The sequence below is a fragment of the Salminus brasiliensis genome, chromosome 10 (assembly GCF_030463535.1).
Source record: "Salminus brasiliensis chromosome 10, fSalBra1.hap2, whole genome shotgun sequence".
Taxonomy (NCBI): Eukaryota; Metazoa; Chordata; class Actinopteri; order Characiformes; family Bryconidae; genus Salminus; species Salminus brasiliensis.
Window position 1 is genome coordinate 39,029,327 of NC_132887.1, and position 264,702 is coordinate 39,294,028.

At 44.7% G+C, this 264,702-nt stretch overlaps 6 protein-coding genes and 1 long non-coding RNA gene across 12 annotated transcripts; 3 read left to right on the top strand and 4 right to left on the bottom strand.

Moving 5' to 3' along the window:
- Positions 1-13,822: 13,822 nt before the first annotated feature.
- chrm3a (cholinergic receptor, muscarinic 3a) lies at positions 13,823-118,571 on the top strand. Of its 5 annotated transcripts, XM_072690065.1 has the most exons (4): positions 13,823-13,944; positions 42,404-42,491; positions 49,497-49,613; positions 114,429-118,571. In XM_072690065.1, exon 4 carries the CDS (start codon positions 114,445-114,447, stop codon positions 116,266-116,268), a length of 1,824 nt encoding a protein of 607 aa, XP_072546166.1. In that variant the 5' UTR covers positions 13,823-13,944; positions 42,404-42,491; positions 49,497-49,613; positions 114,429-114,444; the 3' UTR covers positions 116,269-118,571. The 5 variants fall into 5 exon arrangements, with proteins under 5 accessions (XP_072546166.1, XP_072546168.1, XP_072546167.1 ...); XM_072690067.1 differs by lacking the exon at positions 49,497-49,613; XM_072690066.1 differs by lacking the exon at positions 42,404-42,491.
- On the bottom strand, positions 104,712-122,230 carry LOC140564516 (uncharacterized). 2 transcript variants are annotated; one of them, XR_011980536.1, is made up of 4 exons: positions 122,123-122,230; positions 121,205-121,294; positions 111,978-112,076; positions 104,712-105,190 (listed from the first exon to the last, which is right to left on the bottom strand). It is a non-coding gene; the product is annotated as an uncharacterized lncRNA (long non-coding RNA). The 2 variants fall into 2 exon arrangements; XR_011980535.1 differs by lacking the exon at positions 104,712-105,190 and adding an exon at positions 111,314-111,437.
- fmn2a (formin 2a) lies at positions 119,540-160,927 on the top strand. Its single transcript, XM_072690063.1, has 19 exons — positions 119,540-119,597; positions 121,177-121,240; positions 121,905-123,943; positions 126,652-126,833; positions 131,525-131,623; positions 133,930-134,807; positions 135,478-135,622; positions 138,722-138,809; positions 144,422-144,483; positions 146,124-146,215; positions 146,801-146,930; positions 147,523-147,669; positions 149,069-149,128; positions 150,552-150,672; positions 153,563-153,655; positions 156,183-156,234; positions 157,204-157,353; positions 158,326-158,407; positions 159,048-160,927. Exons 3-19 carry the CDS (start codon positions 121,927-121,929, stop codon positions 159,072-159,074), a joined length of 4,425 nt encoding a protein of 1,474 aa, XP_072546164.1. The 5' UTR covers positions 119,540-119,597; positions 121,177-121,240; positions 121,905-121,926; the 3' UTR covers positions 159,075-160,927.
- A 98-nt stretch (positions 160,928-161,025) lies between these two features.
- Positions 161,026-167,917, bottom strand: grem2a (gremlin 2, DAN family BMP antagonist a). Its single transcript, XM_072690594.1, has 2 exons — positions 167,166-167,917; positions 161,026-162,059 (listed from the first exon to the last, which is right to left on the bottom strand). The coding sequence occupies exon 2, from the start codon at positions 162,056-162,058 to the stop codon at positions 161,468-161,470; it is 591 nt and encodes a 196-aa protein (XP_072546695.1). The 5' UTR covers position 162,059; positions 167,166-167,917; the 3' UTR covers positions 161,026-161,467.
- Positions 167,918-172,566: 4,649 nt separating this feature from the next.
- On the bottom strand, positions 172,567-227,693 carry rgs7a (regulator of G protein signaling 7a). Its single transcript, XM_072690070.1, has 18 exons — positions 227,595-227,693; positions 225,248-225,374; positions 193,367-193,463; positions 188,214-188,264; positions 186,061-186,167; positions 185,354-185,405; positions 183,916-183,980; positions 182,344-182,420; positions 180,912-180,993; positions 180,030-180,104; positions 179,667-179,765; positions 177,918-177,979; positions 176,710-176,820; positions 176,335-176,460; positions 175,789-175,975; positions 174,774-174,863; positions 173,850-173,890; positions 172,567-173,477 (listed from the first exon to the last, which is right to left on the bottom strand). The coding sequence occupies exons 2-17, from the start codon at positions 225,323-225,325 to the stop codon at positions 173,870-173,872; spliced, it is 1,380 nt and encodes a 459-aa protein (XP_072546171.1). The 5' UTR covers positions 225,326-225,374; positions 227,595-227,693; the 3' UTR covers positions 172,567-173,477; positions 173,850-173,869.
- A 4,259-nt stretch (positions 227,694-231,952) lies between these two features.
- reep3a (receptor accessory protein 3a) lies at positions 231,953-246,000 on the top strand. The gene is made up of 8 exons (XM_072690071.1): positions 231,953-232,222; positions 235,810-235,882; positions 236,947-237,023; positions 237,403-237,523; positions 239,163-239,276; positions 243,037-243,172; positions 244,005-244,147; positions 244,272-246,000. The coding sequence occupies exons 1-8, from the start codon at positions 232,191-232,193 to the stop codon at positions 244,344-244,346; spliced, it is 771 nt and encodes a 256-aa protein (XP_072546172.1). The 5' UTR covers positions 231,953-232,190; the 3' UTR covers positions 244,347-246,000.
- A 10,316-nt stretch (positions 246,001-256,316) lies between these two features.
- cyp26c1 (cytochrome P450, family 26, subfamily C, polypeptide 1) lies at positions 256,317-264,266 on the bottom strand. The gene is made up of 6 exons (XM_072690595.1): positions 263,926-264,266; positions 261,636-261,860; positions 260,346-260,621; positions 259,509-259,667; positions 258,250-258,678; positions 256,317-257,947 (listed from the first exon to the last, which is right to left on the bottom strand). Exons 1-6 carry the CDS (start codon positions 264,100-264,102, stop codon positions 257,570-257,572), a joined length of 1,644 nt encoding a protein of 547 aa, XP_072546696.1. The 5' UTR covers positions 264,103-264,266; the 3' UTR covers positions 256,317-257,569.
- Positions 264,267-264,702: the final 436 nt, after the last annotated feature.

Consider the following 264,702-nt stretch of genomic DNA (forward strand, 5'->3'; position numbering starts at 1 on the left):
CAGATGTTCTGGAGCTGTTCTTCTGACCCAGTCGTCTAGACATCACAGCTTGGCCCTCAAAGAGGCTCAGATCCTTATGCTTGCTTCCAGCACATCAGTTTCTTCAGCAAACTTCTAATTGTAATCGTACCTCGTAGAGTCTGGAGCAACATCAGCAGCTCACGTGCATGACAGCGGTCCCTTGTCCATCCTGGATTTCACTGAAGACGCTGCGTAATCTATCTGCGCTATTTATAGACAGTCTGGCTGCATGAAAACACATTGATTAGCCGGGCACGAGCGGCTCTTTAAGGGAGTAATCAGATTGCAGACAGTGCCAGGGGCCGCATTCTCTCTCCATCAGCCCAGCCTCGGCCCTCCATTAGCTGGTGAATTAGGCCACGCTGCGCTAGCCTGCTGATGCCTTTATGAAACACGCGGACGTACTCAGGTCGCGAGCCGAGGTGTGTGCTCAGAGAATGAGGGATGCAAACGAGCTGATGATACTGGTACAAAGTAACACAGTGGCAGTGGAACCAGGGTGACTGTCTGAAACTGGCTGAACCTGAGTTGACTCCCTTCCCTGTAGTGCGCTACGTAGGTCTTTAACCCTTTAAAGCCTTTATCGTCATCCTCATCATCCGACCAAATTACAAACAAGTTACATTGTAGCAATTACTGAATCATTTAAAAAAGACACTGAGTCATTTATGTTAGTAGGTGAATCATTTTTGTAGATACTGCACTATTTGTATAGATACTGCATCGTTTATGCTAGATATTGAATCATTTAATGTAGATATTGAATCGTTTATTGTAAATACTACATCATTTATATAAGATATTGAATCATTTACTGTAAATACTGAATCATTTATTGTAAATACCACATAATTTATACTAAATATAGAATCATTTAATGTTGATACTAAATCATTCATTTTAAATACCACATCATTTATATTAGATATTGAATCATTTACTGTAAATACTGAATCATTTATTGTAAATACCACATAATTTATACTAAATATAGAATCATTTAATGTAGATACTAAATCATTCATTTTAAATACCACATCATTTATATTAGATATTGAATCATTTACTGTAAATACTGAATCATTTATTGTAGATAATGAATCATTTATTGTAGATAATGAATCATTTATTGTAAATACCACATCACTTATACTAAATATAGAATCATTTAATGTAGATACTGAATCATTTATTTTAAATACCACATCATTTATATTAGATATTGAATCATTTACTGTAAATACTGAATCATTTATTGTAAATACCACATCATTTATATTAGATATTGAATCATTTACTGTAAATACTGAATCATTTATTGTAAATACCACATCATTTATATTAGATATTGAATCATTTACTGTAAATACTGAATCATTTATTGTAGATTCATTGTTTATACTAGGTACCAAATCATATATTGTAGACACTGAGACATTTATTGATGATACTGAATCATTTATTTTAGGTAACCCCATCATTTACAGATCTTGAATCATTTCATGTAAATACTGAATCATTTATTGTAGATAATGAATCATTTATTGTAAATACCACATAATTTATAATAAATATGGAATCATTTATTGTAAATACTGAATTATTTAATGTAAATACTGAATTATTTATTGTAAGTACCACATCATTTATACTAAATACTAAATCATTTATTTTAGATACTGAATCTACTAGTTGCCTTGTAGTAAATCATTAATTGTAAATACTGAATCAATTACAGTAGAGTCACTTATTGTAGATCATTTATACTGAAATTGTAGATCATTAATACTGAAAAATTCATAGTAGATACTGAATCATTTATAGAAGTTACTGAATAACACGCCTTAACAACTAAAATAATGCCTAAAGAAGAGCTCCTGCACAAAATACTGCATAATACATCTTACAGGAGTTATCTGGGATTCAGCCATGTGTGCACATATTGTTCCTGGTAAAAAAAAAACACTATATACAGTCATCTTGCAGCTCAAAAGCGACTCAAATATGGAGCCAGTCAGCGGATCTCTATGTCATTAAATCCCCCACTGTAATGGACAGTTTTCCAGGCCTGTTTTCGCACTGAATAACCCCACAGGTGGCGATTTTCCATTGGAAATTCTTTTTAGAGCAGATTCCACTGCTGTGAGCTTGGACGTCACTGTCATGCTCGCAACCCAAATAGCTAATTGGTGCCTGGCTAATAACTCATCTGTGTACAATAGCGGCCTTCCTCAAGACACATGTTTGGTTTATAAGGTATTTTTGCCTTGGAGAAATATGAACACACTGGCGATGGGGCCTCTGTCAGAGCCTCCAATAGGAATTGCTGGAGCGTGCCACGCAGGCTCCAGAACCAGTCAGGTTCAGGCTTTAACGGCTTTAATAATTATGACACATTATATTTGTATATATATATATATATATATATATATATATATATATATATATAGAGAGAGAGAGAGAGAGAGATGTGAACTCAAGGTGAAGTAAATGTTTGATAGCTAGTACAAAGAGGGACAAAGGAGAGTAAAGTTACATTTAAATGTAGATCTAAGACTTTGTGTAGCCAGGAGGAGTAATGGGAGTGGGACAACATCGGGAAATGTGAGAAAGAACTTTACTGCTGACAGTAAAGACAGGCCTGTTTAATCTGAGACACTGGGGTAAGTGTGGCTTCAGTTAAGAAGAGGGTGAATAGATGATTGAATACATGAATGAATTAATTAATGAATTGAAAGAATTCTTTTCTTTCTTTAAAACTATAGAGTTTGATGAGGTTCGTAAACGTAGTGAAGTTTCAAAGAATACTGTTCACTCCCCAACCCATATATCTATATATAGAGACAGAGATAGATGTGAACTCAAGGTGAAGTAAATGTTAGCTAGTGCAAACAGGCACAAATGAGAATACATTTAAAAGCCGAAGTCTACCAATTTGTGTAGCTGAGAGTAGTAAAAAAAAGGTGGAGGTGGATGATGGAGGTGGAGGTGTGGTCAGCAGTGGCTCATTATCATTTAAAGGAATAGGCACTCAAACCGGCTGTACTAAACAGGTTGCTGTTCTATGTACCTTACTCCTTATTTTTGCGTCTCTGCAAATGTCCGAAGCAGCTGATCTATGACCGAACTTCCGCCGTGCTCGTTTCACCAGGTCTGGGTGTGACGTCAGCTGTGGGCCGAGAGAAGGATAACTTCGGCTGATAATTCAATTGCGGCAGTTTTCCTCTTGAGATGTTTCCTACAGCTGAAAGTGATAAGCCCCGGCCTAATCTCATTATTCAGGATGAAAATTGTCTGTGATCGAATTACGTCTGATTAAACTATTGACAACAGCAGCTTATGGGAGCCATGACAGAGAGGCACAACATCAGGAAACGTGAGAGAGTCCACCGCTGCCAGCCGGGCCTTATTAAACCGGGGCGCTGAGGTAAGTGCTCCCTGAATGAATAGATGAATGTATGAATGGATGGGTTGAGGAATTTAAAGAGCAGAGCTGTGAAACATGGAGTTGATGTATGTAAACTAGTGGTGTTAATCTATTTAAATGTTTAATGGTGTTGAACACAACAATAGTCTGTGATTAATTCTGATTAAAATGCTAGCTAGCACCTCCTTCAATTTTTGGGTGGGTAATAAATGTGTAATAAACTCTCTAGAGGAATCCAGCTTTTTGTCTGATAATATCTCAGTGTAGTTTCGAGAACTTTAGCCTAGAACACGGCGAAGCTCCAACACAGACGCTTTAATAGAGTAAAGCTTCACCAACAGATAAATGTATGATCAGTCATTGGGCTGGATTAAGCGATAAGAGAGAGAGAAATCAGGGAGGGGTGAGAGAATGCGAGTTAGTTATGAGATTTAATCCATATTTCAGTCTAATCTACCCTCTGAGCTCAACAGTAGCCACGCTGTGTTTACAGCGCTAAAATAAAAGCGCTACTACGTCACCAGGCTCTGTACAGAGAGAGGGACCTATGGGAGAAAGTTGGGGCCAAACTTGGTAAGATGAATAGTTTGTGCTAAATAAGCTTTAGCAGATGAATTGCATGCGTTAACACGTTAACGTTGACGATACTAATATAAACACTTACGTTTTGAAGCATACCGCTCAGTCCGTGCTATCCAGTGGAAACCATGGATCTCCATTTTTGTCGAATTTTTAACGTTTTCTTCATGGTTTGAACCCTGTAGCTGCTTCTGTACACTGCGTAAATAATTCTGGATGAATGGACCAATAGAAATGCTTGAAATTACTGGGAATAAACACTTATTTTACAATAACATCCATTCAGAGTTAAGACCATTTTTGTCTTGTCCTGTAAAGTCGGGATTTTGTAGATACATGTTTTTCATTGAACAGCAACTATATATATATATATATAGAGAGAGAGCGAGAGAGTGAGAGAGAGAGATTTTGCGAGAGTGTGAGATGTTAGCTAATGTAGGTAAGAACCTCTTGGGAATCTTTTTAGGACATTTTGGGGACTGTGAGACGTTCTGATAGGGTTAATGTAACATGTAACAGTAATGTCCACTACAGCTCACTACAGTTCTGTTGCTGTATTAGCAGCTGCCACTGACCATTGATGAACCAGGAATGATGGAGCCTCCCCATGATCACACATACACTCACTGATAAACACCGATCTGACCACTGGTAGACCGCACCATGCATCACTCTCAAAATAGCAGCCAGTGATCACGCTCTCCAGATCTCACATTCTCTCTGATAATGACGTGTGTGTGTGTGTGTGTAAGAGTGAGCGTGAGTGTAAGTGTGTGTTTACAATATTCGGGTCAATACATAATCGCTCTGACTGTTTACCCACTGAGTCCGAGCGCTCCCTAAAGAGGCTCTCCCGCGGACACGCTCTGACGTCGCTCAAGATTAAACTACAACCTTTATTAAAAACGGGTCGATTATCCCTGGACCTGAGCGAGGCGTGGAGACCGAGGAGCCACAGCAAGGCTCGGAGGAATTACACCTCTTATGGGATGAAATTGGGAGGAGGTTGGGTGGATGGCGGCAGACTTGACGGCTACAAATCGCTGATGTTTCTCAGACGCCATGAGCATCTATATGTTAGTTAAAAAACCTACGTTCTCACAAGCCAATCCCCAAACCCCCAAACTGTTACATCACAGTCCTGACTCCTTCTATTTACACCCCGCCCACTAGGGCAGACCCTATTCAACAACAACTTTGGGAGAATATGGTGTTATGATATGATACTGGAGAGCAGCTCATCACCTCCAGACTTCTAGTCATGGGGTTATGGGTTGCCATGGGAACCAGGCCTCATGACCGAGGCTTTTCCCGTGCTGGTGTCCGCAGAAGAGGGAGCTCCAAGTCAAGGCAAATGCTGAAGGGAGCAAACGGCGATCTGCGATAGGCTAAAAGCTAAGGCTAGTCGATGCAAGCTTTTACCACCTCTCTATTGTCTGCTCCTTCTTCTGCAGTGCTATCAATTAGCGCTGTGCTAACTGCATGCTTAATAGTGTATGATAATCGGTAAACAATAAGCTGGTTCAGTGGAGGAAGTCCAGTTTGTTTACCGATTATCATACACTGTTAAACATGCAGTTAGCACAATGCTAATTGATAGCACTGCATTGGCTTTAAGGGTAAAATTAGCATACCAGACTATTGCTTTGGCCAAAAGGTCAAGTATCTCTCTTCATTGTGTTGCATCAACAAATTCCTCCATTCATATTCCATCGCTGAGTGTAATTAGCGCCGTGCGCCGACTGTTCCACGTAGCACACGTTGTTAGAACCTGCTTTGCCAGTTATCAGCACTGATGAATGAGTCCGATTAGCCGTGGCGGCAAAGCACAGCGGTGGCCAGCCCATCTTAATGAGGGTCAGCTTGTGGAAACCTTGTCGGACCGAGAACATCCGCACCCATCCCATCTGCGATTGATTCTGGCCAGATGTTTGTCAGAGGTCGTCAACAAGCCGAGTCTGACAACTGTTTAGCTATTCCAGCCAGGAGAACTCACACGCTAGTCTTTTCAGTCCGCAGGGTGATCTAACAAAGCGCTTCCCAGTCCCGCTCCTGAAGGACCCCCACGCTGCAGATGTTCGTGTTTTCCTGCTCTAAAGCTCCCGTTCCGAACTTGTTAATTAGCCTCATAATGAGCTGAGGTGGTGAGTCTGTCGAGTTAGGAGAGGAGAAAACGCTCAAATACGAATTCACTTGGTTGACCAATGTTAGCGCTTAGGCTTTTTTTAAGGGTTAGCTTTTAGCTGGGCAGCTGGATAGCCATTGTTTACAGCTCTCTTCACAGCTATCACACTTGGCCCTCGCATGGCAACCTGCAACAGCCCTTCCCCATGTGCTTCTTCACTTCATCGACTAACGTTAGCTTTTTTTTTTTGGGTCAGGTAGGGTTAGCTTTTAGCTGGGCACCTGGTTAGCCATTGTTTGCGTCTCTCTTCACAGCTATTGCACTTCACCTTCGCGTTTAAACCTATAGCAGCCCTTCTCCAAGTGGTTCTTCGCTTGGCACAGTGCTGCCTAATGGCAGGGGTGGGCTAAAGGGGTATACAGCCCCCCAGCATTGAGCTGTGGAGCAGTGGAAGAACTGTGTTCTCTGGAATGATGGTGGTGGAGCTCCATCCAGTACTTTTGGGATGAGTTGGAGAGTGAGGGGAGGTGAGGTGAGGCGGCGTGAGGTGGGGTGGTGGTCATCCAGTGAACATCCTGACCTCACCAACGCTCTTGTCGCTGAATGCAATCACATTCTCGCAGCAGTGCTCCTCCAAAATCTTTTTGAAAGGCTTCTTCCCTGGACAGTAGAGACATTTACTCTTTTTTAATACCCTAGATTTTGTAAGAAACAGTGAAGGAGCAGGTGTCCCAATACTTTTGTCCATATCGTGTGAATACAGTTTTCTGTTCTAGGACCTTTTTAAAATGTTTAGAATTATTATATAAACACACAAACTACACGAATCATAAAATATACCATAAAATGACAAAATACAACACAAATCTTATTTTTGGGGAATTTTGAAATCATAAAAGTTGGCATAGCTGAAAACGGTTTAGCCGAAAAGCCCTAATCTACAAACTGGGAACGGTCTTAATAAGATGACAGCATGCTAATGTCATCACTGGTGATAACTGTGACTCACAGGGGTTAACCGATATCTAATGAGGTGGATTCTGTGCTTTTTTTTGTGTCCACTCCTAGGTAGCGAAGAGCCCAAGAGCTATTGAGGGTCATGACTGGTCAAAGGTAGTAGTGTGGACACGGCTGTGTGTTTAGACACCTACGACACCTTTAGTCCGTCACTCTGGGGAGGAATGTTTGCTGAGCTAAACAGCTAATAGTTAAAAAGCGCGTTATAATTTCCTGGAAAGAGGCCAGCCCGTTTCTAATATAATTAGTCCCAGCGAAACCGTGTGCTCTCTCTCTCTCTGTGTGTGTGTGTGTGTGTGTCAGTGTGTAGTGTTATTGTCATGCCCTTCATGCTCCTAATGTGGCAGTCTGGCTGGATTTTCAAAGACCTCGATCTGCTTTCTTGTTTACACCCTCGGCCTTCTTTGATTTCACACACTCACACACACACACTCACTCACACACACACACTCGCGCGCCTTTCTCGTTTGTCTTTGTTAACTTCTTTCTTGCCTCTCTCTCTCTCTCTCACTTACTCTCTCTTTCTCCATCCATCGCTCCATCCAGTACTCCAGGGACGACGGATGCACCTGCTAGAGGGATTTCCTCTGCGCGCCCCGTCTCCCGTCGCCACCCTCGCTGAGCGCGAATCAGCAGCTGCATTAGCTTCACTTTAGCTCTACAGGCGTCGGCTGATGAATATTTATTTAACAGTCTCCAGCATCCTGCACTCGTAATGCAGGTCAGTGAGCAGAGATGAAGCTCTAATCCGGCGTTGTTTAGACCAGGTGCTTTCGTTAACGTCATTAAGCTGTTTAGCTTCACAGGCTACATTTCCACCTTCCGTTCAGGCGGCGGGGCTCTGTGGGACGTCTGCTGTGAGAGGTCCAAGGGCTGCTTGTTGTCATTGTCATTAAAGCGTAAATTAAATTTACACCGTTTTCAACCTCAGGTTAAATGCAGTCAATCAGCCAAGACATGTTTGCTGTTGCTCCGTTAGTTTTGCACTGGAGCGACGAGGCTACTCTAGCTAATGAGTAAAGGCAGCAGCACTTGGAAATGGCAGCCTTAGGGATGGGGCCTGCCCTGAGCAACCATCATGCCGTTCCCCCAAGCAGCAACATTCAGCTTAGCAGCTTAAATATGATCATGTATGTATGGAGTCTTTGCGCGCTGGGACTGTGACGTGTTTCCTTCTATATACTGACTGTATACTGACTGTACACTATACTCCTTGTATGGGCTTGTTTGCCGTCTGTCTCTGTGTGATGCACCGCATGTAGAGAGGATGCTAGCCTCCTGGCTAAGCAGTGAAAGCCATAGAAAGGTTACACAGCTGGGAGGCTAGCGCCGAGAGCCAGTAAAAAAGGACTTTAGCATCCAGGCTAAGCAGTGAAAGCCTTACAGAGGCTACTAGCTGGAAGGCTAGCATTGAGAGCTAGTAGAGAGGACGGTAGCATTCCGGCTAAGCAGTGAAATCCATAGAGAGGACGAAGGGCCTCCCGGCTAAGCAGTGAAAGCCATAGAGAGGACGAAGGGCCTCCTGGCTATGCAGTGAAAGCCATAGAGAGGACGAAGGGCCTCCCGGCTAAGCAGTGAAATCCATAGAGAGGACGAAGGGCCTCCCGGCTAAGCAGTGAAAGCCATAGAGAGGACGAAGGGCCTCCCGGCTATGCAGTGAAAGCCATAGAGAGGACGAAGGGCCTCCTGGCTATGCAGTGAAAGCCATAGAGAGGACGAAGGGCCTCCCGGCTAAGCAGTGAAAGCCATAGAGAGGATGAAGGGCCTCCTGGCTATGCAGTGAAAGCCATAGAGAGGACGAAGGGCCTCCCGGCTATGCAGTGAAAGCCATAGAGAGGATGAAGGGCCTCCTGGCTATGCAGTGAAAGCCATAGAGAGGACGAAGGGCCTCCCGGCTAAGCAGTGAAAGCTATAGAGAGGACGAAGGGCCTCCTGGCTATGCAGTGAAAGCCATAGAGAGGACGAAGGGCCTCCCGGCTAAGCAGTGAAAGCCATAGAGAGGACGAAGGGCCTCCTGGCTATGCAGTGAAAGCCATAGAGAGGACGAAGGGCCTCCTGGCTATGCAGTGAAAGCCATACAGAGGCTACTCAGTTGGGAGGCTAGCGTCAAGAGCCAGTCGGACGTTATCCTCTCGACTAAGCAATGAAAGCCATAGCGAGGACACTAGCTGAAGAGGATGTTAGCCTCCTGGCTAAGCAGTAAAAGCTGTAGTAATAATAATTCTAATTTCCCTAATGGGTCGAATCAGGTTCTATAAACTTCAGCACTCTTGAGCGCCCCCTTTGGTGGCTTCTCTGAATCTGCCTTAGGCCCACATAATGAAAGACCCTATTGTCCTTGATGTTCCTTTTGGTCATGGTCTATTTCAAAAATTCACCATTTACTGTTCCAGTGTCTCCAGACTCTGTATACAGATGCTTAAAAACAGCCCGAATTGAATGAATGACTGTTGTGATGTCACAAAATAACACATTTACATTAATCCATAATTCTGCATCTTCATGCAGTCTACAGCAGTAGGCTCCACCCATTCCTATTGAAGTCATAAAGAGTGTTTCACTGCTTTTTTGAACCAGGCACAATACAGGGCGGCCAATCAGCACAGAGGCCATTTACATACATCAGTCTTAAAGGCACAGTAACAAAAACAGCCCTGATCTGTTCATGTTGGATTATAGGTAAAATGTTAACGTTAGCTTCTGTCTACCTGACCTGCCTGTCTTACTCGACCAGTAACAACCTACTGCTATTCTGCCTCTGATCACCTGACTTATAGACTGTTGGAGTCAGTAAGAGCTGACTGGTTCCTGAAGGCTGCTTTGGGAGCAAATTAGCCTAAATCCTGCTAAATCCTACACTCTTCTTACAGTTAGCAAACCGCTCTTTTATATCCAATTTCCTTCCCCGTGTATCTTCTCTCCAAACTAGGCTTAAGCCTCGTTCATTTGCATAGGCATTACTTGCTAATGAGATAAGCATATGGCTATATTCTCCCGCTTCCTTCTGAAGCCGGCGGTGTTACAAATCGGCCTCTTGAAGTAGCTGGATGAAGAGGACGCTGGTCTAATTCTGCGTTATTAGAACTTTCCACACAGCAGCAGCTTCTTTAGGTGCTCCGGCTCTTCAGTGAAGTTTGCTTTTCCGTGGGCCTGGATCACAGAAAGAAATTGATTTAGGGTAAAGAAGGAAAACCGAGCCTAAGAAGGCAAACAAGACTAAGCCTCCCCTGTGTTTTTCAGTAAACAGTAAGGACTGAGCTACATGAAGGTTTTTAGGCCCTGTGTGAGTGTGTTAGATAGGGCTAATTAATACCCGCACACAGAATCTCTAGAGTTCTCACTGAAGCAGAACCTGAGCTGAAAATCCAACACCAATGAAAAGTCAATGTTTATTAGATGTTACGAGTTCCTTTGTTGAATTATTAAACATGAATAGACATGTGCAATCCTACCGAGGTGCCAAACGGGGTAGTTAATTGGAGTGCATTCTTGTGTAACTGAAACTAAAATACTGGCATAATTACTGTGGAATTATCGTCACGACAACTGTCAAAAAGTGTGTCCAAAATCTTTATTGTCTTCTAGGTATTTTGATGTTTTTTTTTATCTTTTATTAAACAAACATTTCATCTTTATTTACACAAATCAAACCATGCAAAAGAGATTTGGCCACTACAACATACCACCAGAATAGGTGTTTTCACTTATTTAAGAAAGTTAGTAAACAGACTGCTTTACAAATATGAATGAATTAAAGTGGTACTGAGCCATCCCTGTTATTAACATATCTGTTATGATTTTGTTTTATTAATCCCTGTTGAAAAATCTTTCTTTTCTGTCCTTGGAAAGGACTATGACAGATATTACATATATGTAGATGTTAGTTCATTATTAATAATAAACTATGTATATATTTGTAATTTGTGGTAATAGTTTTTCTTTTTCTTAGAACTACTGAATGTGAATAGACAAAATAGTGCACATTGTACCGGAGTACACGCTTACCAGAGTATTTACTTTCACAAATATTTTAAATAGAGACTATTAAACTTTTGGAACTTTATTTAAACTTTGGACAATCATTTGTGTTTTAGTGGCTACTAGGATTGCAAGCTTCCCTTTTGATAATAAATAAATAAATAAATAAATAAATAAACAAACAAACAAGAAAGCTACACGAGTTAAAGTTCATTTTTAAAGTACTTTGTATCTAGCTATTAATTTATTTTAATAATCAATAATATTTTTTTAAATTATAGATCTATAATTTCTATAATAATCGATAAATCTGCCATTTTCTCCATTAATCAATTGACTGGTTTATGTAAACACTGGAAATTGTAAGAAATTATTGTGAATCTCTGGGTTTAATCATTTTTGAAAATATAGATATTAATTGTCATACCATGATATACCTAAAAACGGTATACCGCTGCAACCATACTGGCTACCCTACCCACACTACACCTGAACTCATACCTATCCAGTGTCTTTTGTAAATAATGTAAACAGATTATATCAAACCTGTACGTTTAACTGCTTTTACCAGTGCAGTATTGTAAATAGAGAGTGTGTATGATGTGTGTATATGTACGGTATAAGTTAAAGTGTAAAGATTCAGAATTTCTTTGTAGTAAATTTGTAGTCGATGCACCCACGTTTGTCATTCACCTTTACACCTGTGTAATGTGAAGTGACCATAAAAAATATTTGATTTGATTTGGCTACATCATGGCAGGTGGTGCTTGTGCCCCTTTCATTGCCACTTCCAAAGTAGTTTGTAGAAGTTCTCATTAATATGAATGACATCACAACATCGAATTACACCCAAAGGTAATGGGTTTGCATGCATTTAGGTTTAGCTCTGGCCATTGTTTTTAAAAATTTGCTTCAGAGATTTCTCCAAAACAGAGCTATCCTTTCCTACTGTCTCCTCCTCCTATTCGCTTCCCAACCTGAATCCAATAAATGACAAATATCCAATGTGACCTCAAAGCAGACTGCTTCCTTCATTTGTTCGGAAGGTCACCGTTCTCCAAACCGCCCGCTGGGACGCTAACTGGCTTAAGGCATTCCTGTGCAGATTAGCACTCACTTATTTATTTTACAAATGGTTAAATTTAAAATTATACAGTAATAGAGACTGACCACCCGTCTATATTTACACACAACACAATCAAATCAAATTAGGATTGTTTGAGGGTGGTTTCACGAGCCCAGGCTAAAGGCCAGTTTATTTTCCTGTGGTCTTAGTGGGCTAAACACTCCACTTGCTACGAATGCCCTAGCAGTCCTTGCTCACTTCCCCAGCAGCGTTTTCTTAGAGGTTTGGCCACTGCACCTAAAAACGGGGTGTTTAACTATAAAAAGTTAGTAACCAGGTCGCGTTAATAATTTTAGTTAACTTAAAAAGTGGTACTTGGCCATCTCTACTATTAACACGCATGTATTTATGTTTTTGGTTCACTCACAAACCTTGTATCTCTATTTTTATTGTTTCCTTTTTTTTATATAATGTGAATCTGACAGTTGTTCTTTACATTAGTCAAGAATGTGTGTAATGATGGATGGACGAATAGAAATGAATAGAAAAAAAATAACATTTTACATTGATTTTCAATGAAAGTTGAATTTTTTTTTCTTCTCTTGCGAAGCTGCCTTTTTTGGAGATACAAGGGTTTTGTCTGACAGCAAGGATGTTATATATTTTTATTAATTTATGTACTGCCACACAGCTCTGTCATCTGCACTGCCACTTTAAAACTCTATTGTTTATCACTTATACTGTACTGATACCCCAGGATGCCTTACACCACTACATTATATTAATGTAGTTACTGCACTGTTACATTACACATAATTCATTCTGTATATTACATTATATCAATGTAATTACTGCACTGCAATCACTTTTTCTAGTACTTCTTATTGATATAATTGGGTTATATTATGTATATTATAGCTGTATTTATTAATATAGCTGTATTTATAGTCAGGTTTACTGTTTCCTACTTGCCACTTCTTACTACTATTTTAAGTGCCTTTATTATCCTGCTCTTGTTTGATTTTGCTGCTGTAAAAACTGACTTTCCCGTGGGATAAATAAAGTGATCTATCTATCTATGCATGTACAATAAATTAATTAATGTAATTAAATAACATTTTTCGTTAACAACAAATAAACAAGTAATAACAATAATAACAACAACTAAAATAATTATAACAAATATTATAATTATCAATTAAATTACGGTTAATATTAAATTCCATCCTACTTAATTTCTGTCTAATGATTGGCCTTCTGCCGCTGCGTCACCAGAGTCACAGCCAATCACGCGCCTAAGTAGACCGCTTCTTCATGCGCGCTCTTATCGGCATTCTTTTTTTCCCACTCGTTCTCCGCAAAACCCCGCCCCCCTGCGCTGTGATTGACAGGCTGCTACTCGCGAGCACCTTTGCAAGACTTCAGCGCTTCACCGACGGACTGCCCAGGACTACCTATACGAACTGCCAGCCAATCACAGCGCAAGAGGCGCGCTACTACCGACCAATCCTAGCTCGCGAAGGGCGGGTCATGTGCGAATACGGGCGGGAAAAAAAAGATTCCACCGGTCTGCAATTAGTGGCATTTCTGTAGCGCTGGTTAGTGGAGCCGCCGGACGGATCTGGACTGGACCAATGACTGAGCAGGTTCTGCTCCTCCGTGTGTGTGTGTGTGTGTGTTTGGGGGCTCCTCATTTCTCGTGAACACCTTGTCTTCGTCTAATTCGCAAAGGTAAGCAGAGTTGACCCTTAATCGATGATGAACGGCAGGTAGGTGGAGAAGCGGCTGGTGTTTGTGTGGGTTGCGGCTTTTTCGGCTGGAGTTTGGAAACTTTACGTGTTTTGTGGCGCTTGAAATCATAAAGAAGTAGCCCAGCGTGTGTTAAGGGGTGTGTGTGAAGACGTTGCGGTCGTTTCGCAGAGAAAACACACACTTTAGTGGCGTTAATTCGGTGTTTTTCACTCTATTAGCTTGCTATGCTATGCTAGCTAATTAAACTTGAGGTAAACGGCTCCAACGGCGTTAACGGTCTTGACAGGCTATTAGCGGCGCGTGCGGGTTCTGATTGGCTGCTGCGGGGGTTTTAAACGGTCCTGTTATTATTTGAATCTGTAGAAATGCCGCTCGCGACCTCACTCCCGGTCCACCACTGTTCCCGCTTAATATCAGACGCCTAAGGCTTCTGCTGTGGGGTCTGGAGCACGCACTCTCAATTCCAGGGTCCCCACGTGTCCTGGAAAACGTGTCCTGGACGTTTAGAGACTCGCTTTCCAGTCATGGAAACACCTGGAAAATTGGAGAATTCATTCAAAAATGTCCTCTAAATATTACTGAGATTCTGGACTGTCCAGTGAGCCTCACACACATGTGGATTTGCATGTTATGGAAAGGCTTTGCATAGAGTAGCAGGTGTTGAGCAGTCCATCCAGTACCAGTAGCACCAGTTGATACTGGGAGGCTTTCCATAACATGGGCTGATTGGGGATGGGTATGTTGTGTATGGAAGCCATGGAAAATCTGGTCCTGGAAATAGAAGAAGGATGGAGGTGTCTACCATGACGTTTAACATGTAAATAATTATAATTTAAGTAAATAAATTATTAATTTAATATTAATATCATGGATTAATTATATCTAAGTGTGTGTGTGTGTAGATTGCTGTGCACTAATAGTGCTATCAAGGTCTGTGTGTTTGCCATGTCAAAGTAATGGTACTGAGCCCCCTCCTCTAATACCGCTACTGTGCTACAGTGTCCATAAGTTTGTAGACACCTGCTTGTCCAAGCGTATTCATAGGCAGCAGTAACAGCATCTGCTCTTCTTCTCAGAAGGCGTCTCGTAAGACCAGATTTGATTGCATTCGTGATGCTGTGATGGCAGTGGTGGGAGCACAAATGGTGCCATCGAGGTCTGTGTGTTTGGTGTCTGAAAGCAACGGTGCTGAAATCCCTCTTCAGACACCTGCGCTGAGTCTGGAGACACCTGCTTGTCCAGGGTTTCTTCTCAAATCAAGGGTATTATTGAGCAGTTTTCTGCTTTTCTGGGAAGGCGTTACACTATGACTGTGAGGAGGATTTGATTGCATTCAGCAATGAGCACCCTGGTGAGAGCAACAATAGTGGCATCAATGTCTGTGTATTCGCCATCGCAAAGCACAGGTTTATAATTCCTCCTCAGATGCCTCTACTGAGCTACATTACGTGTCCAGAAATTTGTAGACACCTGCTTGTCCAGTGTTTCTGTCAATAAGCAGTTTCTCCATTCTCTACTCTTCTGGGAAGGCTTTACTCTACTAGATTTCTGTGAGGAGGTTTAGATTGCGTTCAGCCATGAGAGCATTGGTAAGGTTAGGTTGATTTGCTAATGTTGGGTGATGTGGGATAGTGGGATGAACCCATTCCAGCTCATCCTAGTGGTCTTGGATGGAGCCCCATCACTCCAGAGAGTGCAGTTTGACTGCTCCACAGCTCAGTGCTGGGGGGCACTCCAGCTCAGCCCAAAGGTATTGATTGGATGGAGCTCCATTACTCCAGAGAATGCAACGCTGCTTCCAGCCAAAAGCTGGGAGGGCTTTAAACCCCTGTAGCGGATGCTTGGCTCTGGACAGGGTGACCGTAGACTCATGTGCTCACAGCTGCTCCAGAGCATCCCTTTCTATTTTCGGCACTTTTATAGGGTGGTTATACAACCTGTGTGTGCGCACGACTGAGCACCTCGATCAGCTACGGGTGCACCTTAAAGTAGCTGGATTCACTCGTTTGGAAAAGGATACGTTTGGACGTTTATGAGCTCAGCGTTTGATTCATAGCGGTGTTCTGATGTTCTGCTTGTGGGAGGTGCTTTGTTTCATGTGTTGGGTGGTTGGTTTGGTCTACCTAGTGGTGTGAAGTTGTGGGCGTCAGACATGGTAGCTGATAAGAGAGTGTAAGCTCTAAATCTGCTCCTGAATGTGCTAAAGCCATTTTGGACGAAGACTGTGGATTGTCCTGTCGAAAGAAAGAGAGAGCGAGCCCCACCTGAATGCCACAGACACCGTTTTCCATCTTCCACTTTGTCTTAAGCGGCTTATTGGCAGCTTTGCGAGTCCCAGAATTTAACTTGGCTCTCTTGTTAGACTTAGTAACGTACAGAATTGTATAAAATACACAAAGGCCTGTGTATACACCGATCAGCCATAACTTTAAAAGTAGATGAGGAACTTTTTAGGTTGTTTACTTTCATTTGAAACGGTGGAAGACCCCTTTTTAAGGTGCTTGGAGGAACCTTCAAGAAAAGGTTTTTAGAAGAAAAAGGGTTCCTCCAAGCACCTGAAGAGGTTTCTCTGCAGTACTTAGAAGAAGTAACAGTGCTCATATAGTCATAAGCCAGGTATAAAGGATGGATGGATGGATCAGACCTTACTTTAGAACATGAAACAAAAAGTACAGGTTGTCCCTTACCATAAATAATGGTAAAATGCAGGTACCAATAGAACAACGCTACATCACAAATGTACCACACTAGAAAGCATACAGTAAGTTGGTGGGTGGGTGTACATTCACTGCAGTACATTAATATTTCACAGAAGCTGTGGTATTACTGTATATCGACTGTAGGATGCTAACAAATAAGCACATCAAATATTAAATACACAACAAACCGTATTGACAAAACATGTAAAGAAATCAATGGCACATGCTGGCGGAGGCTAGTGTGTGGAAGGTCAGGACCATCTGACTGAATTGGTAAGGTTAGCGTTGAGGGAAGGCGGTCACACAGAGGTCTGTTTAACGCTAGCTTGCGGAATAGGTGGTAATATTTTTTTGCTCTGGTGAACAGGTCATTAATGAGAAGAGCAAGTGTCTACGCGCAGTGCAGACCACCCATTGCAGCAGTTTCTTTGAGCGGGACGAGGTGGGGGGGGACCGGACTGTAATGGAAAATGTGAGAATACTTTCAATGAAGGCCCTATAGAAGTGCCTTAAAATCACTTGAGAACTTGAGAAGCGCTGCATGCGTCTTCTTAACGAACCGTGAGATGCTCTCCTCCTACTCAGAGAAACTGTCAGCCTTTCAACTAGTTCAGTTTCACATTTTTTTTTTACAGTGGAGCCTTGGGAAAGCATGAGGGCAATGCACATTTTAAAAAAAGAACTGCAAAGAAGTATGGTAACTGAAGGTACCAAAGATATACACTTTAGGGTACCACCCTAATGACTGTTAATACCTTTTTAGGCAAAGTGGGGTAAAAGGATGCTAACGGTCTTGCATCAGTTGCTAATTTAAGTTTTATAGAATGTATCATTTATGTGTGAAATAAATAGATGTATTACATTTCTTTATTAATGACACTTCATATTAAGCTACAACATAAGACAACTGACAAAAATAGATAGACTTACAATTTATTGAGTAATTAAAGCTGATTATTTTAATAGACCATTATTACACTTGCGGCCTTGTTGTAATCAATGGCCGAGTCCACTGCCCTTTCCTAAATCCACCCGTAATTCAACTAAACACACTGACCAGAGTTACCACTCCATCCAGTTTAAAAGTGTTTAACTCCAAGTGGAAAACTCTGCCCATCATGTGTCATTTTTATTACAGTGACCAGTCTTCTGAAGTGGAGTGAATGCATGGCTGAACGGTGGGCCAGATTTATGATGTTTGTGATTTGTAAACTCTTAATATCAATGTTAATTATTTTAGCATGCATTAAAACGGTTTCAGCAAGGTTTGGTCAAACACCTTGAGAAACCGAACCCTCAGCGCTGGGTTGTGGTGAGTAGTTTAGTGTAGTAATACAATGCTGTGTCTCTTTGCTAGTTGTGGTGTATAGGATGCTCATTGTTAATGCTGTTATTGTTTATGTTGACTGTATGGGAAGTTTGGATTTTATCTCCTCCTGAATGAAAAGCTTCAGTGCTAGTCGAAGAGTCCTAGTTGATCCAGTCAGAGATGTGATGGGAGGTGAATTCCTAGAGGATCTGACTCTGATACACTCCGCCGTCTGAACACCACTGCTTTCCACACTGAACACGTTCACTGTGGCAGGCCTGCAGGCTTGCACTAATGTTTCCAACTTTTGCACAACAAGCTTCAGTTGTTTGTTCGTGTTGGAGGGACGTCCAGGCATGTTTTCTGCCTACATGTTGGCTGTGCTGAAGCCCAGTTAAGATTTTTGAGGGAGGCTAAAAAAAATTACAACTCAAGTAACGCTACTGTTCAGCTCTATTACGTAATGAAATTGTAAGCAAACTGTGATTTTTAATGTTTATTAATAATAACACTAAATGTTATTACCAATGTGTTATTGTGGATGGTCTGAATGTAACTCAAGGTGTAAAACTCATTAAACGAATCTCCAATAAAATTATGAGTAAATATGTTGCTATTTAAATTTCACTCAGTCATTCAATCAAGAGAGAAAGTAAGGGGAGGTCTCTTACCCTGGGGACCTTCTTCCCCCACATTACCCTACCATTGATTACCAGCAGAGTGTGGGATGGTTGACCTCTGTTGAAATCAATGCGCATCCAAAGCGAGTGTCCAGCTCAAGGATGTTTCTCGCACGTCTTACAAGTCCTGCTGTGTCCTCGTAATCGATGTACTCCACATTTCCTTTGATCAGACCCAATACAGTGCTATATATCTGTAAGCACAATGAACTTAACCATGGAGTGGACAATGCATACAAGTGAGGGGATGCACCCCTAGGATGGGCCCATATCAACTGGTTCTGGTTCTGGGAGAACTTTACATCTCATCTGTCAGGATGTTGGCGACCCACTTGGCACATTGAGATGAAGGAGCTTAGCATGCAGCTGCTTCAGGACGGTTGTCTTCACTGACAACTTACTTGGCATAAACACCCATTGTCCAGGTGGTCTAGGATTTAACGGAGGCTCGTGTGGACTGCCTTCTTCTGCTGAATGGTTGGATGTGTAGGCAAAGTCCTGTGGATCTAGAAGTGGATGTGGGTTGCTCTTCAGAATTATGCCAGAAAACATTCAGATGGATGAGATTGATCCATAGAACTTGTCTTCATTGTGGAGGTTTTAAAGCAACTGTCCATATGTCCAAGGGATGCTTGTGGTTTATGTATGTCGGTAGAAACAGGGTTGGCTTGGAGCCTAGTGATGCCCATCTGGTGGTGCAGCTTTCCAAACATTCAGCATTTTAAAGAGTTTGTAAACCTGGGCCAGCATTTATCATGTTCCTCGGAGTAAGAACACTGATCTACTCAGTCCAAGTCACGTCAGGATTCCTATTTTGAGACATTTGGTAAACATAGGCTCTGCTTTAAGAGGTTCACAAGTGCTGTGGCACTGTAATAAAGGTCTATGGCTGTGTCCCAATTGCGTACTACACATTAATACTGTAAGGTGTGTGTGTGTGTGTGTGTGTGTATATATATATATATATATATATATATATATATATATATATATATATATATATATATATATATATACACACTCTGGTCCTGGAGACACCCTGCCCTGCACATTTTAGTGCTTCCCTGCTCCCAACACACCTAAATCAACTAATCAGCTCCTTAACGAGCCGTTGCAGGGGGTGTGTTCAAGCATGACCGGGTGCCTCCAGGATCAGTATTGAGAAACACCGCTATGTAGCTGGATCTATTCAGGTAAGAAAAGGCTGGGTCTGGATGATTCTTCTTCTTTTGTAGACCAATAGATGAGGGTGTAGACTGAGCTACTCTGATGCCCTTCTATGGAGACATCAGATCCCTGTGAGTTGATTTGATCCTGAATTTCCGAAGCTCCTTTGACACGGATGCTTGAAAATGTGCGCTGACACTGAGGACCTTTTAGCCTAGTTATCTTCTGATGTGAGACAAATGTAGACAAATCAGCCTAGAATTTAAGCATGTTGCTCTTCAGACAGGGCTCGTAAGGGTTCTGTGTGCTTTTCCTTAAAAAACTCAGCAGTTTTAGGCATCCATCATCTGACTGCGGTGCAACCTCAGACCGTTGTTCAAGAACAAGTGCAGAAGACCCTTGAACTGGGCTGTAAAGATGGTCAGCTGTTGTGTTTGCTCTGCGAGGCAGATGACTCTGTACTTCGGTGGCTGGTTGTTAAAGCCGCCTTGGATAAACAGGGCAGAATTGAATTGGATTAGCTCCAGCACCTTGTTAGTCAATAGGCTCTCTGCCCACTGGAATATAAACACTGTCCAAGATAATAGTTGCAGAATTGCCTGGAAGCTGGAATGCCTTGCAGTTAATAAACAGATTCCAGGACGCCAGATCAAAATAGTCAACACACCACTCGCTCTTGTCGCAGTAGCAGCGCTCACTTCTTCTTTTTGTGTTGTACTGCTATATGTGTTAAGTGTCATACTTGCTTTGGGTGAATCTGCCGTTAACAAGCCAACTCCATGCCGTTGTCGCTGGATCTGGAAACCCAGACAGATTTCATAAAAGAAGTGTTGAGCGATGTAGGCACAGTCTTTCTGCAAGTCAGTCATTTGTAGTTTTTCAGGAAGTTTCTCAGGGAGTAAACACCTGAGCGGCACAATTAAAGAAGTGGAATTTGACAGTTGGGCACCTGGACACACATCACATGCATACTCTAACACTATGATTAGAGCAGTGAGAACACGCAGCCAGAGCTGTGGGCAGCCACCTCAGTGCACAGGGAGCAATATCTCAAGGGCTGTGGACACTGGTCCTGTGGATGCTGGTCCTAGCCCCAAACCAGCAACCTTTCAGTCTCATACAGCCCTCTTCTCTAACCTTTAGGCCTCTGCTGCCTCCCAAGATTCCACTCGGAGGTCCCTGTCTGCTTATTTTCATTATTATCTTCTAACTATTATCTGTTGTTGTGATTGGTTTAGTCTGAACTGGCCGAGAAATAATGGTAAAGGTCTCTTTTGTGGAAAGATTTTTCTGGCAGTCTACAGGACCTTCTCCTCGTTCTCTTCATTCTTGAGCAGAAGTGAGCAAAGGCCTCTTTTGGGCCAGTCTGGGGAGAGAGGGCCCCTCTATATTTCGACCATAATTCTGTTGAGAATTTTCTATAGATTGGAATTTCTACTTGTATGACTGTACGCCTCCATACACCAGCAGATACAGCTACTTCACACTATGGTCTTTGGCTACGCCCCAAATTCAGTCACTCCTTATTGCCAATCCTAACTGTATCTGCGTTGCAGCCCATTTCCATTGTGTAATATGTAGAAGTATATAAAAAGACCAGTATACAAGAGATTGTCCTGTCTATTTTTGCCAAATCTTCAGTGTTAAAGCTCTACTAGATAGGACCTAGTCTTCTCCCAGAATACGTCTCAGTGGCTTTCTCTCTGCTTGTTTATCCTGTGCACAGCTTTGCCAGGAAACACATTTTCTAAAGGAAATTAATAAACATTTAAATTGGTCGACAAATAGGGGAATGATAAACGGTTTGCGCAGGCGAGGCGAGCTCACAGGCCGTTGTTTTGGCTGTTTGTTATTTCAAGCTGAAGTGAAGCCTGCAAACTTTCTGGATTACTTCTAGGCAGTTACTGCGGAGACTAAAAGAGTCATCCACCCTCGAACCACATCACCAGCATTTCATTTTCTCTCTCTGACATCGCGCGCACACACACACCTGTCTCTCTTGCTGTCAGTCACATCTCATTAGTTCGCTACCATTAGGCAGGCTAGATTTGTAAATTAGGGAGCAATGAAGCCATGCCTCACTGGCTCCTTTAAATCATGAGCAATTCTCTCCCAGAACATCACAGATCACAGCTCTCTTGGAGTGGAGCTGAGGCTACCTGCTGTAGATGATGGTCAGAGAGCCTTCTGAATTGACTGTGATGTGCATCTGTGGTCAACCAGGTGAAAACACAGCTGATGGGCTAATGTGGCCTGTTCATTGTTATGCTGGTCAGTGAGCAGTGTCCTTTCCAGATGGATTAAAGTAAAGGGAAGTACACAGGGTTGATTGGGTTTTATTTTTCTTAGCGAGACCAAAGCTGTTAAAACGGTATACATCACCATTAACTGCGAGGCACATGCTCTCAGACTCGCAAACACGCACACACAGATGCACGCACACACCCTCAGCTCTGTGTTAGTGTGTGTGTTCATAAATACACTTCCGTGGCATGTTTCTTTATGAGTTTGTATAGTCTGTCCTCCAGAATGATAATACTGGAAACCCTGTGCTCAGGGTTTGGCCTGAGTCCAGTCAGTCCTAGTTTACGCCCTGCTCTGTCCTTGCTTGTCCGCCTGGACAAGCGCCATGACATATGACTGGACCTTCAGACAGCCGCGCTTTTCTTCTTTTACCGTATAAGCCTTACAGGCCCCAACGTTATTGGTCCTCAAATTGCCAAGTTTTACATCAAGGCACGGCTCCAGTTCTAAAAAGCTTTCCACTGTAAAGAGTTCCACACTGCAGACATTTAGAACACTATCTTCTCAAAATGCTACTCACTGCAGCAGGTCATGTCCGTTTATGGAGCCTCCACCCAAATACACAAACAAAAGGATAAGAGGTGGATCAGGTTTAATGTAGTGGAAATCTGATCCCATAAAACGTGACCCGATCGATCCTGATCCATTGGATCAGATTGGGATATTCATAACTTCTTATCCGCTTCTTCCTGTTGAAAGTCATGGTCATCAGAATCTAGGGCTGATTCTAGAACCTGCCTGGAATCACTGGGTTCAAGGCAGGAATAACCCCCTCCCTCCCCAAACCAACCACCCTCCTCCTCCGGGGCGGAGTCCCTTTTACCCATTTCACTCGAACCTAGGGCCAGTTTAGCCTGTCCATGTCACCATGTGAAGGCCCAGACCCCGGCCTCTACTTTGAAAGCAGTATGTACTTCTATACACCAAACATCTTGGCTTCTTGACGACACTTGACAATGCTCTGCTGTCCCCTGAGATGGAGTATGGATCATCAATCTATTGTAACGCCTTCCTTTTCCTATTAATTCCTTTAACAATTCTATCATTTGATTGTGTGCTGAGCGTGTTTGAATGGCAGCATGCCTGTAGAAACAGCGATAGCAGATCATTGCAGCCATCACTTCAATGACAGGAATGGAAGTGGCCCTGTTAATTGGCAGGCTAATTATTTCCTCCTTAGCCTCTCAAATGAGACAATGCTCATGCATCTGATAGCGCGGCCTTATTGAATTTGCCTCCCTCCTCCTGCCCCACTTCCTACAGAGACTAAATGGCCAGGCTTTGATGCACCTACTGGACAACACTCTGATGATGTCATCTGGTCATTGTTTTTCTGGAGCCGTGGGGGATCTCTGAGGCAGTTTGTGGAAAAATAGCCCATGGCGGGACTCTTGCTGTCATTCCGTCGATTCCATTGACCTTTGCTAATTGTGTTCTTCTCTCAGCTCATTTTCAAACCTCTGCGGTGCTTCTTCATAGCTGTGGCGAAAGCGTGGCGTGGAGCAGACAGGTGATGCTAATCATGCCTTTCACAGGGAATTAATGTGTGTGCATGCATGCAGGCATTTGGCAGAGTATTAAAGCATCTTCTCATTGAGGAGTAGAAGGTTATAGCAGTGATTCTGGCGTAATCCCCCTCAAAGCCAGACACCTCTCTCTATTCTCTGTCACATAATCTCCCTTAATTAAGTGTTCCTCTGACACGTATAATCCTTGTATAATCCGAATGAACGCTGAGTGTGCTGTTGTGATGCCGAAAGCAGTGATTTTTCTATTTTCCGGTTGGTAGGGTGGAATAAACAAGCAGACAAAGGTGGAAGAAATGAGGTTGAACTGGTTTGGGGGGGGGATTTTTTTTTTCCATTTCCTCTCAATTTGGTACTTCCAATTAACCCACACATTCTCAGTTCACAGCACCCCCTACGCACTAGCAGTGCTCCCAACACTAGGAGGGTAAGGACCCGCATCGCTTCTGATGCATGCAAAGCCAGCCACCGCCTCCAAAAGCAGTTAACACGCTCTGAGGAAAGTACCAGGTTCCCAGCTCCTACACATCAGCTAACGGACCCCTGTGCTGGCCAATGTCGCTTTATTAGTGATGAGGGGAGAGGGAGCGCCATCCACCCACTTGCAGAGAGCATGGCCAATTGTGCTCCTTTGACTCAGGATTTTAACTTGCGCCCGCTGGGCCACAGCGGTAGCACATTAGACTGCCAAGAGTAAACACAGATAAAAAATATATATATATATCCAGATGCAAATTTGATAAAACTTTGATAAGAATTTATGCACACTGTATACACACAACCAGTTTGGACGAAGACGGCAGGACAAAATGCAGTGATGTTTTATTTTATCAGGCTTTGTGGCAGTATTTGATTTACCCACCCAGAAAACATCCTGTCAATCTATCAATCAGTCAATCAAAATCAAAAAGTGATTTTACAACACAAGCGCTGGTGATTGGAGTCCTGGGGGCCGGCTACGTGGGGGGTGAAACAAAATCTGGATTTCTAGTCCATAGTGACATTTGACCTTTTTGACCTTAGCATTGTGAGTGATTAAATACTGGCGGGTGGGTCCTAACTAGTGGGTGGGCACTGGATATAATGAAAACTAGGGTGAAATGTGGAATAAAATGGAAACGTATATGTGCACAGTATGGACAAAAGTATTGGCACACATGCTCATTCATTGTTTCTTTCTAAATAAACGGTATTAAAAAAAAAAAAGTTTCTCCTGCTTTTGTTCCTCCCACAATCCCACTGGATTGAGCATCAGCTGTCATTCCCAAGAACACAGTTCCACTGCTTCACAGCTTAATGCTGAGAGGCTTTATATCTCTTCAAGCCCACGCCTGGCACTAGGCACTTTTTTACTACTAACAGGGACTCGAAAAGCTGTGTGTGTGCATTTGCAAAGTCTGTGTCAGCTTAATTTAGCTGAGTGCCTTAGTTAGAAAGGGTTAATTACACCCAAAAGAACAGACCTTACACAGGTCTTTCTCACTTCTCAGGCAATGTACGACACCTCGGCAGCTTTGGAACGGTCTTGGAGCCGGTAAACACCAACACAAGGACTTGTGGGAACTGTGTCAATATTGAAATAACTCACTCAGACATCATAACCAACGCTGAGGCCAGTTGAGTCTGGTTCTCATCAGGTCTTTTCATTTGGCCTGCAGCAGTGCACTTGCGTAATAGTGGAATAGATGTTCTTCAGGCTCCCTCCCTCAGAGGAGGTTTCAGCTAATGTGAAGAGGGGATATTATTATTTAAGGTGTACCACTAAAGTCGTGAACCTTTACTCTCCATGTTTTCTTGTGGAGCGCAGCTTTAACTGGGTTTTGGGGGCAAGCCTAAGTGGATGCTGTGCCTTTTCAAACATTGTTCGCGCTTTTGTACAAATATATTTTTAAAAAATGGTTTGGGGATGATTTCTACCCTATCTACCCTAGCATCTTTCTAAAGAAGCAAACTTTAGATTCCAAACATGTCTTGGCTGATGGACTGCAGCTGGGGTCATTGTTAAATCGTGTTCATTTGACTGTTCCTTAAGCCGTTTTTGATAAGCCCTAGAAATGTAAACCCTTAAGGGCATCATCTCCGTGACCGGTGATAGTTTTTTCTCATTCTCCCTGGATCTTGTTTCTCTCCATGCTTGTGTTTGTATGTGAATGTTGTTTGGTATCTTCTGTTGGCTTTGGATGCTGGTCAGATGGGGAATTCCCTGACCAAAACTGTCGTGTTTGCTAAAGTAACTGTAGAGAGACTGGGTTCATTTGTGTTCGTTACACTCTTAAAAAATAAAGGTGCTTCAGGTGGTTCTTGGACTGATACCACAGAAGAACCACTTTTGGGTCATTTTGAAGAACCTTTTAAATTTGTACTTTTATAAAGATGTTTTATGTCGGATTAAGATCTTTAAAAGCTTCTGACCTTCTCGCATCTCTGTTATAAACATGGTTCTTCTAGGGCATCGCTTGAAGAACCATGTGAAGCAATTGTTGTTTCACTGGGGGCAACATAGTGGTGCCACAGGTAGCTCATGTGTCGCACAGCTTCAGGGGCCTGGGGTTGTGGGTTTGAGTCTTATTATGGTCACTTGAGGTTTCCTCCAGGTGCTCCTTCAGGTGCTCCCGCCTTTGGCCAGGCTACATTGTCTCCAGGGTGTGAGTATACCTTGCATCCAGTGATTCTGGGTAGGCTCTGGACCCGCCACAACCATGACCAGGAAGAAGCAGTTGAGTAGATGGGTGGCTGTTTCACATGGCAGTCAAGGTTGGAGTGGTAATCAGTATTGATGTCTGGTGTTGATGTCTGAATTCAGGGCCATTATTCTACTCCCAGGCCAGCCGAAGCAGGCCAGTGTTGCAGTAATATTTGGTGTAGTTGTAATATTGAGGAGTTATTTGAAGATAAGTAAAAGCCATGTCCATTGCAGTAGTGTGCCATGTAGTAGAGTTGCCCACTTGTTTGTTTCCTGGACTGGATTTGCCTGATGGCTTGGGGCCAGTGTATTTTTAATCCCGCTTATGTAAATTTCATCCATGTCTTTTTATCCGTAACCTTGCTATCTCATGCTGCACAGAGGAATTCTCTCAGATTCATCCTCGTCGTCTTTTCTCCGTGCTGCTGTAGCTCTTGGCTTAGTCATCAGGGGTCTGGGCCCAGATCTCTGTGAAGCCGTATTGTGGTAGTTAAAGGGGATTTAATAAACTTGGAAGTTCCTGAAGCAACAACAATGTGACATCAGTTTAAACTGGTGCCTAATCCGGTGTTGTTCGTACCCCAGCCTGACACGTGTATGGGCATTTTCGCACCTGTAGTTGGTTTGCTCTGATCCGAATAAGGTAGCAAGTTTGTAAACTTGAATTTATCCCTTTGTGAAAACAAACCAAGAGGAAAACGCTCCAAGTGCACCAAACCCTGTGAGGAAGTTCTCTCTGCGTATTGGTTAGAACTGTCTGGGGTGCGAGATGGAAAGTAAATACAGGAAGACGGTCCAGTGTTCTGGACAAGTGCAGATTTCTGTGCAGTTAAACATGGAGCAAAGGCAGAGATGGCATCTGTTCAGAGCTGTAGTACACCAGGTTCACTCAAACTTGAGGAGTACACTGAAGAGTTGGGTTGGATGGAGGTTCGATCACAGTCTCACCACAAACTTCTCCATAGTTCGTTTGGGACCGGACCAAGACCACCTTCTCTCAAGGGTCTTTGTGCATTTTTTTTATGTTATTTTTTTATGAAAAAAAATTTTTTTGGTATGATTTACTGTCTTCATACCTTCCCTAAAAAACCTTGAAAGGTCTCTTTTTGATGGTGGAAGTTGTATTTGAACATCAACTGTGGTAACCAAGAGCTATCTATGTGATGACTATTTAGGATTTCTGGATACTTGTGGTTCTGCTCTTGGGCTGAACTTGCTAGGACTGCCTGATCTGGCCATGTTGGCAGTTGTAAATGAGTTAGCAGACAGTGGAACGGCTGATTTTACTGTTCAAGCCCCTTCCCAGCTCTTGGCATCTACAACGTTGTTTCTGAAGACCTCATAGACCTCTTTAGATCCGGCCATGGTGATCTTCACCACTCACTTAAATAATCAAGGGCAAACCATTTTGCAAATGGTTCATGCTTGCTCAAAGAACCACCAACCGGCAGCTACATATCTAAAAAAGGGTGCAAGATGCCTTTATCCACTAACTGGCCAGCTTGTCTCGTCAGTACGCATGTATCAAGTCTTGAGCTTAAGCTGAAGTCTCTCTGTGTAGTTAGCCTAATTGCTGTGGGCACACGTGAGCGCTGTCAGCACATTTCATCCGCTCATTTCAGCCGCGTCCGACTAAACAAAGGCAAGAATTAAAAATATCCGAGACTCCATGTGACCCTCCGTCCTCCGCGGTTGATTACAAACTCATAACACATGGTGATATTTCCAGATGTAATTAACGGACGATAAATCATATTCAGTGACATTGAGAGAGGGAGCAGACGGAGACGTCTGAATCACAACCCACAGCCCTGGCTTTAGCTCTTACATCATCATCATCAAGGGAAGTCTGTTATTGCTTGCCGTGATGAGATTTGTCTGGTTTGATCAGGAGCTGAATGTTCCATGTCGATAGCAAGACCACAATTAACAATTACATTCACTGTCAGTTTGTTTCTAAGTATAAACTAGAACCTAGAAGTCGGAGTTAGATTTAAGAGTTGTTGGTGATTATTAAAGACGACGAGATTACATTAGTAGATAGTTAATATTAAATGATCTTGATTTGAATGCTTTTTTTGAGTAGGGAATGTACCAATACAGGAAATATTGGCCGATTCAAAGATCCCATGTGTATTGAGGTGCTTGAAAGTTGCTTAAAAATTGTGAATGCTCTAGAATTTCAGCATATATTAGACCTAAAACATCATCAGAGGACCAAAATCCAATAACTACAGATCTGTGAGTGGCAAAAGGATGTGAACCTTTAATTTGTCCTTCAGATCATCTGCTAATCCTAGAGTCCGATGTTTTTTTTAGTCGAAGGGAATAACATGTATCTTGGCACGGACAAAGGAGATCTCTGAGGACCTCAGAAGGGTTGTTTGTGCTCGTGAGGTTGGAAAAGGTCTCTAAAGGTCTCTAAAGAGTTTGGACTCCCATCAATCCACAGTCAGACAGATTCTGTACAAATCAAGGAAATTCAAGACTATTATTCACCTCCCTAGGTCCCTAGGAGTGGTCAACCAACAAGGATCACGTCCAGAGCAAGGCGTGTAATAGTCTAAGCAACTAAAGGCTTTCACCACATTGGTTAATGCTAATGTTCATGAGTCCACAGCGAGGTTGCAAGGAGAAAGCCACTGCTCCTCAACAAGAACATTGCTGCCCATCTGCAGTTTTCTAAAGATCACATGGACAAGCCAGAAGGCTACTGGAACTGTGTTTTGTGGACCAAAGTAGATCTTTGTGATTTAAGAAGCGTCCTGTTTGTTAAAAGGAAAACTGTGAAACTTGTGGTGGTAGTATCATGGTTTGTGACGTTCCCAGGTGCACTGTTAGTCTTAACAAAAGTGCTTCAAAGGACGACAACCAGGGGTCAAGGGAACACAAGGCTCATTGATGCTCATTGAGGCCCCACCTCACCTCACAACTTTCAGGACTTATTTAAAGAATCTGCCAGATACCACAGGACCCCATCAAAGATCTTGTGGAGTCCATGCCTCAATGGCTCAGTGCTGTTTTGGCGACACAAGGCGGGCCTACTCTGTATTAGCCAAGTGGTATTAATGTTATGGCCGATCTGTGTATATTCAGTCTGAAGGGTTCTGACGTGATTCCACCACACATCCGTCTGCTTCTCCAGTCTACAGCAGCCAGAACAGCCCAAATAAACCTTGAGGAAAAAGCTGTATTGATTGGTTGAATTGATTGCAGCCTCGCAGTGATGTTGCCCAGTGTTGGATCAGGAGGAAGGTGCTCGCAGGCAGGCTGGAGGGAAGGAGGTGAAGAAATAAATGAAACTGGTGTTGACTTTTAAAGCATGAGCTGCTGTCTGACTGCTGTGGATGTGGAACAGCTGGGAGTGGATTTACTACTCTGCTGCGGTTAAGCCCAAGCTTTCCAGCTGAAAGACCGGATATCTTTTGGGACCTCTTTGGGCTGCGTCACCTGCTTCACTGTGACAGTCCAGAGCTTAAAGTCCATGTTGCGATGGGGGCCGGTAGGCCTGGGTGATAAGTCGATGTAACTGTTGATGCGGTTGTGCTTGGCTGGGGTCAGGTGACCTCCTTGACGCTGGTGGCATAGTGTGATGGGGTAAGTCCTAGCTAGTTGGTGGGAAATTGGAAATGACTGAATTAGATTATATTAGATTAGGCAGACTTTTTAGGGTAATTAAATACACACCTCAAGCCATATCAGTGCCCAGGGAGCAACTGGGAGTTCGGTGCCTTTCTCAAGGGCACCTCAACCTGGGAGCAACTTTCCAGTCCCAAGTTTGCTGGTCTAACGTTTAGGCCACGACTGCCCTCATGGGGGATTGGATCAGTACAATCTACAGTCAAGTTTGTTTGCATTTAGTTCTAGCCTCTTTGTGCATTTCCAAAATCTGTGGCTTTGTAATTTGTGTTGATCCGGGACACCTAAAGCCTATGCTGGGTTTCTCAGATTGCAATTAAGAGCTTTTTTCGGGCTGTGTTATTACAATCAGTTTCGCGTGATAAGTCTATTCACGCTGCCAAAACGTAATCACACGACCTCGGCATCCGTTCAGAAGGACAGACAGGAAAGAAGTGTGTCCCTCACACACTCAATCCATATCAGTGTTGCTCGCAGAGTTGACAGACAGATGCACAAACAGGACTTGCACTTGCTAAGTCAACGGTTTGTCCAGGGGCAAAAGGTCAGTCGATCTGTGTGTACACAATCCATCTCCAAGACGGATGCAAATGATCCAACCTATCGGGACATGTTTTTCCAGAGTGGTCAAAGCACAAACCTCACTGACGTTCTCCAAGACTACACTACCATTTCTCTGTTTAGGCAGCTTGCGGTATATTGTTCAGTAATGTAGGGTAGTAATGTCTTAAATTCCACACTAAATGGAAATTACCGATTACCGCATGAGATCTCATGTTATAGAATTGGGCCTAGGTTAGCAGTTCGGCAGTGTTAGCAGGCGACAGCTAGTTAGTCCATTTCTATATTATTATTTACAGTAATATTATAATAGTAGTATTATTTCATTTTACTGCATTGTTTCAATTTTATAGCAATGCTACCAACACTAGGAAGGTGAAGATTAGCACATGCCTTCTCCGACATATGTAAAGCCAGCCACCGCCTCTTTTCAAACTGCTCCGACTCCGGCTAGTGATGGCAGGCAGCTCCAGATGTTCCAGATCTCAACCCAATGTGAAGTGTTTTCTGTCTAAGAGATCAATGGATGGACTAGAGAAGTCCGTGCAGCCCTTGGCTCGTACCAATTTGCCAATTTGTACCACTCTTTATCTTGTTCACTCACACTTTGGTGGTGGGGGGGAGAAAGCAATGCAAATGGCTGCCTGAACTTTGGCGGAGGGTGACTCCGCACAGCGATCGTCAGGCTTTAATCCGAAATGGCAGCGGAGTGTGTTCACACCAGTCATGTGGAGGCTAACGAGGTGGAAAGTTGATGACGCTTATGCAGAGAGAGAGAGAGAGCGGTGTGATCTCAGCCCCTGGGGCAGCGTCAGTCCAGTCCACACGTCCGCATGAAGTACGAGGGGGCTGCAGAGCGTGTTTTTACTGGACGCCACCAACAGGGCATCTGGCGCTTTGATTTCAGTACGCCACAAAAGCGCTCCTTTGTGTTTGCGGCCTCCCTCTCCCTCGCTCTCTCTCTCTCCCTTCCCCTTGACTTACTCGCTTAGTCTCTTGGAGGCTTGATGTTATGTCTGGCATGAGGCTTCCTAAATTCATTTCCACCGTGGCAGACCATGCGAGTGCTTACACAGGAGTTAATGAGCCATTAATCCAGGGCAAACCGCAGGCCTCCGTCGGCTGTGACCGGCGAAAACGCCCACAGCGACTCTGCTCAGTGCTTCTCGGGTGTCAGGTTCTTATTTGGAGACGTTTCATTATCTCCTTCTTAACACTTTGTCATGCTTTCAGCCATAAATCGCTTGTTTATTTGCCACCTACTCAGACTACTCCAGTCATGTAGGGCCAGATCAGGACCCTCTGGTGCCCCTTGGGGGTGGGAGAACTTTATACATCTTTACTTGACACACATTTGGCTTTACGCTGCTTCGTCATGGGATGCCGTCTTTCAACATACACAGAGTTTACCTTCAACCCTTACCTTTCACACCTGATCCAGCTCGCGCAGCTCTTCAGGGGCATCTGAACATTTAAGCCATGTGTGTTGGTTCTGGATTTGCCGGGGTGGTGCTGGTCTACAGAAATTGCTTTCTTCATGCTCTTCATTGCTTTTGTCTGTCTCCACACATTTGTCCAACACAAGCTCTCAGTGGGGTTCAAATCTGGGAATGGTTTTGCCATGAACGTCCTCAGTCCTCAAGCCACTCAAATTCTTGAGTGATGTGGCACCTTGTAGCTGGTTTCCAACCGCTATACCAAGTTAACTTTAAAATATGTCATAATTGAGGTGCCCAGTCCTAGTCTTGTTGATCTTTTGCCCTACAGAATTGACCTTTAACTCTAAAATTTTGCTCTCAGTCTACCAACAGAGGCCAGCAGACGGTGGCAGTGTCTAATGTGTCTGGTAACGCAGCACCGAAGCCCCTTTTCCGACTAGTATTTCTTCGCTAGGCGTTTCAGTAAGCCGGGAAACAAACGACTAAATCTCAAAGCTTTGACGTTTTTTAAGCTGACGCGTCACAGTGATGCAACTCTGAGGCAATCATGTAGCTTTCCTGAGCCAATGTGGTTTTTCTAAAGGCAGTTTAGCCTGTGTGCTCTAACCGAAACGGGCGTGTTCTCAGAAGTGCAGAATCACAGGGTAGTATGGGTAGCAAGTATATGATCAAACGGCCAGATAGCTTATTAAAGCTGAGGGGTACGTCATAGTGCATTTTGCAGTGTCTACACTCCCCCCTACCCCACCCACCTCCATGAGGAGGACAGTCTGTTTTTTCTCTATGAGAACTTAACAGGAAACCGCTGTAATCGCTGCCAGTTACATCCACATCCACCGGCACTGTGTACCTGATTGAGCTTCACACACACACACACACACACACACACACACACACACACACACACATATATACACTTTCCATCTATTGCACACCCTCTCGCTTTTCTCTTTGCTTTCACTTTATCTGTTGCACACTGACTCTGTGCCAGTTTGAGTTAATGGACATTTAGTCTCCTCACATTTTTGGCTTTTGCTGAAAGGCTGTGTACAGTCATGTGGGAAGTTAGGCCTTTTTAAACAGATTTAAAAATCTGGAAGTCATTTGATTTTAATTTAAACAATGTTAAGAGATTAAGGTAATGTAACTAAACTGAAGAATGTCTTTTAAATAACCATTTGTAAAATGTAATTAATAGAAATGCAGTTGTTCTGTAAGGAAAAAGTTAGGGCACCCTATGCCCTAATAGCTGGTTTTAGGGCATAGGACCTCCTCCTTTTACTATAAACGTTTCTATAAACGTTTCTATTTCAGCTTTAGTTTTTTAGGTTTCACATTATCCTCAAGCTCCCTCTAATACAATAAAAAATTCCTAGTGGGTTCTGTGTTGGAGAATTGAGATCTGAGATCTGAAAGTCTGAGGTTTAAATAAGACCTGGTCCTTCAGAATCTTGTCTGACCATTTTCTAACCATCAGCAGCTGCATTTTACACATTTGAAGTAGTAATAAGTTTGTGAAGTTCTATTAACTCCATCTGTCAGTATTGATCACATGAAGATCAAAAATGTCCAGATGTTTAAATGTAAAATATAGGATTTCATGGGTTTTTAAGACCTTGATTACAAAAAAGAATCTGTTTAAAGATATTTTGCAGTCTTTGCAGGGGAAAATGGTAAAATGGAGATGAATCAAGATGAGAAAAATAACTTTAGCAGGTGTTCTTGTCCTGAGAACTGGCGCGAAGGAGAACAAATCTTTTAGAAAGATCCAGAGAACTGGCAGCTAGAGTCTACAGCAGCAGTGAGTCTTCGGCTTTGAGTCTAAGGCCTGAGCCAAAGGAATGTGTAGAGTGACAAAACTATAGCTTCTGAACTGAGAAACTGTTTACACTCCTCTGTTTGTGCAGCTTTAGGTGGATTAAGCTAAGAAAATAACTTTAGTAAACGCAGAAGATCAATTTCACTGTTCTCAAAACACACATTCAGGGCCCAGTTTTCACATATCCCACTTTTCACTCATTGCAGACCAGACTAAGGCCAGAAGCATACTTGATGCAAAGCTAGGAGTAAATCCCTCTCCTGTCAAGGGGTGGGGGGTATATTGGGCAGCAAGTGAACAGTCCATTCCCAAAGGTGATGTGTTAAAAGCAGGACAAATTGACACTATGACAAGGACCAAGCTGTGATGTTCTAGAGTCTAAGAGAGCCCAATTGACCTTGCTCTGTCAGGGGTGGGTTGATGGCACTCCCTTCCCATTTCACTCTGGCCTTACTTTTACACATTCATGTGTGTGCTGTGTCTTTGCTTTGTCAGAGCTGGTATGAAGGTGGTGGACAGCGTGAGAATGAATCTGTGGGACATGAAAACACTCACACAATTATTATTCTGACCTCTACTCGTATTTTTCCACTCCCTTTGTGTCTCTGATTTCACAGGATGTCCTTGATGTTTCGTCAGAAGTTTATTCTTTATTGACACTATTTCTGCTTATAAACATCAAACGCTCATAAAGATGTCTCTGCTCAGTGGAAAGTTTATCCCTGGAGAGACTTTCAGCAGACACCGTTAGAGCAGCGTTTGTCCCAGGGGACCAATTTGAGCTTCAAGCCTGTATGCCCCCCCTCCCTCCCAATTTAATCCAATTCCTAACCACTAGCTAGGACTCCCCCGATCACAAAGTGCTACCAGTGCTGAGAGGATAAAGGCTAACGTGTCCGTGTCTTTCCTGAGACGCCCACAATGCGATTTGTGGTGAATGAACACACATGGGGGAAAAACTCTTACGGCCAGTTCTGTCACGTCTGCTTTCAGACGTCCGTGTTGGCTGACATTGTGCTAAATGATGGGGGAGAGGGAGGGCCATTCTACCTATCCAAAGAGAGAGCGAGAGGCAAGATATGCTGTCTAGAAGTCCTGGATGGCCGTTTTGTTTACAATCTGCAAAAAATCTCCTTCAGATCTGCAGAAATCTATATCTTGTGCCTTTCTTCATGTATGCTTTAATGCACCCACACCCATCAATACCTAAACATCATGAATGAATAACGCAGAGGCAAAATGCAGTGTTCAATACATTATTTGATTTAATATTAAGTATCATGCTAAACAATTCTTCCGGGAAGCAGTTAACTTTGTCTGTGATTGCCAAGTGATGGATGTTTCCATTAACCGCTCAATGGGTTTTTTAGTAAGCTAGAACATCAGGACAGAATTCAGTAGATGTGTCTGCTACACTTCTGTACGTAATGATGCTTCAAATGGTTCTTTTGGTTTTTGTTTCAGAGAGAACCGTGTTTGTAATAGAGCTGTATAAGACCTGCTTTAGTCTACTGTTCATGTCCCCTGGTCTGCTAACTGAGGGTTGGTGTTCGATCAGGGGGTTTACGTTTCCATTACAAGTTTAAGATAAAAAGCCATGTCCAAACACACTTAAACTCCGTACCCTCAGTCTCAAGCTGCAGGTCCTCCGTCCATCACGCAGAAATTGCCTATCAAGCTCCTAGATTAAAGAATATTCAGCAGTCAGGCTCAAGAGAAATCCTACCGATCCAAAATGTGTGGTTGGGGTGACGTCTCTGCAGGCTGCATGTCTTTGTATGTATTTCTACAGGCTGCGTGTAAGCACAAGTTGAACACTCTGAGATATAGTCCTTCACCCTGTGAGCTCAGAATTCTGTCTAACTGGGAACACTGGACATGTCGTCTTTTCCGCCATTTGCACCAATTCCTAGTATTTCATTCAGTTCTGTTGATATTTTAATTAGACTGACCTTTAATTCAACTAACTAACCCAAGCCTCAGCCCTGATTTCCCAGTCACACATTTTTAAGATTCAGCTTCAGCTTGGAAACAGACTGCTGCACCCAAAAATGCAAATTCCATTTTAGGGATGCCTGGTTACAAGTTGGGGCAGTCTGCAAACCAGCAGGCCCACAGAACTAGACTTCTTCAGTACAGCTACATTATCCCACTATTACCAGTGGAATGCGGCATATAGATTCAGATGAAGCTCAGTGGGCTTTGAATGGGCTTTGAATGTGCTTTGTGGTGTCTGGCACAGAGACAATAAGACTGTTGCGAGGTAGAGTTGATGTGGATCAGAATTGTTGTTTCAGGACATCCCACAGGTGCTTGATCGGATTAAGATTTGAGAAATTGGAGATTTGAGATTTGGAGGCCAGGGCAGAAACATGAACTCGTCATCATGTTCCTCAAACCATTCCCGAGCGACGTATACAGAATATTGCAGAACACATTATCCTGTTGACTGAGGCCACTGCCATTGGGGAACACCATTACCTTCACAAGATGTATCTGGTCTGCAAAAATGTTTCGGTAGGTGGGACGTGTCAAATTAATGTACACTTGAATGCCTGGACTCAAGGTTTCCCAGAACAACAATGCCCAGAGCGTCACACTTCCTCAGACACGCTGGTGGTCCAGCTAGAGCAAAAGAACAGTACTAGTCAGACCAGGTAACCTTCTTCCATTGTTTTAAGGTCTGGTTCTATTATACAGTAGGTGCTTTTGACAGTGGACGGAGCTTAGCTTGGCCACTCCCACTAGTCTGCGACTATGTAGCCTCTTACCGTAGACATCATTAAATATTTCTGTGAGTAGTCTTTCTGCCGGTTTAGACCAGACAGTTAAGTCTAGTGTGCATTTTAGTCCCTCAGGTCTTCAAGGCTGACCATTTCACCTGCATCCATGAAGTCATGGTCGAGGACCGTCTAGCGTAGGGTCTGAGTCTGTTTACAGCTGGCATTAACATGCATTTCATATCTAGATTTACTTACTCGTACCTGGCTCTGATGCATCAGCCAGCAGACGCCAGTGCCGGCCAGCACTGTACTTGAGTGATTGGGGAGAAAGTGCCATCTACCCACCCTGGAGAGGAAGGCCAATCGTGCCCGTTGTTGCCACTATGACCCATTCCTTGGATCATAGTGGCAACACCTTAGTCCACTGGACCACTCTGGGCCCTCATATCTGGATCTACTTTAACCGGATTCTGTTTTCACCGGTCACTAAAATGCATCTGCAGTGTGACCAGATGAGATCCGATCTTACTGTCCCGTGTAAAAAGAGTCATCAGCACCTCTGAATGTGGTTTGATGGTAATCCGATCACAGTGCGCCTTGGGGGTGTTTACACCTGTCTTTTTGTGCAGTCAAGTGAAATCCGAAGGTGATCCGATCACCAAAATCGTGTGTTAATGCCAGGCGTAAACCGTCTGTCTGTCCCTGACCTTGGCATGCACCTGCTTAGAGCTAATTGTTATTGTTGTTCGCTCCATCTGTGTTCTTGGTTTATCGGTGGATAAAGTTCACTTGTCCAATCAGCTACTGTGTAAATTCCTCCATGGGTGTTAATTTCATGTTGACACAGATGACAGGTGGTCATGTGTCAGGATGCAGCTGCCTTTTTAATTTAATTTTTTGTAATTTTTTTATTGTGTAACAGGATACAGTGAAATCCTTTCGCTTGCTCAGTGAGCAGTAACCCAAATGATTCTTCATCAGACGTGCTGATGTTTTGATGGAGGCTTTTTCCTTTTCTGGACAAGAGGATTTGGGGGGTTGTGAGCCGTGGATCACTCTGCAGCCTGCCCCTTAAGCCTCGAACCTCTTCAGTATGGGCACGGCTAACTATCTGCCCATTCCGCTCTACACGCACATACTGTTGCGCACACTTCAAAGCCCTCAATGTGTGCATTAACCCTCATTAGCAGATCAGAGACAGGCTCCGAAGAGGTCAGAGTTGAAAGGCAAGGTCAGTGCAGTCCTGCCAGGTGAGGTTAGCCCACCACAGCTGATGTGTTTTGACAGCAGTAGGAGGATTAAGGTTACTCTGTGTCTGATGAATACACACTGGGTTCATTACCAGCGAAAAATGTCACCCCGGTTTCATTAATGCATATCCGAAACTGCCGACCCTCCGTGAAACCAGACTTCACGAGTGTGGAGAGTTGAGAGGCTAAAGAAAAAAAAGTTCAAACTGATTATGTTCAGAGTGAAATCGCTGAAGTCAGCGGTTTGAATACATTTATAAAGGAATATGTATTTGTCTTTTTAGGTTTGGATATCTAATCAGTCCTGCTCTGGAATGAAGCCCTCAATTCTGTTTCTTTTTCCTGGGTAAATTCTGTTCGCTAGCCTTATGTTAGTTTAGCTAATAAGTTGAGGTAATGTTTTTAATGGTCATAAAAAACATACATGGGTCAGGCTTGGAACTTTTTATTTATTTATTTACACAATGCCTTTCAGGGCCTGAAGTTCCTATTACTGGCATGACGCCGACTACAGAAAGACAACACGACTTCAGCAGTGTTTTTAGAAGTGTGAAAAGCAGTGTTTTTAAATGTGCTCTCTCGCTCGGGGGAAAAAAAAAAGTCAATGGAAGCATTTAATAGCCGATGGAAGAAAATGAGTCTGGTTGGTTCTGTAATTGGTCTGCTTGCAAGTAGCACTGTGTACAAAACTATATTCACTGGCAAAGGAGTTTAAACACACGTCAAAAACGAAGACGTGGACTAGACTGAATAGCGTTTGGTGCTCCAATAAAGTAAACGCCATCACTCTCGCTCCTCTGACCCAAGTCGTGTTCATCTAGCAGCCAAATTGGAGTCAGAGGGCAACGTTTTTTAAAACAGATTAATAAAAAGGGTCGAAATGTACTTGGGCAGCTGTCCATATACCTGGGCACAGTGCCAAAGTTAGTGTAGCCTATGTATGGGAAACACTGTAGATAGTTTAGAATATAATTTTTGCTGCAGAATTTCTATAAATGTAATATATACATATTTTAATATGTAGTGTAATCTATTGTGGCTATCATCCACTCGCATTTTGGTCTTTTCTCTTTTTGACATTTATTGACATGTGAATTCTCCGCTTGTTCTTTATATTGTTTCTTTCTAATTTCATGAATAGAAATGCTCCAAAATGACTTAAAATGAAATATTTCTGCATTGACTTCTATTAAAGATTAAGAAGGTATTTTTCAAATCCTGTGAAGTTACCGTTTTGGAGAGAGTTGGGGCTTGTTTTCCAGTTTTCCAGTGTAAAGAACCGTTTAAAAGTCTAAGACCTTGTCTACACCTGGTCCGTATTGGCTATCAGGATTATATCTGGATAAGACCAAGCCACATAAAACTGCAATTATAACTGCACCCCAGACTCCTTTAAACCAGCTAAAAATCCGATCCAGGATCAAACTGCTTCAGGAGGTGGTCCGATCTGAGACGCATTTGAGCTACAGGTTATAGCAGTAAACACCTCCATCTCTCATAGATACCTTCCACCACCAAAACCCCTCCCAGTACAACCGCAACACCAGTAATAGTTGTCACACAACGAGCAAAATCTGTATAATCCGTCCCACACAGATCGGATTTCACTGACTAACCGGAGACTCATTTGACTACCGAGTCTAAACACACGTGGCTGAAATCTTACCGGGATGCAATCCAGATACCAGTCACCAAGTGTGAATGGGGTCTAAGGAACCTCGTGAAGGTCCTTCATGGTTTTTTATGGAAATAACCATTTGAAGCTTCTCTGTTTTGAAGTGTTCTTTGCTGGTTCAGGACTTCAGGTTTTGTTGTTCCTTTGCTCGAGTTCCCTGTGGCCACAGTGCTGCTCCAGAGCTAAGAATGACATCATCGTGGTCCACAGCCATTGAACACTCCTTTAGCAGTAGCTCTTTGCTTTGATGCTGGCTCAGCAAAAAACGCCACGGCATCACCTAGTAACACAGGCCATCTTCTGCTGCTTGCTAATAGATTTCAGCTGGGCTGGAGTTCAAATCCAAGACCTTCATTTCCTGGTGATGGCCTTGTCCTGAGCTCAGCGTTTGTTTGTTTGTGTGTGTGTGGGTGTGGAGAAAAAGAAGGTGAGAGGGTGCATTACCTTTACGATTCTACCTTTATCTCTCCCTTATTCAGTTCCCTTTATCCTGCGGCTCAGCCACTCCATCACCTACAGCACAAACAGCTAAACTCCACTCAAGCAGCACCAGCCTGGGGTCGAGTGCCACAGCATGAAGGTTATCATCAAACACTTTGAGCGCTCTGCGTAATGGCTAAGGTGACACAAACATTGCAGTGCTTTAGAGGCTTGGCTCTGGTAGGAGGTGGAGTTAGCATCTGCATTCAGAGCCCAGGCAACCCGATCCGGTCCACCAGAGGTCCATTCGGAGGCTACTTCAGACATTCTCCAGCTTTTATGTGACTCCCAGTGCTGGCTGTGCTTTGTGCTTTGCTCTGAAGACAATCTGAATTCTCTGTGGTATGGATTCCACAAGATGTTGGAGATTCTGGTCCATGTTGACATGACTGAGTGTCACGATACACTGCCACTGCAGCCTCGGCTTTCTGTTCTTGGCTGACCGAAGTGGAACCTGTGGTTTGCTTGAGTAACTGTAACCTTTCTTTTAGCCCCAGCCTCTTTTAGTTCTCTTTAGCCTCTTTTAGATAATAGAGGTAATCTATTATCAACCAGGTGTGTCCGTCTGCAGAACCGCCACCCACTGGATGTGGTGTGTGTGTGTGTGTGTGTGTGTGTGTGTGTGTGTGTGTGTGTGTGTGTGTGTGTGTTTTATTTATTATTATTTTTTAATTATTATTTTGAATTAATTCCACCGTTCTGAGTAAACTTTACAGAGTATAGTTCTGAAAGTCCCAGATTGTCAGCTCTAGAACCACCTACACCAGCCCAAAATAAGTCACTGATACAAATGAACAGACCTTGTTGGAATAAACTGATACAAATGATCATGCTGACCGTGTCAAAATAAAAGTCTCTAATGCAAACCAACATTCAGACAATGTTAAAGTAAGTCTCTAATACAAATACTTTTTTAATTTGCTGATCGGAAACTTTAAGGCAAAGCTGATTGATTAGTTTTATTGCTTCTGCTTTGTTTTATTGGACTTTTAATATTAGTAGATATTATTAAATATCTGAGTATGGTTTTCATCTTTCATCTTAGTCTTCATTGTGTTAGTTAGCTAATGAATAAAACCGCTTAAAGCTACATTTAAAAACCTGACACAGACATAAGTTATTTAGTAAGTGATAAATAATCCTAATAATCGATTATTCGTTTCAATAACCGATATATTATTCGACTATCAAATTAGTAGTTTGTTGCACAACTGAGCACAACAGATATTTGCAAAATGATTCCCCCATGACTTCACTGTTCAGTTCAAGCTCTACCTCCACCTGTGTATGAGAGTGAGCGCATTGGCTCAGGAATAACCAGGACTTATTTTCAGACTTTTCTACCCCTCGTCTGTCAAAGCTCTATTTTCCCTCAGTTGCCGCCGCTGACAGTCGTTTCACGGTAGAATCTCTGACTTTTCCTGCAAGGTGAGATCTCTGACATTAATAGGCTTTCCTGATTATTTCTGCACCAACATCAATCATTACCTGCTCTCTCGCAGAGTAGTCACTCTCTCTTATTGCCAGCTGGGCTGTTCCCCTACTATTATTGTAATGGTAGGATGGAAAGTGCTGCCAGAGGACGCATGAAAGCGGAGTTTTTAGTGAAGCCCCCGACACTTACACTGACCAGCCAAAGTTTGGGACGTGCTTTTAATGCACGCGTCCAGGCTTTAATTCTAATTTCCTTTAAAAAGAAGCACAAAGCTGACAGAACGACTTAGAAACGTTGAAACGAGTAATGCCAGAACTCCTGAGTTTCAGCCCCTTGTTTTGATGTCATGTTGGCAACTCTGGGGGGGAGGGGGGCAGGAGTCCAGCACAGTTTGCTGATTTTCCCTGCTCTAACAGACCCACTGAACCCAGCATTTAACAGGTGAGTTGAATCAGGTGTGCTTCAGAAGGAAAAGCTCTGAACTGTGCAGGAATCTGGCCCTCCAGGACCGGAATTGCCCACCTCTACTCTAAGGGTTTTTTTTTTTTTCCTTCTCCTGTAAAGTTGCCGTTTTTGGAGCTACAGCAGCGATGATGGCAACAATACACTGCATCACATACTGTTTATGTTACAGCCTCATTGCAAGGTCTGCCTGCACAATTGTGGTATAACAGGTGCTTTAGAGAGAGAAATAGAGGAGAAACTTTGTCTGGGCTGAGGGTGAGCAGCTCTGTCAGGTTCAGGAAGGGCTAGAGGAAAAAGCCTGACCACACTCCAGCGAGCAGCGCTCTCCAGGGAGTGCACGGAGGGGGCTTTATGCTGACATTCACTGAGGCAAAAGAAGAATGTTTTTCTTGCTATCATAATCTCACTCAGACGTTTGGTAAGAGCTCAGGCGAGGAAGGGAGGGTGGGTTCAAATCCCTGGATGGACAGGAGGCATGCTGTAGGACCATCATCCTTCAAGAACACACACTAAACTGCACAGTACTTCCTCTAGGCAAGCTCACTTGATTTATCTGCGTGTGTGTCTCTGTGTGTCTGTGGCAGGAAACTATCTCTCGGGGCAGAAATGTACTGGAGGCCTGGTAGACGGATGAAGCTGAGGAGCTAGAGGGGCAGAGCCTTTTGGTTTGAGGTCAGTAATTCATGGCTAAGATTAAAACGGGTTACACAGTTTTACCCTTAGCCCGCATGTTGTCCATCAGACCAGTTTTGAGGTCAGCCAAGTTCAAGGCGATCTATTTATTTATTTATATTTTTAGTTCCGTATAGAATGTTCTACACAGAACCATACATTTCTCATTCTGAAGATGACAGTTTTCTTTCCCGCTTGCCAATTACCCAACCCACTTGTTAGTACACCCCCCCCCCTTCCCCCCCAAACATCATGTGTAATGCCCCCGACACTGGGAGGGTGAGGACTGACACAAGCTCAACCGGCCACTGTGTCGCTGATCCAGCATGAACAGGCAATCAGCGCTCTGAGGAAAGCGCCGGGTACCCAGCTCTGATGCATCGGCTAGCAGACGCCTATGCCGGCCAGCATCTAAACAAAAAGTGATGTGGTGAGAGAGCAAGAGAACAATCTACCCACCCGGAGAGAGCAAGGCCATTTGTCCTCTCTCAGGCTCTGGCTGCTGAGGACATTGTAAAATGTTAAACAGTGTTTCAAATGAAACGTAATGCCTTTTGGAGGTCCGTTCTCCACCAGTTGTCCGGATCTTCCACTCACGTGGCTCTTCCGTAACTTGGAGGTTTATTAGCATCAAAATTCTTGAGTAAAACGAACAGTTAAACTTCAGAAATTCCATTCTACTTTCTCCAGGATGAGGAGACACTTGTGTAAATTAGATTAGTGTATTGCTTTAAGTAAACTCTGTATGAAGCAATCAGTCGCTGTCAGAACTACAAAGAAGACTTTGAACCTACATCAATCCTTAATGTGTTTTTATAATAAGTACCTTCAATTTCCTTTGTTAGAATAATCAACTTGAAGTTCCTGAAAGAGTAAAAGCAGAACAACAGCAGAACTTCACAGGATGGCCAGCTTCAAATAGCACCTTCATCTAATCTGATCGGATCCTCTATTTGTCTCATGCAGTGCTGTGGATCTGTCCAAGCCCATATATGTTCATATTTGTGTGGTTTACTCGACAGGATGAGGGCCTGATAGAGAAAGATCAGTGCTTATTAAAGCAACACATGGGTGATCCATCTGAAGCTGGCCAAAGCCTCATCATCTGTGCATCATTCGGCATTAATAACATTAGTAGCACGTGGAAGGCCTGAGGCCTGTATCTGATAATGCTTTGGGCTCATTTGTCTGTTTTTGGATGGAATATGAGCGATCAGACCAGCTCTGGTAATGTGTTTTCATAAGCATATCTGTCCACCTGTCTGGACGTAGTTGTGTATGTAGGTGGGTGTGATGGACAGGGTGGACTTGGGGTTTGCATCCACACTCTCTTCTCACCACACACACACTCGTACTCAACGGCTCAGGAAATACTTTGCGTTGCTCTACACCGGCATCATCACCGTTCAGTATTTATGAACACATCTCAGATACTGAGTATCTGCTGATGGTGAGATAGCCATAATTGCAATGTGGAAGATAATCCAGATATGCAGGGCTCACGAAGAACCTGAATACAAACAACCCAGTTTAGGCTGGATATGTTGGACAGCCATTTTGGAGCACGAACGGCCAGATGGCTTTCGAGGGGTGTACCAAAATCACTTGATCATTTACCTTTTTTCTCAAGTATTTGACTAAGTCCTGATACCGATACCTGGTCCTCAAGTATCTGACGATGCCAAGTCCTGATACCGATGCCTTATTCTCAAATATGTCCCGATGCCCGTACCTCATCCTGAAACATCTGCTGATACCAAGCGCCCGTATCTAATTCTTCCAATACCAAGTACTGATACCGATAACTGATTCTCAAGTATCTGATGATGCCAAGCACCAATACCTGATGCCAAGTACTGATACGACACGTAAACCTGAAATATCTGACGAAGTCCCGATGCTTGATACTCAGGTATCTGACGATGCCAAGTCCCGATACTTGATACTCGGGTATCTGGCGATGCTAAGTATCGATACCTGATGCCAAGTACTGATACCAATACCTAATCCTTAAGTATTTGACAATGCCAAGTTCCAATACCCATACCTTATCCTGAAACATCTGCTAAAACCAAGCGCCCGTATCTAATCTTTGGATATCTTCCGATACAAAGTACTGATACTGCTACCTGATCCTCAAGTATCTGACGATGCCAAGTACTGCTGCCCATACCTGATCCTCAAGTATCTGCCTCATAGGTGTACAATAGAAGCATTCATTTGCTCCCTGGTGTTGTTATGGTCCTACATAGAACCCCTGTTGAAGAACCATTTTTTTAGGGATGTACAAATATTCTATTTCTATTTCAACAATTCTAAATCAAAATACAAACAAATGCTCATTAAAGAAATTAAAGAACCACTGAAAAATTAAATGGCCCTGTGAGTTTGCATGGTTTTGTATAGAACCCCTGCCTTTAGGCAAGACCCCCTGAAGCACCCTCCTGCGTTTTGAAGCTCAAACACAGATGATGCTACTTTCCATAGAATTGCTCAGCTCGTTCAGTGAGTCACAGTTATTCCTTAGAAGACTCAAAAAATTGCATCAAACATCTTGGAAGACCAGTGAACGAGCGACAGCAGCAACACCAGAGCAGTCCTATTATATTGAGCTAAGCCGTGTACACCAGGCATGAGTGCCAGATCTGAAGCCATACGGCCTGATCTGAGGCGAAGCCTGGAGCTGTTAGTCGATAGCTCCGTAGTTTGTTTACGCGTTAAATTGACGTGCAGGCTCGACCGTTTTCTGAAGCCTTTGCGATGCTGCATATGAAAACTGGCTCACTGTTCAGACAAGGTGTAAGATTTGAGGAAGGACTGGGGGCTTTGAACACAGCTGAGGTTCTTGCGTTTCTCAGAGGATCGGCTCTTGTCTTGAGGTGTTCGGCTCGTCCCGACTGTCGCTCTGAATGCCTGCTCTTCTGTTCTACGCCCGGTTTCGTCAGAAAGTGCCCAGAATTACACGTCCACAGTGATTCATCATCAGCACTCTGTCCGCCTTTCTCCCAAAGAGAGCAGAGAGAGGGAGAATAATGTGTGTGTGTGTGTGTGTGTGTGTGTGTGTGTGTGTGTGTGTGTGTGTGTGTGTGTGTGTGCACAAATGCGTGTGTGAAATGTGATATAAAACCAATATCAGTCTGGAATCCATGCTGTGAAAAGCCAAGCAGACTGATTTACATTAGGCTTTTCTTTGATCCAATTGAACTGCTTGTGTGTGTGTGTGTGTGTGTGTGTGTGTTAACTACTGTGTGTGTAAGCACATTATGGAAGCAGCAGTAGCCTTCTAGGACCCATACTGTGAACACTGAAGCAGGCTGATTTACCTTTTTTGTTTTTTTTTCTTTTTCCTCTGATCCTCATTTCAGGATGTGTGTGGAGTGAGGCTCACACTCTCTCTCCTCACTCTTACTTTCTATCTCTCACTCGCTCTCATACAAATAAAACATGACCCTGACCAGCACATGTGGTGTCCAATCCTTACAAGTCTGCAGTACCGGCTGTTTTGCTGTACTGCTTAAAGCAGCATTTTGCGAGAATTGCTATTTCATGCTCTTGGGCTCCCCCTACAGTTGGGATTCGGGGCCCTTCCAGCTTCAAGTATGGCTCGGCTCAACCAGACTTCCTTTAAGATCTACGGAAGAGAAGCATCCAGGCTTTTTTTTTCTGTACTGGCACCAAAGTGGAGGAACAAACTTCCCCTGGGTGTCCAAATGGCAGAGTCCCTGTCTTTAAACCCAGACTGAAGACCCTCCTCTTCAGAGTGTTGTGTCTCCAGACTGACTTTTGTATGTAATAGTATCTAAGCTTAGAGGTCTCTTTTGAATCCTAGCTGATACAAACTAGCCTGTGCCTTAGGTCGCATCTGGAGGACACGCTGTACACACGCATTTCTGGACAAGCTGAGAGGTGAAGAAGCATGTGGACTGCGGCAGTATAGTGAAATTACAGGGTTTCACACTAGTGACTTGGGTTACAGCATTACGCAGTACTGTACTGTACCCTTTATGAGCACCGCTGGGCAGTGATGGCTCAGTAGTTAAACCACTGGAATATTGATCCCAGGGCTGTGGATTTGATACCCAGCTTAGTCAGCGTTGGGCCCTTGAGCTAGGCCCTTAACCCTCTTTGCTCCAGAGACACAGTCAGCCACGCTACAGTGCAGGTGCTCTTACCCCAGGTTTTCTAAGCTGAGAAGAGGACCGTTCAATTTAAGAGGATCTGATGTACTGGGGGTTTTGTTTGTGCTGCTGCGGTAACGGAGTGGCCCTCGAGAAGGCCTCAGGGATTTGTCCAGGTGTACGAGGGCACAGTGACGCGAGTGGAGAGTGTTGACCGCGTAATCTTTCTCTGCCGTCCGTTCCATTCTTATTTATTCTCTCCCACTTTCACTCCCCATTCATATCTCTCCCTCTCTCTCTCTCTCTCTCTCTCTCTTCACACATCTCACCCTCAGTGAATACACACACCGCTCAGTTCTGCGTGTGCTCCATCACTGCGGAATAAAAAACAAAAAAAACCTTTCTCTCCAGAAAGATCGTTTTTTAAAACAGAAAAATGAAAACAATAAGGAAGGAAGAAGAATTTGGTGATGATACTATCTGTCCTGAAAAGAAATGAGTGTGTGATTTGTGTCTGGTCAGTGGAAACTGTGTGTGTGTGTTTTCCGATGCCCTGTTTAGATATGTGCTCCCTTTGGTGAATTCCATCAGTAATGAGTTTCCCTTTATTTAAAGGCTGAGGCTGGACCTGGCCTGTCCCCTCCTGTTTAAGCAGCGCACTGAAGTAACACTATTAACAGAGGAGTGCGGAGCATGGTAGTGCCGTAGTGTTTAAGGGGTTGATGAGGGGTCATATTCTGCAGACTCTGCTGAAATGAGCTGTGGTGAAATCCTTCAGTGTGGAGCAGTACAGCTATATAAGGGCAGATTGGACTCGTGAAGAGACGGTGGATGAGCCTGGCTCTGATTCTGATCCCCGCAGCGACTCTGAGGAAGATGAGCCACTGTTCTTCAGGGCCTTTTAAAATAAAGGGATTGTGAGAGAGTCTGTAAGCTGGGATGGATCTGGTTGTTCGGGTCATCCATTGACTACTGCAGCTAGCCTTTTTTGAGTTTCGCTTTAGGAAAGGGTCTTAACAGTGGGATGCAGGGGGGGGGGGGACTGGGTCCATCTATTGATTGCTCTGCGTTCAGCCTTTTTGGAGTTTTGCCTAATGGCTTAATGGTCAGAGAAGAGGGCAGGGGAGCAAAAGGACACCTGTTTGATCCCCTGGACCAGCTAAGGTGGACTTCAACAAGACACCTATCCTCCAGTCGGGGGGGGTGGGGAGGCACCCATGATCCCCTGGACCAGCTATGGTGCTCTTGAAAAAGACCCCTATCCTTCAGTCGCTTCCCGGGCTGAGGTGGCTGCTCAGTGCCTGGCTCTGATTCTGATCCATGACATCCTTTTAAAGCCTTCTGAAAAAGGCCATCAGAGATTACCATTGCCATAAAGGATCCATTGCCTGGTTCGTAGGGATGTGTAGGTAGATGGTACTTGTCGTATTGATGTCCATGCAAATATCCAAACCCAGGCTTTCCCAGCACAACACTGCCCACCGCACCACCCCCCCTCTGTTCTGGCCTGCATCCTCTGACTTTGTATGGATGGTGGAACATTGTTCGGTAGTCACTGCTGTGTTTTATAGTAGTTTTGCTTCTGGTCTGGGGGCACGACCAGCCATATGGCACCCCTTAGAGATCGGGCACTCTGCTCAGGGATACAGCAGCGATGGCAGGATGGCTGGAATGGAACACCTTTTTGGTTCGTGGCCAAGCTCTGAGCCCAGACTCCAGGTGGTGTGTGGGCAGCTTCCAGCAGCATGCTGTGATGTGTCCAGTTCCTTTCTGTCACAACTACGCTCACTCAACAGGATCATAGCTGTATGGAAGACTGGTGTGATCCGGTGTGGTCTGATCCATGGCTGTTTAGCATGCGTCTGGAGGTACTTTTGGTCTGAGTTAAAGTGAGGGCTGTTGGCTTCCTTTTACGTGATAGTGCTGCTGTAAAGAGGCAGGAGCATTCAGAAGCACAAACCTTTTTGTTGCATGCAGTGGAATACAAATATTCGTGGGAGATTGGTAGGTTCTCAGTTATTTCTCCTTACAGTGAGCCAATACGCCAGTTCATCTGCTAGAGTAGTTAACAGCCAACTCGCATCAGTTACCGGGACTGAAGTAGTTAACATCTAGATAACATCAGCTATAGCAACTTAGTTAACATGTAGCTAAAGAGGATTAGCTCTAGGGTTTTTTAACGTTTGGGTAACGTGGCCTACGTCAGCTGGAGTAGTTAACATCTAGATTACATCATCTACGTGGGCTAGAGGAGTTAACATCTAGTTAACATCAGCTAGAGTAGTTAACATCCAACTAAACTAACACCCAGCTAATGTCAACTAGAGTAGTTAAAATAGTAGATATAGTAAATAGTAATACGTAATACATTGGCTAGAGTAGTTAACATCTAGCGAACATCTAGCTACCATCAGCTAGAGTAGCTAGCCTGGTTAGCACCTTCATATCCAGACACTTGCAGATCTTTGGGGGAAATGTGCAGCCTTGCAGTTCGTAACTGACCTTAGTTCAGTAGTTTGGTGCTCTCTCGTGTAGGGTGCAGTGTTCAGACCGGTCAAAGGGAACCAGACTACAGAACAAGATAACAGATCTGCCCCTAAGCAAGGTGGACGTGAAGGCGGCCTAAAACGTGCGAATAGCCGACTGTTATTTCCATTTTCTGAAGAAATACCAAAGGGGAGGGTGGTGTGTGGTGTGTTTGAGGGATGCACCTCGTCGCTCACTCTGATCAGAGCACATGATGATCTGAATACTACCATCTTATGGCGACAAACGAGACCCTGTGAATCGGTCGTGTTTCTGAAGTGACTCATTAATGTGAGCACTGAGGCTCCGAGGCTTTTGTTCTGTGACTGTTCTGAGGTAAATTCTCTCTGTGTGTTTACAGGCTCTGTTTCCAGGACAGCATGATCTCCTCTTCATTCCTGTCTCTGAGGCTGGAGGCTGATCTTAACTCAGCGGTCAGAAGGTGACCACCTCACTGCTTCAGTCTCAGCGCTGCACGGTCAGTAACCTTTGGTTCATCGTGTTCACTCTTAGATTTCTCCACAGACTCACTTTGGTCTTTTACTGTACTTGTTCTTAGCGGTCAGACGTGTTTTTTCCTTATACATTTTAAACCACCCACCTAATTTAATGTAGGTCCCCCTTGCACCACCAAAACAGTAGGACTCCACAAGACCTCTGGACACCTTCAGACACCTTTAGCAGCAGATCCTTTAAGTCCTGTAAGTTGTGAGGTGGGGCCACCATGAGCTTCCCTGAGCCTTGAGTGCCCATGACCCCTGGTTGTCCTTCTTTTGGAGCACTTTTGGTAGGTACTGATCACGGCATTCCAGGAAAAAAACCCAAAGACCTGCCTGCTGTTTTGGAGATGTTCTGACCCAGTCGTCTAGAACATCACTGTTTGGTTCTTCTTGTCAAAGTGTCTCAGATTCTTACGCTTGTCCATTTTTCCTGCTTCAACTCCTTCATCACCTTCAAGAACTGACTGTTCACTCATTGCCTAATCTGCAAATCCACCCCCCTGACAGGAGCCACTGGAACTTGGAACAGGACCTCATCAGTGTTGGCCACTTCACCTGTGAATAAGATGTCCAAGCTCATTTTTCATAGGTGGACAGAAAGGCGGACACCGGACAGACAGATTTATAGATTTATTAGTTGGCTGATTATTAACAATGACAAACATGCAACACAGTGCTGTGTGGATGTGAAGGCCACATTAGGAGGCGTGTTAATCGTGGGCAGCGGTGTGGACGGCTCCCTGATTTTGAAGAAAGCTCATGTTGTTCTGCGTGGGCTCGTGCTCGGTCAGCACAGAGTGGAAATCTTTAGCTCTTAATTAAGGCGCTGTCACACGCAGAGTGAAACGCCTCAGTCGCTGCATGGGATCAGCCAGAACATCCATCAAAAACGACCTGCCGCCAACATTACTGATGGGGGGCATGGCTTTACAACACCACAGCATGATGAGAGAGAGAGAGAGGTTTCTGGAGAACTGGGGGGATGAGCAGTGTAAGGACTGGCCGGCCACCGTCGCTTTAAATCACTATATTATAAAGGTAACACTACATTTGGTTTCCCAGTGCAACTGTTTAAGATGTCACCCATCATCAGAGGCTTATTAGTTCAAATCCCCGCATGCAGTGCTCACATGTTGCTAACTATCAGTGCATCACTCATTCCAATTCCATCTGAAGTCATCAGTTTTTAGTTCTGGTCACAGTGTCATTTTTTTTTCTAAGACCTCCCCCTGACTGTGATTGGTTTTAATCACCATGTTTGTTCTGAAACCTCCCATCTTCTCATCAGAAGGTAATGAGTTCAAATCCCAGCAATGCAGCAGTAATGAATGTTGCAAATTATAATGTGCATCACCATGTCCCAAATACAAGAAGTGTTGTTTGTTTTAATGACTGTGATTGACTTCTAATTGCCATGTTGTTTACACTAAGACCTTACTTGACTGCTCTTGATCTTAATTTGCTGAGTTTGTTGTTTTAAGACCTCCCCCTGACTGTGATTGGTTCTAATCACCAGGTTGTTTTTTTTAAGACCTCCCATGACTGTGATGGGAACTAATCACTGTATAGTTTGTTCCGAGACCTTTCCCTGACTGTGACTCCTCTTAATCACAACATTATTTGGGTAGCTTTCATGCGGTTGCCCAGTGCTACAACTGTCTAAAATTTCACCTCATTATCAGGAGGCTACGAGTTCCAATTCTGTGACCAAAAATGTTGCTGGTTATTAGTGCATCAAGAGCAAATAAAAAATCATAAAATCATAAATGTTTGTTCTAATACCCCAATGTCTGTGATTGTTTCTAATCACCTTGTTGTTGGAGGCTATGAGTTCCAATCCCAGCCATATTGTGAAAATGCAAATTATGTCACAAGGTCCAAAAAAAAAAAGGTTGGGCTGCAATTTGCTGGCTGGAATAGATGCCGTTCTCTCATTTGAGAATCATTTAAGAAGCTCGTTCATTTCTTTCAGACCGTCACTGAAGTAATCAGCTGATGCAGAAGCACCAGCACTGTTTAGAATTCTCACTGTGCATCCTAGCTGCTGTTGATATTTGTCCTTTCCAACACATTAGAGCAAGTGTGGAGCTCATTTGGAATATTTTTTAGAATGCTGTCTGCTTGGGAAGGGGGGCGCCTATTTGCCTCCTCTTGTTACTGGATAAACGTGGTTTGCTGAGGCCCTGCTCTTGTTTACAGGTTGTTGATTTAAAGGAATTGGATTTTATGAATTTAAATGACCTGCGTCGCGCCCGCATCCATTCCGCAGGCCAGGTCGCGCTGTCAGAAAACATTTCTGTGAATTTCACTCAAACGCAAATGAAATATGCTGCGGAATATGAAAATGTATTGACTGGCCACTCAGACAGTCTAAAAGGTCGTGGAGTTTTGTCTCTCTCTCTCCCCTTCGTTTTTTACATTCCTTCTGGTTTTGTCACTTTCTTTGTTTTGGGGGCAACCATAGCTTACTTATCGTGGTAAGGTTTTAAACCCTTGCCTGTCGGGTGCAAGGAGATGAGGACCAACTTTTTTTTTTTCCTCCCTTCTCCCCTCCCTCAGGCTAAGGTACCTTTTGGGCAAGATTCTAATCCCCAGATGCACCGCACCAGGTGTATGTACGTTCACTGCCATGGATGGGTTAAATGGCCATCTTTCTTACTATGAAATTATGGTTTCCACCTGATCTCCACGGTTATTCATGGACCTGCTTCCTGACTGTAGTTAGTTCTGATCACTGTTTAATTTATCCTGAGTTCTCTGCCTGACTCTGATTGGTCACCGCATTTCTGTGGTGCCACTCTGTATTTGGTTCTAATGACTTTTCGTCATTGTCATTTTGGAGACGTCCCCTTAACTACAGCCTTTCAGACACGTACGGTAACCAAGGACTTTTCTAAGCATTATCAGGAGGGGATACATGTGTGAATGCAAATGTCCTAATCAGTTGTATCGGACATTACCCCGACTTTATCCCCCCTTCCAGCCCCCTAGCTTGAGTTTTTTTCTATTGGCAAGACTTCTCTACAGGGACTAGACAAGCTGTGTGTGCATTTGAGGGGAAATCTCCATCCCATTTCTCTCTTTATTGCTCCCTCCCTCCCCCCTCCTGTCTTTCACCAGTTTCTCTCTCTCTCTCTCTCTCTCTCTCTCTCTCTCTCTCTCTCTCTCACCTCAGATAACCCTGTCCGTTCCTCTGCCAGTTTTAAAAGTGCGTTGCTTCCTTCAAAGCTCTGTTCGTTTCTCTCCTTATTTATCTCCCCCCGGCTGTCTTTCTCTCTTTTCCGTGCCCGGGTTGTCCAATCTCGCCTGTCACCCAGCTGGGCTTTCCTGACAAACCTATCAGACCTTTTTTATTTTGGCAGGGGAGCCGGAAATACGGCGGCTGGTGCGTTCTCTGCAGAATGAAGTGTCAGCAGTGCTGCGCAGTGGAATGGTGGGAATTGTCTGTGGGGTTGACTTTCAGTCGCGGAGCGCGAGAGGGAAAACGTCTTCGCTCTTCTCCAGTTTAATCCGACCTCCTACTGTGTCTGAGCTCAGTGCCAGGGCAAGGCATGCACTTGCCTACCTGTTCTCTCTCTGTGTGTGTGTGTGTGTGTGTGTGTGTGTGTGTGTGTGTGTGTGTGTGTGTGTGTGTGTGTAGGAGGCAATGGAGCAACTGTAGCTGATGCTAGAATAGTTGGCATCTAGCTAACATCAGCTAGAATAGATCAAGTACTGCATTTCAAATGTGAGCTAGATATTAGCTACTCAAGCTGAAGTTTACTAGATGTTAACTATTCTATGTGATGTTATCTAGCTGTTCACTCCTCAAGCTGATGTTAGTTAGATGTTACCTGCTCTAGCTGATGTTTGTTAAATGTTACCTACTCTAGCTGGCATTTTCTGGATGTTTACTACTCTTAGCTGGTCTTTGTTAAATTGTTACCTCTCTCGTTAATGTCCTCTAGATGGTTACCTACCCTAGCTGCTGTTAGATAGATGGTTACCTACCCTAGCTGCTGTTACCTACCCTAGCTGCTGTTAGATAGATGGTTACCTACCCTAGCTGCTGTTACCTATCCTAGCTGCTGTTAGATAGATGGTTACCTACCCTACCTGGTGTTGGCTAGGTCAAGAAATCTTTGTATTTCAAACATGGTCTTTCTCCCGTGATCGTCCAGCCTTAATAAAGGATAAAGGATAAAAGGATAAAGGTGCACGTATTCGTCACTGTACAGTGTGGACTGTACAGCAAAATGTGAGGTCACCCACCGTCACAGATCAATTAATGCTCTGAAAGGAAGGGAGAGAGACAGTGGGCGCAAGGATAAGAGGCAGAGGTTCGGAGAAAAGATGGATGGGGTGAATTTGCCAGGAAACCGAAAGGAAGAAACGAAAGATGAGCCAGCTAAGAGGCAGGGAGGCAGAAAGTGAGGACGGGACGAGATTTTAATTGGGTGCTTGTTCAGGCTGCGGGGCGTTGTACGTGTCAGTCACAGTAAAAGACTTCAACTTTGCTGTGTGTGTGTGCTTTGAGTTTGTATGCGTGCCGCATCACAACCAAGGTGAATTCGTCTGTGATTTATTTGTTTGTTTCACATCTCGTCATGATTCGTTCGCTAACTCTTTCGTTTGAAGCCCTGACTGACGGCACAAATCGGCCCGAGTCTCGCAGAATCGCAGATTTTCTCTCATTATTTCCATCTTCTCAGAGGAGCTGAAAGCACGAGTCCTCCCTTGCTCTTCTGGCCCAGCTGGCTGCACTCAGTCAAAGGCTGGTGGGGGTGTTGAGGGAGGGGGCTTATCATTGAAATACATGCAAATCACAGAACCGAGCCTGCTCTTTTGGACTTGAGCCATAATGTATATTAGCCTCATGGAGCCAGCGGAGAAGATAAAGAGGCCCCAATCAAGGATGGACGTTTTTTTTTTTTTATGCCAGGAGAACATTACTTTACTTACAGACCTTACCACAAAAATGATCACCGGTCATTAAATCGACCATTAATTACAGAGAACAGGGGATCCGTTTTTACTTATCTGCGCTGCTCCACACTCCGTCTTCGAGCTCCACCGGACTGCAGAAAGCTCTGAAGGTCTGCCTAACAGCACAAGAAGAATTTACCCGGGCTCTTCTGCTTGTCTGCTGTGGACTAGCTTTACATATTCCACTGCAGTCCAGAGCTCAGTTAATGAAGCTTCAGTTTGAGTCTCGCCCCCAAGTGTCGCAAATGCGGTTACATTTGATGGCGCAGACCTGTAGGGTACATTTACCAGGGGTAACTCTGTCCTCAAAAATCATCAGTTTGGGAGTGAATATTCCTGTAATGTTAGAAAGCTTCAGGCTAAAACTATATACAAAGTCTTTTATTATAGTACCATCGGGGGTCTGAACACTGGCGGAGCACTGGAGTGTCCATGGGGGGAATAAAATTGTATTTATTTATTTATTATATGTTGCTTTGTGGTCACAGAGCAGCTTTACAGGAACCCAGTAATAATATTCCAATATTCTAATAATTTTCCAACACAGGAAAACTCCCTCAAAGCTGACGTGAGGAGCATTGGACTCCAGCGGTCAGTCTTCCATGTGTGCCAGGCTGGACAAGTGGGCGGTCATAAATGGATCCAAGGAGTTCAGAGATTGTGAGCATTATCGGAGTGTGGCTAACGACTCCCTTGGTAGTTTGGACTGTTCTGAAAAAGTGATAGAAGGTAACACAGACATGGGAGCCCCCTGAAACCTCAGTCTGCTCTTCCGTCCACAAACCTGAGCGATCACATGCATGCGGTGGGGTGACCACTCCAGCATCTCAGTTTACCACAATTCCCTGTGTGCATGAACGCCTAGATCTGCAACTTTTATCTGAATGGAAACCTGATTTACCAAAAGCTAAACTAAGCAGATGAGTTTCAACCTAGACTGGACGATTGAGACTGTGTCTAATGCTCTGGCCCCTAGAGGTCCTCTACACCCAAACTTGTCATGAATCTCACTTTTATACACAGTAATGCTGGAACAGGAAAGAGCCTTCCCGAGGTCTTCCTGAATGGTGCAGCTGTCTAAATCTAGATCTGATGATGCCACAGCCTGGGATCCATGCCCGGGAGTCTCTGTTAGTGGGTGAGCTGGCCCTCCACCACCATCTCTCAGCATGATGGTGGTCAATTGCTTCTCTAAGTGTGTTTAGCTGTCCAGCGATGTTACAAGCATTCGGTCAGCTGCCTTCATCTGTCTTATCACACGGAATCACGCGCAAGCGGTCACCCTTAGTTAGGAAGCGGGTCTCTGATCATGCTGGATAGTTAGTTAGTGTCTTTTAATTTAATGACGTTTATTGGATGTTAGCGTTCCAGCTAGTCACATAGAGAAAGGTTATTTGCCTCAGGAAAATGCATGCATTTGTGAACGAGTGTGTGTGTGTGAGGGAGAGAGCAAGTCAGAAATGCTGTAGAGATGAAGCCAGAGGAGATGGAAGAAAATGAGCACTGTCTCTCTCTTTTTCTCTCGCACGCTCTCTCTCTCAAATCAGAAGAGCTGGAGGAAATGGAGGGCTGGATTGTTTTGGCTTGTTTTGTCATTTTCTCACAGACTCATTAGAAACTGTTTGGTGCAGATTGTAACGTTTTAATGCAGCTTTCCTTTGGCAAATGCAGCTTTCCTTTGTTTTCCAGAGACATGACTTCAGAAATGCAAATTGTGGAAAAGGTCTTATTGTGAAGTTCTGCACAAGCATGGGAGTGAAGCCTGAGAGTTTGAGACCCAGTCACGCCTGAGCTGGTACCCGAACCGGACTGTCTCTCCTGACATTGTCCTCTATATGTGCATTCAGAGAGAGCAAGACCCTTTATTTTGTCTTGGTCACTTTCTTGTACTTCTACTCACTGACCACTTCATTAGAAACCCATACGTTTCTACTTTCACTCACTTTCTACTTTCACTGGCCACTTTAATAGATACACCTACTATGTGCTTCCACTCACTGGCCACTTTATTGGAAATATTTACCTCATACTGGCCACTTTATTAGAAATGTCAACCCTGGGCTACCAAACAGTGGCCACTTTATTAGAAACCTCTGCTTTCTACTTCCACTCACTGGTCACTTTATTAGAAACAGCAACCCTGGGCTAGCAGAAATTGGCCACTTTATTAGAAGCCTCTGCTTTCTACTTCCACTCACTGGCCATATTATTAGAAACACCTACCCCATGCTTTCATTTTGTTAGATTAGGAAGACAGTTGCAGAAAAGAAAAGCAGTATTTTTCCAACTCAAACATCACAGTGAGAACTTTCCTCCTCCTGACGCTCCTCTCCGCGCCTGCTGCTGTTCTTTTCATCTTAAGCTTAAGTTGTGAAGTTTCTCTTCTTTTTAGTGCTAGTCTTAATGTTTACTCGGATCAGGAGACTCTCAGCATCGCTTCTACATCTGTGAAGCTCCAGGGTTCACTCTGAAAAATCCCACTTGGATCATTTTGATACCCACAGTTTAAATTAGCGAGTGGGGACGTTCTGCAGCTCAAGCGTCCGGAACTTTCCTGCAACTTTCCGCAGAGTAGCGGACTGTAATGCAGAACAAAGGAAGCTTCTCTTTTAAATTGCATGGCTCTGGCTCTGTCCGCCGCTTCAGCCCTTCTTCTAGAAGTTTTTCGGCACACGCTGTTCCATCACAACACACACACACACACACACACACACACACACACACACACACACACATTCTGACTCACTGGCTGTGTCCTGCTGTAGTCACACTCTCAATCCCATGGCCTTTTTTGGCAAAGATGGCCTGTCATTTTTATTTTATTTATTTTTTTTGCAGTACTGTATAAAAAAATCCAATAAATATTACAGCACAGATCACGAGCAGCAGCGTTAGACTTCTCAGAAGAAATGGATCGATGGGTGGTGGTGGAAAAGCTTCAGAGCATGAGCAGTTCGATTTATGTTAGTTCCAAATTATGTAATAGTTATAAAGCATCATATTCAAAAACACAAACATGTACCTTCAGACTGAAGATTTGTGAGCACCAGTAGAACATCTTTCTCCAGCAGCTTTAATCAATAGAATACATGATCACAAATGCAAGCAGATCATCAGTATACAGTCTGCGTCTAAGGTCAGCTGTAACTGAATCCATACATTGACGAGCGAGAGAGCGAGACCCGTCCATGAGACTGTAGACCACTGCACTGAGTGGAGGTGATGGCTGGACTGGGACAGGCAGTAGTCATGCTTTTTTTTTCCCCATTGACAAAAGAACTAAAAACAAATCGACTTAAGTCTGAGTTTTCTTGAATCTCTGGGGTACAAGTCCGAGACAAGTCTCAGATCTCTGGGGACGACTTTTAGTCAAGTCCTGAATGTCTCAGGCACAAAATCCAAGGTCAAGTCTTGAATCTCTCAGGCACAAGATGTGAGCTCTCTGTGAAGTCTTGAATCTCTGGGTTGTCTTGACTCATACACCAAAGATTCAAGACTTGACTCATATTTGACACAGACTCAGGCGATTCTGAGTTAGGTCTTAAATTTCCTGAATTTCCTTAAAAGTCCTGAATTTCTCACTTATACCCCCGGGATTCAAGACTTGACCTTGAATCTTGTGCCCGAGTCATGTCTTGAATCTCTGGGGTATGAGCCCGAGTCAAGTCTTGACTCATACCCCAAAGATTCAAGACTTGACTCAGACTTGTGCGATTCTGAGTCAGGTCAATTTTTTGGGTACACGTCGAAGTGAAGTCTTAAATCTTGGGTACGAGTCTGATTCCCATTTCTTCCTTCCAGGTCCCGTGATGAAGTTTCTCCAACCGACAACCACCCAATCACCTTCCTTTAACCCAGTCATATCTCACAACTAGCTGCACATATGAGAGGGTGACCTGGCTGGAGCCAATTGCACTCCAGCCTGAAGTTCTGAAAGTTCCTTCATTCTTAGTCTCCTTCAACATCATCATGTGCTGATGGCAAGATCAGAACTTCACACTGTCGTTTGGTATCAGACACTCTGATAGAACAGTGGTATTGGAAAGAATGCTGCTGTCTAAAAAACCCTGTGTGTGTGTGTGTTTGTGTGTGTGTGTGTGTGTGTGTGTGTGTGTGTGTGTGTGTTTTTGAATAGATGTGAATAGACCTGCAGCTCCATTCAGATGCTGCTTTCAGCTGCACCTCATACACACTCCTACCTGGCTGCAACCTGGGGCCTGCATTGTCTTTCTCCCCCTTTCATTCACTCAGTCCATGTGTGCATTTGTGCACAGGTTGGCATACCTCACTAGTTGCAGGTTTTGGGACATTAGATTTGTGTGTGTGTGTGTCTAAGACAGTTTGTGTCTTTGTGGGAAGTTGTCCTAATGGTGTTTCCTAAAGGACGTACCTCAATAAACTTTTTTTTTTTTTTTTTTTCGTCAGTCAGACCTAAACTTGATTCTCTCGTGTTGAGAGCTGTTCATCCTCTGACTTCTTCTCTCCCAGTGCCCCTCCGTTGCCACAGGCTTTTCTACCGCTCAGTTTCGTCAGTTCGTCAGAGCGAGATGTTAGGGTAATTAAGGTGAAGCGCTCTGGCGGAGTGGGTAGAGCTTTTTCACGGGTTCCGTCTCTCACCTAGAGCGTTCTTTTTGATCCTGTCTGATACGACGACATGAGATTCAACAGATTCCGCCAAATTACAGTATGGCTGTTCAAAGCGCATTTACCCAGAGTGCTTCAGGTGAAGTTCGACTGGACGGACTGAGAGTGCAGTGGTCAAGACGATTTAGAGAACTCTCGGGCAAATTGTGCAGAAGTGTAAAATTCTTGCTGAGATTCTTCTAGAGGTTTTTAAAATCTGGCCGGTGCAGGGGAACCCAGGCCGGGGAGCTGCAAGAATTTTAAGGAATCAAGCCGTAGATGTGTAAGGAACCAGGCTGTAGATGCGTAATGCACTCTCTTAAATGAGTGGCATGGCCATTAAAGCATTGGCCCGTGTCGGGAGGTTGCGGGTTTGAGGCCCAGTGGTGCCACAGCCATCTGTGGCTGAGAGTCTCAGAAAGCATAATTGACCTTGCTTTCCTTGGATTGGTAGCCAGTATTAGCTTGAACTAGACATTGTCAGGGTGGGCTACTGTCAACCTAACACCTACAGCCGCTGTCTTCTTACAGGCACGTCACACACAATGCCACTCTTTTTTTTTTTTGTCATTGGTAGGCTAAAAGCAGTGTTTGAGGGTTCTGTTTATTGAATGCTGTTATTGAATTGTTTATTGGGTACAATAACATATACAACAACATTGTGTCCTGAGCTTCACCGTCTGCTGCTGCCTCGGGCGTTGCTTTGTTTTGGGAAGAGGAGGATGATGATGGGCTGCAAAGGAAAATAAATGGGTGCAAAGAATGAATTGTTGTGCGATGAATAAGAAACGGGTCCCCAACAACTCGCAGTGTGTGTTTCACAATGTGTTCAGCAGACTGTCTGCTGCTGCCTTGGGCATTGCTTTGTTTAGGAAAGTAGGTGATCACGGGGTCCGGGTGAAAATGATGAAACGCTGTGTGACGAATAAGAAACAGGTCCACCAAAATGGTGTGGATAACGGACATCAGAAGGCGAGTCTGGGGGTGAAAATATGAGTCTTGAATTTTCGGGGTGTGAGTCTGAGCAGAGTCTGCAGTCTTTGTAAATATGAGTCAAGTCTTGTGTGTTTGGGTCTCAATCCGAGTCGAGTCTGTGGGTGGAAGTATCAGTTGAGTCTTGAGTGTTTAGGTTTAAATCAAAGTAAAGTACTTGCACTCAAAGACTCAAGACTCTACTCAGACTCTCAACCCCATTCAAGACAAGTCGAGCCTTGAGTTTCTGGGTGCGAATCTGAGTCAAGTCTTGAGTCTCTGAGGAACGAGTCTGAGTCAAGTCTTGGGTCTCTGGGGTGCCAGTCTGAGTCTGAGTGGTTAACAGTAGGAATCGAGTTGTCAAGTGTTTTGGGTGTGAATCTACGAAGACACTCTGGGGTACGAGTTTGAGTAGAGTCAGAAGTCTTGAATCAAGTCTTCTGGTGAAAGTTACAAGTGGAGTCTTGGGTCTCTGGAGTGCGAGTCCGATTCATGTGGAATCGATGCACACATTCAACGTAATGTAACTTTTCTCTTCAGCAAGTGGCGTAAGTACGAGTAACATGACTTTGCTGTTGACTGCCAGGTCGGGTTCCATATCAGAAAACAATTAAAGGTGATTCAGAAGGCAGGGGAGCTGTGAACTGCGCCGACTGGGAGTGTGCATCTCTTTCCACAGGCCGACTGCACGTCTCGGAAAGATCTGCGAGACGGCCTCCTGGGAGCAGGTGCGAAACGGCAGATTCGCGCAAAGAGAAAGGGAGGAGGATCCTCAGTCGTTTCACACAATAAGAGCCTGCAGTTATTGAAAAAGTGATGGGGAGCTTCTGTACGGCAGTCGTATTCATATTTCTCATTCATTTTAATTACTTTCCACCCACCGAGGACGCACAGGGACGGGTGCAGTGGCGTAAAGCAGTTGTGCTGGTGAGCTGGCCTGTACAACACAAACACGTAAACACACACACACACACACACACACACACACAGCCCCTGCACCTGCTGTGTGTGTGTGTGTGTGTGTGTGTGTGTGTGTGTGTGTGTATATATATAAATATAAACATACCATTGCCTCACACTCATCATTACCTGCGATGTCGGAGCTGGGGTGAGGCGGGGAAGTAAGCGGGCTTATTCCGACACGCGCTCGTGTTCTCAGGAAATTTAGATTTATTCTAATATCTCAGCATGACTTCAGCAGCTGTGTGTGACTGTGTGGTGGTGGTGTATGACAGCTATGGCTAGAAGCACAGAAAGACGTCGCTGGCAGGGCAGAAAGGAACCTGAGCGTCTCTGAACATCCCAATATAGATGCATTTCCCCCAGTCAAATCAAAGAGCGCTCGCTGCAGGACCACTCGCATTGAAGAAGCATCTTTAAAGGTCTTTCCACACTCATCTATATGTTTATGTTATAGATGTTATGTCTCCAAGTGTCGCTGGTGCCGGATAGATGGGAATGATGGAAACGATGGAAAAAAAAATATATATAAGGGGCACTCCAGCCAAAATGAGGAATGCGGCCGCCTCTGTATCTGTTGTTGTAAACATGCCTGCAGGAGTCTCCCAAGTGAGATTTTACAGTCCAGGACAGAACGGGTCAGCGCTGCCTTAGGCCCCGTCCACACATGGCATTAACAAGCTTCCCTGGGTTATCTGATCGTAAGTGGCCAGCACGAAGTACAGGTGTGAGCACCGGAGCAGCATGTCCTGAGGATGCATTGTAATCCAATCTCTCAAACAACCCTCAGAGGTGGTCAGAGACACAAATGACCACATTATTCGTGAGGTGTGAACGGCAAAGTGTCTTGATGATGCACCCCCAACTGCAAAGCCCCCGCCCACTGCCCCAGCCAGAAAATCATTGTTATTAATAGTCTTTATTTACAGTCACTTTTATAAATAGCGAACAAAATTTGTCGCCATGGCAACGGAAGGCAGCTTTTCTCATTTTTGGTCAGCAGAGTCAGACTTTGAATCAGTGTGAGAAATCGGATCATGGAGGTCGCGTTACATTTCAGCCTGGAGTGACCGTGCCATCTCTGTGTTGGTGGCATGTAGTGTTGCCATGGTAATGCAAACACCACCTTTTTCTGACAACGGTCAGATTGTGTAAAGCACAGAGTGGCCCAGTGGACTAAGGCGCTGCCAGCATGATCCAAGGATTGCTGGTTCCAGGTCAAACTGCTTGTCATTAACAATTGGCCATGTTTCAAATAAATGACGTAAAAAATGTGTAGTATAAATAAATATAGCCTGTTTGGAATCGGCCGCTCTATTAAATAACATGACAAATAACATTAAATAATTTCAAATAATTTTTTTGATTGGAATGCCCCTTTAAGGATCTCCAGAACTGTAGAAAATTATGTAATTTCTCAGAAACTGATCTCCCATTTTCTCACTGTAATTAATTTCCAAGCTCTTATCCCCTCAGTTTGAAACAGTGATTCCAATTAGGATGGAGGAAGTCTCTCAACAGGGAATAATTGAGTTTACACAAAGGAGCTATTCATCACTAATGGCTTTTTATCAATTTGATTATTATTCTCTCGTTTGGACTCGCTGAGGAATCGTTTTCTGTTTGTTTGGGGCGTAACGAGTCCAGCTTTTCTTTCTTAATTATTTGCTCTATTAAAAGAGGACCTCCTGAGAACGACCAGCATCGAGGTGGCCAGCCTAGGTTGTGCCGGAGCCTGGCTCAGGTCTAGGTTTGAGGCGTTTGTGGCTTTATTAATGGATTATAAGTCTCTCTTGACACTTGTTATGACAGTAGATGTCACGGTAATACCCGGGCAATTCGTCACTTCACTTTAAGGTGTTTCGCAGCGCTTCAGCCGGGATTTGCTGAGCAGGCTGTGTGACACGGCATTCCAAAGGCCTTTTGAATTTAATATCCATCGTTATTATCGCTCATTATGTTGGAAAATGGAAAATGAGGACGGCATTATGCAGCCCAGATAGTGGCATTAGCTCCACCAGATCTGAAATAAGACAGCAGCAGTCAGAGATCAGATTATGCTAATGCCTGGGTGGAAGCGAGCAGCAAGTAAAAATCTATCACTCCGGCAAGATTAAACGATCGCAGAGCCTGATTGCAGTAATATTCACACCTCCCTTACGACCGTCCCTTCCTGCCCCTTAACTGGGAACATTTTGGATTACTATTAAATGTGAATAATGCTTTTAGGGCCAAATGTGTTTGCACTACACTTATAATACAGTGTAACTGAATCATGTTAGTAGTCATTGTTATTAATAGCTAATACATATTGTAGCCATGGCAACACAAACACCACCACGGTTGGTCAGCTTTATTATTTTTTTCTTTGAATCTGTGTGAGAAATCTGATGATTGAGGTACGGTTACATTTAACCTGGTGTTTGCTGTTGGTGGCAAGTGCCATGGCAACATACTTGGGCTCTGAGTGGTCCAGTGGACTAAGGCACTGCCACTGCTTGCCATCAGCAGTCGGAGTCTGGTGGAGAGGTGGTGGTGGCTGGCTTCCCATGTGTCTGCGGAGACGTGCTAATCTTCACCCTTCTAGTGTTAGGGGTATTTCTAGCAATAGGGGGAGTTCGCATGAACAGGGATTGGGTAATTAGCTTTCCGAGTTGGGAAGAAGAGTATTAGTATTACATTATTAGGACAGACTTTGTCTGTCCATGACTCCATGATCTGATTCCTCAAACAGATTCAGTCAGCCTGGGGTGACTACGCTAACCACTGTGGTATTGCTGCGTGATAGGACCCCAAATCGGTATACTGATCACAGAGTGAGGGCACAGGCCTTTATCTTGTAGTCCAGTCAGTCCAGGCTGTTTTAGAATACGGTTCCAGGCCTTGCAGTAGCAAGGAGAGGGGTGAGACTGTAATTGGATGTAATTCTTTCCTATGGCTGTCCGGCGTGATGAAGAACTTCCTGCGGAGAGATCTCCAGCTGGCAGGCGCCTTCATTCCAAAGAGAGCTGATGGCTTTGCTTCTTATGGCGGCTCTTCCGTTTTTCTAATATAGATTTTCTCCTGAGTGCCGCAGCAGGCTGTGTCTCAGATAACAAATTCAGACACCTGCGGTTCTGGATTGAAAAATCAAGTGCATGCTAGTTCAAGCGCGACCCAGTCTAGAACCTATCGGACTGCGTCGGCTTTGATTTTAACAGCAGTAATATCCACCGCAGTACCGCCGCAACGCCGCTCTGACCCTGGTTCAGCGTATTTATTCGAATCAAGAGGGGGGCAAAAACCCATACTTGCTTGGTGTCACCAGAGAGGAGATGAATGCTGTAGAGTTTCTGCACAACTCATCATCACCTTCCAGCCGGCTGTCTGATGAAAACTAATGCCTTTCATTTGCAGTGGAACTTCCATTCGGAGAAAAGCGTAAAAACATCCCGAGGACCTGAATTGATGATTCTGGCTTTAATTAGTATAGCCTGTTTTAGTGATCACATCAATTCTTTACAGGCTATGCTAATCTATGCCAGAATCAGCAATGCATTTGGGAGTGGACTAACTCTTCGTTTTAAAAATATTTTTGTCCATTTTTTTTTTTACCCTTTTTTGGTCTTCACAGGATGGGAATTCAGTTAACTGTTTGTAATTTTATTTATTTGTGCATTATTTTATCTTCATGGTTGTGGGTGGATGCAGTATGTCAGCGAAGCACTTCTTATACGTTAAGTTTTCACAATAAGTAGACTTTGTGGAAGCCTTTGATTTTCTGCCCAAGCATCTACAGTGGGCACCAGAACATCAGAACTAGACCTAGAAGCAATGGAGGAAAGGAGCTTGGTGCGGTTTTTTGTTTTTTTTCTCCACTTCACAGTCATGGATGCCGTTTCTCTGAGGAACTGATGGCACCAGTATCCACTATGGTAAGAAGATGCAATGACTACAAGGAAACTTTGGGTCTAGGCATTCATGTGGATGTCGTTTGACACGTACCACCTTCCTAAACATTGTTGCCGACCAGAAACGGCCCTTGGTTGTAGTGGACTTCCCTGATGGCAGTTGCCCCTTTTCAACAGGAAAAAGAACTTTGAGGGACTTCCCCAAGATCTCCATCCGATTCACCAGATCTCCATCTGAACCAAAGACGCTGGAATCCGTGGTGGATCAGTCAAAAGGTATCGGTCCATTGGTGTCATATCCGAATATTATGACCACCTATCTAATAGTGGGAATAGTCACCCTTGGCTTGGATGACGCTAGTCAGATGTCGTGACCTGGATTGTATTAGGGTGCTGGAAGGTTAGCTGCTCCACAGTGGTGCATCAGTTGCTGTGTACCTCTTAATGGAGTCGTCATTTCCCTCTGGGGCACCACTGTTATGTCGTTGGGAGGCACTCGGTGTGCCCCTTCAAACAGAGGCTCTAGAATATCCCACAATGTTGACCCATGAGTCTCGTCCTTTATCCATAACGATCATTTTACACTCTGCTGCAACTGACTGGTGTGCTCGCTTATTTATACGTGCAGCAGATTCAGGGTGGTCATAATATTCTGCAATGACTGCTAATATCTGCATAAACATCACTAATTTAATATACCATTTTATCATTTAAAATACCTTTTTATTTTAGGCTTGTAGAGGAGGTACAGAGAGTGTAATTTTTAACATAAATTAGGTGGTCACTGCTCCACATTTGCAGAGCAGCAGACTATTCCAAAGGTCAAAACCACAACGAACGGTGCTCAGTAAGCCATGGTAAGTGATTCTTGAGGATTTCTCTTCATCCTGTGTTACCTTTTATTAAAGGCCACTTGGATGGATATTAACATTTGGTTATTGTAGGCATATGGATGGGGTGGGCAATATGTCAAATAACTACGATCTACCACCATGTCTGCTCTCATGCTGCCTTTATTGTGGGAGAGATATTTGAATGGCACACTGGCAACTCCTCCACTGCTGGATCCTAGACCCTATCTTCTATATCCTGAAAGCTGACCGTGGCCGAGGTCTGGGGTTCTCTTCATATTAATTGAAAGCTGGTCCCTTTACATCTTCTAGGTGTTGAATATGCCTCAGAACTCTCGAACAGTCAGTAAAAGGCTGTAAAAACAGACGTGAAAGGTGTTCGTTGCGCTGTTGATTTGTTGTTGTTGTTGTTGTTGTTTTTTGTTTTGATTTTCCCATGACCTGCATAACAATGAAGCTAGAACCTCCATCTTATTAAGCTATTACCCTAAAGCCTTGACCTTCAGTGTAAGGATTTGTCTGAATCAGCAAGAAACTTTTTGAGAACCGGTGAGAACCGATGAGTTATGGTCTTCCACTTTTTCTGGCTGGGACTGACCAGCCTCTTGTCCCTCCTCTATAGAGGGACTGAGAAAAGGAGGAGGGAAAAAAAGAGAAAAGCCCTTAGTGGAACGAAGTGTTATGTCATTAGCGAGTAGCGCAAGCAATATTTTCTGCTAAACGGAACGCCAGAGAGGTGAGGGGTGTTAATACGTGTGTCTGACGGGGTCAGTCTTCGGACCCTCCTGGATTAGCGGCAGGTTCAGAGGTGGCCTGGTCGCATGTAGCCCTCAGAAAGTAATTTAACACAACACTGCTCCCTTGGCAAAGTCATTAGCGGTGTCTGATGTAGCGGGGTGTTATCCAGCTTGAGCACCAAAGACCTTCACCTTCATGGGCAGAGTTTCAAACAGAGGCACAGATATGAATAGCGTTCCAGGGTCAACCCAACCCAGACTCAGCGTTCACATGTCATGTGTTCTTTAGAGCAAAATACTGTACACTGATATCTTCTCATGCATGGGCCAAACTGCCGGTCACCTCTGAGGCCAATTCACCTTCCAACAGTCGCAAAGTTGTTCCTGTTTCAGGCTGGTCTTAAACAGGCTGGTTGTCGTCTCAGATTAGCCTGAGGTGTAAAATCCAATCACAGTCCGGTCTTGGCCGTCCTGATTTTGAGTCGTAAATGTTCAATGTGAGCGGCTGGGAATCTTGTGGTTAGTGGGGAATGCTGACTCTGAAGAGCACTGAACTGAAGTGGATAGCCCACTGTAGATGCCTTGTAGATACTTACTTTTCACTTAACATACATTTGAGCTCTATTGAATTTACCTTAATTGTCCCAAACCTTAAGGCCAACACTCACTCACCCAAACCTAATTTTATTAATTTTTTTCCCCAACATCTGGTACGACTAATTAATCCACCCATTTGGAGGCTTGGACGAAAACGCTGGCCAACATCACTTAGGAGTGATGAGGTGAGAGAGAGAGCACAGTCTACCTATCCAGAGAGAGCATGGCCAATTGTGCTCTCTCTGGCTCTGGCTGCTGATGGGCAAAGCGGTATGGCTTGGGATTCAAACTTACAACCACTGAGCTTTAGTGGTAGCGCATTAGACCTCCAATCTTTAACCACACTATAAATATGTAGACCTCAATAGAATCAGCGTTCTGATTTGTTTGGATGGTCCTCATGAAAAGTCAGGAGTAAATACCCCCAAGGTATCGTCCACATTTAGTGTAAATGGAATGCCGGTACCCTGTCCAGGGGTATTCATGCCCTGCGCTCAATAATTCTGGGTAGACTGTGAACCCACTGCAACCCTGACCAGAACAAACAGATAAGAAGATGAATGAATTGGGGAATTCTTTGTGATGCCAGACAGCCTCAGATGCGTTGGATAAAAGCTGTTTTATATTCAAATGATAGTTTTGTCATCTTCAAATGAGCCGAGTTCGGTTTATATGAAGGATTAATCAGTTGAATAAAAATAATCTCATATGCAAAGTGAATTAAAGCTGTATTTAAACTCTGTTAATTTATCAGTTCAGTTATTAGTTGATCTCATTATTCCATGATTCCTTTACTGAGTTGGCTTCAGTGAGTGTTCTTTGAGAAAGATCGTCTTTCAAGGCTGTGAACAGCATCTACATCTACGTCGTTTTTCGTCATGACCGATCAGTTTAACACACGCAGGGCAGGCTGATCTCCAACCAGTCCAGACGCCGTGACTTTATGCTGGTATTTGGCGGAGCGTGTGAGTGACAGGACGAAAAGGCCTCTGGTGTCTGTAGGCGACGGCCAAGCACAGCTGGCGATGGGCTCTGTGAATGTCGATGCAGCTTGTATCGCCCCCAGGGCGCCCGCTCTCACCGCGGCCGTATGGTGAAAATTAGCATGCCCCGACGGTTATGAAACATGCTGTTTGCACAGGCAGGCCACTGCGCACCACTAAGCTGGGACCAGGCACTGCTGAGAGGAGTGGGGGGTGGCTTGTGTCAAGGGTGTTTGTAGCAGAAGGTTTGTGTAGTTGCACTTTCGCTTTTGTGCTTGCAGACAGGTGCTGAATTGGAATTCAGTTTATGGGTTTGAGGGGGGCAGTTCCTGGTATGCAGTGGTCAATCTCTATCAAACCTGTTCCAAGGAAGAACAACCAGTGAACTGGCCATGGGTGCCCAAGGCTCATTGGTGTGATCCATGGAGGCTCCACCTCACAATTAACAGTATTTAGGGGATCTTCTGACAATTCCTTTTGGCGTGAGATACCACTGGACACCTTCAGAGGTCTTGTGAAGTCTGCGCTTGTCGGGTCAAAGCTGTTTGTCCGGTATGAGGGGGACCTCCACAGTATTGGTAAACGTTCTTTAAAACACCTTCTAAACGAAGAAGCAGTTTACCAGACCAAGAGCTGTTTAACCTTTAAACCTCTAATTCTAACCTCCTCTAATTCTGTTATTAATCAGAACTGTGGATTATTTAGTAATATTTAGCATATTTTGTGGCGTCCCACAGGGTTCTATTTTAGGGTCTATGGAACTGATGTTAATTGAGACTTCTGCAGTTATGAAGGCAAATAACTGAAGCTTGGGCCCATGTACAAGGTTTTAGGAGTTGAGCATTTCTTAAAGGCCCCTTAAGAGAACCATTGCCTGTAGTAAACCCTTTAGAGAACCCTCGAAGGGAACCCTTATGACAGCAGGATGGATGTACTTGCATGGCTGTAAAAAACTGACCGAACGAGAGGAATAGGTGAATGTATAGGAGGGGCATAGCCAGATTTACACCTTTTGGAGGGGGGCCCAGAACCATGGCTACAGTAAGGATGAGAACCACCTACTTAAGTGTAGCTACCATAAGGAACCTCCGTCCGAGGGCCCAGCATAGCAACACCCCTGATGTGTAGCATCAGCAGTTCTGCTGGCTTTTTACAGAACCAGAAGGTGCTGGAGGTCCACTGTAGTGCGCTCCAGCTCTGTGTAATGCTTAAACAACCTTGTAGGGTAACATCTTGCAAAAATGTGAACGAAACCTGAATAAAAACATAGTTGGCTTCCAGAAATAGCGCCGGTCCAGATGCACAGCTGTTTAATAATCACCAAATGTTGAGAATCATCACGTCTGGTTCCCTTGCTGGCGTCACTTTTTAGACAGATGTTTCTCTTCTGCTGACTAATCGGGCAGTGGAATTTTAGAAAACCCACAATCCGTCTGTGATCGGCACTCTTCTCACCAATTCCGATGTTTTCCCTTCAGGAGGAAGCAATTTAGCTTACTGACTAGCTGAGTGAGTGAGTGGGTGAGTGACTGGCTGGCTGGCTGACTGACTGACTGACGAACCTTGCTGGAACATGCATGCACAAGAAATGCCTCTTGTTTGCCTGCAAGACATTTGTCTCGTAGAAGCCTCGCAGAAGGCTAAGCCAGAAGGCTAACAAGCATATGTGCTGCCGGGAGGATATTTCCAAATCAGAATCAGAAATGTCAGATTCTGTGTGTTTCGTCGTTTACGCTGCTCCAGAGAACACACACATCTGCCTCACATACAAAGAAATCAGGCCACTTTGTCCTGCTGTGTGAGCTTAGTCTAGGATTTTGCAGTCTGCTTGACCCTCTGTGATATCTGCGGATTCGGATCTAGGTTTTAAGGTTCTGCTAAATTAGCTGCATCATTATCCGTGTTTTAAAACCGGCCGTGCCACCTGCAGCACTCACAGGCATAGATTTACTCAATCACTTCTCATTCGCTTTAGCTTTAGTTCTGATTCTGGACACTGTATGTCCAAAAGCTTCTAAAACCCTAAACCCGGATCGATCCCGGCCTTCCAAAAAAAAAAAATGCAGTCCCTGATTGATCCCGGACTTCCCAAATAAAAAAAACAACAAAAAAATGCAGTCTCTGATTGATCCCAGACTTCCCAAAACCCCCCCCCAAAAAAAACAGTCCCTGATAGATCCCAGCCTCTAGTTTGTTCCTTGTTTAGACGGAAAGCATTTGTCATTGAAAATCTAATTAATGAAATTCTTCCCCCCTGTCGCTGAGGTCATTGATTACACTAGCTTGTCTGGAGCTTGTTTCACGTGGTCTTGAAATCTTTCCAGTCTTTGCATTACTCATGAAGCCCTGGCTCTGACTAATACAGGCTATAGTAAACAGACATGTGGTAGAGTGTAATGGGGACCATGCTGTCATTTGAGGATCTTTGTTGCTGTATTTGACGCTAACTTCCCTGCCAGCTGCAGCAATGTCCTATTCCTCACGGCTTTAAATGTGAGGTTTTTAGTGCTTTAGCGCAACTAGAGTGCCTCAATGTTTCAGCCCCATGGTGCGAATGATGCTTTACTGAGACACTCGTGTACTTTGTTGTCGATTCATTTCTTCTCAGCGCGGCTCCAGACTCACATTTTTGTGAAAATCGGTACAAGAAACAGATGTTAGACTAATTACGCCAATCAGACGTTACGTTATAACCACTGGAAGGTGTAGTGAACACCACTGGTGAACAGTCAGTTGTGGAAGGTGATGTACTGTAAGGATCTGAGACACTTTGACAAAAAACAGCTGTAATGGCTAGACCACTGGGTCAGAACATCTCCAAAACATCAGGCAGGTCTTGTGGGGTGTTCCCATTATGCATTGGACAACTGATGAACTGGTGTGATCCATGGAGGCCAATAAATCAAAAAGGCAACAGTGACCTGTTGTTTGCCAGATGGTGGCAATTATAGCTCACAATTATCTAAACTGTTAAACCTCAGATCTTGCTTACTTGGTTACTTTGTCATCTTTACTATTCAATGTTCTACCTGCCAGCTTCATCAGATCGTTATTTATAAGTTCCTGACCTTTAACCACCAACAGAAGGACATATTAGTCAGAAATTAGTTCATATATGGAATTACTACATAACATTTGAGACGTCAATAAACATCAAACTAAGCAGGAGACCCTAAGCCAAGCCTGGGCTGGAGGGGTATAAAGCCCTCCCAGTGGGATGAGTGGGATGCTGACAGATCTCCATCCAATACCTTTGGGATGAGTTGGAATGCTGGAAGTAATCATCCAGCATCAGTACCTCGGAATGCAATCAAATTCCCCACGGCAAGGTTCAAGCATCCAGTGTAAAACCTTCCCAGAGGTGCAGAAGCTATTTCTGCAGCAAATGGGGAATGAAGGCTGTTAATGATTTGATGAGCACATTGTTCAGAAACCAGTGAACCAGTAAAGGAAGAGCCAAATGGTAACTGGACTTGTTTGTACCCTGGACTACATCAATACCCGTGACTTTTATGAGAGCAGTAGCAGAGGGAGTGCTAAAATGTCAGGTTAACAATATTGAAGACTATATAATATATCAGTCACACTTAAAGGCTAGTAACTCATTCACCAGTCGCGAATGTAAATGAAGGTGTGCGTCAGCCATGCTCTGTGATATGCTAGCGGTGTCAATTACACACACCTTTGCCAGAAGCCAGCGCTCAGGGCAGAAACAATAAGCAGCAGGTCGGTCCATGTTTTCAGAACTGGATACGGTCAGGGCGGCAGTGTAATGTTTGGCCCTCAGCGTTTCAGCTGTGGCTTTGTGAAAAATGAGCATTAGCAAAGTGTTTTGTTGTCTTGGCCTAGCGGCGACATTTCTAAGCTTTGGTGCTGAAGATCATATCTCCTCCATCACTGGTTTGTCAGAACCGATGAGCTGCAACAACTTCCATGCTTTGCAAAAGCGCTGTGAAAACAAGGCCTAATTGAACATAGCTTGTTTGGTTGTTTGGGTTGAAAGGGAGATTTGCTCATTGATTAACTGATTAATCAATTCCTCTTTCCTACCAGCGATGCTAGGACCACTGAGCGTTGCCTTATTTAGCCTTTGATGTAGTTTCCTGGTCCAAGCTCATACGCTCAGCAGTTTGATGTATTTGGGACAGATTGATAATTTGCATCTTTGCCAACTCAAATCCTGAGCATTCCACTCGTCTGAGTGTCTCGGTAAAATCTTAGATTCTTAGATAAAATCTAGAGTGTATGTGAATGTAACCTGAGCTCAGAGAACCAGTGCCTAAAATAGTTCAAGTAAAATAAATCATCCAATAGTTTTAGCTGTAGTTGTGGGTGGCAGCTCCGGGACCAGAAATGTGGTGATTTCCAGTATAGCCCTTGGGGACATCGGATGGTCTACGTGTCTGTTCTGTGCCAATGACTTGGAAACTGGAACAGAGCAATAGAGATTCTGATTGGTTCTAGCCCTGATTTTAACTGTGGTTATCCCACCCCCTCAGCTGAAATGGGCTTTCTGATTGGTTCTTCCCCTGATTTTAACTGTTGTTGTCCCACCCCCGCAGCTGACATGGGCTTTGATTGATTAATTTTCTAACTGATTTTAACCGTTGTCCAAATCCCTGAAAAGGAGATTCTGATTGGGTCTACCCCTGTTTTTAACTGTTGTTGTCCAACCCCTGCAGCTAAAATTGACTTTCTGATTGGTTCTCTCCCTGATTGCAACTGTCTTGGTGTGGCGCCAACTGACTGTGGTTGGTGTGGCGCAACAGATAACACCACAGCCTGCCAGTAAGCTACCACACCACATGGGAGACTGGGGTTCGATTCCCGGTCTGGGTGACTATGCTGCGCTACACCAATAAGAGTCCTTGGGCAAGACTCCTAACACCTCTCACCTCTGTAATATGAGTAATCTTGTAAGTTGCTCTAGATAAGAGCGGCAGCTAAATGCCATAAATGGAGATGTCTTCACACCCCCTCAGCTGACATGGACTTTTATTGGTTCTTCCCCTGATTTCCAGTTGTCCCACCCCCTCAGCTGGAATAGATTTTCTGATTGGTTCTCTCCCTGATTTTAACTGTTGTTGTCCCACCCTCCCTTCAGCTAAAAATCCTGTCATTGTCCCTCCCCTCACCTAAAAGAGACTAATTGGTCCACTGTCCCCGTTTGAGCAAAAACGAGCAGCCTAAACTGAATCACAGAGCAGTTGAGCGCCACTGGCGAGATTTATTTGGGCGGGCCGAGTTCTTTCAGCCTTTATCGGGTCGTTTTCAGGCCTCATGTTTGACCCCCTGGTTTAGAGTTGGTGCTCATTTCTGCATAACTGACTCTGTAAGGGTTTATGGGATAGAAGCTGTTATATATTATAGCTGTTACGCAACACAAGCGAGACGCACACCGTGGTGTGAAAAGTTTCAGAAACATTTAATATAAGCTGCTTTAATAGAAGTCCAGGCCTCTGGAAAAATTAACCATACAGTAGAGCATATTCAAAACCTACAGGTTCTGGAAAAAGCCTCCTAATTGTACAGTAAAGAAAAAAACGCGACCGTGCATGTAATCCGCTGTGCTCTGGGGCCGTGGCTAAAACTGCGGCTAATCCTGTAAACATAAGCTGAGGAGCTGCAAAATTGACCAAACTCTCTCGCAAACAACTCTTTTACGCCGGCATTGAAACAGCGAGCAGCAGGGTTTCGTCCAATCTACAGGTCCAGATATTGTGAGTGGGTAAAGTCTGGGTGTCTGCTTATGCAGGGCTGCTTTTCATTTTCCTAACAAACACAGGAAAATCCCTTTCCCATCTCACTCTCTCACGCTCTCTCTCGCATGCTCTCGATTTGCATTCACTCCTGGCCATGGCTCCATTCCCCAGCACCACCACGCTGATCATCATTCGCTGCACTCTCTCAGCAGCGCGGCAATGAATGATCGAGCCGCGAAGCCTTCAGTACAGCCAGCGAGGCTCAGCTGCCCTGCACAGCGTCTGTCTTTGAGCCTCATCAGCACCGCCGCTGAGCCTGCGTTGCTTCCCCTAGCACTCACGGCAGTGGCAGAGGCAGCCCCTTCTCCAGCTCGCTCTGCTCCACCCAGATTAGCTCTAACGAGGCCAGAAACGCTTCACCCACACTTCATCCGCCCACTGACAGCAACGTAATGAAGAACCAGGAACGTGTCTGCTGGTAGAGATACAGGGCCTGCCTCTTCAGGGTCAGGAAGCCGGGGCACAGATTAAGACGGGACAATTCCTGAAGAACAACTCTTATCTTCTAAGGGTTGCACAGATTAGGTACTCACCAGTTGGTGCTGTAGGCAGCTGTGGACAGCTCCAAAGGGGGCCTGATTCAGGGCCTGATTCATTACAAGGTTGGAGGTTCTTCAGTCTGAAATTGTGGGGGAACCTTTTAAGGTGCTTTTCAGAAGAAGGTGTTTTCTTGGAGTCTTGGTGTCTTAGGTTCCTCCATAGTTTCAAATTGAACCTCCAGAAGTCAAAAGTTCCTCAAGGATCTTGTCCTTTTAACAGTGTGGTAAACTTGGGCAAGTTCCACATGACCCGAGTTTGAGTTGTGACGTATGACCAGTGCCCAGTGGTGTGACTAAATTTCCGATGGAGTGCAGGGTGGAGGGTGCAGCTTGATCCCATCATCCCAGCATCCACGTCAATTTGAAAAATGTTGGCTGACTTCACATGTATTTAAGGAGACGTGCCAAGTGTCGGGAGTCTTGCTAGTGCTAGGGGAGCTATAAACAGGTGGGTTAATTGGCAGAACCAAATTGGGAGAAAAGGGGACTAAATTTGACCATTCAAAATAAATAATGAATGAAGGTTTCAACTTTTTCAAAATAAGGATTTATTATTTGAACAGTTTGAACAAATAAACAGTTTAGCAAATCGATTATTATAAAAAAAAATTAACAGTCTATTGGATTGTGAGTAAGCGTTCATTCATTATTATGAAATACAATTCCAGAGCTCAGTGTAGGTGCAGAAAAAGCCTATTGCCATGTAAACCTGACCGTTCTGCATTGCTGCATAACTGGTGGATGGCACACAGCGCAACTAGGTAGGAAACCAGTTCCATTTCCTGCTGCAGAGATTTCTTATTAATGGTTTTTCTTGCCCTCGGGGTGCCAGGCCAGCTGTGTTTCCCAGTAAACTGTGGCTGTATTATCTGCCCGTAAGTTCCTCGTGGCTCCTAAAACCTCGCCACAGAAGAAGGAGCACGTTCTCCTTCAGCCGGAAATTGGGATTGCATAGTTGAATGTGCTTTAATAAATCATTATCTGTAGTTTATTATTCCAGTGATTTCAGTCGGAGGGATCGCTTAGCTCAAACGGAGCCCAGCGGCTTTGGCAAATTAGCGCTACCTGCCCGTGTTGAGAGAAGAAGAAGACGAAGGACTGACTTATTTTGACAGCGTTTAAGAGCCTAATTGAGTGTGGTAAGAGTTTCTTTTCCCAGCTACCTTCACACGGAGTTAGGCCCACTTGACTGTGCCAGACAGACCTTTCCTCTCATTAAGGGCCAAATATGGAGAAGCCAAATACAGCTGGTCAATGTCCGAGCGAGAGAGGTGGGGAGTGAGCAGAGCAAAGGAGAGAGAGCGAGAGAGAGAATTAGGTAGGAAGTGAAAAAGGGAGGAATTCTGCATATGCACAGGACATTCCCTGCTCTCTGAGCTCTAATAAATCACCCGCATGTTAGCTGCAGACTGCCCACTCTCATTCATTTCATACAACAACCAGGCCCACCTCCGCAGGGCGGGCACCCGTGCGGACTGGAGTGGATCAGGCCGAGACGCGGTTAATTGCATTCTGAAGAGACCGGGGGGGAGAGAGAGAGAGCTCTTCCAGGCACACCCCGTATCCCCACACCAGTGATTTTTATTTTTACGACAGAGTGGGTGAAGTATAACTGATTATTATGGGTATGTGCAAGGGCTTCTGGTGGTGGGGTCCTGCACAGCCCACCCAATCTTCAAATGAATTTGAGATACTAGTCCTGCCTTAACAACACCTGGCAAACAAGGGACTTCAGATTGCCCCCCAAAGGTGCTGTCGAAATTCTACACCTGCCCCATCGACAGCATCCTCTCTGGGAACATCACAGGTTTTGGAATCTGGGCGGATGCAGCAGAGTGAGCTCTCCCATTGGTTAGGACTTCAGAATCTGAGCTGAAGGTCCTAAATATTTAATTGGAGAAGGTTTCCTGCCAATTAACCTACCCATTGGCCCTTCCCCCTAGCACCAGCAATGCTCCAGGCATGAGGAAGCCAGGCGCATGTGAAGCCACCATTAACTTTGAATACGAGCGCTAGTCTAACCAGGTTTTGTCAGTCAGTGGTCACTGTATAGCTGCTGCATTCAAGATATATGTGAATGCCTGATACGCGTTTCAGATAAAGCATATTGATTGTCACTTACAAGCTTCAGAAGCTTCCATATTTATTTTATGTAAGAAATCTAGCCCTATTGGAAATGATATTATTGTAGATTAGAAATATCGTGCTACAATTACTCACTGATTCAGTGGGACTCTCGTCAGCGTTCTGTTAAGCTTATCCAGTCTAGCAACACTTGATGCGAAAGAAGACCGTGCTGGACAGAACATGGAAAGGTCAGATTTTGCAGTGTTGGCAGCGTGCGCCATCCCAATTTAAAGTTAAAGTGCAGTATTTGCATCTACTTTGGCGGAGCCTTAGAGGAATCACAGTCCTTCATATACCAGGTCTTCATTTCAGGAGCCCAGAATTGGACAGCTGGCTGCTCAGTTGTTTCTTGGCCAGATGTCTGACGCTCGTGCACGAGGGACTTGACGAAAGGTCTAGAGTTGATTCTAGATGTGGCATTTGCATCTGCAGTGGGTTGTGCTGTTGTCTCTCAACATGGGGACCAAAAAAATGCCAGCGTCAGGAAAGCAGGCCTACATGAAGCTGAATAAATCAGCTTAGACGTGTCTAATAGATCAAATCCAATTTTTCAGTTTAGAGTCATTTAAAAAGGGTTCAGTTATCAGTTATGCTTTTTCTATATCTACTAAAACGTTTGAGAGTTTGTGTTGAGGCCAAAGATCTGACCTGGGGTTTAATGAGTGGACTAATACTGTCCCAGTCTTGTTGTACTCATTGTCCTTTATGCACCTGCCATGAAATGTGTCCTCTCTCAGCGTCCACAGGTCAGGCTCTTACCTTCCTGTAAAGAAACGCTGGTAATTTAGGACGTCTGGCTGTAAATGTCAAACGGGTCATATGTCATCCACTTACAAAGGACTTATAAAACACTGCAGCTTCTCTCTCTCTCTCTGTCTCTCTCTTGATCTCTCTCTCATGGTCAGGCAAAAAGTGCAGGTCTCTGTCCACTTCTAAGCAAGCTGTGGTTCAGTTTGCTGCTGGTGTGAACCGGATTTTAATGATAGTAGGTACCGGCCAGTGGAATTCAACATCAGAGCAAGCGTTTTTCAGCACAGGTCAGCCCATAGGTCATTCTGGTGGTGGGATGTGGAACCATCCCAGTTGCAGTATAGAGTAACCCCAGCAGTGGACCAGCAGTGATGTAGCCGTGACTTACTCTGGTGGTTGGTGTGGCGCAACAGATAACACCACTATTGGCCTGTGAGCTACCACAGCATGTGGGAGACTGGGGTTCAATTCCCGGTGTGGGTGACTATGCTGCGCTACACCAGTAAGAGTCCTTGGGCAAGACACCTAACACTACATTGGCCCACCGCTGTAATACCAGTAACCTTGTAAGTCGCTCTGGATAAGAGCGTCTGCTAAATGCCATAAATGTAAATGTAAATGTAAATGGTAGGATGTGGAACCATCCAAGTATCAACGTAGGGTCACTCCAGAACGTCCAAGCTGTGGTGTAGAGTCACTTAGGCAGCCAGTCCCCTTTTAGCCAATAGGGAAACAACATGGTCGTCAGTTTGCGCCAGAGGGGAATGTCTTGCAAGTTGGGAGGCGGGACCTTGATAATGACCTTGTTGCCTGTTCACCAGCTATCCTTTATCAGAGCAAGGGGCTTTTGGTATGTGCTGACCGCTGCATATCGGAAACACCCCACAAGACCCACATATCTGATGTTTTGGAGATGCTTTTGTCAAAGTGGCTCAGATTCTCACCCTGGAACCCTTTTTTATGCCATGCTATGCTTTAGGCTCATAAATCCAACCATTGACCGGTGTCATTCTGACCACATATTCCCTTCATCAGTAGGCTCCTAGTAGGAGCTTCTGGAAAAATGACCAGGTACGGTTCTCTGAGCTATGAGGCTATTTTGCCCTGCGTTGTCTTGCCTCATATGAACCTAATCCACAGTGTGATCAGTGGGATTATCCCCTCAACTTTGAGGGCAGGTATTCGGACCGGTGCGCACCGAACAGTACGTTCCGTCCCAAATCTTCCCTGGAGCGCGGGTCTCCGCTAAAAAGCCATAAAGCCGACACACAGAACAAATAGACACTAACAGAAACGGATCTTTTGGCAAACACGTGTCCATGCAGGAGATCCAGCGGTCAGTATATCTCAGGTTCAGCACAAATGATCTATTAGCATGTGCCGGTGAAGTGAACAGCCTCCATGCTGTTCGGCCTCGGGAGACGCGTGACGAGCCTTTCGCTCCTTCAGTCTCCAGGACGGAAATGACCATTAATCAGTTCAATAGAATCGATTTGGTATGCAATAAATATTGATACAAGTCACGCAGCAAATGACTTCCATTACTCACGCCGGCCCCCTGTGGCTACATGTGGTCACTCCGACCCTTTTTTAAATGACCGTTGCTGAAAAAAGTGTGTTATGATGTAAGCAGAGCTGTTATGAGGGGGACTGTGAGGGGGAAGGAGCGCATTATGCAACTCTGTCACCATCAAATAAACCACCTCCAACCTCGTTTCATCTTCTCACTGCGGTTTTCAGTGGCGACTGCAGATGAAGTAACTTTAGAGCAAGACTGCCTGCAAAACTGAGCAAAACACACTGCTGCTGCCCAGATCACAGCATGCGACGCCTCCCAAACACCATCACACTCCACTGTTGCTCCTAGCCAAAAAATACAAGGGGCGGATGCACCGAAATAGGCTCTGTAAATGCATGAGAGAGGGTACACTCGAAAATAACGGTTTCTGAACGGTTCCTGTACGGCACCTTTACGGTATGTGGAGGTTCTTTGACCGTTAGAAAGGTTCTTCACTCACCAGCCACAAGAAAAGAGAAAGCAAGCCTCAGAAGAAAGAACTTCCTAAGAGCATTATGAAAAACCACTACTGGTTCATTTCTACTCCCGTAAATGAAGATGCACCCGTCCCCGCCCACATGCTTCTGTGCGTCCTTCACATTGGCATGGATGTTGAGCAGTTTGTCCACTAGAGGGCAGTTTAGAGTCAAATGTTTCTGACCGTAACAAACATAGCAACGGTAAGAGAGGAAAGAGGCATCCACTATGAATTATCCAGTGTCTGCCATGGCAAATTAAGTATGTGCTATAATGTTTTCAGTATCTACTATGAATTATGTTTTGACTATTAATTATTTTGTGTCTACCATGAATCATCAGTATTCACTATTTGTTTCAGGAACTATTATGAATTATTCAGGAGCAAGCCACTATATAGCCACTATAGATTATGAATTATTTACTATACTTTTTAAGTGTTTGGATTATTCATTATCTACCATGACTCATAAATATCTGCATCCACTGTCAGTTGTTACTATTATAGGTATAGGATTCAGTATATTAATGAATTGTTCAGTATGCACTATGATTTGTTCTGTAACTACTATAAATTATTTAGTGTCCACTATGAAATATTAAGAATTCACTGTGAATTATTCTGTGTTTACACATTGTTCTGTGTTCAGTATAGATTATTCAGTATCTACCATTAATATTTCAGTATCCACTCTAAATTCAGTTGCTACTACTGTTTTTTTGGGTCTCCACTATGAATTATTCAGTATCTTTGTGAATATTTCAGTATCCACTATAAATTGTTCAGTAACTACTATGAATTATTAGGTTTCCATTATTAATTATTCAGTATCTTCTTATTATTTAGAATATTTCTGTATCCACTATGAATTATTCAGTTTGAACTGTTAATTATTCGGTTTCCACTATAAATGATCAGGTCTCGACTATGAAATATTCAGTATCTTTGTAAATATTTCAGTATCCACTAGGAATTGTTCAGTATCCACTATGAATTGAGGTCTCCACTAAGAAATATTCAGTATCTCCGTGCGCTGTGAATATTTCAGAATCCGCTGTAAATTGTTCAGTAACTACTATTAATTCCTCAGTATCCACTATGAACTTAGCAGTTTTTACTATGAATTATTAGGTTTCCATTTTCTATGAATCGTACTGTAACTACTATGAATTAATAATTAATAATTGTGTAGTATCTGCCATCAGATTCTCCGTATCTACTCTGAATAGTTCTGTAACTAGTATGAAACTACGCTGTAGGTTCTGTTGTTGTAAGAGTGCAGTCTCGCATACAGACCCCTGTTTATTTTAAAGCCAGTCATACCCGTGACCTAAACCAGTACTCCAGACTGATTCCGCATGGTAGCTTCACTGGCACCTGTAGATCCTTCCTGGACAATGCTAATTGCCATCCCGTCGTTCTCTCAGCTTCAATCAGCTAAGTGAAATGAGTGACGGGAGCGGCGGGGCCTGATTAAAATCAGCGCAGCAGGATCGGAGCGCGTCGGCCTGATTGTCTGCTTGACTGTCACCACGCCGGACTGTCTTCGCTCCGGCATAATCTATTGATTTTGTTTGTCACTAAACTCCCTCCCATGCTAATGGCGTAATGACAGTTTGGAGAGCGGTGACAGCGTCATATCAAATCTCTCCTGACAGCCTCTCGCTCTTTTGCATATTTATCACTCATTTACTGTCCAATGGGAATTCCCCCTGAACTTGATTGACAAGACAGAAAACCAAGCCAAGCGCTTTAATGAGCGCACAGGTCACAAACAGAGTGCCAGAGAGCAGCGCGGGAGACCCCCGTGCTTCTTGGACCGTTTCCGTGTATTAGCCTTAACCCTGATGTCCCTCATGTGGAGCTCTCATCTGGAGTGCATCAGGAGCTTCTGCAGTGGCAGACTGGATTCTGCCTTCTGCCTCTGGAGAAGCACAGATGAGTCTTCAAAAGTTCTGTTACTGTAGTTTAGTAAATCCCAAACTGCAAGAGTTGGTCATCGGGGCTATCATGGCCAATCAGATCTGCTGCTTAGGTTAAGACAGAGTTTCTTCTCTTTTTTTAGGCTTCTCGAAAACCAGCAAAACTATATGTCCAATTGTTTGTGGACACCCCTTCTGATGAAGGCATTCCGCATTAGTGAGGTCGCGTGCTGATGTTGGATGGTCACTTCTGGAGCACTCCATCTCATCCCAAAGGTTTTGGCTGGCCGCACAGGTCCTCCAGAGCTGCCTATTGGCGGTACTTTCCTTCACTTCAACCGAGCCGGATTGGAAAGTGTGTGTGTATGTGTGTGTGGATACTTCTGCACCTGTAGAGTGTATTTACTATTCTACAGGAACTTTAAAGGAGCAAGTGTCAAGTATGGTTCAGATGGTTCAGGTGGTTGAGAAATCAAAGGCTGTATTTTCTCTTTTCTGCCTCCTAACCTCCCCTCTGCCTCGCCCACTCACCCCCCACTCTCTGCTCTGATTTCTCTCCTCTCTCCTCCTTTACCCATTCGTTTTAACCTGCCTATTCTCGTTTTGCCTCTTCCTTTTGTGCCTACAAGGCGCCTCCAATTCAGATTCTTATTAACGGACAGATGAGAGAACGAGAAGCAAGGGTGGAGAATGGAAGGGAATTGCCTCTATCTCCAGCCAGGCAATTCATGTTGTTAGATTTGATGAAAAAACCCGCTCTCGATAACGGAGCAAGGAAATCGAGGGGGGAGGTGGATACAGAACAGTTTGGGCACCTTAGTTTTCCTTTCGTTCTTTTTTTTTTTTTGACGTCCTCCACTTTCGAAGCACATGGTGAGAAGAACGGAGAGAAATGATGCTCCATCTTATCTTTTTGCTCGACAATACCAAACACAGTCTTCCCCTCGTTGGTGGTGCTGCAGATATATATATATATATATATATATATATATATATATATATATATATATATATATATATATTCGCCACAGAGAAAACAACATGTACAAGTACGTCCTGAGTTTTGGTGTGGGTGTAGCTTCTGCACGCCTTCATGTGGAACGCTTTTAATGAGGGCTGTTTAGTAAAAACGAAGAAAAGGCCGGCGTGAAGAGAGTGGGCAGATGGGCTTCAGTTAATTTACAGCTTGAAGTCTTAGTTTTTACCAGAAGTAGTCCGCCAGCGCTGGATCTGCGAGGCTGGTGCTCACTCTGTGCAAAAAGGAGCATCTATGTGAAGTCGCTCTTCACATCCAAGGACAACTCTACTGTGGAGTCGTGAAGTATCTGGATTTTGGAAGAGGGAATATGTCTGAGGCCACTCCTCCCTCCTCCCTCATCTAACGTCCAATTGAATGTCTACGCAAACCCTCCACCACCCCGTCACCTCCCCTTTAATCCTGTTCTCCATCATTCATGCCTCCACATATCAGAGGGGGGACTTGGCTTCCTACCACACAGCAAAAGCCACCCGAACTCCCCGACCCTCATAGTTTTCTCCCAAATCGTAACCATAAGCCATAAGCTGAAGGCATCTTTCAATCTGGCAAAATAACTATTTGGGCATCATTTTCCCCATCGTTTGAATCCTGTAGCTGCTCGGTACACTGTGTAGCTTAATTCTGGAAGAATGGACCAATAGAAATGCTCAAAATGATTCGAAATAAGCTCATATTTTACGTGAATTTCCATTCAAAGTTAGGAACATATTTGCCGCCTTCTGGAAAGTCACCATTTTGGAGGCATGTTTTTCATCTGACAGCGCCGATATAAACCCAGTGAACCTGATTCATGAAGCCTTTTGTAAAAACAGAAGGAAACGGCAAGAGAGGTCCCGTATAGATTGAGCCGTCCATGCAAAAAAATATATAAAAGAATAATAAAAATAAATAAAAAAAAATATATTTTTTTTTTCAGTGTAAGAGCGCAGGGTTGGCACCTGTCGATTGAAAAAGCCTGTGGTTGAGCTGTGGTTCTGTAGTGCACGTTTGACTGCATCTTCATGTTTTCAAGCAGCTGCTCCATCCATCACAGGCAGGCTTCCCAGCCCTGCCGGGCACAGATGATTAATAATCATCGCGAGGTGCAAACCTGAGGTAAACACTTTAACAAACCCAGCTGGATCTGTCTGTAAACAACGTAGACAAACAGACGACCTTACATGATGCATGCTCTCCAAAGAAGACAAAGCCATACAACCAAAAGACCCCTCGCTTAGTGCGGCATCTTAATTGAACAGCTTTGGCTGCAGGATGTTTTGTGGACCGCAGTTTTTTAACAGTGCTACAGATTCAGGACTGGACTGAGATCTGGACTTGGACTTGGCTGTTGTAGAACTTTCACCACTCCTGTGTAGTTTGGCCTTGTGCTTGGTATCATTGTCCACAGTTTTATCACTGAAATGTGGTGAAGGTCCTCCAAGCTTTGTTTTTTTTCAGCAGGGTTGCAGGTTGTATCCCTGTGTTTTGCCCCATTCATCCACCTGTCCTTCATAATGCTGCCGCCACCATGTTTCACTGTTGGACTGTTGGCTAAACAGCACCATTGTTTGTCTCCTGACCACAAAACCATATCCCACATTTGGAGTTTTATCTTTCGGGTGTTTTCACGCTTGCGACGTTTGGTAAAGTGAGAACGCTGTTTTCATGCCTGGAAATTGTCCTGAAAACTGATCTTGGTCCCGCTGAAATCGGTGGTCTCATCCACTGCACGTGTCCACAAACCTTTGGCCAAAATGTAAGGCTGCCAAAGCCTTTGCCCCTAAAGATGTTTAGCTAATAGAGCTGTGTGCCAAAACTGTTACCCAAGAGCTCGTCCAGTGTGTTTGACTAACCGAGCAGTGTCCACAAACCTTTGTCCAAAATTTGGGGTGGCAAAAATGTCACGTCTTTTAGGAGTGATAAAACCCGAGAGGGACAGAGGAGCGATTGCCTCCTGCACTCACACTAATTCATCATCTTCAGGGTCCGTCTCTGAAATCTGACCACCAGACCTATCGCAGAGCTGTGTTCGGGACCTCCGAGAACGAAGGGTTGAATAAAAAGAATATGTAAGATGGTCAGTTAATTTCGGTGTGAACAGTGACGTACTGTGTATTGACCCATGTATTGACCGCCTTTAAAGACTTGATGTTCAGGTGTAGTCGTGCAGAGACTGCACGTTGCCCTGGGTGTCTATGTAGGCCACAAACCTAGCAGCCACCCAGAAGACCCCTCCTGACAGTAAAATTACCGTAATTACCTTGAAAGGTCATTATTCCTCTGAAGATGATGATGATGATGATGATGTACAGACACTTGTACACTTGTTGACTATTAATGAGATGGAGCTGCATCAGATGTGCAAATGCACACGCACAGCTTGGCTAGTCCCCAGAGAGGGGAAGCATTGCCAGTAGAATAGGACTCTCTGGAGCAGATCATAATCATCAGCAGCCAGTTGGCACCATGCCTACTAGCAGGCATGGGCTAGAAAGCTTCAGTTAAACTTACCATTACACCTGCTAGCTACACTGCATGGACAAAAGTATGTGGACATTAACCTGCTTTTGGTGGAGTAACTGTCTCTACTGTCCGGAGAAGTCCACCATCCATTATACCAGAGAGTACGGTTCCACTGCTCCACAGCTCAATGCCGGCGGGCTTTGCAATATATATACGTTGCCATTTTCAACAGGGACTCGACAAGCCGTGTATGTATGTGTGTTTGCACAGTCCAGTGAACCAAAACATTACACCCACCTAGCTAATGTGCTGTAGGTGCTCCACCTGCTACCAAAACATCTCCCTCTAAGAGCAAGACCTTGGAAGGTTCCTTGTGGTTCCTGGCATCAAGATGCTATGTCTGCTGCGACACGTTTCTCCTGTAACCATCGTTAAACAGTTCTGTGACTTGTGCAACCGTAGTAGACCCTCGGTCAGTCCGGGCGAGACCAGATAGCCTTGGCTGCCTTTGCTCATTGATGAACCTCGGCCGCCCAACGCCTCGTCACTGATTTGTGGCTTATATCTTCCTTGGACCACCATCTGTAGATACTTAACAAGCACCCACAAGCCTAGTCTTTCTGGAGATGCTCAACCCAGGCTGGTCGTCAAGATCTTGCTCATGTCAAAGTCCATTGAACATAACCCCCAGACCCCAGGCATCACTCGCCTCCCTCAGGCATCCCCCTTTATCTGCAGTACACCCCCACCTCCCCTCAAGCTAACAGAATGGGCAGCAGCTGGCGTTGACCCGAGTTGCTGCTTTACCAGGTCTCGGCAACAAACAAGGGTCCGACCCTCCAGCTCAGAAGCATGTAAAGCTGCCAAGGCCCGCAACCGCCGCACCACAGAGTAGTCCCCTTATCTATCCTTATCTCGGAGCTAAAGCTTGCGCCTCCACGTCCAGCATGCTCAGCCACTCTGACAGAGCTCCAGCTCTCAGACAGGCGGGATTCGCTGTGAGTTATGAGTGAGAGCGAGGTAAGAGGCAGCCTCTTTAAGGCTAATGTGGAAATAAGGGTTTAAACGGTGCACGCACTGGAGCTTAATCTACTCCAGCTCCACCGTGCAGGAAGAGGAGGAGGACCATTAAACTCCATTGGCCGTTATCAGGCCTGACACATACTGCCTCAGGTTTTACACACAAAGACGGAGATGGAGGAATATGCAGCCATTCATGGAGAGTCAGCTGGAGGTTTCGGAGGCAGCTGGTGGGGTTGTGAGCTGGAGATTGGGATTCACATTCCTCAACATAGTTTCTGAACAGTTTTGAGGAATTTGATGACGTTCTTAAGGCCAGAGCACACCGACCGGACGACATGGCTGTATGTCCGGCAAAGTTCGGTCGAATTCGACATGTAGAATTTGCGTTTTTCCACCAGCACCGGTGGTTACAGTAGTGACCGGCTTATTTATTTCACTGTTTAGCTCGTTTTTGCTAAGCTCAGACATCGGTCGCCAAAAACCTTAGTATACACTTTCCCTAGACGCTCCCTTGCTCTGGTGCAAACCGTGTGAAGAAGATCTGGCGATCTTCTTCTTCGACACTCTCGTCTCTACGCATTCTGAGAACAGGCTAGCTGTGCTCTGTTTATACTATGTGATGCTAAGCTGCAATGTGCAACGCGTCCGCTAACCAGTGTACGGTGGATATAATGGAGGCGGTAGACACTGGACTCGTCTGGTCAGCTCAATTCGGCTAGTTTTTATTATCCACTGGAGGAGGAGGAGGAGCTCTGATATGTCTTGGCCTCATGGTGAGGTGGACCAAGCTGAGTCCAGTGCTGTCTGTCTGATGTATTGGTCATTTCTATGGTGCTGGATTGCTCAACCGTCATCCTCCGTCTCCATCATATCCACTGCACACTGGTTAGTGGACACGATGCACAATGCTTTTTAATGCAGCGGGCCTGAGATGGGTGGGCCGATAATCGCCCGGACCAGGTTTGGTCTGAGTTTACCACCCTTTCTGAAGCTCTGTGTGTTCTCTAAGGTTCCAGGTGAAAAAAAGAGCAGGCTAGTAAAGCTAGCTGAGGTGAGGAGCGTTAGCATTAGCCTGTTTAAATCTCGTGTCCTCTGCTACAGCTTTCTTCAGTCTGGATATGTCTTTAATTAATTTTCCGCTGACTGTGATGCAGTGATGTGATGGGCCGAGAAACTGAGCAGTGATCTGAGGCTGGAATTTGTAAAGTTTGCGACACACACCGGTTCTCGCACCCACATCATCTTTATGCTTCATTTACTACAAAAGAACCGCAACCATCAGCAGCTTTTTCCCTCCCACGGACACGCCCATGGCTAACCAACCAGCAGCACGGTTCCACGCGGGCTTTTTGACCGATATCAAAAGGAGCTGATGTTGCAGCGCAGCTGACATGCGTCCGCAGCTCAGGTAGCGCAACCAAAGCCCACCGAACATTTACATAAAGTCAGACTCATTAGCTCCCACCTTCGGATATGCTAAAGGTCAGCCCTCCCTGAAATAACAACCTGTAGCGAAGCGAGTGCGGAGAGGGGGACGTGACATTTCGTAGCCCGACCTGCGCCCCTACACACTACAATCAGCAGCGCTGAGTCACCCCCTTCACCCCGCTGAAGAGAGGCAGCAGCACACCCGTGATCGGAGTCCTGAGGAATGCAGAACCTAAATCATGGAGGTCCTGCTGCTGCCGTTAGCTACCATATCAAGTAAATACAGTAGAGTCCTACAGCACAACTCTGCGAGCTCTCAGAGAGAGAGAGAGAGAGAGAGAGAGAGAGAGAGAGAGAGAGAGAGAGAGAGAGAGAGTCGGAGTCAGTCAGCGCTCTGTTCCCGCTGTGTCTCGCCCAGCTGAGGGGCTTGAGGTGAATTGAGTGAGGAAGTTAAAGCATGAATTTTTAATTGTGTTCTAATAATAGAGGAGGAATTAGGGTGATTACACTCCTTCTGTATTACTGAGGGGTCTGTACCAACCCCTCCCCCCGCTTAGCGTTCCCCTATCTCTCTCTCTCTCTCTCTCTCTCAAGCTTATTCGTTCTCTATGACACTTATCCTCATTTTCTCTTTTTCTCCACTTTGTCTCTTTTCCTCTTACCCATGTTCTCTCTTATACCCTTTCACTTTCTCTCTCGCTCATTCACATTCTGTCATTCCATATATCTCTTCCCCATTTGTCTCCCTTTCTCTTGCTCTCCCAATCTCGCTCTCTCTCACTTAGGCTCTCTCTGGTTTGCTTTCTTGCCTTGCGTTCTCTCTCTCTCTCTCTCTCTCTCTCTCTCTCTCTCTTTCTTTCTCCGTTATCCTGACTTGCTTTCTCTCACTTTCATTCCCTATGACTCTCAATCCCATCTATCCCGCTCTCGCGCTCGCTCTCGCTCTCGCTTTCATTTTCTTTTCTTTTTTTCACCTCTTGCTTTCTCTTTCTCTTTGGCCTTTCTCGCTCTTTCTCACATTCTCTCTCTCTCTCTCTCTCTCTCTCTCTCTCTCTCTCTGTCTTTCTGTCTGTCTGTCTCTCTCTCCCTCTCTCTCGCGCGCTCTCTGTGTGTTTGATACAGTAGATCGATCTGGGCAGTCTGCTGTCTGTGAGCTGTGAGCCCATCTGGGCCGCTGTAGTAGCATTGATCAGGATTGACCGTCCAGGGATGGCTTTGATCAGACCCTTTTTCAAGCCTGGGGCTGACCTGCCTATCGCTTCATTCAGCTGTATTCTGCCGACAAATATGCTCACACACACACACACACACACACACACCTCCACACTGGCTAATCACAAGCCATCATTACACACATTTTAATCTCCTCACTGGCTCGGTCTGCTCTCTCCTTCTCCGTATGGAACCAAAGCCAATCAATAGCGCAGTAATGACGAGAGGCACGGCTATGAAATTGCCATTCGGAAGGGACGGGGGAGACTGCGGGCTGCCTGATGGCTGGGATGAGTTTGGACGGGCCACAGCTCATCTGTTCTGGTAGGTTTTCTATGCCTAAAGGCCCAGGAGTGGTGTTGCTGTCGCTCTCCCTCACCCCCATCGCCAGCTAATGCCAGCCTCCACGCTTCATTATGAAGGATAAACTGGGAACTGTGGAGATCCTGATTATGTTGGATAGAACACCCGACCTGTTCCTCACAGTGTGTTCAGTTCCTACATTATACACTGTTGGAGTGTTTATTGAGGTGTTTATGGACTAATATCTCCTATTCTAGTGTATAGGAGTGTTTATTGAGGTGTTTATGGACCAATATCTCCTATTCTAGTGTATAGGAGTGTTTATTGAGGTGTTTATGGACTAATATCTCCTATTCTAGTGTATCGGAGTGTTTATTGAGGTGTTTATGGACTAATATCTCCTATTCTAGTGTATCGGAGTGTTTATTGAGGTGTTTATGGACTAATGTCTCCTATTCTAGTGAATAGGAGTGTTTATTGAGGGTGTTTATGGACCAATATCTCCTATTCTAGTGTATAGGAGTGTTTATTGAGGTGTTTATGGACCAATATCTCCTATTCTAGTGTATAGGAGTGTTTATTGAGGTGTTTATGGACCAATATCTCCTATTCTAGTGTATAGGAGTGTTTATTGAGGTGTTTATGGACCAATATCTCCTATTCTAGTGTATAGGAGTGTTTATTGAGGTGTTTATGGACTAATATCTCCTATTCTAGTGTATAGGAGTGTTTATTGAGGTGTTTATGGACTAATATCTCCTATTCTAGTGTATAGGAGTGTTTATTGAGGTGTTTATGGACTAATATCTCCTATTCTAGTGTTTAGGAGTGTTTATTGAGGTGTTTATGGACTAATATCTCCTATTCTAGTGTATAGGAGTGTTTATTGAGGTGTTTATGGACTAATATCTCCTATTCTAGTGAATAGGAGTGTTTATTGAGGTGTTTATGGACTAATATCTCCTATTCTAGTGTATAGGAGTGTTTATTGAGGTGTTTATGGACTAATATCTCCTATTCTAGTGTATAGGAGTGTTTATTGAGGTGTTTATGGACTAATATCTCCTATTCTAGTGAATAGGAGTGTTTATTGAGGGTGTTTATGGACTAATATCTCCTTTTCTATGGACCAGTATCTCTTGCTTTTGTGTATGGTGTCCTTTTTTTATTGTTCAAATGTAGGCAAAATCAGAAAGGCCTTAATGTAGGGCTGCTTAAATGAAGCTGAAAGGATGCTGTAGATCTCATGCAGCCTGGAGAACTTTCTAGATGTTTAGTTTGGGCCCCTAAAACTGTTTCAATGTGTTTTTTCATAGCAGCACACTACAGTGAAGATGTTGCATGCATAAATAAATGATAAGCAATTTCTAAATACAGTCTCTTTATATGCAAATGTTATATAGTGTTCTGGTCCAGTGCTGGCGGTTTTATTGAACTGAAGGTAGCTTTTCTGCTGAATACTGAATAAAAGAGTCCCTCCAGTCCAACCCCAGACAGAATATGTGTATGTGTGTTTTGGGGATAAATTTCCAATCAGCCAGTATTCTGATAAACACTTGCCATAAGATTCCTCCCTGCAGCGGCTTCTGTGCTCCTGGCTGCATCAGCTCAACACACAGCTCCATTCAGCCTGACTTGTTTTTCCAGGAGAGTAAGAGGCAGAGCTGGGGCGCTGGGGAGATGAAGATGGAGAGTGTGTGAGAATGTGTTTTGCTGTAGAACACACACTCAGCTGGGACATAAGTTCATGCTTGACCTCAACCACAACCACTCAACAAGTGGTAAGTGTACAGAGCAATCGATGCTCCACTGTGGAGCAGCTAACCTCTATACTGAACACCTACCATCACCCTTATGCAGGTCATACCACCATGCCTTGCTAGAGTCACCTAGACCCAGGGTGGTTATTCCCACTGTTGGGTAGGTGGTCATAATATTCTGATATGACCATGCAAGTTATTTTGGAGCATTTCTATTGGTCCATTCATAATGGAATACTGACACAAGACGAAGAACAATTGTGAAAAAACGTAAATGCAGGGTTTTTGCGGAATCACCCAGACCTGGCAACCTCCATCCATTGCTTCAAGATACAGTCCAGATACTTGTGTGTGCCCATTGTGGACAATTGAGAGTGAACAGGAGTTATCATGGGCACGGGGGACTGGTCTACAGGTATTCCTCCCATAGAACATCATAAACATTCAGTCCTGCCAGGATGGGTGATCGGTGTGAGGTGTGTGTGTGTGTGTGTGTGTATGTATATCTGTATCCTCTTTTTCATTTACAGTGACTCCTGTGACTTCTAGACGAGTCAGACTGGGTCAGAACATCAGACAGGTGTATGCCTCGAATGGTCAGATCGTTTGTGGCGGCACAAGGGGGGACCTACTCCATGTTATGGCTGATCGTTGTATAAAACACTTTAGGAAATGTGCAGACTCCAGCGGAAAACTTCTTAAACTGCTTAGACGCTCTGAACGCATTCAGACAGCTTTTAAATAAACAAACTTCTGACTTGAGCTGTCTGCCAAACCTGTGGGTCGCCGCTCGCTTGGCATTAAAGCAGAGAAGTGATTTGAGGAGGAAATTCTTGCTGCAGTGACACGTCTCGGTTTAGCCGCCCTCCCGGTTTCCTCTCGGTTTAGTCTGTAGAATATTTGCCGTGCGTTTGAAGTGTCTTCTCTTCCTCTGTGTGAGTGTGTGAGTGTTTTCTGAGAAGAAGGACTGAACGCAGTGTGGGGAGCTTTCCTGTCCCTGCGCTGGGTTCATGTGTAATTTGGGGAGAACCCGGTGCGCTTTGAAGTGCAGTGCAGTGCGGGGCAGGGCAGCAGATGTCACGTCTGCTTGGTGTTAACCCTCGCAGGAGCGCACCTGTCTCAGCAGGCCAGCAGGTGCTGGAGGACACCTGTCTTTACATGGCAGCTGCAATGAAGGTGGCCAGACTTTGTGCAGATTAGAGACACAACCTAACATTCATATAATCAATCGCTTAAGCTGTAGGACGAATAGGCTACTTGAATGGAATGTAAACGAGTCATTTTCAACGGTCAGTTTTTATAACTCTGTTACTGTGAAATGACCTTAACATCTCTGATGATGCTGTATATCATTCGAATTCACAGTCTTATGCCCAAGTGGTGCAGCTGTCTAAGCGTAAGCCCGATCATGAGGAGATTGCAAGGTTGGTCCCTGGTGTTGCCACACCCATCCGTGACTGGGAGTCCTAGGGGAGTTTAACTGGCGTTGCGATGTAGAGACAGGGTGTGGAAACTGTTGCTACAACCATCTGTGACCAAGAGTCTCATAGAGCATAACTGGCCTCCGTTTCTTTATATATAAGCTGTGGGCTTCAACATCCCCAGCGTGATGCAGTCGCTCTACCTGCATTCAAGACACGTTGTAGAGTCTACTGGAAATGCCATTTGCTCACCCAGGTGGCACAACTGTCTAAGCGTTGGCTCCATCGCCTCACTTTCGTTGACTTTGAAGTCCTAATGGAGACATAGCCAGCCCAGGTAATGTCCCAACCAGGACTCCCGTGGCAGCCCATGGAAACATCCAAGCCACGTTGTAGACTCACTCCTGTGAAAGTGGCATTTGCTCACCCAGGTGGCACAACTGTCTAAGCGCTGGCTCCATTGCCTCGCTTTCATGGACTTTATAGGAAGTCCTAATGCAGTTCTGGCCCGGGAAACCATGCAGCTGTGATGAGAAAGAACACTCAGCAGTGTGGTGGTGGTCAGTGTATATCGAGTATTTTAGAGCTTTTTTTTATTGAGTGATTTTATAAATTACAACTGTCAGTTTTAAATATTCCTATTTTCTCATCCTGAATAATACAGTCAGCGTAATGGCAGAGCTATAATGGTCTGTGTTGGTCTACAGTTGACAGCGGTAAGATGAAGTGATGGCAGAAGATGAGATGCGTTGTGATTGTGAAAGCTCTGAGAGTCCTGATCTGCCATTCTCAGCCCAGCCTTAAAAACCGGACTGACCCTCTGACCTCAGAAAGGGACAGATGAAGACAGCTTAGGGTTGAAAAGTTTACTCTGAGGCTGTGTGTGTGTATGTGTATGTGTATGTGTGTGTGTGTGTGTGTGTGTGTGTGTGTGTGTGTGTGTGTGTGTGTGCGCAGATCTTTCCAGTCTGCTGTCTCCTTGAGACGCTTTTTGCCCTTGCTGTCCTCCTCCGTAGCAGTTTCATAGATGGTGATATCGATCCACTGCATCCAAACTGAGCCCCGCGTCTCAGCAGCAGTACCAGTTCCCGTGAAACCGATCGTCTAGCTCTGTCGGAAAACGCTCTCACTTTTCCAACTGTTCCTGCAGGAGCTGCAGGAGTAGGAGATCACCTTCAGTCTTTATCTCGGAGAATTCAAACTTCTCTGAACTGAAGGTTACAGCGGTTGTGCGTGATGAAGGGGGTAAGTCCTGAGTTAAGACCGGCTAGTTTCTCAATATCCTGTCTCTTCTTAGATCCGTACGTAGATCCCTGTCTGTTAAGAACTGATGAATGCGTTCACTGCAGCCAGAGATAAACGCTGTCACTTTAACGTGACAGTGACAAATCCAGGCAATCGGTAAACACGCTGCCATGGAAACACAGAAAAGAAATGACTTTATATGTGGGGATGTCCTGACCAAGGTTTTTTTATCCCTCTGATTTGACCAGAATCTCTTAATGCTGACTATCGTCTGATCTGATCCGACTCAATCCAATCTTTCGGTTTCTATAAATAATCCAGCCCCACAACTTGGGTAAGATGTGCTAATCCACAAAAGCAAACCGCAGTAAAATCAATATTAGTACCAGTTTTTTAAATCTGACTAAATTCTAATCTGATCTACTGTGCTTGGAGCAATAAAAAAAAAATCTATAGTGTCTGATATTTTATAATCCCGTCTGACTGACCTAGCTACCTTGCCTTTCAGATCCCAGCTCGTCGTTCAGAACTGGATTAGAACCAGAGAAAGGAGTGAGGTTCTCCCGCTGGTAGAACAGAGCATTTCCACCAACATTGCTGTGTCAAGGTTAGCCTCTTCCCCAAACTTTCCGTTCCACCTTAAATAACGCAGCAGTTCTGCTCTGCTGTTGAAATGTACACACTGTAACTGTGGCACTATTTAAGGTGGAAGGTTGATCCTCTGAACTTTCACAAGACCTGAAAAGGTTGAACGAACACCAAAACTATCCGGATACATCAAGGGTGGGGCTTTGGGACTCCCACTTACGGATGGCTGTGGCATCACCAGAGATCGAACCTGCAACCTCCTGATGAATATGACCAAAGCAAAGACAGCTACACCACTCTGCCCTTTGACTGGGTCTCGGACATGGCTTTTTGACACGGTCAAGGAGGTCAACTTTGATTTGAGGTCGACCTTAATAGGATTCACTAAATCTGCCAAACAGTACACCAGTTATGAAAGCTCTCCATCGAGTTCCCCGTCAGCCGAGGCTGCAGCAGTGGTCTACTCCGTGATGGAGTGTGTAAAGTGGCTCCCTTCATTCATAGACTTCGATCTGCGGTCAGTTGTGACGTGTCAGTGCAGCTGTGTTTTTAACTTTGTGGTCAACGAAGTCACTCAGAGCTATTACCGGCCTACAGGAGAGCACGGCCTCTCGGTTAATACCGCTCCCGCTGCTTCAGGCTTGTATTGACACGGCGTGTCCGCATTCAAACAGAAAACAGTGCTGTAATCATAGTCTTTTAATCCGTCCGCTCACTGTGACGAGAATGCCGATACGGGCCGCTCTGAAACGCTGTGTGCATAATAGACTGTTGAAGGCCATCTCCCCTCACATAATCATGACTGTGACCTCTCTGCTCCTGTCATTATACCCGGCCCTATTCGTTCTTTCACCGCGGCTCCTGCGCATATGGCGCTAATGCCTGTGCTTTTCTCAGATAAAGGCCTGAGCTTTGTCGCTTTGTTGACTGGAGAGAGGGTACCCGGTTTTAACTTCTCAGTTTTAAAAAAATTGCCGGAATATTAATATTATTAAAATCCTAGCGTATGATTTCACGTCCTCTGAGAAAGCAGCTGTACAGCTGTAACAGGAAATAATGGCCTTTATCTTGCCTGTCGAGCTGCCTGTTGCGTTATTTACTGTTATTGAAGCCCAAATAGGGCTGAAAGGAAACCTATTATTGCCTGCCGCCTGAGCTGGGCCGTAAAAGACGAGTCACAGCTACACTGTACAAATGAAGAGTTCATTGAAGAACCTCTAGGTTACTTCAATAAATTTGGAGCTCCTCCATCTCCGTCTCTACACTATTAGACGTTAAAAAATGATCCTTGAGGAACTTTAGGTGGGTTCTTCAATTCGTAACTGTGGAGGAACCTCTGAAGATGCTTCCAGGAACCTTCAAGAAAAAGTTTTAGAAGAAGGTGGTTCCTTGAAGGTTCCTGGAAGCACCTTCGGATGTTCCTCCACAGTTTCAAACTCAAGAACCTCTAAAAGCTCCTCAAGGATCCTTTGCTTTTAACGTATCTTCTGAAGGTCTTGTACAGTCAAACGGGGGGTTTCGATTGGCCAAGTGTTGTTAACTTAGCTTGGTAGCTTTATCGCTAAACTAAAGAAGCAAAATTTGGACTCCAACCATGTCTAGACCGAACGTCTATATCTGGCGTGTTTTGAAAATTCTGAAAATTTCCATATGTCACAAACCCACACGCTATTGGGAACCGAGGCCTGTTACCTGCTTCTGCTAGCGTTTGCTGGGGTTGGCTGGCTCCTGCTTGAGGTCAGAAGTTCATTGGAGTTCTGATCAGGTCGGCGTGGCTTTTAAATGCAACAGGCAGGGTCTCGGACATCTTTTTTTTTGTTATAAATCATAATGGTGGATGTGCGTCCAAAATAAGATGACCCGAGCATCAGCGTCATCCGTTTCTGAATGTCGGTCGATCCATTTTCCAGGCTGACGGAGCGAGGAAGCGCATCCAGAATGTCAACATGCGCACGTATCCACACGAGGTTCATGGAGTCACAGAGCTCCGACTGTGAAAATCCATTGAGAATCCCTCTCCCTTTCCTCAGACGGCATGCCTGCTTGTTATCATCACTTCTTAATAGCGCTGGAGGAACCTTGTTCGCCCAAAGCTGGCCGTCCGCGAGGTGTAGAGCAGCATTCAAAGCAGAAAGGTTGCTTTTCCCGCTGGCGTGCGCGAGTGTGTGAGTGGTTTGAGAAGTCTCCTGAGGACGCCGTAGCGATAAGGTGTTATAATCACTAAATTACCCTTTTCACACCAGCTATGAGAAAGCCAACTGTATGCACGCACAGCTTCCAGATAACACCACGCCAAATTCAGGGCTGGCAATTACTTTTCCAGCGAAAAGCTGAGCATCAAACGTGAGTGAATTGCTGATGCTTTTGAGGCTCAACTCAATTCTCTCTTACTCTGAGAATGAAACCTCACCTCGCGTTGCCCGGGGCTGTGTCGTCAATCACGTTGGACGTCTGTAAAATGGGGCATTTGTAAAATAAAATATATGCAAATAAAATGCACAACATAGCATTAACACAGGGCCAACATCCAGCACATGAGCTACCCCTCTACAGCTGGAGGAGGCTGGTCAGGTTGAGCCACTATCTAAATTTGTAGGCAACCAGTGGTGGTTCTGGGACTGTAGAATTGAGGGTGGTCATTGGGTGGTCCAAAGAACACCCATCGAGGCAAAGACTCCACAACACCTCTGAAGGCGTCCTGTGGTATCTGGCTCCAAGATTTTGCAGCAGGTCCTGGAAGCGGAGAGGTAGGGCCTCATTGAGGATCAGTGAGCCTTGGGCCCAGTGACCCAGTCGTCTAGCCGTCACGCTACTGATTCAGGCCTCATGGAGAGATGAGAAAGTCAGCAAAGATCTGCTAACGAGCAAAGAAGTGGCCAGAGACCTCCTAAGCAGGTGGTCTAGGTCTACTACCACAGCTAACGGTTGTGGGTTCAATCCCCAGGACTGGCTGGATACTCCTGATTGTGCCTTCGAGACAGGGGCCCATACCCTCATTGCCCCAGTTGGCACTGCACTGCTGACGATGTTGCCCTGCTGCCCAGCTGAGCATAGTTAGGCAGCAAATTTATGGATTATGGATCAATAAAAGTCCAGCTAACTACCAGCAGTTGAATTATCATTGTTTGCTTGAATCCAATTAGTATTATTTAGCACTGGCTGCTTGTCTCTCGAGCGGAATGCCGCAGTTCTCAGTTCTGCCTGCGCTCTCAACACAAACACCCAGTCGCGCACTTGATCTAGTGCGTGTTATTGTAGTGGTACTCTTGACTTTGAGAGTCTGTCAGCGGGCTGCCTCTGCTCTGTGTCGGCCCTGGCTCTCGGAGCTGAACCATGGACTCCTTGTTGTCACAGCGTAGCTGCGAAGAGAGTCGTCACGTCAGAAATCCAGTTGCCCGTTGTGGTTCCATGCCGCACTTGTGGGAATTGCTCCAGCCTGCTGGATACGGCTTACTCCAGAGAGGCCTGGCTGTACTGGACTCTGAACCGTAACAACACACTGACCTTTATGTTACCAGAGAAAGTGATTTGAAGGAGATTGAAGGAACTTGTGTCAAACCCCAAACCCTCCAGCAGCCTTGACCACTGCAATTGATGATGGTCTTCGAGATATATATATATTTTTTTTTCTCTATGCAGTTCACGTTAATGCTGCTCTGGTCAAGGTTGACATCTCAGACCAGGTTACTTTTTCATCCGAATTGATGACCCTTTTCAAATGTGGCCTCCTGAGAGCAGCTAAGAACCCATGACTGAATCATTTTTTACTCAGTCCATTGGTAGATTGTAGAAGAATCCATGTCTGCACCTGTGTGTTTACCTATTTTACCCATCATCTCCTCAGTTTGGATTACCCAACTCATTAATTTACATCCCCCCCCCCATCACATGCAGTGCTCTCGACACTGGGAAGGTGCAGACGGACACTCCGGCAAGTGCACAGCGAACCACTCTCTCTTTTTCTAGACTGCTGAGACTGACTTCAGTCAAATTCTCAAAGCAATGCTCCTCTGAACTTTAATAGACTGAATTTAATAGACAGTCTTTTTTCCTGGACAGTAGAGACAGTTACTCCAACAAAAGCAGGATCAACTCTCTTAATAAACGAAGCACGTGTCCCAATACTTTTGTCCCTAAAGCATATATGGATCTAACAACACTTCACTCCAGCTCTGAAGTATGGCGTGGGAAAGTAGGACCTCTTAGCTGAAGTGCAGTAATATTCATTGATGCATGTCTGGCCGGGCCGCAGCTGCCTAGCACCGCCAGTGTTTTATTGCTCTGCAGCGCTGTCTTACGCTGTCGCGCTAGCATATGCTAATCGAGAATGAATGACCAGTCCCGTCCTTCTGGTCCTGACACTAATGGGAATGAATGGCGCCCCTCTGGACTGGGAGCCGGTGGAAAATGAATGGCGCTCTGCTAGCCTACAGTACATGCTAATGTGAAATTGATGGTCCGCTAGCGTAGGTACTAATGGAAAATGAATAGCGTCTGTTACACGGAGATGCTAATGGAATATTAATGGTGTCCTGTTAGCATTGATGCTAATAGAAAATTAATGGAAGAGCAGTTGATTGATTCGTTTGTTTGGGCTAGCATACATGTGGGTGCCAGTTAGCGACTAAGCGGGAGGTATAGAGGAAAATCGGACGATATGAGTGAGTTATGGCTGATATATGACTTGGTTTGCTTAAATGCAAAAAAAAAAAAAAAAAAAAAAAAAAAAAAAAAAAAATATATATATATATATATATATATATATATATATATATTATTTGCTTCTTCTCTTCTTCTCAAAAGACAGTTTGGGTGGTCCGTCTTCACACAACCCTGAGATGCAGACGCTGGCAAAACAATTCCTAACAGATTTGTCCACACTCTCAGACTTAGCGTGGGCAAGGAGGTGTTTATGATAACTAATGGCACTTTATATAAAAAATGAGACAAAGCCTGGCCTAGTGAATGTGGAGCAGGTTGTTCTGCTGTTCCCACTGAGTTTACAATCCCAGACCAGACCAAACAAGTCTATATTTAACTGAAAACATTGCGAGCTAGTCGGCAGCAAGTCTGAACCAGGACTAATTACGTCGTCAGTTCGGAAAAGTCTCAGTAAAGTCTTTAGCACGGTTGTAAACTCTGGAGACGCTCAGGTTGGATTCCTGACCTAGGACTAGTCAGTCAAGTCTGCAACCTCGGACATGACTTAAAAATAAGTCAAATAAATAAGTCCTGATTTTAAAACAACTGGTGAGACGTGGGCTATTAGTTCTGCTGTAGAGACGAGTCCTATGTTGTGAAAGGAACACTGCTACATGGCTAATGTATCTGGAGCTCTATGGGTCCTGCTAGCCAGAGGCTCTCTACGAATCTTCTGACAGCTTAGTTAGCCTAACATATCTAAAACATCCATACTTGCATCTTGTCCTCTGAAGAGGTTGTCTAGCAGTCGAAATCGAAATAATGCTACATCCATGCTAACTGTAAGCTGTAAACTGTAATGCATGGTAGCAAGTCTACAGTGCTAGATAACAGCAACTGTACAAGGGCTGTGGTGGCTCAGTGATTAGAGTGCTGGGTTGTGCGTTTGCTAAGCTGTTAGGGTTGGGGTCCTTAAGCAAGACATCTGGGCTTTTTCCTTCTTTGTTAAAGAGTCGTAGAGAGTTCATAACACTTATGAAGCACTGAATTTAGTCGTTTATTAATTTGCAAACGATACGGGGGAGAGGGAGGGCCGTCCTACCCAACCAGAGAGCGCAAGGCCAGCAATGCTGTCATGGACTATTGGCCACGGATGACCGTGGAATCACCAGGAGTCGAACCTGCGATCTTCTCATGACCGAGCCAAAGGAACCTGCAAAAAGGTAGAGTTTAGATCTTTCAGTTTTAAAACTAGCCAGCTAGGACGCCCCAGGCATATTCCTAACAGTGCTGGGAGGGGGGAACAGGCTAGTAGGAGCTTCCTCTGACTCATGGTTCCTGGAACTGCTGCTAACACGATGTATATGAACATGGTTGGAAAACGCTAACTGCTGTTAGCTAACTGCTAACTGCTGTAACGACCAGTGTTGTGCTGGGGGGGAGAGGAAGGGCCATCCTACCCATCCAGAGAGCGTGAGGCCAGTTCTCGCTGGGACCGCCGTTCACAAATGGCTGTGGCGTCATGAGGGTTGGAGCCAGTGACCTCCCAGTGATTGGGCAAATGGTGGAGGTCTCGAAATGAGCTGTTTATGTACATTTCTGGCAGGTTGCTACCTTGGCAACGGAAAACACAGGAGCTCCACTGACTGAAAACAAACGCCCAAAACAAACACACCCATGATTAATCGTTTAAGACGTTTCAAGCAGCACAAGGCAAACTTTTCCCGCCGTTACCATAGCAAAGACACACCGACACGCCCTAAATTCGAGCTGTGCGAGTTGACTGCTCGCCCCAAAATGGGGCCGCTGGCGTACCGATGCCACGTTTCGGTGGTTCAGTCTTATTTTGAGGACGTTTCATGGTTTCACAGCTTCAGTATTTGCCACCCCTCCTTAGAATGGCCCATCCGTTGCATTAGTGAAAGCACTAGTACTTGCGGCATCTTCTGACGGCAGCCGTTAAGACCATGTTAAGGAATGTTACTTTAAATAAAGCCTTGCCGTATTCGTTTCGGCCCTGGGCGTCTTGTTTTGTACCCTCTCGCCTTGATCTGCACGCCGTGTTTACGCCGCAGTGTTGCCTGCCCGTGGATTTAAAGTGGCTTTTATCATGCTCGTTCCTTCAAAGTGGGTTTCAAATCTCACAGCAGCCCCAGCCTGCCCCGTAGTGTCGCTGTAACGGATATATAACGCCTTTCCCAACGAGGAGAGCCTCTATGCGAAGCGGCAGCGTTTATTACCATATTCCACGGCCAAACAATTACTCTCCAGAAGGTGAGGGGTATAAACGCAATATGTAATGCCACAGTGGGGGGTGAGGGGGGGTTATGAGAGGACGTGCACGGGGGGAGAATAAAAAAAGGCTATTCATTTTGCTCTGATCCAGAAGTCAATCTTACAGACCCAGTCATATCCAGCACAGATTGGCCGCGGTGTCCGGAAATGGAAATGGCTTTGGATACAGGCGGAGGATTTTGCCTGAGGAAAGGCAGATGAGCTTTATTAGATAAAAGCAGATGTTCAGTGGGTTGTTGACTGCTCTGTTTATTGAATGATATTTGACTGATTGATCGTGATGGAGTGCAGTGGTGTGTGGAGGTGGAGTCTTATGTGATGTGCAGGTAGACACTGTACTGTATGCCTTCTAGGAAAGCGGTAGGGTTGCTGTCGTCAGGCTCATTGTTGAGGCATCAGAGAGCAGTAATACCCTTCAGATAGTGGGTGTTCATCGTAATACCAAAATCCGACTGTCAGAGGCTTTCCCCCCCTGCAGATCTTTCAGCTTCACATACAGATGCCTGAGTGGTTCCTTGCAGGTTCTGGTTGAGCCACGAATAACAGTTCTGAAGTGGAAATCTGCGGGGTTTTTTTTTCAAAATTCCTGTTTAATAAAATGGTTTAGATGTGAACCATTTACTACAGAGAAGCTGACCCAATCAGAGTTCTCACAGTGTAATGAGAGATACATACAAACACACACTGTATATGGGGCATATTATTATTATTATTATTATTATTATTATTATTGCATAAAGAATTTCAAAACTGGATTTAAAAAAGGGACATACTTATGATTTATGAGACATGTTAAAGTTGGTAGATACTTAAATACATATATGAATAGAAGACATGGAAAATACATGAGGTATTATTGTTACATATAGATATTCATAATGCTGTACATATCATAAATGAGACATTTATAGACAATTACATGGAATATATATGGGCTGCATTAAAAATGGCACATACTTTATATATGGTACATCTCAAACATGGAAAATGTTAATTACATATAGATATTTATTTACATGGAATACATATAGGACATAAGCTTACATATAGATACTTCTACTGTACATATATATTATATTCTAAAGTATAGGTAGTGTGTGTGTGTGTGTGTGTATGTATGTGTATATATATGTGTATATATATATACAGTCATGCCCGAAAGTATTCATACCCCTGGCAAAGTTTGACTTAAATTTACTTTTATTTAACCAGAAATTATATTTTTGCCTGGAAATGACACAGGCATCTCCCAGGAGATAACACGATGATGTACAAGAGGCATCATTGTGGGAAAAAATATTTCTCAGCTTTTATACACATTTGAACAAAAAGTGGCATGTCCAAAATTATTCATACCCTTCTCAATAATTAATAGAAAAGCCTTTATTGGCTATTACAGCAATCAAACGCTTCCTGTAATTGCTGACCAGCTTTTTGCATGTCTCCACTGGTATTTTTGCCCATTCATCTTTAGTGATGAGCTCCAACTCTTTGAGGTTCGAGGGTCTCCTTGCCATCACCCTGATCTTTAGCTCCCTCCACAGATTCTCAATTGGATTCAAGTCAGGACTCTGGCTGGGCCACTGCAAAACATTAATGTTTTTGTCTGCTAACCATTTCTTCACCACTTTGGCTGTGTGTTTTGGGTCGTTGTCGTGCTGAAATGTCCACCAGTTCCCAAGGCCAAGTTTCTCTGCAGACTGCCTGATGTTGTTGTTGAGAATCTTGATGTATTGCTCTTTTTTCATGGTGCCATTTACTGCGATCAAGTTCCCTGGTCCATTGGCTGAAAAACACCCCCAAAACATTAGGTTCCCACCACCATGTTTGACAGTGGGGATGGTGTTCTTAGGGTTGAAGGCTTCTCCTTTTTTACGCCAAATGGTGCACACATCATTGTGGCCAAACAATTCAATTTTTGTTTCATCTGACCATAAAACAGAACACCAGAAGTCTTCTTCTTTGTCCAGATGAGCATTTGCAAAGGTCAAGCGGGCTTTTGTGTGCCTTTTCTGGAGAAGTGGTGTCCTCCTTGGCCTGCGTCCGTGGAACCCAGCAGTGTGCAGTGTCCGTTGAACTGTCTGCCTTGAGATGTCGCCACCAGCAGAGTCCAGATTCACCAGGATGGCCTTGGTGGTGATCCTTTTTGATTTTGATTTTTCTTCACCTCTCTCACTATTCTCCTGGCCAGCACAGGTGTCACTTTTGGCTTCCGACCACATCTTCTGAGATTTTCCACAGTGCGGAACTTCTTGTATTTTTTAATAATACTTTGCACTGTAGCCACTGGAACTTGAAAACATTTTGATATGGCTTTATAGCCCTTTCCTGACTTGTGAGCGGCCACAATGCACAGCCGCAGGTCCTTAGTGAGCTCCTTTGTCTTAGCCATGACTGTCCACAAACCAACTGCAGAGAGCTGCTGTTTTTCTCCTGTTGAGTTGATTAAAACAGCTGTTCCCAATGAATCAGGGTAATTAGGATGCTTTAAAACAGCTTGGACTATTTGGAATGGTATAGAACTTTGGATTTTCCCATATACTGTGACAGTTTTCAAAGGGTATGAATAATTTTGGACATGCCACTTTTTGTTCAAATGTGTATAAAAGCTGAGAAATACTTTTTCCCACAATGATGCCTCTTGTACATCATCGTGTTATCTCCTGGGAGATGCCTGTGTCGTTTCAAGGCAAAAATATAACTTCTGGTTAAATAAAAGTAAATTTAAGTCAAACTTTGCCAGGGGTATGAATACTTTCGGGCATGACTGTATATATATATATACACACACACACACAAAGTATCTTATATATGGCGTATGCTTACATATACAAGATATACTGTACATATAATGAACATGGGCTGTATTATTAAATGAATACATGGAATGCATATTATTATTCTGTACTTGTATACAGAACATATAAATGGGGCATTAGTACACATACTTGTGTATATATGTAAATGTGGGTATATACACAGAATATATATATATAGGTATATATTATTACACACAAACACACAAATAAATATATTATATTAAATATATTAATAAATATATGATATATATTATGTATATATGTATATATTCCAGAGAAACCTGGCCAGTCAGAACTGTTCACAGTGGTGGTGAATGGGTGGTAAAAGCTCCCTCACAGAAGGTTCTCATAGCAGAGGATTAAGAAGACGCTGCCTGAAGCCCGGGTTTTAAGAAAACCGGTCCACAATGGAGGGGCGCACACCGAGCAAGCCGATGGCTACAGGTGGGCTACATGGTAGTATTCATGGGGGGGGGGTCTACAGTGTGTAGAAGCGGATGTTAGCTCCTCTCGCAGCACTTGCATTCCTGTGCCTGTGTTGTGTTTACACAGGAGCCCATGTGTGTTTCTTCTCTCAGACAGCTTGGTGCACCTCACCAGCTTCAACATGCCATGTAAGGTCTGGTCATCACAGCTCAACACACAGATATGGAGAGCACACACACACACACACACACACACACACACACACATCCTGAGTGGAGGAAGTAAGCGCTGATGGTGATGGTGTTTCAGACGGTGATGGGTTGTTGGCGTGATGCTGTGACAGTAACAGATCTCAACAAGACGCACACACACACACACACACACAAACACACTGAGAGGAAGAAGTGAGACAGTGAACAGACTGTGGTGACGGTGATGATGGTGATGTTTATGATGGTAATGATTTGCTGTTATGTTGTGAGATTAGGCAGATATGACTGATTACAAGAGGAGAGTTGCTGTAAGCTCCTGCAGGTGTGTGTGTGTGTGTGTGTGTGTATTACATCTTAATAAACATCATATTTTACATTCCATTTTATTGTAAATTACATACACTCATATACAGGACCCCACAGGACTGACCACCACAGAGCAGGTAGCATTGGGGTGATGGGTCATTCTCAGCACTGCAGTGACACACGGTGGTGTCAAGTGTGTTGCAGTGCTGGTACGAGTGTATCGGACACAACAGTGTCCACTCACTGTCCACTAGACACTCCTACCTAGCTGGTCCACCTCGTAGATAAAGGTCAAGTCTCAAGCTCTGATCTGCTGCTGCACGGCATGTGTTGGTCATCTTCTAGTCATTCATAGGTGCCCACAGCATGCTGCCCACAGGGTGCTGATGGCTGGACATTACCACTCAGCCCAGCACACACTAACACACCCGCCGCCTCCACCACTGCAGTGCTGAGACTGACCCACCACCCAAATATACGTCCTGCTCTGTGGTGGTCAGTCCTGTGGGGTCCAGGGTGAAACAGGGTGGGCAGGATAGCGGCTCAAGGCTTCAAGTTTGGAGTTCTGGTGGTTCTTCAGACAAGTCTACTGAAGTCCACAGATTCTGATTCTGATGCGACCCAGCACCTGACCCGACACCTTTAGACCGGCATTGCCCTCACCTCTGCTGCGTGTGGACCCTGAGGGCCAAAGCAGACAGGTCAATTATTCAGTGTTCGCTGGGAGACTGGATATGGCAATGCCCAGGGGCCGTGGCTACTGCCCGAATCTGAGATAGATACCCCAGCCTGGCCAGCAGTGGGGTATTACTTACACTAGCATGGGTTGATACGCAAACACGCACACGTTGGGTCGATCATCCGAATCTCGTTGCAAGAAATGTTTGCCCCCCCCCCACTCCTGGATGCTGACTGCATTAATATCGTTTGGGTCATTATCCGCGGCATCTGCTCTGCTTCATGCTATTGAATTGCCAGATTCCTGTTGTATCAGGGAGTCTGTTTTCTTCGCTGCTTTGCGTCTACCTCCGTCAGCTTACAACTGCCTGCAGGAGCGAGGGAGCAGAGCGCTGGAGGATAGTGCGGACAGCCTGGCCAGAACTAGCAGCGGACCAGCAATACTGAGGCCGTGTTTACTATCGACACATCTGTCCATTTCATTTGATGTTGATTAATTACTGAGAATTGAAATATGAATAGTATTGCTGTTCACTTCATCTATACACTATATGGACAAAAGTATTGGGACACCCGCTCATTCATTGTTTTTAAAAAAAATAAACAAAAGGGTTTGTCCTGCTTTTGTTGGACTATCTATGCTAGACTTTGGAGTAAAGCATTGCTGTGAGGATTTGATTGCATTTAGCAACAAGAGCAGCGCTAGTGAGGTCAGGATATTGGATAATGATGATGATGATGATGATGATCACCACTTCACCTCATCATCCCCAACTCATCCCAAAAGTACTGGATGGAGCTCCACCCCCATCATTCCAGAGAACACAGTTCTTCCACTGCTCCACAGCTCCTCAATGCTGGGGGGCTTTATACCCCTTCTAGCCCACACCTGGCATTAGGCAGCATGGTGCCAATAGGTTCATGATGTTGATCTGCTCCAGATCCAGGGAATTGACCCGAGTTTTATATGTTACTCTTTCGCTGTACAGCTTTTATTTTACTGCTTTCTGGACGGCGGTGCAGCTCTACAGCTCTGGCTGATGACCACTCCGGTTCTGACCTTCAGCAACAGCCAGAGCAAGTCCTGATGTTGCCTCAGGTCTTTCCAGAGGGGCTGTGTCTGGAAACACATCAGCTAGATGATAATGTGTAAGGGTAAATAATGGATGAGAATGGTCGTTGGTTATTGACTGGTCAGCTTCGTCAGCGTTGCGCTGGATTGAGGTATCTGACCGTCCTTTGTGGTTTGAGGAGGGAATCTGCTGGATATGTGAGGCCCCTGGTTGGAGATGATTGGTCTTCAGTGAAGTGTATGTTGCTAGTCATGGGTTGCGGATGAGAGCCAGTCATTAGCCCGTTTGCCTGCCTTCACTGGTGGCGCTGAAGAGCTCGGGATGTTCAGCTGAAGTGCGAAAGCCTGCTCCTTTCACGCTCCTCACAGTTCCACTGCATAAACACTTGACCGGGAACTTTCAGATCCATGGGCAGCAGCAGTTTTCCAGCGCCTCCTGCTCCACTTTACTCAAGACCTTTTACTCAAGACCTTTCCAGCCTTTGGGTGGTCTGCTGTTATGCAGCCCCCCCTTCACGCTCTCCGGAGTCGACAGCAAGGTGCAGGAATGATGGAATGAAAGCGATTGGTATGAAGAGCAGAATATAGGTATTGATTCCATTCGAACCCAATTCACACGAGCAGGCACCAGCAATCAAATGTCAGCTCAGGTCAATGGGAGTTGCTGGAGGGGCCGGAGGAGGATGGAGGGTTAAGTCAAATCTGGCCTGTGGAATGGGGAGGGAGAGCGGGGAGAGAAGCTCAAGCCCACATGGCTGTAAACATTCGAGGGAACGTGGGACGGTTACGCAGAAAATGGGTGGTTGGGAGGTCCTGGAAGTATGGCTGGCTGATTACATTCCACTCAGCACTTGAGGAACTGGTTAAGGCCTGCGTTTATATACACTGTATGGACAGAACATGAAGACAAAAGTATTGAGACACCTGCTCATTCATTGTTCCAGCTGAAATCAAGGGTCAGAAAACGTTTCTCCTGCTTCAGGCGGTGTCTCTACTGTCCAGGGAAGAAGGCTGTCTACTACGTTTTGCCAAAGCATTGCTGTGAGGATTTGATTGCATTTAGCTAAAAGGTGAGGATGAGGTCAGGACGTCTGATGATCACCACCCCACCTTACCCCCCAACTCCCCAACTTCTCCACAAAAGTATTGGATTGAGCACTAACCATCATTTCGGAGAATACAGCTCCCCGGGGGGCAGCGGCGTAATACCCCTCTAGCCCACGCCTGGCATTAGGCAGCATGGTGCCAATGACTTCATGATGTTTATCTACTCCAGAAAGTCCTATTCTATTGGCAGTACTTCTCATCTGGGGCTGGATACGCTGCATGTGTGTGTGTGCATTTTCACATCTGTGTCAGCAATGGGTGCAACTTGAAGTAGCTGAATGCACTCATTAGAAGGGGTGTCCACAAACATTTGGACATGGTTCTGTAGCCACCCTGTATATCCTGTGATCTAGTACCTGCTAGACTTTGGCTTAGGTCCAGTCTCGTGCAGCGGGACCCGCAGTACAGGAGAGTTCATTAGCCCCCTTCAGCACAGGACAGGGCGTGCGAGAGGCGAGATAGAAAGCATTAGTGCAGCAGTGTGGAAACGCTCAGGAGGCTGAAGAGGCCGTGCGTTTGATTCCAGCTGATGACCACCGCGGTCACACCAGTTTCTTATTAGACCCCCTCCCTTGTTGTCCCACCTATACAGACTATAGCCCATGCACAGTTTACCTCTAGCCCTTCAATAGTGGTCAGTTTCTGACCACTGAGCCACTCATGTCTGGATACATTTGGACGGTGGACCCCTTTACAATGTAGCAGAGATGCTGGGACCCCGTCTACCAGCGGCACACACACATGAACACCATAAACACTAGCATGGCAGTGTCCCTGTTGCTGAGAATAGGCCACCACCCAGGGTTTCTAATAAAGTGGCCAATGAGTGGAAGCACAAGGTAGGGGTTTCTAATAAAGTGGCCAATGAGTGGAAGCACAAGGTAGGGGTTTCTAATAAAGTGGCCAGTGAGCGGAAGCACAAGGTAGGGGTTTCTAATGAAGTGGCCAGTGAGCGGAACGGCACGTTAGGTGTTTCCAATAAAGTGGCCAGTGAGTGGAACTGTATGTTAGGTGTTTCCAATAAAGTGGCCAGTGAGTGGAACTGTATGTTAGGTGTTTCCAATAAAGTGGCCAGTGAGTGGAACTGCACGTTAGGTGTTTCCAATAAAGTGGCCAGTGAGTGGAAGCACAATGTAGGTGTTTCTAATAAAGTGGCCAGTGAGTGGGAGCACGTTAGGTGTTTCCAATAAAGTGGCCAGTGAGTGGAACTGCATGTTAGGTGTTTCCAATAAAGTGGCCAGTGAGTGGAACTGCACGTTAGGTGTTTCCAATAAAGTGGCCAGTGAGCAGAGGCTGTTCTGGCCCATCCTGGTTGCATGACCTGCAGAGTTGTGATGAGCGCTATTGATCAGGTGTGTGTGTGTGTGTGTGTGTGTGTGTGTGTGTGTGTGTGTGTGTGTGTGTGTGTGTGTGTGTGCGCTGCTCATATTGAAATGTTGACATTTTGGTGGCTCATAATGCCTGGAGCAGAGAGCAAGAGAGAGCATGGGTGATCCTGCTTTCAACTCCAACACTGAGGAAAACTCAACATTCTGACATTTACACCATCTTTACACACACACACACACACACACACACACACACACACACAGACACACACACACACAGACAGGCCTACAGGCTACATAGCACAGCAAGGGGTAGCACCAAATACACAGTCCCGTTCAGGCGCGCGCACACATGCAGCAGCCATAACATTAAAACCACCTGTCTAATACTGTGTAGCTCCCCCTTATGTTGCCAAAACAGCTCTGACCCATCAAGGCATGGGAGAAGTTGGGGAGTTGGGGGTAAGGTGGGGTGGTGATCATCAGATGTCCTGACCTCATCCTCACCATGGGTCCACAAGACCTCTGAAGGCATCCTGTGGTCTCTGGCACCAAAACCTAAAGCCCAATAAGTTGTAAGGTGGGCGGGGCCTCCATGAGCATCAGTGAGCCTTGGGTGCCCATGACCCGGTCACCAGCTCACTGGCTGTCCTCCTTTGGAGCACTTTTGGTAGGTGCTGACCACTGCATACCGGGAACACCTCAGAAGACCTGCCTGATGGTTTGGAGATGTTCTGACCCAGTCATTGTCTAGAACATCACAGTGGCTGCAGAGACGAGGCTTGGTCCTGCTCTGAGAATTAGCCGCTGTGTGCGTTTGTGCTGATGAACACCTCCACGGTTCTTGATGTGTAATGATGAACGTTCTGATTGTGTTTAACTGAACAGAACCGTTGTTTCAGTGCTGGATGCTCAGTGCTGCATGACATTGCTGTAGGGGATTTGGAGGAGAGCTTTGAAAGTGTGTGTGTGTGTGTTTTCATGCTCATGCATGCATGTGAACTCCAGATGTTCATTTGGTTCACGCGCCTGTCATCAAAGGCTTCGTGCTGGGTTGTGTTTGTGTGTGTTTGTGAGTGTGTGTGTGTGTGTGCGTGCATGCGTGCACACTTGTAAGTCTGAGTTTCCTGGCCTCTACACAGCTTAGTAGATGCAGAACCGCCACCGGTTACTATAGCAACCGTCCATCCACTCAGCCGGAGGATTCCAATCCTGATTGAAATCCAGAATCTTGGGAAATGTCAGAGCGATTTCAGGTGATTCCCACAGATCCTTCCCGCCCGGGCCCGTCCGCCCCCCCCCCCCCCCCCCCCCCCCCCCTCTCTGTCTGTGGGTGGGTGTGTGGGGGTGTGTGGGTGGGTGTGTTTTCCATCACAGGTCTACGCTGGTGGGATTAGAGTAGCAGACAGAACTCAAACACACACTGAGTCTGGATCAAATACTGTAGTTGTCTCTCTCTCTGTATGTGTGTGTGTGTGTGTGTGTGTGTGTGTGTGTGTGTGTATATAAGGATCACCCATGTGCCGCCACAACGGATCTGACCAGTGGCACCAAGACATTAGTGGCAGCTTCTTTAAGTCTTGTAATTTCTGAGGTAGGACCTCCATGAACATCATTGAGCCTTTAGTGCCCGTGACCTTGGGTTCACTGGTTGTCCTTCCTTGGAGTACTTTCGGTAGGTACTGACCACTGCATACTGGAAACCTTCCACAAGACCTGTCTGATCTGATGTTCTAGACGATGACTAGGTCAGAACATCTCTAAAACATCACAGTTCCTCCACTCCTCCACAGCTCAATGCTGGGGGGCTTAACACCCCTCTACTAGCCCACGCCTGGCATTAGGCAGCATGGTGCCAATAGGTTCATGTTGTTTATCTGCTCCATAGAGTCCTATTCTGCTGGCAGTACTTCTCTATGGGGACTGGATGAGCTGTGTGTGTGCGTTTGCACATCTGTGACAGCAATGGGAACACCTTAAAGCTGGCCATTAGCTGATTGCATTCGTTACAGGGGGTGTCCACAAATATTCGAACATATATAGTGGGTCGGGGATACGTTTGTGTACATGTTTGCTGGGGTGGGAATGATGTGTGGTGGGGACATGTAGGATTGGTCAGCTTGTAGACTGGCTTGTAGACGCCCCAAGTTTAGTGTTATTTAAACACTGGAGAATGTGGCTGATCTCTAATTCTCTTCCCTTCCTCCTGTTCTGTGTGTGTGTGTGTGTGTGTGTGTGTGTGTGTGTGTGTGTATATATATATATATATATATATATATATATATATATATATATATATATATATATATATATATATATCTCCTCCCTCGGCTTTCACTAATCACTCCCTTTCACAGCCTGTCCGGCGACTTGGCATTAGAATCCCACAGCTAATTAAACCGAGTCCTCCCTTCTTTCCACTCGCGGAGCCAAGCCTCAGCCTTTTCTTACTTAAACTGAAGCAGATGAGGCTGAACTCCAGAGGTCACTGGTAAAGCACACTACAGCCAACTATATATATAATTAGGACCCCCATGAAGGGGGAAAAAAAACACAACAATATGAAGGATAATATTTTTTTTAAAGAAGTTTTCAGATGAGTTTAGAAGGTGGAGAGAGTTGAACCATCACACAGAGACTGTCACAAAGAATTCCAGAAGCAAGAAGCAGTGACACTGTACGATCTGCCAGCCATAGATGTTCATTTCATTCCATGACGGCCAGAAGTCGAGAAGCTGAAGAGCTGAAGGTGCGAGAAGGACGGTATGGATGAATAAGCTCACTAAGGTAGGAAGAGGCAAGATCATGTAGGGTTTTGAAGGTTAGAGGAAGGATTTTATGGCTAAAGAGGGAGGAGACGGTCAGCCAGTAGTTGGTTTTGCTTACCTCCCATGGTCTGCTCTTGGGCGGAACTTGGCTAGTGGCTCTGGGCTAGTGGCTCTGGGCTAGTGGCTCTTGGCTAGTGGCTCTGGGCTAGTGGCTCTTGGCTAGTGGCTCTGGGCTAGTGGAACGCCTGATTTTGTTGTGTTCTGAGGTCTTACAACCCCTCTTTCCCTCTTTGAAGGCCTCAGAGAGCTCTTTGGATCTGGCCATGGTGATCTTCACCTCTGACTTCAACGATCAAGAGCAGACCAGACTGAATGAGGTCTGTGGTTTGAATAACCACGTTCTAACCTGGTTCTAAATTTCCACATTTGTAATAAGGTAGTAATAAATAAAAAAGGAGTGATTTCTAAAACCTTTGCTAAATCTTTGTCTGCTGCCTATATTTAGCAAAGCTTACCTCGTCTGTTCACCTGAACCCATTGATGGTGTTTATTGGCTGCAGCTTTCCCGATTCAGATCCTTGCTAGAGCTGCTTCAATCCATAATTTCTCCTGATCTGCAGAGAGAGAGAGAGAGAGAGAGAGAGAGAGAGAGAGAGAGAGAGAGAGAGAGAGAGAGAGAGAGAGAGAGAGAGAGAGAGAGAGAGAGAGAGAGAGAGAGAGAGAGAGATATGTATGGGGTTTTCTATTAAACCCTTATTTGGGAGACAGTGTTTTTAAAGGACGAAGCGTTGGTCCGTACTTGTATCAGGTCCAGTTACATTCTATTCTCAACCTCCGTCTGAGATTAACGTGTGTGTGTGTGTGTGTGTGTGTGTGTGTGTGTGTGTGTGCTTTTATACAGTTTTAAGACAAATGTATTCTGGCTTTGTGGAGAAACTGTGTAAAACACTGCTAATGTACAGAACCGAATAGTGAGTGAGCAGGTGTCCCATTACTTTTGTCATTATAGTGCATATTATGTATGTGTGTGTATATACATAAAGTGTATATACATGTTTATCCAGCTTTTGTTATGGTAACTGTCTCTACTGTCCAGGGAAGGAGCTCTCTGTACACTGGAGCTGTGTACTATTCTCTCTACCTGAGCACTAGCTGCTAAACTCATTACTGCACTGAACAGTAACAGTTGTTTTTAAAAGTATATTTACATTTAACTGAACTGAACTGATTTGCACAGGTACAGAGGTAGAGAAATCATAAATGGAAATACAGTAAAAAATGAAAATGTAAAGAAGGAATAAAGAGCCACATGTGCAACTGTAGCGATCGTGAGCTTGTAGCAGTATAAACAGTTTAGATGAAAGCAGTATGTAACAGGGGTGTAGAAGAGAGTCTTCATAAATAACACAATGCAGATGATGTACCATACCCTGAGAACTGAGGTTATTAACTACAGCGGCTGTCATCCTGTTGTAATGCAGCACCTTGCGTACAGCGACAGGAAGGACTAACTGTTCTTGTTCTGCTGAGAGATTTAAAGTGCCGGCTGCAAATGGAGTACACATACAGTAAACAGTGTAATATTATATATATATATATATATATATATATATATATATATATATATATATATATATGTGTGTGTGTGTGTGTGTGTAAAATTACACTATACAAATCAATATTGCGTATGGCTACGTAAACACATCTCCACTAAACGGACTGAAGTATTGGGACACACTTCTTAAACACTGAATTCAGGTGTCTGTATTCAGTCCCTTTGCCTTAGGTGTATAAAATCACCCCTCTAGCCCTGCAGTCTGCCTTTCTTCCACACATCAGTGAAAGAGCGGGAGGTTCTGAAGAGCTCACTGAACTCCAGCGTGGTTCTGTATGTAATAGGAGACACCGCTGCACCAACAACAAGTCAGCTGGTGAAATTTAGACCTTCCCTCCTAGATCTTCCTCCATCAGCTGTGAGTGGTGTTATTATTATTGAACAGTGGAAGAGTTTAGGAGGAACAGCTCACAGAGAGCAGCTCAGTGTCCACCGAGTGTCTGTCAGACCACGTAAAGTTACAGAGCGGGGTCAGGGCCGAGTGCTGAGCTCAGAGCAGAGAGCAGAAAAGCCTCCAACTGACTCAGTAACTGCAGCAGAGCTCCAGACCTGCTGCTGCTGGTAGAGCTTAGAGCAAAGGGGGAGCAGCTCCATATTAATGCCTGTAGGTTTAGAATTGGAGGTCATATAAAAGCTGCTGTAGGTGGAATGTGTAGATGTCCCAATACTTTTGTCCAATCTGTGGAGAAATATCTGTATTTGCTTATAGAACAAACCTTTGTGTGTGAGCTCATCCAGAGGCTGTGAAAGGCCTGCGGTGTGTCTTCCTCTGTCCCCGAATTTCAATAAAGACACGTCCTGTCTGCCTGGTCTGTTGTTGAACGGTGGCCATTCTCATTCTGTCTGCCTGTTAACTCTCAGACTGTCTGTCAGAAGGCTATCTCTGCAGCACTTTCGCACATAGCTGGTGTTCTTCCAAAGGAAGCGTCTCCAGCAACACTGTGAATGGCCAAGCTGGAGCATGCAGCAGCTGTCTGCGTGTGGGGAATTGTGTTGAAATCTCTGAACGAGCCTGTGTTTCAATATGATAAGTGCTAGAGAATACCGAACGAGTCCGACTAGCGTCTGAAGGCATTGTTCTGGCGTACAAACTGTTTTGGAACAAGTGCGTCTGCACATTTGGAGCACTGCATGCTTTACATGGAGACGTGGTTAGCTCTGAACACAGGCAGGGAACTTTTAGAAAGCAGGACAGCCTGATAACCTTGCTGTTGTGGCCATGGTTTTGAGAAACTTCATCATATTCACATAATCATTTTAGGTTCTGTATCCAGATGTATAGGTGGATAGCACCCTCTAGTGGCCTTCATCATCTGCTTTTCTCTTATTCCTGCCTTTTCTCTTTTTCCAGAATATGCCTGGACTGCATGATGGACTCCAACAGCGCAGAGCCTGGCCAGTATGTTCCCTCCAGCACCCTGGGACCACCCGTTTACCCGCAGTCCTCTCCATGGCCACTGCTTCAGAGCATGGATGACTCCAACGCCTCTTTCCTGCAAGGCGCTCTGAACCTCAGTGCCATTTACGGGATCAACAGAAGCGACCCTAAGGTCGAAAGTCGCGAGTATGACCCTTTGGGCGGCCACTCTCTGTGGCAGGTCATCCTCATTGTGCTTTTCACAGGACTGCTCTCGCTGATCACCATCATAGGCAACATCCTGGTCATGGTGTCTTTTAAGGTCAACCGGCAGCTCAAAACTGTCAACAACTACTTCTTGCTCAGTCTGGCCTTCGCTGACCTCATTATCGGGGTCATCTCCATGAACCTGTACACTGCGTACATCGTGATGGGGCAGTGGGCCATGGGCAACTGGGCATGCGATCTCTGGCTGGCTGTAGACTATGTGGCCAGCAATGCGTCCGTCATGAACTTGCTGGTGATCAGCTTCGATCGGTACTTCTCCATAACGAGGCCACTGACGTATCGCGCCAAACGTACCACCAGACGGGCGGGGGTGATGATCGGACTGGCCTGGCTTGTGTCGCTGATCCTCTGGGCGCCAGCAATCCTGTTCTGGCAGTATTTTGTCGGGGAGAGGACGGTTCCGCCCGACAAGTGCTACATCCAGTTCCTGTCCGAGCCAATTATTACGTTCTGTACAGCCATGGCAGCCTTTTACCTGCCCGTGACTATTATGAGCGTGCTGTACTGGAGGATTTATAAAGAGACTGAGAATCGCTCCCGAGAGCTGGCGGGACTGCAAGGCTCAGGAGGACGACTGGGAGTCCAGGAGAGACCTCATTTCCACCTCCATGCCACGAGGGGAAGCTCCAGGAGTTGCAGCAGCTTCGAGCTGGGCCGTCCCGTCCAGAGACGGCGCTCCTTGCTCACTGGCCGCTTCCGCTGTTGGAACTGGAGGCCTGGTGGAGCAGGGGCAGCCGGAACCCACAGCAGGGCCACAGAGGACCGGAGCAGCTGCGACAGCTGGAACAACAATGACGCGGGACTTTCCGCCGATCATTCCGGGTCTTCCGACGACGAGGAAAGCGCCCCGTCAGCTGCCCGTGCCATCTTTTCAATCGTCCTCAACCTACCTGGCATGAGAGCCGCTGTGAACTCCCAGGTCACATCCTGCGAGGATTTGGACGCTGCCTCCGAGGAAGACCCGCTGCGTGGGAGCAGAGAAGATGGCAAGAGCGACAGCCTTTCCCGCTCCGTCAGCAACGGCAACAAGCGCTTTGCCACCAACATCGCCAAAGTGCAGTCTATGCCTGCCATTGAGGCTACGCCCACTAGCATAGACCCGTCCGCTGCCAGCACCGCAATGAAATCCCCTTCTGCGCCCATAACGTTCAAAGAGGCAGCGCTGGCGAAGCGGTTCGCTGCTCGGGCGAGGACCCAGATCACCAAACGGAAGCGCATGTCGCTGATTAAAGAGAAGAAAGCAGCCCAGACTCTTAGCGCCATCCTCTTCGCTTTCATCATAACCTGGACGCCTTACAACATCATGGTGCTGGTCAACACTTTCTGTAACGGCTGCATCCCAGAATCTCTGTGGGCTCTGGGCTACTGGCTCTGCTACGTCAACAGCACCGTAAACCCCATGTGCTACGCGCTGTGCAACAAGACCTTCCGGAGAACGTTCAAGATGATCCTGCTCTGCCGCTGGGATGAGCAGAGGAGCAAGCAAAGCTTTCTGCAGAGGCAGTCGGTCCGCTTCCACAGGAGCATACCCAGAGACTCCACATAGCGGAGCCAGCAGCCACACTTGGTTAACGTGGAAAAAGTGCGACTAGATCCAACCGGTGGATTTAGCCGCTGAATGGAGGTGGCTTGGAGACCTTCCACACGGTTCAGGTTTACCCTTGCCCTAAAGTTGATCAGTGGGAGAACAAAGATGGGGTTGAGCTTCTGGGCAGGTGTTCCAACCTCAGGTTACTCCTCAGCAGTGGACAAAGTGTAATTAAGGAAAAGGGCTTCAAAAAGACTTTGCCTTGAACAAGTGCAATTGTCGTGAGTTCCTTGTAGAAGATGGGGACAAGTACCTCCTAGGAAGCCTGGGATGCATATGTGGTCGGATGCCATATACTCAGCATCTCCTGGGTCATCTGTGAAATACGTTGAAAGAGGCCGTAGACGTAATCTAGGAATCTCTTACTGAACAAAATGTAAATTTCAGGGTTGAAAATGGACAGTTTCAGATGTTATTCTTAAAAAATTAAGAAGAAAAGACTTGAAACAATAAAAAAAAAAAATGCAGATTAAACTACTTAACTTTAACTACTTGCGGGATATGCAGGGGCGCTGCCAGGGATTTTGGGCCCCATGAAAAGATATCACACTGGGCCTCAAAACTCTTACAATTCTGCCAAAATACCCAATTAATACATTTTTTTAAGGCCCCTGTCAGTCACGGGCCCTGAGAATCATCCTAACCATCGACCCCCACTCCCCCCACCTCCCGCGGCGCCCCTGCGTGTATGTACACCTACAGTTGAAGTGACTTATTTGTACTTAAACTTTGGCTGTTTTTTTTCTGTGAACGTGTTGCAACCAAGGTCTTACATGTCTGTAAGATGTGGGTATATGAATGTTCTTCTGTATAATGTAAACCACAGTTGAACAGCCAGTCTTACAGTCCTAGCTTCTCCTGTTGGGTGGGTGAAGGACTATTGGCGATTTCTTCCTCAGAGCTCTGAGCTCTGGTAGGCCGTGAGTGTTGTTTACATGATTTTGTTACAAGTGCTACAAGTAATTCAATGGCTGTTCTTGCGGTATTGAGTGCATATTGGCGATTCCGTTGTTTGTACTTTATTGGGCCTTTTCTTTGTGCTTGCTTGAACACTGACCACAAGGGGCCTGTTAAGGACATGTTTTGTAATAATAATATTATTATTATTTCATATCATTATATCTCTTTAGCGACGTGCGATGACGTATTTAAAAAGATGACGTTGATTATGCTGGTGTTGATGTTGTGGGTCCAAATTTGATTCGGTTCGCTTTGCCGTGGTTCTCTTCGCTCAACAGGTTTCGTAGCCCTTTCCCTGGACTGTTATTTTTTTGTTTTTTGGTTCCAGTTCAGACCGCTCCCGCATTCTTCAAGTGGGGGTAGCTAATCATTGGATGGTTGCTTTCCACTACATGGCCTCCATGGCATCCTAATTGTAGGGCCTTTAGCAGTTAGCCTAAACCAGACCAGCATTATTAGTTGTATTATATCATCTCTCAACCAGATTAAGTCCAGACAGAATAAGAACAGCCCCAGTTCTGGCAGCATAAAGTCAGCGGAGCAGCAGCGCCCCCTGTTGGACACAAAGTGATCCGGCAGGACAGATTCACAATAGGCAGACAACCTTTAGTTTAGTAGACTCTATGACGTGACCGTATCACTAATAGGTGTCTAGTAAGGTTCTGTAACCCAGAACTCGAACCCCCTTCTAGTTGCTGGTTGATCTGCTCATGTTCTGAGACTTCTGAGAAAAGCATGATGTTCTCCAGCAGACAGTTTCCAGGACACTGGACCTTAAATAGATCATAAATGCAATTACAAACAGGCAACAGTTGCTACAAACAGGCAACAGTGTTTTAAATCTAACCTGGATGTGAGCAGATTTGGTCAGACTGCTCTGGAGAAATGTCATTTTGCACCTCCTGGACCATCAAGAACTTCAATAAATCCGTCTCCTCTAACATCTACCATGCGCAGTCCATCCGGTCACCCGCGATCCAAGCGACTTTACAGCTAAAATGCTGTTGCGGTTCATTTTGCTTTACACTTTGCTTTACAGCGGGCGACGGCCCGGTATCTCCTCGATCCCCTATGAGATCCTGCTGCGGTGGCGCTTCTGTGAGCTGTTTCGTTAGTGGCTGCATTTCTGTTTTTGTCTGAAACGGCCGTGTTATGGTACCTAGCGGAGTGTAACGGTGGATTTTCAGACTGAAATGAGCTGTTCGTGTCGAATGTTGTCCGGAATGCGACTCAGCGAAGAGGCATTTTTATCCAGTACTCGTTTTCTCTAAATAAATGTCACTTTTTTAAAAATAAAAAAACGTTGTGTTTCTATTTCTGGCATTTATGAGACAATTCCATTTTCATTTGCAAAGAAATACGAAATATGGAACACCTGTACTGACAGTCGGGCTGCGTGGTGTTCATATTGTGACTGCTCTCTCGTATATGAAGACCAGACCTTCCAGTTCACACCCTACACACTCACTGACCACTTACTTTATGTTTATTTGGGTTTATTCTAATGTTATATAGAGTTAATTACAGGTAGACACTCACTGACCACTGACTTTATGTTTATTTGGGTTTATTCTAATGTTATATAGAGTTAATTACAGGTAGACACTCACTGACCACTTACTTTGTTTATTTGGGTTTATTCTAATGTTATATAGAGTTAATTACAGGTAGACACTCACTGACCACTTTGTTTATTTGGGTTTATTCTAATGTTATATAGAGTTAATTACAGGTAGACGCTCTCACTGACCACTGACTTTGTTTATTTGGGTTTATTTTAATGTTATATAGAGTTAATTACAGGTAGACACTCACTGACCACTGACTTTGTTTATTTGAGTTTATTCTACTGTTATATAGAGTTAATTACAGGTAGACACTCACTGACCACTGACTTTGTTTATTTGAGTTTATTCTGATGTTATATAGAGTTAATTACAGGTAGACACTCACTGACCACTGACTTTGTTTATTTGAGTTTATTCTGATGTTATATAGAGTTAATTACAGGTAGACATGGGTTTAAGTATTCATTGGATTTTCTCTGTGTGTGTGTGAGAGAGAGCGAGAGAGAGAGAGAGAGAGAGAGTGTGAGTATAAGTCTATTGGCAGCATGCAACAGGAGAGACCATGTGATGTGAAGCTTTCCTTCATGTGACTGAGGAAGATGATGAGCATGAGGAAGATCACAAAAACTTATTTGTTTCCAGTTTTACCGCAGATACCATTACAAATCACGTACTCTGGAACTTTCTCTCTTTCTGTCCACACCCCGTCTCTCTCGCTCTCCGTCTCTGGGCTGGAGGTCCGGTCAGCTCTTTAAAGAGGTGAGTTGATTTACTGACTTCTTAAAGCAGCACTCAGTCTCCATGTGTCTGACCTGTTGGATTTTGCTGTTGCTGTTAATCCTGGATGTGGTAGGTCCGCCTGCCCCGCGTTGGCTGGTATTAGGGCTTGCTTGTGGAGAGATGATGCGCTGTGGTGGCGTGTTGCTGAAAGCGTGAGCATGTGATACTCCTTTCGGTACAGACTGGCTTTTGCAGTCGAGGTTAATTTCAGTTCTAGATCAGTGTTGTATCGTTCATGGCACCTACACTGTGTCCAATTGTTTGTGGACACCCTTACTTAAAGTTGCACCCATTGTCGGCACAGATCTGCACAAACACAGCTTGTCTAGTCGCTGTAGAGAAGTACTGCCAATAGAATAGGACTCTCTGGAGCAGATAAACATCATGAACCTGTGGGCACCTGGGGTATAAAGCCCCCCAGCATTGAGCTGTGGAGCAGTGGAACTAGCTGTGCTCTCAGGAATGATGGTTGGTGCTCCATCAAATACTTTTTGGGATGAGATGAAGTAGTGATCATTCAACATCCTGATTAATCAACCTCATTAACGCTCTTGTCGCTGAATGCAATCAAATCCTCACAGCAGTGCTCCTCCAAAATCTAGTACAAAGCCTTCCTCCTTGGACAGTAACTTTTTTCCCCCCTCGATTTTGGAAGGAACAATGAGCGATTCGGTGTCCCAGTACTTTTGTCCATATAGTGTAGCTAACAGTGTCAAACAGTGTCAGAAACCACATAATCAAGTCTATCAGAGAATCCTTATGTAATGTAAAATGACTTATGGATTCAGTTAGCCAAATGCTAATTGGCGCACATTAGCTTTAGCTGCATTAGCCTCATAGCTCCAATGTAAAACTAAAGAAGCACCTTTCAGGTACCAGACATGGCTTGGATGATTAATTTTGTGTAAGGGGGGGGGGGGGGGGTGACATCAGTGCAGGACTTCAGTGACATCAATGCAGGAGTCTGAGAGCAGCCTGGCAGCTCACATGATACTGTGCAGACACTGCATCTCAGTGTTCCATTCAAATATGCTGGGATCAGCCCTGATCCTGTAAATTGCATGGGGACATCACTGTCTCATTGCCCTCACACTCCGATTACACCCAGGAAATATCATGTACTCCGGGAGTAGGGCACTAGGTTATTGATTATAGCACTATGGGTTCAATACCCAGGTCCCCTAAGCTGCTGGTGTTGGGATCTTGTGCAAGGCCCTCAACCCTCTCTGCTTTAGGGGTGCCATAGCATTTTCAGTGTACTGTACAGTATAAATGATTTATCTGAGACTGGGGTTCGATTCCCGACCTGGATGACTATGCTGCACTACACCAATAAGAGTGCTTGGGCAAGACTCCTAACACTACATTGGCCCACCTCTGTAATACGAGTAACCTTGTAAGTCGCTCTGGTTAAGAACATCAGTTAAATGCCCTAAATGTAAATGTTATTATACTAATTCTGATTATTATTATTATTATTATTACAGATGGGTTTGTATTCATGATGCTGTTTGCTGAAGCTTTACACACAGGACTTTTGTGTCTTTCTGTTCTAAAGGTAGAAAAAGATAAAGGGCAGTACAGACCTCATCTCTGCTGTGCAAATCCGAGCCAGAGTCCAGGTCAGTAGTAGTCTCTTACGACAGCATTGTAGAAGACTCGGATACCTCAGTGTCCTACAGCAACACAGAGATGTTAAAGCAACATGATTAACACCTGTATCAAACTGTGTTTGACCTGAAAAGTCTCTTATTTCTTAATTTGAATATATAATTAATGGACAAAAGTATTGGGACACCTGCTCATTCATTGTTTCTTCTGAAATCAAGGACATTAAAAAAAACAGTTTATCCTGCTGTTTTGGAGTGACTGTCTCTACTGTCCAGGGAGGAAGGCTTTCTACTAGAGTTTGGATGAGCGTTGCAGTGAGCATTTGATTGCATTCAGTGACTAGAGCGTTGGTGAGGTCAGGGTTTTGGATGATCACCACCCCACCTCATCACAAAAGTATTGGCTAGAGCTCCAACATCCATAATTCCAGAGGGCTTTAAAGACCTCTAGCTTATGCCTGGCTTTAGGCTTAGTGCCAATAGGTTTATGTTTATCCCAAGAGAGTCCTGTTGTGCATCTGTGTCAGCAGTGGGCTTCCTAAAACTTAAAGTAGCCGAATGCCTTCATCAGAAGGGGGTGTCCAAAAACTTTTGGACATTGTCTTTACAGCTACTTGTATGTCGTCTTCAGGATGCACATCCTCCGCAGGTTTAACAAGTGTATGTGTTTTAACAGGTGTCAGTTTCCGTGAGGCAGGATGCAGGCCATTCAGACTATAGAGACGCAGCTTCCTATGCTGCGGGAGAGCTTCCACTCGTCTCCGTTCAGAGAGCGAGACCGAGAGAGGAGGAAAAGCAGCCTCACGAACCTCATTAGAAAGCAGCAACAGCAGCTACAACACCAGCAGCTGCAAAGAGAGTCTCATCAGAAGCTCCTGGAGAGCCATGCCTCACCTGGTCGAGCAGAGCATCCTCGCCTGGCTCGCTCATCCAGCAGCCCCGTCTGCGAGCCAGCGGAAGTGGCAGCTGGCCGACGGAGGGAGATAGAGAGGGGTGAAGAGCGAGAGAGCACAGGAGATAGCACAAGAGAGGGAGAGGCGGGTCTAGGCCCGTCTTCCGCCCTGGCATCACGGCTTGCATCACTGCAACAGCTGTGCCCGAGTGAGGAGAGAGAGAAAGGGAGGGGGGGATTAGAGAGGGAGGGAGGCCGAGAGAGGGAGCAGCAGCAGAGGCGGCAGCAGCATCAGAGGGAGAGCAAGCCAGAGCAAGAGCGCTCTCAGCATGGCTTGATTGCAAAGGGGGTTCGCCTGCTGAGGAACATGGGCAACCAGGAGGCCAAACAGAAGAAGGCAGAGATCACCAGGGATGGAGTCATCATTGACGATGGAGACCCAGAGGGCTCAAAAAAGAGCAAGGCAAAGTCCCAGGGCAAAGCCGGGAAGTGGTCCAGCGACAAAAAGAAACCCAAGGCGGAAAGCTCCAAGAGTTCGGTCTTCTCCAGCATCCGCATCCGGAAGGGTCTCTCACGTAAGACGGCGTCAAGAGAAGATGTGCTGGACGAGGGAACAGGGACCAGAGGCACTGATTGCTTCCAGTCGGGCGAGGAGTTGGAGGGTCTCGCGCCCGACGGCGACCCGGAAGGTGTTATGCTGGTGGCAGCAAGCCAAGGGTCAACAGTGAATGCCGTGGAAGAAGATGGATCAGGATCCGATACAGATCTTTACAGTTTCCATTCAGCCACTGAGGCTCAAGACCTGCTGGCAGATATCCAGAGGACCATCAGCCTGCAGCAAGGGGAGTGCAGAGTAGGGGAGCAAGGATGGATGTATGGATCGGGGGACCTCAGAGAAGTCGAGGGTTTGAACGAACCTGAGCGTCAAGTTGAGGACAGCCGGGATACTGGTGATGAACCTCATGAAGACCAGACATCTTGTACTGCAGAAGCTAATGGTAAGCAGATGACTCCCTCTCGTTCTGGAGGCTTTGGAGCTGGAGAAACTGAAAGTGAACCTGCACCACTGGAGAGTCCCAGTGGTCTTCACAGCCCAGGTGGTGTCACCAAGACTGTGAGCAACTACAGCATCCAGGATACCGTGACGACCAGCACATCCTACGAGAGTGCAGAGGAAGGTCTGGAGCGGAGTTCCTCTCTGTCCTCTCCGGTGGAGGAATGCCTTTACGGCATCAGGAGCTTGACCCAGAGTCTGGAAGTCGGCCTCGGCTCGGTCGAGCAGCTCGCAGACCTCAGGCCTAAGCTCAGTCGGGTGATTTTTGTTCCACAAAAGAGTGTGAGTAGCTTGGATCTGAACCGGGAGCGCCGCGAAGATGACGACATCAGCCTGGGAGAAGAAGGGCCTGGGTCGTCACTGACCCAGTGGTCGTCTGAGACTCTGTTGGCCCCAGGGGCGAGGCCTCGCAGGACCTCCAGCAGTTCTTCTGGGGTCAAACCCTACCCCACCGTTCAGCCATCTTACGTGAAGACGACCACTAGGCAACTTTCCTCTCCTCCACATTCTCCTGGCACAAGTCCTAGGTGCCTCCGCCGAGCGAGCCAAGATCTAAGCCTGGGGTCAGCTCAAAGGTCGTTCAAGTGGAGGACCCAAAGACAGCGCTCCTGCAGCATTGCAGGCCCAGCGGGGTTCCACGACACCTGGGATGGGCCTGTGAATGGACAGTCTGAGCTTGCGGAAAGAGGTTTCCTGACACTGGGAGCCTACCGGTCATCCTCCTGTTTTCAAGCAACTGGCCGAGCCTCGTTTCAGGATGTGTTTTCAGGTGAGACCGCAGTGATGATGGGTTTGGCTTTGTGGAACGAACTAATGTTCCTCTAAAGGTTCCTCAGGGTCACTACCCCCTTCCATCATTTTACTGTTTAGTTAACATGGTAATATTTTCTTAAATGCAGTCATTTCTCTCTCATAAGCTCGTTAGGTAGCATTACACCAGAGAGCCTGGACTCTGTGTCTCTCTTGACCTCTTTCCGGTGTCTCACTCCGTCTCTCTCTTTTCCTGCCCCAAGCTCCGAGCAGTGATGTCAAAACACACAAAATCTGACTCACAGACATGCACGCAATGCACACACACACACACACATACACAAAGACCACAGGCAAAGTATGTCCCGCACGGAATTCTGCTTGAACGGCTCTGAATATCAAAGAAGGTTGTATACACACACACACACACACACACACACACACACACACACACACACAGCGCTGGGTAGTAAGGTTGTGAGGGGGTTAGTCAAGGTCGGTCTAGACTTTATATGTCCCCATTCCCGCAAACAGCTTCGTCAAACTGTAACTCGGGGTCACCAGTGTCCTCCACAAATGGGGCTAGCTGAGGGGCTAGCTGTGACAGGCCGACGAGGGGCTAGCTGTGACAGGCCGACGAGGGGCTAGCTGTGACAGGCCGACGAGGGGCTAGCTGTGACAGGCCGACGAGGGGCTAGCTGTAACAGACTGGCTGGGGCTAGTTGTAGCAGACTAACTGGGGCTAGCTGTGACAGACCGACAAGGGGCTAGCTGTGACCGACTGGCTGGGGCTAGTTGTAGCAGACTGGCTGGGGCTAGCTGTGACAGACAGACTGGCTGGGGCTAGCTGTGACAGACAGACTGGCTGGGGCTAGCTGTAGCAGACTGGCTGGGGCTAGCTGTGACAGACAGACTGGCTGGGGCTAGTTGTAGCAGACTGGCTGGGGCTAGCTGTGACAGACAGACTGGCTGGGGCTAGCTGTAGCAGACTGGCTGGGGCTAGCTGTGACAGACAGACTGGCTGGGGCTAGCTGTAGCAGACTGGCTGGGGCTAGCTGTGACAGACAGACTGGCTGGGGCTAGCTGTAGCAGACAGCTTGTGAACAGTTTGTAGTGTTTGGCTCAGAAATGCACAAACAAACGTGATTCTTTTAGCTTATTTTGGCTGCTGCTCTGCACATCGGCTCCACAAGCTAATGCGTTAGCATTATGTTAGCATTTTTGCATTGGACCAGCTCTGGCAGCAGCAATCTGTGAGCGATAATCTGGATCCAGGATCCATAATCCAGTGGTCTGCCAGGGTCTGCACTCGCAGGCTGGTGTTTGGCGTTCCTAATCTGCGAGGATTAGCATTGATTTATTTATATATTTTTATAAATCCACGGCCAGTGCAATAACAGGAAGAGCATCTCAGCTGTTTACTTCCTGCCTTTTCCAAGTTGAGTTCATCATTTATAATATGACATTATATGATGAAATGTCTTAATTACATCTTAATTACAGCTGCTTTTAATTGATTGATATGATCCGAACACATTGATGCGTCTTGTGGAAATTAGCAAACCATCAGATACACTTCAAAGCTTCGGCTGAAGTTTTCTTTCGTTTTTGCACTGGTCCTTTAAGGCTAATGCAGCTAACAGGTAACGGAAGGCTAATGTTGGCCTTCTCTTACATGTTAGCTACACTAGCCTTACAAGTAATGGAGTGCTAATGTATGAGGCTAATTTAGCAAACAAGAAATTGAAAGATGTTTGAGGCTAGTGTAGCTAACAAGTCAAGGAAGGCTAATGGATGAGGCTAGTGTAGCTAACAAGTAATGGAAGGCTAATGGATGAGGCTAGTGTAGCTAGCAAGTCAAGGAACGCTAATGGGTGAGGCTAGTGTAGCTAACAAGTAATTAAAGACTAATATTTGAGGCTAGTGCAGCTAACTAACATGTAATGGAACGCTAATGGTTGAGGCTAATGTAGCTAAAGGCTACTCCACAGGGTTTAAAGTGAGTGGATGATGGTGCTAATTGGCTGCTTACTCATTAGCTAGCTACATTAGCTTTGTAGCTCCGGTGCCTAACTAAAGAAGCAAACGTCCGACACCATGAGCCGAGTGTGTGGGCTAATTCACCACAGATAAGCCGGAGAACTGAAGCGTATGAATTGTGCAAATGTTTGCAAAAGTTTGAACTGGAACCATAACATGAAACTGAGGTTTTGCTCATTTCTAATTTTGCTAGTGTCCGAACCCTGCAGGTCAAGACGAAAATAAAACCCAGCAGATGAAACTGTGTCCTCCATTACTCGTTAGCTACATTAGCTTCGTAGAGAAGCGAGCCTCAGACACCAGCCCTGCGTTGACTGATCGTGATGTTTCAGGAGAGGAGGAAGACTGAGCAGAGTTCAGGAAGCTTATTAATAATATAATAGGAAGTACTGCCATAGCTCTGCGTTCAGCGGTGCTCCTCAGGAAGGGTTACCACTCCCACCCAGAGCAGAGAGACCGACTCTTACAGGGATTCAGTGACTTTCTGTCTGATGGACGAGGGGGAGGAAAGTAGCCTACCCAGCCCTGTTCACCTGGAAGATCACCTGCTTCTGTTCTCTGATGCTCTCGAACATCTCACTGCGATGACGTTCCAACATTTTTAACCTAACCTGTCCTCCCCTCGTACTGACCGGGCGATTGTGTCTTTAATCCGTCTCTCTATCTCTCACTCTCTCTCTTTCCCAGGTCGCACTCTGCTAGACCGGTGTTGTATGCGCTCCCCTGCTGATGAGGGTGGTGATGAAGACGGTGAAGAGCCTGAGAAGCTGTGCTCGCAGATTCTGGCTCTGGGGATTCTGCAGCCCTTCAGCGACTGCTTCAGAGAGCCGGACGCAGGAAGTGACGCAGTCAGCAAACCCTTGTTTAATGTGAGAGTTCCTCTTTGGTTCGGTCTCTGATTCAGCCATTGTGAGCCATAGTCATCATTTTTAGGGGATTTCTGTATAAACTGGACTTGAGATCTTCAGTTAATCTCAGTTAAACTAGATTGTTTGGTTAGCTAAGTTAGCCAGCAGGCTAAACACCACAGCACAGACCGTGTTCCAGCTAACTGAGGCTCAAATCACACAGGTTTGAGAAGAGTCGAGGGAACGGTTTTGGGGGTGGTTTCCACTGTTTTCAGGCTCATTTTCGTAGACCGGTTCCTCCAGGGTTCCTTGCTTTGTCTTTTTTAACAGAACTCTTTTAACTGTTTCACCAATCAGTGAGCTCCCATAGCGCCCCCTTCCTGTGGCCATCTTAAATGCACATGGGGGAATGGGCTTACTTGGCCGTGTACTAGATATTACTGTTATGCTGTGCTACCATTAGGCTTGGACGGTATGATATGGGGCGTCCTCCCTTGCGGGTGGGAATTGGAGATTGGGAATATTTGAGCTGCTTTAACGGAAGGCTGTTGAGACCAGCGACAAATGGAAGTCAGTGGAGGCTACTTAGCATGCTCGCTTGCTTTTTGCTAAGTGATTTTTGTTAGTATTCCTTTAGGATGGGCACAGTTCGGCCGAGTGTGTGACGGCCCAGGCGTCTCCAGCAGCGTGTTAATGAGGAATGCAGAGGGGAATGGAGTCTGCTGCTGCTGCTGAAGAATCCTGGCTAAATTTAACGCTGTTTTCTCACATCATCCAACACTTCATTAAACACCTCTCAAAGTCTGCTCTGAGGAGTGAGAGAGAATAAATGGGGGCGGGGGGCGGGGGGTGGGGGCGAGCGAGGTACACAGTAACTCAGGATGAAATGCAACATGGACTTTCCGTGTAGTGAAACATGAACCGGGTCCGGGTAGAACCCACCGCTGGCCATCTTCTTGTATTCCCAGAGCTGCATACACTATATGTCCAAATGTTTGTGGACACTTTCCTTTAAGTTGCACCCATTGCTGACACAGACACAATAAATTGGGGGGGGGGGGGGCAGACGCATGTAACGCACACACACAGCTTGTGTAATTCCGGTACTGGCAAAAGAATACAAGCAGGTAAACATGAGCCAGGTGTGCCAGGCGTGGGCTAGAGGGGTGTAAAGCAGTGGAAGAACTGTGCTCTCTGGAATGATGGTGGTGGAGCTTCATCCAATAATTTTGGGAGAAGTTGGGGTGTTGGGGATGATGAGCGAGGTGGTGATCATCTGACATCCTGACCTCAGTAGCGTTCTTGTCACTGAATGCAATCAATTCCTCGCAGCAATGCTCCTCTAAAATCTAGTAGAAAGTCTTCTTCTCTGGACAGTAGAGACAGCTACTCCAACAGAAGCAGGATCAGCTCTTTTTAATACCCTTGATTTCAGAAGAAACAATGAATAAGCGGGTGTCCCAATACTTGTGTCCATAGATTGTATCTGTGAATTTGAACTGTGTGGTCTTTGGGGACATAAAAGTGACAGACGACCGAGTGGTGGTCGATTTGTCAAGACAGTGGCTAATCTTACTGAGAAACACAAAGTCAATAATCATCCAAATCCTTTTTTATAAATACACACACACACACACACACACACACACACACGTAAAAAGTAGAAATGTGATTGATGATGATGATGATGGTGATGATGGTGCAGAGATGTATGGTCTATTATAGAAGTAGACCAGGAGTGTTTTAGGAGCCTAGACATCACAGTATTATCTGAGCCTTGCTAGACTGTGACCAGGCTTGTGTGTCTGTGTGTGTGTCTGTGTGTGTGAGTGAGATACCCTTTTTTGATTGACAGTTGAATACTCCTAATAATGTAACAGAACACCGCTGGATGGGTGTGGTGGTTTCCATGGTGACAGATTATCACTGATGTCATGTTTCTGTATTCTGTCTCTCTCTCTCTCCTCGGTCAGTCAGAGCGGATTTGTAAGTGAAAGATGATCTTTTAGCACTGATTACCGCAAGTACACACACACACACACACACACACACGTCACGTCACGTCTGTATGTGTGGGACATCTGCTAACATGGTTGCATAATAGCTGCACATGTCCTGCCACTACTTTTACTGACACACACACACACACACACACACACACACACACACACACACACTCACACAGGACTGCTGTTCACTGGCCTTTTACACAGCAGCAGCTGCTCACCTTACATTCTCCTCCATAGTCCGCTCTACTCATGGCCTCTGTTTACCAAAGGGAAACTCCACCCAAAAATCATCTCTCAGTTATTTGATCTATTAGTTAATCTGCCTCGAGATCCCCTGTTCCCCTCTTTACATACTAGTCATTCTGTTCCTTAATTCCATTACAATTCATTCTGGATATTTATTTTATTAGCAGTGCATTGTGGACTGTCATTTAAATTAGATATTTATATTAATATATACTGGATATTAATGTTATTAGAACTTCATACTGGATATTAATGTTATTAGAGCTTCATACTGGATATTAATGTTATTAGAACTTCACACTGGATATTAATGTTATTAGAACTTCATACTGGATATTAATGTTGTTAGAACCTCATACTGGATATTGATGTTATTACAGCTTCATACTGAATATTAATTATATTATACCATATCTTTGATAGCAAAACTGGTCTAGCACCTGACCTACACAACTGTGCCTGTAAACTGTGTGTAAATACAGAACCATGTCTGTGCTAAATCGGCCACATCTATGAATCTAGAACTTTATCCTTGGTAACAGACTTTTTCCATTTACATCTAAAACAGTCCTTGTGCATCTAGAACTGTGTGTTGGTCTGTAAATCCTGCTGTTTATTAATAGAAGCTGCTGATCAGTCACACATATAACAGCACAATGCGTGTGTTGTCCTGAGGCCGTCTCAGCACGGGATTACTCACAGTGCATGATTTCACCATTGTGTGTGTGTGTGTGTGTGTGTGTGTGTGTGTGTGTGTGAGTGAGTGTGTGTGTGTGTTGCTCCAACCCAGAGTAATGCAGCAGAACTAAAGGCTCTATTCAGTCAGTGGTGAATCTAGTGTATTGTCCGAGGCAGCGACTGTCTCCTGAAGACGTCTCGGTTATTGTCTTATTGTATTACAGATGTTTACAGTGCAGCAGATGAACGTCAGAATTATTATTATGAATGCATTCATTAGAAAGGGTGTCCACAAACATTTGGACATGTAGCGTATCTGTCAGCAGGCAGAGGCATTGAGGCCTCCTCCAGCGCGGTCTAATAAAGCACAGATTTGAGCGCTGTTGGACTTTCTGTCAGAGCTGCTGCTGGGTCTAGTGCCCGCTAACGCTGTATGACGGATGAGGCTGGGCTAATTCAGGGCCGTCACAGACCCCATTCTGTCAGATGAAATCAGGGGTCCGGGCCGGGTTCTGCCCGTCACACACTCTGTTCTCATACACGAGCCTCGGAAGCCTCAGACCTCGCCTGACCCGGGGTCAGTCTGTCACCTGCTCTGAGTGGGAATTTGGTCAGATCCCCAACACAGTACTACTGCTCCTGCTTCACACTTTATTAAAGCCAGTTCATTGTTTTGGTTCCACTAATTATTTAATACATTTATCATCAAAATGTATCTAGAACCATGCTTTTGAAAACAAAACTAGAACCATGCCTTTGCTAATATAACTTTTTTAAATAACTGTGTATCCAGGATGAATACGTTTTATGTATCTAGAACCATGTTAACAGAACTTTTTCTGTGTATCTAGAACCATGCTTTTTCTAACAGAACTTCTTTCTATGTATCTAGGACCATGCTTTTGCATAGAACACTTTGTGTCTAGAACCATGCATTTGCAAATATAACTCACAAAATCACTTACTCTGTATCTAGAACCATGACTTTCCTAACATAACTCTTCTCTGGGCCATGTCTTTGCTAACAGATTTTTTTTGCATTTTGTTCATGTCTAGAACCATGCCTTGGCTAAAAGAATGCCTTTCTGTGTATCCAGAACAATCTTGGCCAGCACAACTCTTTATACTCTGTGTATCTAGAACAATGGATTTGCTAACAGAGCTCTTTTATGTTTCTAGAACAATGCCTTTTCTAACCACGCTCTTTATGTATGTAGAACCACGCTTTTGCAAACAAAATCATTTACTCTGTATCTAGAACCATGGCTTTTCTAACAGAACTTCTCTCTGGACCATGACTTTGCTAACAGATTTCTTTTTCCATGTATCTAGAACCATGCCTTCGCTAAAAGTATCCCTTTCTGTGTATCCAGAACCATGTCTTGGCCATCACAGCTCTTCATGCGCTGTGTATCTAGAACCATGCCTTTTGCTTACAGACATGTTCTGTGTATCGTGAGCCATGTCTTTGCTAGCAGAACGTTTTTGCAATGCCACTGCAGCTCAGCTGCTGTTTTTCTCAGGTTAGTAAACAGACAGGTCCTGCGAGTATCTAGAACCCTGCCTTTGCAGACAGACAGGGATAGATAATGTTCTAAACCCTATGAGTTTGTCAAATGAGTCCAGTGTTTGTTAGCAGTGTTAGCCTAGCCTGTACTGAAGCAATAAGAAAAAGTGTGGTGCCAGCAGAGGGCACCCTTCCCTTGACAGGGTGACCCTGAAGAGACGACCTCCGTCTCTCACCTACCTTCTGTCTCTCTGTCTGTCTTTGTCTTTCAGAAGGAGCAGTTGTACACTTGGGCTCCGTTGGGTCAACCTGAGGCCAGAACACCAGGAAAGTTACAAACCCTGTGGCCCCCAGCATCCGATACAACCCAGGTGTGTGTGTGTGCGTGTATGTGTGTGTTTCCTTTGCTTCAGACTATAGAGGAACACTGCCCTCTGCTGTTGACTCGTGCACCCTACTGGTTTATTTCTAATGACAATGGAGTGGTTCTAGCACTTATTGGGCCTAAAAAGCATCACTGACCCGCCAAGATGCCTGATCATGCCAGATGCCTGGCCCAGTTTGTCCTGTTAGAATTAGCATTCAGGTATTTGGTACTAAGTTGATGAGTTGTGCAGAATCTTAATGCTGGGATTGGAGCCTATGCTCTAAGCCGGTGCTCTAGAACCAGAGCTTGGACTTGAGACACGGTAATATTTGTGCTCCAGAACCGAATCAAACTGGGGGGCAGTGGTGGTTTAGTGGCTAGAGCACTGGGTTATTCTTATTGATCACAAGGTTGTGGGTTCAATACCTGCATCTGCAGAACTGCCACTCTTCAGGGTCAGGTCACACCATAGACCCATTCAGTTATAGTGTTAGATAGTTATAGGTAATCCAGTCTTATTGGGTCTTGATCAGTCTTGTTTTCATTTGGACTTGGTCTAGACTTGGTCTGAGTCCCCTTTGAACTCTGATTTGTCTCTGTCTCTACGAGTCTTGGACTTGATCAACGTGGGCTTGAACGCAGCCCAACCTTCAGTCATATTCGAGAGAGATTCCAGTATTCAGCTCTGGCCTCTACTTGGGCTTGGGCCCTCTTCTGACTAGCAGCTTGGACTTGTCTTGGGCATGTCTTAGACTTGATGAAGGTGGTCTTACCTGTCGCCATATTTGGGAGAGATTCCAAGATTCAACCATGTCCTTTACTTTGTCCCCGCCCCCTTTTTGACTAGCTGTCGGTTTATGGAGTCTTCTCTATAGTCCCACCCTCAGTCATATTTAATAGAGATTCCAAGGTTCAACCATGGTTATTTGGATCCCTTTGACACACACTCTTGGAACTGTCCCGGTCTTGAATTTGATGAAGGTGGTCTTCACTACAGTCTTACCCTAAGACATGTCTGAGTGAGATATCTGATATTCAACCGTGGCCTTTATTTGGTCTCTGACCTCTTTTGAGAAGCATATTGGCCTTGTCCTGGACTTGTTTTGGACTGGATGAAGGTGGTCTTCACTACAGTCTTTCTCTAAGCCATATTTAACCATGACCTTTAATTGGTCTCTGACTCTGAATGACTAGCTATTGGACTTGCCTTGGATTGGTTGAAGGTGGTCTATACTACAGTCTACTAAGCCTTATTTCAGAGGGATTGTGATGTTCTCTGGCCTAGTTAGACTAGAGCTTGGGTTTGTCCTGAACTGGTCTTGGACAGGGTGAACATGCTCTCCTCTATAGTCCTAATCTCAGTCATGTTTCAAAGAAATTTCAGTATTTAACCTGAACCATGGCCTTTATCTGACCTCCACACCCTTTTTCACCATCATCTCCACTCCTCACTTGTCTCGGACTCTACCCTACTCTAAGTCCTACATAAGGGCGGGCGGGTTCACCCTGCCATGGTCCTCAGATGCTGCTCCTGTTTGGCCAAACGCAGTCCTGAGCGATAGCGCTATCAGGCTTGTGGGTAAAGCCAGACTTGGGTGTAGGGTGTTTTCCCTAAACCTCCCCACTGCGCTGCACACAGGGGGCTTTGAAGCCGTTTGCGGCTGTGTGGTGGTTCAGAATTGGCCCGTTCCCCCGACTTCCCCAGACTTCCCCAGACTCCGCGGCCCGCCTTTTAGGAGCCCCTTGGAGACACAACAACTTCTGGCGTCTAGACTCTCTGGACTTCTGTGACCCAAACTGCTGGACCGTGTGTGAGTGTGTGTTTAGTTTTCCGTACTGATTGTGGCCATGCCTTTTATTCCTCCGTGTTCACCCTCTCCCCATTATCCGGAAAAAGCAAGGGGGAGACCCCCCCCCTCCCACCTCCCCATCAGCCAAACTGCTTTTATTGGCTTGTGGGACACCGCATGCATGCCTGGCCTGTGTTATTGGAAAGCACGTCCCAAGCCCTACCTTCTCACACAGCACTCACCACACAGAAACACAGTGCGCATTATACTGTCATACTTGCCTGGAATTTCGTTCACACACGTAGCCCTAATTTGAACGTTATAGACTCTGAACTCCATCATATCTGTTTAGATGCCATAGCAGCTCATTTACCCCATTTTTACACCAATAAGAAAAGGTAGAAGTTCAGTCCCTCTCGTAGTCTGAGATCTTCTCAGGAGGGGTTTTGTTGTAGTTTTGTGTTTTTAAAAATCTCTGTTTCTGCCTCTCATCTGTTTTTTAAATCTGTACGTCCTGCAGAACAGCGCTGCTATGGGATCCGGGACCGATCTAGCTGGGAATTCTGTGTCAGTCGAGCACCTGGAGACAACGATCAACGAGTTACGAGAGAAGATAATGCAGCTGGAGAAAGAGCAGGGACCGTCCAGTATCTCGGAGGGGACAGTGACCGATAAGCTGGAAAATGGATTGAGCCTGACCCTCGGACATGCGAGCGGGCGGAAGTCTCTCTGTGAGGCCAAATCGGTCCAGACTTCTCCGGTCAAAGAGGCCTTACATTTCCCCGTGCCTTTTCCTAGCCAGTCTCGGACTACGACTGACCGTGCCACTCCACCAATAGCACAAGCCTATATGTGCACCTGCCAAAGACCCCTGTCCCCTCCTGCCCACCCACCTCCTCCATCTGCACCGACTGGGCCAGGTGTATTATCAGCTCCACCACCACCTCCTCCTCCTCCACCACCACCAGGCCTGAGTGGTCCTGCTATATCCGCAGCCCCACCTACTCCTCCTCCTCCCCCACCCCCACTCCCTTTGGCACCTGGTGTGTCAGTACAATCTCCACCACCACCACCGCCGCCGCCTTTACCTGGGCATGGTCTTTGTCCCCCTCCACCACCTCCACCGCTTCCTCCAGGCTGTGGAGCCCCACCTCCTCCACCACCTCCTCCTCCTCCAGGCTGTGGACCTCCACCACCACCTCCTCCTCCAGGATTTGGACCCCCACCACCTCCTCCCCCTCCAGGTTTTGCACCCCTACCCCCACCCCTTGGTCTTGGAGGTCTCCCTATGGGGTTGGTGGGCATGGCTCAGGAAGCTGCTACTTTGAAAGCAGTCATAGAACCTCCGCGACCCATGAAGCCTCTCTACTGGACCAGGATACAGCTGCATGCCAAAAAGTAATCAGTTGGTTCATCAAGTGTATATGGTGTGTGTGTGTGTGTGTGTGTGTGTGTGTGTGTGTGTGTGTGTGTCATCTCACTGATTTACAATACATGTAATTTATGGACCTACGTGCGCCACACACACACACACCACACACACACACAGCTTGTCTAGTCCCTGTACAGAAGTACTGCCAATACAATAGGACTCTCTGGAGCAGATAAACATCATGAACCTATTGGCACCATGCTGCCTAATGCCAGGCGTGGGCTAGAGGGGTGTAAAGCCCCCAGCATTGAGCTGTGGAACTTACTGTGTTCTCTGGAATGATGGATGTGGTGCTTCATCAATCTACTACTTCTGGGATGAGTTGAGGTGGTGATCATCCAACATCCCGACCTCACTAACACTCTTGTAACTTAATGCAACCAAATCCTCACAGCAATGTTCCTCCAAAATCTAGTAGAATGTCTACACTTCTCTAGACAGTAGAGACAGTCACTCCAATAAAAGCAGGAAATCAGGGAGGCCAATACTTTTGTCTATATAGTGTTTCTTGTCTGTTTTAGTGCAGAACCACTAGAAACGTACTAGATATGAGTAGGTTCCTTGCTAGGCTACCTAGTTCTCCAGGATATTCTAAAATAAATAAATAATAATAAATCATCACTCTCCTGTCTGCAGAGAGCCAAACACTCTGCTGGTGTGGGAGAAGGTGGAGGAGCCACGTGTGGATTTTGAGGAGTTTGTGGAGCTGTTTGCCAAAAGTGCTGTGAAAGAGAAGAAGAAGCCCATCTCGGACACCATCACCAAGTCAAAGGCAAAACAGGTAGGGTTATCTACTTAACTGCATCTGTCAACACCCACCCCCTGCCCCATCCCACCCCCACCTTATCAAAAGAGCACCATGCAAAAGTTTGAGCACCTTAAGAAATCTGACCTTCAGCGTCAGAATGTTTTTCATAGAAACATCCAAACAAGACTGATTCATTTCCAAAGGCAAATCGCTTGGACGGGACCACAATTGTGACCACAATGAGCAAAGATATGTTTGGAGAAAAGAGGCGGCAGAATTTCATGACAAGAACACCTTTCCAACTGTTAAGCATGGGGGGCGGATCGGTCATGCTTTGGGTTCGTGCTGCAGCCAGTGGCACAGGGAAACGTTTCACTGGTGGAGGGAAGAATGGATTCAGCCGGAAAATGGGCGGAAGTCTCTCTGTGAGGCCAAACCGGTCCAGACTTCTCCGGTCAAAGAGGCCAAAAAGTGCCTTTTCCCAGCCAGTCTCGGACTACCACTGACCCGTGCCACTCCACCAATAGCACAAGCCTATAGATGTACCTGCCAAAGACCCCTGTCCACCCACAGCGGAAAATACCTCTACACTACACTCAGCTCTACCTAAGGGCCACGACCCTCACAGTCCCCTAAACCTAAAGATCATTGCTCAAATCTGTGGGTAGACCTCGAGAGCACAGTGCTGCAAGCCGACCCAGGAATCTCACAGTTCTACCGGGAGGCTGTAATGCAGCGCCACCTTCCTTCAGCCGGTGTTGCAAAACCTGGGCTGCTGACAGGGCCGATTTTATTTTATTATTCTTTTTTTTCCCTTTTGGCCCTTTTCCTGTTTTTTCATTTGAAAATTGGAAACCTTTTAGAAATCAGGAGGTCAAGAGGTCATCTTTTCCCGACTTAGCTATTCTCAGTAACCGATATATTGACCAGGGATGGCCGAAAGCTTGTGCATGCCACTGTAAATCACCATCAAGTATGAGGACGCATAGCTTCAGTTTTCAGAGCTGCTTTTAGCCAGAATGCTGAACACGCATCGCCTAGCTCTTCCACTGAAGTCTGTTTGGGGGAAAGAGGCCATTTATTTAGAGCTGGAGACCTTCCATCCATTCACCACAAACAGAGCAGCTCATGAATTAGCACGAGTCAGCACCACAATGCGCGCACACACACACACACACACAAACACACAACTCATTTCCGAACATTCGCCTCTTGCAATGCGGCGAGCCAACCAGGAGCAGATTAACGATGCGGCCATGCCTTCGTTAGGAACTCCTCTGCTTAGGGAATGGGGACGGGGACGGGGATGGGGGTGATGACTCAGCAGACACGTTCATTCATGGCCACTGTCGCCGACTGAGGGGAAAGAAATGTCAGTTTTGTTTACATGTTTTGGGCGTCAGAAGGGCGGCGGGCGTCTTGACACGGCGAGCGATGAAAAATGAATGAAACGTGCTGGAGGTGGAGGATATTCCTCCTTATTGGAGAGAAGTGGGGCTGGGAAAAGGAAGGAAATGAGTAAATGAGTTACAGGAATTTCTGTTATCCACACAGTGTGTTATTGGTGAGGCCGTACAACTATGGTTGGTAAGAACTAGAGTTTATAAGGGATTTGTGGGTGTTTTGAGTCCAAGGTATTTTGTTTATTCATTCTCTCTCTCTCTCTCTCTCTCTCTTTCTCTCTTTCTCTCTCGCACTCTCTCTCTCTTGCGCGCTCTCTCTTATTCGTTCATTCTCTGGGTCTGTGTTAAGTTAAAGACCCTCAGACCTCAAACCACTGGCTTACCCAGAGACTCCAGCCAGCCTGCTGTGGTTCAGTGGTTATGCCACACTGTGTGTGTGTGTGTGTGTGTGTGTGTGTGTGTGTGTGTGTGTGTGTTGGATAAGCGTATAGTTTAAAAGTATATATACCCTGATGGTTGTTTGAATCCTGTAAGCACATTTACTCACTGTGGTCGGAGAACTTGGATGTGGCTTAAGAGCTCCTGAGTTTGATCCCAGACGAGGTCTACTGCCATTGTTGCCCTTCCTAGCCCAGCTGTTGTATACAGAGCGCCCTCAACAAACGAATAATCACGAGTAAAGGGCTGAAGTGTGACGTCTAGACGGCTGGGTCAGAACATATCCAGAACATGTTCCTGGTATATAGTGCTCAGTACCTACCAAATTTGCTCCAAGGAAGGATGACCAGGGCTCTCACTGATGCTCATGGATGCCCCACCTCACAACGTACAGGACTTAAAGGATCTGCTGCTGACGGTAGTCTTGGTGCCAGATAACAGAGGTCTTTAAGTCCGTGCCTCGACTGGTCAGAGCTGTTTTAGTGGCACAAGAGGGGGGGGGGGGGGGGGGAGTACAGGAGCTGAATAGCTGACGGATCCACGGCAAAATCTGGGAGAGGACGTTTCAGTAAAGTATTCAGACGCAGCCGGCCTTCTGCGGTCAGCTCCAGCAGACTGACCTCAACACTGCCTCTCTGAGCTCCAAAATAAACCCGTATTTCCATATAAGCTCAGTTTGTTTTGATCCACATTGTGGTCGAGTTTCGGGCCTGGGTTTATCCGGCACTGTGAGAAAACGGTGAATAACGCTCGGCAGCTCAGGAGTTATTGCTGCTTCCCACAAGAGCGACACTATCAGCAAGGCTATTTTTACTGTACTTACAAAAATACAGACTCGTAAGGAAATCAGTCAGCCTCCTGAATGCACACACACACACGATTTGTGGAGGCCCTCTGCAAGTGCAAAATCAGGCTAATCGTTCTGGACAGCTATATGATTTGCATAATGGCTGCAGTGAGCTTGGCCGGTGGTTCAGTTTCTGAGCTGGACTTTAATGTGAGTTTAACACCAGAGAGGAAAAAAACAGCTGCGTCCTAAAACAGCAGCCGGAGCCTCGGAGCCCTTATTAGGCTAAACTCAGCCTGCTATTAAATATCCTCAGCCTGTCACAACACAATACTACAGTTATACAGAGAGTGTGTGTGTGTGGTGTGTGTGTGTGAGCCCGGTGCGTCTCGGGTTATATGAAGTCCAGGTCAGACTTTTAGATTTGGTGTAGATCTTAGAGTTTTGACTAAAAAACCATCCATGGCCAGTCCGGTCATCTAACCCTTGGTTTCTCTCTCTCAGGTGGTGAAGTTGTTGAGTAATAAGCGCTCTCAGGCTGTGGGGATTTTGATGTCTAGTCTGCATTTGGATATGAAGGACATTCAGCATGGTGAGAGATTTATGTTTATATTTGTGTGTGTGTGCGTGTTTGTGTGTGTGTAGGAATATATTTAATATATAAAAAGTAATAAATAATAAAGAGTTTGAAAAGATTCTTTATGAAACATTAATTAATCATCACACCACTCATCGAATAAACTCTACATCTAAAGTCTGTATACAGTTCATATCCAGTATAAAGTTCTAATATCATTCATAAGTTTTAAAAAGAAAAACAATATCTATATATCTAGTATTATGTTCTAATAAAATGAATATTCAGTATGAAATTGTAATTAATTTATGTCCAGTATAAGTCCAGTATGAGTTCTTATAAAATGATTATCCTTATGGAATTAATATTGAGAATAAAGCTGTAATGCAGTGACTGTACAGAATGAAAGTCTTGCAGATTGAACATCTTGCATGAATATATCATAAAATATGCCTCTTTAGTGATATTGCATAAAGAATGAATTTAAAACAGGTAGTTTATACTGTTTATAGACTGTGAAGAGAGGAGAGGGGAGGGCATGTTTAGGGATTCGGTGTGAATAGGTATGTATCGGTGTTCCCCTGAGCCCTACACACACAGCGTGAGTGGATGTTTGACGGCCGCTCTGCTGCGACACAGGAGGAGATCCAACGGTTCATCTGAAGGTTGCTGCCTCCTGCTTTCTGCAGTCTGCTCCGAACCTAATAAATGACCCGTAGTCGAGCTGAGGAGTTCTATTGTACCGGTGGTAGACCTCAGGGAACTTCACTGAGGGAGCACTGACTAACTCTGTCATGTTTTTGAAATGGTGTGGAAAAGGAGTTTTGAATGGACTTTCTGAACTGATTTATTAAAAGGAATTATAAATGGAATTTCATTCAATAGAATTTTGTAATTGAATGTAGAAGCAATTTTGGAATCAGCGCAATAAAAACAATAGGTTTTTGGAATGGGATTCATAGAATGTTGAAGTGGAATATGACTAATATGAATAATTATGGTGAAGTTCTTCTACACCATAATTTTTATATTATGATTATGATCAGAGCAGAGGACGACGGGTCGGGTCCCCCTCATGATTTCTTGGTTTCTCCCAAGCTTTCTTCCTCCAGCTCTAAGGGAGTTTTTATTGCCACTGGCACCGTTGGCTGCTCTCTGGAGGTCTTGGATCCTTCTTGTCTTTTTACCTACTAAACAAATGACGTGGTACCACAGGCATGATGATCCTTTCATTATCGACCACATCGTCCCATTGTATCATCCATCGTCCAGCTGTCCCTGATTCCACGGACTACATTCTCCTCCATCCTTCAGCAGCATGTCTGAACACTGGACACCACCACCGTCTTCCTCTTTTCTGCTCTTGCTCCTCAGCCAGGCTGCTGATTACACAGTCTGACAGGATGCAGTTGATCGTTAAGCAGAACGTCTTGGACTCATCTGTGATGATGGATAATGGGCCTCTAACACTGACCTGCAGAATTAGCATAAAAGGTCCTGAACCGGCTCTAAAAAATAAGTGGCGAATCAGAGCGGTCCCGAATTAGCACTGTTATTATTACACATTAATAACTGAATATTAATTATGCTGATTAACTGAGTCATCAAAGCTAAGATCACACAGGTTTAATAAACATTCACTTGCTACAATATTACAGCATTAATGAGATTAATGAGAGTGTTGTGTTCTTCTGAATTGTGAGTTTGTGGTCATTGGCTCAGTGGCTCCTATTAACGAAAACGCCAACCCACACTACATTTACCGAACGCTTTACGAGCCCTTTCCCCTGTTTCCTACGAAACTTCTGAGCCTATAGCTTGTTATGCGCTGTGTTAATGATGAGAGTCTACCGTCTATTCTGCTTCTGGTCTAGAATAAGTGACCAATAAATAGCTCTAGCCTGTTTGGTGCAGCACTGTGAACCCTGTAACCCCACAGCGTTTGCTGATTATGCACCCAATTCTGGAACGCTACTCCCTTCAAGCAAATGCACAATTTAATAATCCCGCATTTTTCACATCCCGAGAAGAGGACGTCCAGGAGACGTGCTAGTCTTCGCCCTCCTAGTGTTGGGGACATTGCCAGTGATTGGGTAATTGGTTTTCCAAATTGGGTAGAAAATGGGTAGGATTAGAAATTTTTGGAGAATTCCTATTGGTCCACTCATTACAAACTTCTACCACAGTATAAAGAACAGCTGCCCACTTTAAAAGACATCAAAGTTTAAAAAAAAATAAAAAAATAAAAAAAGGACAGTGAGAATAAACCTAAAAGTGGACCAATTATCCTGAAATGTCCAAGTCAGTAATCAGATCAATTAGATCAATAATCAGATCACAGTTCTAGCCAGTCGCTCAGAACAGTGTCCAGTGAAATACTGGGGTTTTAAAGTTGCCTTTTTTTTATTGATGTATGAATTGATGTTGTGATGATTATTAAAGATGAAAGGAGCTGTTCTTTTCAAAGGTATTTAAGCCCCTCCCACTCTCACACACACACTCCCACTCTCACACACAATCCTACAATTTAGGCCTACTTAACCCCCCCCCCCTCCTCCATCCACTACATCCTAACAGCAATGGACGTCTGTGTGTCCCCAATGTCCTCAGTGTCCAAAATACGGTCTCAGTAGAGCAGGGGTGGACAATTCTGGTCCTGGAGCTTTTTCCTACTCAAGCACTCCTGAGTCCAGTCACCCGTTAACCTCCAGGTCTGTTAGAGCAGGGAAAAATCAGCAAACTGGGCTGGACTCCGGCCCCCGTTGTCCACCCCCTGCCCTAGGAGCTACCCAGTTGTTCTTTGGTGAGCTTGGGGTGGGCAGATGTTAACGATGAGCCTCATTTTCTTTAGGCGTTGTAGATTTTGCTTTGAGACGTGTCTGTTGGGGAAGGACACGTTGTCCAGAGCTTTGGAGTTGGCTCCCAAGTCCCAAATGCCTGGAATTGGACAATTGACTCCTTTTTGGAACCGACGAGCCCTGGAGTTAGCATGAGCAGAACAATGGCAGCACGCAGTTGTGTTTCATTAGGGAGTCACACAAAAAAACTGGAGGACGCACACTTCAGCACTGGTGGCAGAGGAAATGCATCATCTGATGTGTGTTTGGTATCTGGACATGAACCACGAGCTCGGATCGTGAGACAGGGTGTAAAAAAAAAAAAGAGAGAGAGAGAGAGACTAGTGACGACAATGACGGCCGTTCATTCTGTCGTACACTAGAGTGGATTTGAGGCTGTAATGAAAACCAAATGAGGCTGAGAGTGTGAGGGGTCCTAAAGCCAGACAGGAGAGGAAGAGGGAGAAGAGAGGAGTGAAGATGAAAGGAGGAGGGACGAGGAGGGTTCCTTCCGAACGCGTTTAACCAGCGCTGTCTGCGCTTGCTTCTCGCTCGTAACGCCGGTAATGCCAGTGCGGTTGGAGCTCAGACCATAAACGGCTGCAAATGAAAGAAACCACTGTGCATTTTTCTCCCAACTGATGGCTTTTATACACAGTTTTGACTGCAAACACACACACACACACACACTCACTCACAATCTAGTTCGGTGGGGTTCCATGTGTTTGTGTGTGTTGTTTTCCCACACAGCTAACAGAGCTCTGCTGGAATATTTAGAGTAAGTGTGTTGATCTCAGTCTGATCTGCAGAGCTGTACATGTGTCTGTAACAGCAGCAGGAGGATCCGCCAGCGTTTCCCCATTCAGACCATCACTGCAGTGACACTGCTGTTGCTAAGTGGTTGCTAAGGTGTTCCAGGTGGTTGCTTTTGAGCTGCTAAGTGGTTGCTAGATGGTTGCAAAATCGTTGCTGTGGTATTCTAGGTTGTTGTTGTAGTGTTGCTAAGTTGGTTCTAGGGTATTGCTAAATGGTTGCTATGGTATTTCCAGTGGTTACTAGATGGTTGCAATGGTGTTGCTAGGTGGTTGCTAAGGTATCCTAGGTTGCTGGTGTCTCCGGTCCTAGCAAATGGTTGCTACATGTATCGTAAATAAATATCTGTGTGTGTGTGTGTGTGTGTGTGTGTGTGTGTGTGTGTGTGTGTGTGTGTGTGTATGATGGTTTGAGAGGTGGAGATATGCAGCTGAGTGTGAAGGGCTCTACTGTTCTCTCTGCATTAGCTGTCAGCACTCACTGAGCAGACTCTCCTCATTATCGGCTTCACACACACCCACACAACCCATTTCACACACCCCACCCCAATTCTTTATTTATTATTATTATTAATAATAATAATAATTATTATAACATATTATTATTACCAAAAAATATATTTCTAGCCATCTGTCCCAGAACACCACTTATACACAGAGAGAGAGAGAGAGAGAGAGAGAGAGAGAGAGAGAGAGAGAGAGAGAGTGTGTGTGTGTGTGTGTGTGTGTGTGTGTGTGTGTGTGTGTGTGTGTGTGTGTGTGTGTGTGTGTGTGTGTGTGTGTTTGAGAGTCAAATAAAGCATTTCTGATCTCACTGCGCTCATTACAGACCAATAACAGCAGGAGACGCTACACACACTCGCGTGCGCACACACACACACACACACTCACTTTCAGCACAGAGCCAAACACTCGAGCAGAGCAGTTAGTGGCGGAACTGGAAGGCACCTCGCTGAGTGTGTGTGTATGTGGATAGACTGATCTGCTGTGGTCATTCAGACAGGAGTGGGATTCTGCTGCTGAGGAGCTTATTACAACCAGCTGAGAGAGAGAGAGAGAGAGAGAGAGAGAGAGAGAGAGAGAGAGAGAGAGAGAGAGAGAGAGAGAGAGGAATTGTGGAGCTGTGTTCTCTGGAATGCTGGAATTTCAAAAGCAGGATAAACTTTTTTTATACCAGTAATTTTGGAAGAAACAATGAATGAACAGGTGTCCCAATACTTTTGTCCCTATAGTGTAGACTTTACATGTGTGAGATTAGTCCGTCATCAGTAACTCTGACTGAGGGTCTGATCAGCGAGGGTCTTCATTAGCGCTCTGAACTAGCATGTTAGCATTGCTAGCTTATATAACTCCCCACTGTCAGGCTGAAGAGCTGCTCTGGCTCTGATCGGGATACTTTGGACGGTAAAACTTGGCTCGCCGATCCGGCCGTAGATCAAACTGTGGCTGCTCTCGTCTGGGCTGTATTGTTGGTTTACACAGCAGTGACGTTTGGGTTCAGTCTCGTATTTGCTGTGTTTGTGGTCTTGATTGGACTCGTTTGTTCTGAACTGATTGCTGTCATGGTCTGTGTTTCTGAGCTTTAGCGAAATTGCTTTAATTTAACTTCATTTAGAGCCAAATATCTTCGCCATGATCTTTTATTACGCTCTGCTCTAACCTGATAACATCACAAATTCTGAGAAATATGAAAGAAATATGACTGAACACTGGCCACTTTATTGCCTTGTGCATCTACTCAAAGGCCACTTTATTAGAAACACCTACCTCATACTTCAACTCCCTGGCCACTTTATTAGAAACACCTACTTACCTTGTACTTGCACTCACTGGCCACTTTATTAGAAACACCTACTTACCTTGTGCTTCCACTCACTGAACTGACTGTTCACTGGCGGCCTTGCTATTCTCTTCACCTGTCGGTGGTTGTAATGTTCTGGCAGTCAGTCTAACTCCATCTCTGCTCTTTCTCCTGCAGCCGTGTTGAACCTGGACAACGCTGTGGTGGATCTGGAGACGCTTCAGGCTCTGTATGAAAACGTAAGCAGCTCTGGTTTATTTCCAGAAGCTCAGGAACAGAGAAGTAACACAGACACCCCGACACCCTCGCTGCCGCCCCCCCACCCCCGTTACTTTTCTGGTATTGGTTCGTTCCGCTCCGGGTCACCGCCAGGCAGCCGGAGTGCGGCCCACCCGGACACGGAGCCGAGGAAGCGTGTGTGTTACATACCAAAACAAACACACAGGCCGCGAACACCACGGGAATGTACAGGGTTTACCATGGAGCCAGAGCGACCACTGCAGACACACACACACACACACACACACACACACACACAGAGTGAGAGAGAGAGAGAGAGAGAGGGGAAGGGCGAGGGACATGAAGACATTATCTGGGTTCTGAGAGCAGAGGAGGAAGGGTTCCAGCAGCGTTCTGTAACTCCCTGACCAATGCTGATTGTATTTGTGCTAGATTTCTCTCTAGAAGGTTCTCCTTCGACCCTTTTGGTGAAAGCATCAGCCTTAAGGGCTCTTAATGAAGACAACAGTCTCATACAGAACCATGACGACTCACAGAACCACTGTTCTTTGCCTGGTTAAACGGTTCTTCATATACAAGAAAAGGTTCTTGTAGATATGTAGAACCATTTCAAATGGTTCTGTGTAGCCCTACTGATCTAAATAGGGTTCCACTTTCAAAAGTGACTCTATCCAGAACCTCTTCCTCCCCACTCTCTCCTTCCATCTGTCAATTTCTCACCCTCTCTATCTACACTACATGTCCAAATGTTTGTGGACACCCCTTCTATGTGCACATAGCTATTCCCTGTAGAGAAGCACTGCCAATAGGACTCTTTAGAGCAGATCAACATGAACATGCTGTGAAACTGTGTTCTCTGGAATGAGGGATGGTGCTCCATCCAGTACTATTGGGATGAGTTGGGGACGAGGAGATACAATCAAATCCTCACAGCAGTGCTCCTTCAAAGTCTAGTAGCAACAGAAGCAGGCTATGTTTTTTTTTAGTACCCTTGATTTTGGAAGAAATAATGAATGACAGGTGTCCCAATACTTTTGTCCATGTATATGTATCTGTATTTTACAGTGGATTTGGACAGCCAATCAGAATTCAGGACCAGGAAAATTGAGTGTGTTGTGTGTCTCTGGAGTACGAGGACTGTTGGGATGTTGAGGTTGTTTCTCTTTAGTGTTCGAGACTCCGCACTGTCTCTGACTCCTTCACCCCAAACCACTGAACACACACACACACACACACACACACACACACACACACACACACACACACACACACTCACTCACTCTCACACTCCCACTCCCCTCTTTTCCCCTTGCCCAGCTCAACCACAGTAGGCAGGCCAGTGGGCCTTCATCTCCTTCCTCTACATGCATGCTTGGGCCTAGCGCACACACACACACCATATTTGACTACTGATTACCATAACGCTTTGTAACAGCCCCCCCCCCCCCCCACACACACACCCCCCCTGAGGCCTTTCCCTTATAAATCATGACCCGTCCCTTTTCATTTTACAACAAAGCAGCAACAAACCATTCTCACACACACAAACACACACACACACCCACACGGATTGTTATGTTTATTTTTTTTTTTAAAGGAATAAATCCTTTTTGTCTCCTCCCTCCTGTTTTGTTCTCAGCGAGCTCAGAAGGAGGAGATGGATCAGATCGAGAGGCACGTCAAGTCCAGCGCTGAGAAGGAGAACGCCAAACCTCTGGACAAACCAGAACAGTGAGGCTTCCACACGTTCACACGCAGCCTGAATTGGCTCCGCCCATAAACACACACATCTTATTGCTTCGTACTAGATACTGATGCTAGATACCAGTTACCAGGACAAATATTATGGGAAGCTGGTAAAAAAAAAAAGTCCCGTTCACAAGCTCCTAGTTGGTGCAACAGTCAGCCCCATCATTCCCGGTGATGCCACAGCCAAATATGTCTGGATGCCCCAGAGAACACAACTGACCTCGCTCTCTCTGGGTGGGTAGGTTGGTCCTCCTCTTCACCCTCTACTCGGCGTGAGGCTAATTATCGAGGGCTAGCTTTACAGGAGGAGGAAAAACCTCAGGTAGATTCACGTTAACTCAAAAAGTTAAAAACACCAAAAATGGAGATACAAGGTAGATACAATGTGCTGGTCTCCTTGTGTGCTGGGGGAGTCTACTAGTCTACTGGGAGGGAACTGGGTTAAAATGAAACCAAATTCCATTTGATCCGAATGAGAGATGGCAGGTTGTGACACTGTCGGTCGGTCTGTCTGTCTCTGTCTCTCTCTCTCTCTCTCTCTCTCTCTCTCTCTCTCTCTGTGTGCAGGTTCTTGCTGCAGCTGGCGGGGGTTCCTCAGTTCTCAGGTCGTGTTTTCTGCATCCTTTTCCAGTCCACCTTCACAGAGTGCATCTCCAATGTCCAGCGCAAAGTCCAGCTACTGCAGAGGGTCTGCACGGTGAGAGAGAGAGAGAAAAATCCAATTTAGCCCAAATGTAGTCAGTCGGTCAAGACATGCTTTGGATATTTAGCTTTGCGCCGTAGCTACAAGGCTAACGTAGCACTGGAAGCCTACACCCCACCGGTTAGCAGCACTGCATCCCACTGCAAATGGAACAAAATATGGAGAAATCAGGATTTCAGGCAGCTGCTGTTACTATTCTGAGGTACACTAAATGTCCAAATGTTTGTGGACATCCCTGCAATCAACTCCTCATAACAGTGCTCCTCCAAAATCTAGTAGAAAGCCTTCCTCCCTGCACAGTAGAGACAGTTACTCCAACAAAAGCAGGATCAGCTCTTTTTTTAATGCCCTTGTTTTTGGAAGAAACTATGAATGAACAGGTGTCCCAATACTTTAGTCAATATAGCAAGGCTGTTACTTGTTATCTGCATGAGCCTCATAGATGATGAAGTGAATGTCAGGGCCCATTCTTGGCCGATATGCCTACGTTTAGTGTAAGAGTTTTCACTTTAACCCCCAAATCTCTCTCTCTCTCTGTCTCTCTCTCTCTCTCTCTCTCTCTGTCTCTCTCTCTCTCTCTCTGTAGTCTCTGCAGTCAGATGAGGGGGTTCTGCAGGTTCTCGGGCTGGTTCTGGCGTTTGGAAACTATATGAACGGAGGGAACAGGAGCCGAGGCCAGGCGGACGGCTTCACTCTGGATATTTTGCCCAAACTAAAAGATGTCAAAAGCAGCGTAAGTGAACTAGGGGCAGTGAGTACACACACACACCCAGAGCGGTGGGCAGCCAACTCCAGCACCCGGGGAGCAGAGAGGGTGAAGGGTCTTGCTCAAGGGCCAAACAGTGGCAGCTTGCCGAGCCCGGGAATCGAACCCACAACCCTTTTATCAACAGCCCGGAGCTCTAACCGCTGAGCCACCACTATATATAGTTTATCCACATATACTTATACTATGTGTATATGTACATACATATGCTCAGAACATTATGACCACCCCTGGTTTGGAATGAACGCAACACGACCGTCATGAGCAAAGGAATTGATTTGGCTATTGTCCAAAAGGGCATGATGGTAGAGGGTACCAGGTGAAGAGTGGCCGCATCTTGGAAGCTGCTGACGTCTTGGGATGTTCTCGAGCCGAGAATGGACTTTCTTTTACGTTGAGCGCCTCCTAATGGCCGAACAGTGAGCATGTTTACACCTGGCATTCACATGCGTCGTGTAGTATCTGGATCTACTTTGACTGGATTCTGTTTACACTGTTTTCACTTCCTGTAAACAGCAGCTTCTTAACTGTGAAGGTTTCAGAAGAGCGGTGGGGGTTCTGCTACAGCGGGGTGGAACAATAGATGGTTCTCTCGTTCCTGTAACGGCTGTATCAGACTATTTAAATGGCAAGCAACAATCAAACTCTGCAATACTGCAAACATATACCAGCAAGGGCGAGCAAACGCACACAGCGTGAGAGAGAAAGAGAGCGAGAGAGACCGAGCAAGAAGCCAAATCCACAGCAATTATTACTTGTATGAACATTTTTTCGCCTGACGGAATCTGATCTGAATCTGATTAGATGTGGGCGAGATGCGTCTCAGAACATCTCCAAATGTGGTTTCAGTGGTCCGATCGTAATCCGATCACAGTTTACGTGGCTTTTTATCGCGATGCGGACGAGTGAAATCTGTATGTGATCCGCTCATCAAAAGCGCAGCTAATGCCAGGTGTAGTGTTATCCAGTGCTGCCCCGCGGTCTACTGACGCCAGAGGGGGAACCACGGCTCCAGCGAGTGGTGCAGAGCCATCGTCGCCCCACTGTGGAGCAGCTGACCTCTATAATCAACACTTTCCCTCACCCTAATACAGTCCATACCACGACGGCTCGCTAGTGTCATCTGAGCCAAGGGTGGTGGTTCCCACTGTTGGGTAGGGGGACTTTTCCATAGGACTGTATACGAACACCCCGAGGGTTGGCGGTGGCCCTGGGCCTCAGTCATGATGATGTAAATAAATATATATGTATGCCCCTGTAATCTGACTCATAGTGGGTAAATCATAATTACAGCCAATGAAAGACTGTTTCACCACAGTTTACTCACCTTATTTACTCTCTCTCTCTCTCTCTCTCCCTCCATCAGGACAACTCTCAGAGTCTGCTGTCTTACATCGTTGCTTACTATCTGCGACACTTTGATGAGGTACGTTTTTCTGTTTCTGTTTACTTCAACCTCTCTCTCTCTCTTGCTCTTTCTCTCTCTCTTGCTCTTTCTCTCTCTCTCTCTCTCTCTCTCTCTCTCTCTCTCTCTCTCTCTCTCGCTCTCTCTTCATCCTCTGATTTAGCTCTGAATCCCGGCCAGTGTTCTCATCAGGGCCGTCTGCCCGAGGACAGCGTTTCATCACTCTTACTCGCTGTCTCCTGTGTTTGATGCCGCGCCTGGCTGTCGGCTCAAAGCAGCGGGGCTGTAAATAAGCGACGGCTGCAGATGTGTTCTTTCTAATTGGGAAAATCTGAGCGGCAGGTCGAGTACAGACCCTTTGCTAACCGTGCGGTCAGCAGAGCAAAAAGGCCCCTCAGGTGTTGGATGTTAAAGAGGCTGCAGCTGTGGCTCTGTGTTGAGGAGATTGTAGTGATGCCACAGCTGTCCGTAACCTGGAGTCCTAGAGAGCAAAACTGGCCTCATTACCTTATTATCATCCCTCAATCCCATCAGCTCATAGTTAACCATGTTAAGCCTATACGATCATACTAGCCTTCACACTCCCATCATTGGTAGCATCATGTTATAGGGGGAGTTCTAGCTAGGTGGTAGGAAAGAGAACCCCCTGCCCCCCAAAAAAAACAATGTACTGTGTAGAGTACTAAAAGTGGTCAACGTAGTGATCTGTAAATGTGGCTGTACATGGGGGGGGTGGGGTGGGGGTGTACACGTGCATTTCTAGACAAGCTGAGAGATCCAGAAGCAGCTTCTGAAGGTAGAGAGGCAAAAGCTCCAAAGTTCCATAGTGCAGTAGCAGTGCTCCGGCCCGGAGTGGGAATGACGGAGACGCCGTTCTCCCTGTTCCAGTCAGTGGAGCATCAGCATGACTCTGAAGCTGCAGATTTAAAATGCTAAATGTAGCTTTAAACATGACCCAGAGAAAGTGGCGGCTGTGCAACTGAACAGGCCCAAGCACTTTCCTCACTTTTCCAAACACTGCACTCACGGTTTGATGCATATGGGCTTTAATTGGAGCCTGATTTGTAGACAGGGGGGAAAATCGGACTGATGGGAAATTTGTTGATTTTTGTTTTGATCTTCTTTGGATCTCCAAACACTGTCTCTCAGTGTAATTGGTTTGTTTGGATTATTTTACATGTGTGTATGTGTATAGCACACATGCATGTTTGTTTGTGTGTGTGTGTGTGTGTGTGTGTGTGTGTGTGTGTGTGTGTGTGTGTGTGTGTGTGTAATAAATGTTCCCAGAATGACAGAAATGGCCGTTTGGACGTTAGAGATTTGACTTTTGACTTTTTTTTTTTATTAGATTGCTAATGTTAGGGCTGGGTTGGGGTGTGTAAGGGCAGTGGTAATACCCCACAAAGACAAGAAAACTCATTTATTGTGTGTGTGTGTGTTTCAGGATGCGGGCAGAGAGACGTGTGTGTATCCTCTCCCGGAGCCTCAAGACCTTTTCCAGGCCTCGCAAATGAAGTTTGATGACTTTCAGCGAGATCTACGCAAGCTACGCAAAGACCTAAACGGTGAGAGATGAACACACACACATACACACACACACACACACACACACACACACACACACACACAGACTACGTGGCATGAAGATACCACCTTCACTAGGAATCCAGAATGATATCGGAGTCACCACATTCCCTTAAGCCACCCCTGAATACACTGATCCTCCATTTGGGAGCATCTAGGGGGGCTCAGGCTGGTTGTCATGGTGATCAGTGCGGCATAATCCCCAGCCTGTCCGCAGCCTCCGGCGTTAAAACAAACACGACGTCCAAAGAAACAAACAACAGAGCGCACTGATCTCCAACACACCACAACAACAGCTCCCAAACATTTCACTTTCCTCCTCTTCTCCATCACATTCTGCCCCCCCAAACACTCGCCCAACCCCCCCCAACACCCCCCACCCCGTCTTTAATTAGCCTCAGCTGGAAAGATGGACCAAACGATTTCTCATCAAGCCCTAATTAGCATAAGTCAGTTACCGTAGCGGTGGTTGTGGTAAGTGTGGCTGATTGCTAGTTTGCGTCCAAGCCAACAAGCAAAGCTTGTTTTTAAAGAGATCTCCCCATTTAGAACGTAGCGCACTGTAACAATCCCACAATGCACCCTAATATAAAGTATACAAACTGTGTCCACTAAACAAATATGGAATACCCATAATTCATGCTTTTCTGAGGAAGGCCGGCGTTCAGCCTGTGTATGCATCCAGTGTTGCCAGATTGGGCGGTTTCCAAACAAATTGGGAGGATTTTGCAACACTGACATCAGGGCTCTTCACCAGGACCACAGGCAGCACAGTAAGGATGCTGGTCAAGGTCGACGTCCGACAGGCTGCTAATGCCTCGCTACACATTACGCACACATTAATGCCACAGCATATCTTCTATATCTGAAATCGCAGCAACTGCTTGTTTACATATAACCTAAAGTCTTAAAGACGCCGCACCTAAAGCAGCTGGAGGTTGGAAAATGGTCTTGCAGAACATAATTATGACCCTTTTATTGTTGATTGGACCTAGATTGATCTATACACCTATAGAAAATGGAAAATATCAAAAATACAGGTTTTACTTAAAGTATAAATGCAGGCTGAGAGTCCTTTAGAGTTCACAGGTCAGTTAAGATAATGAGCTAAAGCTAAACATGTGCTAAATTCTGTGTTTTGATGTTAACAGTTTAATTTTCCAATAATAAAACATCCCTTCCCATCATCCATTAGAGAACTGTGTGGAGATCCTTTGCAGATTTAGGGGAGTTCACTTAAGGGAAAGTTATTGAAGAGGAGACGTGAGGGAGAGTTTAAGGGTTTATGAACAGTTGCCTTAAGGGATAACTTTACTTAAGATGTTTTATGCAACCACTGAGACCGGACAAGCAAATGGTCTGGTTGGGCTTTCATCAGATCTTCATTTGGCTTTCAGAAGTACGAATTAGGATATTTGAACACACATTTGCATTTAAACACTCCAGGTCCTCCAGGTATGAATCATATCTCCCGTCAGGAAAGCCCAGCTAGCAAAGTGAATAAATGCTCAGAGCCTCGTCCTCCAAATGCGCATAAAACCACCCGAATCATTTCATGTTTACCTGCTAAACCAATCAAGCCTTGTTTTTTTTTTGGAGCTTTAGCTTCTCCAACTACTCACAACTCAAACCGCTGAAAGCTCTCGGGCTCCCCGCGGGACCTTTTGCGCATGGCTTTGCTCTTAAAGCGGCCGACTACGCCAGGGGTCCATACAGTGAATGAATCATCACCTGGGGGGTTAGCATGTGGGGCTAAGCACTGAAGCAGATGTTAGCAGCTCTAACGGTGCTGAGGGGGTGTAGTAGAGCGGGTAGGCCGCCTGGCCTTATCCCCCGCTGCGCTCTGGGTTAGCATACAGCAATGCACATACAAGAGATTAGCATGTGGCGATGAGATTAGCATGTGCGCTGCGTTGGCATGCCATGTCCTGATCCATCATGAGCGCTGATGGGAGTGAGCCGACGTCTCAGGAGCTCCATAGACCGCATGCATCACTCAGCGAGACGGCGGGAGGAAACGGCAACAGGATTTGTTAGCGCTGGTTAGTATGTTGATAGTTTAGCAGAGCTGGAAGGCCTCTGCTAAAACAACCTGCTGGACTGATATCTTTCCCCACTGTCTTTTGCTTTCCAGTTTAACCCTCTCCAGACTGACCACACAATATCAGCTTCAGGTCTTCAGGGTGTTGCTACCAGTCTTTTGAGTGAGAAAGGATTCCTGTCAAATAAACAATACTGGGATAATCAGAAAACCCCAGTTTGTCATCTGGTGACAATTTGTGGGCTAATATCTCCTCTTTAAATGTGTTTATTGAGGTGTTTAAGGGCTAATATGTCATAGTCTAGTGTATATTAGTGTTTATTGAGGTGTTTATGGACTAATATCTCCTATTCTAGTGTATAGGAGTGTTTATTGAGATGTTTATGGACTAATATCTCCTATTCTAGTGTATATTAGTGTTTATTGAGGTGTTTAAGGACTAATATCTCCTATTCTAGTGTATAGGAGTGTTTATTGAGGTGTTTATGGACTAATATCTCCTATTCTAGTGTATAGGAGTGTTTATTGAGGTGTTTATGGACTAATATCTCCTATTCTAGTGTATAGGAGTGTTTATTGAGGTGTTTAAGGACTAATATCTCCTATTCTAGTGTATAGGAGTGTTTATTGAGGTGTTTATGGACTAATATCTCCTATTCTAGTGTATAGGAGTGTTTATTGAGGTGTTTATGGACTAATATCTCCTATTCTAGTGTATAGGAGTGTTTATTGAGGTGTTTATGGACTTATATCTCCTATTCTAGTGTATATTAGTGTTTATTGAGGTGTTTAAGGACTAATCTCCTATTCTGTCATTGCCATGTCTACAGCCTGCTCATCTGAGATGGAGAAGGTGTGTGTCGTGTCCTCAGAGGAACACCTGCAGCCATTTAAGGACAAAATGGAGCAGTTTCTTACTCAGGGTAAGAGATGCACACCAAACATGTACACATACACACACATACACACAGCATGATGGGGTGTTAGCAAACTGGAGAGCCCCCACTCGCATGCACAGGTTTGACTTTCTTGTAGCAACCTGTATTCTCATAACTAGCAGAGTCTGGAGGCGATGAGCTGCTCTCCAGTATCAACCCTACCATATTCTCCTGGAATGTCAAGACTGTGATGTAACAGTTTGGGGATTTGGGAATTGGCCTGTTTTCCAGCTCTGTTTTGGTTCTGCTGGAACTCTCATTATTCAACCATTTATCAGTTTTCTATTCTAGACACCCTCAGGATTTAAACATACTGCCTGGTAAGTTTGGGTGTCCACATACTTTTGGCCAAGTAGGGCAGCTTTTCACCATGTTTATATCAGCTGATTTTATTAGTGATTGGAAATCTACCATGTTGGATGGGCCTTATCTATCTCCCTCATTCTCTCACACACACACACACACACACACACACAATACACCAGCGGTCCTGGCTAATCTACAGCTGAAATGAGTCTGACAGAAGTTGTTTGTCCATCAGCGTCTGAAACTCAGTACACACGCTGTCAGATTTATTGCTAGGAGTGTAGGAGTGTATGATCTACAGTTTTCTTTTTTTCTTTTTTTAAACACAATATAGACAAAAGTATTGGGACACCTGCTCATTCACTGCTTTTTCAGAAATCAAGAGTATTAAGAGTTGATCCTGCTTTTGTTTGAGTAACTGTCTCTACTGTCCAGAGAAGAAGACTTTCTACTAGATTTACTAGATTAGAGGAGCATTGCTGTGAGAATTTGGTTGCCTTTAACAAGATGATGATGAATGCGGTTAGGATACTGATCACCACCCCACCTCATCCTCAACTCATCCCAAAAGTACTGGATGGAGCTCCACCATCCATCACACAGTTCTTCCACTGCTCCACAGCTCAATGCTGGGGGGCTTTATACCCCTCTAGCCCACGCCTGGCATTGGGCAGCTTGGTGGCAATAGGTTCATGCTGATCTGCTCCAGAGAGTCCTATTCTATTGGCAGTACTTCTCTACCGGGACTAGACAAGCTGTGTGTGTGTGCATTTGCACATCTGTGTCAGTAATGGGTGAAACTTAAAGTAGCTGAATGCACTCATTAGAAGGGGTGTCCACAAACATTTGGACAGATTTTGCAGCCCCAGGGCTGGACTAGAAAAGCCGCTGCCGCACTCACACTCTCTCTCTCTCTCTCTCTCTCTCTCTCTCTCTCTCTCTCTCTCTCTGTCTCTGTCTCTGTCTCTCTGTCTCTCTCTCTCTCTCTCTCTCTCTCTCTCACTCTCTCTGTTTCTGTATTCATCTCTTTATAACCATGCCCACATGTGTTCTCTCAGTTGGGGTATCTAGGTGGGGTCGTTCACTCATGTTGCCTTCTTTCTTTGATCCAGAAACTGCAGGGGTAGGGGGTGGGGGTTCCTTTGGGGTCCCAAGCAGTCAGTCCAGTTATTGTACGCCGAACCCCCCCTTTGGCCCTGCTTTTAGTTAGCGGAGACGTTGGCAGAGGGGTGGAGGGGAACCAATGATGGAGTGATGTCTTATTTTTGGGTGTTTCATGTGTGATTGTGAAACTCCAGGGGTCTGCCAGTCTCGGGCTGCCACGGACTGCTGTTTATTTTTTTCTGAAGCTTGAAACAAACCACAAGAGAAATGGAACAGAAGAAGGGAAGGAGAAAGAGAAAACTAGAGAATGAGAGAGAAGGTTAGCGAGAGGGAGAGGCTGGCTCTGAGGCTGGCTCTGTGGTGCGGTGATGTTTGGTCTATGGTCATCCCACCGTCTTTTGTTGCTAATTCTCCTGCATGTCTCTGATGGGGTGTTGCGCCTCGGGACACTCGCAACCACAGTGATAATCTGCTTGGCGCTGCTGGAGACATCTCCTGCTCAAACCGACTGCCTGAAGTACTAGGCTAACTGGCGTACTGGCAAGAACCTGCTGATACGATACGTGTCACGATACAGGGGTTACGATTCAGTATACTGTGATACTGTAAGGAAAACTGTCATTAGCCCTATCTGAACGGGACGAGGAGATTTACAGGGGGTCCTGGGGTAAGTCTCTGTCCCACATCCTTTGAGAAAATTACAGGCTGAGTTTTTCACTGAACTCTGCGCTTGACTGATAATTGTAGTCCTGTCCTGGTTCACAGATCTGTGTTTCCCTGGTAGATCAGGGGAAAAAAGTTTTTTAACCACTGGTTTGGTAAAAATAAAAAAGCCCCCCAGCATTGAACTGTGGAACAGTGTTTTCTGGAAGGATGGATGGTGATCACAGCAATGCTCTTTCAAAATCGAGTAGAAGGTCTTCCTCCCTGGACAGTAGAGACAGTTACTCCAACAAAAGCAGGATAAACCATATTTAATATTTCTGATTTCATCAGAAACAGGGAAAAAATAGGTGTCCCAATACTTTTGTCCATATAGTGTATGTACTGTGTTGAGATGTGAGTGATCAGTGTTTTTGGGTTTTTTTTCTTTGTCTTTCAGCCAGGACTGAACTGGAGGCCCAGGAGAAACAGCTGGCTGCCACACAGAAATGGTAAAGACCTACACTTGTATCCTGTGTATTCTTGCACCAATGAACCAACAGCACAAACCAGTGACAGGGTTTCAGGTGCCCAGTGGTCATCGATGTACAAGGGCAAGGAAGGCGATCACATTTTCACCCTACCACCAGAAGAGCTACAGCTCACCTGGATGTGTCTGAGGTGTGTGATGCTCTGGGAAGTTCTCCAGAGAAACCCTGGGTCCAGGCATTCACCTGCCACCACTGTACCACTGCTGAGGATCAGGAACCCCTCTTCATGGTGTAAAGGTGTTCCCAGATGGCAGTGCCCTCCTCAGCAGGATAATGTGTCCTGCCACCCCTCACACATTGTCATGAGAAAAATGACAAAAGTTCAAGGTACTATGTCTAATGCCAGTTGTGGGCTAGAGGTGTATAAAGCCCCCCCCACCACTGAGCTGCAGAGCAGTTCGAGTTGGACCTTGAGGACCTCACGAGTTGGAAGTTGGAGATGAGGTGATCATCCAACATTCTGATCTTATAAACGATTTTATCGAGTGCAGTCAAGTCCTCACAGCAGTGCTGACCGTTACTACCCTAACCCTAGGGGGAAAAAAAGTGAATGAGCAGGTGTCCCAATACTTTTGTCCACATAGTGTACTTAGCATGTTGTTTTGCAGAGCTCTCTCTAAGTGTGTGTGTGTGAGACTACTAGGCAGTCTGATAGTAACATCTCCTTTAAAGGCAAGGAGCAAAATAAGATAAATATGACCTGTCCGTTAATTCCCATGGAAGCAGTGTTCTAGTCCTGAAATGTTGTTCTGTACACTGTCTCTTCACATTACGGAACACACCAGAACCCGCAGTTCACGGAGAGGCAGAGGGAAAAGGCCGCCGTCGAGCCTTTATATAAGGCCTTATTTTATTTTCATAGTATAAAATTTCCCCCAGTCAGTGGCGTCTCGCTCCTAACCTCACGCTCTTTCTCTCAATGTTCTGCAGCTTCGTGGAACTGAGCAGGTTTTTCTCAGTCAAGCCCAAGGCAGGCGAGAAGGAGGTCTCCCCAAACACGCTCTTCTCCCTGTGGCACGAGTTCTCCAGCGACTTTAAAGAGCTGTGGAAGAGGGAGAACAAACTTCTGCTGAAGGAACGGTCAGACTTTCTTACTAACTGTGTGTTTATCAGCTGGTTTGATGTGGGAGGAGTTACAGCTGCCAGACAGGGACAAACACTACAAGCCCACACTAATGTTTAGAACCTCAGGCAAGACAAGCTAGCCTTTTGTCCGTGTTGGAGGGACCTCCAGACATGCTAACTGGCCTCCTGTTGGCTGTGCTGAAGCTCAGTGAAGATTTGTGAGGGAGGCTAAAAGTTAACGCTGCTATTCAGAGCCGGACGTGACGCACTGTGACTGTGAGAAAGCTCGATAAGGATAATTTGTGTAGATAAGGGTTAAAGGTACAGCATCCAAAACTCATACTAAATGAATCAAGGCTGATTTAGAAGCCTAAAAACCACACACACGTTATAGAAGTAATTAAAAAGTTAATGACAAGAAATTCATCATTTGACATGATTATAGTTTTTCTAAATATTTTTTCTGAAGATTTTGAGTATATTTTGAAACCCACAGCACATTATCTAGAACTGTGATTAGTCAAGACACTTGCAGCAAACCCCTACGGATTTAGGTATTTATCCACATCTCTAATAACCTGAACCACTGGAGCACACGTCTAAGACTGTAGCGCACGCCGACCCCAGTTCAGATTCCGTCAGACAGACAGAGTAGCCAGACTGCTGCCCAATCAGGCCGAGTCTGGGAGCAGTGGAGGGATTTGAACCTGTGACCCTCCGGGGTATAATAGCTGTCATTGCTAATTTCTTATATGTGGTCAGATATCTAACTACAGCGCCTTTTCAGAGAGTTCAACCACTGCCCAATTACTGCCCGGTCCACAACTCTGCAGCAGTTAGGAGATGCAGAGAGACACGGCCTCAGCAGTGGAGAGAAATGGGTCCAGTCTTTACTCTCAAACCATGCAGCACTGTGGGCCTTCAGAGGCCTGCAGTCGAGACGGTGTATCCTCTCCAGAACAGCTGAGTCTGTTGGTGTCGTTTCAGGCTGAAAGCAGCAGAGGAAACCATCAAACAGGCGCGAGAGAAATCAGCCTACAGCGTCAAACCCAAGCACGCCTCTGGAATGGTGAGTGAGAATTTATCAGCCCTGGAACCCCAGCCTTCCCAGTATTCACCCTGGAACCCCAGCCTTCCCAGTATTCACCCTGGAACCCCAACTAGTTCTATTCCAAAAACATCCTAAAAGAACTACATCTGTAGGAGTGGTCTCCACCCATGCTTCTGGAGAGCTACTTTCCTGCAGGGTTCAGGACGCACTACGGAAGGGAGTGATGAGTTAGACCAGGTGGGGTGTATTCGGGATGGTTCTAGCTCCAGGAGCAGGCTTGGAGACCACTGTTCTAAGGGTTAACCGGTTTCTGTAATGATTAGTGGACAAACATGCCTGGATTTAACCGAGCATCCTTCAGACTTTACAGAAATCAACTACAGTTGTTGGGTTCAGAGCTCCGCTGCAAGATGCAGGAGTGTTTATTTGCACAATGCTGAAGTTGTTGACGGCATAAATATTAGAAGCTGTTTGCTGTTGTAAGCGAATGCCATGTGTTTGTGCCGCTCGGTTCTCTACTTTGATCTCAGATAATACTGGAGACTTGGAGGAATTAGTTGAGAACGTTTGACCATTACAAATTACGTACGGTCATCTCTGTTGCCCATGTAGTTAAAATTACAAATAACACATCGCATTCTTTCCCATTGTTTGACAGAAAGCCAAACTGGGACAGAAGATGTGAAGCTCTGCAGGCCTGCGTTGGGTCACCGGTGGTTCCTGCACAGTGTAAAGCCCATCCCAATCAGAACTCTGCTAAAGCAGCGACGGACTTTTCCTTTTCCCCCCTCCGAACTTACCGTACCATCACACTGACCTGAGAAAGCTGCTAACACATCCTACTGTAGCACCTTTTTTTAATTAATGATGAGAAGACAATCAAGCTAACTGTAAGCCATACTGTTGTAAAATTCAACTCCTCAGACAGACTCCTGCGGTCTTGGATGTAAAGGTTTGATAATGAGAACAAATGCCTTAAATAGCGATTCTAAACATAACAACATAAAATAATTCACAGTATTGATTAATATGGATAAGTATCCAGTACTGACCATCATATGCAGAAGTCCCCTTCAAGAGAACAAGAACCCACAAGCTGTATGAATAAGAGCGTGAGTAAGAGCCTCCGGCCGAGAGCGATTATATGCCACTGTATATATGTGATACAGTTTGGGCACCTCAACACTTTTCCCAAAGTCTCAGACCTTTATTAGCTCGGTAGGAACGAGGCTTGATCTCGTCATCTCAGGCAAATGTTCAAGCTTTATACACACTCCCACTCCTCAAACTATGTCCCAACAATTAGCAGCCAGGGGCTCCTCTAAGCAGCTGCCGTTAACTCTGAATATTAAAGCCCCCTAACTCTGAGCGCTCTCTCTCTCTAATGAAGTGAAGCTGGCTCTAGTTAGTATGTCCTATGAAGATCTTCCCAAACTCTAATAAATGTCTGCTGTGTTTCACCAGTACTGCTCTCCTCTCCATGTGGAATGGGCGGTCCTGAAAGTGGGTCTCAAGGTTTACATTAGCATACCCCTGACAAATAACAAGGCTAGACTAGCATGGCTCCACCCTCTCTTCAAGTCTGAGCAACCTGTAGAGCTAGAGCTAAAGCTAAGCACTGTAGCCGGGGAGATCCCGCCGTCCGCGCATTACGTCCCAACCCTACCGGCATAGCACGTAATCGGATTGAGCAGACTCTTGGGAGGTGGTGCACCGTTCTACTGTGCAGCGACACCTGCAGTAATATAACCTTCATGGAAGAGCCGTCAGAAGAAAAGCTTTCCCGTGTTCTCACCACAAAATCCAAATGAACATCTAAACAAGCCTGATGTGTTCTGGAAACAGCGGTACCTGGAGCGTATCTTAAAGCTCTGCTTGTTTTTAGGTTGGTTTTCTCTACCAAGCACAGGTTGATTGACCCACCCTCCCCTCCAGTGTGTTCTCAAACCACATTCCTCCACTTGGCGCCATCTGTAACACACACAAACACTACTACTATCCGTTAGTATCTTCAAGGACCAACCTGAATACATCCTGAGGTGAGCTCCTGCATTCAGGTAAACCCTGAGTGCATCTTAACAAGCAGGACCTCCTTGTGTTCAGGTGAGTCGTATAAGGACCTATAACCTTCTGATACTTCATGCTTTTAGTTTTGTCTTTTTACTCAACTTGGTATTACAGAGAGTCTCAGAATCAGTTTAATAGCAAGCATCTGCAGACGATTAGACTCAGCCATAAAAGGTTGGCAGACGTTTTGTTTCACTTCAGTTGAGTTTGTGAATCCTCATGAGACTGTGTGTGATTGTGTTTTTTAAAATTAAACTATATTTTTTGAGTAAACAGTTCTAGATTATGAAATAGCCTCGCATGTATTTGAATGTACTTGGTTCTGTTCATTTTTAATCATAGTGAAAGCATATGCATAATAATACAAAAAAACAAAACATAACATAGCATGTGCCAGTAGGACTTTGCTCCGGGAAACATTTCTCTTCCTTTTCAAAATCGTACTTTGAAATGCACAAAATAATATTAAGTTATTATATAAAATCATTTATTGATCTGAATTTTGTGTACTTATATTTAAACTTTACTACAGTATCATAAACATCTGTAATATATATATATATATATATATATATATATATATACCTTTATTGCTATTTTTCTATCAAATGTTGTCATTTATTAAACACGTCTATTAGAGTTTATGGTAAATACTGGGGCTAGTACTTTGCCTTGCCCAAAACCCATATCTGTTCCACGTTTTAGACCAAGTTCGCTGAGGCCGAAGCTGTTTTGGATGAAGGAGATGTTCTTGTGGAAACTGGCTTAGCGTTCATGCCTAACATGTCCCAGGCCACACAGTTCACAATGAGATCTGCTCGTGGGCATGAAGAGAGATCTTCCACTTAAAGAGGTCAGACTTCCAAGATTAACCACATTCCCAGGCTGTCCTGTCTCCTCTTGCTCAGTTTTGAGACAGATGAGTGTCCTCTGGTACTGGATGGAACTGTCCCTTCAACCTTATTCTTATGAGTCTTTTGACGCAGGTACTCCAGTCATCCCTGCCCTGAATCAGTAGGCGTCGTTGACACTAACCGACACGCACCTGCACTGCTTGACCCTCTGCACCTTCCGATGCCGATAGGGCGGCTGCAGCCTGGGGCAGTGCAGGCGCACCGTTACGGTGGTGATCCGGTGCGGCCGACAGAAAGCGCAGGACTGGAACGAGGCATCGTGGTTAGCCGGTTTCCGGCTACGATGAGCTGGAGATCGGGAGTGGGAGGTGAGGTGCCGGGGGATATAGAAAGAGTTGCACTGGCCGTAGCAGAAGCGGTTGACAACGGTCCGGCTCCTGCAGCCGTCCAGGCTGATCGTCTGCCGCAGCGGCTGAGTCTTGCACCAGTCGCTCTTCAGGTACTTCCTCTCGGTCACTACCAGCGCCTCGCGACTCGACGACAGCACCTCCTGCTTTCCTTTCTGCCGCTTTGCCGGCGGTTGCTGTGGCAGTGATGAAAGCACGATAGAAGGCGAGGACGAGAGCTCGTTGCCTTTCAGCTTATATGGGGAGGGGATGGAGCCTCGTGGCCGTGGCTTCTTGGGTTCCATTGATGCGTTGATGAGAGTCCATGCCAGAATGGCAGGTAAGGTCAGCTTCCAGAACATCCTACAGGGCAAAAAAGACAATTAAGAATTTAAGCTTAATGTTTTATTGCCCCTGACTTAGACAGTTGTACCACCAGGTAGCCTCGCATTGAACTGTCACTAAAATGACTTGCTGCAAGGTCACCGCTACGTCTCAGTACAATTCCCAAGCTTCATATGGGGTGTGGACAAGAAGACTGTAAGGAAGACTTTTAGTGCATTTGGGGTCACAAATACCAAACATATGAGCTTAGTGTAGAATCAGTTTATCACGGTTAATCTTTTGCAGGTCGGTGAACTGTTCATTAGTGTCATAAACTGAAGGATTTGGCTATATTGAAACCAGACGGATTCCAAATCGGTTTGTTAGACATGGATCTGGTTTAAAGGAGAAGCTGAAGTGTCTGAAAATTCAAACCTATCGACTGGTGACTGAAACCTCATAGCCATGAGGCAGCATGATCTCATTTCCATCCCATGAATTCCATAAGGAATGCTCAGCGTGCCTCCTTTCTTTATAGTGTGAGTATTTTTTAGGGCGGGAGGTATCACTTTCAGAGAAGAACCGCAGAAGTGCCTCAGACTCCAGTGGCAGAACAGAACTGCATCTCTATCCAGCAACATCTCCAGCAGCCCTGGCCGCTGTTTACTCTTCCAGCAGCCCCAGAGTCCCCCCGCGCAAATAAACATGGCCGCCCTTCAAAGCGGAACGGCGGCAGAGCCGTGAGCTTGGCAGGAAGCGGCCTTTTCTGTCTGTGGTGCGGCAGGGAAAAATAATTAGGGCTTTGCTTACACCAGCACCGAGATACGCCACGGCCGTGTAAACAGTCTGAGAGAGAGCGCCATGTGAAGGTTATTAGAGCCGGATGTGGGGAGTTTCAGCAGTCTGCTGATTCAACCCCTCACACGCTGACCCCAGGGGGGCTCTTATGGTTTGATTAGGTTACGCATGCCGGTTATCAGTTTCACGGCGCTCTGTGTTGTCGTAATGCTGTAACTCCGTAAGTGGCTCCTTTCAGGTAAGCCCAAAGCCCAGCAACCCTGGTAGCTTACAGATCTGCTGGTCTGCTTAAGAGTCTTCTGCTCTGAAAACAGTGCCAATACAGTAAATATGTAAAATCATACAAAACAAACAAACGACTTACTTTTATTCTGCTCCTCACTGTCAAATATAATACATCACATATAATACGCAGGATAAACAGAGAGCTTTCAAAACCATTCTTTCCCTCAATCCATATACGGACATAAAGCTAGAAAACAGCTCACTTAGAATTCAGTTGTGATGTAAACCAACACATTTACATATCTGCTGATTCAGCCTACAGGAGTTGCCCATTTTTGCCAAAGTTAGGGAAATGAGGCACAATACAGGGCAGCTAATCACCAAACTAACATCCATGTGGGGCCTGTAAGGGTAGCACAACTGGGAACCAGAAAGTTTTGTCCCTGGATTCCATGCTGGCCCAGCAGGGCTGGTCATGGGCTCCATCGTGGTTGTACATAGCATATGGGGCCTAGATTGTTACTGTCCTTTTAAGACTGGTGCTGGTATATACACACACACTCCAGCCACTTCATTACCACCACCTTGTTTCTACACTCACTGTCCAGTCTGTCAGCTTCACTGACCATATGGGAGCCTACTTTCACCCTGTTCTTTAGTGACCACAGAGCAGGTAAAATACTTGGGTGTTGGGTCATTCTCTGCACGGCAGGAACACTGACTGACGTTGTGGTGGAGTGTTTAAAGACTGTGTCCACTCACACTCCATTCTTTTAGAGGTAACAGGAGACATTTCAGAAGCTCTTCTGCTGCTGAGCAGTTTGTGTTTCCTACATCAGTGCTCACAGAGTATCTAGTTGATGGACTATTGAATACGATACCTGCTCTCTGGTGGTCCTGACCATTGAACAACAGCGTATTAAAGGAATAGCTTTAGAATCACCAAATTATTCCTTTACTGTTAGATGGGCTTCTGACCAGTGGTTGTATTGAAGCTCCACTTGGTCAGCTGTGGTCTGTATGCAGCAGTCAAGGTAGACAGATGGAGTAAGTGGTCAGTGGAGCTCAGAACATGCAGCGTCAGGCTCACAGCCTCTTCATGACCAGGAACTGTTCAAGTTCTCCAACACCATCCAAACCACAAATACCAACATGTCTCACACATCCCCAGCCCACATCTCTGCAGAGCCGTCCGCAAGAGCTGTTACCAGCATGACTTACCGCTTCCGAGCGCTGATTACCGACAGCAGTGTGTTGACGCTGCAGATCAAGGCTTATAAAGCGGGCGCTCGCACTCACTCACACACACGCGCACACACACATGACATGTTCAAGCTTTCTTTCCTGTTTTCAGACACACAGACATGTAAACAGGACAGACGGGGATTCAGGCCAGACAGACACGGGCGCTTTGATGTGTGACAAGTACCTGAAATGCTACAAATAACACTTTATAAATCCACCATTATGAGCAACTCCCCAGCAAGTGTGTACACACACTCACTGAAACACGCGGAAAAATAACAAACCCAGCGCTGGAGAAAAGTCCCCGAACATCAACAGCACTTCCACTAAATCCTTCCACCATGCAATTACCTCCTATTAGGTCTGCAGTCCCGGCCGATCCCTACACAGGTACCTTAATCTCCAATGCCCTACAGAGGAGTGGATGAGGGTGCTGAGAGCCATTTGGACACTTTCACCAGACCACATCTGCATTGCATATACACCAGACGTACCAGAGAGAACAGAGAGGCAGACTAGAAAAGTCAGGGGGCCTTTTGTCATCACCTCATTATGGAACGTATGAGTTTGCAAAAGAAGAAAATCTGAACACAGAGTAAAAAAAAAGGGCTATACCAAATCATTTAAGAAGCTCAAAGCCTCAGAAACTAATTTCCTAATTCCAAATCAGACAAAACAGCAGAAGCTGTTCAGGTCTGATGACGGACCTATTCTGTAACTTCTGTAAGCGACTCCATAAACTGTTCAATATGATTATGAGGAACTGAGACGTGGACTCATTTATAAACGTTTAGGGTTGAAACAGAGACAGCCCTAAAGCTACTTCTCCAGACATGTGGGTAAAGCCCCCAAGAGGTAACCGTGGAGCCGAGCATGGGCAAGAACCACTGAGGAAAAAAAAAAAAAGACTCTTTAGAGAAACTCCTTACCTTAAAACCAGCAGGAACCACTGAAAGAAACGAAGACTCAAAAGGAAAAAAACGTCCTAAGAGCATTTTTACCCATCCTCTCTCAAGGAGTCTTGGTTTCTCAGAGAGGACCCATTGCTTAATATGAAGAAAGTCCATTATAGTATGATAAGTAACCAAGACTCAGACGGAAAAGAAGCATGGTGAAAAAAAACAATATAAAAACCAAGACTCAAAAGAAGAAACTCCTTAAAAGCATGAGGAGGAACCTCTGAGAGGAAATAAGAGGCAAAAGGAGAACCTCCCCAAGAGTATGACAAAGAACCAAGTGTGAAAAGGAGAACCTCCTTAAAGCAAGAAGAAAAACACTTCAGAAATCAGAACTCAAAAGAAGAAACTCCTTAAAAGCACGAGGAGGAACCTCTGAAGGAGCTGCTCCTTTTGAGTCTAGTTTCTTTTCAGTTGTTCTTCAATGATAGGTTCTTCCAGTTCCTCATAGTGGTTAGTGGAGACCTAGTTCATTTTAGTGTTTGGAACCTGTGCTCTTAGAAAAACCAAGACTTAAAGGAGAAACTCCATAAGAGCATGTGGACAAACCCCCAGAGCCGTTTTCAACGACAGCACTGAGTGCCCAAATCAGCCCAAATCAAAGCTGAACCCAAATCAGAGTACCGGAGTCTGAAGTTGGTGTGAGGATAACCACTTCAAATCCAAATGACAAAACAACCTTATAGTGATGTGCCACGATCAGACCCGGATTAAACAGTTCCAGACTCTGCTCTGGAGGACCGCAGGATGATTTTGGGTGCGCTGATCTGACGATGGCATTTGCAGAAGAAGCTTGTGGTTTGTACCTGTATGACATCACTGTGGAGACCAGTCATATTTGCATATTTTTACCATTATTTTAGATTTAGTTTAGTGCACCACGGTTTCTTAAAAAAACCCACGACTGAATCACTGTGAGGTCAGAGGTTTATACCCCTCCTCGGATCAGACAGCCTCAGTTACAGAGCTGACGGGACAGCGGCGGCATGCTCTTGCATCTTTTCTGCTCGGTCTATTACATGCAGAGCCGCTTCAAGCCGCCGATGGCCAGGGGCAAGGTGAAGCCCCCCACCTCACGGTGCATCTGGATCACAGTTCAGTGCATGGAACTGAATAAAGAAACAACACTTAAGCGTGTCAGATGCCAGTGGGTTGAAGGAGTGTGTGGGGAAAACTCAGGTTTCAGTACATAACTGTGGCTTGGACTGTGGGCAGGCAGCCCTGCCATATCATGACTGAATAGACTTAATAATTCCAGCCCACCCACCCACACACACACACACTCACACACTCAATACCTCAAATTAAGACATATTATTCATTAATGACTAGTCAAACTATACACTGGGTGTAGCTCAATCGGTCTCGCTCACCCATACACACACCCAAACCCACAGTCTTTCAAATGAAGGCATATTTTACTGCTTACTAATATTGGGATATTAATAACTGGACTGAATGCCCTGCTTAAGAGGGAAAACTCCCAAAACACGATCATTTCAGTAGTTCTAATAACTGCATTATACTAAAGCAGCGTAGTGTATTACACTAAGGGTTAGTACATTTAGTGTATTACATGACTATAACACTACACTGCATTACACTCAGGTTGTACTATCATACTCTAGTTCTGCAGTTGATTTGACTAGGGCAGATGTGTATTAAACAAATGTAACGTTTGGAAGACAAACCCAGATATAAGGGAAAGTGACTGCAGTATATTACACGTCTGTCCTCTCTCTCTCTCTCTCACCCTTTTTCTGCAGTCAAGACCCTCTGTAAAGCGTCCAGCCTTATTAGTTAGTCCATCCACATTCTTCTGAATGCATATTATTATTATTATTCTCTTTCCTATATGCTATATCGGCGTGCACATATGTAAGTCAACTGTAGCTCATAATGCTTCTGATTTCCACTGTACCTGCAGTTAGTGAGGCGGTTGGTCCAGCCACACTCCAGGTAGTGTGTCTCCCAGCAGAGGTCACTCCAAGGTCAAGGTTAAGTGGTCGGGTCAGAGTCGGCGCAAGCAGGACGATCAGGCAGGAGAAGCGAATGTGCTCCAGAGGCGTGAAGGCTCCAATTACTACCAGAGACAATCTCTCCCCCGGAATACACCACAGAGATAGATCTCCTCCTCTATATACCCCACATAGACTGTTCTTCTGCTCCAAATACCCCTCAGAGATGGACCTTCTCCTCTTTACACCCCACAGAAATGGATCTCCTCCTCTAAATACCCCACAGAGATTGATCTTCCCCTCTTAATGCCCCACAGAAACAGACCTTCTGCTCCAAATATCCCTCAGAGACTGACTTTCTCCTCTAAATACCCCCCAGAAATAGTCCTCCTACTCTTAATGCCCCACAGAAACAGACCTTCTGCTCCAAATATCCCTCAGGGACAGACCTTCTCCTCTAAATACCCACAGAAACGGACCTTCTTTTGTGAATACCCCTCAAAAACAGACCTCCTACTTCTAATGCCCCACAGAGATAGACCTCCTACTCCTAATACCCCACAGAGATAGACCTCCTACTCCTAATACCCCACAGAGATAGACCTCCTACTCTTAATGCCCCAGACAGAGCTTCTTCTCCTAACACCCCAGAAATCGACCTTCCCTTTCTAATACCCCACAGACATGTATCATCTAATCTAAATACCCCACAGAAATCGACCTTCCCTTTCTAATACCCCACCCTTATACCCCTAATGCCCCACAGAGACAGAGCTTCTTCTCTAAAGACCCCACAGAGGTAGACGTTCTCCTCTAAATATTAGACACTGATCACTCTCAAGTCTGAACAAGTGACATTACAGTCCTGCAGTCGAACCCGAACCCCTTCCTCCTGTAAATACCCCACAGAGACCTCTGCTTCTAAAGGCTCTCTGTTTTGACACCCCCCAGGCTTGTTGCTCTAATCACCGCAACCTCTTTCCACTAAATACACCCAAGTTCTTCTGCTCTAAACCCTCCACAGTGAGACTCGTTCCTCTAAACACCAATCAGCTCTCCAGGTTCCTGCAGCTTCACTCGTTCCGTCTGGACAGTGGGTGAAGTGGTCATGCTTCATTTCTGACGATCCTCTCTGCTCTCCCCTTCATGGGGCGTCCCATTCGCATTCTGTTCCACTGAGTCGCTCTGTCCCACAGTCTCTGAATCATCCTGTCTTTCTGTGCTGCTGAATCTCCTCTCAGTCACTGCAGTTCTGTGAATTCTGAATCCTCTTCAAAGAACAATATCTGAGTGAATCAAGCAGAGAGTAAATGCCAATCTGCAGAAGTCTCTCTCTCTCACACACACACACACACACACACACACATACACACACACACACATCCCTCTCTTTTTCTTGTGCTTGTATTTGTACTGCTCCTCCCCTTCCAAACAGCCTCTTTCTATCCACTTCTACCACAGCAGTTGAGTACTATACCTCTAGAATACTATAGTACTACAATAACACTATATTACACTACAGCAGTTATGTACTATACAGCTGTGATATTGGGGTATTAATAACTGGGCTGAATGCCCTGCTAAAGAGGGGAAACGCCCCAAAACGCAGTGATTTCAGTAGTTCTAATAACTGTAATACACTAAAGCAGCTGTATATTATGCTTATGATAGTATAATTGTGTACTATAACGTGTACTATGATACTACACTGACTTACACTAAAGCAGTTGTATGCTACACAGATATTACAGTGTACAAAGTAGTGCACTATACTTCTATACTACTGTAAGAGTGTGTATTATATAAATCAGTTGTGTACTTAACAAATGATACAGTATACTATAGTTCACTATAATACTAGACTGTAGTACACTAACAAGTGCCATTCTATTTTACAATCTAACAGTACCCTATAGTGTACTATAGCACTGTAATACTACATTATATAAGAGCAGTAAAGTATTATATAAATAAAGGTGCACTACACTCGTGTATAATACAGTACTAACAAGACAAGACAAGCATATTTAGCATTTGTGACAAACAGATGGAATTTGGCTTCTGCCATAATAACTATAATAATTATATAAAAGTACTATACTATAACACTATAATAACACACTGTATTACACTAACAGAATAGCACCCTTTAGTGCACTACAGCACTAGAATACTACCATACACCATATTCGAGCAGCAGTGTATTACTGCACTACACTGTTTTACACTAAAGCAGCTGTAGATCACTGTAATCACACGGCACATCAATCCTCAGTATAAACGACTTTACTGGATCAGTGGGCTACAGTGTACTGAACTGCCATTAGTATGGACGCTCCTTCAGCAGCAGACGCTGAGACACAAACGCCTTCTCCCAGATCTGAACAATGCTGATAGAGAGACCCGCATCAGAGATCCCTCGTTTTCCTGTTTCCTGTGCAGCGACTCACTTGTTGTTAAACATCAATCAGCTGCTAAAGGCTTTCAGCTTAAATATTACACCTCCAGCCTCCTCAAAAGCCTCCATCTTTCACTTTCTATTGCTCATGATTGCCGTGAGTCATTATTCCATACGGCGGAGGCCGTGCTGCTGCCTGGCGCTTTCTCTCACTTTCCTCCCTCCTTCTCACAACTGCTCTATCTGGCGGTTTTTAAAACACAGCCGTGTCCGACCACAACGACAATAACATTTGTTTTTCTCTCTCTCGGTTTCATTGTTTCTGTCATTCACACTCTCATTAACTCTCCCTCCTATACACACACACACACACACACACACATTCACAAGACAATACGTCATCCCTCAGTGAGGAGCACCACCAGCATCACGGTGCTGACACACGCTCTACCCACACTGCAAAGGGTTAACACTGCATCAGATCCATTAAAGTGATCATTTAATGACCGATCAGGTGTCCAGAATGTGGTTAATCAGTAAAGACATGTTTTGGTATCTTTCAACTTCAACTGAAGCTACGAGACCAGCGTAGCTAACAATTAACGGCTAGTAATTAGCATGATCCAGTGTAAATTAGGGTTTTTCTCTGAACCGCCGCGCCCAGCACTTCTACCAGCTCTGGTAAAGCCCCCTCTCCTTCCCAGAAGCCCTGGGCTACAGCCCCCCCCCAAACTCCCAAAAACCAACTCCGCACGTTCGTCAGACTCAAAGCAGACCACATCAAGAGACGGAATCACTTTGGGATTTCTACACCAAAAAAAACCAACAACAACAAAAAAAACAAAACTCTGGGAAAGGTCCCTGTGGCACGAAACGGGCCACTGCCGCAATCTGCGCTGCTTTTGTTGTGCTGTCTGTTTTGGAACTGCGGTCAGGTGGATTTCTTTTGTAGTACGCCATGGAGAGGAATCTGGAGAACAGAGTTTGAAGACCAGAGGTCAGAAGTATGAAACTTCTCAGAGTCTAATGCTGGGATACATATTTGTGCTTCGTATCCAAATGAGTCCCATTAAAAAGACACAGCGGAGCTGGAAAAGGCTTCTAGTTAGTCATGGGGACTCAAAGCTCTACACAGAGGACAGTGTTCTCCAGGGATGTTCCGATCCAGATCCAATGCGTCAGATCCTAGATCCTCTACATATGTCAAAAAGCTACAGTTTCCACACATTAAATGAGCACATAAAATATATATATTTAATGTTTTAGCCCCAACCTTGTATTGCAGGTTCAGTTCCTAGTGATGCCACAGCCATCCGTGGCCGGGAGGCCTACAGCGCACTGCTGGTAGTTAGCGTTCTCCTCAAAGATGTCCGGTGATGCAATCAAATCCTCACAGAATCTCCCAAAAATCTAGTAGAAAGTCTTCTTGCCTGGACAGTAGAGACAGTTACTCCAACAAAAGCACAATAAACCCCTTGATTTCAGAGAAAACCATGAATGAGCAGGTGTCCCAATATTTTTGCCTGCACAGTGTATCTGATCCTTTATGACTTTGTGACCGTGCACTACACAGGAGAGCAGGGATTTAACATTGCTGTGAGAAGCAGAGGCTGGTTGATTTGGTCCACATCCGAGTGTGATCACTGCGTGCCGTCTGAAAAAATCCCTCACTGCTGCAGGTGCAGATTGCGTCTGTTTGATGCAGCTTCTCGACCTGTCAAAATGAGCCTGGATCAGCTCAGACTGGACATTAGTACTGTTCTCCCTGCTCGAACATGACTGACTCAACTCATCAGCTGTGGATCAGGCCATTCAGGAGTTACATTAGAATCGTTGAGAAGAGACACCCCAACAGGGAACCACTGTCCCAGAGAATACCTCCTGTAGTCAAAAGCCTCAGGTCACATTAACACAGTGTCTACCAAAGCTGAAGACCCACTTTGCCTTTCTTTTGAAACATACAGAGTCTCGTTTGACCCTGATTTAATAAAAACACCTTTATCTGTTCACATGAAAAGATCTGTGCTAATCCTTTGGGTACATTTAGCTTTAACACTCAGCTTCACTTTGATCAAAGCAGAGATTTTACCTGGATAATGCCTGAATGCTTCATATCTGAATAAAAGAGGCTTCTCTCATTCACTGTTAGTACAGGTGTGTTCATACTGGTCAGCTTTGCGACTGCTCCGTTACTGCGGTGTGTTGAGTAAGAGTGAAAGTGTGCACCCAACAGGTGGGCCGAGGCATCTAAACGAACCAAACACTGGTAACTGTGTACAGGCATGGGTTCACTCCTGCCTGCAAAATCACGTATTAGTCCTGCCCACTCGCTCCACCAACACCATGCCACTCGTCTGCTTCGTTACGGCCAAGTCTCTGCCCACGCTCCCGTGCTTCTGTCTGATGCTTTAGTTTAGCAGGGCTGTGTCCCAAACCACACACTAGCACACTACTACTACTACACAGTGTGTCAAAGCTAGCCACCAAAAGACGTGTGTGAGTTGGGACGCAGCCACAGTAACATTACATTTTTAGTTTGACTGTAAATGTCAGTATGAACGCAAAGCAAACCAGGATTAAATGCAACAAAACAGTGTATCAAGAGAAGTGAACTAAAAGTATTAACACACCCTAAGAGCACAGATTAAAGCTCTTTCGGCCTAAAGGTGCCTATAAAGCCTGAGTGTAGATTAGTACTGACCTCACAACAAGGGGCTAGTGGGCAGGGCAGCATTTGGCCTTCAGGACGTTTTCCAGACGTTCTTTCAGTTCCCTTGTAGGATCTAAACAGCCTTCTAGGACCAGATCTTGATGAGCCGTCATACCATCCAAGTCTCTTTACAGAGACACTCATATGAACAGAACTGCTGCCACCTAGTGGTGGAAACCCAGTGGTGAGCTGCTGCTGAGACTGTGACCACTGCTGCTGATTAAGTGAGTAAATCAGAGCGAGAGCTGTTCCGGTGTAGGTTGAAGGCGTTTTAATATTGTAATAAATAAATAAGCAAATCATAGATCAGCTATGCTCCGAAAATAAACACAGCTATACTTGGGCAAATCTGCTGCAGAGGCCCGGTCAGAACATGATTAACTTGCTTCAGCAATAAAAAGTGAATTATTGCAGTGCTTTCAGATAAAGGACTGGCTTTAATACATCTTCCAAGACAAAATGTCTTTAAATATGGTATAAAAATAAACATAGGAGGGAAGTGAACATCGAAAAAAAAGGAAAGAAAAAGAAAGAAATTGAGCCGACTAGACATTAGACATGGCCTGCAGCGGACTCCTGGTGGCCGTACGACTGTGACGAGCAAAATTTCTACTTCTCTGTTTTTAAATAGTGCAATAAATCAATGGCAATGAGATGGAAGATGATTGCAATTGGCAGAGTCTTGATCTCGAAAGCCTTGGACTAGAAGCAGCTGTGAGTTTACAAAGTGTTCTTGTGTTTATTCTTTAAAGGTTTAGCTTTACATCATTAAATCTGTTGTTTTTTCACCGCTGACATCATTTATATAGTTTACATGTGGATGCGTTTGGTCCGGCTGGACAGATGAGAGATGGAGAAGACGTAGAATGTTGTTTTCTCACGTTCAGAAAGTATCCCTCTTTTCCGTGAAAAATGTCCTTTGGAAGCCTGGACTGCCCTTAAATGAGCCTTTCCCCCCTTTTTTTCCTCAGGCAGAAAAACTAAAGCGAGTAAAAAGTGATGTAAAAACTCAGTCCCTTGGACATGCACGTGATAGGTCCACTGTCGGGGGCCGGACCTATCGGACAGCGGAGATGAAAGTGACAGCGCCCTCGTCCCCGGTTGATTCTCCGAGGCTCAGCAGGATTGCACAACAGCAGGCAGTCTCTTAGACGCCAGAGATTTCCCCTGAAAGAAAACAGAGAGAGAGAGAGGCAGAGAGACGAGTGGGAGAGAGACAGAGAGACGAGTGGGAGAGAGACAGAGAGAAGAGTGGGAGAGAGACAGAGAGAGAAGAGTGGGAGAGAGAGGAACAGAGAGAATAAGGGAAGGTGTGAGAGTCGGAGAACCAAAGCGATCAAAAGAGAGAGCAAAAAGCTGATCTGTGTGTCTGAGTAAGACCAGAGCCTTTCCCACACGGACACACGCAAGCTTTATGAGCAGATACGCGTTAACAAGGGTCAGAGAACAAATCACAGCACACAGAGCAGACAGACAGAAGAGCTGAGGAGTGAGAGAGAGAGAGAGAGAGAGAGAGAGAGAGAGAGAGTGAGAGTTTACCTGGAAGCATTGTTTTCCTTTCAAAACAAGTTCTTACTTTTCTGTGGGCAAGGAGAGAGAAACAAGTAAGCAAGGAGACATTCTGGCAGCTGTGCTATTATTTATTTTTTCACCAGGCCAATATGTCTGACATGCAGATAAAATACACACACACACACACACACACACACACTTCACTGCAGAGGAGAGGAGACAAACAGAGAGGTAAGGAGAAGGGAAGAGATGAAAAGAGAGAAGAAAAGACATGAGAGGAAACTAATAAAGAGAAGAAGCAGAAGAAAGAAGAGAGGAGAGAGAGGAGGAGAGAGAAAAGAACACAGGTGAGGTAGAGAGAGGAGGGGAGAGGAGGAGGAGGAGAGAAGAGAAGAGGAGAGAGGAGGAGAGAGGAGGGGGGGAGGAAGAGTGAGGAGGGGGGGAGGAGGAGGGGGCAGTTTGCTTCATCCTGTACGAGAGTAACGGAAGCGTTGTGTTGTCAGTGAAACTAAGTGTGACATCATAGAGGTGTTGGGGCAGGTTCAAGCACCAGGACACAGGTCACCTGACCAGATCTGACTTCCGATTGGTCAGTCACGCAGTCACTCGGGGTGGGGGAAACACACCCACTTACCACATTACGAGTGAATTTTTCAAATGAGGTTCTGCGGTCCTGAAAACTCCCAGACTTCAATCAGCAGAAACCAAAAGACACACAGAGTAAAAACGAGAACGCACCTGTGTGTGTGTGTGTGTGTGTGTGTGTTTCTATCTATCTGTGTTCAAGACTAGACAAGTCTAGTGCAAGTCTAGTCTAGTGCAAGTCTAATGTAACAACATGTGTGAGGCTGTGGCTTCCAAGTGTGCCAGTTCAGAAGTCAGTGGGTGTTGAAATCTGGTGGTTGGAAACTGGCTGCAGTGCAGGGAGCTTTACGGTATAATGGGTTCTACCTTCTTCTTGGCCTGCAGGAGCTCCTGGTAGGCACTGGATCTGATGAAACGACTGTATGAGTCACTTTTCATGAGCTTATAGATATGTTCCTGGAACAAACACACACACACAGACGAATGCATCAAGTCAGTGTCATGCATAAACACACTAGGCCTGCCACAATAATGTTGTGGACTTATGGTACAGTATCCACCTTATTTGGCCACGCCCACTTTGACTAATGCTTTGTGGTCGTACTGTGTTCAAAGTGAATGCCGTCTGATGAAGGCTACTGCTGTGGACACTGATCATAAAGTAGCTAGCTAAGCTAACTCAACATTCCAGCAGGCAGTTTAATGTTTAATGAGCCAATATCCAAAGAAGAAGAGGATCTGCTTCTGTGGTTGAAGGAGCTACATTTTAAACATCCACCCAAAAGGTCTATATGTCTGTGCTAACAACTTTGTGGAGAAGCGGACGTGCTGGGTACTTCTATGGCTATCAGGAAAGACGTTAGCCTAGGAGCTAATCTAGCCAACTAAGAGCCTCACAAGCACCCGACACGTCTGCTTCACTGGAGTTCATAGCAGAGTCATTTCTCTCTGTATGGGTGTTCTGCTGTTGGTTTCCTCGCCACAAAATGGTATTAGGTATTAACCACATGTCCGTGGTAGGATAACCATAAATTTTGGTATATGGTATACCTAACAAATGTACATTTAGAGCATAAAATGCTCTAAAAATGACAAAATTGGCAATTATTTCTGGTACAATATAACGCCAAAAAAATGGTTATTGTGAAAGATCTACTACACACATATTAACTCAGTGTAAGGGAAGTCACCTGGAACATCAGTTGAAATGGGATAATTAAGCTTCATGCTATATTGATGACCTCCCCCCTTTAGAAACATCCTCTTAAAATGTTTCAGGGCGCGTCAGCAGATTTGAATCTTCAAATCATTCAGACTGATCTGAAACTGAACTGAATTCAGTGAAATGAACTCTAGATGTGACACACTGCCGCCTGTGCACCTGTGCATCCTCGAAAGCGTAGCGCCCGGGGTCCTTGACGTTCTGTGTGGTTTTGCCGTAGCTCTTGGAGTCGACGTTGATGGCGCTTGGCGCTCCTGGAGCCAGGAACTCCTGCCAGATCTCCTGCACTCGCGTTGGCACCTCCCGAATTGGCCTCCGCTTCAGCTCCTGCACAGCCAACCAGAACCTGAGAGAGAGAGATATGAGAGAGAGAGAGAGAGAGAGAGAGAGAGAGAGAGAGAGAGAGAGAGAGAGAGAGAGAGAGAGAGACAGACACACATAAGAGAAAGCAAAGGTGGAACAAGACAAAGAAACAGAGTCAGCACGAGAGAGATGCACACAGGTTCTGGTAATCCAAAATAGCATAACTGACCCTAAAACTAAACATAATAAATATATAATAAATAAATAAACAATAATAAAGAACAGGTTGAGGTATGTTGCATTTCTATAGTTTCATTTTGAGCAGTAATTCTATTTCATATACAGCATGCAGAAACAGTGACGCAGTACAGTACAATCACCAGCAGGGGGCAGCGGAAGTACCTGAGGTTTTCTGAGCTGAACTCTGACTCCAGGAATTTGAGGAACTGCTCTCTCCCCGCTGGATCTTTCAAAACCTCGTCCATCCCGAACCCCCAACGCTTCACCCTGCTTTGAGTCGGCTCCTTACTGCGCACACACACACACACACACACACACACACACAGTGAATTAATAATTAAATTAAAAATTACATCAAATTATTGAATTCAGTGAGAAGCCACTGTTTAAACAACTCTAATTTAACATTTACTGAACGTCAGTGTGTGCTTATGTGAAACTAATAGACTCCAAGTCATTTTAGCTCATTTCTATTGGTCTAATCATGTTATCTTGACCCAGTATAATGATCATGTGTGTTTTGCTTGTCACACGCACCTCGCCTCCAGCTCCCAGAAGGTTGCGTCATCCGATATCCAGGGGTTCGAGGGGTCGGGGGTGGAGAGAAATGGATCGTAGTCTGCGTATTGCTCCGTGTAGCCTAGTAAGCTACAAAAGATTCAAAACAAAGTCACAGTCTGCTTAGTGCTCCACGTAGGCCCATACACAACACAATGATTTCATATTTACTCAGCATTCCCCCCCCTGGCCTAATAACCTAATACACAAAACTGCACACCTTTCAATACAGAGCCATGCATACTGCACCCCAAAGCCTAATACACCACATATGATTCCTAACAGGGCCAGAAACTGCTCACTGATCTGTTCGGCTGGTAAACTACACTCATTCAACCGGGCAAAGATGCGCTGCAGCTCTCTTTGAGTTGTCCTGGTTCTGTAAAGACGCACAACCTTCACGTTCTGGTGTCCTTCAAGGGTTGTTCCATAAAGGCAGTGGGGATATGTAGAACCAGGACAACTGAAACATCATTTCAGAAGTCTTTCAGGGAACCCGAGCGTGTCGGCTGCTCAGTGATTCCGCATCAGTTTGCGTGTATCAGAGGGGACGTGTCAAGTCCTTACCCTCCTAGTTTCGGCAGCATTGCTAGTACTAGCGGAAGCTACAAACAGGTGGGTTAATTGGCAGAACCAAACTGTGAGAAAAAGGCTAAACAAATAATCATTAAAAGCAGAAAGAGAGGACTGTGAGTGAAATGTAAGCAAGAAACCACCTTTGTCAATAGACATCATCCACTGACCGGATCATTAAAAACAAAAAAAAGTATCCTCAGGAGGTCACAAATGTGCAATTGAGCACTTTTTGTTACAGCCAACAGAGGAGCATTAGGAGAACCACACTAAGACGGCCTGTGATTTAGTAATCGTACAGTAGGAGTGCATTTCAAACCACAGTGAGCTGCGGCAGGCGGTCCAGATTGCTCCATGCGGGTCGATATGTCCGGATAAAGATATATCGCGGGGTCGGTGGAACGACTGCGTCATAAATCCGAAGAGATAATGTTTGTCTTGCAACAAGAGTGTGAACTAGATGGCCCATTAACAGGATCAATAACATTTACAAGAGAAGGTTTAAGCACTGTAAAGTAATGAGGATCAAAGGGTAGATCAAAGTACAGGCTCTCTTCCTCGTCCTCTTACACCCTCACACAAATTTACGCACACACATACACACACACACTTACCCCTCTGCAACTTTGGACATCTTCAATCGATGCCTATCTAACTGTGCCTGCCAGAATTTGATCTGAAAAGACAGTGAGGAACAGAGTTCAGGGCTTGAGCAGTGCATGTGTGTCTGTCTAACTGTATTTGTCTTTTTGTGGGAAAGAAAGCTACACCGGACGATGAAATGGTGAACAGCTTGTTGTCATGGGACGTTTGGCTGCTCTCCATGACTAACTGATGATTTTATTAGGAAGGTTTATTAAAAAAAAAAAGTAAAAGTCTGACTCCTTGATGAAGTTTCGGAAGTTCTTCAATTTAAAACTGAGGAGGAACCTCTTAAGATGCTTTGAGGAACATTCAGAAAAAGGTTTTTAGGAAAAAAAGGTTTCTTAAAGGTCCCTCAAAACACCTTAAGAGGTTCCTCCACAGTTTCAGACTGAAGAACTTCCAAAATGTTCCTCAAGGATCCTTCACTTTCTGCAGTGTAGCTTTTATATTGGTTGGTTCGTCATAAAATTCTGATACAAAGTAAAGACCAACTGTCAGATTCCCATTTTCTCCAAGGCTCAGAGCGGCTCAGCGGTCTACTGTGCTGCCACTGCTTTGCCATCAGCGGCCGCAGTCTCAGAGAGCACAGTTGGCCGTGCTTTCTTGGTGGGTAGATGGTGCCGTCTTTCCTCCTCACTCTAAAAGCAATGTTGGCAAGCACAGGTGTCTGTTAGCTGGGGATTTCTCCAAGCGTGTCAGCTGCCCGGCAATGCCGGCAGCAGTTTGAAAAGAGGGGGTGGCTGGCTTTGCATATATCGGTGGAGATGTATGCTAAGTCCATACCCTCCTAGTGTCAGGAACATTGCAAGTGCTAGGGGGATTATGAACAGGTGGGTTGGCGGGGTCAATTGTGCGACTGTCCCTTAAAAATTATTTAAAAGTTCGGTAACTATCAAAAAAAATAACGCAGATTTGGCCTAGGGGGTTAAGAGAAAAAGATTAAGGGAAAAGGACTGCTATTGGTATCGGTTGATACTGATATGAAAAAGTGGTATCGTGCCACCCCTAGTCAGAACCTACACAACACTAACCAACTATTGTGACTCATAGGACAAAGCCTCGATGTGGCGTCTGCAGCTGCAGCTTCATTTCCCAGCAATCACACAATTTTGGTTCAGCAAAGCTAGGCAAAGTCGTCTCTGCAGGAAGTACACCAAGGCCTTATAGGTTTGACCCTATTGATAGGTTTGAGAGATTAGGGGTGTCATGATACTGTGCTACTTTTTATTTCTGATACTGATGCAAACATTTCTTTTCCTTTAAAAAAACACTGGGCTCCCGAATAGCGCAGTCGTCTGAGCGCTGGCCCTCCCATCAGGTGATCTCACATTCAATCCCCTGCAATACCACAGCCATCTGTGGCCGGGAGCCCCAGAGAGCATAACCGTCCTCACTCTGGAACATCCTAATGTCATCATTTCCAAAGCTCGAAGTCAGCTAGCGAGATATAAAACCTCTAAAAAAGCTGCATGGAACTCTATCCATTACATGTGTGATGAGTTGGAGTGGCAGAACAGATCCTCCGACATCAGTACCTGGTCTCTTTAATGCACTTTAAGGTCTGTCGAAAGAGTGGGGACTAACAGTAAGACAGCCCCCATCAACACCCTTGATTTTAGAAGAAATGTTGGACCAGCAGGTGTCAACTTCGGGACATGTTATGTACGGAACAAACGAACACACTGAGTCACAACCTAATTAGGTCAATCAGACTGCACCTGTTCTTGGAGCTCCTCCGCGGTCGGCTGCTTGGCCTCAGGGGCTGGCGTGTGGGTGGGGCTGTGACTGCGGATGTCGTTCTGAAGCCCGTATACAGACTGAACAGGCAAAAGCAACACAAGCTAAATCACACATGCCCTACAAGGGAAGAAAACATGTACTGGAGAAGTAACTTGTGAGAACTGGATGCTTTAACACCACTAGTGTAGCGCAGAGTATGGCGATTTGTGCATTCACTGGAGACTGAGAAGTGCTTGGGGTTTGCGTTGCACTGCTGGTGACTGACGTGATTATGTGCATAAATTTGCATGGGGTTTGATGAAGGTTATGCTGAGACGAAAGAGTGGCACTGCGGTCTGTACCTTTCTTGTTTTGTGAGGGTTCTTCATTCTGGAGGACTTCTTGATGTCCACTTCTGTCGTGTTCACACACCCTGGCTGAAAGCCACAAAACACACATGCAAACACAGAGCAGCACTTGATGCAGCTAACGTCACCGAGCCCGGATTCCGACGCTAAGTCTTGTTAAATATTAGCTTAAAATCTGCCAACCGATTCAAATGATGTCCAAATCAAAGATTAAAACCCTACCTAAACACAGATTGGACAAACACGGACGGTGGACGGGGGATCTTTCTGCAGCGCTGCAGCTCTCAGGATTAGTAGGGTTAGCATGAAATTGCTAATGAGGGAGATTAGTCGGAGCCACTGAGGCACAAATAGCTGCTTTCCGAAAAACAACAAACAGAAGGACTCTCTTCTGCATAGCAAAGTCAGAGCTTGTCCAATGTGAGGACGAGCTCTGAGCAAACTGGCATAGCTGGGGTCAGGTACTATTAAATAAACTGTGACAAAGAACAATCTGCAATTAGCATTAATAATAATAATAATAATAATAATAATAATAATAATAATGCCACCTCTTTTGGGTTTTAGTACCTGAAATAAAGTACGGATCTATACAGTGATTAGCTGGGGTTTAATTTAACTGCTCATAAAGTTGGCACTCCTAAGGCTGCAGGTTCAGCTCTTAGCTTTGGCCTCTCAAGCCCAGAAAATGTGTATTTAACCTCTGAGGACATACAAAATGTATGAGTTCATTAAGTGAGTCCAAATATCACACTGGAGACGGCCGTGGCGAGTCAGCAGCTATTCAGCTCTAAAAAAGCTGCAAAAATGCAATTTTAGCCGCTCTCTCTCTCTCTCACTCTCTCTCTCTCACACACACAAATTCTTTTAACTTACCACTGGTCTGTGCACGTCCCAGAATGCTCTCTCCTGACTGTCCAGAATTTTCCTCTCGATTTTATCCCTCTTCTTATCGACTCTGGGCAGACAGAGAGGATGGAAAGGCAGCAGCCAGCTCAGTTAAGATCCTCTGCTGGCTTTTAAAGCTTCGCTGCAGCACAGCGATCCAACATGAATGCTGCTTTCAAGCCAGCAGCACAATAGCACAAGCTAGCAGAAATGCCTGGGAACGAACACGCTTACACCTGCCTGTGCGCCTCTTTCATATTAACCATAAGCAGCGATCAGACTGTGTTAAATGAGCATTCAGATGTGGTTAAATACTGTATATGTAGAGCTGACATATCGGCATTGATGGGTATCTGGCTGGGTAGAAGCTGTAAGGTTTTAACAAGCAGCACCTGTGGCCTTAAAGGTTAGAGAAGCAGGCCTTGATCCAGAAGGTCACCGGTGTCTAAACCACTCTTGTATTTATGGGGTTCGTCCCCAATTTTCTGCAGAATTTAGTCCAATTTCCAAGGACTCTGCCTATCACATGATGCTACCAGTGCTGGGAGGGTGAATGTCAGCATGGAGGCTCTTAGAGTAGTTTCTTGGTCCACTAACACTAACTGCCAGTTCTGTTACATCAGCTAACAGACGTCCGCACTGGTTAGCATCATGCTGAGTGATGGGGCGGGGGGAGAGGGAGGGCCATCCTACCTTCCCAAAAAGAGTGAGGCCAATTGTGCTCTCTGTACAACCATGGATTTAACTGCCAATCTCCTGTTGATGGGACCAACGCTTAGACAGCTGGGCCACTCCAGAGACAAAAATCTCCTGAGTAGCCTACTTACCTTCAGAGGTTTATCTTTAGTGAAGGGCTTCAGTTAAAAACAGATCATTGTAAAGTATCGCAGTATAGACAGTATAGAGTCTTATTGGTACTAAATAACAGTAACTGTGGAGCATTTCTATCTGTCCTATTTATTATGAATATTTAACACAATGTAAAGGCTATTCAAATTATATAGTTTCAAATTAACAAAAAAGACAAACAACAAAGTGGAGGTATATACACACAATCATATCAGGAAATTATGACCATCCCTGGTTTGGAATGAACTCGTCCCAGGATGTCTTAGACGTCACGTGACGTTGTTGTGGGCTTGCTACAAGTATACATAGGAGAGCTCACCAGTGATCTTCCAGCACCATTATACTACAGTCCATACCACAAGGTCTCGCTGGTGTCATCCCAGCCAAGGGTGGTTAATCCCACTATTAGGTAGGTGGTCATAATATTCCGACAGGACTGTGTAGATGATACACAGATAACAATCCCCCCCGGTAATAACAGCTAGAAGACCGGTGAATTTCTTGCGGCCTCAAGATCTCAAGACTGACATTCGACCCCCGGTGATGGGCAAGATGTTAAAAGGGCACTTACTTAGCTTGTGCTTCGGCTTGCATAAATATGAACTCCCACTTCCTGGCAAAGGCGCGCTGGAGTCGCGCTAAGCTCTCCTGGAAAGGCACATAGGGAGAGGTCAGAGGGCAGATTAGATTAACCAGCGCTGAAAAGAGGCCTAGGTCTGAACTGCAGCAGCTCTATAATGAAGCCTCCTGTGATGCACGTGTTGATTCCAGCTGTTGCTTCATTAGGAGAGAGGCGCCTCAGTCTCCAGATGGGTCTAAAATAAGACTGTCTTTATGCATAAATGAGCAGAATTAGGAATTTTATGGACGTCTATTAAATGGAACAGGCATTAAATTGAACAAAGCACGTTTGCTTTAGCTTCCATTTAAGTGTGCGGTAAAAAAATCATTCAATGCAGAAAATAAAGCAAACAGAAAGAAGAGGGTGTGCCACACAATAAAGCGCACTTGGTAGTGAACTAGGCTAGTGTCTAAAATGTCTCTAGGGTCCACATCCAACATTGTTCTTGCATCTTGTTCATTTTAGATCAGCAATTCTTAATTGCTTAGAACAAAACTGTGCCTTTAAGACACACACATAATAGGTAATAATCACATAATAAAAAATATATATATTTATATATATTTTTATATGTGTTTATTACCAATCATTTGGGTTTTTTGTGGGTACTTTTAAAGCAAAGTATTTGTTATGATTCATAATGAATTGACCTCAAATAACTTAATTATTAATTAATCAAATGGAAGGTTTTACAGTGGGGATGTGGTGGAAAATGTAGTAACATGCAAACCCCTCCCCCTCCTTCAGTAGCTTTGACACAGTAGGCAGCTTGTGAACTGATGTATTCCACATGTAGGAATTTACCCAGTTCAGCAGCTACAGCCCTGTTGGAGCGTCATCAGTAACTACAGCTATCAGTCTTAGTGATCTGCTGTTCCTTTGCTACAGCTCGGCCAGATCTGCACCCGTATGGCTCGTATTCACTGCTCTTGTTTTGGAGCATAAGACGCTAACGGTCACTCATCTGTAATAATAAAAAACAAATCTGCAGTTACAGGGACATAAGGTTCTGTGGTAACGGATGTCCATGGCTCACCGGTTGGGATCGCTGTGTGTCGGCTACTATTAATTCAAAATGGGCTTTTTTTGGGTTTGTGGAGCTTAGTTTTGAAACTATACCAGTTTTCTACAGCAATCCTTTCATGTAAAAGCAGAACAGAGAGGTTACTGTTAAAAGGGCCCTTTTAATGGTCTACCTATGACGCTTCAGTATTCTGGCAGACGCTTTTCCAGCAGTGTACGTTCAGCCTTCTACTGGCATAATTAATAGACTAATCAAAACAGGCACCATCACGACAATGTGGATGGAGTATGTGCAGAAGGCTGTCGTACGGAGAGAAGCGATAATAAGAGAGTGGAAGCGAGAGAAAGTGAGACGAGGAGAGAGGCGGAGAGATGAGAGGGACAGAGAGAGCTGTACTATAAAAAGGGTTGTGAAGTGGATGGAGAGATAAGAAGAGCAGGGATATGAATATGAATAGGAATGTGAAGGAGAGTACGAAGAGAGGGGAGGTTTCTTACTGCCTCGTAGTCCGCCAGCTCCAGACGAGCTTTGTTTTGCATTGTTCTTTTGCACAGGTACACAGCTGCACAGCAGGACACAGAGAGGTGTGAATTACAGTGGATGCATCTTGCACACACATGTACACACACACATACACACACACTTACTGACAGGTGTCGATGCTTTCACACTCACAATTTCACACACTTGATTGCCGTATTCAGTATTCCAAGTTTGGCAGCTCTCTTGAGAGTGGCCTGATAGTGTTCGGGGTGGTCTGAGGGGGTTCGTGTGCTCGCAGGTTTCTAAGAAATCCTCGTGAGCCTGCTCTCGTGCAGCGCGGGCAAAAGCCATCACATCACACATTCGTCTCTGAGTGGGAAGTTTAAATTTACAGTGACCTGAGATTACGAGCCCCCCTGAGCCAAAGACACACCGATGGTGCAACCACACAAACACACACTCGCATATCCAGCTGATCTCTGACCATCTGGAAGGATTTGATTAAGCTCATGTTCACATACTCTCATTAAAAGGTGAAGCCTACTGGCTCACTCACTCTCCAACACACACTCAGATGAACATACGAGCCTGCGCACACATGCGTTTGCAGGCACATATACATAAACTGCATCAGTGGTCTTTAACTCTCTTGTAAATACAGATTAATATTGGTAAAACTTCAAAGTAGGGCTGGACAATATGATGATATTTTATCGTACTGTGATAAATTTTGTTACCATGACGATGATAAGCTTTTCAAAGCATATGGAGGAGACTGTTAGTGTTAGTAAACACTGATCAGCTGCAGGTTTCATTACTAACAGTGTAATTAGACTGGGTTAAGTAGATGAAGAGCAGCAGATGTTGAATTTAAATCACTGTTTTCAGTACAGGAGAGGATCTGAATAGTAGTTTATAAGAATCTGTCGCTCCTGATCTGTGATTGTATCGTACTGTGATAAATATTGTGTATCGCAAAAATATTGTGATATATTATTTTTCCATATCGCCCAGCCCTACTTCAAAGTACCTTTATTTTTTAGAGTTTAGCTAAAATTTATTATATATATATATGTGCTTCTTTAGTTAAGAATGGGAGATGCTAGGCTAACGCTGCTAACAAACAATGTACTAGGCTGTAATCAATCTCATCTCTTGCCCATTTTAATATTAAATAGGAAGCTGTTTAAAATGAAATCTTGAGATGCCCATGTTGGACATATCCAATATCCGATTACATTGCATCATCTCCCACACCTAAAAGGCATATTAATACCCCCCCCACCCCCCCATGGTGTTAACTGCTGCCTTTAAACGACTCCGGCTGCTAAAACGAGGTACAGATTTGGGCTGTAACGAATCGCTAAGAAAAGAGCTGTACTGGAAACACTGTAGATATTTCACGCTTCCCATCACACTCTCAAACACGTGCGAGAACGTGGGCACACTCACCGTAATCAGTGTTCTCCGGCTCCCAGCAGTTAGAGGGCCAAAAGTACGGCGTCTGACAGGAAAGACACAACAACACTGTGTTTGTGTACAGAACTACATTACCCAGAATTCTCAACAGTACATAATTATTGTTGCTGTCGGACGTCAATGTACAAAGATTTTATTCCATTTCTTCTGCATCTCAGTTTGATCAACAATATATATTGAGTTGAGTCTCAAAAACATAAGTAAATAAACTGCAGCTCAAATATTGTGAAATAGGTTTAGACTGTGCCCCCCCCCCTCAATTTGTTTACTGTTTGTTCCCATTTGCAGGTTAGAGCTCCCCCTATCACATGAGGGAGGGCAGGTTATTATACTTTCTATATTCAGATTCTTGACCATGTGGTGTCTGAACTTATCTCTTGACAAGCAGGCAATCTCAATTTACTCAGAATTGTGCTTTTATGAGTGGCCCTACGATCTAAGTGCTGCTCATCAAGTATGAGGAGGTCATAAGTTTAAATCCCAGCAATAGCTCAGCGTTCCATTGTCAAAGGAAGCTTTCCACCCCTCTAGCCCATCCCTGATATTGGGCACGGTGCCGATAGATTAATGTTTAGATTAAGTCCTAGAGAGTCCTATTCCACAGGCACTAGACAAGCTGTGTGTGTAGAAGGGGTGTTCACGACAACATTCGGACTGTGCATTCGGACCGAGTTACTCACCTGGAATCTGTAGAAAGTGCCATCGTCTTTAAGCGTGAGCACGTGGTCGGAGATGGGGAAGAAATATCCATGTGCTGCCATTAACGTACCCAGGTGCAGAGCCTCCACTGCCAGAAAGCACAATCAGCCCGTCAGTTAAAGAGGTTAAAATCAGCCTTGAATGCTAACAGGGCTAACAATGAAACATAGCTGATACATAATGATGCCAGTTAGCATGATATCACCTTCTACAAGGCTCTTTCATTTATTATTTACTGACTCAAAACACACACACACACACACACCTGGCACGCAACAACCTGAGCTAGAACTTCTCTAAATGCGAGACTTACCAACATCCCCAGTTGTAGCAATAATAAATAATAAATAATAATAATGATGATCATATGGCCGTTTGCTCACACATGCCAACCCAGTACATTTATATTAACACATACATACAGCACATACACTCACACTCTCACACCTGAGCACACACACACTAATATCAACTGAAACAAACACCACACACACACACACAGGTACACAAACTTAAAAAGAAGCTGACACACACACACACACAGCTCTGTTGCACATATTCAGATTCACACTTGCATGCATTTACACGCCACACACTACTACATTTACGCTGCTTTAACCTTTCAGCCCCCTCCACGCGCACCATAGAGAGACTTATACATGAATAAATCATGAGCCTTTAATATTTCAGCATATTTGCCAGACACACTGGTGAGTGCGAGTGTTTTGATTAGAAATTAATAGCCCTTTGCTTTCAGCTGATACACTTTGTGGTTTTGGGCAGATTTTCTACTCTGTAATTACAGTAAATGCAGCGTTATTTACTGTAACAATCTCATGAGCTACTCAGCCGAAATCCCTGGAGCTGAAAGAACATGAAACACTCAACTGTACAGTGCTGTGGTCCTTCTGGACAGTTCTATAAAATCAGGACTGTCCCACGTTTTGATTCAGTAATCTTTCATTCATTCATTTATAGTAATCTTCACTTCATACGTCAACTCCTGTAAATCAGAGCTGGGTAAACAAACAAACAAAAACAAAACAAAACAAAACAAAAAAAACCTTCATCAGGACGTCTCTAGTAGCAATTCGAAATGAAATTGTGATGTTTGAGTATTGTCAGCTGCTCAGTTGCAGTTTTACAAGGCCATTTACCACCCCGTTATTTAGGCTCAGAATGACCCACGCCGATTTTCCATTTACAGTGTGCTCGGGAATAACTGGATGAGCTCGGATTGGCTCGGATTGGCAGTTTTCGGGCAGTTTTCTGACAGCTTACAGGAGCCATGTAGCGTAGCACAGCAAAGCATAGCATAGCTTTGAAATACAATTATTCCTGAGTACTAAAAAAAAAAAAACAAGCCTTGATCGGGACATCCCTAGTAGCAATTGTAAATGAAATTGTGAATTTGAGTATTGTCAACTTTCAATTAGTTCACCTTACTTATCTGATTAATTTCACTGAATGCTGAGAATCAGTGGAACTGAACTGTAAGAGTTATGAAAGATGCCATGACTCAAATTCATTAGTAAACAGAACTTACTAAAGTTAACAGTGCAATCTCTAAACTACAATCTCAGCAGAGCATAAACTCTCCCCCTTTTAAACCAGTTGACCCTTTGTCCTTCCTAAACGTCAGGCTTACTATGCAGTTATTGAGACTTTCTGTAACTCCTAAGATAAACTATGATCTAAGTTATGTAGTTATGAGACTGAGGAAGTGTAAAAACCAAAAGGTTATAATTAAGGAGCTAATGAGGCGAGCTGGAACAGAGCGAGCCCTGAATTCTGTCCAGAGAAGTGATGCTTTATGAGATTTGGTTCTTCAGCGCAAGCGGTCAGGAACACTGATCGCCGCTACAGCAGTAACTTTACCTCCGACAGTAACATTAGCTGCTCTTTCCACAACAGCCAACTTCCCCCAAATAACCAAAATTGCCCTCTGCCTTCCTTTGATTCAATAAACGGAGAAACTCGAGATGCTGACACTAGCACCTTGGCGCCAATGTGAAATGTATGAAGGAGGGTGTTCTGAGGTTGCTGCCGGATGGTGCAGATCCTGCGGTGCCAAGTGAGAGCTGCTGTACACCTGAAAGGGCAAAGGAAAAGGCAACAGGTATTCGGCATTCACCTTGATCCTCTATGTTCAGGTTCTTCACCAACCACTGCACGATGTCTGAACCTGAAAAAAAAACACACAGATATTCAAGACCTCAGAAGAGTTAATACAGGTTGTAGTGAGCTGATCTGGAATGATTTCACATGCTGCAGTAAGACGTTAAAGCCAGAATTTGGGTGAAATACGTATGTATACATTAGCCCACGCCTGATCATGCAGATCTTCTGTTCAGCTCAAAATAGATGAATGCCTTTTTTTTTATATAGAAGGGGTGTCCACAAACATTTGGACGTATAGGTTATGCTACTGTGTATGCTACTGTTCGCTAAAACTCCCCATCCTGCTCTGTCCTGTTTAAAGCTGTAGCCGGCTGGTTAAGGTTAGTTAGCTTAGCTTCTTGGTATGTACTAAGGTGAGAGAGAGAACGAGGACTATGCGAGACAGAGGCACTGAGAAACCAAGTGCCTATTGCAGACCCTTTTAGGAGGTGAGAAAGACTAAGCACGTAAATTAGCCTGTTTAACTTCCATCCTTAGTACTGGGGACGCCACACATGACACATTATCATGTTTTCCTTGCTCAGCTCATGAGGGGCTTCATAATTACCTGCTGAGTAGAATCAGGTGTGTTTGAGCAGGGGAAACATTAATATGTGATGCATTACAATACAGATCTCGGGATTGTGTTGATTCCTGCTCTAAAACACCTGGTTTAAATCATTAGCTAATTGTGAAGACCTTTATGAGTTAAGTGTTGAGGCTTTCTGAACTCTGCAGGCACTTCATTTAGACACCTCTGGTTTAGGTCATTTAGTGAATACAAATGAATATGAACCACAAAAGCAGGATGACTGAAATGAACATTTATAATTTGTGGTTAGCTAGTATGTCCCACACCTCAGAAGACTGGAACGAGGAGAGGGGGGGGTCATCAAGGACTTTTTGGGCAGAAGTCAACTCACAAATAGACTCTCACAAATTTCACTGAAAGCTTCTTTAGGAAGTCAAAAGTAGTTCCTCTACTGCACATTTCCCTAGAACCCTTTATACCCCTTTATTCGTAGAAATGTCAACCTGGTGCGAGAACTACTGAACGAGCACTGCAGCTTGTGATCAGTGATCGGCCATGTAAAAGAAGCTCCACGCTGCCTTTATTGTTGGATGCACTGCGAGTCTTTCTGCACAAGCGTGTGCTCACATTGCTGCTAAAGACTGGAACTGGGGGGGGGGAGAACTCTGAGGACCTTTTGGGCAGGAGTTTGGAGCACCTTCTAGGTAAGTGCATAAAGCAGAAAACCACCCCCCACAGACACACACACACAACCCCTCCACCCCCCAATGAGTAGGTCTTGTTGTTGTGCACATCCAGCACACTTTCCACCCTGAGGATCAAGACCAGTAAATGTCAGACAGTATACTGTCCCACTAATAAAGGCATGTAATGTGTAGTCAGTGTGGGTCAGTACACATCTGCATACAAAATACACCAGCGGTGGGCAGGACCAGGGGCAGAAACCACGCCAGATCTAAGCTCCCCTCTTCGGTCACTTTACATTCACATATGGACGCTGATGGGTCTGGTCCTGCTTTTTTAACGCCTCAACCTTTAAAAAAGGAGAGATAAATGATAAGATGGCATTTCAGGACATTTCGACCCATCGCTTTCTCCCTTCATACGTTTATCAGTTTACTTATTTCTCCCCCCACAGTTTCTCTCTCTCTCGTCATCTCGCTCTCTAAAGGGATTACAGGCTTGGGAGATGTAGAGATTTATAACTAAGTGAAGCTACAGAAAAGCTATCAGATGGATTAATGATGAATCATTAAAGCACAGAGCAACATAATCTCCACTGCTTTACTCCACCCCTCCATCCTACTCCAGACGTTCCTAACTTGTGTTCAGAGCTTAATTATATGTAGGAATCAGATTCCATGTTTTCTGGTCCATGCTGACATGAGGACAATTCCTGCAGATTTCTCAAGAGAACTACGAGATGTGAGATTACTCGCTTTGTGAGATGGTGCATCATCATCATCATCATGATGCTGGGAGTAGCCGTTAGAAGATGGTTAACTGTGGGTATAAAGGGATACACATGGTCAGCAAGGATACTCAAACGATCTGTGGCATTCAAGTGATGATTAGTATTAACAGACCCGAAGGTTGGCTTAATGGATTCATGCTGTTGGCACAGACTTCTGACTCCACCATCTAAGGAGAGGTGCCTTATGCCAGTGTGGGTGGGCCTGTGCTGAGCCACTGCAGCCTAAGCTTGACAGAAGTGGAACCCGGCATGGTCCTCTGCTGTTGTAGCCCGTCCTCAGACAGAGTACAGAGTGGTTCTCTAAGCTACTGTAGCCTTTCTGTTCTGGTCAGATGCAACTAGGGTTGCACCGATCCGGCTTTTTCAGTTCCGATACTGATACATAAACTTTGCATATTGGTCGATACCCGATACCGATCCAATACCATTGTTGAATTAATAACACCTCACCATGTGGGAGAGAATTAAGGCATCAGGATTGACTTAAACATTACTTTACTAACTTTGTACAACATATAACAAATTAATACATAGATATAAATGTACTAAATTGCTATTTGTCAGTAAAATAAACAATAGCGCAAGGCCTTGACACAGCATTCAAATTCAACATAAAACTTCTTAAAATACATAACATGCGTCAGCCCAAACTGACAATAAGTAGCTTCACTTTGTCAAACACACAAACAGTAATCAATCATTTTTAAATATTATTAATATTAATTCAAAATAAAGTCTAGCAGCTGAACCTGAGAACATACAGGCAGCAATCAAAAAATGCAAACATGTAAATATTTAGTGCAGTCTCAACCAATTAAAGCAAAAGGATCAGTTCCATGGATCGGCCTAATTATCCGATACCAGATCCAGCTAATTTTGTTAATATCGGGACCGATATCCGATCCGAATATCATCCAGTGCATCTCTAGCTCCAACCACTCTGACCATTCTCTGTTGACCACTCTCACCAACAAGGTGTTTCCAGCCTAAATGACAGCATTCTGAGTAACTCAGAGACTGCTCTGCTGAAAAGTCCAGGAGATCAGCCAGCCCTTCTGACACCAACAATCACATCATGCTCAAAATCACTGAGATCTTCCATCAGTCTGAAAGTTGATGTGAACATCCCCTGAAGCTGCATGATTTCATTCATTACTGCCGTCAAACTATCAGGTGATAAGATCCCTGCGTTAATGACTAGGTGTTCCAGGTGGGTACAATGGATCTTTTTTTGTCTATGAAAGCATCAAGCAACACTCCGTTCCTCCATCTTTATGTTTTCCTCAGTCTCTGCCAGAACCTCCTTTGACACACTTCCAGGCTCCTGCCATCTGGCAATGCTCCAGGGCTTTTGATCGTGAAGTACTGTTTTATTGCACTTAAAGCTGAATCTGCACCTTCTTCCAATCAACTGGACACATTATGAAATAAGCTCTTCCCGCTCCCCGGCTACTCTGGAGGCAGATTTTAAAGGTATCAAAGGGCACAGAGTCTTCAACGGTGCGCTGATGGTAAGATCGACAGCCTCACATGCTGAATGTGAGCGGAGATGTGGACGTACATAAACAGGTTGTGAAGTTCTGAAGGTCTGCGGATGCTGAGCGTGGGGGTGCTGATGAGTTTTCAGCAGGAATGTGATTACACCGAACAGTGGAGAGAGGACGCTAGATCAGCACTCTTGCTCAGACATGTTTGACAGATGCGGGCCTTCACTCTCAACGACCAATCACAAATGCTCCATTTCCAAATCTAATCCAAACCTAACCAATCATTTTTGACAAGGCCGAAGAGCTCTCATTAAGCCTGGAATGGAAAGAAATTGAGAGGGAGAGAATAAAGAGAGTGGGAGAATTTAATTGTATTAAAATGAATGATCTGATGGGCGAGAGAATGGCCTCTCATCTCCTCTTTCTAGGAATCTCGGAATCTTTTTCTCTCTCCCTCCATCCCTCTCTCTCTTTCTCTCTCTCTCTCTCTCCTTCTCTTCGTCAGACTCCATCTTTTACTCTTGCTCTCGAACTCTAATGCTGCATTTACGCTCGATTCTCCGCACTTAAGCAAAGCTTGGCGTAATGTAAGAATATGGATTATGGCGTGGAATACTGCTCTCCATCATTTTCGTTATTTGTTGCACAGCAGAATCAAAAGCAGTAAAACAGCGTCAGCATTCAGCTCCATCTCCGGTGTCTCGGAGAGTTAACCCTTTAAGGTCTTCTCCCTGGCAATTAAAAGCCCAGTATTTCATGATCAGGACTACTAGACTGACTGTGGCAGTCATGTTGACCTGTGTTCGTACTTATAGAACAGCACAGAAAAAGAAAATAAGGATTCAAGGAGACTTTTATTGTCATTCGCATCACTTGTGGTACATGGGGTGGAACGAAATTAGGATCTCAAGGTCCAAGTTACACCCAAAGAGCAGTTATTAAATAATAAAATAAATAAATAAATAAATAAATAATAAATCTAGAATATCTAGAAGATAAGAATTCACAAATATGAATTGTAGTGGATTTTGAAGTATCGCTATGGTAACAGTAGTTTCCTCCCAGTATTTCTCTCGCCCCTGTCTCCCCCCCCCTGGTCATGTGAAGAGAGAACAGCTCACACATGTTCGGTTAGCTTTTATTTCTTCATTTTTTTATTTCTCTCTGTCCTGTTCAGTAAATAAACAAGTGTTTCCGATATTCTGGCCACTTTCCATCTTCCTTCAACTCCTGAAATCATGGTGGACTGGACGAAGACCAGTGTGTTGCGTTGTTGGACAGTTGTAGGTTGTGCATGGGGAAAGACATTGAGCATGTTTCACACTACAGGCTGTAGCCACTACCTCAGGGGGGCGCTATTCAACACTAGGTGGAACAAACTACCACTCACTCACTCACTCGACTTTCTGTTCAAATAAATGAAAAGAAACCGGTCTTAAGCCTTTTTTTTACTTACCAGAGAAGACACTGGGAATCTTTGAGAGGAATCATTCTCTGAAGCACTTTAGAGTCGTCGGTGTGCAACTATTTTATATATTTTATAACCTAACGCAATATCTGTGGCTCTTGAGCTTTGACTGCGTTTGAGCTGCTGTTGAGCTGCTGAAAATCATGTAGGTGTTTTGACGTCTTACCAGAGAAAACACTGGGAATCTTCGAGAGGAAACTCTTCACCGTCCGGATCGGGATGCCATTCTTCTCGTCCTGCATCCGGGCTATCAGGTCTTCCATCTGAGACGGAAACAGAGAAAAAGGACGGGCAGAAACATAAGCAAGGCTTTCATACTCAGTCCCTCTATGCAGGGCACAATCTGCAGAGCTATTCGCTCCTGAGGCTCAGTGAACAGCTACTTGCTGACATTCCAAACATCAAAGAACTTCGGAAACGCCCAAGCGCCCCCCCTAACGATCCGACCCAGACGAATGATCACCTCTGAAATAGCAAAAGTAAATTGCATGTTGGACAAATTTCGCAAAATTGCCAAAAGGTTCAGAGGAGTGTAATCGAAGACGTAATTGAAGAGAAGACGACACTGAAACAGCAAGTGTCCTTTCAGTGGTCCTTTCTCTGCCTGAGGACACATACGCACTGTTCAAAGAGTGAGTCGCACTCATACACACACATACATAGGCGGCTGTTTTAAGCACTAGGCAGTCCCCTAGAATACCACCAGTTGGAGAGGCTGACCGAGCGGTAGGAGAACACATTCACAGGAATACTGGCACGTTTACAGAAATGGTGATTAATGCACACTGTCCCTGTAAATCTAAATCCAATAGACTGAACTAATCTGACGCCCCGTGTCATTTTGAATTCCCTCAAAGTGGCATGTGACGAGCCCATCTGACTGACAAGACAGCAAAGCTTGAATTACAATAACCACTTCACACAGTTCTGTCCAGATCCCTACATTGCTGGTATGTGAGAGACACAGCCAAGGATGGGCTCTCATACGTAGGTCAAGTGCACTTCGGCGCCTTGCAATAAGCATGCATCACCATTAAGGTCTGGGATGGATTACAGACAACAAAAGAAAGAGCAGAAGGTCAGAAAGTGAACTAGACGCAGAGCTACTATATCTAATGCACCTTCTCGTCATTCTCGACATCTTCAACATCTTTCTTTGAGCATTAGCGGCTCAAGTCTCAAGCTGGAGGGTCTTTAGAGGTCATGAAATTGGTTTAACAGTATTCTAACTGCCTCACAATTTACAGAGCGAGGAAAGACCATTCCCTCACCTCTGTGCTCTCAGATGAGGCTTTATCCTCTAAACAGGTGCGATTTAACTCTGAATAGGCCTGTCTCAATTATCACGTTATCAACGTTATCGTACAAGATTTGGGCATGACCTCAGTCATTTTTGCTGACCTCAGTATTGCCCATTGTGTTTGGTTAAGAAGCCTTGGTTAATGTGAATAGGTCTGTAGGTTTTTTGGATCTAGTGTCAGACATGATATGTGGTATTACGGTTTACCACCCAAGCCTATGTGAGACAGTTATTTAGGATATTTATAATTATATTATGTATTATATTATGAATATTTTTAATATTTTGATTGCTGTCTTTGCATTATTATGCTATTATATCAGCACTGTATCACTGGCATAAAAATAATACAGTATGATTTATAGTGTAATATAGTTTATTGCAATAATTTCTGGGACAGTTGATCCCCCACCCCCAAACAAAAGGTTCTCCTGACGGGCCGACAGCAGAGTGATCAGAGACCTGGGAGAGAGTAATTGCTAGAGAGAGTGAAAGAGAGAGAGAGTATATTGAGACACACACTCCTTAAGACAGACTACAAGCAGTACCAGACTCTCTGTGGATTTCTATATCTCAGATTTGTGCTGGTCATTGATTCCCTGACATTCAGGTGACATTTAGGCTGCAGAGTTAGTGTCTGGTCAAACTGAGATTCTGACCCATACTGACCTCTCAGTTTGTCATTAGCTGCCTCAGCTAACTCAACTACCTCCTGAGCAAGGTCAATTGCCTGAACACATAGGCCTCTTTTCCACTACAGAACCGAACGCTTCTGAGCATAAAGGGTAACCGCTCCGGTGCCGTTTCCACAAGGGACACGGTTCGGCATGGAGCGCTTACAAACCTGCTTGGGGCCACAGAACCACAGATCTGGGGTCTTTATATTTCCAGGACAGAAAATGCTGGACAGGCTGTATCTAATGAGCACAAGAACCGCTTTTCCAGTTCAGCCTCTTCAGGTGCACTGATCATTAGTGTGGCGACTAGTACATTTTAGTGACGGTAGCCTAATAAAGCCTAATTAGCATACTGGAGTCTTGAGGCTACGAGGCTCATCTAACATCGCTACCGTGGCGTAAGCACGGCCAGACTTCACAAGACACTTAAAAGTGAATTGCAGGGTCTCAGTATTAAAAGCTGATGTGTAACAGCGGAGACTGTATGTCTTCTGTCATGCCAGGACCACAGTTATAGCTCTTCGTTAGCATAATGCTAACTGCCTGAACTGAAGTCGTCACACGCTCGCATCAAACCTCATCAAGCACCTCAGCATTATTTGGCATTACATGTGTAAAAAGGCCTCCTCAATGCGGTGTGAGGTATATATATATATATATATATATATATATATATATATATATATATATATACACACACACACACACAGACACATATACATATACACACACACCTCAACATAGCGAGCATCCTTATCAGCCATGTCTACTGAGGCGCCATGAAGACTGAACAGACACCCAGTCTCTATTTCTGACCAGTGCTCCAGCTATGGGCTCCAGTGAGAATCCTGTTGATGGCACACAGAGATGCCATTCCCACTCTGCTAAGAAGCTGGTCCTCAACTGACACGAACTGGCTCAGGCACGAATGCTCTTATATCTCCCCACCTGGCTGCTGAATTAGCTGCTGAAACAATAATGAGAGACTACAACAGCAGTGAAGGAAAGCTGTAATGCTGTATAGCCTAGCCCTGAGGCGGCCTTCTCCGGGCAGTTCTCACTGCTGCTAAACAGCCCTAAACGAGGATCGATTCGTGCCTGGTCACCGCAGAGCCAATCTGCTCCTGGACAACCTCTCCAGAAGAATACATGCAAACCGTGGCAGCAGGTCAGGCGTAAACTGGAGCGTGGAGGTATGGGAGGAGGAGGAGGAGGGGGCAGAAAAGCTTCTCTGGGTACAAGACTGTTGATCTGCCGCTACAGTGGGTGCTGTCGGTCATGGAATCGACTTCTAATTACGGCCAAATCGATCATTCGCTTAGCATCGCCGGCCCGGGCTCTGCGGAGCTGACTCGACACTTTCCTCACAAACGCTACGCTACGCTTCACGCTTCAGCTTTTACGTGTAGCGTTTGCCGTTCTTCTGAAGTGAGAGACATTTAGGGTTAATCTGGAGAGCCTTTCTCAGTGCTCATCAGGTTCGGGACATAATAGCCCACATTATAGATTCAGAGAGAACAGAAAGACCTCACGCAGAGGTGTCGGAATGGGTTCTAAAGGTCGGCTGAGGACCATTAAGAAAGTTTAGAATGTGGCAGTCATTTCTAATCTGAGAAATTAGCCAAGACTAGGGATGTTCAGATATGATCCAGGCATATTTTACTGGAGTGAGTATCAGCTAGTATCAGCCAGACTGAGTGCAGATCCTTTGTTTTTACCGCTGTGTTTCAGCAATTGACTTCCACCACTAAAAGCCATTTAGAAAGTGGAATTTATGCTTTCTCCATTCCACAGCCACCTTTGATACGTGTTTAGGGCCATTGTTGTTGGACTACCCAACTGCGTCCAAGTTTCAACCATCTAACTGATGGTTTCAGCTGATGGTTATGCTGAGTAACCTGAGGAAAGCCCTCCTTCTTCATTATTCCATCCACTTTGCAATGTATGGGGTCATAACACTGTTTAAAGTATCCTTGAGGAATAGTTTGAAACTGAGAAGGAACCTCTGAGGAGCCTTTAAGGAACCTTCCTTCCTACCTTCCTTTTTTTGAAGGTTTCTCAAAGCACCTAAAGATGTTCCTCTATGATCTTATACTTTTAACAGGGTACCACCCCCAAGCTGGTACAGTGTTCGTGGGGTTGAATGACTCATCTTTACTGCTTGTTCCTATTAAAAGATAGACCAATTAGCCATAACATTAGCACCACCTGCCTAATACTGAATAGGTCGCCCTTGTGCCGCCACAACAAGAGCTCTGAGTCTAGTTAGCCTTGCTTGTTTTTTTTTTTTCTTGCATATGAAGAACCTGGGGATGATGGAAAAGCACGGACCCGAATTTCAGCATCCACTCGTTTTCATCTATCATGATACACATCACATCATAACGTTGCTAATAACCAGGACTGTAGTTGGTGAATGTTATTGGACAACATTACTGCTTATCGCAATATTATGCTGATGAAAAGTGTCACAACTGCCCTATCGGTCGGCCCCTGCGCCCCTCCTCTGTCTAGCTCTGCAGCCGATCGCTAGGCCTGCTGTTGCGGATATGAAACACGGCGGTGTGTGTTAATGACTATCAGCACTGAGGGAGGCTGAAAGACAGAGTTATTGGCCCCCCGCAGACAAGGTTATAGTACAACTCCGCTGCTGCCATCGCTGTGTCCTTGCTCTAGCTCTAGTCTGCTCACCCTCTCGCTCTCTATCGCTTTCTCTTGCTGTCTTTCTCCGTCTCTCTCTTGCACGCTCTATCTTCCTCTCAAGGATCGCATGATGTATTTATGTCGTCATCCTGCTGGTTGCCGTGGTAACAGAGAAAAAGAGCATGAGAGAGAGAGAGAGGCAGTTTTGGACTTCAAACTAAAGAGAGAGAGAGAGAGAGAGAGAGAGAGAGAGGGAGAGAGAGAGAATTCCCTGTGAACGTTCATGCACAGAAATACACGGCAGCCACACAGCGGGGCTTACATAACCATAACACATTAAAAAGTGTGTGTCCTTCAGTGGCCTGCCTCGCTCCGAGACCCCCTGTACTCTGGCTCCTTCACACATACTTACGCTGTATAGTTCGTACTTGTCCTAGTAGCTAGTGTGTTAGTACACTGCAGGTTCACTGTGCAAATGACCATAAAAGCCAGGACCCCATGAGAAGCTTTGTCTTTTTGAACATATTGAGACAGCTGGGCATCTGATCTTCATGTGATCAATAATCTAACTAAACACATCAAACTGAAGAAACGTCTTTAAACAACATTTATAAAATGCAATTAATAACCAAGTAATAAAGTTGTTTTATGCAGGGAAGTAAAACCGGATCCCATCTGGTCAAACTGGGGGCGCATTTTAATTACAAGTGTAAACAGAATCTGGTCTCAAAGTAGATCCAGATACTATCCAGATACAAAACACATGCTAACGTGTTCCAGAGCTCTCTGAGGCCTTCAGAAAGAGGGCTGTAGATGCAGAGGAGTCTGGGAGGAGGTTTAAAAAGATCTCAGAACTATTAGAAATCATTCACAAATTGAGAACACGGCCAGTTCAGCATACGTACGGTCTGGGTAGTTGGATCTAAATTGGGGAGAAAATGGGAAACAATGCTGTAAAAATCAACAAACCTCAAGAGACATACGAGTACCTGTCACCCAGAAATGTACAAAAGGTAGGCAAAATGTTGCCTCCAGATTAATGAAGGCAGGTTAACAACATTTTCTTTAACTTTCTTTGACTTCAGTTTCTAGCGTTGTTTAATAATGGCATTGCCATTAAGAGGCAGATCTATGTGTAATCCATCATCATTAGCTTAGCTGTTGAGTGAGACAGCAACTACTACAGCCTTCATAGCATCTCAAACACCGCTACATTATTAACCCTCTGGAGTCTATAAGGGCTTTTTCTGCCACATCTTTTATATCAGCAGGTGCAGAACAGTCTCGGCTCTCTCTGTAATGAGCCCGTGTGACCTTGAGCGCTGTGTGAAGAGATGCTCAGACCATAAACCTGAAAAACTGAAGTCAGATTTTAGAAATATTTCATATTTCCTGTGAAAATCTGAGATCTTTACTTATGTAGAGGAACAGTTTTGGTGCACGAAGCTTAGGGGAGGTTTAGCGGAGTCTTCACTAAAGCAGTGGATTGTGTGAATATAATAGTTTATAAACTGCACAGGTCAGAAGACAAAGTTGAGTGTCCATTGGTCAGTTTTAAACAAAACCCTTGTTGGGCACACAAATCCACCAGTTGGACACTGAGAGACGGAGACGAGCATCTTGGCCAGTCTTTAGATCCTCGCCTCTCCGGATGGGAGTCAGGGACAATCTGGCATTGAGATGCAATGAAGGGTGGAGTTTAGAGATTCAAGAAATGGTTGAACCACCGTATTAATTACAAAGAAACATCAAGAAACATTGTGTTTGAGACCGAGAGATAGAAACTAAGGGGTAACACAGAAACTGAAGGGGTAGCAAGGGGCTTCATAGGAAAAGTCTACCCTCAGTCACAGTGACGCCACACTGCACCGTGTCTGTTTAATTCGACAAATATCATAACAGTGAAATTGACAGTATTTGAAATTAATCTAAAGAAAAAAAGGGGTCATATCCCTTCCTTAATTTCAGATGTTAACATTTCATTAAATTCAATCATTTTTAAGCTGTTCACAGCAGTCAGCAATAAATATGACCTATAAAATAGTAAAAAACACCTTAAAATTCACATATTTAACTAACCGACATTCAAAACGTGACTAAAACTGATATACATCTTAGTCAAAGACTAAAACTAAACATAAAAACTACAGGTTTTCATGGGGTCTTCCACATGACCGCATACAGCATATACGCACACACCCCCACGCCCATTCATACACACATCTGCCTTTAATTCCCCACCTGCAGGAGTGCGCGGGACAGAATGCACACATGAATATTCATGACGCCATTACGCATTAGTGAATATTCAATTTGGCGGAACGCATCATTGAATATTCAGTACGAGAGACGGAGCGCGGTTCTGATATTCAGAGAACCGGAGCACATGGTTTGGTACTCCAAATGAAAGATGTGATATGCAGAGAGAGAAGAGAAAGGGTCACGCAAAACAAACAGTCTCACACACACTCGCGCACACAGGGATGACAGATGGATCGTGTTTTCCACATGGCTGAAGGTGCCGATACACTCCGCGCAGGCAGCAAGGCTTTGAAGTGCTTTATGTAGCTCTTCACACAAATATACACACACACACATACACACGTGTGCAAACACTGGTACACACACACACACACACACACACACACAGGTGGGGGTAATGAGAAATGTTAAATGTGACCCAGGGCGGCGCTTACAACACGTGTGTGTTTTGATTTCAGTGCAACACATCATTTAATTATCAGCCAATAACAGCGTGCTTTAGTGAAAACACAAGCAGACCACCCCAACACACACACACACACACACACGTGAGACGACCCCTCAAAGCATCTTTTGTTCACACTACCATAGCTACAGTCTTCAGTACTACCAGACACCATACCGTTTGTAATTGACACACCACATGGACAAAAGTATTGGGACACCTGCTAATTTCTCTCATTTTCTGAGCGTTAGAGATGAGAGGTATAGAGTATTGGACAGAGCACAATCTATGGAGCACAATGCTCCACAGCTCAATGCTGGAGGGAGGGGAGCTTTACACCCCTCTAGCCCAGCTATAGTAGCTGAACGCATTTATTAGAGGGGGTGTCCACAAATATTTGGAAATATTATAGCGTACAATAGCCCACAGCTGCTCCCTTTAGTGCCACATCTTCAGTCTACAACACCTGCGAGAGTGAGTGAATTACAAGCCAAATCCACGAGGTCCTTCAAACGTCTTTCAAATGTGCCAGGTCCGACACTAAAACACAAGGAAATTATGCAAAGACCTAAAGCACACACACAAAAAGCTGCATCTTCTCCACAGCCTACACTGCTACTCCTGGAAGCCAACAGCACTCTCTCAAAGCAACAGGGAGTTATTGGTCATCTGTCACTTGTAAGCACCATTATGCAACCTGCTGGGCACCACAAGCGCTCAGCCCAGATCCCGAACACTAAAGAAGGGAAATAAGGATAAATACAAACATCTCTCCCACCCTCTCTGCTTCTCCGAGAGCACCGTCTGTGTCTTTCTGTGTGTGTGTGTGTGTGTGTGTGGGGGAGTGAAGTGGGTGCTCTGACTCAGCTCTGGTGGAATATGATTCCACTGAACGAGGATCTCACCACCCACCTGCAGCTCTCTGACACACATACATACACTTAATGTGCTGCAGGACGGCCGCATGATCATCAGTGGTGGTGGTGCTGCCGTTCGAGTTAGCAAAGCCTGCTGGCTGAATCTGCGCATCGTGGCCAGACTGAACAGATTTACAGGAATCTACCGTTACACAGGTGTCAAACCGCAGCTGTGCGCGATTTAGCATTTGGCCAACGTATCTGAAAAACTGGCTCGTTGAATCACTGTGACTGTGGAGGTATCCCCATATGTTTTCCCAGGGGTTTACCAGGGCTCCATATTTTCTACTGAGTTTAGGCAACCTCATCACGATATGATGCACTACAGGCATCTTGCCCTACCCTAGCTTATACTGAGCAATTAGCATCATGCTAGCAACTGAATGCCTTAATGATTATGTGCTTTCCTCAAACCACATTAAACCACAGGCTTGAGAGATATGACTGAGGCATAAACTGTGCTAGGCTAAATGGTGGGGTGCAAGCTTTCATTATCTCCATTACTAATGTAGCTGCTAGACAAATGTAAAGAAAATAAATAAATAAATAAATAAATAAATATCAGACTGAACCTTTCCAAGCGAACACTGTGAAACTTCCAGCACCGGCTGCGAGAGAGTGTGCGAATTTTCATGCAGAACCTCACGGTGGAGCTCAGAGTGTGGCTAGTGATGCTTGTCAGTTCTGCTGCGGTCTGATACTCACTGTACTGGCCCGAGTGATGCATTTGCAAATGGTGTGAAAGGTCTCGACTCTGGAAAATTCAACACTGGCTTGCTAGTGGTTTAGTGGTTTAACGAGGAACTGCCTGAGTGGGCCTCACTGCAGCAGCTCACAAACTATGGATCATAAGACCTGGCTCTCAGGATTGAGTGGGGTTACAAGAACGCATTGCATTGGGCAGAAAATTGCCCGATATCAATACACAGCTGATCGATTTGCCCACCCCTAATCGGACCTCTGTTAGTTTGAATGGCGTGTATTAGCACCCAGGGTATCGATTGAGAAGTATGATATATGCACAGGCTTGAAAAAGTGTCGCAGCTGAAGTTTGGGAGAAAGCCCAAGTCTCAAAGTCTTCTCTCCAGCTAATACACTGCCTGCTCTCGACTTCCCTCCTCCATGATGAGTTTTTCGCACCTCGCCACTTTCTCAAACAGAAACCTCCTGGGAGACATGCCCCAGCAGGAGCACGGGAGGATGCACGTGAAAACACACCAAATTTGCGAGCTTTTTATGAAGACTGTGGGCTATTTTTAGCTCCAGGCTCCTGCCCCTGTGTGTCTGCACATGTGGACTGAATAGTAATAAAGCTGTGAGTGACGGTCAGGCTCCTCTCCCTACAGTGCCGTCCTGAAGCCTGAGCTTAGAGCTGTGCTTCCAAAACATCCCGGGGCCAAGTATGACTCAAAGCAGCTGGAGAAAGCTCAAAATCTCCACCAAATGTGCACACGCCAAATGTGCACACAGGCCACAAACTAGACACCGGACAGCCCAAAAGTAGCATCATCTCATCATCTGGATGGGGCTAACGTACAATCAGCCGCTGGTTGTTGAAGCTAGAGGGGTCGTGTAGAATGAGAACCAGTCTGAGCTAAAGAAAAACATCCTTCAGCGTGGTATCTGAAGGCTCTTTTGATATGGGACAGGCATTACGCTGTTCTACTCCTGCTGAAGGTGGTTGTGCATGAAGAGCTTGCATACCCACATGCTGTCGTCTTTGGTCCGTCAGTTAAAATGACCTGCCACTATGTTTAACAGCAAAGGAAAGCAGAGAGCAAACTTAGGGTTTGTAAAGGTACTGAATGTGAACACTACATAAGGGTTAAAAGGCAGAGCCTACTGTGGCCACATGTTAAAGTCTGGAGAGGACAGGTCTGGCTGGGATGCCTGGCCTTCCTTGCCTCCTCCCAAATCTGACACCTCCTAATATCTGCTTGCATGGCTGGGGTCCAACTGTTGTGAGCTGCTGCTGTGAATTCCCCTGCCTGAGGGTTGATAGTGCCAGACGTTATCTTTGTGCTTTTCTAATGTCCACTCTGCAGTGCAGGAGAAGTCCACCATCATGGCTTTGTATGAAGGCAGTTTTGCTCAGTATCAGAGACTTGTAATACCAACTTTTCCGTTTTAAGAGGTTAGTATTCTAATGAATATGCATGATTGACATCCCTCCATCACTAGCGAACAGGGTTAGCCTTGAGCCTTTAACTTTAAGCTGTGTAAGTTGTGATTTCACAGATCTTAAGGGTTTTCTTGAGCTTCTAATATCTGGAACAGAGTAACCAGCCAATATATAGATACAAGCTCGAGCAGCGACTAGGGGAGCGGCTGTCCCGGGTGCTCAATCACCCTCCCATCCCTTGTCTGTTAAGCTGCCACTGTTGGGCCCTTGAGCAAGGCCCTTAACTCGCTCCGCTCCGGGGTTGTTGTAGCATGGCTGACCCTGTGCCCGGACCCTGGCTTTCCTAGCTGGGATATGCAAAGAGAAGAAGTTTGTAGTACTGCACTGCAAGTGTATCAACATAATAATGCATATATTAACATATAAACATATTAAAGATTACCAACATTCTCAATCATACTGTATTTTAAACTACAAAGTCAAAGTGGGTGTGGCTTAAACCAGAAACAAGGTGCGAGATGCTAGAACATAAGGGACCTGCAGACACTTTTTTATTGTTGTTGTTATTTTGTTTGTTTGTTTGTTTTTTTATCCAAGAGAAAACGCATCAATACCAGCCAATCAATTGTCCAGATATCCAAACCAGCATTATTGCTGGCTTGCATATGCTGATAAGGCTGATTACTATGGAACTGAAATGTGGTATTGAGTGACCCAGTGTTTTACTTTTTCAATACTCCAGTATTGAAGTAATTCTGTCAATACCAAGCAAGTATTGGATTCCAATACCCTAGTCCTACATGCCATTAGATTACCCTTCTGATTGAAGACTAGACCTCATATCTGGCTGCACAGCCAGTTTGACTCATGATATGTCGGCAGGCGATTTAGTGAATCTTCTAGAAATGTAATCCCTCGACCAGAGCAAATAAAGAATGTGGATGCATGGGGGGGGGGGGGGGGGGGGGGGGGGTAGACAGGGGGGGAAATGTCCGGCAGCCTGCGATCGATCAGAAACACAAATATCCTCACACTAATACTCAGAGGAAATCATAAGTAATATCATTGTGCGCACACACACACACACACACACACACACACACACACACAGTATTGGAAAATGCAGTACAGGAAAAGGTAAAGGGAACTGGTGTCCTGCACTATAGGGAAACATTGTATATAGATCAATAGAGACATTACCCCTCTCTCTCTCGCTCTCTCTCGCTCTCTGTATATACCTCTATCTCTCTCATGCTTATTGAGACAAGGGCTCTGGAGAATTTCATGATTTATGAGTCACCGATCCTGGCCGTGTCGAGAGAGGTCCTATACATGGCTGCAAAACGGACTAAAACACTTAACTGCTCCTTAGGGAGGCCGGCAGCAGGCCGACCGCGGGGTTTCACGTGTGAAGGGTTTTCGGTTTCAAGCATTAGCCTTTGGACTGCTGCTGGAACAGGACTTCACAAACAGAAGAAGCACTCAGAGACTTGAAGGTGCATCTTCAATAGAAAGGTTAGGATATGCTTTAAACACCTAGATACGTAGTCCACAGGTCTCCAGACAAGAATATTAATGAATGAACAGCTCCATAGAAAAGCACAGTCAATAGCACAGGGCTCTCTGGAGCAGCTGCACATGAGCTTAAGGTCACCATACTCAATGCCAAGCGTCTCCCGGACAGGTATAAAGCCTCCTAGAATTGAGCAGTGGAGCAGTGGGACTGCGTTTCTCAAGTGATGGAGCTCCGTCCAATTTCCATCAATACCTGACTTCTCTAACGCTCTTTCAGCTGAATGCATTTGATCATGTCAATAAAGTTGCAAGGCAGGGAGAAAAGACATACAAATAAAGCCGCAGATAGATGAATTAAAGAGTGAACAGACGAACAAACAGAGGAATAAGCAGATGGCCGAGTGGACAGACAAACTAACCTACAAACAGAGCAACCAGCAACCAGCTTAGCACCTGGGAAGCAATTTGGGGTTAGGTGCCTTGCTGAAAGGCAGCTAAGCCATGAATGTTGAGGGAGGTGAAAGCTGACAGACAGGCAGTCAAACAAATGCATGAACAGACAACTGAACAAACAAACCTGCAAACAGACGGATCAAACAACAGTCAATCAAACACATGTAGGAACAACTGGACTGATGGACAAACGAACAAACGGACAAACAAATGTAGAGATTGGCGAGCAAACTATCAGATGGACCAACAAAAGGAAGTACACATGAACAAATGTGTGAATAAACAGACAAGCAGACAAACCAAGGAACAAGCTGACGGATGGACGAACAAAGCGGGAAACAGACGGAAGACAAACAAACAAACGAACAGACGGACAAACAGACAAAGAACACATGCATAGACAAACAGACAAAAACAAGACAGAGCTTCTGTGTAGGTTAGCTTTCACTTGCTACGTTTGTCTAACTGAACAGTTTGGTTGACGCCGTGAGGGAGGGCAGAACGAACCGTAATTGGTGCCCCACATTAGGGTCACCCAGTTTGCATGCGTCTAGGGGAGCGGCTGTCCCGAGTGCTCAATCACCCTCCCATCCCATGTCTGTTAAGCTGCCACTGTTGGGCCCTTGAGCAAGGCCTTTAACCCGCTGTGCTCCTAGGTTGTTGTAGCATGGCTGACATCGGGCTCGGACCCTGGCTTTCCTGGTTGGGATATGCAAAGAGAATAAGAGGTTTGTAGTACTGCACTGCAAGTGTATAAACATTATAATGCTTTGATCCAGTTAGCTTTCATTTGCTACGTTTGTCTTTATTTTAATAATTAATAATTTAGTAATTGGTCACCTAGATTAGGTCCTTACCCTCGTAGGGTCGGGAGCGTCGGTAGTGAACGGGTGGGTTAACTGGCAGTACCAAAAAGGATTCAATTCCTTCAAGTCTTAATCTGCAGCGGAGTAAAGAAAGTGAACTATGAGGCTTTGACGGACATGCATGACGTTATGGAAGAAAAGTGAAAACGTGTTAAATGCGCTTAAAGCTCCAAAGCTGATTGTTTAGTGTGCTGTTGTTCTCTGTTTGCCCAAGAGCATAAAATGACTCATAAAAGGAAAGTACAATTTATGCAAAAACCTTGTGCTTAAGCTCCCAGTTCAGAATCCCCAATGAACTAACAGAAGGAGAGCGAGAGAGAGAGAGAGAGAGAGAGAGGGAGAAGGAATGTCTGCACTGATCTGTGCATAAAGTTGCACTATAGCACCAGACTCCCAGTGCTGCCCTTTGGTATCATCCAAGGGAGAGTTTTAAAGAGGGAGAGTGTCAGAGAGTGGGCCTGGTTTATTGATTTGCCATTTCACCCTGCATATTCTGTACATAACCCATTTCAGACCAGCGTTCAGTACCTCCCGGATCAGCCAGGAGCCAGGAGCACCAGCTTGCATCAGAACTTAGCTAATCCTTTGCTACTGCAGATTCTGCTTCATTAGGAAAAAGGTCTAGGTATCTCTGCCAGACCTTGGCCTGTTGCCTCAAACTCCTGGCATTTAAAGTCAGATCACATCAGCTGCCTCTCAGCAAGCGGAGATGAAGGGAGAGAATTAAGGGGTAGCTTTGTTATTCAGGTGATACAATTTCTCCTGGATTGTGGAATTCAATGTGGAGCGAGCAACCCCTCTTGAAGGGGATCGGTCATTTGCTGCCCTGGTGAATCGTTGCTGCTGGAAACCTGCAGCCATTCAAACAGGCGGTCACTTGTGTTCAAGGAAAGCCACCGAAACCAACCACTATGCTCAATTTTCCATTACTTATTCCCACCCATCACCTAGGATTTCCCCATCACATGATCCCAACAGTGCTGAAAGGGTGAAGGCTAGTATATTAAGGAGGTCAACTTAGGTGGGCAACCAGCTTAGCACCTAGGAAGCAATTGGGGGTTAGGCTATGCCATGAATGTTGAGGGAGGTGAAAGCTGCTGTTCCCGGGGATCAGTTTTTTTTCAAAATTTCTGCCAACAGAACCTCACTGGAGCTCGACAGGCATGGAGGAGAGCGCTAACTGCCAGTTCTGTTATCAGACAGCCAGACATCAGCTAACAGTAAAGTGGTGATGGGGGAGAGAGGGTCATTCTGAGAGACAGTAAGGCCAATTATGCTCTCTTGGACTTTTTGCTTGTGCAGACCACCCCCCCCCCCCATGAGGTCTGGTGTCTGAGGTCTGAGTCTGGTGCATAGTCCTTCTCCCACAACGTTAACAATATCCCTTACATGATAAGGCTTGCGCTTAGACAGTCACGCCCTGTGCTGTTCAGGGGGTCCCCACAGTGAGTTTATTTACCAGCGATTCGGACACTCTTGCACTTAACCCAAGAATCCTTACCTTATCCTTACCACAGTGAGCTTAAAACTGTGCCCCCCCCCCACACACACACACACACACTGATGTGAGGAGTTAAGTAATGTGTGACTCAGTGAGTGAGAAGATCTGGGACTCACGCAAGACTGCCAATGGCCACAGCTTCCCACAGCTCTACAGAGGGAAGATTAACCCCACTTAGAGCGAGACAGTGTGAGAAGGCTCGTCTCTCCAGCAAAGCTGCTCAAACGCACGTCTGAGAGATAAACCTGTCAATAGGTGCCGGAGCTCAGGAGGAAAGCTTCGCTAACCTGTGGCACACAAACTGGCTTCCTTTCTTTTCTGCTGGAATAATCAGCCAGAACATTAAAACCACCTGACCAGAACTGTGTGTGTAGATCCCGCTCGTGCCACCAAAACAGTTCCAATCCACTGAGGCATGGACTCATAAATAAATCATGCAAGTTGTAATGTGGGGCCTCCATAAGCATTCATGAGCCAATGACCCTGTTGCCGGTTCACCGGTTGTCCTTCTTTGGAGCACGTTTGAGCAAGTTCTGACCACTGCATACTGGAAACATCCCACAAGACATGGCTGATGTTTTGGAGATGTTCTGACCCAGTCGTCTAGCCGCCACAATCTGGCTCTTGCCTCAAGCGTCTTAGATCTATTTTTACTTCTCTTGCTCTTGTTCACTTGCTGCTTAATTTGGACATCCCCCCTGTTGACCGGTGTCATTGGACTCATATAATCAGCGTTATCCACATTACATATCAGTGGTTTTGCATATTGTCATCCAGTCAGCACTGTGATTGATCTGCAAATGACATCTCAGCACGTGAGCACATCTTAAATGTATTCTATACACCTGATGTTTCTCATTCTGAGAGGAGTTGAAAGAATTACAGCTGTACAGAAAAGCTTGGACACCCCAGACAATTTATAGAGGTTGTCGTCTTCAACAAAACAAAGATCCAAAACATGCCTCCCGATCTTCCATGAACTACTTCAAGAAAGGCAAGCTGACACTTTTGGAACATTCCTCACAGTCCCCCGACTCGAACATCACTGAAAATCTGTCGGTAGATATTAAACATGCTGTGCAGCAAAAAAACAGTCCAACAACAGCGCAGCAGTAGAAGGGTCCTGCAAGGAACAGTGGGTGAAAATACCTAAAAGAAGGCCAGAAGGACACCTAACTGGCTACAAAAAAGCTTCGGCAAGCTTTTGCATACAGCTGTATAGAGCCTTCTTCTAGACAAGTATTATATACATAAAAAAGGTACAATGGCAAGAAACAGGTTGCATAATCTTACAGTATTTTTACCACAGTCTCATAACGAGAAACATTAGGCATGTTTCCCACATTTTAGGTGCTTTCGCTTGTCAGAGGATCATTTTTCGCTGCGTATAAATGCTGTACTTTGGCCGACTAACGAGATTCTCACACCTATTTGCAAGAGCTTGGGTTTCACACCAGAACCTGAGTTTGTTTTATGCATAGTCCACTTCGTGCTGGACAGTAATTACCATGATGACATACTGATGCAACACAGACCCCCCCCCCCATCTCTAAGCAGCAGTGAAAGAGAACACACACACACACACACACACCTCAACACAGCGGTGTCTCTATGGGATACACTGATTTTTACATTGACAGCAAAAATAAGTGGCTGCTATTAACATTAGAAAGATGCAATACCTGAAACACCAGTGATGAAATTCAATACATTGCCATCAGATAAAGGGTTAGTCAAATCCATGTTTTGTCCCTCAGTCCAATCCGAGCAACTTAATGTGAAGTACTGGCCGATACTGATCCGATCTGAGTAGCTTAAAATGTTGAGTATCAGCCGATACAGTTTCAAGCAACTTAATGTAAGCATCGTCCTATACTGATCTGATCTCTGTAGCTTAATGTTAAGTCTCAGCCTTCACTGATCCGTTCTGAGTAATGTTGAGTACCAGACCTTACTAGACAATACTGATCTGATATTGATCTGATCCAAATAACTTCATTTTGAGAATTGTCTGATGCTGATCTAATCCGAGTTACTTATTGTTGAGTATCGACAGATACTGATCTGATCCAAATAACTTCATTTTGAGAATTGTCTGATGCTGATCCAATCCGAGTAACTTACTGTTGAGTATCGGCAGATACTGATCTGATCCAAATAACTTCATTTTGAGAATTGTCTGATGCTGATCCAATCCGAGTAACTTACTGTTCAGTATCGGCAGACACTGATCCAAACCAAATGATGTGATGTAAGCTATTGAACAATGCTCAACAATACGTTACTCAGATCAGATTGAGGGAGTATCAGCGAATGCCAACCGGATTCAAGTCATTTAAAATGTTAAGCACTGGTATATCCTGATCCGATCTGAGTAACACGGTTCAGATTTTGGGTAAAGTTACCTTGTTCAGTTGTTGATTTTGGTTGGATTATATTAACTTTTATTACATTTTATTTTTTAAAACCGGGGTCTAATGTTAATGTTTTGCTCAAATGAGCGGATTGTAGTCAGAGCACCAAGGTTAATCCAATCAAAAATTTTAGACACAGATGTCCTTTGCATTTCATCAGCCGTTACGAACTGCGGCTGCGCTCGATTTTAGTTTGCTGTGTTTGTAGCTTTTCCAGTTGTTTGGTCAGCAGGTCGAGCAGACAAAACTAAACTTTGCAATCCCATGAATCTGGGTCCAGAGCATTTTGCACATGTAGCACTCTCTCATTAGGCCAGTACATCCAGGGGTAGAAGGCGGCCCTGTATCACACAGCTAGTGGTACCTCTGGGACCAATTAACCTTACACAGATACCACATCGTTCCAGGTAAAACTGTATGCGTGTGGCATGTTGTATATAAAACCTAGCGCTCCCACACATAGTTATCAGAGGCAGCTCCAATGCATCCTCGCGTCTTAATTGAACATAATGAGCAGAGGCCGCAACCTTTGAGTTAACCATAATATCAGATGCGCACGTTGGACTTAATTGAAAAGGCGATTTTAATGATTCTTCCACTTCAGAGGTGTAAAAGCAGAGCGCGCTGTTGTTCTCTTCGAGACCCTGATTACGATCCTGAGAAAAGTGGTGTACAAGAGTGTACGCGTGCCCCTCTATTCAGAGAGCTGTTACGGTAATGAGCTCAGCGATATCTGAACCACATTACTATGCAGTGTATACAATATGTGAAGATGAAAAAGACTCCTTGGTGAAATCTGCTCCATGAACATTACGTTAACGTGAAGAAGCTCTGCTGTACAGCACCGGCACCTGACCCAGGATTAATGGTGGGCACAAAATACAGCAACTAAAGATCAGAGACGCCTTTTAAAAAGGGTCAGATTAATAAAAATATGTTATACTGCACTGTATTTACACCCCCTTCATAAAGTTACAGCGGCATCTCTCAGCCCTGCTTAACCCGGCAGTATTTTTTACATGTGATCTCAGTAACAGCCAATCTAAACTGACATATTAATGAGTCCATGTATACAGGTGCATGTATTTGTCACTGAACAGTGTACACTGTACAGCGAAATGTGTCCTCCGCATTTAACCCATCTGGTAGTGAACATACACTCACACACACACACACACACACGTGTTGGGGCAGTGAGTACACACACACACCCAGAGCGGTGGGCAGCCAACTCCAGCGCCCGGGGAGCAGAGAGGGTAAAGGGCCTTGCTCAAGGGCCCAACAGTGGCAGCTTGCCGAGCCCGGGAATCAAACCCACAACCCTGTTATCAATATCCCGGCGCCAATCTTTTTATTATTTATTTATTTATGCTCATCACGACTGACCTGGGTGACTCAAAATAGTTTGAAAACACTTAGAGAAAATCAATAAATAAATACATTTAAAAAAACATATACAGGCATATTGCAGACGACGGCCCACCAGAATATATTCATACCCCACTGCACTGCTGACTGTTCCGCTGAAGTTTTTTGCTTTAACCTACAGTTCTGACTTACTTTAACTGTAAATAAAACTGTAAATAAAGCTTTACATATTAAATCAATAGAGAAATGAGTGGCAGTCCCAGCTAATATTGATGCAAACTACTTGATCGGCCCCCATAAATCCTGATATTTATACTGTTCCGCTGTTACAAATGGTACATTGGTGAATGCTTTGCACTGTGGCACAATGGCTTAATGGCTTAATAAGTTCACATTCGGACCATTTCAGAGCTATGAAAAGATTAATATGGCCTCTGTACACACGCTATACTATTGCAGTACACCAGTGCATATGTACATAAAAGAAATCTGTGCGTCGCTCAGTAAAACAGCTGTTCTTAGACCTACTCGGAGGTGCTTTGTGAAATCCACTGCTGCTTTGCTCAAAAGGACCAATTTCTGAACCACGTTCTTTTCTTTCTCCACACAATCAGCACAAAACCTAACCCTACATTAGCGCTCTTTGGTGAATACACTCCCTGAGGTTTATGAGCCTGAAGGCAGTGCAGGGGGTCTGAGGTACAAAAGGACCCACTAGACAGCTTTAATAGATACAGATTGATCCCACTTTAAAAACACAAAGTTCCTAAATCCAATAAAATACTACTGCAAAAATCAGCAGAACAACAAGATGTCAGAAAACAGGTGCGCACACACACACACACACACACACCTATGCAGTCATGTGGTTGTGTGTGCGATAGCAGCATGCATGCCAGAATAGCACCACTAGTGTGAACATGATAAAGCACACACACACACACACACACACACACACACACACAGCCAAAATAGAAGCACAGGTGAGAACCTAATGAAACACATTCAGTCACAAACGCACACAAACACACACACCCCCCGACTCTCACTGGGTTGGCCCGGCTGCTGATGTTTAGGCATTCTGTGAAGAACTGCGCAACACTTGAGACAAGGCTTTGCTTTTGGCCCGGGTTTGCCCCCCTGGGGGACGTCCGCTAATCTCGTTCTCTGACACTTCTCCTCCGAGCCCTGGCATGCCGACCCTCAGCAGAACCGCTGGCTGACATTCAGAACGCAGTGTGGAGGTAGGACACAGTGAGTCATCGTCGCCGATGGCAACCCCCATCAGGGTCGCGCAGCACCACCGGAAGACTGAGTGTCTCTCGATGTGGGAAAGAAGACAAACATGCGAAGCCTATTAAAATTCTGGGAACACCTCGCCTTCTTTTGAAATCTGAATTTTCTTGCTAGTCTTGCTGTAACACCGTGTGCTAACAGCAAGCTGGCGTCTACCTTCGTTTTACCTTAAAGATGAGGCTCTGACTTGGACGCGATTACTGTGCTCATTACCCAGAGAATAGTACTACTATTGCTGCTATTACTATTATATCTGTAACAATAGAGATAATAATAATCATCATCATCATCATCATCATCATAATAATAATAAGGCACTGACTGATGCATTTACTACAGAGAACACTACTACTACTACTACTAATAATAATAATAATCATCATCATCATCATCATAATAAGGCACTGACTGATGCATTTACTACAGAGAACACTACTACTTCTACTACTACTACCAATAATAATAATAATAATCATAATAATAATAATAATAATAAGGCACGGGCTGATGCACTTACTACAGAGAACACTACTACTACTACTACTACTACTAATAATAATAATAATAATAAGGCACTGGCTGATGCATTTACTACAGAGAACACTACTACTACTACTACTACTAATAATAATAATAAGGCACTGGCTGATGCATTTACTACAGAGAACACTACTACTACTACTACTACCAATAATAATAATAATAATCATAATAATAATAATAATAAGGCACGGGCTGATGCACTTACTACAGAGAACACTACTACTACTACTACTAATAATAATAATAATAATAAGGCACTGGCTGATGCACTTACTACAGAGAACACTACTACTTCTACTACTACTACTACTACTAATAATAATAATAATCATAATAATAATAATAATAATAAGGCACGGGCTGATGCACTTACTACAGAGAACACTACTAATAATAATAATAATAATAATAATAAGGCACTGACTGATGCACTTACTACAGAGAACACTACTACTTCTACTACTACTACTACTACTAATAATAATAATAATAATAATAATAATAAGGCACTGGCTGATGCACTTACTACAGAGAACACTACTACTTCTACTACTACTAATAATAATAATAATCATAATAATAATAATAATAATAATAATAATAATAAGGCACTGGCTGATGCATTTACTACAGAGAACACTACTACTACTACTACTAATAATAATAATAATAATAAGGCACTGGCTGATGCACTTACTACAGAGAACACTACTACTTCTACTACTACTACTACTACTACTAATAATAATAATCATAATAATAATAATAATAATAAGGCACGGGCTGATGCACTTACTACAGAGAACACTACTACTACTACTAATAATAATAATAATAATAATAAGGCACTGACTGATGCACTTACTACAGAGAACACTACTACTTCTACTACTACTACTACTACTACTAATAATAATAATAATAATAATAATAAGGCACTGGCTGATGCACTTACTACAGAGAACACTACTACTTCTACTACTACTACTACTAATAATAATCATAATAATAATAATAATAATAATAATAAGGCACTGGCTGATGCATTTACTACAGAGAACACTACTACTACTACTACTACTAATAATAATAATAATAATAAGGCACTGGCTGATGCACTTACTACAGAGAACACTACTACTTCTACTACTAATAATAATAATCATAATAATAATAATAATAATAATAAGGCACTGACTGATGCATTTACTACAGAGAACACTACTACTACTACTACTACTACTACTAATAATAATAATAATCATCATCATCATCATCAACATAATAATAAGGCACTGACTGATGCATTTACTACAGAGAACACTACTACTTCTACTACTACTACCAATAATAATAATAATCATAATAATAATAATAATAATAAGGCACTGGCTGATGCATTTACTACAGAGAACACTACTACTACTACTAATAATAATAATAATAATAATAATAATAATAATAATAAGGCACTGGCTGATGCACTTACTACAGAGAACACTACTACTACTACTACTACTAATAATAATAATAATAAGGCACTGGCTGATGCATTTACTACAGAGAACACTACTACTACTACTACTACTACTACTACTAATAATAATAATAATAATAATAATAATAATAATAATAATAAGGCACTGGCTGATGCACTTACTACAGAGAACACTACTACTACTACTACTACTAATAATAATAATAATAAGGCACTGGCTGATGCACTTACTACAGAGAACACTACTACTACTACTACTACTACTAATAATAATAATAAGGCACTGGCTGATGCACTTACTACAGAGAACACTACTACTACTACTACTACTACTAATAATAATAATAATAATAATGATAATAATAATAATAATAATAAGGCACTGGCTGATGCACGTCCTACAGAGAACATTACTACTACTACTACTAATAATAATAATAATAATAATAATAATGCTATAGCTGCTACAGGACAAAACCACGTGGTATGTGTCCACTGCACAATTCCAAGTGAGTCCAATGCAAAATTCTCTGCCCGCTCTCTCCGTCCAGCGCCTCATCGCTTGTTTGTCTATAATGCAGGGTGCGAAGGAATGTGTCCATCATAAAGTTGTGGATTTTAACTGAATTTTATATGAATCCTCTCTTCTGTCCCGGTCTTTCTGCATTTCTGTGAATATCATTTTATTTTAACTGTAATCAGCAATAAATATGAAAGAGACTAAACACTGAAATTAGCGACACCACCATGCAACACCACCATCAGAGACAGAAGAAGGAGGTAAAGCGGCAGCTGCCACAACACACAGTGGGAACGTCCCTATGTTTTCCCTTTACTTTTCTCACCATACTGGCCACAATGCCTGTCAAAAAAAATTAAAAGGGGGCAAATTTCGGTGGGTTGTGAAACCTTTGACTTCACCGCATGAACAAGGTGGAGGTAGTTTGGGAGAAGGAGAAGGAGGAGCTTCAGGCATGTTCCTCTTGCCAAAACTCAATAGTTTCATACCTTCACTTAAACAAGATTAAAACAAAACAGTAAAAATAAAAAACCTGGCAACCCGTCCTTCAGACGCTGGCCGCTCTTCTGTGTGGCCTGCGGTTGCCTAGTAGTATGTTCCCACTGGGCATCACGCATTCTGCTCTTTAGGACCCCGTGGGACAGCACGAATCCCTGCCTCCTCCAACATCGAGCGAAGACCACACAGCTCTAGTACGGCTTTCTGATGGCCTGCTTTTCACTACAGCAGCTCTTTATGCCTTAAAAATTCACTCTGTAAAGGCTGACTCGGGGTAGTGGTGGGTTGCACCCATTGGTGAACACATGAGCAGGGTAGAGATAGAGTTTACAGAACGTTCGATTAGGAGGAGGGGCTTCAAGCCTGTTCCTCCTCCCGAAAAAGGATGCTGAATGGTGGTGCACGTGAGCTTTATATGCGGTGTTGGTGAGAGGTTCCTCCTTGCGCTGTGCAGACTGGGCCTTTTTATTTTAGACTTGTCTGACTCACTGTTCTCTCTCTCCATCACCTCTGAATATATTTTACTGTGTGTAACAGACACCACCTACATTTATTACATTTATTCATACAGCACTTTCACTTGCTCTTTCTCGCTCCCTCCATCCTTTCTGAAGATATCCGCTCTCCATCTGCCAAACAGCACAAAGCAGTTTGGACGTCCCAATAGACATTTTGTTGTACGATAATACCGAATACTGCGGTATTTCAAAATTACCACGTGTCTGATGTGTCAATTTTCTGTTCTGCGTCTATCCAGTACACGGCCAAATAGGTTCACTCCCCCATGTGCATTTAAGAGAGCCACAGGGATGGGTCATGTGGTTATGCTCACCTGGATGAGCCAGTCTATTAAACGCTCCTGAAAACAGTCAATAACACCAAGACCTAAGACCATTCACTCAACTCTGTGCTCTCAGATATGAGGCTTTATCCTCTAAATGGATGTGATCTGAGCCTCAGTTAGCTAGGACACAGTCTGTGGCGTGGCGTTTAGCCTGCTAACTTATCTACGTCTAAATTGTGGCTACGAGTCTAATCTTAGCAGAACCGGCCTCTCATTACGCCTCTCGGACACAAGTTTTTATCGCCAACACTTGTGTTGGTGTAGCAGTTAGTCAGTACTAGGCTGTATGTAGGTGAGCTAGCTAAGCAAAGACTAGCTTAGCGAGTCGCTACACAAACAAAACCAAAACTTTTATGTCAGCTTTCTGACCGCCCAACAGCAGTCGCTTGATCCGAGTCATTTACGGATAAACGTTGACAAGTGGGCTTTCGGTCACAGACCTGAGTTTGTTCTGTGGTGAGCAGACTGTTATCCTGCTAACTAAGCTAATGCTTACCAGCTCTCTCTCCTGATTCAGACTGACGGTTTAACATCAACTGAATGATTGATTTAAAATGTGATAATTGTTAGATTTAAAATAACGCCAGATGAGACTACGCAGAAGTCACATTTGATCCGTGGCCAATTTAAGGGATGCGCTTCCAGGCGACCCCCTTTTTCAACCCCCTCTTAAAAAGAAGCAGGACGTTTGACAAGCAGGCAAAAACCTCAACGACAAGGATGCTAATGAAGTGCATACTTAACAAAAAAAATGGATCAAGCTCAAAATATCAAGCTCTGATAATCTCAATCTGATCTCGTACAAGTCTTTCCCATCAGCAGCTATTTACACCAAATAAGACACTGCTAAGTGTGACATGGCTGAGGGTGTTTTTTAAAAGACACTCCTAAAAGAAAGGATTCTTCCAGGGGTCTTTGAAAAGGCAATGGTTCTATTTAGGACAATAACTGCCTGCTAAAGTGGTTCTTCATAAACGAGGGAAACTTCTAGTTCTTCTAAACGTACAGATTACGACAGTTTACGACAGCTTACAACAGTAACATATATCCTGATACTTATTCCATAGGTACCTATGGGGTAGTTGGGTTAGATTCAGCTGGTATCAGTACTCGGTATCTCAGAATCAGCAAATACTTGTATTATAATATTATTATTATTATATAATATTACTATGACCAGGTGTTACGACCAGGTGTAACATTTGGAGAACAGAAATACTGACCTTAAGGAGGTCATATAAAAATGATCATTGCTTGAAAATTTACAAGTAGTAATATTAGTAGTTAACCTCAAGTATCTGCTGATTCTGAGATACTGAGTACTGATACCAGCTGTATCTAACCCAACTACTCTATAGGTACCTATAATCCTGATATTTACACCATATTAATGTTCTGAAAACACAATAAGCATGAAAGAAGGAAATTTTCGGAATGGTTTTGGAGCCACAAGCTGGTAGAGTTTATATTATATAAGTATGATGCTGGATCTCACTACAGCTTTATAGATGAAGGACAAAGTCCTGGAGAAGTTAAAACAGGTCTATGGTGCTGCTCCACCTCTGACAAACAGAACAGACTGATTCTTTATCACGTTAAACAGTGCTGTTTTCATGTTAGATCTAAAGAACGGTGTGTGTGTGTGTGTGTGTGTGTAAGAGAGAGAGAGAGAATGTGGTTGTGTGTATGTACATGCCGTATGTGTCATTGTTGTTCCCCCAGGCTTTCAGTCATAATTCTTTGCTTCACCAACCCACACTCGGGCAGACAGGGAAAATAAGTTCTAGCTCACAACACAGCAGCGCTCGTCCTTTCCACGCTGACTTGACATGCCCCGCTTTCACCGGCACCCCTGCCCTGCCTGCTAACTTCAGGCAGACGGCAAAAATAAAAGACTAGTCTGCTTAGGAAAGTAGCCTTCAATGACCTTTCCCCGGCCTACATCATCATCATCATCATCATCATCATCATCACACACTGGCCTCAAGCTGCACTGATTTGCTGAGGTGCCCATATTGTACCTCCCTGTGGTCCACCTGTGACATTTGTGTGGGTTTGTTTAGCGAAAACAGCAGTAATGCATTTTACATGCCCGTTTTACATGTCCATTTACATGTCCATGTCCATTTACATGTCCATGTCCATTTACATGTCACCACCCTGTACCGCTGAGTATTAATCCATATATGGATTGAATGGATTGGAGAGTAAATGGTGTATTTTGAAGCGCTTTGTTTTTTAAATCATACTTAAATAATTTATTTTAAAAATATCAGGGAAACTGGGGGACTTTCTACATAATCTCAAACAGACTTGCTACAATGAAGTTTCTGACACTGCCTCTGACAGACTGTTATTAGGGATGCATAATCATTACAGTAATGGCAGATAATTGCTTCAGAAATTGCTGGTAGCATACAAGCGTTATACCACTAATGGCAGTAGCATACCAGAGGCAGAGATCCACCATTAACACTTTTTCCCTTGTGGTACAGATACCCCAACCCTGAAGTGTCCAACCAATACCAACTGTACCTAAACCCAACTGCTCCATAGGTACCCAGGAATCCTGATATTTATACCATTCTACGGTTCAGTGTCACAAATCAAAATATAATAAGCTTTAAAGATCATGTCATTTAAACGATCTTCTTAATGAACTTCATATTTTAATAATTTCAGAGATATTCAGAAACCAGTACAAGAAAGAGAGCATTTTATTGGTCCATTCATCAGAACATTTTGTGGAAGTGCGACACAGATTCAAACTATGTCAAAAAGTGAAAAACTGCAAAAAATAGAGATGTCGAAGGTTTGTGTTAGTGTGTATTATATATATATATATATATATATATATATATATATATATATATATATATATATATAGGCATTTACTGCTTTCCAAACTGTAAAAAAAAAAACACAAATTGCCACAGTGTAGAAACAGAGCATTTTGGAGCATTTCTACTGGTCAATCCATTACAAAATTGTGTGATAATATAACAATTGCCAGATTCAAACTGTGTCAAAGTGAAAAATGGGTTGTGTGTGACAGTGATGATTTGCCAAGGTGCAGTAAAAATATAATAAGCTTAAAACCACGGCATTTACTGCTGAATAACATCAATTATATATATATATATATATATATATATATATATATATTTGAATATTGTTAACATATCGCATTTCTAACAGCGTATTCGTCATAAAATTTTGACACAATATAAACAACAACAGCCAGATTCACACCATCATGTCTGAAAGTGAAAAACATCACAAATGGAAATACATGTTTTTTTTGTTTTTGTTTTATGAAACAGCAACGTTATGCGAAGTATAAATGAGAGCGTATGAATATTTGTACTTGAAAAGCGTCTTAATTCCAGTTGTGTCAGCCTGGCTGTAAAAGGCCAGCGGTAAGAAGCCAGGCATTAGGTACTGGTTCAGTAATTGGGTCAGCCGTGTCTGACGAGCTGTGGAAACAAACAGAGATTGTGCCTTCATCTACAGCATCAGACAGGGGTCTCTCACACTGGGCCTCTTCGCATATCTCTGGCGTTTGTGTTTATGTGGTCGTCTGCTCGTCTGCCTCCGGTAATGGGGGCGAGGTGGCTCGTAGGAAATGTAGAAATTAACTGAAGGGTGAGGGAAATAAAAGGGAGAGAGAGACGGCGAGAGAGAGAGAGAGCGCGAGGGAAAGAAACGACAGAGTGCTGAAGGAAGCCTCGCTGGCCTCTGACAGCCAAATGATTCACTTTCTCCCCAGCTCAATTTGACTGAGGCAATCTGACAACATGCTCCAGTCCCACCTGGGGAGTGGAGCAAAGAGCAGGGAGATGGAGCGAGTGTGTGCGAGTGCGAGTGTGTGTGTGTTCTAGTTCTGTCTGCGTTGAGCTTCCAGAACTTTTACTGGTAATTAATGTTTCAGGCTGAATCTGTGAGTAAAAAGACTGCATGCTGATCTTCACAAATGAATAGAAGATTTTGCTGGTTGTTGGTGAGAAGGGAACAGGATGATTGCTCCTGTAGTTCTCTCGGTTACAAGTCGATAAAAACAGAGCACGTTTTAATCGCTCGTCAGACTTAATTGTGGGCTGACAAAAAAATACAATATGCTCCACAATGAGCATGAATCACAAGCCTCATTCACAACAACTCCCATTCATAAGTGAATTACGCTACTGCGAGGCAAAGTTGGGAAGCCAGTGATGCCGAGTGAACGCCACACGAGTTCAGCTCCACGTATCTGAGCAATGAAATGCTACATGGCTCAGAAATACACACAACTATTCAATACGCAGCAGGCGCAACAACAAGTACCAGCCAATGAGTTACTCTCATTATGATATACTATATGGACAAAAGTATTGGGACACCTGCTTGTTTATTGTTTCTTCTGAAATCAAGAGTGTAAAAGAGAGCGTATCTTGCTTTTGTGCTTTTGCTGAAGTAACTGTCTACACTGTCTAAAGAAGAAGGCTTTCTACTAGATTTTTAGGAGCACATAGGAGGATTGGAATGCATTCCAGTGCGATCACCAGCCCACTTCATCCCTAACTCATTCCAAAAGTATTGGATTGAGCACCAACCATCATTCCAGAGAACACAGTTTTTCCATTACTCCACAGCTCAATACTGGGGGGCTTTACGCCCCTCTAGCCCACGTCTGGCATCAGGCAGCATGGTGGCAATAGGTTCATTATGTTTATCTGCTCCAGAGAGTCCTATTCTATTGGCAGTACTTCTCTACAGGGACTAGACAGGCTGTGCACATCTGTGTCAGCAACAGGTGCAACTTAAAGTAGCTGAATTCACTCATTAGACAGGGTGTCCACACATATTTGGGTATACAGTGTAGTCAGATGTCAAACATGGTGTAGGGTGTTTGTGGCTAACACATACGCTTGAGTAATAACCGAGGCTGCTGCTGACCGCCTCAGTGGTTGAGTTCAGAGCATCTAAGTGAACATTCACAACAGCTTTCTAACCTGCGCTAGTAACCCGCACACACTACATACCCAGGAAACAGAGGGGGCTGTGCGGAAAGAGCATGAATATCTGTTTACCATCCTTCTCTACTGTCTCTTTCTGCAGAAATTGGATGATAAGCTAAAAATATATATATATAGATTAATATTTAATCCTTAATATTATCCTGCTGTCTTTATTGGAGAGTGAGCTACTCAAAGTAAGGAACAGGCTTCAGCTGGAAAACAGTCTCTTATCAGCACAGCTGACTGGCAGCTCTGAGCAGCTAATCGTATGAAACATTGCAAGATTATTAGCTGCTAAAATGTGCACTAAAATAAAAGTACATCATTTCATTCAGAATTAAGGGAGCTGAGAAAGAGACGACAGAGGCCTGCTTTTTGTTTGGTTGGTTTATTTTGGGCTGCTAAGGCCATGCTTTTTTGTGTATTTGATAGCCATCATACGTGATGCTACTAACTAGCAGAGCAACGTGTGTTTACAACTCACATGAACTGCAGCTGAAGTTCTTCATAAACTATTGCTGCTTGGAGATGTAGCTGGATTTGAAACACCCAATCATCCAGCGTAACTAACCATGCCACCATAACAACCCTAGTAAAGTGCTATAAACAGGGATGTACAACTCCAATACTAGGATTTAAAAATCAGTCCTGATACTGTAAAAATTAGCCGGATTGGGTATTAGATAATTAGTCTGATCCATAGGTCCAATGCATTCACTGAACCCGATTCACTGATTCTTGCACTGCCGGTATTCAGATCATAGCAAACAGCAAGACTTACCCCGTCTAACCTGCATGGTGACCTCATGAACTATCAGCCAGTAATCCAGCTCAGAAATCCACACACATCGCCTTCAGCAGCCTGCTCTGTTTACTGTTCACAGGAAGGACGGACGAGCAGGGGTCTCTCTCACACACAGGAACACATGCATGCAGGCAGGCAGCCCCGGCCCAGCACTGTTTGAGTCACAGAAGAGTCCAAAATCTACAGATTACATGATTTTTCCACTAAATATCAGTCAATTTCAGATCCTGTTGCCATTTTTCTAAGCCACAGCTTTGCTGTTTCTGCCATTTTTCAGCTTCAAATTTCAGAATAAAAGTCCTGAGCCCGGCCGACACTGTGCCAGGGTCCAGCATATATATAGTTTGTTTAGAAAGCGTTAGAGTAAAGTAATGATTAAGTAAATCCTGATGCCTGAAGCCTCTCCACATGGTGAGGTAAATAGTTCATTAATTCAACAATGGTATCGGATTGAGTATCGGCCGATGTGAAAAGTTATATAATGGTATCGGAGGTCAGAACGGTGCATCACAAGTTATAAATGCAGTAAAATAAATAAAATACAGATGTTTTGGTGCAGTAGACCAGCACCACCTAAACTCAACAGTTTCAATAAATTCCAGTATGCATCTCTACTAATTAATGTTATTAAAGATTCTGTGTGTATTCATACAGAGTCTTCCTTTTTGCATTTTGTCCCACTAATACAAATGGCTTAGTCTTAAAAAGAGTGAGAAAAAAAGAAAGAGAGACAGATAGAGAACGAGAGAGCAGCCTTTCCTCCATTCACACAGGCTGATGCCCTGTGTACAGTCACAACAGTGGTTTGAAAGTGAGTCAGAACAAAAGGATTTTGGTCTGGCTGACATCCAAAAGCCTGAGCTCTCTTCCCAGACAGAGCCAATCTCACCTCATCTCAACTGGAGTTCTACTCTAATTATCGGCCTGCATGTTCCCCGGCACCCTACCCACGACCCACCTGCCTGCAGAGCACATCAGCAGCTGAAGGGAGCCTCAGCTCAGAGAACTGAAGCTGTTCAGGTCCGCCTCTAGTCAGTAAAGACAGTGAGAGGACAGTCGCACAGAAATCTATTACTGCTTATACACTGTAGGGCCCGGATAGCATCATACTAGTCCACACCAGCTTAGGCATACGGCCCTTGTTCTTGAGATATCAGCATACCACCCTATGCTCATGTGAGGTGACCTAATGACGCAGCTATTCACTGACTGATTGTATGTTTGCGCTGCTTTTGCGCCACATCATCCTTTGTTCCTTAACACCCCCATCCCCGGCACTTTCACACACACACACACACACACACACACACACACTGGCACAGTCCTACAACCTATCTGAAAGAGACTGTATCTAGAACAGTAGAACCTGTTTAAATTCAGTATAGCCAATCACAAGACTTACATCACTCTTAAACATACAGTATCTAGAACAGTAACCTGTTTAAATTTAGTATAGCCAATAACAAGACTTACATCAGTCTTAAACATACAGTATCTAGAACAGTAACCTGTTTAAATTTAGTATAGCCAATAACAAGACTTACATCAGTCTTAAACATATGGTATCTAGAACAGTAACCTGTTTAAATTTAGTATAGCCAATAACAAGACTAACATCACTCTTAAACATACAGTATCTAGAACAGTAACCTGTTTAAATTCAGTATAGCCAATAACAAGACTAACATCACTCTTAAACATACAGTATCTAGAACAGTAACCTGTTTAAATTTAGTATAGCCAATAACAAGACTTACATCAGTCTTAAACATATGGTATCTAGAACAGTAACCTGTTTAAATTTAGTATAGCCAATAACAAGACTTACATCAGTCTTAAACATACAGTATCTAGAACAGTAACCTGTTTAAATTTAGTATAGCCAATAACAAGACTTACATCAGTCTTAAACATATGGTATCTAGAACAGTAACCTGTTTAAATTTAGAATAGTCAATAACAATACTTACATCAGTCTTGAACATACAGTATCTAGAACAGTAATATTTAAATTTAACATAGCTAATCACAGGACCTACATCAGTCTTACACATATGGTATCTAGAACTGTAACATGTTTACATTTAGATGAGCCAATCACAATACTTAATCTTAAACATACAGTATCTAGAACAATAACCTGTTTAAATTTAGTATAGCCAATCACAATACTTATATCAGTCTTAAACATACAGTATCTAGAACAGTAACATGTTTACAATTAGCACAGCTAATCACAAGACTTTACAGTATCTAGAACAGTAACCTGTATAAATTTAGCATAGCCTATTACAATACTTATATAGGGGTTAAAGAGATATTATCTAGAACAGTAATAGTAAATCATGTCAAAATTCATTACAAATGTTTTTGCACAAAACCCCCAAGCAGACCACAAAGGGAAAAAAAATTTAAACGTTAAAAAAACATCATGAAGACAATCATGGCATGGAACCACCTCTCATGCCCGTGCTCCCTCAGCTGGACGCTTTAGGTTCCTTCGGGTTCTCCAATGCACTTTCTTACATGTGCAATGTAAAGAAGATTGATTTGATAGCCCTACCTTTCTGTAGACCAGCATGTTAGGAGAGTCGTCCGTCTCTCCATTGCTGGTCTGGCCGAAGCTGTTGGTCTGCGCCATGATCCAGAGCAACTGCACAACAGCTTCTCCAAAAAGACAGCCGCTAAAGCTGGAGAGAAGAGAGGAGCCACTTACACTCAAGCATGATGTTCAACTGCTGACCGTCCCTCACGATCGGCTGGGACGTGGGGTGGCTGAAATTTGTACGTTTGGTTTGGACAGGAGTTATGAGACTTATGTAGCCCACCAATTACAATGGTGCTAGAGGCCTTAATCATCCCTAATACATCACAGACTCACCTCAGACGGTGTTGAGTTGCTAAGCAGTCTCTAAAAGTATGAGCAGACCTTTTCTACTATATATATGTAGAAATATATATACTTTTCTACTATATACTTTTCTACTATATATATATATATATATAGTAGAAAAGGTCTGCTCATACTTTTAGAGACTGCTTAGCAACTCAACACCGTCTGATGATGACTCAACACCGAACTATGATATTCGATGGCAACACTATATATATATATATAGTGTTGCCATCGAATATCATAATTTGCTAAGGATGTGTGATATACTGAAGATTGATATATCACATGCATATTAATGGAAAAGCTTCACTATCATGATCACACCAATATTACAAACACCAATCAGCCATAACATTAAAACCACTGCTACGTGAAATGAATAACACTGATCTGGTTCCAATGGCACCTGTCAAAGGGTGGGATATATTAGGTAGTGAACAAATGAACAGTCAGTAAGAATCTCAGCCACTCCGACAACAACCCAACTGTGACGGCTGACTGGGTCAGAACATCTCCAAAACATCCTGCCCGGTATGCAGTGGTCAGTACCTACCAAAAGTACTCTAAGGAAGGACAACCGTTGAACTGGTGACAGGGTCACGTGGGCCCGAGTCTCAATAATTGATGTCATTTTTGATGGCCTCACTTCCATAAGACTCATGACTTACAGGACTGCTTACAGATCTGCTTGGCGCCAGATACCACAGCAGGACACCTTCAGAGGTCTTGTGGAGCCTATGCCTCAGTGGGTTAGAGCGGGTTTGGTGGCACAAGGGGGACCTACACAACATTAGGCAGGTGGTTTTAATGTTAGGGTTTTTTAATCAGGTTTCAATATTAATTAACATTAAAATGAAAATGATTGATCAGAGTTGACAAGACAAGCATGTTCACCATTAGTGTTGGACACAGATGGAATTTGGCCTGTGTCTTTAACCCATCCATGCAGTGGACGCGGTGCGGTGGGTAGCCACCCGGGGAGCAGAGAGGGCGAAGTGCCTTGCTCAAGGGCCCTACAGTGGCAGCTTGCCAAGCCCAGGTATCGAACCCACAACCCTGTCATCACTAACCTGATGCTCTTCCACTGAACCACCACTGCGCCAACAACCAGAAATAGTTGATTATGGTTGAATTATGGCTCTGTTTATCATATGAGGATTATATACAGTTACATTTTCAGCTTATCTGAGGTGTGCATCATTTCTGAGGCACCTACAAAGGCAGCCTTTACTGCAGGTATGAGGCTTTCCTCTGCTTTCTCCAGTCCAACATCTCAGCTGACTTCAGCCCAGCTTTAAACATCACCTGGCCGAGCCTACAGCAGTGATGTGAAGGCTTTCAGTGGGAAAGCGCCATGCCCATATTCCTGCAACCTGTTCCATCCAGGTTCATCAGTACCCACATCATTGAGGCAGCCTGGCTCCTCCAACAAAGGGCACAGGCTAGCCAATTCGGTTATAACACAGGCTGCTGAAGAAAGACAAATCCGAAGTCACAGTCATATCAGTCACAGTACGTGCTGTAATTATTTTGCTGGACGAGCCGAACTTGGCTTCGTTTTTTTTTAATTTTCCAGTCCACCTTAAATTTGGCAGCAGCCACGTTAAGCCGCCTGTAGCGAGCTCCAGCCTCCAAAAGGCGACCGCCGCACCGCTTAAGGTGGACCGGACAGATAGAATAAGACGCTGGCCAATAAGGAGCCAACTTCAGCCTCGTCCATAGCAACACTCAACAAGGGGCATAAGCAGCGATATCGTGTCGTTTGGGGTTGTTAAATAAACACAATTTATCACAAAAATATCATTTTATATCCATATTTAGGGTCCAATTGAGCTAGAATAGCTATTAGCTAGCTCCCTCAGCATCAACCGCGACCGTTGCAGCCACGAGCCGTTAACCGAATCCTAACGTTTGTCCACAAACCTGACACACCGCCACAGCCGCAAAATAAAGAAATAAAAATACAGAAAACGACCTAAAAAGAGATTAAAACCTGTCTTGTGTTCATCCTTACCTCAGACACGGCCGTCTCCGTGAGGTGAACTTAGAGAAGGCGACCAAAAATAGTGTCCGCTACCAGGCTGGGAGAAGCCGAGATGATTCATTTGAAAATTCGTTAGCCAGCTAGCGCGCGCTCTCCCCCCCCCCCTCTCTATCTATCTCAACGCCAGCGATGAAGGACTCGCGAACGAATCGGTTCTTTTGAACTGGTTCTTTATCCAGTAAATCGCTTGAACCGAGTCATAGATTTTTTTCTTGTGTTTTTTTTTTTACAATGTTAAAGAGTATTTATAGGGCTTAATATAAAATAAAAAAAAAACATTAAAGTTATTAAAGTTAAGGATTGAAATAAAGTTAACATGAAGCATTGAAATGAACGCTGTTAATACTTTATTAATACTGATAGCTTGCTAACAAACACAGAAAATTAGAAAATGACACCAAATGATGATGTTTGAGACACTGTTCATTGGAGATTTTGCCCTAAAATAATGGTTTTGAGCCGTTTATGGTGGAGGGATACATGCAGGGTGCATTGCAACAAATAGTCCCTAAAGAAAAACTTGTGTATTCATATTATTCATATATATATATATATATATATATATATATGTGTGTGTGTGTGTGTGTGTGTGTGTGTGTTTGCTCATTTTTTTTTGCTTCACAACAAAATTAAATAACTCTGTTTTAGCTCAGTCTGCTTTTGGAATGACGCACAATGCAAGGCAGCCAATCAGAACATAGCTCATTTACATGCATCACTCATATCAATCAAAATACAGTAAAAAATAAACTACTTAGGTTGATTCTAACGAGTTAAATTTACTAGTTTTTTTAGCCCTAAAATAAATGTTTTGGGCCATTCATGGTGGAGGGACACATGCAGGGTGCATTGCAACAAATAGGCCCTAAAGAAAAAAACAGTATATATATAATTATATATATATATATATATATATATATATATATATATAATTTTTCTATGATTCGTACGCGACTCTTGTGCAAGAATTTGAATCTGAATCAGTTCAGTGAATAAAAGTGAAGCATGGGATTCACTCGCTCATTATAAATATATGAATCAATAGACTGAAGGGGAAGAAAGTGAGCAGAGGTGAAAATCAGACTTACTCTACATTTATGAATCAGTGAACTGTTGGTTGGAACGATCGACTGAACCGTTGAAAAGGGACGGTTTGAAAGAATCGGCTCGATGAACTGAATCGAACTCAACATCGCTTCTCAAGGCGGGAAGGAGGGCTTGATGAAGGACGCGAGCCAACACAACCAATCCCGTGCACCCGTGCAAGAAGAGAGAGAGAGAGAGAGAGAGAGAGAGAGAGAGGCTGAGACTCATAAACCGCAATGATAAGCATGCGTCGTCACTGGGGGACAGTGGCATTGTATTGGACCCAGCAAATGCACAAATCGTAAAATATTGATCCTGCACAAATGCAATGCACTGCAAGACCTGCACGAGGCCTGCGGTGCAACCTGCTCTCGTGCAAGCATTTTTCACCCTGCATGCATTTGACCATGCATTAACCCATCACGCTGTCCGGTGGGTGGTGTTTACCATGCCTTAGGTTTGGAGCACGAGTCAGGGGAGCACAGGAAGGGGTCTAAGCCAGACTCACGCAGGCCCCTGTGTCATGCTGTCTGGGCACTTGGGCCTTAAGAGTAGGGCAAGCGACTGGTCCAGTTTTTTAGACACACATTAAGTCTGAGTAGGAGTATATGGACAGGGTTTCCAATAAAGTGGCCAGTGTCATATATGTGCTTTGAAAAGAAGCCTCACGCTATAAACACGTATATACTGATGTTTATAGAACCTCCATATGGTAAGAATTTGGAAAGGCCAGTGTTTGGAAGTAGAAGGTAGGTGTTTCCAATAAAGCGGCCAGTGAGTGTCCAGTATTATATATGTGCTTTGTAAAGAAGCTGCACTCTATATGCATTTATATTAATATTTCTATTATTTCTATTATCTTACTAGATATTATAATGATAGGCCCACTGTTTAGCCCTGTTAGGGCCCTGTCAATTCATTCCAATATGGATTTAAAAAGGAATTTCACCAGATTTTCAAATCTTGTGTATAATTGAATAAAGGTGAGCTCTATTGAAAAAACTTAAAATGAGCAAAATGAAATGTTTCATTCTGGAGAAACTTGCCGAGTCAGAACTGTTCAAAGTGGCTGTGAATGGAACCAGACGTCTGATGAGTCTAATGCCTCTGACACAAGCCCTCTCACAGGAAGTTATTGCACCTATTGGTCGTGAATATGCAGCCTGATGACTGAGACACTGCTTTAGCAGAGTGTATGGTAGTTTTGAGAAGATCTTGCTCTAAAATATTTATAAGGATATAAAATATAAATGTATATAATAATTAAAAGGAGTTTTTGGCAGCAGCCAATCAAAACAGAGCTCATTCACATGTGTCTATCTTAACAGTACAGTAACAAACACAGCCTGGTTGATTCTAAGGGGTAAAGAAAAGTTTGGTAAGTTGAATAAAATGAGGGTCAAAAGGTCAGTTTTGACTTCAGGTTTCAGAGTGGGTGGGGCCAAACGGCTGGTGACATCACAAAAAAACTGCTTTGAAAAACAGCTGCTTTTACAGTTGTATATGGACAGGGGAGTGAATCGGAGTAGCAGTAGCAGTGTTTACATACCACATCAAAGTGTATGGGAATATTGCTGGCTGGATAAATCTGACTGGACGCACCTATCTGACCCCAGGACCACTCTGGTGCAGCGGCGCCCTCATCTGTCCATTCCTGGAAGTGCTTCTCCACTAAAAGGGCCCGGTTACTGCTTTTGAAGAAGTTGGCTTTGTGTTCACCTCCTGTTTTTTTGAGCTGCACACCCCACAGCTGCAGTCAGATGATGTCATGCGAGCAAAACAGGATTGCATCACAAGGAGCTCGAACCTGAGCTAACGCTGGATCAGAACAGAGACACTGCTGTAGGCGAGACTTCAGAAGCACTCGTATTAGTCCTCTTGGGGGACTGACTCCCCTCCAGCAGCCAAAACATCTGGATCTATAATCTTTTGCTTTAATTCTGAGGGAATATTTTCTGCTCCACTCCGGTAAATCCTGCGTAAGACAGCCTCCTCTGGCACTTTAGTAGAAACTCTTTCAGGTAGGTTTCCAATAAAGTGGCCACTGAGTTGGAGAACAATGTAAGCGTTTCTAATAAAATGGCCAGTGAGTAGAAGGTGAGTAAAAGTGTTATTAATAATGTGGCCAGTGAGTAGAAGTTTGAGGTAGGTGTTTCCAATAAAATGGCCAGTAGGTGGATGTGTAAGGGTGCTGTTTTTTATTAGAGGTATTATTATTATCTTTTATTAGAGGTATTATTATTATCTTTTATTAGAGATATTCTTTGAATTATTGGTCTATTCTAACTAGCTAAGGTTTTTCTTGGGTAAATAGCAAAGCACTTTGTAAGTCACTCTGGATGAGAGCGTCTGCTAAATGCAGTAAATGTAAATGTAATGTAAATGTATAAGGTATGTGTTTCCAATAAAGTGGCCACTGAGTTGAAGTACAATGTAGGTGTTTCTAATAAAATGGCCATTGAGTAACAGGGGAGTGAAAGTGTTATTAATAACGTGGCCAGTGAGTAAAAGTATGAAGTAGGTGTTTCCAATAAATTGGTCAATGAGTGGAAATACAAAGTCGGGGTTCCTAATAAAGTGGCCAACGTTTGGAAATGCATGGTACCTGTTTTAGGCAGTAAATAAAGCATCAGTGGTGTTTCCAATAAAGTGGCCAATGAGTGGAAGTAGGGCTTCCTAACAAAGTGGCCAGCAAGTGGAAGCACGAGGGTGGTGTTTTTTAATAAGGGAGGTGTTTCTAATAAAATGGCCATCGACTAAACGGGGAGTGGAAGTATCACTAATACAGTGGACAGTGCATTGGAGTATGAGGTAGGTGTTTCCAATAAAATGGCCAATGAGTGGAAGTACAAAGTAGGGGTTCCTAATAAAGTGACCAGCAAGTGGAAGCATAAGGGTGGTGTTTGTAGTCAGGTAGGTGTTTCTAATAAAGTGGCCAATGTTTGGAAACTGGTAGGTGTGGTAGGCAGTAATTGAAAGTGCATGGTTGGTGTTTCTAATAAAGTGGCCAGCGATTAAAAGTACGAGGTATTTTAATGAGGCGTGTAAGTGCCTATTGTTCCAATAATAACACCGTTATTACAGGCTTTATTATTAAGGCTAACCCACATAAACAACACAGTGCGTTGTCCAATCGGTGCGCACCGGAGGCGGGACTTAGCGAAAAGCTACGCACTCATTGGCCAATTCACCTGTCGATCACATCCAACTTGCTGTGGTCGAAAAACGAGACTGAAGAAGATGAGAGAGGACCAACATGTAGGAGCGAACGGGGCGATCAGTTTCTCCCACATCTTTAATAACGTTTGCTGTTTTACTGTGACAGCGCAATAAACCGTTTAAATAAAGCCGTTTAAATGAGTTTAGCTCGCTGGACGAGCGGCAGCGCAGAGTTTTAGTGGAGCTCCCTGTAGCAGCACTGCTAACGTTACTTGTTGCTGTAGGGAAGAGCCGTTGGACTGGACGGGCACACGAAGAAAGATGGTTTCGTGGATCGTATCTCGGGTTGTTGTGTAAGTAAAGTGCAAAATCGTAAGGAAAGTATTTATTCCGTTGCCCTTTTACAGTGTTCATGTTTCATTTATGTGATTAAAAGCTGTGGCTGGCTAGCGGCGGAGCTAACAGCCAGCAGACGAAGTTGAAGTTGGGCGCTTATTCGAATTTTCCGGTCCACCTTAAATAGAGCCGCAGCCCCCAGTCTGTCGCCTGCACGCGAACCCTACTCCCAGTACGGAGCTGCTGCAGTTTTTAAGGTGGAACGGAAAAATGGGAAAACTTTTCTTATTTTTAAATTTCCTGGATTGTGGTGAAGAAAAGCTTAGCTAATGTGTGTGATTTGTGTTTTGTATATTCTGAAAAAGATCCTGTATTAAATGTACGTGGTTCTGATATACCCTCACTGAGCACTTTATTAGGAACACTCTTCCAATTCATTGCAATTCATTTATCCATTATCTGATCAGCTAACCGTGTGGCAGCAGTGCAGTGTGCACAGTCACATAGCAGATAGGATATGTTCGGAAACATGAGAGAGGCCAAAGTAGAGTGGTCAGACTGGTCAGGAGCTATGGTAGCAGACAAGCATCTCAGAAGTGGACGGGCTGCAACAGGAAAAGACCACGGCGGGTACGCTGACCCTACTGTCAGCCAAGCACAGAAAGCTGAGGCTGCAGTGGACCCAAACTGCCGTCCAGGTCGGTGGAGGTGGTGGTGTAGTGGTGTTTGGGGAAATGTTATCTTGGCATACTGTGGGCCATTTATGCCCAAATGGATCCGTCATCTCTGGAATGCCACATCGGGTTCGAAGATTGTTGCTGACCATGTGCATCCCTTGCTGACCACAGTTTGTTTACTTCCAGCAAATGTCATCGCAACATGACGAGGAGTTCAGTGTCCACCTCACCGGATCTGAATTGTGGGAGATAAGGCACTATTATCAACACGGTCCAGTGTTTCCAACATCTTGTGGAATCCATTCAACGAAGATCCGAGGCTATTTTCGAAACAAGGGGAAACTCTACCTGTTATCATTGCGTAGTGCTACGTCAGCATGCTAGCTACGGATCCAGTGATACAGTACAATGCACAAATACAGCACATTCACATTGCCACTCCATCTTACAGAAGATCCAATCAATCAGATTACTGACAAATCTGATTTTCAGCAGGTCTGGGATTATTGAGTGCATGTAAACACACTCAGCGCTGCTCCTATTCTCAGATTCTCAGATCTTGCTGAACTGGTATCCTGTTGAGGTAATTCATACTGACAGCTTCACCAGATTCACCCGAGGCTTCTCCATAAACCAGCAGCTGTCATTGTCACCTTTTCCTGACCGCGGCGCAGATCGGCGTCAACGTGTTCCCACTGTACACCAGAGTACAGGACAATTCGCACGCGTGTCAAAGTACAGTGACCTCTACAAACAGGGCCGTCAGCACTTTTCGACTAGTCTAGTGTGTGTGTGTGAGTGTGTGAATGTGTCGCCTGGCCGGCTTCCCAGGGAGGAACCTCCACTCTTCCTGTACATGTGTGTGTAATGGTAGGTGTGTCGTCCCTCGGTCTTGAGGGTCCAGGAAGCTGTGCACTTCATCCAGGCTAATTATGGCCTCAAGGATCATTGGTTAACAAACGTATCTGAGATAAGAAATCCGACGTCTCTGACAGTTCTCCCTACTTATAGGGAGTATACAGTATAATTGAACTGATTGTTTAATATTTATACTGTCAAAGTTTTCCGTCTGTGGTCAGCAGAGTAAAAGTCTAACCAGACCTGTAACCTTCAGCCGGCTATGGAAACAGTGCTCACTGACAAGCTCTGTATCTCTCTCGCTCTCTCTCTCTCTTGCTCTCTCTCTCTCTCTAGGAGTATAATGACTAATGCATGACTGCCTGCATTGTGCCTCTACTGTTTAACCTTTTGTTGCGTTCCTGTCCAGCAGCTACTTTTAGCCGAGCATCATCTGCCTCGCACTTAGCTGGGAGACATGCAGCTCTGTTTTTGATTATTTCTGGGCACAGAGAAGTCTTTTGTCCAAGTTCGGAATCAGCAGTTTGGTGTAGTTAGCACAAGCTCTGTTTTTTTAAACTGGGATAAACCCAGAAAAGTTTGTGGACACCCCTTCTAATGAATGATGTCAGTTGCTTGATGATCAGTCCTCAATCCTCAGTGCTTCATTGGAGTAAATCCAGTGAGCTGCTGGTGGAGCTGGACAAATCCATACAGTGGATTACATTTAGACTGGAGTTGATGGAGAAAGTGAGCACCCATCCTTCTGCCAGTGTTCCAACAGCCACAACACATTTAATTTGACCAGGGGTGCCCAAACTTTTGCATAAGACTGTATAAGACATAAGACTGTCTGTAGAGGGACACATGTTAGCCAAACAGCTGAAAGATTAGACACCGGCCTGCTTATCAGTGTTTTTGGATGGAGTAGAGATGTTTCAGGGTGGAGAAACTATTATGCAACGAGTGGAAATATTCCACACACACACACACACACACACACACACACACACAGAATACCATAGACGGTATCAGGCAGCCCTGTCGTTTCCATAGTTACATGAAAATTTACTGCGGTGAAAGCAGTCAGGCTCTCAAGCAAAGGCCATGCCGTTCCCATAAATTCCCGCCATTCCCAACAAGTGCAGTGAGCTCTTCAGCACCTTCTGGAGAACTATTTTCTTTAACTTTCTTCTGCCTCCAGTTCTGGCTTAGAAGCTGCTACGTTAAAAAAATACAGTACTGGGATCCTGGGTGGTGCAGCCGTCTAGGCTTAGCTGGGTTTGCTCTGTCTGGATGTGTCGGATGACCTTCTCTCCTTCCCCATTACTCAGTGCAGTGCTAATCAGTGCAGGCGTCCGTGGCGGTTAGTGTTCTCCTCTGAGCGTCCTGAGCTCCAAAGGTATTTTTTTAGCAACAGTTAAAAAATCTGTGACTCAGAAGAAGCATGAAGTCTGTGACTCTTAGCACTGCTAGCATGAAGTCAGGGGGATTCTGCATGTTTGATCTTAGCTGTGAGTGTGTCTACCTGTAATTAACTCTATATAATATTAGAATGAACGCTAATAAACATAAAGTCAGTGGTCAGTGAGAGTGTCTACCTGTAATTAACTCTATATAATATTAGAATGAACGCTAATAAACATAAAGTCAGTGGTCAGTGAGAGTGTCTACCTGTAATTAACTCTATATAACATTAGAATAAACCCTAATAAACATAAAGTCAGTGATCAGTGAGAGTGTCTACCTGTAATTAACTCTATATAACATTAGAATAAACCAAAATAAACATAAAGTCAGTGGTCAGTGAGAGTGTCTACCTGTAATTAACTCTATATAACATTAGAATAAACCCAAATAAACATAAAGTCAGTGGTCAGTGAGAGTGTCTACCTGTAATTAACTCTATATAACATTAAAATAAACTCAAATAAACATAGTCAGTGGTCAGTGAGAGTGTCTACCTGTAATTAACTCTATATAACATTAGGATAAACTCAAATAAACCCACTGTAAAAAGGAGATGCTTACGTAGTACATGCTATCTCTCTAAGTGTGTGTGTGTGTGTGTGTGTGTGTGTGTGTTTCAGCCTTGTGTTCGGGACACTCTATCCAGCGTACTACTCCTACAAAGCGGTCAGGACCAAGAATGTAAAAGAATACGTGAGTACACTGAGCACCGGCCGCTGTTTACACCACACTGCATTCATTTGACCGGACTTCAGCCTGCACTTTCATTTGGATGTCAAGGAAGGACAGAAATTACACCACCCACCTAATAGTGGGAATTACCACCCTTGGCTGGGATGACAGTAGCGAGATGTCGTGGTATGGACTCTATCAGGGTGACGGAAGGTGTCCATTAAAGAGGTTAACTGCTCCATTGTTGCTCTGTACCACTTGCTGAAGTTGTCGATCCCCTCTGGTATCAATGGTCTGTGGGTCACCACTGTTATGCCATTGGGAGGCTCTCAGTGAGTGAGAAGTCCATTCTCCATACGGCAGCTCTAGAACATCCCACAAAGGTAGTCATTTCCAAAACACTACCAGCCTTTTATCACGCCAGATCACATCCTCCGCCCATGATGATGGTTTAGCACTGTGCTACAACTGACTGGTGTGCTCGCTTGTTTATACCTGCCTGTGTCAAGCAGGTATAAACAACCTCTGTACACATGGCATCTGAGGCGTTCTGGGCTGAGTTAATCCCAGACCAGGGGTGGTCATAATATTCTGATATGACTGTGACTGTGGCACTGGGCAAAGGGTGGTAGCACCTCGGAAAACGCTAACGCTGCCAGTGGCATAACAGTGGTGACCAACGGACCATTGATGCCAGAGGGGAACGGCGACTTCATTGAGGGGTACAGAGCGGTCGACACTCCACTGTGGAGCAGCTGACCTCTATACTGAACACCTTCCAGCACCCTAATACAGTCAATACCACGACGTCTCGCTAGTGTCATCCCTGGCCTGTGGTGTGTATTGTGCTGACTCAGCATTCCAGTGTCCAGTGCAGAGGAAGTTAGAGGGCTTTGCCATTCTTCCCTGTGGACTCATAAAGGCAGAAAGCCGACCACAGCCCAGTAAACTGAGACAGAGGAGTTCAGCAACTCTATCTGTTCCGTGCCATGGCTTTACCCTCCTTCCTTTTCTCATTTCCTTTTTCCCTGTGTGTGTGTGTGTGTGTGTGACTGTGTGTGTGTTGTGTTGTGTGTGTTTCACAGGTGCGGTGGATGATGTATTGGATCGTGTTTGCACTTTACACTGTAGTGGAGACCATCACAGACCTTTCCTTGGCGTGGTGAGACAGCCACACACACACACACACTATCATTCCAGAGAACACACACTTCTACTGCCCCACAGCTCAATGCTGGGGGGGCTTTATACCTCTCTAGTCCACACCTTGCATTAGGTAGCATGGTGCCAATAGGTTCACCATGTTTATCTGCTGCAGAGTGTCCTATTCTATTTGATAGGGTGTCCACAAACATTTGGACATATAGTATATATGGACTACATTCGTAGAGGCTCATATGATGTTATAAGTCACTGTGACCAAACCAGTTCTGCGCCACATGATGTGCTCAGCAAACCCCCCCACCCCCCACCCTCCAGGAGCTGCAGTCGTTTTTCAGCGCTTCACCCCTCGGCTATAACAGTTTTCTCTGTGTTCGCAGGTTCCCGTTGTACTACGAGCTGAAAGTGGCTTTTGTTATCTGGCTGCTGTCGCCGTACACCAGAGGAGCCAGCCTGATATACAGAAAGTTCCTGCACCCCCTGCTGGCCTCCAGAGAAAGGGTACGCAGACCCAGTCAGCTCTACCCATGTGCTGATCTTTCCATCCTGATTGTTTGGATACAGTGGCATGCACAAGTTTGGGGGTTACAGCTTCTTTTACAGTGAGTAGAAGATAAACTGAGCTCCAGAAGGCTCAGAAACAGAAGAGGAAAGGAGCACCATGCAAGAATTTGGGCACCTCTAAAGATATGAGCTCATGGCAAGCTATTACAAAGGTCTCAGGTCTTAATTAGCTGCTTAGGGCTGTGGCTTTTCCATAAGCATTGTTATTAAAGGCAGAGGGATGCAAATTTCAAAGCTTTATAAAAACGTCCCTGTCCGTCAGTTTCGCCATTCAGAGAATTTCCTGTAGACTGGGATTTCTGCCACTGCTGGTAGACCCGTATTACCGTATGTTCTTTGGCACGCCCTAATGCAATTCCTCCTTTTAGCCAATCACTGCTTTACGACCCATTTTCCACACATCCTACGAGACACCCACTGCATCACACCTCCTCTTCTCAATCTATGCAGTCACACAGCCGCAGCCATCAACTTTGACTCGTCAAACCTTATCCCAGCAATCAGCAGCTATGAGCTCCTCTAAACAGCTGCCGATCACTCTGAACATTAAACTAGTTGAAGGCCACAAAGCCTTTCTAGTTTCTATGCAGTGTTTCCTCAGGTCGTTATGTAATTAAGAAATGACAGGTAATAACAGGTCAAGTTGAGGTCTGGAAGACCAAGAAACCCTTCAGAGAGAACTGCTCATAGGACTGCAAGAAAGCAAGCAAGACCTACAGGACACTGGAGTGGTGGTGCACTGTTCTACTATGCAGCGATATTCGCACAAGTATGATCTTTACGGAAGAGTTGTGAGAAAAAACCTTCATCAGATAATTTCAAAGGAACATCTAAAGTAGGGATGCACCGATCCGATCCATACATGAACTTTGCGTATCGAGCTGGATTGCTCGCTGATAATTGATGATGATATTATCATCAATTATAATTGGTAATGGTTGAGGGCACTCTCGATTAACCCTGGGTTATGAAGCCTAGAATACCGGCGGTGTGAGAATCGGGTTCCATGATTGGATCTGTGCTTTGAATCTGATCCGATACCCGATCCAACTAATTTTGTTAGTATTGGGACCGATATCCGATCCTAGTATCAGATCGATGCATCCCTAATCTTACCAAGCCTGGTGCGTTTTGGAATCAAGTCCCGTAAGGGAAATAAGGCTATTTTTTTGGCCGCAATGACCAAAGACATGGAGGAAAAAGGGTGCTGACTAATGAGAAGAACACCTCTCCAACTGTTAAGCACAGCTGTGTTGCAGCCAGTGGCACAGGGAATATTTCACTGGTAGAAGAAAGGAATTAAATACCAGCAAATTCTGGAAGCAAACTTCACACCACCTCTAAAAAACAAGCAGCAGATGAAGAGAGAGAGGATTGCTTCTGCAGCAGGACAATGACGCCTCAACGTCCACAATGAACAACATCAAGAGGTGGAAGCTGGATGTTTTGTCATGGCCTTCACAGCCCTGACCTGTGGACAGACCTCAGAAGAGCAGTGCAGCAAGACAACCCACAGAACCTTGCCTGAAAAGACTGAAGGTGATGCCTGATGGGTGCTTGCTGTGTTTCCTTACAGGAGATAGACGATTATATCGTTCAGGCCAAAGAGAGGAGTTACGAGACGATGGTGAACTTCGGCAGGCAAGGCCTCACTATCGCTGCTACCGCTGCTGTCTCTGCTGCTGTCAAGGTAACACACACACACACACACTTACTCACGCATACATACACAAATTACATGTAAACAGACACATTCAAATACGCAAGCTAACTGACGCATACCCCCTCTCGCATGCCTTTGCACACTCACAAATATGCGCACATAAACAAACGTGGGTTTATGCTGCTGTCACGGACACTTATCCTTGAAATAGGGGGCTGTGGGAATAGGGGGCTCTCATAACTGAGAAATCTGACATTGCGAAAGTCCCTTCAACTACAACTGCAAATGTTTGGACTACATGTTCTTCTTTAGACTTCAACAGGAGATGCTATGCTAGCACTGTTAACAAACACTAGACTTAGACAGTCACCAGACTCATTGGAAACATGCATCCAAAAATGGTGGGGCAGCAATTTTGAGTTTTGGCCTAAATGTAAATGTAAGTAAGGTGTATCCATGCTGCTTGCAGAGCTCTTGGGTACATATCTAAGCAGTTGGATTTGTTGCAATATGATGAGGTGACAGTCCGAGTGCAGTAGGACTGGGTATGACCATTGATTCCCAGATCGATTCCAACTCACAAGGTCCCAATTCAATTCGATTTGATTCGATTCAATTCAATATCGATTCATTTCGATATGTTTTGTTTGAATTTTTTTGATACAAGGAACCCTCAGCCTAACATGATTAAAAAGATAGTGTTCAAATACTTTTAAAAATACAGCGTTTTTATGAACTCTTTGAGTTTGTGGCTTGCCGTAGTGCTAGGATAAAAAAATGATTCAGTGTACCTTGACTCTGCCAAGCAAACGCCAACAGGTGGACTTTTGAGAGCTGCCTGTGAGGCTAAATTGAGTGTGCATCAACTTGGTTGATTCCACAGCACGGGTCATATTCACAGCGTTGTCCGTCCTGATAGCTGGACCTTTGTTTGCAAACTCTCGCTCTTGTATCTTGCTTTGGACAGTAGTTCAGCTAGATCACCTAGATCAGCTAGATCAGCTAGATCACCATTCGTCGTCCATATAGTGAGTCGTAATTGTTAAGGAATGAATCCATTGCTCTGGATGTCCAGCTATCATAGGAAAGGTAACTCTCAAGGAAACTTGCAATGCAAGGGGGCGGGGGTTGGGGGTTTGTGGTGAGTATGCTAATTTTAAAGACTGGTCTGATGCTTATACAAATCCATATCGAATCATTTATATGAAGAACGATTTGAATTGAAAAATGCAATGTTAGCATCCGGGTTAAGTGATTGACTTTTTTAAGTCTTTGTCATGTGATTTTTTTTTGCTGAACTACTTCTTAATAACAAACTAATTTTTCTTTTAAGAATGAACAGTGCTAGTCTATCTTCTTAAAGGGCAAACTGGACCATAGACAGTTCTGGATAAGTGCTTGGCTGGATGAGGCGGACAACACCAGCTAGTTTGGCTGTAAATAAACTGGAATCAGTAATAAAAATGTCAGAATTGATATAGGAAAAAAGGCCGAATATACAACATTTTATATTATTTATTTTTTTATGATCATTTTGTGTTTAAGTTAATCTAGTGTTGCAGATTTTAATAAAAATCATAGTACTGAGTGGCACAACTGTCTAAGTGGGTTAGATCCCCCCACTATCACTCAGGGCGTCTGATAGCTGATCTAACAGAACAGAACTAGTGATTAGTGTTCTCCTCCAAGCGTGTTGAGCCTTAGTGATGTTGGGTTAGCAGTAGTTTGAAAAGACTTTGCACTGTTAATGGGGGAGTCGTGGCCAGTGGGTGGAAAAAATTGGGGGAAAACATCAGATTGAATCATTCTAAGATCAGGGATTGACACTCTTAGTGTAAACGTAACCAGCGTCCAGCAGTATTTTGCCCTCATTTCACGTTGACCTTTGCTGCTGAGAGTGCTTTCTGAAAATTAGCAGCACGTTAGCATTTCTATTGTTTTTTTCTGTTCTATTTTTTGCTTTTTACAACTGCTTCTCCTTTTTTCTACCTCTTCTTCTTCTCTCTCTCCTCTCTATGCGCTAGACTAACCACATGACTACCTGACTAAAGGTGGTGGTGGAGCTGCAGGTAACGCCTCGTTTCTTTCCCTTCTGCTTGATGTCGTCACTGTCAGAAAGGAAACCCCGGCTGAAATCTCTGAAATCCCGTCTTTGAGGAGGTTTTTCATCTTTATTGTTTATTCTGTAAAGCTTTTGAACCTATTCGTTTCTATTGGACACCATATACACCAATCGGCCATAACATTAGCACCACCTGCCTGATATTGAGTGAGGCCCCCTTGTGCCACCACAGCCGATCTGACCATTCGAGGCCTGGACTACATAAGACCTCTGAAGATGTCCTGTGGTATCTTGACACTTTTAGACACCACCAGTAGATCCTGTAAGTCCTGTAAGTTGAGAGGTGGGGCCTCAATGAGCATCACTGAGCCTTAGGTGCCCTTGCTGCCCTTTTGGTAGGTACTGACCACTGCATAATAGGCAGGAACACCCCACAAGACCTGCCTAATGTTTTGGAGACGTTCTGACCCAGTTGTCTAGAACATCACAGTGTGGTTCTTGTCAGAGTGTCTCAGATTCTTACGCTTGTCCATGTGTGCTGCTTTTAACACCTTCATCTCCTTCAAGATCTGACTGCTGCCTAATATATCCACCTCTTGACAGGAGCCGATGAAGAGCAGATGAAGCAGATGAAGATTATCAGGGTTTTCTGCATCTGTCAGTGGTGCTAATGTTATGGCTGACCGGTAGAACGAATAACAGATGGTCGAAAAGGTTCAAGGTTTGAGCTGACAGTGAGGATATGCACTCATTCAAAGATAGATAACTGGTCATTGTAGAGTACTAGCTTGTGCTTAGGACTTCAGGCCGATGTATGCTTCACCGTCGGGTCTATGGCGCAGCCTGTGCAAGTGGCAAAGGCTGTGGTGAGCGTTTAGACCAAAACACTAGTCTGGCAAAGGGGTGAGGGGGGGTCGCATTGACTCTATTGGTGTATTTCAAACAACGGTTGCAGCGTCTGAAACTGAGAGTTGGGGCAAAGTAGCTGTTGTTTACTTTTACTAATAAATAACTAACTTCTGCAACAAAAGGTAGAGAAGACGCCAGAGGAGGGGAGGTGGTCCGTCCGGCCATTGAACCGAGGCAGAAGGAGGGTGAATTTTCAGTGCCTGTCCGGCTACCGAGAGACACGAACGAGGAAATGCTGGTAGATTTGATGATATGGTTTGTCATACACTCTTAAACATGAAGGTGCTGTAGTGTGATGCCGTGGAAGAAGCACTTTTGGTTTCATAAAGAACATTTTTGTTAGTTATAGAGATGTGTGAATGTGAAGAACCTTTAAAAGATGTAAAGGTTCTTTATCAGTTCATAGATCACATCTCTGTTACTAAAATAGGTCTTAAAGGAACCTAAAGTGGTTCTTCTATGGCATACCTCAAGGAACCGTTTGTGGCACCGTTATTTTTTAGAGTGTATGCAGCCATTTATCTCATATCAGGGTGTCACACAAGCCATGATCCAGTTCGTCCAGCTGAATATGAAGGTGGTGGTGCAGGCGGAAATACGATGCTGCCAACAGTGGGCCATGGGGTGCACATCAGGTTACGGCGTAGACTCAACGCAGAAGCATAAACTGGCTCTCCAGGTCTGAACTAGGTTAGCCTCACGGATTTTAGTTGTAGCGTCACACGTTTAGTTTCAAGGGAAGAGAAAAAAAAACTGTGGCTGCCGTGTTTAACACACAGCTGAAAATCACTGGTAAATGTGACACTGTTTCCACAGGGACAGGGGGCCATTAGCGAGCGTCTGCGGAGCTTCAGTATTCCTGACATCACACAGGTTCCTTCTGACCAATCAGCCTTTGCCAGATCTCTCCAACGGGCCGGTCAGAACTCAGACCCCAGCACGGAGGGCTCCGGTAGGTTTGCCATCACAGTGAGGTCATGCTGTTTCACACTAAGCACACTCTGATTGGCCACCATGATGGATTCATGTCAAAACTCAGTTTTTGGCTTAGAATTAAACTGTCTGTCCTGCATTGTGTCTAATTTACGAATCAGTCTGAGTTAAAACACTCCTTATAACTTCATTGTGAGTGGGCGGGGCTAAATCCAAATGTTTTGTCAGCTAATGAATACTTTCAGCTACTTTAAACTGCATCCACAGCAGCTTGTCTAGTCCCTGTAGAGAAGTACTGCCAATAGAATAGGACTCTCTGGAGAAGATCAACATGATGAACTTATTGGCAACATGCTGCCTAATGCCAGGCATGGGCTATAGAGGGGGTATAAAGCCCCCCAGCATTGAGCTGTGGAGATGATGAGTTGAGATGATGATGAGGGATGAGTTGAGGAATTGAGGATTAGGTGGAGTGGTGATCATCATCAAATCCTCACAGCAGTGCTCCTAAAATCAAGTAGAAAGCCTTCTGTAGGCCAACAAAAGCAGGATAAACTCCTTTTTAATACCCTTGAGCAGGTGTCCCAATACTTTTGTCAATTTATTAAATGCAATTGCCTTGGTTTTCATGGCACAAAATCATGAAATGGGCCCCTTAAAATAAATCACATTTATTTTGAAAGTTGAGAGCTTGCCAGTTCTGACCAGTTTCTGACCAATTGAAGAAACAGCCATCCTGGATTTCCAGCACTTTATGATGGTCTGATTAGATAATAAGACCAGGATCAGTTATTGTGTTTGTCACAGTCTGATGGGTTTTAATCCACCCTTCTGTATTTCTGCTCCTACAGAGTATTACCCATATAAACAGGAAGAGGAAGGGCATGAAGAGGAAGTCGATGGAGCATTTTTGGAAGATGAGTCATCGCTGCCGAAGGGTCTGCGCAGATCACAGAGTGTGAAGATCAGCCGCGCCAAAGCAGTGCGCAAAGAGGTCTGTATATCAGTGCACATGTATGTCAAATGAGCTCAGTTCTGATTGGCTGTGTCTCATTTAAAAAGTACATGTAAGTGGGAGGGGCTGAACTGTGTGTGTGTGTGTATGTGTGTTTATACAGCCTCGCTACGGCTCACTGAAGATGAAAACCAGAAGGAGGCCCATGATCACTTCCAGCACATTTGAGCAGCCTTGATCAGCATCCCAGACGATCCTCTGAGTGGACAGGCCTGGTCATTCTGTAGCATGCTCCAGTGACGCTGCCAAATGCACAGCCTCCATCATACTGCAACACTCTAGAGCGTGTTACAGTATGACCAGCCTATGTCATCCCATAATACACACCACAGAAGCCTTTATACATTGTGCCTCCTAGGAGCCTCAGCAGCAAGAAAGTACCAGTAGCATCAGAGAGCAGCAGTGGTCATCCTGCTACACACCACAAAAGCGTCTACATGAACAGTGATAGCCATGCTGTACCATCCCTAAGAGGAGCCTTTGGAGGCACAGCTTTGGTCATTCTGCAGCCAAACCCAGGATGTCCGTTCCTTCAGTTTAAGCAGACCTGATCGTCCTGTACTGCCACTTCATTCATAAACCAAAGAGGGACCATTGCAACCAGCCTCGGTCATCCTGTAACACATACTATAAAAGCCTCTATTAGCCAGGTCATCCTTTAATTACACACACGCACCTCTAATCATCCTATAACACAAAAATCTAGGAACAACCCTGGTCATCCTGTAACACACAGAAGCCTCTGTAAGAACAGCACAGTCGTCCTGTAACACACAGAAGCCTCTGTAAGAACAGCACAGTCGTCCTGTAACACACAGAAGCCTCTCTATGAAATGCCAGGTCATCCTGTAACACACAAAAGCCTCTGTATGAACAGCACAGTCATCCTGTAACACACAGACTCCTCTGTATGAACAGCACAGTCATTATGTAACAGAAACCTCTGTATGAACAGCACAGTCATCCTGTAACACACAGGAGCCTCTGTATGAAAAGCAGTCATCCTGTAACACACAGAATCATCTGTATAAACAGCACAGTCATCCTGTAACACACAGAAACATCTGTATGAACAGCACAGTCATTATGTAACAGAAACCTCTGTATGAACAGCACAGTCATCCTGTAACACACAGAATCATCTGTATGAACAGCACAGTCATCCTGTAACACAGGCCAAAGTAAGGCACTGAACACTACGGTGCAGACTTAAACACCAATAGGACAGTACTTCCTAATTGCGCCCCCTTGTGGAAAGCCGTTAGCCTGCTTAGTGTGAGCAAGCAGCTGTGTCTGAAACCCTGTCCTCCATCATACATTCAAACACACCACTGCAGAATGGCAGTAACCCCATATATGGACAAAAGTATTGGGACACCTGCTCATTCATTGTTTCTTCTGAAATATTAGGGTATTAAAAAAAAGTTAATACTGCTTTTGTTGGAGTAGCTCTCTCTACTGTCCAGGGAAGAAGACTTTCTGCTAGTTTTTGGAGGAGCACAGCTGTGAGGATTTGATTGCATTCGGCGAAAAGAGCTAGAGCTTCTGCTCACATCACTGAAAATGCACTGTCAGCTGGCTTTAGCTTTCTGGAGGACTGACTGTGTGAGTGTGTGAAAGCGAGAGGGTGTGAGGTTCTCTTGTGCCTCTTGTTTACACTTTAAATATTTTCTAAGCCTCGTTAATCCTTGGACTTTCCAGAGCCCCCATCGGACGTCTTGCACTAGATTGTAGAAGGTTGCTATCTTCAAATCCGTGTAGCGTCTGGGTTTGGAGATGCAGTGCTTTTGCTTCTGATTTAGCCTTTTATTAAACCCCACTTTTGAACTGAGCGTGAGCTGCAGCTTGCTTACTGACTCATACACATACACAACGTGTCCAAAAGTTTATGGACACCTGCTCATCCTCAGTTTCTTCTGAAATCAAGGGTGCTCATAGGGCTTTTCCCCAACTTTGTTGCAGGGACAGCCTCTACTCTTCGGGGAAGGCCGGAGTCTAGATGTTGGGACGCTGCTGTGAGGATTTGATTGCATGCAGCCAGATTAGAGAGCATCAGTGAGGGCAGGTGTTGGTAGTGGAGGCTACTCATCCCAACTCATTTCAGATGTTAAATGGAACTCCATCACTTCAGCAGTATAAACAGTTCCACTGTTTATACTGCTCCAGTACCCTTTGCTGGGGGGATTTATACCACATGCATTCTAACATTGCTGTAAGGATTTGATTGCATTCACCTACAGTAAGGTCAGATACTGGTATTGAAGGCCACACTAACTGATCCCAGATATTGGATGTAGCTCCATCAGTCCAAAGAACACAGTTCCACTGCTCCACAGCTTCCTTGCTGGGGGAATGTATACCCCTCTAGCCTCAACATTAGGCGGGAATTAGGTTGGAACATTGCTGTGAGGATTTGATCTCATGCAGTTACATTAGAAAGCATCAGTAGTATTAATATCCGGAATTAATTTCTAATAACATTGATATCCAGAATAAGGTTCTAATAACACAGAAGGTGTGTTTAGCTGTAGAATGTACACAGACCTCTTAGAGCTGGGCGAGCACTGTTCTAAATTGTCCACTAGGTGGAGCCATGGCACTGTCTTTTCTCTGAAACCTGGGTTTCTACACCTCAGCTAACACTCAAGACCTTCAATTTATATATATGTGTGTATATATATATATATATATATATATATATATATATATATAAAAATTATAATTATTATGTCATAAATACTATTAAAAATACAAATAAGAATGGTGTTTTTTGTATTTTCATTTCATATTTCCTCATTGTTATAAAATTATATATTTTTATTTTTTATAATTGTAACATTTCTTATTTGTATAAATAATTGTTAGTCATTTTTAATATTTAATATTAAATAATATTTAATAATATTTATTTTATATGTATTTATAATATTTCATGTTTATTTAATATTCATTCATATTTATTTTATTAATACATTTTTAAAAAATAACTGAATAGTTCTATAAAACCAATAATAAAATATAAATAAATAAAATAGAACATAAAAATATTATTATTGAGATTTATATACATATATATTAAATACATAGTTCAAGTTTTTTTAAATAATAAGTGAATGTTTTGCAGTTTTTTGTGATATACGAGTAAAACACACGACACATGAATTTGTATATATATAGAATTTGAAATGAATTAGTTAATTAATCAACAGCTCAGATGAACACACACACACACACACACACACACTTTTGTAATCAGTTCAGATCTCACCTCTGGCCTGTTCCATTTTTACAGCGATAACTGATTTACATGTACAGCGGTGTTTATGAACTCTGTGTGTTTTCCACTGGTTTGTTTGACCTTTCTTAAACGCTGCAGTATTTGAATATTCACACCTTCAGGCTATAAAGAAGACACACAAATACACACACGCTCTCTCACACATGCTTGCACACGCTGCGGCAGCGCCGGTGAGGTGTAAGGTGTTGAACTGTGAGTAATAGAGAAGAGGCAGATTACTCACTCTATAACCATGTTCCTTTACTCACCTCTGTTATTCTGAACGGTTTCAGCATGAGAAGACGCTGGAGGGCATCTTTGGGGAGGCATGAGACAGCAAAGGCCTACGAGTGTTCCCTCGTAAACAAACAGTTCAGTATTACTACTGTCCCCCTTACCCTAACCACGGGCAGTCAGCCGAGGTCACACAAGGTGATGTGTTGGAAGACAACTGGGTCAGAACATCTCCAAAACATCAGGCAGGTCTTGTGGGGTGTTCCCATTTGACCCCGAAGGCTCACTGATGCTAAGGGAGGCCCCACTTCACCGCCTTCCAGGACTTGTGACATGCAAAGCCAGCCACCACCTTTTTTCAAAATTGCCACCAATACTGCATCGCCAGGTCCCCAGCTAATTGGTCCCCAGCGAATGGCTAATTGTGCTCTCCCAGATTCCGGCTGCTGATGGCGAAGCTGCATGGCTCAGGCCATAGCGGTTGCACATTAGACCACTGAGCCACTCAGAACCCTTAACTTACAGGTTTTGAAGGAGGTCTAAAGGTGTCCAGATATCACACAATACCTTCAGAAGTCTTGTGGATTGGAGTCCATGCCTCAACAGGTCAGAGTTGGCACAAGGGGGACCTACACGATATTATGCAGGTGGTTTTACCGCTATGGCTGGTGCCTAAAATAATAATATGGTAGGTTTGAAAAGCTAATAGACCTGATAACACTTTGTACTGAGAAGCAGGGACAGCATGTAGCTATCAAACACCCCTCGACAGGTTTTTTTAGCCCCAGGTAAGACGGGATTGTAGCTTTTAGTTTAGCACTGAAGCTACAAGGCTTTGTTTGTGTGTGTGTGTGTGTGTGTGTGTGTGTGTTCCTGTGTGGTCCGACGGCAGTTGTTGCATTGTGTTCCCTGTCAGAGGACACGTTTAAGTCTTTCAGCGCGTCACTTTGAAGACATCCAGCGTCCCGGACAGCACCACAGGAGAAGAGGGAGGGGACGGAGGGAGAGAATGAAAGAGAGACGAGGTTTATCCGTCCCGGGGTCAAGGCCCGCGGGAGGCCGGGGCACACTTGTGAAGAGACGACGATGACAGAGACGGCCAACCTGCCAGGTTGAAGCACATACTGGACACCAGGCTAGAGCTGGATATTTATTATTGTGTAGGTCCCCCTCGTGCCACCAAAACAGCCCTGACCCATCGAGGTATGGAAACCACAAGATCTCTGAAGGCGTCCTGCAAGTTGTGAGGTGGTGCCTCCATCAGCATCAGCGAGCCTTGAGCGCCCATGACTCCTGGTTGTCCTTCTATGGAGCACTTTAGGTAGGTACTGTAGGTACACTGCATACCGGGAACACCCTGCAAGACCTGCCTGATTTTGCGGAGACGTTCCGACCCAGTCGTCTAGCGTCTGACCGTCTATGAGGTTCTTGTCAAAGACTACTTCTGGATCAGAGGCATTGAAACTAGCTCCAAATCCGATCACTGGTCTGACCTGAGACACGATTGATTAAGTAATTGATTATTTTTCATTTGTTTGTCGCTGTTGTTCCCCTTTTTTTCCCCAGTTCCAGTTCTCCCCCTAATTGTAGCTCCCCTAGCTCTAGCAATTCTCCTGACACTTGGGCAATAAGGGCTGAAGACATGCCGGGTCCCCAGCTCCACCACACCAGCTAACAGACGCATGTGCTGGCCAACATCGCTTCATGAGTGATGGAGGGAGAGAGCGCCATCTACCCACCCGGAAAGAGCACTGGCAGTTGTGCTCTTCAGGTCTCCGGCTGCTGATGGCAAAGTCGTGAGCAAAGAGCTTTAGGCCACATTTTGACCACATTTGGGCCGCCTAGCCTGCACTGCCGCTGCCATGATCTGTTCAGAAATCACAGCGGCGCCGCTGTGAATGAAGATGCTTTGAGCGAGTGTGTGCGTGTGTCTGAGTCACCCTGAGGTTAGAGTTTAATTTCTGGCTCAGAACAGGTTGACCCAGCGCTGAACTTTCTAGGAAATTTTCGAAGACCACACAGCGGCGTGTTTATCTGCTCTCTCTCTCTCTTTTTTTTTTGCTCGCCGTGATTTCGCTCGCTGTCAGTCATGATGCCAGTAATGAGATGATTGCACAGTGTCTGACTGTAATGTGGTGGAGGGTAGTTAAGGACAGTGAATGTAATCACAGTGAACTCTCTTTATTAAAGAGTGCCAGTCAGCGCGCAGCTGAAGCCTGAAAGCTCCTGGATCCGTGTCAGTCTGATGAAAATAAACGAGCCGTCAAAGTGCTCGCTAAAGCCGCTGCGATTCACCCGAGGCCACGCGAGCTCCTGCTGTATCTGTGTCTCAGCTACTGGAGTGTGTCGCTGCCTGGTCAGGCCCCTCTTTGGAAATTGGTCACATGCTCTTTTTTTTTTTGACAGACAGCCTTTTTAAAAGCACTCAGCACCCATTGCTGACACAGATGTGCAACTGCACACACACACACTTATCTGTCCCCTATAGGGAAGTCCCGCCAGTAGAATAGGACTCAGCATGTACCTATTGGCACCATGCTGCCTAATGCCAGACGTGGCCTAATCCCAGCATTGAGCTGTGGAGCAGTGGAAGAGTTGTGTCCTCTGGAATGATGGTGGTGGAGCTCATGATCACATCCAACATCCTGACCCCTCTAACCATGCTTGTTACTGAATGCAATCAAATCCTCACAGCAATGCTCTAGCAAAATCTACTAGAAGGCCTGGATAGTAGAGACAGTTACTTCAACAAAAGCAAGGTTTTTTTTTTTAATACACTTCATTTCAGAAGACACAATGAATGAGCAAGTGTCCCAATACTTTTGTCCATATAGCGTAGCTCATATGGAAACTTTTCAAGACCCCTGGAGCCTCCTGAGTTTAGTCCCAGCACATGTCTATAAGCCGGTCAACTTAGCCTGGGCAGGTGTGGTGGAGTGTATGGGACTCCAAGGACTGCAGGGTGGAGGACAACAGCAACATGCTGGACCCAACTAATGACTACCTTCACACCATCAGAACAAGCTGGAGAACTAATTCCACTGAGCAGAAACCAGACCTCAAAAAACAAGGTTGGTGACCATGACTGTAGAGTCCCAGCCCACCTGATCCTTTAGTCCCATCCCATGTCTATCAAGCTGGAGCTTCTGCTTTCTCAATTCCAACCTGTTGAAGCTCATCCAGCCCTGCTAGTACTTCTTAAGACGTTCATTAGCTGGAACAGGCTGCTAACGTTTGTGTCAGAGTGCTGGAAGTTTCCCAGTGCCTTAGCTCTGGATCAGTGGCGTTACCAACCCTGGACCTGGAGGTATCATGAAATATGGAGCACCTTCATCTCAGAAAGTGCTTGTTAATTAGCTGGATCATGAACCTGCTCTATGCACACGTGGGACCATCCCACGTCCAGGTAATGTCCGGAACAACCAATCTGGACATTTGCGTTCAGACATACATTGTCCAGACAAGTTCTGGGTTACCGTACATGTCTGACAAGGGCTCGGGACTACGGATAGGAACCACTGTTCTGGATGGTCAGCTTTTGAAGATCTTCATTGATCGGTCAGTGCCTGTATGAGGCAATCGGTCATGTCAAAAACTGCCCATAAACAATTTTACAAGTCTGCCCATAACAAGGACCGCTTCGTAAAAAAGGCATGGTCTTCGTTTTGGAAATGGCCTCGTGGTCTTGCAAACTTGCAAACACCGGCAGCTGTTTACCCCACCCACACCAACAATTCATCCAGCGTCCCACCTTCATCCCACCACCCTCATTCCTGTACATTTGACCTCTGTCATTTGTCCAGTGCACGGCTTGACTCCATCCAAGCCGCAGTGCCCCCATATTGTCTTGCTTTCCTCAGTTAAACCTCATCACTTTGACTGGACATGACTGGAGAACTGCCGGGCCTACACAAACTCTCAGGTCTGAAGGTCTCTCTATATGTCCAAATGTTTGTGGACACCCCTCCGAATGAATGCACTCAGCTGCTTCAAGTTGCACCTATTGCACACGTACACATGCCGCCTTTTTAGTCACCGTAGAGAAGTACTGCCAGTAGAATAGGACTCTCTGGAGCACATAGACATGAACCTGTTGGCACCATGCCAGTGCCTAATGCCAGGTGTGGGCTAGAAGGAATATGAAGCCCCCCAGCTTTGAAGCATGGAGCTGCGAAGCTCTGGAATGATGGATGGTGCTCCATCCGATACTTTTCAATGGGATGAGTTGGGAAGTTGGGGATGAGGTGGGGTGGTAATTATCCAACATCCTGACCTCACGACCTCTAGCTCTTGTCGCCAAATGCAATCAAACCCTCAGTCTAGTAGAATGTTTACTTCCCTGGACAGAAGCAGAATCCCCTTGATTTCAGAAGACACTATGAATGGGCAGGTGTCCCAATACTTTTGTCCAAATGGTGTAGACAAGCATGACTAGAAAATGAAAGAGCGAAGCAAGCACTGAATGCAGATACAGGGAAATCATGTCATGTCCTAGAGCTGGATATCGCTTTCTCCTGAGGACAGTGTTGCAGGCTAAGGTAATTTCGAGGCTTTGGAGAGTTCCAGGAAGCTTGTTCCTTTAGCTTTCGGTTCTCTCAATGCTCAACATGTCGGCTGCTGGCCTGAGGATGAACCTGAGCTGTTCACTCAACCTGTCCTGGAAGTACATATTCCCTGCCAATAGCTATTAGCAATTACGACGACGGAAAGCTTAGAGAAAGAAAGACAAGGAAGTTTTCAGGAAATCAAAGGAATGCAGTAAGTGCCGCCCCTGGAGATCCCCTGCCGTGCACAGTTTAGTATTGGTCCCTGATCCAACACACCCAGTTCAGCTCAGGAAAAGCAGGTAGAAGACTGCAGGGTTCTTGCCCAAGTGCTCTTACAGGTATTGAGGGGTCTGATTTTCTGAAGGCATCCATTTGCTGGAGCAGGTGTGGTGAAGTCGTCTAGACGGGAGGACGGAAGTTGTCTAGAAGAAAATAGGAAGGATCTCCAAATGCAGGGTTGCAGACATCTGCTACGTACCGGATTCAGGTAAACCTACCTTCAGGACGTCTTAAGCTGGACTAGAACCCTCCAGGACACTGGATCTTCATAAATGGGGTTGGTGACCACTGAGTTTAGTCCCAATCATAATTAGAAGACATTGCCCACCTGGTCCTTTAGTCCCAGTCCATATCTACCAAGCTGGGGCTCCTGCTTTCTCAGTGCAATCGTGATGAAGCCAATCCTACCAGGCAGGTAGGACTTCTCAAGATATTCACTAGATGGAGCAGGTTGTGGGTAGAACAGATTGGGAGCTGAGAGGTTGAGGCCCAGAAGCAGCAGCAGCAGCAGCAGAGAGACCTAGTGATGCTTCAAACCAGGATTCTTGGACATGGGACCTTCTAGGACTGTGGTATGGATTTTTAGTCGGATGGCCCTTATAGACGTTTCTGCAGAGTTTAGTCAAAACAGACTTAGGCGAGATCTTCTGAAGGCATGCGTTTGCTGGAGCAGGTGTGGTGGAGTTGTCTAGGCACTACCTGTAGGACGCCTTAAGCTGGACCAGAACTCTCCAGGAAACCATGGATTTCCAGGAATGGGGGGCTGGAAAGTTAAGGCTCATCCAAGAACTTTTTAAGATTTCCCAGGAACCCTAGACCTTCTAGGACTGTGGTATGGATTCCAAGTCCTCTGGAAGTGCAAGCAAGTAGAAAACATCCACAAGAGTATCTGGAGGCCTGGCAGCCCCCAGTGACCTCATGCAGGGTACCAGAGTTTCAAGCATTCTGCTTGTGAAACTCTATGGATGCCGTTCACCAACACTCACCAAGTCAAGCCATCAGATTTCCAGCTAAATTCCACAGAGAAACGGCAGCCTATCCAGATGTTCCCAGAGGAGTTAGAGCGGTTCTAAGGGCCTGTGACTGACAGGGGCTCTGAAAATGTATTAATGGAGTATTTCGGCAGAATGGTTAGAGGTGAAGGGCCTAGTGTAGTATCCTTTCATGGGGTCCGAAATCCCTGGCAGTGCCTCTGGATATTCCTAAAGCAATGGAGCCATGTACCCACTCAGCCAGATGTTTGTGGAATCTGGACATTGCTCTAGCTTAGGAACCTAAGAACTCCAGAACTGTAAATGTGTGAGAAATGACAGAGCTTGTGAGTGTCTTCAACTTTGCCCTGATTTTTTTTTAACCATGGGTGCTGGAGGTTGTGTGTGTGTGTGTGTGTATTCAGAGCAGGAAGCATTGGTGCTGGGGGGGTAATTACAGTGCAGACACCAGCTGCTGTTTCTGCATTCCTACACACACACTGATGCTGGCAACAGAGGTCATGACTTACCTTTGACACGCACGCACAGCCGTCCTGCCATGAGCAATCCCTTTGAATTTGAGCGGTATAATACCCGTCTCGGTGTCACACTCAGACGTGAGCACCACTGCCCGATCTGCATTGCTGTCTTTGATTTCTGTTAGATGCACAAGCGGTTCCCCTGCGTCTGCTCTTGACTCCAGGCACGTGTGTTCTCCTGAAAACATCTGGATGGGCAGCAGTTGCTCTGTGGAATTCTGAGGAATCTGGAAGGTTGAAGTGAAAAAATGCTTGACATGCTTGAGTCAGGCAGACTAACCTGGATGTATTTGGCCAAACAGACTGGAGGCTCTTGGTCAGTGGGAGTGATTGGAAGCTCTTGGTCAGTGGGAGTGATCGGAGGCTCTTGGTCAGTGGAAGTGATTGGAAGCTCTTGGTCAGTGGAAGTAATTGGAAGCTCTTGGTCAGTGGAAGTGACTGGTAGCTCTTGGTCAGTGGAAGTAATTGGAAGCTCTTGGTCAGTGGAAGTGATTGGAAGCTCTTGGGCAGAAGCTCTTGGTCAGTGGGAAGCTCTTAGTCAGTGGAAGTGTTTGGAAGCTCTTGGTCAGTGGGAGTGATTGGAAGCTCTTGGTTAGAAGCTCTTGGTCAGTGGGAAGCCCTTGGTCAGTGGGAGTGATTGGAAACTCTTGGTCAGTGGGAGTGATTGTAAACTCTTGGTCAGTGGGAGTGATTGGAAGCTCTTGGTTAGAAGCTCTTGGTCAGTGGGAAGCTCTTGGTCAGTGGGAGTGATTGGAAACTCTTGGTCAGTGGGAGTGATTGGAAACTCTTGGTCAGTGGGAGGGATTGGAAACTCTTGGTCAGTGGGAGGGATTGGAAGCTCTTGGTCAGTGGGAGTGATTGGAAGCTCTTGGTCCGTGGGAGTGATTGGAAGCTCTTGGTCAGTGTGAGTGATTGGAAGCAACGGAGATATTGGACAGATAGTCGGTGGCATCTTGCTGCAAGGAAAATGAACAGAAAACAGGGAGGAGACAAACACAGGAATACGACAAGGTAGCAGGCAGTGACGAGCATGTGCATGCAGAGTTGGACGTTAGCAAAAGTACAGGACGAGGGGCGTGGCCTTTTCCAGGTATTACATAATTGCACTCAGCAAAGGATCCCAAGGCAAGAGACTTGTAGTCTTGCAATTGCATGTTCGAATGTGGGTGTGTGTGGGCAGGAGAAGGTTGGCGGATGGCGGTAACCTTCCAAGCCTTTCTCTGACGATATATAAATCATTGTTCTTGGCAAATCAGGCTGTTTATCCTTCTGGCAGTGTGGGAAAGTAAGTGTGTGTGTACATGTATGCATGTAGTCTATTACCTACGTGATACACTCACACACACACAGGTCAGGGCAGTCTTCCCTCGATACGACTTCACCGTCATTACTGTGACGACTCCCTTTTCCCCTCTTGCCCACAGTCCACGGCCACCCTCGTCCAGTCTCTCCACTCTTTCGTCCATTTCTCCACGTTCTCTCCCCCCTCCTACCCTCCTCGTCACCTCTGATCTCTCTGTTACCTCTGACACACACGTACCCACACGCTCTCCCGCCTCCTGACGTTCTGAGTTTGTGATATGTGTCTGCATGCCCTGAAGCTGTGCTGTTGAACAGCCTGCTCAGGTCTCTGTGCGTGTTGGCGTCCGACAAGCCCTTTCATCTATTTTTTACGTCCCTATGGTGTGTCGGCACTTTCTTGGTGTGGTGACCCACATTCCCTTCCAAGCCATGATTCAAGTGCAACCTGAGGAAACAGGGAAGTGGGAACAGAGCCTTCCATTGGCCTTTTTATTGCCACTAGCTGAATCCAACCAAGTTAGCACGAAGTGGGATTCCTCAAGGCTCAATAATAGGACCACTTTTATTCAACTTTTATGTGCTTCCTAAAGGTCAAATCTTGCAAACAACCAAAAATTCCTATCATATTTATGCAGACAATACCCACATCAACTGAGCTGAGGCAACTAAGCTGCCACAGATGTATTGTGTCAGTGTATAGAGCAAATAAACAACTGGGTGTCCTGCAAAAAACGAAGGCCCAAGTTACTCACTTTGATTGCGAGACTCAAAACTAGTGGACTGTATGGACTTAAGAGGGCGATACGTTTAAAAAAGGTGCTTGCCAGGTTAACCAGGCCGCCGTACACCTGTGCCTCACTGGGATTTTCCTTTGACTAACCTGGGAAAATATGTGTTGCAATAAAAAATAAAAGGTTACACACTACAGATAAACACCATTGTGTTTCTTTATTGAACAGATTTGGTCACATGGTGGGACAACAAACACTGAATAGCTCCTGGCAGGATGCACAGATTGATAGGGAAGATGGTATAGGACACTAAGCACGTGTCTGTGGAGCTATATGAAAAAAGCATTAGCTAAAAATTACACAGTTATAAACAAGACATATATACAAAAAACAAAAACAAAAAAACAATCAGAAAGTGCTGCTGGTTTTTCCTTCCCTGGTTTTAGAGTGATCATCAGCTTCATCAGCTTTAGCGCAATGACCCTTATTCACAGTTTTACAATTACAACAAACACAGTTGACCCTAAAGGGGTTCCCGCCTATCCATGTTCTAGGGTACACATCCTAGAATAGTACCCAGGAGTAGCTATTCCTTATTAGTATATAAATCCTAAATACTACATTTTTTTCATTGTTTTTGTCTTTATTGTTTACTCATTGGACTATCCTTATGTGACAAAATGAAATATAAATAGAGCTTATTTCAATTTCTTACTTCATTTGACGAACAAAAGCTATACATAGATGTAACAGAGGGAAATTCAAAGACTGAAGCTCAAATGGTTCCCTGTTCCCTATATAGTGCACTGCAGTGTAGGGCACACGAATAGTACACTATATGTCCGGATGTGTAATGTTAAAATTTTGATTGGCTTTTCTCTACCTGGGGTTATGGAAGTGCACACATGTCCATGGGGGTAACTAGCATTCCAATGCTGCAAGATCAACCAGGGCTAGGACCACCCAGGAGTTACTTAGAGGGGATACTTTCGTGAGCAATCAAATTTACACAATTCCCCCCTTCGTGTTTCCGACATTCCGACCTTTTCCCATCTCATTACAAATCGGACAGGGACGGTATCAGCATTGTTTTTGTGTATTTGGGGTATTTTATGGACAGATTTTATCGCCTACCTCAAGGGGGCGCTATACAACATTACATGGAACAAACTGTAACTGTTACACGACGTCTGTTCAAAATAAATAAAATAGTTTGAGAGTAGAGTAGTTTTTTTTCTCTCATGGTACCGAACCGCGAGGTCCAAACCTCGGTGTGAACCGTTAAACCACTACAACTATCCATTTAAAGTACCCTGGAAATTGTCCCTTCCCTGGCTAGGAGACGCAATCAAGACACGTAGCGACGAACAGAGGGCCGTTTGGTGATTCACAGGTCGATTAGTACCAATAACCCACACTAGATCTCTAACCTCTAAAGTTCTCTCAGCAATCGGCCTCTCGAGAGCCCCGTACGAAACAAGCCGGCGCTCTGCTGTTCTGTCCTAAACGGGCCTCTGTCCTCTACAGATGAGTGGATTCCCTGCGGTTTCTCCCGCCCACGTGATTCCTGTTGCTGAACTTCACGTGCAGTCCGTTGACCGGGTGGACGATTGGCACTGTCTGCATCCTGGGATACGTCTCCGTGGCCAGCGTCCACTCAGCCGTGGCCAGAAGCTCCACGCACAAGGTTTTCAGCACAAGCATGGCCAGCTCCCGGCCGACGCACCGACGCACCCCGCCACCAAACGGCACGTAGCTGAAGCGACTGGCCTTGCTCTCGTCCCGCTCAGGGCCGAAACGGTCCGGGTCGAAAAGCTCCGGGTTCTGGTATGCAGCCGAGGTCTCATGTGTGTCACGGATGCTGTACATGACGCTCCAGCCCTTAGGGATCTGGTAACCCTGCGGGTGAGAGGAAAAGTGGGAGGGAGATTAGATACAACAGCTCGCTTATTGGATCTGTTGGTCTAGCAGAATTCCTGAAAACACTGAAAACCAGAATTCCTAAAAACACTGAATACCAGAATTCCTAAAAAAAAAAGCAACACTTGAGAAACAATAAGTGAGCAGGTGTCCCAATACTTTTGTCTATGTAATGTCTAATTCTATCTACAGTATATGATGGGTGTCCTACTTTAGCCAATGAGTAGAACCGCAAGGTTGTTGTTTCTAATACAGCAGATGGACACAGTGGAAACACTTACGTCCAGCTCAAATGTTTGGAGCACAGTCCTGTATCCCCCAGACACCGGCGGCAGATATCTGAGCACCTCCTTGACCACGCAGTCCAGGTAGGTCAGCTGATTCAGCTTCTCCAGACTCAGGTAAGGCACGTGCGTCTGCGAGCGATGAGCTTCCTCGGAACAGGGCGCTTTATCCAGCAGTGGTTTGGTTTTGAGTTCAGGCCACGCTTCCCCCTCGCCCGAGCACTTTTCAACCTTTGAGTGGACACCGCTCCCCTCCCCACAGCGGGAGCGGCAGGAGCCTCGTGCCTCCACCATCAAACCCTCCGCCTCCAGCTCAGCCCGCAAGCGCTCCACCACGTTGGGGTGGCGCATGAGCTGCATGATGAGAGATGTGGCCGCGCTGGCGGTGGTGGAGTGAGCAGCGAAGATCAGCTCCACGGCGCTTTCCTGCAAGCCAGAGAACGGCAGGCATGATTTTATTGGTTAATGTTATACTGCCCCGCCCCATGGGGCACAGTGATGTCATCAAAACTCTGAAGATGTTTAGGGTGCTCCTCACAACTGCACCCCTTCAGGGTTCTATACAGTACCGGGAAAGGATTCCTTGACTTGAAACGAGAGTGAACCATGACAACTTCAAGAACCATTTGGATGGTTAAAGGGTTCTTTACATCGGTCCTATACAGATTTTTTTTAATTGGTCCTTTTTGGAGACCAATTTTAACCATCCAAATGGTTCTTGAGGTTGTCATGGTTCAACATACATAGGACCAAAGCCTAAATCACCCTTGATGAACTCTTTCGTAAAGAGTGTACACGATACACTCGATAACCTCGAGGAACCTTTGAAGGTTCTTCAATTTGATACTGTGCAGAAACCTCTAAAGGTGCTTTAAGGAAAAGAAAAGGTTTTTTTTTAGAAGAAAAAGGTTCCTTGAAGGTTCTTCAAAGCACCTTAAGAGGTTCTTCCACAGTTGCAAACTGAATAACCTCCAAAAGCTCCTCAAGAATCTTACACATGGTTCTTAATGGGTTCCTGACACTTCTATATAGAACCTATGGTTCTACATACCTACATCAGTTCTGTACACTCTAATCAAAAGGGGTGCTATATAGCTATATAGGGTTCTCAGACCTTCTTGGTCCTGAACAAAAGGGTTCTTTGATTTGTAACAGTAGGGGAACCCTGAGAACAATCCCCTAACCTGATAATACCAGGTCAACACTGGACGCCTGCTCTACAGTGAGTGTAAGGTGCTTCTGAAAGAAGGTCATACCTTGAGCTCCTGCATGGTCAGACTGTAGCCGCTCTCTCTTGCGCCGCTCAGCATGTAGTCAAACGCATCGCAGTATTCGTCCGCGTTCTGCGGCCGTTCCAGTTTCTCCTCAATGATGTTCTCCATGGCAGCGTGCAGAGCGTCCCGAGCTTTTTTCCCCTACAATAATAATGCAGAGATCATTGATACTGAGCAACAGGCTGTGTTAACCCCTTAACAAGCTCAACAAGCCTATGGACCCTCAGTAAATCACTGATATCAGAATAAACACTAATAATAACACTCCTACAGAAGGTAGAGGTGGTTCTCCATCACTTTGTTCATCATTAGAACATCTCCAAAGTTCTCCTCATGGAGTCTAGTATTATTTAGAGTTCTCCTCAGATCAACACCTGGTTTGGTGGTAAATCAGGGCTTAATGCTGGTAGATCAGGTGAACTGCTGCTGCTGCTGCTGTGCTGGCTGGACTGGGGGGCGTCCAGGAGAAACCTAGACCAACAGAAATGCTCCAAAATGACCTGGAATGAAACCTGTGTACATTGTCGTCCATTGAAAGCTAATAAGGTATTTTTCCTTCTCCCGTAAAGCTGCCATTCTTTAAGATCTCTAGTGTGGACATTACTGTGCCGAACCGCCCCTCAGCAACCTGACCGGTCAGCTGATAAAACAGGGCTCAGTTCTTGACGTGAAGCTCCAGCCTGAGCACCTTCCAATTGCTTCCCACAGGCAAAACAAATGCACACTATGTAGGCAGTATGGAGCAAGGCAGCTCCTTCAGTACTGAGACACACCCCATGACTCTACAGCACCGTACTAAGAGATGCCCCCCCCCCTTACCTTTCGTAGGCCACTGAGAGGAGCGTCCACGGGCAGCGAGAACAGGTTGTTCATGAGCTCCTCGAAGGTTCTGGAGAGGTTAACGAGCCGTTGCTCATCCAGCCGCAGGCCCAGCAGGGCTCGCATGGCGACCCGGAAGGTGAGGGACCTGGTGGCGTCGTAGGCGTCCACTGAACACGGCTCTGCGCACCACTGAGCCACCGCGCACTTCACCACGTCCTGAAGGCGTGACAGGTAGGTCTCCAGAGCATTGCGGCTGAACACTGGGGACAGGATCTGAACAGGACACAGGTCAACACTGCAGGTGTTAATGCGACACATCAAGTACAAAATGGAAAAACATTTCATTCCAGGTCACTGTGGAGCATTTCTATTGGTCCGTTCATCAAACATTTCCACACTGACAGATACGCCTGGGCTCCGAGTGCTACAGCGATCTAATCTCGAGTCCTAAGACGTACCGCTTTGCCATCAGCAGCCGGAGTCTGAGAGAGCACAATTTCCAGCGCTCTCTGTCCGGGTGGGTAGATGGCGCTCCCCCCCCCCCCGATTTCTGGAGACATAGCTAGTAGTGTCGGTAGCATTGCTAGTGCTTGGGGAAGCTACGAGCGGGTGGGTTTATTGTTTAAAAAAATTATTTTTAAAAATTACATTAAAAAACTATATTAAAAAATGATAAAAAATAATATAATATGATATAATATAATATACTTTTTTGCGAGACAGGGATGCTATAAAACAGAAAGGAAATGACATTAACGACTGATTAAGGGGCGTACTTAGTATTTATTATGATCAGACTGAACGTTTATACAGAAAAAACTGAAAAGATGTTATTTAGCTTCTATTAATGGATATATATATATAATTTGTATGTATTTGCATCTATGGGCAGTTGATTCTTCTATATATGTGATCTCATAAATAAATATATATATATATATATATATATATATGTATATATTAGCACACATTCAACCAGGTGTGTCCAAATTTTTCTTAATGATACTGCATTTATATATTTATATATATACATATATGATGCTAATCGTCATCATCATGAAATATGAGTGGACTTCCATTGAAAGTTAATGTTTTTATTTTCCAGTAAGGCGAGTTTAGGAGATACGAGTTTTAGGGGCGACGTGTACCTTTACACCATATGTAAAACAGGGGGCACGAGGGCTGAGATGAGGAAGAGTGGACCCCTGACTGAAAACAACAGACTAGCTAAACAGCCTGAGCAGACCACCCCCCCTCACACACACACACACACACCCCGGAACTCACCTTCCTCTTCCTCCGGTGCAGCTCTCCGGTGGCGTTCACCAGCGCGTGCGGCCCCAGGATGATGCGCGTGCTCTGGGGCCACTGCGTGCTCACCAGCGTGTGCTCACCCAAAAGGATCTTCCGCACGTGCTCGGCGCCGGTCACGCGGATAACGGGCTTTCCCAGCAGGTGCGTCTTAAACACATTCCCGTGCTTCTGCCGCCGCGAGATGTGGAAGCCCGAGCCCTACGCGCGAGATCATCAATAATCATTAATTATTATTATTATTATTATTATTACTATTATACCCCCCTGTTCTGTTATAAGAGGGGTAAATAGTGTAATACCCCCCTGTTCTGTTATAAGAGGGGTAAATAGTGTAATACCCCCCTGTTCTGTTATAAGAGGGGTAAAAGAGTGTAATACCCCCCTGTTCTATTATAAGAGGGGTAAATAGTGTAATACCCCCCTGTTCTATTATAAGAGGGGTAAATAGTGTAATACCCCCCTGTTCTGTTATAAGAGGGGTAAATAGTGTAATACCCCCCTGTTCTATTATAAGAGGGGTAAATAGTGTAATACCCCCCTGTTCTGTTATAAGAGGGGTAAATAGTGTAATACCCCCCTGTTCTGTTATAAGAGGGGTAAAGAGTGTAATACCCCCCTGTTCTATTATAAGAGGGGTAAATAGTGTAATACCCCCCTGTTCTATTATAAGAGGGGTAAATAGTGTAATACCCCCCTGTTCTGTTATAAGAGGGGTAAAAGAGTGTAATACCCCCCTGTTCTATTATAAGAGGGGTAAAGAGTGTAATACCCCCCTATTCTATTATAAGAGGGGTAAATAGTGTAATACCCCCCTGTTCTGTTATAAGAGGGGTAAATAGTGTAATACCCCCCTGTTCTATTATAAGAGGGGTAAAAGAGTGTAATACCCCCCTGTTCTATTATAAAAGGGGTAAATAGTGTAATACCCCCCTGTTCTGTTATAAGAGGGGTAAATAGTGTAATACCCCCCTGTTCTGTTATAAGAGGGGTAAATAGTGTAATACCCCCCTGTTCTATTATAAGAGGGGTAAAAGAGTGTAATACCCCCCTGTTCTATTATAAAAGGGGTAAATAGTGTAATACCCCCCTGTTCTGTTATAAGAGGGGTAAATAGTGTAATACCCCCCTGTTCTATTATAAGAGGGGTAAAGAGTGTAATACCCCCCTGTTCTATTATAAGAGGGGTAAATAGTGTAATACCCCCCTGTTCTGTTATAAGAGGGGTAAATAGTGTAATACCCCCCTGTTCTATTATAAGAGGGGTAAAAGAGTGTAATACCCCCCTGTTCTATTATAAAAGGGGTAAATAGTGTAATACCCCCCTGTTCTGTTATAAGAGGGGTAAATAGTGTAATACCCCCCTGTTCTGTTATAAGAGGGGTAAAAGAGTGTAATACCCCCCTGTTCTATTATAAGAGGGGTAAAGAGTGTAATACCCCCCTGTTCTGTTATAAGAGGGGTAAATAGTGTAATACCCCCCTGTTCTGTTATAAGAGGGGTAAATAGTGTAATACCCCCCTGTTCTGTTATAAGAGGGGTAAATAGTGTAATACCCCCCTGTTCTATTATAAGAGGGGTAAAAGAGTGTAATACCCCCCTGTTCTATTATAAGAGGGGTAAAGAGTGTAATACCCCCCTGTTCTATTATAAGAGGGGTAAAAGAGTGTAATACCCCCCTGTTCTATTATAAAAGGGGTAAATAGTGTAATACCCCCCTGTTCTGTTATAAGAGGGGTAAATAGTGTAATACCCCCCTGTTCTGTTATAAGAGGGGTAAAAGAGTGTAATACCCCCCTGTTCTATTATAAGAGGGGTAAATAGTGTAATACCCCCCTGTTCTGTTATAAGAGGGGTAAATAGTGTAATACCCCCCTGTTCTATTATAAGAGGGGTAAAAGAGTGTAATACCCCCCTGTTCTATTATAAGAGGGGTAAATAGTGTAATACCCCCCTGTTCTATTATAAGAGGGGTAAAAGAGTGTAATACCCCCCTGTTCTATTATAAAAGGGGTAAATAGTGTAATACCCCCCTGTTCTGTTATAAGAGGGGTAAATAGTGTAATACCCCCCTGTTCTGTTATAAGAGGGGTAAATAGTGTAATACCCCTTAAAAGTTCTCTGTCTCTAGCAGACCAAGTCTAACTCAGGAGGGGTTTGTTAGTGATTCCCATTAGTTAAAATTATCGAGTGTGTGTGAGTGTGTGTGTGTATGTGAGAGAGTGTATGTGCGTGTGTGTAAGTGAGAGTAAGTGTGTGTTCTGACCTGCAGTAGCCAGTGCAGCGTCTCTCCCACCAGTGGCCAGCCCATCGAGCCGTGTGGCAGGGGCAGTTTGGAGCTCCTGTCCCGTGTTGAGCTCCACCTCAGCCCCCACAGCAGGCGGGACAGCAGCAGAAGGAGCACGGTGGGCACCAGCGAGCCCAGAGCCAACGCAGCAAACATCTCCACAACAAGCAACCAAACAACAACCAAACAACAACTAAACACCAACCAAACAACAACCAAACAACAACTAAACACCAACCAAACAACAACTAAACAACAACAAAACAACCAAACAACAACTAAACACCAACCAAACAACAACTAAACACCAACAAAACAACCAAACAACAACTAAACAACAACAAAACAACCAAACAACAACTAAACACCAACCAAACAACAACTAAACACCAACCAAACAACAACCAAACAACAACTAAACACCAACAAAACAACCAAACAACAACTAAACACCAACCAAACAACAACCAAATAACTAAACAACAACCAAACAACAACTAAACAACAACCAAACAACAACAAAACAACAACTAAACAACAACAAAACAACAACTAAACAACAACCAAACAATAACAAAGACAGCTGCGACAACTACACCGTCACCAACAAATAAACAACTATGGCAACAAACAGAACGACAGCTAACAACAAAGATTACCACTAGCACAATAAACAACAACAATAAACAACAACAAAGCCAGTCGTAACGACAGCTACACCATCAACAAAGACCACAACAAACACATCTACAACAA

Bases quoted from the DNA above. Each gene is read 5' to 3' on its own strand.
- cyp26c1 (XM_072690595.1), bottom strand. From the start codon at position 264,102: ATGTTTGCTGCGTTGGCTCTGGGCTCGCTGGTGCCCACCGTGCTCCTT. The intron at 261,861-263,925 runs GTCAGAACACAC...TCTCGCGCGTAG, and splicing joins CGCTGCACTGGCTACTGCAG to GGCTCGGGCTTCCACATCTC. The intron at 259,668-260,345 runs GTAAGGGGGGGG...TTATTATTGTAG, and splicing joins CTCTCAGTGGCCTACGAAAG to GGGAAAAAAGCTCGGGACGC.
- fmn2a (XM_072690063.1), top strand. From the start codon at position 121,927: ATGCAGGCCATTCAGACTATAGAGACGCAGCTTCCTATGCTGCGGGAG. The intron at 138,810-144,421 runs GTGAGAGATTTA...TTTCTCCTGCAG, and splicing joins TATGAAGGACATTCAGCATG to CCGTGTTGAACCTGGACAAC. The intron at 150,673-153,562 runs GTGAGAGATGAA...CCATGTCTACAG, and splicing joins GCTACGCAAAGACCTAAACG to CCTGCTCATCTGAGATGGAG.
- reep3a (XM_072690071.1), top strand. From the start codon at position 232,191: ATGGTTTCGTGGATCGTATCTCGGGTTGTTGT. The intron at 232,223-235,809 runs GTAAGTAAAGTG...TGTGTGTTTCAG, and splicing joins ATCGTATCTCGGGTTGTTGT to CCTTGTGTTCGGGACACTCT. The intron at 237,024-237,402 runs GTGAGACAGCCA...CTGTGTTCGCAG, and splicing joins ACAGACCTTTCCTTGGCGTG to GTTCCCGTTGTACTACGAGC.
- chrm3a (XM_072690065.1), top strand. From the start codon at position 114,445: ATGATGGACTCCAACAGCGCAGAGCCTGGCCAGTATGTTCCCTCCAGC.
- rgs7a (XM_072690070.1), bottom strand. From the start codon at position 225,325: ATGGCGCAGACCAACAGCTTCGGCCAGACCAGCAATGGAGAGACGGAC. The intron at 183,981-185,353 runs GTGAGTGTGCCC...CCTGCTGTGCAG, and splicing joins GCCGGAGAACACTGATTACG to CTGTGTACCTGTGCAAAAGA. The intron at 176,461-176,709 runs GTGCGTGTGACA...GTGTGTGCGCAG, and splicing joins TTCTGGGAGCTGGAGGCGAG to TAAGGAGCCGACTCAAAGCA.
- grem2a (XM_072690594.1), bottom strand. From the start codon at position 162,058: ATGTTCTGGAAGCTGACCTTACCTGCCATTCTGGCATGGACTCTCATC.